Here is a 288,358-nt window from a genome sequence, read left to right as displayed (position 1 = left end):
GGGCCTAGCTTGCTTCATAAAAGTCCTAAATTACACAATGATGCCCATTGTTGCCTCCATCGTCTTACTCAGCTGGTCTGGCTGCGTTGGCTTGTAGTTTCTGTTGGAGGGGTAGATTATTTGATTTCTCACAAGCAAGCTTTCGTACATATGCTGCATCACCCGAGTCGAGACCCTTGTTGACACCTTAGCGCCCTCCTTGTTCTTGGATACTTCCCCAGGTTCTGCCCCCTTCCTGGTCTTCTTGCTTTTGGATGGTGAATGGGTATGGTTCAAGGGGCTGAGACCTCTGCAGCCCTCATCCTCTTCAGCTGACCTCTAGCTACCCTACTCTTTCAAAATGCCCATCGCCCAATCCAGGCCTTCGTACGTGCTATTTCTATAAAAATTTACCAAACCTGTTTCAGGGGTGTGCTGGATTGCGATTCTTCCACAGATAAATACATATTTGTATTTGATAGTTAATTAAAACCATTCAAATTATTTATAAAACCAGTGCTTTCCATATATCAAAGTAAAAAGCATATAACAAATCTTTAGACCAAAAAAAGATAAAAGGCTTTGAGATCCAAAGGTGCAAATCCCCACAATGTGCTGGGAAAAGTTTAATGTACTGCACCTGAGGAGATCCCGAATTTTGTCAGGGCAGCAGTTCTTGCTGCCCCTCTATCCATGAACTTCACAAATCACATGTGGAGCTTGCAGTCCCTACCTTAAAAACATTGTTCAGTGCCTCTTTACATAGGTAAACACTCATTTCTCGAAATAATGGCTTTAGCCAGAATGGCCTCTTCCACTCAAAAATGGGACAGGTCCACAGAACGTGTTTCCTTCGGGTAAGTGCAGAAGCTATAAGCAGCACATACGTGAATTACAATTTTTGGGCTACTTCTCCCACCTTGAATAGAGACATCCATAGCCTTAGTAAAGTTACTTTATAGGGTTTTGACAAGAGAAGTGTTGAGGATTCAGCTCACTATAAACTGAAGTTACAGACCGGTTGTGAGAATTAACTTGGAATGTAAGAATATCCTTTTCTGCTGACTGGCTTTTGATGGTCCTCCATAGAGAATATTTGAATGAGTCTTATATATAATACTTTATTTTGATTTGTTAAAATCGTAAAAGGGTGGAACTTACCACCATGTGATTAACATCAACATATTGAATTTTATAAGGCAGTGGCCCTATCATTAAAATATTGAGGCCAGCAAATAACAGTTATAACAAGGGGTGCTGCACACATAAGGGCTTATATTTGAATAGATGTAACTGTCCCCTCTGATCTTAAATAACATGCTTGCAGTATCTTAAAATAAAAGAGAAGAAGAGGGGGGCTGTTAAGAGGATGAAAGATGATCTGGGTCCGGCTGCAAGATGTCCATATGTCCCAGTTCCTCTTTTGCTCCTTCCTTTTTTTCGAGCTCTTGAGCAGCAAATGTCAGGAATTTTATCGTATTTGAATGAGTCATATGAAATGTTTGAAGCCCAAGGGAAGGTGATTTGTAGATATATCAAAGTCTTCCAAAAAACAGCTTACCAATGTGATGAAAACAGGTTGAACATTCTTTGGTCCAGATTAAATTTAAAGCTTCCAGCTTCAGCTTTCTTTACTTTGAACCACAATTTAGGTAAATTGGCCCTCTGTGACAATATTTGGTCTATGAGGTTAAATTCTAGCCACATTTGACATTTCCTAGTGCAGTTATGGGGCCGAAATATTTGATGGAAGTGCATGGATTTCTGCTGATTTAACCACTACCCAAATTTATCAGGAAAGACTACCAATCTATACACCAGCGAGGGCAACAATTTAGCTTATATACCTTGCCATAGCAGCAATAATGAGGGGTCTGTAAGGGTGGATTCAGCTTTACTTAAGCCTACCACTATCACTGCCGCCCTTTTTACAGGGTTTCCATCACTTGAGACTCTCAAGACCTGAAATTCGATGCTGAGATATTTATAGAAGTTGGTCAATGGTATGATCTCCTAATTTCCATGACCAGGGATGGCGCTTGCGTGTCCTTGTGAAAGTAATGATTTTAGTAATTTCTGGGTTAATTTCTAGCCTGTTGATATCACAGTATGATTAATGAGTGCAGATTGCAGCCCTGTGGACAAAGAAAGCCAACAATACTGTGTCGTCAGTGCATCACTGAATATATAAAGGTTGGTTGTCAAGTCTTGAGAGGTAATATTGCGAGATTTTGAGTTTTATTATCAGCAATCAATATGTTGAAAAGAGTGGGGGCGAATTGACAGCCCAACTTTAGCCCTTTGTTGATGTATACTTTATTCAGTAAAGTTCTATCCTTGCTGAGTTTGACTTGCACCCAAATATTCGAATAGAAGGCAATTATGGCGTTAATTGTTTTTGTTGGGAGGCGCCATGTTCTTAATACAGCCATAGCCTGGACCTGTTGATGCTGTCAAATACTTTTTTGTAGTCTATAAAGAATGCGTGCAAGGCTCATTTATTGACCAAACTTGACTGGATTAAATGAGCAAGTGCTATAAGATTGTTGGTAGTCCCTGCATTATCACGGAAACCATGAAACCATGGGATAATACTTGCCTGCAAGGCCCATTCTTTCAGGTCATATTTTGCTTCAGTAATCTTGAAAGATTACTGAAGCAAAATATTCAGTATTTACATCAAGTAGGGCTATCAATCGATAATTTGCTGGGTCGTTCCATCCCCGCTAATTATGTATTGGGATGACGTATAAGCCCTGCCAAGACAAGGGGACCAGAGCAGTTAGCAGAACATTATCAAAAAACTACTTATTCTTCGACTTCAGAACTGAGGATTTCCTTTGAAGATTGCTGTGGGAAATCCATTCGGTCCCGGGGTGCTGTCGCTTCTTCCTTTAAAAATGATCTTTTGTATAACAGGTAGTTTAATTCTGACAGGCCTTTGACATGGAAAGACTCGCCTGTTTTTATCAAGGGTGCCAGTGATGGTACTTGCAACTGCTTCAGGGCCGGGCTAAGCACCGTGGATCAAGTCCTAAATTTAACACTACTTGTAGGAAAATATGTAACAGCGAAGAAATCTTGCCTACACATGGTGTATGTCGATCTTACAGCAGCCTTCGACTGCGTGGAACACTCGAAGCTCTGGACAATAATGCTACAAATGGGGATAGAACCACCTATAGTAGATATCCTCCGTGAGCTATACTCTGGCGCAACGGGAAAGGTCAGATATGGTATAACAGGACAACTAACTAACAGCTTTCCAATTCAGAAAGGGGTCAGACAAGGGTGCGTGCTGGCCCCTTTCCTATTTACACTTTATACGAACGGCTTAGAGGCTGCACTGCTAAAGGGCGTTAAAGATCTGCCGGAAGCCGGTCGTCGACAGATTCCAGCGTTACTATACGCCGACGACGCGGTAATCCTGGCAAGAACACCTGTCCAGCTTCAGAGGGCCCTAAATAACTATTGTACCTTCATGACCAGTCTCGATCTAAAAGTGAACATAAGGAAAACTTATGTAATGCACGTCGGCAACAGAGGGAACAAAGAGAAAAAAATCTTCGTGGACAACCTGCCTCTAGAAAGAGCTAACACCTATCCTTATCTTGGTATAACTATTGATGAGGCGTTTAATTGGAGAGAGGCAATTAATTCCAGAAAGTTAGCCCTCATAAGAACAGTCGGCGCTTTAAAAGCATTTTCACTTCGTTTGGGAAAAAGACCACCTAACGAAATGATTAAGATATATAATGCAAAATCTATCAGCACAGCCACCTTTGGAGCAGGAGTCTGGGGTACAACAAATGTAGAGCAACTCAAAAAAGTTGAAAACTCCTTCCTAAAGTTTTTATTGGCAGTTCCTAATAGCACCACCACATTTGGTTGTCACCTTGAACTCGGAGTACACTATATATCGGACATCATTAAGATTCAGCCTATCATGCTATGGCGTAGAATATGGGCCACGGAAGAATGCCACCTCACAAGAACAATAATAGAGGACTGCATGAAACTAGACCATATGAGAAAGATAAAATGGCTGGCATATGTAAAATCTTTTTTCACTGACATTGGCCGTCCGAGCTTCTTTGAAGACCCACCATCTGTAACAGACATTTCAAAAAAAGACTTAAAAACACTTTGTCTGTCACATTTATCTGAACTCCGAATGTTGTGCGAAATAGGTAAACCCTCAGTACAACAATGCTTAATGATACAGTTGGTTCCAACTATTCAACCTTATTTACAGTATGATTTGTCGCAATATGAAAAGCTACTCCTTACTCGTTTTAGGCTTAACATATATCATTTTTTGGTTTTATTTCCCATTCAGAATGTATGGACTCACAACACTGCAGTGTGTCCGTGCGACTCTATGTCCCCACAGTCTACAATTCATGTCATATTTTTTTGTAAATTTTATATGCATCTACGCAGGAGGTGGATATTACCACTACTAAAAGTTATGAACATCCGTAGATGTCGCCCTGCCTACTTAGCCCTGCAACTTCTGGAAAATTCTCTGATGACAAAATCTGTGGCACAATATCTAAAATTATGCATTAGGCACCGTACAAACCTGTAATGATGTGTAACAGTTTAAATAATTTCTTCACAATGAATGAATAATGATTTTTAATATTTATTGCGTTTTTATGTACTTTTATGGTTTTCACATATGGAACCCGAATAAAGATATTTTGATTTGGTACTTGCTATGGCCATGCCTATGGCTCGTTTAGGGCATTGATGGTAGTGCCATATAGGCCACCGATGTAAGTTTCCTATGCCGTGCTATCTAATTGATTGTTCCTTAGTTGATTTGATGGCACTGTGGGCTGTTTTACCCACTTCCAAAAATGACAACTATTAGCAGATATTGCTGTTTAAATAAGAAGATCCAGATTAGTTCATGTACAGCCTGCCTAGCTTCCCAGTCTAGCTTCTTGTATGTGGATCTATTGCTGGTTGATCTAGCTTCTTTTGTTATCTTTCGTTTTCCAATGTGCTGACTAGCTGTGTATCATAATTGTCGCCCATTAGCTGGAGCAACTGAGTGGTTACGTTATTTGCCACTTGTTTTGCTTAAGTCGAGTCTAATTCATGGTTGAAGAGCTAAATGGTTAATTGTCAATGGGAGATGTTGTTTAAATAATTAGCACATTCTTCAATGTAGTTGTCTGTCCACGCCACTAGGGGATTTTCTGCATTAAAGGACCAGTTGATACAATTTGGTCTTGGAGAGGGGATTCCTTCTCCTAACTGATTGTCCCACTTTATCCTGTCACCTTGAATCTGTAACGCTGTCATTTGTGGAAAGTGATCAATTTCCAGCCGATTTTCAATCTGAAAAGCAGTCAGCTGTTAATTAGCAACAGTTATTGAAAAGTGAAGTCCAGCACTGCCCCACGTTTGGGAGCCAGGTGCATGTAGGCCACCGGTCTATCATCTTTATACCGGACATTCACCTATCTGCGGTCCCCCGTGGTCCCCGCTGGTGTATCGGTGCCGAATGGAGTGGCTTAAATAGAGAGTGCTGCAGCTCCGGTATGTGAGTTCTGGCATGTCCGGTTTTTGCCATGACTAAGGGATCAGGGCTTTCGTGAGCATGAGCGGTGGCCTGGAGCCTGATGTCTATTCAGGCAGCCATATTGGAAGATGTTTATTATCGGAGGATGTCAATTTACACGGGGTGTTGTTGCCAGAATGGGTGCAATGGAACCTCAATGAGATATCTGGTAGGATGGGCCGACGTGGTGCACACTGAGTATTGGACATAGGATGCGTCCGGGGGGGGGGTTACTACAATGTGTGCTGAGTTGGCCACAGACGGTGGAGTCAATGCGTACTTGGCGGCATCATGTATCAAGGGATACATCAAGTGTTCAAGGATGCCGGGTGCATACATGGGGCCATCTTATGAGTATAGAAAGGAGTGCACAGGGTCATCACTAACACCAGGCGTATCCCGTTGTTACAGAAGTGCTGCAGGCAAGGATAGGCGTAGAGCGATGAATTTGCGGGGCCCGTGATCAGGTATGTCATGCTAGTGCCGTGGTACCGTGGACAGAGTTTGGGCGAGCGATAGGCGGCTAGAGATACAAAGGACCCTCAAGGTGATGATCTGGTGTGTGGAGAGCCAGTGCTTCGTGTTAACGTCTGCTGAGCCTGTTCCACGGGATATTGTCATTTAAGCCAGTTTTGTGGCTAGAAAGGCGGTAAATCCATCTTTGTCCTTTTGAGTAATAACTACTTGCCAACCCTAAACTCTACATTTATTAGATATATGTCCCCCCTAAGAAAGGCCCTACGTAGCCCTATGGGCTGGGTGCTGTGTAAGTAAAAGGTAGGACACATACTTTTATATTTTGCATGTCCCGGTAATGACAAACAACCTATTTTGTTTTTCACTGCTGTGAGGCCTACTCCTCTCATAGGCTAGCATTGGGAATTCACTTATATACTTTTAAGTGGTAATTCCTGATCAGAAAGGAGTAGCTTTGCCCTATTTGGTATCAGTAACACAGTAATGATAAATCCTCCTTACCGGTGAATTTGGAATTCTCATTACTATTTTAGAAATGCCACGTTTACAAAGTGGCCATTTCTCAGTTCTTATAACTCTTTTTGCCTGACAGCATGTCTTCAATACACGACTGGGCTGGGTGACAGCTATACTTGGTGCATTTCCTTTAGACAGCCACAACACTGGAAAGGCCTGGTGTGACAAGGGATATATCTGCATTCACCTGCATACTGCTAATCCTCCTGGACATGAAGAGTGATAGGTGGTTCCCCCTTACTTTTGGCTAGGTTGTGTACTGGCCTCACACAAAGGGCTGCTTTACCACTTGCTGATAGTCTGGAGCCAGGGGCGAACTGTAAGGTGTATTTGTGCACTTCTGGGGGCTCCTTTGAAGTCACCACCTGCATCAAAGACACTTTTGGTTATAAGTACTGGGGCTCTGACCAATCTAATCAGACACTTTGTGGGACTTGTAACCAGATGCTGCTAGCTCCACATCTGCACATTGCCAGGAGGACTGTTGTACTGCCAGGAGTGACTGCACTTTGCTAACTGCTTTGCTGTGTTTGCCTGCTACCTGCTGAAGTGCTAGGCTGCAGAAGGGACTGCTGCTCTGAAACGTGCCTTGATGTGTTGGCCTGCTGCTTGCTGCCTTCTTTTGTGCCTCCACACGTGTTCTCAAAGGGCTTGTTGGCTTGCCCCCCATCCTTTGGGAATCTCACAGGCATCGAAGATTCCCCCCTTTCATCACTGCCATGGGACTTGGCAACCCTTGAGTCGGGCAGTTGAAATCGACAGGAATCAGCACTTCATTCTGCCTGAAACTAGTGTTCACTCTGCTCTAGTGAAAGGTTTGTCCCTGAAAGTGGCACCTTGAGCTATGTGTGTGGGAGTGAATGATCTACATTTCAGCCAAATTTGTTGCCTGAGCAATGCAGGCCACGCCTGTGGCATCAGCATTGCCATCCAGAGGGTGACATTCATGCTGCGTTTCTGCTGAACTGAGGAGCTGACCAGGAGAGACGGAAACCCAAAGACCTGTGTGCTGAACAGCAGGCCGCCAATGCTCCTCAACTATATGAGGACAGCCCAATATGGTCCAACTGCTTCTCGCTGCCCGGCCAGAAGGTACTGTGATCCTAGCATCGGACCTCTGAGGTCCCGCTCACTGTCCTGTGCACTTGCGTGTGTCAGATCTGTTTTGACTCACCCTGGTCCCAGGGGAGCTGCACCGAACCCTCGATCCATGCTCTGGGAGAATTTGAACATTTCTATACCTGCTGGAGCCATCCTGTGCTCCTTCACGGATGGCTCTGTGTTTTGACATAGAATTGGCCACCTTGATGGCCTCAAAGGCAACAGAACTTGTGTGCCCTGTTTATTCTGCATTGTATGGTGAAACCTATGTGGAAGACACAGAGAGAGGCATGGGACCACCCCCAGAGACTGAATTGCCTTATGTGACTTTTATCTTTGGGATTTCACAGTAGTTACTACAAGAAAATCTAATAGGAGCGCAGGTGATTCTGTGCCCTACATTTGCATGATTCAATACGTGTGATCTTTTATCTAAACTTTCATAACTTGCAAAGTATTTAATTGATTCATGCCATTTAGGTCTTGTTTTGGTCATAATATAGCAACGTATTTTTATAAGCCTGTGTGGAGCCTCTTTTTATGGTGTATTCATTGTGTTATTGTGAGTCTTAATTGCACAAATACTTACCACACTATCTCTGTAGATAAACTTGCCTGCTCTGTGCCAAGCTACCAGAGGGTGAGCACTGGTTATCTTTTATATGTATCAGACTTACACTGACTAGGGTCCTGGCTGGCTTGGGTGCATACCTTAGCCACCCAGAAACCACATTTCTAGCAGGTGTGCTGCCTGAATCTCAGATGTATTGTTGTTCTTGTCCTACACACACAGTTGCTGGATCTCAAAATAAAGAGATAGCACACTCTAGCAGCTTCAGTTACCTTTAGCTTTCCCAGAGAGGTCTCCCCATCCAGACACATCTTTTGTTCTTTGTTTTCCAGCATTTCTGGCCAAGTAAGGTGATCGGTGGAGCCAAAGGACAAATGCCTTTAGACATTGGCGAACTGCTGTTACATGTATAATTTTCAGAAATTCACTAAGTGAAATGCTGGTGTGTCCTCCCACTGAAATCCCAGAGCCGTAGGCAGAAGAGGCTGTCACCCTAGACATACCACAATATCGTGACTTTTTAGATTATGAAACTTGTTAGTGCATTCTTGAAGATTCTAATTATTTTTATAAAAAGGGAAGAGAAACATTGACTTCCTGATAAAAAGATGTCTATTTTTTCAATAGCAGGCAGAGCGAATTAAATAATGTGTTTGCCATTGTTTCTACTGGATCAAACACAAATGACACCATTAGCATTTTAGAGCAAGCATTTTACAATACAAGAAAAGAGGGGAAAAAGGGGAAATAAATTATACTGGAAGAAAGCTAAGGATGAAGAATGAGTGTACTAGGGTAATGCAAGGGTGCAGCAATAAAGTTAAACACTGAAGGCTTGCTTTTATTTAATAATTGGATAATAAATTTGATTAAACAAATACCTGTGCATATATGATGTTAGTCCAAAGCAACCACAGAAAAACATACAGTTGGCTGAAAAAGCGTTGTTTCTTGTAATTTGTTGCAATTTTAAAAATCAGGAGTGGAGAACTAGAATTATATTGTTTCTCCCAATGCCACTGTTAAAGAAAAAAATAAAAGAAGAGGAAAAGCTTTCTCACAAATGATTTTGACATTTCTATCAAAGTAAGTCTGTTTGTAGAAGGCACTATTTTGTTCCACTCTTACTTTTCAGAAATAAATATTTCTTTGGCTGGTTCCCAATAAAAAAACCTAGCTGTATATCGTTGGGGCTTAGAAGACATTGATCTTTTCCATTTATAACAAATAGGAAAAGGGAAGTTTGTTTTGTAAATCCCAATAAAAAATAGCACTGCAAATTTTATAGTCGAAACTCGATAATCCTAATGTGGTAGGACATACGAACATTATTAATAAGCTCCAATTTACACAATTATTATTATTATTATTATTATTGATGCTTATAAAGCGCGACTGACACCCTAGGGGCAACCTTGTCCCCTGACAGCGAAAATATTTAGGGGGTACGTGCTCGAGGATAGAGCCAGGTTTTTATCCTTTTTCTAAACTGCAGGATATTATCTACTTGTCTTATGTAAGATGGAAGTTTATTCCAGAGGCGAGAGGCTGCCGTACCGAAGGCCCTGCCTCCAGATTTAACTTTTCTGATTCTGGTCACCTTCACCAAATTGGCTGAAGAGGAACGCAGCACTTGGGGAGGAACATACCATGTGAACTTCTCCTGCAAGGTTTTGGGTCCTTGTCCATGCAAGACCCTAAACGCTATACACAGCGCCTTAAATTGTATCCTCTGCGAGACCGGAAGCCAGTGCAACTCAGAGAGTGCCTGGGAGGTGGAGAAACGGCGGGGATTCCATAATGCCAGTGTGGCGGCCATGGTCTGAATTCTCTATTTCAAAGAACAGTGGTCCCCAAGTAGTCGGGGATAGTTGGGAGAAATAAATATAGATCAAAATTGGAATCTATATTATCTGTCCAGCTGGACAGGGTTTAATAACATATATCTAGTGTAGTCAGTTGTCTGTACAATATCAAGTGGGACACGGCCTGTGTCCTACTACCACATAAAGACAGGTGTGACATACAAGAAAGATGTCAGGCAAGAGAAGGCAATCTGCATACAGTCAAAGTTTTGCAGATTAATGATTCAAAAAATACACTATTGTGACTTTCCATATAATACAGTCAAAGCATGTAGTGTAAGGTGTCGACCCCCACATTCCCCCACACCTCTAGCTCCTTGCAAGCATTCAAGAGCCTAACCCAAAAGACTTCTCCCTTCTCATAGGTACTTCATCTCCCTTCTCCTATATCGCAGCAAGATCCCTACTGCAGTAAGGTCCCTGCCTTTTTTAATACTTCTCACTTCATATGCTTTTTTAATACGTTTCACTTCTTACGCCCGTTAATACAGAGCCTGTTTTCACTCAACTCTTTCGCCCACAGGTTTTATCCAAGCGCGTTACTATTTTGGTCTTTTTATCTTGACCTAAACCTCATATTATTCCTCGAGGTAAGCCTCTGTTACCGTACTGCCACTTTCATCGTGGCACCTTGCACTCACACTCCCCCTCCCGTTCTTAAACCTAATTCCCCACAAGCACGCCGCCCCAGCGCCCGCAATAATTTTCGCCACATCACTCACTGAACCCTCCACATCTCAACTTCACTATTCTCAGTCTCATTTATACCACCAATCCTTATTCGCTGCGCTGATCCCGCACTGCATGATCGTCTCGTTGCTATTTCTGCCATTTTCCTTCCAATTCCTGTTCATTTACGGACTACACTGTGCCTTGTGATTTTTATATCAGTCCATAGTCACTTCTAATTAAGTGGTAGAACTCACTCCATATTCGGTGCGCCGACTCAGCACAGCATGGTCATCACGCTGCAACTTCTTGTGTGTATGCCTACTACACCTTGCCTCCAGAAATGTTATAGCGACCCACAGTCATTCCAATATTTGTGATAGAACTCGCTGGTTAAACATCTTTGAACTATATGTTTATTGCAGAATGTACTATAACCCATGTATATATCCCCTTTTTCCTCCCATTACCCACCCCGTTTTCTCCTCTTGTTTTATATAAATTGTAATATGTTTTTCACTCTAATTGTTTGTGCTTGAATCTTGGAACTAATGTGAATAAGGCATGAATCACAATGTACTGAAGATGATCCCGTTATGCTAGAATTGGGATCGAAACACCGTCGACATCTTACACTATATGCTTTGACTGTATTATATGGAAAGTCATAATAGTGTATTTTTCGAATCATTAATCTGCTAAACTTTGACTGTAGTAGATTGCCTTCTCTTGCCTGACACCTTTCTTGTATGTCACACCCGTCTTTATGTGGTGGTAGGACACAGGCCGTGTCTCACTTGATATTGTACAGACAACTGACTACACTGTGATATATGTTATTAAACCCGGTACAGCTGGACAGATAATATAGATTTCAATTTTGATCTATATTTATTTCCCTCAACTATCCCTCACTACTTGGGGACCACTGTTCTTTGAAATAGTATATGCACCCAAGGTCCCTGACCAATTGGGTATCCCTTCTACTTTTTAACACCATGGTCTGACTTCTCTGCAGTCTCTCAATCAGATATTGTGGTGATTCGATTAACAGAGCATTACAGTAATCCAGTCTGCTGAGAATGGTACTTCGGACTATCAGTATTCTGTCTTGTTGCGTGTTTATCTAGGTTCCTGATCGATACTGTGACCTTATGCCCCTATTCGGCTATAAATCCATTTATTCCCTATATTGGCATAACCGTTCAAGTGCGATATTCAGAAAGTCATCTCTGGCCTCACACGAACAGAGCCACATTCCAGAATAGTTCTCTGCCACTTCCTTTGCAACCAATTAGTGCAATGACAGAGCAGAAGTCACTATCTGATATTCCTAGATTAACACTCCGAGTTCTTCAACAAGATAAAAACTCAGCAAACCTGGAAATCCCCGCTTGCTGTGTTTTGATTAGTAATGGAACTCTAATGAGCAACTGATAGCTATCACTTCCTAGTGACATCTTTAATTGACGTCTTATGTCCAGCAAACTTGCGTCAAACAAGGCACCTTTCAGGTATAAATACTACCAACGTCGCCTTAAGCAATTGCTGGTGTCCCATTGCTGTTGTATGCTGTATGCAGTACGCTGATGCTGCTGCTGTCCCGCTGGTGGTGAAGCTACTGATACCATTATCGCTGCTAAAGCGCGAACGATGGTGTGGTGAGCTTAGGAGCTGAACAGCCGTCCCTCTGCGAAGAAGCCCAGCAGATGCCAACTGCCCGCGGACACTGTCCCCCATCCTCCTCCTCGACGCGCTGCCTTTCTCCTGCAGAGAAATCCAGCTCCAGCGTTTCTAGTCTGCCCTCGCGGGTGACTGGGATACCGAGTTCCCCCTGAAGGAGATACCAGACCTCCATCATTCTATTCAAAGGTATGGTGTTGACTAAACCCTTAGAAGGGAATTCTTGAAGCAAACCTTGGCAAAACCAACTTAACTTAAAGCTACTTACTTACTCCCCTTCCACATGTTAGGCTTAGGTCAGGCACACTGGGGTAGGCTTAGTTAGAAGCACCAGTTGAGTATGTTAGCCTAATGTATATATGACTGTATATATGTTTTATTACTTTTAAACCACTGTATGGCTAAGAAACCATATCAATGCTTTTACAGTATTATCTTGCAATACTTATCTTACTGTACGTACTTTTTATAATAACAAGTCCTGCAATTGTGGCAATACATTTCTCATGTACGAGAAGAAAGACTGTCCAATAAATGTTAACCCTTTATTGACAAACGCCTGTCTCTCTATTCTCTACATATCGTGAAAGTAAACTGCACTAACCTGACTGAGTGAAATACCTGTCTATTATTTCACACGACCCTAGAGATTGACTCTTGATCTGAGGAGCAAAGTTGTCATGTTGCACGGTTGTTGGAAAGCTGAATCCCTTCTTGTCTGTGCCAGGGAAGCTGATCACTTCCCATGCAGAGAAGAAAGTTTCCAGTGACCTCTGAGCTAGTTGGTTACAAACCCAATTAAGTTTAGCATAGTCAGTAGAGGCCTGGAAGATCCGCACTTCTACGTCGATACTACTGTTTATGTTATTCCAATGCGCAGGGCCTAGTGGGAAACTAGGAACTACACTACATGGCGCCCAACGTTTGGTAAGGCGATAAACTAACGCAAGACGTTAGAGTAACTCAGTCATGCATATTTCACACAGACCCCTTTCTCCCGTAAATACTCCAATAGACGTCTGGAGTGGGTGAAAGGTTAAAATCCGCCCGACCTTAGTATGAAGAGATTCCTATGTAAAGCTCTGGTTTATTCAACGTTGAAGGATACAGTGTTCCAAAATATTGTGCACCTAATCTTTGTCTCCTTGGAGACCAACTCTGCAAAACCTGCATTTATACAATGTCATTAGAAAAAAAACGGAACCACTGGGGCCGCAGTAAATGCAACACAGCAGGATTCCGACGATACAGTACCGGGTGCAATAATCATTCCGGCACATTTAAGAAAATCTATAACTTTAAAACTTATAGAAAACGGACTGACACCACAAGGTGGTACAGTAATTTTCGTGATAGAGGCTCACGAATATCGGCAGACAGAGGTATTCTATTCATGGATAAACTTTCCAGCTGCAAACGCTAGAACAAAAGAGTTTCACTATTACAAAATAGAGGAACCTCCAGAAGAGTACGCTCCTTTCGAGGAGATTGAAATTCCACTTAAATTCCAAGAGCACCTGCTCTGGTTTATGGCGCCCTAAAACACAATGATCACATTACCAGGCTCGGTCCACTAGGTAGACCAGGAGCAACGTGGCCGGTTCTAGCCAGCTACACACCACATCCGGACATTGGAAAAATGTCAAAGGAAGACCTCTTAGTTAACATAAGAGAATTAACAGAGGCTTATAGAGAGTTAGTAAAATTATTTATTAAAAATAATTTAAACACTCCTAAAAAGAGCTGGGATGGAAATAAACAATCCACTCCCAAGGAAAACGTTTTCCAGTCCAAAGGAAGGTCTCCTCGACGGAGGGAAAGAACTCCGACTCGAGAACACCAGTCTCCCCAGAGGGAGCCCTCTGAGAAAAGATATAACCTTAGAAATAGGGATAATCTGAAAAAACCTGATAGATATCAAAGTATTGATACACGTCCCTCTCGATCTTTTTCGCAGAAATCAGAAAGAAGAGGACGGTCAGACCCAGGAGAGCACACCAAGTCCAAAGACAAGGAACCTGCTCAAAATAAGAAATCTCAATTTCAGAAAAAGAAGGTAGCCAGTATTAGAGTAATCGAACATGCCGAGAATACTGAGGACACAGTTGAAAAACGGGGAGTGGGCATTGACAATGTTGGACAGTGCAGCAGAAATCAGTATAGCGCGCAAGATCTTGATGAGTCATCTGGAGACAGTGGACACGAATGAATACATTCAGGTTGAAACTGCCGACACCAGACTTAGCGAGCCCCATAAGATATACGAAATTACATTGCGTATAGAGGGTGATAAGACTAGGAAAATAAGAGGTCTATTTTGGGACAAACTCTCAAAAGGCTATGATATTCTGTTAGCTGAAAAAGATTGGCCCCCAGAGTTTGTCAGGGAGTGCCCTCGTGGCGAAGAAATGATTATGCCTGCCTTCTCGAATCACATTCCGATTCACAAAAAATATACATATGCAAGGAAATGGGCAGTAGCCCAGGCACCTGCATTATATAAAAATCATGTAGGATGGGATGAGGACTCAACTCCTCACAAAATACAATTAAAAAGTGAACCAACTGCCCAACGGCAGTATCCCATAAAGCAAGAAGCTAAAAAACAAGTCAGGGAGATCTTAGATCAACTTGAATACCAGGGGGTGATTGAAACATGCACCTCTCAAATGAACAATCCATTGTTTCCTGTCTCCAAGCCAGACAATTCATATCGTCTAGTTTTGGACTACAGACACCTTAATACATGTTGCAAAACTTTTGCAGTACAAAACTCGCATAGTGCAGCCCTAATGAATAACATAGTTAGGAAAAAATATAAAACGACATTAGACATATCTAATGGTTTCTTTTGTCAAAACATTGCACCAGAAAGCAGATATTTGACCGCTTTCTCAGCATTTGGGTCGCAGAAAAAATTCTGTCGACTCCCTCAGGGGTTCAAGAACAGCCCAGGACTATTCTCAGCTAGAGTAACAGAGTTACTACAAATATATGATGATGAAGCATTATCTTATGTAGATGATATCTATCTCACAGACGACGACTTGGATACTCACTTGAAAAGAGTGAACACCATTATACTTGGGTTGGCAGCAGAGGGTTACAAATTCAACTTTAAAAAGTCTCGAATTGCCCATCTGACAGTACTATTCTTAGGGTACGAATTATCAAGTGAAGGGAAAAGCCTAGCGGACAACTTCTTAGAGAAGTGCGCTGTACTCCAAGCTCCAAAAACGCTGAAGAATTTACAATCCATACTAGGTTTTCTGAATTTCGGAAGAACTTACATTCTAAATTACGCAGAGAGGGTTAAACCTCTCTACGAACTAATTAAACCTGATTTTAAACAAATCAATTGGACTCAAAAACACACAGAAATTTTGAGATCACTGCAAACAGACATGTTAGCAAAAACTAAACTAGATACACGTGACAACACGATCTATCTTGTAATCCGAGTCATCCCAGGAAGATGCGGATTCACATACCTAACCTCCAATGAGGGAGAAAAGGTACCAATTTCAATTAAATCTCACTTGTACACACAAGCAGAAAAAACATTCAGTCACACAGAAAGAACTGTGAAAGCAGTGCAAATTGCATTAGCAAATGAACGAGAACTAGCACACGGCAAACGGATTAATATCCTCACAGCGGAATCCGCCTTCGAGGCGCTATTCAGCCCAGTAAACCTGCCGACAGTGTCACTGGATCCGAAATGGATACAGTATGTAGATTCTCTAGGAGCGGAAGACGTGAAATACTATTTTGCCCCGCAATTCGAAGAACTGAATGATTTAGAGTATGAAGAAGAATATCCTCTGCCAATCGAACTTCTGCCTCTCCCACAAAATGCCTGTATAATCTATACAGATAGCTTTGTACAGCATTTCAACGTAGAGAGCAAATCCTACAATGCAGCATGTGCGATTATTGAAGGTCGTTGGCTGTGCGGTAAATTCAGACTGAAAGTAACAAAAACTGAATCTGTAAGAAACTGTTCGGTTCAGAGAACTGAAATCAGATCTTTAAAGATGTTATGTTATGTTATGTTAAAAAAATTTGTACCGCGCACGTACACCGAGACGGTTTCTTGGCGCTCATAACAGACATAACGAACCGGGGCAGAAAGTATTACTCAAAGGCTAACTTAAAGAGGTGAGTTTTCAAGGTTTTTCGGAACAGTTCGTAGGTGGGACAATGGCGAAAGGAAGAAGGGAGGGAATTCCAGAAGGTGGGGCCTAAAAAGGAAAAACGAAGGCCGCCGTGTTTTTTGCGGCGGTTCAATGGAATGCAGAGGAGATTATCGACAGAGGATCGAAGGTTGCGGGATGGAAGATAGCGCTTGAGTTTAGAGGAAATGAACTCGGGGGCATGATTGTGAAGGGATTTGAATAAGGTGCAGCCCAGTTTGAAGGAGCACCGTTTAGCCACCGGGAGCAAATGAAGGCTCCTCAGGAGGGGGGAAACATGCTGGCGTTTGGGTTGGTGAAACACCAGGCGGACAGCCTGGTTCTGAATTAGCTGAAGTTTTTGAAGCTGGTAGGCAGGGATCCCCGCATACAAGATGTTAGAGAAGTCAACCCTGGAGATGACCAAAGCCAATATGGCTAGTATGAGTGCCTCTCTGGTTAAGAATCTACAGATCTTGCGGATCCTGCGCAGCTGGAAGAAGCAGGATGATGTTACTGCAGAGATCAGAGGTTTCATAGAAAGGTCCTCAGAGATGATCACTCCTAGGCTTTTCACAGTGCTGACTGGGCGAGGGGGGGAGCCAAGGGAAGGGGGCCAGAAGTTATCATCCCAAGGGTTGGTAGGGCCGCCCACCAGAACAAGTTCTGTTTTAGACGGATTCAACTTGAGTTGGCTATGAGCCATCCAATCGGAGATGAGTAGCATTGTAGTTTGGATGTTAAGACGGGAAGAGGGTGAGGTATCCAGGGGGAAAATCAATTGCAAGTTGTCTCCATAATTGTATATAGTAGCTGGGGAGTGGCGAAGGGATGCCATGAGTGGTTGCATATATAGGTTAAAGAGGAGAGGGGAAAGAGCTGAACCCTGGGGAACACCACAAGTGAGGGGGGTGAAAGGGGCAGAGAAGGTGGATAGGTGAACTGCCTGGGAACGGCCTTGCAAAAAGGAATGAACCCAGTCAAGGGCGACGCCGCGGATGCCGGCGTTGCTGACACGGTCGATCAAGATGGTATGATCGACCGTGTCAAAAGCCGCCGACAGATCTAACAGTACAAGGGCTTGGGGGATATTATTGTCGGCACCAGTTCTGAGTGTGTCCATTACTGCCGCAATCACCATCTCTGTGGAATGTAGTGGGCGAAAGCCAGCCTGATGAGGGTCAAGGAAAGAGGAAGTTTCCATAAAGGTACTCAGACACTTGGTTACATATGTCTCCAAAATCTTTCCTAAGAAAGGGAGGAGAGAGATGGGTCTATAATTGCTCATCACAAGAGGGTCTGCGCTGGGCTTTTTCAAGATGGGTAGCACTATGGCTTGCTTAAAAGCCTCTGGAACAACTCCTGATGTTAAGGAGGAGTTGAGGAGGGCCAGGGCAGGGTCGGGGCAAAGCCTAAAGATTTCTTTGAAGATATGTGGGGGGCAGCAGTCCCTAGGGGAGCCAGAACTGACTTTATGGAGAAGGCTGTGAAATTCAGTGATGGAAATGGGAGGGAAAGTGTGGAATTTATGGACATTTTCAGAAGGGAGGGGAAATGATTTGGAGGGAGAAGGTGGAGAGATATTGTTTTTAATTGTGGAAATCTTATCCTGAAAAAAGGCATTGAGCTCATCACACAAAGCCTGGGTGGGAACAGGCGGGAGGGTAATACGATCGGGGAGGGAGAGCTCATTGACAATAGAAAAAATGTCCTTGGCTTTTGATGCCGACTCCAGGATTTTGCGTGAGAAATAGGAAGTCTTAGCCTCTAAAATGGAAGATTTATATTTGCTTAGTAAAGTCGTAAATTCAATCTTGAGTGCAGGATCGTACTTCTGGCGCCAGCGACGTTCAGCCTGGCGGAGGGCTAGCTTATCAAGTTTCAGCTGGTTGGTAAACCATCGCTGGGCGTCATGGGGGCGTGAGGTTTTAATAGTCTTTAGAGGAGCTACAACGTCGGCAGCTGCCTTTAGCCAAAGCTCAAGAGGGGAGGCTTGGTGAGAAACAGATTCAGGAGCTGGAGGAATTGAGGCTGCCAGAAGAGAGTGCAGAGTAGTCATATTGGCGTTTTTCCAGTTACGGGCCGTGATGCCAGCAGGGCGCGGGGGGCGGTGAAAACTGGGAAGGTCAACAGAGAGGGAGATGAGGTAATGGTCTGACCAGGTACAAGGGGTGATCAGTGGAGGCGAAAAATCAAGATTGGCCACGCAGACTTGGTCAAGTATATGACCCTTACAGTGAGTGGAGGTAGAAATCAGTTGCAGACAGTTCAAGCTAGTAAGGGTTTCAGTGAACAGATCAGACAGTCGGCTTTCTTGGGGGTCGGAGGGCCAATAATTGAAGTCACCCAGGAAGAGAATTCTGGAGTGATTTATAAGAAGCTGGGAAAGGAGTTCCCCGACTGAGAGAGCAAAGGAAGCCATGTAGGTGGGGGGTCTGTACATGAGAACACAGATGAGGGAGGTAGTGGTTGAGCGAAGCTGAATGGCAAGGGTTTGGGAGTTGGGGATAGGAGTGCAGTCTAAGATGGAAAAAACGTGTTCTTTACGGATAATGGCTGCTACTCCACCACCGACTTGCCCTCCAGGGCGGTCAACATGTAGGATATAGTAGCCGTTGGGAAGAGCGGCTAGGATATCGGGTACAGAATCTTCTGTCAGCCAAGTCTCTGACAGAAAGAGAATATCAACGTTGGTATCGTCTAATAGGCGGTAGATCTCGAGTTGGTGTTTAACCATGGAGCGCGTGTTAAGGTAGAGGATCTTAAGGGTAACGGTGGCAGGTGTAGGCGGAGGGGAGTCAGTGGGGACGGGTGAGGGGACAGGTCCTGACGAAGGAAGGATCACCGTACAAGGAAAGGTGGAAATCCCGCACTCCTGGGCCCTCCTAATGACCTCAGGGGGCAGTGGAACTGAATGTTGTAGAGAACATAAGTCCGCGGACGAATAGCGGAGCGCTAGGGCAGAGTGAAAGGCCGCAGGGCGCGACCGGCCGCGGACGGGCGCAGACGGGCAGGACTTTGGCTTGACTTCGGCGCGAAGTCGGCGCTCCCGCTGCGCTCGTCCGCTGCGCTTCCGCCATGCCGTCATTTTATATGATAAGGGCGTGAAACCACTATACCGCTAACCTGCGCTGGGTGCGTCAGGGCGGAAGTGGGGAAGAGAAATGCGGGCTATGGCGCTCTAGCGTACGACCCTCCGCACAAACGGCACTCAGCCGGGGCGGACCGGGGTCAGGAGCGAGGGAAACAGGTGAGATTACCCACAGAGAGCAACAACAAAAGCCAGTTGCCGTTATAACAGTGACAATAATGATTAAAACATGTACAGCGGTAAATGCGGAAGAGCCGCGGTAAAAAGCTATTTAGTCAGCTAATTAAATCAGAAAGCGTAAATAACACATAGGCAGCCTGGATCGCCGCGTCTGTCAACTGTGACCCACGTTGACTTCCCAGATATACTCTGTGGTCAATAACCACTATACCGCTAACCTGCGCTGGGTGCGTCAGGGCGGAAGTGGGGAAGAGAAATGCGGGCTATGGCGCTCTAGCGTACGACCCTCCGCACAAACGGCACTCAGCCGGGGCGGACCGGGGTCAGGAGCGAGGGAAACAGGTGAGATTACCCACAGAGAGCAACAACAAAAGCCAGTTGCCGTTATAATAGTGACAATAATGATTAAAACATGTACAGCGGTAAATGCGGAAGAGCTGCGGTAAAAAGCTATTTAGTCAGCTAATTAAATCACAAAGCGTAAATAACACATAGGCAGCCTGGATCGCCGCGTCTGTCAACTGTGACCCGCGTTGACTCCCAGATATACTCTGTGGTCAATAACCACTATACCGCTAACCTGCACTGGGTGCGTCAGGGCGGAAGTGGGGAAGAGAAATGCGGGCTATGGCGCTCTAGCGTACGACCCTCCGCACAAACGGCACTCAGCCGGGGCGGACCGGGGTCAGGAGCGAGGGAAACAGGTGAGATTACCCACAGAGAGCAACAACAAAAGCCAGTTGCCGTTATAACAGTGACAATAATGATTAAAACATGTACAGCGGTAAATGCGGAAGAGCCGCGGTAAAAAGCTATTTAGTCAGCTAAGTAAATCACAAAGCGTAAATAACACATAGGCAGCCTGGATCGCCGCGTCTGTCAACTGTGACCCGCGTTGACTTCCCAGATATACTCTGTGGTCAATAACCACTATACCGCTAACCTGCGCTGGGTGCGTCAGGGCGGAAGTGGGGAAGAGAAATGCGGGCTATGGCGCTCTAGCGTATGACCCTCCGCACAAACGGCACTCAGCCGGGGCGGACCGGGGTCAGGAGCGAGGGAAAGAGGTGAGATAACCCACAGAGAGCAACAACAAAAGCCAGTTGCCGTTATAACAGTGACAATAATGATTAAAACATGTACAGCGGTAAATGCGGAAGAGCCGCGGTAAAAAGCTATTTAGTCAGCTAATTAAATCACAAAGCGTAAATAACACATAGGCAGCCTGGATCGGCGCTTGAAAATGCAGAACGTGAATTCCCGACACTTATCATGTGCGATTCTCATTTTTGCGTCAATTCTTACAATAATAAACTGCAGAGCTGGATTGAAAATGATTACAAAGATGACACAGGTGCCACAATAAAGCATAAATTGCTCTGGAAACAGGTAGCTCTTTTACACAAAGAACTACAAAAGACTCACGTGATTCACGCACAGAGTCTTCAACGTGATGGCGTTCACGTTGCAGGGAATTCATTGGCTAATACAGCCACAGCGGAAGCAACTAAACCGGCTTCCGTAGCCACAAAAAAGCGTACAGAAAAATACATAGACGGGGAAACCATGCTGGCAGTAAAAATGACCGTAAAAGGCGACTGTGCAGCACTGCCCGTGAACTATCCACTCATTTATGCATACATAATCGATGCAAACTCCGTTCCTTTTGCTCGAATCCCTGTAGTGGGGGACAGAGTAATTCCAAACAGGAGCAGGAGGGGCTTCCTCTTACTGGTAGCACACATGGGGTTGGGTCTGAGACATCAAACAATTAAGGATTCTCTGAAAGAATTACAATCAGAGTACTGGTGGCCAGGAATGAGCATAGATATTCAATGTTTTGCTCAAAATTGTGAAGACTGCAACAGAGATCGCAGTAAAGAACAGGCCAGTGTAGTTTCAGGATCCCTGCTAGACAGCATAAGGCGGTCTATCTGCGCAATCAAAGACACACTTAAAAAATGAGGCCTCCAGCGCTCGGCCGACGCTAGAACTGTTATAAAAGATTTGCGAGTCTTTATCGGCACATACGCAATTACCACGTTCCATTCTGACCAGGGTCCTGCTTTCAGCTCTCGAGCTTATAAGGAGGCCATGGCTAGCATGGGAATTGGGTTGCAGTATTCTTGTCCGTCGCACCCCGAAGGGAATAGTGTGGTTGAAAGAAAAAACCGAGACATAAAGCGATCTATAACAGCGAAGGTATTAGGTTCAGGCGCTGGGTGGGTCAAACATTTAATAAGTGTCCAGACTAGTCTTAATAACTTGCCAAGAAATTCTCTAAAAGGTTTCAGCCCATACGAACTATTGTTCGGAATTAGAATGAACATTCAGGACCTCGATAGTCAGATGTCAGTGGTACAAGAAAAAACAACAGACTTTGATGTAAAAGATCGTTTGGCTGTTTTACAGGAACTGAATGAAACAAGAAAATCCTTAAGCAACATAAAGTTAAAGCAACAGCCAACTACCACTGACGAGGCACCACAAGCAACAGCCCCAGCAAGGCCTGTCTGGATTCCAAAGATTGGGGATCTAGTCAGAGAAAAAATCGCGGTGAAGAAGGAATTTGGGCCTTCTTACAGAAAAGCAGTACCTGTCTTGGCAGTCACCGGAACAAGATCAGTTGTACTACCGCCCCTTGCTGGTAAAAAGGAGAACAGAGTCGTGTCTATCGATCTGGTAAAACCACAAGCATGTGGCCTATAATCAACAGTAGGCCCAGTGGACTCCCAAGAAACAACAGAATACCCAAACTTGCAACAATCCAAGAGGTTCAAACTGAAAGACTAATCACATTCGATCAGCCTGCAGTGCACAGTGAAGGACTATGCAATAATGCCATGGAACTCGTGCCTCTTGGGACACAGTCTGAAACAGTTTGTCAAGAAACACCAATCTACACTAATGTGGCATCAGAAAATGCTACCGAAAGACAGATTGAAAGAACAATCCCAACAATTGACAGAACTGCCTCTGGTTATTTCATCAACTTCGACAACTTCTCTGAAGATCAAAACGACCCCGAAGTGATGCCAGAAACAAAAAAGACTTTTAAAGAAAAAGCAACGGAACTCTTTCATCAACTAGAGGAAATCTACCTTGTTTCCCCTTGGTTAGAGTTCTGGTTCGGTCTAGGTGTATTTTTCCTCCTGCTTTGGCTCATCATGGTACTTTGTTTGGGAAAATTCATTGAGGGAAAATACAGTACAATGGACACAGCAAGTCAAGTCAAGTCAAGTCATAGAATTTATATAGCGCACTACATACCCAGAGGGTTTCAAGGCGCTTAGGAAGGGGAGGAGGATTACTTGTCAAATATCCACGTTTTAAGTTGCTTTCTGAATGCTAGGTGGTTCTGGGTAAGGCGAAGGTAAGCGGGGAGTGAGTTCCATGTTTTAGCAGCCAGGTATGAAAAGGATCTGCCTCCCATGGTGGTCTTGTTGATGCGAGGTACAGTGGCGAGGGCTTGGCTGGAAGAACGTAGTTGGCGGGAGGGGGTGTAGAAGGACAGTCGTGAGTTGAGGCATTCTGGTCCGATGTCGTAGAGTGATTTGTGTGCGTGGGTAAGCAGTCGGAAAGTGATCCTCTTATTGACGGGTAGCCAGTGGAGGTCTTTAAGGTGACCAGAGATGTGTTTGTTGCGTGGGATGTCTAATATGAGCCTGGCTGAGGCGTTTTGGATTCGTTGGAGTTTCTTCTGGAGTTTTGCGGTAGTACCTGCGTAGAGGGTGTTTCCGTAGTCCAGTCGGCTCGTGACCAGAGCGTGGGTGACTGTTTTCCTTGTTTTGGAGGGGATCCAGCGAAATGTTTTTCTGAGCATGCGAAGAATGTTGAAGCAGGAAGAGGATACGGCGCTGACTTGTCTGTACATTGAGAGTGAAGAATCCAGGATGACGCCTAGGTTCCGTGCGTGGTCTGTCGGGATGGGTGCTTTTCCGAGGGCTTCCGGCCACCAGGAGTCGTCCCATGCAGAGGGGGATGTACCTAAGATGAGGACTTCTGTTTTGTCTGAGTTCAGTTTCAGACGGCTTTGTTTCATCCAGTCGGCAACTTCTTTCATTCCTTCGTGTAGGTTAGTTTTGGCGGTGCTGGGGTCATTGGTGAGAGAAAGGATCAGTTGAGTGTCATCCGCGTAAGAGATGATGTTGAGGTTGTGTTGGCGTGCGATGGCCGCGAGGGGGCTCATGTATACGTTGAAGAGGGTGGGACTGAGTGAGGATCCTTGTGGTACGCCGCAGATGACTTCAGAGGCCTCGGACTTGAATGGTGGAAGGCGGACTCTCTGGGTTCTTCCGGTGAGGAACGAGGTGATCCATTCAAGTGCTTTTCCTTGGATTCCGATGTTATTGAGGCGTTGTAAAAGGGTGCTGTGGCAGACTGTGTCGAATGCTGCAGAGAGGTCAAGGAGGATGAGGGCGACTGTGTCTCCATTGTCCAGTAGAGTTCGAATGTCGTCTGTTGCTGCGATGAGGGCGGTCTCAGTGCTGTGTTTTGCTCGGAAGCCGGACTGTGAGGAGTCGAGGGTTTTGTTGGCTTCGAGGAAGGCGGCGAGCTGGTTGTTGACAGCTTTCTCGATGACTTTGGCCGGGAATGGAAGAAGCGAGATGGGGCGGTAATTTTTGAGTTCGGTGGGGTCCGCTGTGGGTTTTTTCAGAAGGGCGGTGAGTTCAGCGTGTTTCCAGTCTTCCGGGAAGGTGGCGGAGTTGAAGGAGCAGTTGATGACGTCTCGGAGGTGCGGTGCTATGACGGAGTCTGCTTTGTTGAATATGTGGTGAGGACATGGGTCTGTGGGGGATCCTGAGTGGATGGAATTCATCAGACGGATGGTGTCTTCAGTGGAGATTGGGTTCCAGTCGTTAAGGGTGTTCACGGGGGGAAGATGATCAGCAAGTGGTAGGGTGGGTTGGTTTCCGGGTTGGTTGTCAAAGCTGTTGTGGATGTCTGCAATCTTGTTGTGGAAAAATGAGGCTAGGGAGTCGCAGAGGGTTTGAGAGGGGGTGATGTCGTTGGAGTTGGCCGAGGGGTTGGAAAATTCCTTGACGATGTTGAAAAGTTCCTTGCTGTTGTGGGCGTTGTTGTCAAGTCGATCCTTGAATGCTGTTTTCTTGGCTTTTCGGATTAGTTGGTGGTGAGTGCGGGTGGCGTTTTTGAAGGCGTCCTTGGTGCTAGTGGTTGGGTCTTTTTTCCAGGCCTTTTCAAGGGAGCGGCAGAGTTTCTTGGACTTCTTGAGATCATCGTTGAACCATGAGGCCTTCTTGCTGCCAGGTTTGTTTTGACGTTTTTTCAGTGGTGCTAAGGTGTCAGCGGTGTTGGATAACCATAGGGTGAGGTTGGCGGCGGCTTCGTTAGCGTTAGAAGAGAGGGCTGGGGTGTTTCGAAGGAGCGATTCAGAGATTTGGTCCGTGGTGATTTTGTTCCAGTTTGTTTGCAGGGTAGGTTGGAGGTGGATGCTGGGTTTTGGTTTGTTGTAGGTGAAGTGAACGCAGCTGTGGTCAGTCCAGAGGAGGTCCGTGGTGTGGCTGAAGGAGACATGGTTGCTGGATGTGAAGATGGGGTCGAGTGTGTGACCTGTGATGTGGGTGGGTGAAGTGATTAGTTGTTTAAGTCCGAGGTTGGCGAGGTTGTCCACGAGGGTGGCGGTGTTGCGGTCGTTGATCTTTTCAAGGTGAAAGTTGAGGTCTCCCAGAAGGATGTAGTCTTTGGAGGGGAGCGCGTGTGGGGTGATGAAGTCCGTGATATCTTCACTGAATTTTGCGTGGGGTCCTGGTGGTCTGTAGAGGAGGGTGCCTCTGAGTGTGGTTTTGGGGTCGATGTGGATCTGGAAGTGAAGGTGTTCGGAGTTAGCGAGGTTGGCGTCAGAGCTGGTTGAGATGCGGATTGATTTCTTATGGACGATAGCGATTCCTCCTCCTGTGTGGCTGGTACGGTCTTTGCGAGTGATCTTATAGTCTTCCGGGATGGCAATGGTGATGTCTGGTGCGGAGGAAGCATTCATCCATGTTTCCGTAAGGAAGGCGATGTCCGGAGAAATGGTGTCTAGTAGATTCCATAGGTCAATGGTGTGTCTGTGGACCGATCGGGTGTTGAGAAGGATGCATTGTAGGTGGTTGGGGTCGGGAATCTGTGTTGTGGTCGTAGCGGAGGTGTTGTCGGTGCCGATGAATTTGCAGGAGTAGCAGGAGAAAGGTCCATGGGTGTGTCCAGGAGCGGCTTGGACGCAGTTGGGGGCGCGGCCGGGGTTAAGGGCTAGGAGGGTGGCGGCATCGTAGGTAATGCGGGAGGGCTGGGCAGCGTGAGGGGCAGGGGGTCTGGCACTGGGCGCGGTCCAGGCGCGGACGGGCATAGACGGGCTTACCTTTGGCGCACCTTCGGCGTGTCCGTAGCGCGTGGACGCTGCGCGTGGGACCATCTGACATTAATGGACAGTGGAGGGGCGGAGCGTGGGAGGGTCAGCAGGGAGGCGGTAGCGGGGAGGCGGGGCAGGGGTCAACACGACAACAAGATGGTGGGTGGGTGTAATATCGAAACCTAGGGAAGCACAGAGCCAAATAAATACACGCACAGCTGAAGGAGCAACAGCGCGTCCCCTCTGAGCCTCAGGGTGAGAGAGCAAACCAGGCTGAAAGTGGAGCGCGAATTAAAGCCACAGAATGCAAAGGCGAAAATAGCACTCACAGCAAATACAGCTCGCTAAAAGTCAATTGGGGGTAAATGCACAATGCGCTTAACTTCAGAGATAGTTACAATACCAAATGTCAATTGCGGTATGCAGGAGCGATTGGTAGCAGCTGTGGGCAATCACGGGCTGGCGCCAGGCAGCTTGAGGGAGCAACCGGTATGGAAGGGTTCCAGGCAGTACATCAACCCAGAACATCAACCTAGTCCTGAAACCACACAGATCATCCCATGTGAAGAAAAGAGAACTGTCAACAGTAAATGTCACAGCCATTCCAATACCTGGTGGGGTAGTATGGGAGAAAACAGACTATGAGATCTATGGTCCGGTCGAAATCCTGAAGTATCCTCATCAACTGAAGGTTTCCTTAAGTGACTTTGTAAAACCTAGTACATTCTCTGATGATTGGGACTTTAACAGTATTAATGACATGATGTCTGATTTAGTAATGTCAGCTAGATTCACAGATCATGACTATTTACAAGGTTCATCTAGTTATGAGCAGCTATTCTGCTACACACATTATGGTGATCATTATTTGCATAAATCTGCACAGCCTAGAATTTTTTTTAAGTATAATCAATGGGAACATTGTGCTACACCACCTAAAAGCAGTTCTAAAGCATTTTTTGAGAAATTCAAATACTTCTCAGGGTTTAACATCAGTGATGCAGAAACGTTTTATTACAAACTGTTAGATAAAACAGGAATGAAAACAATGCTGACAAATTCTAAATTGATATATTCTGAAGCATTTTATGATAAAATGATGACATTTGGTTTTGATTATTGGAAAGATAACATTGAAACGAAAACAATTTGGGGTACAAAAGATTGGCAGGTACAAGGCCTTGAAGCACTATTCAGAACCTGCATGATACCAGAACAAATGATGTTTTTAAATGACACAATACACCAAACATCCTGTCTTGGCCTAGCTAAGATCAAAGAACTAAACAAACCGTCTATACCAAAGCCAATACCTGAAAATGCAACTGCAGATATTGAGTTAGACGTATCACAAATTTTACATTTTAACAGAACACATCCTGATTGGAAAAAGTGGTTAATCTGGCCTACTGACACAAACAACTGTCAAGATAGATTCCTGAACAAATCACAGGGGTTAACAATGACCAGACTAGACCCTAGATACTCCCAGAGACAACATCCAGGGATAATAACAACATACAGTGTAGGGAAACTCTGCCTTGAATGGCTAACATCATTCACACTGGCTGAAATTAAGCAACACTTGTCTTTACTAAAAGATGGTGCTGATTTGCGCGATTTCATTCTTGGACCACGCAAACAGCGTCAAAAGCGTTTCATAGCGACCAGTATCTATGCTGCGTACAACGAGGCTTGGAAAGTCACACAAATTGAAACAGCTGAAAAAATACGAGAAATTGATCGTATTAATTTGGAAAAATCACTTTCTGTAGTGGACAATGGGTTAATGACTCTGTCCTCCAGAATATATTCGTTGGACAATATTGTATCCTCTGCCTTTGATGTGATAGACAGAGACTTGCTAATGTTACAACATGGCCAATCTCAATTACGTTCTATTGTACAATTGGGCTGGACGCTGCAAAATCTTCGTTCAGGCTATGTGCTGTGGCGTTTAATCAACACTACGTCATTGTTTTCCATTTTTAACCTTACTGATAAACAGATCAGTTTGGCACAGAAAGGAGCAGACTATACAATCCTGAGCATCGAAAAACTTGAGAGATTACCATTGACAATATCAGAGAGTCCTGTCATTGAATGGATAATACACGGAATTATCACCATTCCGATAACAACTTTCCGATTTAAAAAGTGCCTTGAGTACATACCTACTGGCCAGTATGAGCGATTGGGTAAAGGATATGTAAAATCAGAATGGAAATTACCATACACACATTCTTGCTATAGTGACAGCGACAAAAATGTATTTCTTAGTGGTGACAACTGTAAACATTCACTGAGCGGTACACTTTTGTGTCAGGGTATTAATTTACACGGAGCATGTGATGGAAATTCTAACAACCTTTCATGCCACCAGCTAGTCACACCTGCAACTCAGATAGAGCCCTTCTTTATGCAACTTGCAAACGGGAGTTACATTCTTAGAACGGATCACAGATGTTGTGGCCTTGTGCCAGGGAAAAGTTATCTAGTAAGCGTAACATCCATGGTCAAATGCTGTATGCAGGCATTGTTCCCGAGTGGGCCTGCAGACACAGTGACTCCCATCTGGCCTCGTCTGAATCTCTATTCTATACAAATTGATACTTTAAGCAAAATGAAGTCTGTGCTTTTGCAGACAACAGTGTCTATAACGTCATCAAAAGAGACGTATGATCTTCTAGTTGCAAGGACAGCTACTGAAGTTCATGAACTTTTATCAACAAATTGCCCCGTGCATTTCGTAGAAATGCTTAGCCAACTCCTTAACATGTCTAGTGCCACAAGCATCCCAGGCATATTTAAGACGATTTTTACGGGACTGCTAACACCTTTTCAAGCAATTCTGGGAATCGTTCCTAATTTTGTCCACTCTGTTTTTGGCGGCATACCACTATTTTTGGGACTAGTAGCAGGGATTTTATTTTTGACCCTCCTGCTTCGTTATGGAAAGCCGAAACTCAGACATAGCTCCCATGGGAATGGAAGAGACAATCCTAGCAATGCGCTACCGGGACAGGATAACTAACGTCCTCGGATTGGCCAGGCTGAGAGATCTAAACATGACCTGGTTCCTTTCATTCAGACCTATATGGCAAAATTGCATCTTACCTGTGCTAGGTGTATGCTTTGCGGAGATGAATCCGTGTTGGACATCTGTCTTTCACTTCCATCAGCAGTACCAATGGACGTCGATACTTTGCTAGGTCCAATAACGGCTCACGCATTGTGTTGTCCCCAGCGGCTACCAATCCTGATGACGGCATTCGTGGAGACTCCTGTGCTACAACCAAGTGGTAACAGTGGAGCGAGTGACAAAAGCAACATCATCCAGGTACAACGATCTGTGAGCATTGCTGCTCCTGACTACGATTACAGCAATCATTCTCACACCTGCCAAGTTACAGCACTATCGAATTTGGTTGAACTGTCACCTGATTTTGTAGACCAATTCTTTGAGAGCCTGTCTGATATGATGTTCTCACCCGAACAGAAACAATAACTTTTAGAAGCTTTCCGACACACAGCGTTCCCATGAACTCTGAATTCGGCCTTCAGTTTTGAACAACAAAAACTGCTAAAAGCGTTGGAACTCTATTTCCCCGTTCAAGCAATAATTCTTTTGAATTGAAATTTTTTAATATTGACCCTTTTTTTTGGCACGAACAATTCTTTGCTTAAGGTAAAAACTATTCTTAGAGAACAGAAGTTCAAGCTTCTATTCATACACACATCTAGAGACATAATAACTTACATCAGCCTCTAGCACATGTTATTGCAATGCATTTATATGTGATGATTTATCTCGCCCTTCTTCTGTTTCAGAGATATTTCATGTGTAGTTCTTTTTGCATAATCGTTCATTGATTCCATATGCAATAATTTTTGAATGATTTCTATGCTTCAAAAACGTACAATACCTAAATTTCACGTATTACATTATACGCCTATTTCGAATGCATATATGTATTTTGGGGTGGGCAATGTTACACATGCATCTTATTGCTCTAGTTTTAGTAATTTGATGGACATGAAGCCGTGGAGTGGGTGTTGCGTGTTTATCTAGGTTCCTGATCGATACTGTGACCTTATGCCCCTATTCGGCTATAAATCCATTTATTCCCTATATTGGCATAACCGTTCAAGTGCGATATTCAGAAAGTCATCTCTGGCCTCACACGAACAGAGCCACATTCCTGAATAGTTCTCTGCCACTTCCTTTGCAACCAATTAGTGCAATGACAGAGCAGAAGTCACTATCTGATATTCCTAGATTAACACTCCGAGTTCTTCAACAAGATAAAAACTCAGCAAACCTGGAAATCCCCGCTTGCTGTGTTTTGATTAGTAATGGAACTCTAATGAGCAACTGATAGCTATCACTTCCTAGTGACATCTTTAATTGACGTCTTATGTCCAGCAAACTTGCATCAAACAAGGCACCTTTCAGGTATAAATACTACCAACGTTGCCTTAAGCAATTGCTGGTGTCCCATTGCTGTTGTATGCTGTATGCAGTACGCTGATGCTGCTGCTGTCCCGCTGGTGGTGAAGCTACTGATACCATTATTGCTGCTAAAGCGCGAACGATGGTGTGGTGAGCTTAGGAGCTGAACAGCCGTCCCTCTGCGAAGAAGCCCAGCAGATGCCAACTGCCCGCGGACGCTGTCCCCCCTCCTCCTCCTCGACGCGCTGAAGAGAGACGCTGCCTTTCTCCTGCAGAGAAATCCAGCTCCAGCGTTTCTAGTCTGCCCTCGCGGGTGACTGGGATACCGAGTTCCCTCTGAAGGAGATACCAGACCTCCATCATTCTATTCAGAGGTATGGTGTTGACTAAACCCTTAGAAGAGAATTCTTGAAGCAAACCTTGGCAAAACCAACTTAACTTAAAGCTACTTACTTACTCCCCTTCCACGTGTTAGGCTTAGGTCAGGCACACTGGGGCAGGCTTAGTTAGAAGCACCAGTCGAGTATGTTAGCCTAATGTATATATGACTGTATATATGTTTTATTACTTTTAAACCATTGTATGGCTAAGAAACCATATCAATGCTTTTACAGTATTATCTTGCAATACTTATCTTACTGTACGTACTTTTTATAATAACAAGTCTTGCAATTGCGGCAATACATTTCTCTTGTACGAGAAGAAAGACTGTCCAATAAATGTTAACCCTTTATTGACAAACGCCCGTCTCTCTATTCTCTACATATCGTGAAAGTAAACTGCACTAACCTGACTGAGTGAAATACCTGTCTATTGTTTCACACGACCCTAGAGATTGACTCTTGATCTGAGGAGCAAAGTTGTCATGTTGCACGGTTGTTGGAAAGCTGAATCCCTTCTTGTCTGTGCCAGGGAAGCTGATCACTTCCCATGCAGAGAAGAAAGTTTCCAGTGACCTCTGAGCTAGTTGGTAACAAACCCAATTAAGTTTAGCATAGTCAGTAGAGGCCTGGAAGATCCGAACTTCTACGTCGATACTACTGTTTATGTTATTCCAATGCGCAGGGCCGAGTGGGAAACTAGGAACTACACTACAGTCTTGTTTAGAGAACATCAGTAAAAAAAATTGAAAAACTCTAATCAAGGTAAAACAACTACCAATTGTTTTGTTGACATATTTTTCTAGTGTCAATTTATTGTCAAACATGACTCCCAGATTGCGGACCATAATCTGTATCCCATTCTCCTGGAAAGACCTTGATAAATATTTTTTTTTGGACTTGCACCTAAAAGGATGTATTTCATTTGGTTTTTAAGTATAGTGCAGACCAGGGGCGTGCTTCGGCGCAAGGCAGAATGTCTGCCTCTTGAGGGAGCTCTGTAAGCCAGATTTACAATCCATCCAATACCATCCTTTATAATCACCTTTGCGCTACATGGACCACATGGGATGGTGGCTATGAATGGCATGCGGCAGTGGGGAGGCTTTCTCTCCTGTGGCCACCGTGAAACTGCCCGAGTCTAAGCAACGGAGATGTGTGCTGCTGGCGGGAGACGGCGGTAAATGAACCTGTGCAGTTCTGCTGTCGAAATTTAGGACTGGATATGGCGGCAAGGATGGAGGGCTGCAGACAGCGGACCCTGTGCATTGGGGCAACGTCCGGCACGGCGGCAGTGGTGGACCGGGTACGAGTGAGACCGATGTGCCTGTGGCCGCTGTGGCATGATATGTGCCTGGCCCGGGAAAGCCGGACGGGCCCATCAAGTGCGGACACTGGTGCTGATGGCAGTGAATACATCTGGGCAAAGCTGGTACTAGAGAGAGAGACCAGCTGAAATCACAGGGTCTGGGAGCTGCGGAGAGCGGTTGCCGGTGCACCTAGCAAGACGACAGTGGAGATTGAGGACAAAAGAGCTCTGTGGAGCCGGAACCGCTGTGGCATGGCGAGCGGCACTAGCCCGGGAACGGCGAACGGGCCAATCGGAGAGCCTGGTGCTGTCGGCGACTGAACGGAGGCACAGTAAGTGGGGTGTGGGGCGCGGGCTGGGCAGGCGGTGCGGCACTGTCTGGATGCCCCAGTGTCTCTGCATGGTGGTGTCTGGTGGAGTCTGGGCTGTCCGGCTCTCTGGGGCGCAGAAGTGCGGCACACCTAAGGTGGGCACTGTGGGTGTGCGTACCTGAAGCTCTGAGTGGGGGAGCACTGACGGGGGGGCTCTAGTGCACCAGCTGGCCTGCGTGCTCGGGCCAGTGGGCGTGGGGCACTGCGGGGGCTCTCAGGCTGCCGTGAGGAAGGTTGCGGCGACGCCCTGTGTGTGTAGAGTAATGATACGCCCGGTAAGTCTCCCGCAGGTCATTCATTGGGCTGAGTTGTGTGCAACATGGTGAAGGAGATCGGTCCCAGGCATGGCGGGTGTGGGGTCTTGTATACAAAAAGGGGGGGGGGACGAAAGGAGAGCACAAAGAGGAATCTCCCTATGTGCAAGGTTTGGCGAAATCACCACTCGTTGGAAAGAGTGGAAGGTCCGGCCCAGGTGTTCACCAGAATTACCAAGAACAAAAAGGGTACCAGGCCGTTCCTAAAAGAGTGCGTGTTCAGTCGGTGTCGGGTCAAAGACGCTGTAGGACACAATGAGGTACCTACAAACGGGCATCCATTTGTTGGATGTAATGGCATCACACACCCTTGAGAGTGTCATGCTTCATCATCTGCAATGCTCCTCGTTGGGTCGGCGGTGCAATACCCAACGGGCAACACCTCAAAGAGGGGCTCTTTGGCGGAGATCTTTTTCCAACTGCCGTAAGGGTGAAGTGCGGGTGTGGGGCCTGGATAGTGTAGATGTGACAGTGATTAAAATGGAGTCAAGGGTGCCAGGATCAAGTTTATTCTAGAGCTCCCTTAGCTCCAATTAAAATTGGACAAGGACTAGACTTGTAGGGAAATAATTTACCCTAGTACAAGGCTAACCTAGTTTGTGACTGGGTCAACATGTTTCTCGCCTAGTTGTCAGATTGACTGGCGATTCTTCAGGACCAGTGTCTAATTATGTTGGTTTCCAGGAAACTATCTACAAGAATCCTTTACCTCTATATTGCATTGTTATAATAAGATGGAAAGGAATTATGTACCTGTGTTGCGTTTTGTGTTCTTGGGATGGGGGACAAAAGAAAGCAATTCACACAGAGTAAAATAACCTGTTGCATAGTGGGTGACCTAACAGCACTCAGTGATACATGCCAGTGAAAGTGTTACTAGCACGTGATTTAAAAGCAATAAAATGTCATCCATGGTGAGCACAGTGATAAGCATGCTCATGTGGAAGAACCTATTTAACTAATGACAATTAAAAACACAGCAACAGTATTCAAATTCAAAACAAGTCCTTCATGGCACTCACCTACCAAATGATGGTGGGCTACAACAACAGTACCCGGCGGGTAGAACAGCAGGGGAACCTCACAGTATTCAGGCTAGGCGGGATAGACAACTGACATTAATATTGCTAGAAAAATGGTGTCCTCTATAGTTAAATGCACAGTCGCTGTGTTACAAAAGGGGCATCTGTTGTGTTATGTGACATTGCTTTCTGCCCCAGGGAGTATCAGGACTGAGAACTGTGTCCTGCCGTGTGTCACAAGGGAAACAATGGTTACTAGCGGTATTGCGGCTCCTTAGGGCTAAGGATTGGTTAAGCAATTGTCCCCGGAAAGAGTACAGATTGACTCGAGCCAGAGTGTTGTGACTCACTGTTTAGCTCCTTCTAGGTAGAATATAGCACATAAGCATGTCCAAACGTTTCCCCAGACACTCACATAGGATGATACAAAAACATTCACAGAGGCTTCCATTATAATCATAGCGCCGGATATATTGATCGTGCCATGGAGTAAAGTGACTCGGTCTGCCCCCTCCGAGAATTAGTTGCTCAGGTGCGGCTCGTTAAAGTCCTGACTGGGATCGTACGCCGTTGCAGTGGTGCAACCAGCCTGCCTCGCAGGCTTTGGTCGGGGGTAACTCGGTAACGGCAATAGAGGCTGACTGAGGCAGTCTCGGCTTTGCCGTCCGGTCAAGGGGGCCGCTCCCAAGCGCGTTAGAGTGGGTTAGCACTTACTTTCAAATCCCGGGTCTTCGCATTCAGACCTACCCCTCGCCGCCAGATCCCGGAAGATGAGCTCTAGCTAGTTCCTACCCGTTTAGTAACGCTCGGTGTCATGTGATCGGCGCCATGTGACCGGGGGTGTGGTCTCTGGTTTGCAAGAAAGCGAGGTTTAACCGGAAGTGGTGACAGGGCTCCACTGGGGCGGCCATCTATAAGTGATGTTTATAAAGGTGAGCCACATATAATGCCATGAGAAACCTCTCCCCTGGTATCGCGTAAATGTAAATAGTGGTGGTAAATCTCCTCATTCACGCCAAGTCACCATCTGGGACAGACACCGGTAACTTGGATTCATGTGCAAGCAGATGAATGACCCAGTGGGACGATTGAGTATGTTCCACTGTGGGTGTGAATTTCAACGTGTTATAGCAGTGCCCACGCCAATTGGTATAGTAAGCAACAATCAAGCTAGCCCACAATGCATAATGGTTGGAGAGTGCCTCAGGTTTTTGGAGTCACGTGCACTGGTGAGTGGGTTTCTATAATGCACTAGAGGTTTCACTTGGACCCGGTTACTGCCCAGTTTGATATGAGCCTATCTGCACAGGTTGCAGATAGGATTGATTAAATAAGCATGCAGGTGGTTGCGAATATGGCTCATTTCCTACAGGGAATGTGTGCCCTTGTTCATAGGGATCCCCAGGGGATGTCCTCATTAAGGCCTGTCGTGTCCGAAGATAATCGGTGGATCCGCCTCTGTTCTTTGAAGAACAGACTTTGTTTAGTGGAGCTGGTGTTGGCTTCCAGTATCAGCCACTTGATAAAGTCGGCGCTGTGGTTGGAGTCAAGGAAGTGCTTGCACATCTTGGTATTATTCTTTTTGCAGCGGAAACTGCTGCGGTGTTCAGCCATACGTGTCTTGACTAAGCATGGGTGAATTTTGCGAATTCGCGATCCGCGAATTTGCGGATTTGCGAATTCGCGATCCACAAAATTTGCGAATTTGTGCGAATTTGAGGATTTTTGTTTTTTTGCGTGTTCGCGGGGCTTTTTGCGTCTTCGCGAGCCGCTTGCATAGCGAAGTTACCGATGCAGTCGTTTATGGGAGAGGGAGAGAGAGATAGATAGATAGATAGATAGATAGATAGATAGATAGATAGATAGATAGAGAAAGAGAGGGAAAGAGAGAGGGAGAGAGAGAACGAGAGAAAGAAAGAGAGGCCGGATCTCTGAAGGGCCAGATTCCTGAGTTGCCCCTACAGAACATACAGCTTTTTATTTTTAGCAAAATGCATATGAAAATTGTGCTGTAAAGTTCTCTTTTAGTTTAACCCCTCCTGACAACTCAAAATGGGTGTATTTGCCATCCTCTCCCTTCTTCCTGTTTTTTATATCTGTAAGTGCTTCCTGATGAGATTTAATTCCTTGGACAGGTGCCTCGTTGCCTACTTGTAACTATTCTCTGACCCTGCTTCAAGGGTCAGAGCAGGGTCAGAGAATAGTTGCAAGTAGGCAACGAGGCGCCAGGAAGCAATTAGCAGCAGGTGTCCAAGTTGAAGTTAATTTGTTTGTAACCCTTTTGTAAAAGGTTACAAAGAAATTAGGTTCAACTTTTGCACCTGCTGCTGTAACCCTTGCTTGGCTGAAAATTCGTCCCCGCTGATTCGCGGATTTTACCGCGATTTTGCGAGATTCGCGGATCGCGAAATTGCGTTAAATCAGCAAATTCGCCGGCGAAACGGATTTTACGCCCACCCTTAGTCTTGACTGGGCGAGTGGTCATGCCCACATAGTATAGATTACAGGGTCACACTATAAGATAGAGGCATTTAGTAGTGTTTCAGTTTGTGTGGCCCCGTAATTCCCACAGAAAAGTTGGGGTTAATTGAATGGATTTGTATGTAGATGTGAAGGGACACACACTACAGGACCCACAGGTGTAGTGACCTGTAACTGGTGGCAGGTGCCACAGAGTTGGTTGATTAACCAGTCTAGGTTTCCTGGGTCTTGTTTGTATCAAGATATCCTTGATGTTTTTCGATCGTTTTAAGGCAAACCGTGGGAGATCAAAATCCATGTCTCCAGTATTCTGGATTTGCCAGTGGCATTTAAGTGCCTTTTTAATTCTGTTCGAAGCTGGTGTGAATGTCGTCACACATGTTAGAGGTTCCTCTTCACCAGGATCTTGTTCTCTTCTCTACAGTAGCCCCTCCCTATGGTTGTTCAGAGCCCTTTTCCTCGCTCTTGTTATTTCCCTGTTATGGTAACCTCTGTCCATAAGGTTTCTTGACAGGATAGTGGACTGTTTCTTGTACTCAGCCAATTGGCTTGTGTAGTGGAGCAGGCTGTTGCGATCTGTTGCTTTCCGAAACATGGTGGTCGTGAGGTGTCCATCATCTACCATTATTGTCAGATCTAGAAAAGAGATCTGTGTCGGGGACGCGGTCTTTGTGAAGGGCAGATATGGGTTGGGAGTGTTATTCCACCCAAAGAATGCAACATATGCATCTTTGTTACTGGTCCAGAAGATCAAAATATCATCTATGAACCGCTTCCACAGCTTTATATTGTTTTTGTATGGGTTGACTTGACCATGGATGTGTTGCCTTTCAAAATCTGCCATATAGATGCAGGCCACACTCGGGGCAAATGTGCTGCCCATTGAAGTGCCCTGGGTTTGGTGATAATGTTGACCTTTGAACTCGAAGTAGTTCTCAGTGAGGGAAATAGTAGCACATTCCATGATGAAAGTTGTAGGTGTTGTTGAGAACCTCCTCAATCACCCCTAGTGTGGCCCTCTGTGGGATGTTAGTGTAGAGGGCCTCTATATCCATGGTGATGAGGAAGTCTATCTGGACATTGTCCTCAAAATTCTCCAGCAGTCGCAGGACATCGGTTGTGTTCTGGATATAGGGGTGGGGGGGTCTTACTGCAGTGAATACTGGTCTGCTTGAAGCTACGCCTGAGTGCCTGGTTGCTGGCTTTAACTCGTTCCCACTGGTTGAGTTACTTCAGACCCGATTGGGCACACATGAGACGTTGTGACCAGCAGATAGCAGTTTATGAGTCCTGATATTAGCTGTCTCCCCCGGATTGCGACGGCTACTAGGCAACTGAGTGGGTGTGAAACGGGTAGGCCTCACAGCAGAGGGGACTACTGAGTCTGAGTGCGAGCAGGATAGCGAGGCTGGATACCGCACAGCACTCTGCTGACATCATCACCAATATGGGAAAGTCTGATCCTAAACAGTCCAAGCTGCAATTTGAGAATAAACGCAACACGCGTGCCAGTGAAGCCATGGGTGATCAAGTCAGATCACAGGGTGTGTCGGGGACGGCGGACAACATGGAGGATGACACTAGAACCATCCTGTTGGAGCTAAGGGCCGGCATGAAGTCGATTGATAGTAAAATAGATGCGCTGGCGACTGGACTGGATGTCGTAAAGAAGAAAGTGGATAAGCATGAGCACCGGCTTGACGTTTTGGAAAATAGGTATTCTGACATGCAGGATTCACAAGCTGAATCTCGGACCCGAATCTTGCAGATGGAGAAGGTTCTGGAAATTATACGGGCGAAGTATGAGGACTTGGAAGAACGCTCTAGGCGCAACAACCTGCACATTATTGGCCTGCCGGAGTCCACCGCCATTTCCAAAATGGAGACATTCATAGATGGGTTGCTGTGGGCTCTGTTTGGCCCAGTGTTGTCTACAGTGATGATAGTGGAGAGGGCGCACCGCCCTTTGGGCCCCAGACCTCAGCCGGGTGCGCCACCTAGCCTGATAATTGCGCGCCTCCTAAACTATGCTGACAGGGACGCTATCCTGAGAGAGGCTAGGGCTAAGGCCCCTGTTACCTATAAGGGAGACACACTATCCTTTTTTGCAGACTACACCCCAGTAGTGCAGGCAGCTGGGAGGGAGTTTGTACCAGCAAAAAAATCATTGCTGTCCGCCTCAGTGCCCTATGCTATGCTATACCCGGCCAAACTGAAAATAACACATATGGAGCAAGCGCACTTCTTTACTGACTCAAAGTCGGCCCTGAAATTCACAAAGCATATATGTAAATTTGGACCTCGGCAGGGTGGGGCGGAGAGGGCAGCAGCCGCATTGGGCTTGGAGGAAGCGGACTGAGTTTGATGACATCGTATTCATTCTGATGGACATTGGCGGGCCTTTCCTTTTTTGTCTTAGAGTAATGGTCACAAAAACATGTTCATCTGTTCTTGTATGTTAAGCGTGTGGCGGACGGGAGATGCCTCCCTAAACATGTGTTAATTGTTTCATGGGGTTATAGCCATTTAGCAGTGGTCAGTGTATCAGACACTGGTCACATTTATTTCGTCAAATGCACACAGGCTAACCACATGGTCCTAATCTGGCAACCACACTGTGCTGTAAGTATTTGTTGCCGATCCTCTCCCCCTAGCGGGTATTCCCCAACTGTTGTGTTGTATGGTTAATGGGGGCGATGTGCGGGTGGGGGGTAGGTTTCGATCTCGACCTAATTGGGAGGTTGGAGTGGGCGGGGGGGAGGAGAGTGGGTAATGTGGGGTATATGTTGTGTTGTTGTCTATTTTCTTTTAGTGTCACACATGCTGTACTGCAGTTGGTTAGAGCGAGATATGTGAAATGTGATGGATTACCTAGCTACGATGTTGGCGGCACCCCTCCACAGCTGTTCGAGGCAATGATGGGTTGGGCAGGTGCTGATCAGAGTGGCGATGGGTGATAGATTTTGAATGTTGACTTGGAATGTGAGAGGCCTCAATTCACCTAAAAAAGTAAGGCAAGTGTTAGACTATTTGAACCGGCATTCAGTACACATAGCCCTGTTGCAGGAGACACATTTTTTTTTTTATAATTCTTTTTATTATTTTAAACAAGAAAAAGGAACAGACATATCTGGTGCCATACAGACATACGTTGATAATAGGGTGAACAGGTTTGACAGCAGGATAAACATGGAACAACAGAAGAATCCCTGAGAGGCCTACAGTAATAAATACGGAATAAGACTTGCAACCTTACAATCAATAGACAATTTAAATGCGGACCCTCAGGACCCTCCCACCCATAAAATCAAAACAGCAGAAGAGTCATGGCCACCAGACACTGGAATTCATAAAACAGAATCAGGATATTTCGACAATATTGCTAGTATAGGAAAAACTTAAAAAGAGATTGAAAAAAGGGGAAACCATATTAGCGATAACAGAAAGAAAACAAAAAACCCAACGCCCCACCCTGCACCCCTGCAACGGCTATCCCCTAACCCCCACTAGCAGTGTGCCTGTCGCCCCAACTAACTAAATTCTAAAGGTAGAAAAGAGAAATTGTGGAGGAGGGCATTTCCATATAAGTTCCCGGTCCCCTTTCCCCCTGCCAGAGACAAGCACCCCCTATGATGAAAAGTCAATAATGTCTATAATCAACAAAAGAAAAATTAGGGGGAGCCATGATGCACCACCCAACCTCACGCGAGACCAACAGCCACAAAATCTATTGCCATTAAAACCGTAATACCAACTACAGTCGATCACTCTCAGCCCTTCCGAACCATTGTGTGAACCCCTCCTATTACTTCAGCAGGAGAACCAATGTGAAAAAAGAGTAAATAAATGCAGTACAATACAATTCAAAGTCAGCAGGTTGCCAAGAACTTCAGCAGCACAGGAACACTCCTTCATGGACGGATAGTCCCAATGTAGTTTTCTCCAAGATCGGAAAGTCGCCAAAGAGAAAAAGGAAGGAACCGAAGTCCAAGGACAATCACCCACAAGATTCTCCGGGAAGGGAACGCAACTCGATTCTCCCAAAGTCAGCGATGATGGTAAGTATGCCAATATGTTCAAAACACTGGGTTCAGGATTTTCCAGGAGACCAACCAAGGGCTGCTGCTCCTCTTGTTGCACGGGGTTCTCGTTCAGATTCAAGATGGTCGTAGCTGAAATCATAGCTTGCGGTAATACTTGAGATGTAACCGGGTCCGGTTCCACACACTCCCTCACCAATAAGCCCGTCATCATTTTGTGAATCAGGGCATCCACATGGGAATGAAATGCCCCGATGGCTGCCAATATCGTCTTTAGCAACGGCTCACTCTCCGTCCGGTCCATTTTTCCACGCTCAGCAACGATCATGGAGCGGAATGGATGACGTCAGAGGGGACTGGCCGATTTCTGCGGCAACGATATGTATCTTGCTTCGAGAGCAAAGACCCCGACTCACCGAACAATGGCCGGGCCACACCGGGTCCACGGGTCAGGGACCTCCACCCCCGGCCACTGTTGTGTCACGTCACCCCTCCCTCAATGTTCGTCAGGCAAGATGAGCGCCGTCGAGATCGGGCAAAGAAAAAACCTCCACCTCGGTGGACTGGACCCTGACTGCCACTCACGGCCGATGTTGTTCAACTTCGACACGGCCAGATCAAAACTCGAGGCCCCGGTTCTCCTGCTGGATTAGGCCGCAAACTTCAACTCGACGTAGCTCCGTCACCCAAGCGAATTAAGTTTTCGGAGTTGCACCATCGGAGTGAGCATCGGTTCATCTACACGGTGGTCGGGCGTAAAATCAGGCTTATCGACAGGATCTTCTGGCAGGAGAAGGAGGTCGGCGGAGCCGGGTGCCTAAGCGGCCATCTTGTTTGCTAGCGTAGCTCCTCCACCCGCAGGAGACACATTTGACTAAATACACTGAACAGGGTATTGTGGGGAGATGGGTGGGCTTTAAGCTGGCAGCTTCATTTTCATCATATGCAAGATGATTCTGGTTAAAAGAGGAGTAGCGTTTCAGCCAGCCCGTACGTATGTAGATGAAGAGGGTAGGTGTGCGATGGTACAGGGTAAGCTGGGAGGATCGTTGGTTACTATAATCAACATGTATGGACCCATTACTGATGACCCAGTATGCTTTTCTCGAAGGTATGGTACATTGAGAGCTTGGCCTGAGGCCACTGTACTGTAGGGGGGGATTTAAATACATATTTAAATCCTGATCTGGATAAGTCTAATCCAATGACTCATTGCACTCCCAAAGTAGCCAGAAATGTTGCCTGCGCCATGGAGGAATTTGGATTGAGTGATGTGTGGAGAGTGAGGAACCCCCTGGTAAAAGAAGGGATGCATGCAACACCCTCACACAACAGCTGGTCGAGGTTGGATTACTGGTTGTTGGGAGGGGAGGCCATGAACTGGGCGCGGGAGATGGCAAATCTAACATGCATATTATCGGATCATAATCCTGTGCAGTTAGACTTGCAAATCCCTACGGCCTTACATCGCCCTTTCACATGGCGGCTGCACTCAGAGGCACTGCCCGACCCAATATACGAGAACACAGCGAGGGCGGATATTGAACAATATTTTGCAATTAATAAGGGCATGGTAGACGAGGCCTCAACACTGTGGGAGGCTTTCAAAGTCACAATCAGGGGTTGTGCATTGGCACCACTGCAGGTATACTGAGGGACATAAGGACGCAGCTACAAAACACTGAGAACGCCCTGGGGGAGTTGGAGTGTAGCTATGCTGCGACTCCTGCGCCCGTATAAATGAGCTGGTTAAAGACTACGACACACTGGCCGAAACTGAAATAAAGTATTTGTCACACAGACACACGGCCCAATGGTATGGGGCGGAAGGAAGGCCAGGGCACACACTGGGGGGTGTGACAGGGGCTGAGATGGAGGGATATCTAGAAGATGTGGTGTGCCCCTGGCTATCAGACGCACACTGGGAGTATCTCTGTATGCCAATAGATGAGCAGGATGTCAAGTCAGCCATCTCGGCGCTATCTAATGGCAAAGCACCTGGGCCAGACGGCCTCAGAGTGGAATTTTATAAGATGTACGCAGACCTTCTCACTCCATACTTATTTGAGATGTACGCTGAGGCGCATGAGTCTGGAAAATTACCACCGACATTACAACAAGCATTGATGATCACTCTACTCAAAAAAGATAAGCCGCCGGACAGATGTGACTCCTACCGCCCACTATCGCTGATCAATATAGATGCAAAAATATTGGCCAAAATTTTAGCGACTAAGGGCCCGATGTAGGTAAAAGTCATTTACCGAATTTAAAATACCGATTTTAACCGAATCGGTATTTTGAATTCGAAAAATGATATGTAGGGAAAAAAAATCGGTAAAATACTGAATCGGAAACAATCGGTATCGTGTTTCGATACTTACCGAATCGGTATTCACCGAATCGGTAAATACCGAATCGGCGAATACCGAATCGGCAAATACCGAATTGGTAAGGGCAATACAACCCTATGGGCCAAAAGGCCCATAGGCATGCATTGCAAATACCGATTCGGTATTTACCGATTCGGTATTAGCCGAATCGGTAAATACGGAATCGGTGAATACCGAATCGGTAAATACGGAATCGTCGAGCAAGTAAAAGTGAAACTAATGACAATAGCCAGTGAGGTGGAACCACCCTCCCCCACCCTAGCAGGGAATGGCTACCCAGGCAGGTGCCACCCATTAGAACTTTCTGGAGAGGCAGCCTGAGCTGAGCATTCAGAGTGAGCAGCAGAGAGAGTGGTAGCACAATCCTGATCACTGTGGAAATGGCAAGCAGCTCTGAGAGCCAGAAGACTGCGCGCAAACGCAAAGTCAAATTCAGCAGCATGGAGCTGCAAGTTTTGGTGGAGGAGGTGATGAGGGTCCACAGGCAGCTGTTTGGGAGGCTGTCCCTCACCGTCCCAGAGAGCACCAAGAGGAAGCTGTGGAGTGGCATCGGTGAGAGGGTGAATGCAGTTGGTGTCACCCTCAAGAGCCTGGACGACCTCAAGAAGAGGTTTTATGACATACGCAGCCTCACCAAGAGGAAATTGGCCGAGCTGCACTAGCAGGCAGGACTAACAGGTGGAGGCAGGAACCCTGCGCCACCCCTAACAGACCTGGAGGAACTGGTGTCAACCACAATTGAGACCGAGAGTGTGGTTGGAGTTGGGGACCTGGACAGCTCAGCCAGAGCTACATCAAAAGGTAAGAAGCATGCGCAGCATGACACACCCTACCAGACACCTCCCCTGTAGCCCCAATGCACAGCCAAACCCCAGCCCAGTACTGCTAGCAACATACATGAGCAATGCATCATGGTAAATGTAGTCAGCTATTGTAGTAACAAATGCCAGTGCACATTGAACTGAAATGCCCCTAAAAACAGAATCAGAGTATTGAAAATGAGATGTGCAATGCTTTAATTGTAGTGACTGTAAGAAATTTGCACTCAGTTCACAAATGCTTCTTTATACCTAGGGGCACCATCAGGCAGTGGAGCAGCAGCTCCACAAGCTCCAGCTCCAGCACCATCGGACAGTGCGGTGCCAGGGCCAAGCAGCATGGTTCCTTCACAGGAGGAGGAGGAGGAGGACAGCAGTGCCGTGGGCAATGAGGATGACACAGGACATACCCTCTCATTTCCCCACTCCCCCCTACTGTCACTAACGCCCCCATTGCAGTTCTCACCGGAGAACTCACCCACACAGACCCAGCAAGCACCTGCCACATCTCCTGCCAGGAGGATCATTGTCGCCCCATTGTCCATCATGGAGGGAGCAGCGGGTGAGGCACCAGCACCCACACCTGCAACACCTGTGGCACAGCAGCCCACCCAGCAGGGCAGCAGCAATCAGCGTCGGCCAGCACGGGAGGGCACCGTATTCCAAGGGCTGGAGGGGGGCACGGTCCTGATCCAACGGATGCAGGCCAAGTCCATCCTGGCTTGCCAGCGCCAATTGCGGGAACACAACCTGCAGATGGGGGAGATGACAAAGGGATTTAAGAATTTCGTTGACAGTAACAGGGAAATAGCAACTGGACTGGGGCACATGACAACTGCCATAACCCAGCTGTGTGGCAAGATGGAGGAGCATGAGCACAGTAGGCGCAGTGATGCCCGCGTGCAAAACCAGGCAATCAACCGGCTTGCCGCAGCAACCGCCCTGCTATGCCGCCGAGGGGCTAACATGGAGGACTGCCTCACTCAGAACACTGCAGAGGTGACCAGGGGCATGGCCCGCATCACCACTGCCATGGAGGCACTAATAATCTCAAACACGGTGATGAATCCTGCCCTGGACGTGGCCGAGGCTGGGGACAGCAGCATCCGCAGAAGCCCGGCCAGCGCTGTATCTGAGCCGCGCCGGAGCACCAGGCGCTCCGCTGAGGCAGCCGGACACGCAGAAGGGGGTGAGCCACATCCAAGTGGGTCAGCTAAGCGCAGCAAGAAGTGAGACTGCCAGGGTGGATTAAGCAACCCGGCCCATTTACATTCCCCACCTTTACTGTACTTATTTAATTTGTTGCACATCAGTGCTGTAACGTTGTGCCAACATTATAAAATTTTTTTTTCACATCTATTGACCTGTCTGTGCATCTGTACTCAATCAGAAATAGTTTTCTGTTATCTCCTCACGTCTTTATCTGCCATCACTTGGTGTAGACATCCCAGCAGGTTGTGTTTGTGGCACAGCAACGTCGTCGTCATGGTCCTCGTAGTCTGACAACTCCACCTCAGTGCCCTTCTTCACCGCAAGGTTGTGCAACATTGCACAGACAGCTATGATCTTGCAGCAGGTGATGGGGGTATACTGCCTTGCACCTCCACTCTTGTGCAAGCATCTGAACCTGCTTTTCCAGATGCCAAAGGTCCGTTCTACTACATTCCTTTTGCTTTTGTGGGCCCGGTTATACCTCCTTTGGCTGGGTATAGAGGGGTTGAGGTAGGGGGTGAGTATGGATGAGCGGAGGGCATATGCACTGTCGCCTAGAAGGAAAAGGGGTAACATTACTCACATGCATACATGTACTTTACAGTGCTACTTTTTGTTATGGGGGTATGATGATGTGTCTCACCTAGGAGGTATCCTTCACCAAATTCCCCAGCCGTCAGCCGTGCATAGATGCTGCTGTTTTGGAAAATGTACGAGTCGTGGGTACTCCCTGGGAATTTTGCTACCAGGTCTGTGATGGTGCACTTAGCATTGCAGATCACCTGCACATTGATGGTGTGCGTAGACTTCCTATTGCGGTATATGTATTCTGTGTCAGCAAGGGGGCAAATCGGAATGTGTGTGCCATCAATGCAGCCGAATCGTGCCATCTGGTAAACATCTGCTTTTGTTTGTACCAGTTCCGCATGGGTTGCAGGGAAAGAAATGTATTGGTCCATCCTGTGTATCATGGCGTCAAGGAATTTGTTGAAAAACCTTGACAGGCTGCTCTGGGTCACCCCTCCTACCGCAGCGACTCCACTTTGATAGCTGCCAGACGCAAGCAGGTGTAGGCTGCATAGCACCTGCACGTGCGTTGGGATGGCGTGTGCCCTTGGGGTGGGGTGGTCCAACAGTGGTTTAAGGTCCCTGATGAGCTCCGGAATGGTGTCTGAGTCCAGCCTGTACCTCTGTAGGATCGCTACCTCTGTGAGCATGAACAGGGTGATCCTCTGTCTGTAGACCTGTTCCTCTCTTTGCCATTCCCTCTCTCCTTCCTGCTGTAGCCGTAGCCGCCTTGCAATGACATAAAATGCCGCCATCCTGCAAGTTGCATTGCATTTTGGGTCTCTTTTTATAGGTTGCAGTTGGTTACCACCTGATTGGAATCCATGGTAAATACCGAATTTGAAATACCGATTTTGAGGCAAAATCAGTATTTCTGTGCTTCCCTACATCTCAATCAGAGTTTTGGCCTGTCCGATTCGGTAATTTACCGATTCGGTAACTCTACCGATTTGCTAGATAGTCCGATTCGGACTATTTACCGATTCGGTATATCTACCGATTCGGTACATGGTCCGAATCGGTATATTTACTGATTCGGTATGTTAGCGGTTCGTTCTTTTACCGATTCGGTGTATTTCCGAATCGGTTTAATAACGATTCGGTACCTATACCAATTCGGTATAAATACCGATTCGGACGGATTTCAGCGTCCTACATCACGATGGCTGGATACCGATCGGTAAGGGCCGAAAATCGTTATTTTCGGCCGTTACCGATCGGTATTGGGCCACCTACATCGGGCCCAGGTTACAACCTCTGATGTTGTGCCTCATGTTGCCTTATCAGTTGGACTTTATACCTGAGAGATCCACATTGCATAATATTTGGACTATTTTCTCCATGTTCCACATACTTGAGCCGAGCATGTCAGCTGCAGCTGTACTACTGGACGCTGTGAAAGTGTTTGACTCGGCTGAATGGAACTATATGCTTTCTGTTTTTTGACGGTTAGGATTCCCACCCTTATTTCTACAATGGATAGTGGTGCTTTATGTGAAACCATCGGCTAAAGTACGTTTTGGAGGGTTGACTTCTGGACCTTTCAACATAGAGAGGGGCACGCGTCAGGGGTGTCCACTATCCCCACTGCTCTTTGCAATTATATTGTAACCACTGGCGTGTGTTGTTCGGCAGAGGCACAGGGAGATAGCACTAAATTATAACTATCGGCCAGTAGCTATTTCACTATACGCGGATGATATGGTGCTTTTCGTTTGTGAACCCTCCCGATACCTGGCGCAGCTACTCCTGGAGTATGTTAGACTTGGTAGCCTATCGGTCTCTTTGTCAATTGGGACAAATCCATTATTATTCCGCTGACAGAGTCTACTGTGCAGCCAGACGTGGAGTTTCTGCTGGTATGGTATTCGGATCCGGTAAAATATCTTGGAGTGTGGATCCATAGAGATCCAAACACAGTGATATGAGAAAAGAATGGGAGAGCATACGCCAGCCTGGAACAGCAGGTAGATGTGTGGGTTTCGCTGCTGCTATCGTTGGCAGATTACATTTCACTAATTAAAATGGTGGTCTTATCACGGTTTCTGTACCTGTTTATTAACATCCTGGTGGTGCTAACGATGGGGGTTTTCCATAATATCCGAAGGGTTTTATTTCGGCTAGTCTGGGGTGGCAAAAACGCTCATGTGAAATGGTGAAACTAAGGGGAAAGACAGGGGAGGGTTTGGAGCACCGGACTTTTACGCTTACTATCTAAGTGCGCAGGCTCATTACGTATATTATTGGCCGAGACCACATGCATATACTCCGCATGTCGCGGTGGAGGAAGGGGATGTCTCTCCTATTCTGTTGCACAGCATGATTACCCACTGGATGTGCGGAACCCCGAGAACTGAAATAAATGCTGTAGATGCGACCATAGCCGCCTGGCAGGCAATAGGGCATTTGGCCCAAAAATTGCCGCTATATGCACCAGCCATGTACATAGAGCACCAGCTGTGATGTCAGTAACCCACGAAGCGCCGTCAATGCAGTTTATTCATGAGGCAGGTTTTCAACAAATGCAAGATATATATCCAGACAGGTCATTTATTACACCAGACGCTCTCCTATACATTAGCAATCAGTCATTGCTATTCAGGTTTGCAGTGCACAGACTGCGACACGCGACCTGGGTGCACTGTACAACTTATCCTCTGGAACCTCCCATGCTGTTATCACTACAGTTTGCTCTTGCCACTCCCACTAACAAAAAAATTGATCTCCAGATTATATAAGATAATTAAAGACGAATGTATAAATGAACCAGACAGAAGTTGGGAGAGATGGAATGCATGTCTACCTGAGCCGATTTTGGAGAAGGCTTGGAAGCATGTATGTGAATTGACAGGGACACTTGGTATGAATGGTAATCTATGCATCATACATTTTAAATATATACATCAGGTGTATTACACGCCTGCACGGTTGCACAGTTTTGGACTATGTGAATCTGATTGTTGAGCGCATTGTGGGCAGGGGAGTGCAGATTTTTTACACCTAGCTTGAAGATGTAGAAAGGTGTATGAGTTTTGGGAAGTAGTGGTGAGAAACTTAACAACTATGGTAGCGGTGGAGCTCCAGTGCAATTCGCTCGTTTGCCTGCTTTGCTGTGTGCCACACATCAGGGGAGTTAGTGGGAGATTTGTAAGATTGGCCTTGTTGATGGCTGCACGAAGGGTGGTGGTAGTGTGGGGGGGAAAGTATAGTCCGAAAGTAGAACATTGATTAAAAGACTTGCTTTACCGTAAAGAAAATCTGGAAACTTATGCAGAAGAATTACCACCAATTTCGAGACCATGAGACATTTGGGAGCCGCTGCATGTATTTCTATTGAATAGGACGGCTGATGCTAAATAGATGGACGCACTTTGGGGATTGGGAGGATAATGATGGGAGGTGGCAGGAATGTTGACTAGGTGACGCTGCATTATTCCAAATCGACTATGTAACTCATGACTTGGATATGTGTGAAGATCGTTTTTTCCTTTTTTTATTGTTTTAATTTTCATTTCGGCATCAGCTGTTTGCTCTTAGGAGATATGGGGATATTGATGTATTTGAGTTTTTCTTTTTCATTTCTTTGTCAAATGTAGAATGTGTTTTATGTTGAGGGGGATGTATTGTGATAAGCCATTTGTTTGCTTCTTGGTAAAAATAAAAAAAATTAAAAAATTTAAAAAAGTATGGTGCAGACCAGCGGTTTATGCAAGAGAACAAGTACACCATACATACAAATTACCCAATAATGTTTTGAAACCAATGAGTTGTACATTTAAAATAATATGGTACAAATGCAAACCAGTACATTACAAGAATGAAGCGACATATATTATGAATCATAAAATTATGTATGTCTAATAGTACAGTAGGCATGCAAATCAATGGTGCTAGAGTGCCTGGCTCCTAGATGACCGCACTGATCCAAGCACAACGTGCACAGAATTGAAGAGTTGATGGAGTATACCATCAATCGAAGGCTTGTGCCCTCCTTAACTTACATTACTTCCAGCCCTGCTGACATCAAGTGCTGCCCGCCTGCAATGTGGGATCTGACCGAACCGCTGGTGCTGGTGAAACTGTGAGCACCCAAGCTGTAGCAGTGCTGGACAAGGGGAGATGGGGTGGAAGCGTGGACACGGTGGCCTAGCCAAGACTCTGAGATGGGCTGAGCAGTGGAGAACTCCAAGCTGTGATCAGTGATCTCTACGGCGGACTGCTCATGCCACCTGGTGTGCTCCTGCCACCTGGACGGCGGGCCTGTTGCAGCCTAAACCTGAAGAGGCGGCTGTGGGGGCGCAAATTGCCTCACTTGGGCTGCACTGACATCATCGGGCAGTGGATCCACACCCTGTGCCCTAACCTCAATGTATGCAAGCCCAAACCCCTCCTCCATGACATACGAAGGCTGATGTTCACTGCATGGGCCAATGACCCCCAAGGACTGTTGCCAATACTTGCTGTGGGGTCCTGAACACACCATGCGACTCGGGGGACTGATGACAACCTGGGGAACTGGGCCTATTGAGTGCCGACAGATCGGGCTGCCGGAGCTTAGCAGTGAGGCACTGCTTATGCACTCAGACTTGTCTGCTGCAGAACCCCTATCACACATCACCGACCATGAGCTCTGACCTGTGACTGACTGGGCAACATTCTTGTTCGATCCTATTATGACCCATTCAGGGATTCTGACTGTGGGTCCTGCCGCAGTTGTTGCTTACGGGCAGTGAGACCATGCCAGGGGGCATAGCAGAGACATTACTATAGCTCAATCTCCTGCACATTGCCTTCTATAATGTTGAAAAACAAAAACAAACAGACCAAGCTTATTTTTGAGGTGAAGGAGTCAGCCAGGACCATGCTAACGGATCACATGGAGGCTTCCACTGATGTCGCCAACCTGATATACATTCTCTCTTCTTGAATGTGCAACAGAGCCTAACCTCCATTGACAGCAAGATTGACACTCTGACACTGGGAGTCAACACAATGGCCACTACATTGGTGAAGCGGGACAAGCGAATAGCGGTGGTGAAAACTTGTACATCTGCAATTGAGAACAATACATGTGGCACCAATGGAAAACTACTCAATATGCAAAAAGCTAATGATGTGATAAAGGCAAAAAATTAAGACTTAGAGGTCAGATCTAGGCACAGCAATTTGCAGTTTGTAGGCCTCTTTGAATCCATAAACAGAAGCTGACTACATAAAAAGTCTCCTCATACCCCTTTTTGGTTTCAAGGCCTCCTCCCCATTGTTTGTGGTCGTGTTTACTCAGCATTGCTTGGGGCCAAGGCTGCCACATGGAACACCACCTAGACCAGTTATAAACCAACTGTTAAATTTTCGAGACCATGATATAATCCTGTGTCGGGCCCGAGAGTGACAGCCTCTTCTCCACAAAGGCACCACCCTATCCATACACCCGGACTTCACCCACACAGTGTAGGAGGCCAGATGTGTATACATGCATATTAAACATAAGCTGCAGCAGGATGGCATTCCCTACACAATATTATGCCCAGCACACTTCAAGATCAGTTACAGGAACAAGCCATATATCTTCTCTGACCAGCAGTCTACCTTGTGATTCTTTGGAAAGGAAAAGCTGTGAAAAGCAGCCCCATCCGACAGCCAGAAAAACCCTTCAGAGGCCGATCTAAGTGATGTAAAGTGAGAACATGACCTACATGAAGATGTCATGTTCACGAAATCAAAAACCCACAGTAAATGGTCCAGAAACCTATTTTGTAAATGTGGTTACTGCATGATTTATGTCAGTGTTTACCAAAGAAAGAAAAATTTCTTTCTAGAGTCCCCTCACTCACCGGGGTTTCCCCACGGTGACATGCTTCATCATTGGGGCCATCCCAGTTCTCTACGAAAAGGGGCGTGCTGCGACTCGCGAACTACGCAGGAGCACTGTATTTGTGAAAGACTATGTGTGGTGTGAAGTGTTGTGGTGGTGAAGTGGGTGTGTGATTAAAAATACTGTGCTAGTGGGCCTCAACAATTTATTCTGCTCCTAGTTTGGTATATTAAAACGGGGTAACACTGTCATTTAACCTTGAATTGGGCTAAATCAGTGTTTTTTGGTCGACATGTTTCAAGCTCCCCAAGCTTTTCATCAGGACCATACAGGGTCCAGCCCTGTATATACCACTCCTATATTTAAATAAATAGGATTTATATCACAATGTGCTGTTTATTTAAAACATGCGTATTATACATACGATTTGTATCTTACTGTTGTATATGTATCGGTGCCTAATTGCACTTCATGGTCTCAGGCGAGGGCGGGATCACCTTGTGGAAGCTTTGTTCCTTATCGGCGAAACCGCTCGGTACTAACTACTCGTTCCTCACCAATATGCGGCCGGGTGAGGAACGAGTAGGTAGTACCGAGCGGTTTCGCCGATAAGGAACAATGCTTCCACGAGGTGATCCCGCCCTCGCCTGAGACCATGAAGTGCAATTAGGCACCGATACACATACAACAGTAAGATACATGTTTTAAATTAACAGCGCATTGTGATATAAATCCTATTTATTTATATATAGGAGTGGTATATACAGGGCTGGACCCTGTATGGTCCTGATGAAAAGCTTGGGGAGCTTGAAACATGTCGACCAAAAAACACTGATTTAGCCCAATTCAAGGTTAAATGACAGTGTTACCCCGTTTTAATATACCAAACTAGGAGCAGAATAAATTGTTGAGGCCCACTAGCACGGTATTTTTAATCACACACCCACTCCACCACCACAACACTTCACACCACACATAGTCTTTCACAAATACAGTGCTCCTGCGTAGTTCGCGAGTCGCAGCACGCCCCTTTTCGTAGAGAACTGGGATGGCCCCAATGATGAAGCATGTCACCGTGGGGGAACCCCGGTTAGTGAGGGGACTCTAGAAAGAAATTTTTCTTTCTTTGGTAAACACTGACATAAATCATGCAGTAACCACATTTACAAACTAGGTCTCTGGACCCTTTACTGTGGGTTCTTAATTTCTTGATACGTAACTGGAGGCCGACCTAGTTTTGTTTATCCTCCTTCTCCCCTTTTTCCTACTGATGTCATGTTCACTACATCCATGACACCAAACACCCTCCACTGACAGTGCCTACATTTCAGACTCCATCCCTAAGGGCAGCTTTCACTTCTACAGATCTAAATAAAATGCTCTTTTCTGGCACACTAAACCACACCCTGAAAATTAAGATCTAGGATATCAATCCTTTGATGTCAAAGGCGACTCAGCAAGCTTACTTGCTCCTGCTGTTTGTAATGCCCAACTGAATGCCCCCAGGGAAAGGAGATGCTGATGATCGTTACTCTGGTCTCCCCCAAAGGAAATTCCCCTGAAGCCATAATCTTATGGCAGGACTCATTCATATAACTTTTTGTAACCGTTATGTTGTGGGAATGTTTATGCTGTAATTACTTTAGTATTTACAACAAGGGGTGGTGAGGGACAGAGTCTCTGAATTAAGCAGAAAGCTCTCACCCAGTCAAGAGATCAGGGCTAGATCCAACACCGTTTTTTAGCTCACTGCACCATCCCAGTTTCAGAACCTGGCTGTATGCAAATTAGTCTGTTCCTGTCCCAGTGCATGATGGGAACAGGGCAAACCAAACTACAAAAGCCAATTCTTACACTGGGAAGGAAACAAGCTCCCGGGGACCGGTTTCTGGCATTACAGCCGTCTTCGGCCCGGTTTGCTTGAATCCTGATGGTGCAATGAGCAAGGGTCTCACATCTGAGAATACCCTTCCACGCTTAGGGTGGACAAAAATATTTACAACAAGGGGTGGTGAGGGACAGAGTCTCTGAATTAAGCAGAAAGCTCTCACCCAGTCAAGAGATCAGGGCTAGATCCAACACCGTTTTTTAGCTCACTGCACCATCCCAGTTTCAGAACCTGGCTGTATGCAAATTAGTCTGTTCCTGTCCCAGTGCATGATGGGAACAGGGCAAACCAAACTACAAAAGCCAATTCTTACACTGGGAAGGAAACAAGCTCCCGGGGACCGGTTGCTGGCATTACAGCCGTCTTCGGCCCGGTTTGCTTGAATCCTGATGGTGCAATGAGCAAGGGTCTCACATCTGAGAATACCCTTCCACGCTTAGGGTGGACAAACATATTTACAACAAGGGGTGGTGAGGGACAGAGTCTCTGAATTAAGCAGAAAGCTCTCACCCAGTCAAGAGATCAGGGCTAGATCCAACACCGTTTTTTAGCTCACTGCACCATCCCAGTTTCAGAACCTGGCTGTATGCAAATTAGTCTGTTCCTGTCCCAGTGCATGATGGGAACAGGGCAAACCAAACTACAAAAGCCAATTCTTACACTGGGAAGGAAACAAGCTCCCGGGGACCGGTTTCTGGCATTACAGCCGTCTTCGGCCCGGTTTGCTTGAATCCTGATGGTGCAATGAGCAAGGGTCTCACATCTGAGAATACCCTTCCACGCTTAGGGTGGACAAACATATCTACAACAAGGGGTGGTGGGGACAGAGTCTCTGAATTAAGCAGAAAGCTCTCACCCAGTCAAGAGATCAGGGCTAGATCCAACACCGTTTTTTAGCTCACTGCACCATCCCAGTTTCAGAACCTGGCTGTATGCAAATTAGTCTGTTCCTTTAGTGGCAGACTGGGGTAGCTGGTGTAGGTGGGGAGACAAATATGCTTGCGCACTTAAGATCCTCATATTGTATTGTGATTGTATGAATGCTCACACACTGCAAGGATACCACATAGCGCATGGAAGCTGCAGACAGCCCACAGACCGATGAACACTGCTCATGGGTTCATAACACCAGTTAACCTGGTATCATGGAACATTCATGTCTTAACCAACTCCAGAAAAGCCAGTCAAATTCTAGCCTAGTTAGACAGCCATAAAAAAAACAGCACTCCTATAAGAGACACATATTGGGATGCATAAAATGGATGTTTGCAGCACAATAGTGCTGCCACAAATCACTGTCCTGTCACTCCTCCTACTCCAGGAGAACAGCCATTTTGATTTGCCAGGGACTGACCTTTATACTTATCACTGAAGAAAATGACCCGCAGGGCAGTTATAATGTTATACAGGCCTGCATAGTCACATAGTGTCTAACTGTCAAAATACATAGGGCCTGATTCACAAAAGTAAACTTAGATCAAAAGGCTAAGATTAGACCAAAAGTCCAACTTTAGTAGTAGTAAAGTTAGACTTTTGGTCTAAGTTAGACTTTTGGTCTGAACTTAGACCAAAAGTCTAACTTTAGTAGTAGTAAAGTTAGACTTTTGATCTAAGTTAGCCTTTTTGTCTAATCTTAGACTAAAAGTCTAACTTTACTAGTAGTAAAGTTAGACTTTAGGTTTGAACTTAGACTTCTGGTCTAAACTTAGACTTTTGGTCTAAGCTTACCTTTGTGAATCAGGCCCATAGAGCCCTAACACAGACAAACCAGGGTTTATTCGACAGGTGTGAGACTAGAGCCATGTGAGTTTCTGTTGCCTGGGACAGTGTTGTGGGGAAGTAACCTCAATCTGGTACTGAATAAATATATAGACAGCTTCCACCCAGAGTCTGCACACATAATGCTGCCACTGAGACTGTCTGTGACATCATGGAGATACAAGACCTTCTTGACATATGGCTCAATAGACATCCAGACAAACTGGAGGACGCACACATTTCAACAGTGCATGGTACATGGCCCCAACTTGATTATTGGTTGGGCATGCAAGATATTAGCTGTTGGACAACACGTATAGAACTCCTACAGCGTATGTACTCTGGCTATTTCCCTGTTAACCGGACCATTAGCATACCAGCTTCGAAACACCGCACCTTCATGTGGTGACTCCCTCCATTGGTACTCACAGACAAAGCATTTGTAGAAAACATAATAGCAGAGATTTTAGCTTATTTCTCAACACGCCTTCATCACATTCCCTGGGCTTTTATGGAATGCTTTCAAAGCCTACATGCGAGGGCTATACATAGCTAAACAACATGATGTGCTTAAAACAAACTGAAATAGACTACATGCCCTTGAACTGGAATTGTGCACCCTAGAACAACAGTCCTGAACCAACCCCTCTATGGATACACTATCAGACATTCACACCAAACTAGATGATTTCAAAGATGAAGGTGATAGGGAGTTCAAACACATGATTAACTTTTCTATTGCCAGAGCATATGGCCAGGCAGACCACTCCGGCAGAACACTAACCCTACTAGTGGGGCAGTGCAGGGATACCCCTCTGATGAATGGTGAGGGGGCACTATTCTGCAAGAATAAGAGGATATGCAGCCGGAATTTGTAGAACACTACACAAATCTTTGTGCATCAAGCACTTCTACTACTGCAGTGGACTAAACAGCCTACTTCAACCGAGTAACATTAGCATGGCTCTAAGGGCCCAGCTGCCTGTTGCTAGAGGTGCCCATTACCCTTGACCAAATACAGTGGCCATTGCTAGCCTCCTCATGGGCTAGTCTCCTGGTGGCGATGGGTTCCCATCTAAATATTACAAAGCCGATGCCCCTATAATGGCAGCTGGACTTCAGCTTCTATTTGCTGAGGCACAGGAGAAAGGGACTTTACCACCCTCTTTCCAGGAGGCAATCTAAATTACACTGGTAAAATCTAGAAAGCAACCACAAATCACAGACTCTTACAGACCACTTTCACTTATGAACACAGACTCAAAGATCTTTGACATAATCCTCACTAATAGAATATTGCTCTTGCTTCTAAACTTGTTTCTTCCAGCCCATACAGGTTTTATACCAGGCAGATCCACTTCCCATAACCTTCAAACTTTATTTTCGCTATTGCACCAAATAGAAGCAGCGAATGAAGTCCTGTTGGACGCCATCAAGGCATTCAACCCTATTGACTGGTACTATCTGTTTGCAGTAGAGGACCACCTGGGGTTCCTTCTGCATTTTATTCAATTGCCAAACTGCTACATCCCACTCCGATTTACTATTCCCACTCCAGTCAGTACAACAGTAGGGAAAGAGTTGGATTGTGGAAGGGGTAAAAATTACTATTCCCACTCAAGTGAATGCAACAGAAGGGAAAGTGTTGGATAGCGGAGGGATAACATTTACTATTCCCACTCCAGTCAGTACAACGGAAGGGAAAGTGTTGAATTGGAGAGGGGTAACATTTACCATTGCCACTCAAATAAGTGCCACGGTAGGGAAAGTATTGGATAGCGGAGGGATAAAATGTACTATTCCCACTCCAGTCAGTACAACAGAAGGGAAAGTGTTGGATTGGAGAGGGGTACTATTTACCATTCCCACTCCAATAGGTGCCACAGTAGAGAAAGTGTTGGATAGCAGAGGGATAAAATGTACTATTCCCAGTTATTTCCACATTAAAATACAAACAAAAAATCTTTAAAAAAAATAAAAATAATTTAAAGACAAAGTAAACAAAAATATATACAAATAAGTTAAAAAATAAAAGAAAAAAAATATTTAATAATATAAATGATATAAAAACCTATGGTAAAGTTCAATACATATCAGAAATACCTACAAATAATATTATAATAAAATACAAAAATAATTTTCATACAAATAAATATGTTTATTAAGAAATTATTTGTAAACAAAAACATGAATTATTACTTACATTTAGTTTAGTTCCTCCACACCCTGTCATACCACAAAACCCACAAGCTGCACCTAAGAAATTATTTACACTATTAATATAAATATTCATCAGATTATTTTTCATGTATTAAATATTAATAATTAACTATAATTAAAGTACTCTCCACAATATACCTCACAAAACAGACAACACAATTCAATATTTAATTAACGATTAATATTAATTAACATAAAATTATGAATTGCCTAAAATTGATTTACTTCCCACCCCATACCCTTACAAAACCCACAACCCAAATCTAAAATATAAAAAATATGTATATGCACAATCAACCTAATTAATTAGCAATTAAACAAAAATTATTAATTAAACACCAAGTTATAATTCAGTAAAATTAATTCACTTCCCAACCTTTACCCGTATTATCCCCACAACACGAACCTAAAATTAAACTTCCAAAACATTTTCAAGTAAATAACTAATAGTATTTAACAACTGATTATAAATTAAGTAAAGTTAATGTACTCCCACCCTTCATACCTACAACTCCAAAACTCACACCCCAAAAAAGTGTTATTAAACAATTCACATTATTAATTATCAATTCATTAATTAATATTGATTAAAACCATATTTATTAATCAATCCAAAAATTCATTACTACGCACCCTTTACCAATATAAACACCACAACCCACACCTTAAAAGATTACACAATTACCATAATTACTACTAATTAATAACTTATCATCAATTAAAATAAATTACGTTTTGTCCCTATAAACTCCACAATACACAAATAATATTTACCCCCCAAATTTTTTTAGCACAATCATCACTATTAAATATCAATTCAATAAATAAAATTAAATAAAAAATAATCATTAATTTATTATAATTAAATTACTTCCCACCCTATTTCCTTTCAAACCCACAACCCGCAACGGAACTAAAAAATGCAAAATGTAATTAAATTAAATGTAATAACTACTAAAAATGTAACATATATATTAAAAACATAAAGTATACTAATACAAAAAAATTACATCACATACACTTAAAATATATACTAAAATACATAACACTAATAACAACATCGATATTTTAAACAACTATATTTTTGCAAATTATATTAATGACTTCTATATTTTTAAATCGATATTACTTACCTTAAATTCGATATTCTTGTCCACGATATTCTTGCTGTGTCACGATATTTCCAATTTGATAATTTTGTCAGTCGATATTATTTACTCGCCATTTTGTCTGACTACCATAATCTAATGCATCATGCATTAAAATCAGCATATAATGTTTTCAAGCCAATAAGTTGTACGTTACATCCAATATAAAGCACAATAAATACAAGTACATTACAAGCGTGAACCTATATATTCCAACCAATCATTTATGCATGTTTACCAGTACATTAGGAATGTAAACCAAAATATAATAACTTAAAACCAAGGTAATGCACGTACAATCCAGTACATTAAAAGAGTGAACCAATACATGGTGCATGCGAAACAAGCAATTATGGATATCTAGCAGTGTATTATGAATACAAAACAGTAAATTACAAGAGTGAGTCAATTTAATATGTATATGAGCCATTTCATTAAACACATGCATCCATGTGTTATTCTTCCAATAAGCTTCGATATGCATTTAAACAAGTGTACTTTGCATATAAACAGTTATATATATATAAAATTCATCTCAACTAATATTATATATGCCGGGACCTGTGTGCAATGCATGCACAGCAGTAGGGTATACATACAAATCTCGTTATGTTTATGAACCAAATCAGAATACGGGCAAACCAATAGAGTATGCCTGGAAACCAATACACTGTGCCAACTCACACACCGTTTTTACTGGTAAGTAGGTTATGGCCTACTGCAAAATTAACATTAAAAATCAATTTAATACTTCAGATGATAAACCAACATGATGAATTCTGATACTACACAAAAAGATTATCAATCATCAAGCACCAATTAAAATCCATAGGCATGACATTAATATTAAGACACCCAGTATACATTAGTTCAACCGACCCTTTAAAAGCAACTCCGCAAATGAAAGACGTTTGGTTAAGCACCCAATGGAATTTTTAGAGCTTCCTGCAAAGCAGCACTTCATGGCGTCTTCAAGTATCCTTGTACCCACTCGTCGAAAGAGTGATTTCAGGTATTTGTTTCACAGGTCCTGTACAGAATGGATGACACAAGCAACAGTGTCTATTTTTAGCCCTGGTCTTGTTCCAGGGCTCCTCAAACTGCAGTAGTTGGTGCATGAGAAAGCCTAAAATGTAGAAAGGTTTTTCTTTTTTAAGTAGGAGTCTTGATAAAAATGACACTTGTTTGTAAAGGTTACATATGTACAGTGGGAGTGCTCATACTTGTTTACAGCAACTAAATCACTTTCATGTGATACCATTTCCATCTTCTCTTTAATTAACAGCTTATGGGGTTGTCTTGGGGATTGATTCTAAGGTTTTTATTGTGGGAAGTTGGTGGTTTCCTCTTAAAACCTTAATTGCCACCGCTTGTTCTCGATTATTTACTGTGACTACACTAACAAACTAAGACATACCTCTGTTTTCTGTTGATGTTAACCAGTATATGGGATCGTAAACTCCTATATTGTTATGTTAAACCACACACCATTAACCATAGGCTTTCTCACGTAAACAAATGTGATAATTTATGTTCCAATATTTTACCTTTGCATTAACCAACATATTGATTCCTCAAAATAACGTTACTGTATACAAACCAGTTCAGTGCATTCAAACCAACAAAATGTGTGTGAATCAGTGTAGTATACACAAAACACATCCAATGTGTGCCAAATTGAAACCAATGGAGTTTGTATGTGAACCACCATGACTGATATAAATGAAGACATGTGACGTATGAATTAATTGAATTTTGGCCTGCATCGCACTTCATACTGGGGTGGACTCTACAATAAGAACACATCAAATTGCTGTTCACAATTTCATAATCAGGTTTTGTGGAATTTCCTGAACACACTTAGGACAGTTACAAAGCCACCAGGTGGATGGATATTATGCAGATGCATAGTTATAGAGAAGGGTGGGAGAATAGGTGTTCAAAGAGGACAGGTGTTTCTTGGCAAGGCTTCCAGCACCTGCAAAATCTAGGTATCCACAAATGGAAAAAGTTTTACGAATTGATTGATCAGACAATATTTAAACAACATTGATCGTGCCTGATTCATATTAATCACCTTCATGATACGAGTGAAAGCAGTTCTAAGCACTAAGCTGACGATTACAATGGAGGATGGATCCCAGTGCATCCGCCATCGTCTCGTAGAGTGGGACTGCCCGCCTTTAAGGCACCAGCACCCACACCTGCAACACCTGTGGCACAGCAGCCCACCCAGCAGGGCAGCAGCAATCAGCGTCGGCCAGCACGGGAGGGCACCGTATTCCAAGGGCTGGAGGGGGGCACGGTCCTGATCCAACGGATGCAGGCCAAGTCCATCCTGGCTTGCCAGCGCCAATTGCGGGAACACAACCTGCAGATGGGGGAGATGACAAAGGGATTTAAGAATTTCGTTGACAGTAACAGGGAAATAGCAACTGGACTGGGGCACATGACAACTGCCATAACCCAGCTGTGTGGCAAGATGGAGGAGCATGAGCACAGTAGGCGCAGTGATGCCCGCGTGCAAAACCAGGCAATCAACCGGCTTGCCGCAGCAACCGCCCTGCTATGCCGCCGAGGGGCTAACATGGAGGACTGCCTCACTCAGAACACTGCAGAGGTGACCAGGGGCATGGCCCGCATCACCACTGCCATGGAGGCACTAATAATCTCAAACACGGTGATGAATCCTGCCCTGGACGTGGCCGAGGCTGGGGACAGCAGCATCCGCAGAAGCCCGGCCAGCGCTGTATCTGAGCCGCGCCGGAGCACCAGGCGCTCCGCTGAGGCAGCCGGACACGCAGAAGGGGGTGAGCCACATCCAAGTGGGTCAGCTAAGCGCAGCAAGAAGTGAGACTGCCAGGGTGGATTAAGCAACCCGGCCCATTTACATTCCCCACCTTTACTGTACTTATTTAATTTGTTGCACATCAGTGCTGTAACGTTGTGCCAACATTATAATTTTTTTTTTTTCACATCTATTGACCTGTCTGTGCATCTGTACTCAATCAGAAATAGTTTTCTGTTATCTCCTCACGTCTTTATCTGCCATCACTTGGTGTAGACATCCCAGCAGGTTGTGTTTGTGGCACAGCAACGTCGTCGTCATGGTCCTCGTAGTCTGACAACTCCACCTCAGTGCCCTTCTTCACCGCAAGGTTGTGCAACATTGCACAGACAGCTATGATCTTGCAGCAGGTGATGGGGGTATACTGCCTTGCACCTCCACTCTTGTGCAAGCATCTGAACCTGCTTTTCCAGATGCCAAAGGTCCGTTCTACTACATTCCTTTTGCTTTTGTGGGCCCGGTTATACCTCCTTTGGCTGGGTATAGAGGGGTTGAGGTAGGGGGTGAGTATGGATGAGCGGAGGGCATATGCACTGTCGCCTAGAAGGAAAAGGGGTAACATTACTCACATGCATACATGTACTTTACAGTGCTACTTTTTGTTATGGGGGTATGATGATGTGTCTCACCTAGGAGGTATCCTTCACCAAATTCCCCAGCCGTCAGCCGTGCATAGATGCTGCTGTTTTGGAAAATGTACGAGTCGTGGGTACTCCCTGGGAATTTTGCTACCAGGTCTGTGATGGTGCACTTAGCATTGCAGATCACCTGCACATTGATGGTGTGCGTAGACTTCCTATTGCGGTATATGTATTCTGTGTCAGCAAGGGGGCAAATCGGAATGTGTGTGCCATCAATGCAGCCGATGATGTGGGGGAATCGTGCCATCTGGTAAACATCTGCTTTTGTTTGTACCAGTTCCGCATGGGTTGCAGGGAAAGAAATGTATTGGTCCATCCTGTGTATCATGGCGTCAAGGAATTTGTTGAAAAACCTTGACAGGCTGCTCTGGGTCACCCCTCCTACCGCAGCGACTCCACTTTGATAGCTGCCAGACGCAAGCAGGTGTAGGCTGCATAGCACCTGCACGTGCGTTGGGATGGCGTGTGCCCTTGGGGTGGTCTGGTCCAACAGTGGTTTAAGGTCCCTGATGAGCTCCGGAATGGTGTCTGAGTCCAGCCTGTACCTCTGTAGGATCGCTACCTCTGTGAGCATGAACAGGGTGATCCTCTGTCTGTAGACCTGTTCCTCTCTTTGCCATTCCCTCTCTCCTTCCTGCTGTAGCCGTAGCCGCCTTGCAATGACATAAAATGCCGCCATCCTGCAAGTTGCATTGCATTTTGGGTCTCTTTTTATAGGTTGCAGTTGGTTACCACCTGATTGGAATCCATGGTAAATACCGAATTTGAAATACCGATTTTGAGGCAAAATCAGTATTTCTGTGCTTCCCTACATCTCAATCAGAGTTTTGGCCTGTCCGATTCGGTAATTTACCGATTCGGTAACTCTACCGATTCGCTAGATAGTCCGATTCGGACTATTTACCGATTCGGTATATCTACCGATTCGGTACATGGTCCGAATCGGTATATTTACTGATTCGGTATGTTAGCGGTTCGTTCTTTTACCGATTCGGTGTATTTCCGAATCGGTTTAATAACGATTCGGTACCTATACCAATTCGGTATAAATACCGATTCGGACGGATTTCAGCGTCCTACATCACGATGGCTGGATACCGATCGGTAAGGGCCGAAAATCGTTATTTTCGGCCGTTACCGATCGGTATTGGGCCACCTACATCGGGCCCAGGTTACAACCTCTGATGTTGTGCCTCATGTTGCCTTATCAGTTGGACTTTATACCTGAGAGATCCACATTGCATAATATTTGGACTATTTTCTCCATGTTCCACATACTTGAGCCGAGCATGTCAGCTGCAGCTGTACTACTGGACGCTGTGAAAGTGTTTGACTCGGCTGAATGGAACTATATGCTTTCTGTTTTTTGACGGTTAGGATTCCCACCCTTATTTCTACAATGGATAGTGGTGCTTTATGTGAAACCATCGGCTAAAGTACGTTTTGGAGGGTTGACTTCTGGACCTTTCAACATAGAGAGGGGCACGCGTCAGGGGTGTCCACTATCCCCACTGCTCTTTGCAATTATATTGTAACCACTGGCGTGTGTTGTTCGGCAGAGGCACAGGGAGATAGCACTAAATTATAACTATCGGCCAGTAGCTATTTCACTATACGCGGATGATATGGTGCTTTTCGTTTGTGAACCCTCCCGATACCTGGCGCAGCTACTCCTGGAGTATGTTAGACTTGGTAGCCTATCGGTCTCTTTGTCAATTGGGACAAATCCATTATTATTCCGCTGACAGAGTCTACTGTGCAGCCAGACGTGGAGTTTCTGCTGGTATGGTATTCGGATCCGGTAAAATATCTTGGAGTGTGGATCCATAGAGATCCAAACACAGTGATATGAGAAAAGAATGGGAGAGCATACGCCAGCCTGGAACAGCAGGTAGATGTGTGGGTTTCGCTGCCGCTATCGTTGGCAGATTACATTTCACTAATTAAAATGGTGGTCTTATCACGGTTTCTGTACCTGTTTATTAACATCCTGGTGGTGCTAACGATGGGGGTTTTCCATAATATCCGAAGGGTTTTATTTCGGCTAGTCTGGGGTGGCAAAAACGCTCATGTGAAATGGTGAAACTAAGGGGAAAGACAGGGGAGGGTTTGGAGCACCGGACTTTTACGCTTACTATCTAAGTGCGCAGGCTCATTACGTATATTATTGGCCGAGACCACATGCATATACTCCGCATGTCGCGGTGGAGGAAGGGGATGTCTCTCCTATTCTGTTGCACAGCATGATTACCCACTGGATGTGCGGAACCCCGAGAACTGAAAGAAATGCTGTAGATGCGACCATAGCCGCCTGGCAGGCAATAGGGCATTTGGCCCAAAAATTGCCGCTATATGCACCAGCCATGTACATAGAGCACCAGCTGTGATGTCAGTAACCCACGAAGCGCCGTCAATGCAGTTTATTCATGAGGCAGGTTTTCAACAAATGCAAGATATATATCCAGACAGGTCATTTATTACACCAGACGCTCTCCTATACATTAGCAATCAGTCATTGCTATTCAGGTTTGCAGTGCACAGACTGCGACACGCGACCTGGGTGCACTGTACAACTTATCCTCTGGAACCTCCCATGCTGTTATCACTACAGTTTGCTCTTGCCACTCCCACTAACAAAAAAATTGATCTCCAGATTATATAAGATAATTAAAGACGAATGTATAAATGAACCAGACAGAAGTTGGGAGAGATGGAATGCATGTCTACCTGAGCCGATTTTGGAGAAGGCTTGGAAGCATGTATGTGAATTGACAGGGACACTTGGTATGAATGGTAATCTATGCATCATACATTTTAAATATATACATCAGGTGTATTACACGCCTGCACGGTTGCACAGTTTTGGACTATGTGAATCTGATTGTTGAGCGCATTGTGGGCAGGGGAGTGCAGATTTTTTACACCTAGCTTGAAGATGTAGAAAGGTGTATGAGTTTTGGGAAGTAGTGGTGAGAAACTTAACAACTATGGTAGCGGTGGAGCTCCAGTGCAATTCGCTCGTTTGCCTGCTTTGCTGTGTGCCACACATCAGGGGAGTTAGTGGGAGATTTGTAAGATTGGCCTTGTTGATGGCTGCACGAAGGGTGGTGGTAGTGTGGGGGGGAAAGTATAGTCCGAAAGTAGAACATTGATTAAAAGACTTGCTTTACCGTAAAGAAAATCTGGAAACTTATGCAGAAGAATTACCACCAATTTCGAGACCATGAGACATTTGGGAGCCGCTGCATGTATTTCTATTGAATAGGACGGCTGATGCTAAATAGATGGACGCACTTTGGGGATTGGGAGGATAATGATGGGAGGTGGCAGGAATGTTGACTAGGTGACGCTGCATTATTCCAAATCGACTATGTAACTCATGACTTGGATATGTGTGAAGATCGTTTTTTCCTTTTTTTATTGTTTTAATTTTCATTTCGGCATCAGCTGTTTGCTCTTAGGAGATATGGGGATATTGATGTATTTGAGTTTTTCTTTTTCATTTCTTTGTCAAATGTAGAATGTGTTTTATGTTGAGGGGGATGTATTGTGATAAGCCATTTGTTTGCTTCTTGGTAAAAATAAAAACATTTAAAAAATTTAAAAAAGTATGGTGCAGACCAGCGGTTTATGCAAGAGAACAAGTACACCATACATACAAATTACCCAATAATGTTTTGAAACCAATGAGTTGTACATTTAAAATAATATGGTACAAATGCAAACCAGTACATTACAAGAATGAAGCGACATATATTATGAATCATAAAATTATGTATGTCTAATAGTACAGTAGGCATGCAAATCAATGGTGCTAGAGTGCCTGGCTCCTAGATGACCGCACTGATCCAAGCACAACGTGCACAGAATTGAAGAGTTGATGGAGTATGCCATCAATCGAAGGCTTGTGCCCTCCTTAACTTACATTACTTCCAGCCCTGCTGACATCAAGTGCTGCCCGCCTGCAATGTGGGATCTGACCGAACCGCTGGTGCTGGTGAAACTGTGAGCACCCAAGCTGTAGCAGTGCTGGACAAGGGGAGATGGGGTGGAAGCGTGGACACGGTGGCCTAGCCAAGACTCTGAGATGGACTGAGCAGTGGAGAACTCCAAGCTGTGATCAGTGATCTCTACGGCGGACTGCTCATGCCACCTGGTGTGCTCCTGCCACCTGGACGGCGGGCCTGTTGCAGCCTAAACCTGAAGAGGCGGCTGTGGGGGCGCAAATTGCCTCACTTGGGCTGCACTGACATCATCGGGCAGTGGATCCACACCCTGTGCCCTAACCTCAATGTATGCAAGCCCAAACCCCTCCTCCATGACATACGAAGGCTGATGTTCACTGCATGGGCCAATGACCCCCAAGGACTGTTGCCAATACTTGCTGTGGGGTCCTGAACACACCATGCGACTCGGGGGACTGATGACAACCTGGGGAACTGGGCCTATTGAGTGCCGACAGATCGGGCTGCCGGAGCTTAGCAGTGAGGCACTGCTTATGCACTCAGACTTGTCTGCTGCAGAACCCCTATCACACATCACCGACCATGAGCTCTGACCTGTGACTGACTGGGCAACATTCTTGTTCGATCCTATTATGACCCATTCAGGGATTCTGACTGTGGGTCCTGCCGCAGTTGTTGCTTACGGGCAGTGAGACCATGCCAGGGGGCATAGCAGAGACATTACTATAGCTCAATCTCCTGCACATTGCCTTCTATAATGTTGAAAAACAAAAACAAACAGACCAAGCTTATTTTTGAGGTGAAGGAGTCAGCCAGGACCATGCTAACGGATCACATGGAGGCTTCCACTGATGTCGCCAACCTGATATACATTCTCTCTTCTTGAATGTGCAACAGAGCCTAACCTCCATTGACAGCAAGATTGACACTCTGACACTGGGAGTCAACACAATGGCCACTACATTGGTGAAGCGGGACAAGCGAATAGCGGTGGTGAAAACTTGTACATCTGCAATTGAGAACAATACATGTGGCACCAATGGAAAACTACTCAATATGCAAAAAGCTAATGATGTGATAAAGGCAAAAAATTAAGACTTAGAGGTCAGATCTAGGCACAGCAATTTGCAGTTTGTAGGCCTCTTTGAATCCATAAACAGAAGCTGACTACATAAAAAGTCTCCTCATACCCCTTTTTGGTTTCAAGGCCTCCTCCCCATTGTTTGTGGTCGTGTTTACTCAGCATTGCTTGGGGCCAAGGCTGCCACATGGAACACCACCTAGACCAGTTATAAACCAACTGTTAAATTTTCGAGACCATGATATAATCCTGTGTCGGGCCCGAGAGTGACAGCCTCTTCTCCACAAAGGCACCACCCTATCCATACACCCGGACTTCACCCACACAGTGTAGGAGGCCAGATGTGTATACATGCATATTAAACATAAGCTGCAGCAGGATGGCATTCCCTACACAATATTATGCCCAGCACACTTCAAGATCAGTTACAGGAACAAGCCATATATCTTCTCTGACCAGCAGTCTACCTTGTGATTCTTTGGAAAGGAAAAGCTGTGAAAAGCAGCCCCATCCGACAGCCAGAAAAACCCTTCAGAGGCCGATCTAAGTGATGTAAAGTGAGAACATGACCTACATGAAGATGTCATGTTCACGAAATCAAAAACCCACAGTAAAGGGTCCAGAAACCTATTTTGTAAATGTGGTTACTGCATGATTTATGTCAGTGTTTACCAAAGAAAGAAAAATTTCTTTCTAGAGTCCCCTCACTCACCGGGGTTTCCCCACGGTGACATGCTTCATCATTGGGGCCATCCCAGTTCTCTACGAAAAGGGGCGTGCTGCGACTCGCGAACTACGCAGGAGCACTGTATTTGTGAAAGACTATGTGTGGTGTGAAGTGTTGTGGTGGTGAAGTGGGTGTGTGATTAAAAATACTGTGCTAGTGGGCCTCAACAATTTATTCTGCTCCTAGTTTGGTATATTAAAACGGGGTAACACTGTCATTTAACCTTGAATTGGGCTAAATCAGTGTTTTTTGGTCGACATGTTTCAAGCTCCCCAAGCTTTTCATCAGGACCATACAGGGTCCAGCCCTGTATATACCACTCCTATATTTAAATAAATAGGATTTATATCACAATGTGCTGTTTATTTAAAACATGCGTATTATACATACGATTTGTATCTTACTGTTGTATATGTATCGGTGCCTAATTGCACTTCATGGTCTCAGGCGAGGGCGGGATCACCTTGTGGAAGCTTTGTTCCTTATCGGCGAAACCGCTCGGTACTAACTACTCGTTCCTCACCAATATGCGGCCGGGTGAGGAACGAGTAGGTAGTACCGAGCGGTTTCGCCGATAAGGAACAATGCTTCCACGAGGTGATCCCGCCCTCGCCTGAGACCATGAAGTGCAATTAGGCACCGATACACATACAACAGTAAGATACATGTTTTAAATTAACAGCGCATTGTGATATAAATCCTATTTATTTATATATAGGAGTGGTATATACAGGGCTGGACCCTGTATGGTCCTGATGAAAAGCTTGGGGAGCTTGAAACATGTCGACCAAAAAACACTGATTTAGCCCAATTCAAGGTTAAATGACAGTGTTACCCCGTTTTAATATACCAAACTAGGAGCAGAATAAATTGTTGAGGCCCACTAGCACGGTATTTTTAATCACACACCCACTCCACCACCACAACACTTCACACCACACATAGTCTTTCACAAATACAGTGCTCCTGCGTAGTTCGCGAGTCGCAGCACGCCCCTTTTCGTAGAGAACTGGGATGGCCCCAATGATGAAGCATGTCACCGTGGGGGAACCCCGGTTAGTGAGGGGACTCTAGAAAGAAATTTTTCTTTCTTTGGTAAACACTGACATAAATCATGCAGTAACCACATTTACAAACTAGGTCTCTGGACCCTTTACTGTGGGTTCTTAATTTCTTGATACGTAACTGGAGGCCGACCTAGTTTTGTTTATCCTCCTTCTCCCCTTTTTCCTACTGATGTCATGTTCACTACATCCATGACACCAAACACCCTCCACTGACAGTGCCTACATTTCAGACTCCATCCCTAAGGGCAGCTTTCACTTCTACAGATCTAAATAAAATGCTCTTTTCTGGCACACTAAACCACACCCTGAAAATTAAGATCTAGGATATCAATCCTTTGATGTCAAAGGCGACTCAGCAAGCTTACTTGCTCCTGCTGTTTGTAATGCCCAACTGAATGCCCCCAGGGAAAGGAGATGCTGATGATCGTTACTCTGGTCTCCCCCAAAGGAAATTCCCCTGAAGCCATAATCTTATGGCAGGACTCATTCATATAACTTTTTGTAACCGTTATGTTGTGGGAATGTTTATGCTGTAATTACTTTAGTATTTACAACAAGGGGTGGTGAGGGACAGAGTCTCTGAATTAAGCAGAAAGCTCTCACCCAGTCAAGAGATCAGGGCTAGATCCAACACCGTTTTTTAGCTCACTGCACCATCCCAGTTTCAGAACCTGGCTGTATGCAAATTAGTCTGTTCCTGTCCCAGTGCATGATGGGAACAGGGCAAACCAAACTACAAAAGCCAATTCTTACACTGGGAAGGAAACAAGCTCCCGGGGACCGGTTTCTGGCATTACAGCCGTCTTCGGCCCGGTTTGCTTGAATCCTGATGGTGCAATGAGCAAGGGTCTCACATCTGAGAATACCCTTCCACGCTTAGGGTGGACAAAAATATTTACAACAAGGGGTGGTGAGGGACAGAGTCTCTGAATTAAGCAGAAAGCTCTCACCCAGTCAAGAGATCAGGGCTAGATCCAACACCGTTTTTTAGCTCACTGCACCATCCCAGTTTCAGAACCTGGCTGTATGCAAATTAGTCTGTTCCTGTCCCAGTGCATGATGGGAACAGGGCAAACCAAACTACAAAAGCCAATTCTTACACTGGGAAGGAAACAAGCTCCCGGGGACCGGTTTCTGGCATTACAGCCGTCTTCGGCCCGGTTTGCTTGAATCCTGATGGTGCAATGAGCAAGGGTCTCACATCTGAGAATACCCTTCCACGCTTAGGGTGGACAAACATATTTACAACAAGGGGTGGTGAGGGACAGAGTCTCTGAATTAAGCAGAAAGCTCTCACCCAGTCAAGAGATCAGGGCTAGATCCAACACCGTTTTTTAGCTCACTGCACCATCCCAGTTTCAGAACCTGGCTGTATGCAAATTAGTCTGTTCCTGTCCCAGTGCATGATGGGAACAGGGCAAACCAAACTACAAAAGCCAATTCTTACACTGGGAAGGAAACAAGCTCCCGGGGACCGGTTTCTGGCATTACAGCCGTCTTCGGCCCGGTTTGCTTGAATCCTGATGGTGCAATGAGCAAGGGTCTCACATCTGAGAATACCCTTCCACGCTTAGGGTGGACAAACATATTTACAACAAGGGGTGGTGGGGACAGAGTCTCTGAATTAAGCAGAAAGCTCTCACCCAGTCAAGAGATCAGGGCTAGATCCAACACCGTTTTTTAGCTCACTGCACCATCCCAGTTTCAGAACCTGGCTGTATGCAAATTAGTCTGTTCCTTTAGTGGCAGACTGGGGTAGCTGGTGTAGGTGGGGAGACAAATATGCTTGCGCACTTAAGATCCTCATATTGTATTGTGATTGTATGAATGCTCACACACTGCAAGGATACCACATAGCGCATGGAAGCTGCAGACAGCCCACAGACCGATGAACACTGCTCATGGGTTCATAACACCAGTTAACCTGGTATCATGGAACATTCATGTCTTAACCAACTCCAGAAAAGCCAGTCAAATTCTAGCCTAGTTAGACAGCCATAAAAAAACCAGCACTCCTATAAGAGACACATATTGGGATGCATAAAATGGATGTTTGCAGCACAATAGTGCTGCCACAAATCACTGTCCTGTCACTCCTCCTACTCCAGGAGAACAGCCATTTTGATTTGCCAGGGACTGACCTTTATACTTATCACTGAAGAAAATGACCCGCAGGGCAGTTATAATGTTATACAGGCCTGCATAGTCACATAGTGTCTAACTGTCAAAATACATAGGGCCTGATTCACAAAAGTAAACTTAGATCAAAAGGCTAAGATTAGACCAAAAGTCCAACTTTAGTAGTAGTAAAGTTAGACTTTTGGTCTAAGTTAGACTTTTGGTCTGAACTTAGACCAAAAGTCTAACTTTAGTAGTAGTAAAGTTAGACTTTTGATCTAAGTTAGCCTTTTTGTCTAATCTTAGACTAAAAGTCTAACTTTACTAGTAGTAAAGTTAGACTTTAGGTTTGAACTTAGACTTCTGGTCTAAACTTAGACTTTTGGTCTAAGCTTACCTTTGTGAATCAGGCCCATAGAGCCCTAACACAGACAAACCAGGGTTTATTCGACAGGTGTGAGACTAGAGCCATGTGAGTTTCTGTTGCCTGGGACAGTGTTGTGGGGAAGTAACCTCAATCTGGTACTGAATAAATATATAGACAGCTTCCACCCAGAGTCTGCACACATAATGCTGCCACTGAGACTGTCTGTGACATCATGGAGATACAAGACCTTCTTGACATATGGCTCAATAGACATCCAGACAAACTGGAGGACGCACACATTTCAACAGTGCATGGTACATGGCCCCAACTTGATTATTGGTTGGGCATGCAAGATATTAGCTGTTGGACAACACGTATAGAACTCCTACAGCGTATGTACTCTGGCTATTTCCCTGTTAACCGGACCATTAGCATACCAGCTTCGAAACACCGCACCTTCATGTGGTGACTCCCTCCATTGGTACTCACAGACAAAGCATTTGTAGAAAACATAATAGCAGAGATTTTAGCTTATTTCTCAACACGCCTTCATCACATTCCCTGGGCTTTTATGGAATGCTTTCAAAGCCTACATGCGAGGGCTATACATAGCTAAACAACATGATGTGCTTAAAACAAACTGAAATAGACTACATGCCCTTGAACTGGAATTGTGCACCCTAGAACAACAGTCCTGAACCAACCCCTCTATGGATACACTATCAGACATTCACACCAAACTAGATGATTTCAAAGATGAAGGTGATAGGGAGTTCAAACACATGATTAACTTTTCTATTGCCAGAGCATATGGCCAGGCAGACCACTCCGGCAGAACACTAACCCTACTAGTGGGGCAGTGCAGGGATACCCCTCTGATGAATGGTGAGGGGGCACTATTCTGCAAGAATAAGAGGATATGCAGCCGGAATTTGTAGAACACTACACAAATCTTTGTGCATCAAGCACTTCTACTACTGCAGTGGACTAAACAGCCTACTTCAACCGAGTAACATTAGCATGGCTCTAAGGGCCCAGCTGCCTGTTGCTAGAGGTGCCCATTACCCTTGACCAAATACAGTGGCCATTGCTAGCCTCCTCATGGGCTAGTCTCCTGGTGGCGATGGGTTCCCATCTAAATATTACAAAGCCGATGCCCCTATAATGGCAGCTGGACTTCAGCTTCTATTTGCTGAGGCACAGGAGAAAGGGACTTTACCACCCTCTTTCCAGGAGGCAATCTAAATTACACTGGTAAAATCTAGAAAGCAACCACAAATCACAGACTCTTACAGACCACTTTCACTTATGAACACAGACTCAAAGATCTTTGACATAATCCTCACTAATAGAATATTGCTCTTGCTTCTAAACTTGTTTCTTCCAGCCCATACAGGTTTTATACCAGGCAGATCCACTTCCCATAACCTTCAAACTTTATTTTCGCTATTGCACCAAATAGAAGCAGCGAATGAAGTCCTGTTGGACGCCATCAAGGCATTCAACCCTATTGACTGGTACTATCTGTTTGCAGTAGAGGACCACCTGGGGTTCCTTCTGCGTTTTATTCAATTGCCAAACTGCTACATCCCACTCCGATTTACTATTCCCACTCCAGTCAGTACAACAGTAGGGAAAGAGTTGGATTGTGGAAGGGGTAAAAATTACTATTCCCACTCAAGTGAATGCAACAGAAGGGAAAGTGTTGGATAGCGGAGGGATAACATTTACTATTCCCACTCCAGTCAGTACAACGGAAGGGAAAGTGTTGAATTGGAGAGGGGTAACATTTACCATTGCCACTCAAATAAGTGCCACGGTAGGGAAAGTATTGGATAGCGGAGGGATAAAATGTACTATTCCCACTCCAGTCAGTACAACAGAAGGGAAAGTGTTGGATTGGAGAGGGGTACTATTTACCATTCCCACTCCAATAGGTGCCACAGTAGAGAAAGTGTTGGATAGCAGAGGGATAAAATGTACTATTCCCAGTTATTTCCACATTAAAATACAAACAAAAAATCTTTAAAAAAAATAAAAATAATTTAAAGACAAAGTAAACAAAAATATATACAAATAAGTTAAAAAATAAAAGAAAAAAAATATTTAATAATATAAATGATATAAAAACCTATGGTAAAGTTCAATACATATCAGAAATACCTACAAATAATATTATAATAAAATACAAAAATAATTTTCATACAAATAAATATGTTTATTAAGAAATTATTTGTAAACAAAAACATGAATTATTACTTACATTTAGTTTAGTTCCTCCACACCCTGTCATACCACAAAACCCACAAGCTGCACCTAAGAAATTATTTACACTATTAATATAAATATTCATCAGATTATTTTTCATGTATTAAATATTAATAATTAACTATAATTAAAGTACTCTCCACAATATACCTCACAAAACAGACAACACAATTCAATATTTAATTAACGATTAATATTAATTAACATAAAATTATGAATTGCCTAAAATTGATTTACTTCCCACCCCATACCCTTACAAAACCCACAACCCAAATCTAAAATATAAAAAATATGTATATGCACAATCAACCTAATTAATTAGCAATTAAACAAAAATTATTAATTAAACACCAAGTTATAATTCAGTAAAATTAATTCACTTCCCAACCTTTACCCGTATTATCCCCACAACACGAACCTAAAATTAAACTTCCAAAACATTTTCAAGTAAATAACTAATAGTATTTAACAACTGATTATAAATTAAGTAAAGTTAATGTACTCCCACCCTTCATACCTACAACTCCAAAACTCACACCCCAAAAAAGTGTTATTAAACAATTCACATTATTAATTATCAATTCATTAATTAATATTGATTAAAACCATATTTATTAATCAATCCAAAAATTCATTACTACGCACCCTTTACCAATATAAACACCACAACCCACACCTTAAAAGATTACACAATTACCATAATTACTACTAATTAATAACTTATCATCAATTAAAATAAATTACGTTTTGTCCCTATAAACTCCACAATACACAAATAATATTTACCCCCCAAATTTTTTTAGCACAATCATCACTATTAAATATCAATTCAATAAATAAAATTAAATAAAAAATAATCATTAATTTATTATAATTAAATTACTTCCCACCCTATTTCCTTTCAAACCCACAACCCGCAACGGAACTAAAAAATGCAAAATGTAATTAAATTAAATGTAATAACTACTAAAAATGTAACATATATATTAAAAACATAAAGTATACTAATACAAAAAAATTACATCACATACACTTAAAATATATACTAAAATACATAACACTAATAACAACATCGATATTTTAAACAACTATATTTTTGCAAATTATATTAATGACTTCTATATTTTTAAATCGATATTACTTACCTTAAATTCGATATTCTTGTCCACGATATTCTTGCTGTGTCACGATATTTCCAATTCGATAATTTTGTCAGTCGATATTATTTACTCGCCATTTTGTCTGACTACCATAATCTAATGCATCATGCATTAAAATCAGCATATAATGTTTTCAAGCCAATAAGTTGTACGTTACATCCAATATAAAGCACAATAAATACAAGTACATTACAAGCGTGAACCTATATATTCCAACCAATCATTTATGCATGTTTACCAGTACATTAGGAATGTAAACCAAAATATAATAACTTAAAACCAAGGTAATGCACGTACAATCCAGTACATTAAAAGAGTGAACCAATACATGGTGCATGCGAAACAAGCAATTATGGATATCTAGCAGTGTATTATGAATACAAAACAGTAAATTACAAGAGTGAGTCAATTTAATATGTATATGAGCCATTTCATTAAACACATGCATCCATGTGTTATTCTTCCAATAAGCTTCGATATGCATTTAAACAAGTGTACTTTGCATATAAACAGTTATATATATATAAAATTCATCTCAACTAATATTATATATGCCGGGACCTGTGTGCAATGCATGCACAGCAGTAGGGTATACATACAAATCTCGTTATGTTTATGAACCAAATCAGAATACGGGCAAACCAATAGAGTATGCCTGGAAACCAATACACTGTGCCAACTCACACACCGTTTTTACTGGTAAGTAGGTTATGGCCTACTGCAAAATTAACATTAAAAATCAATTTAATACTTCAGATGATAAACCAACATGATGAATTCTGATACTACACAAAAAGATTATCAATCATCAAGCACCAATTAAAATCCATAGGCATGACATTAATATTAAGACACCCAGTATACATTAGTTCAACCGACCCTTTAAAAGCAACTCCGCAAATGAAAGACGTTTGGTTAAGCACCCAATGGAATTTTTAGAGCTTCCTGCAAAGCAGCACTTCATGGCGTCTTCAAGTATCCTTGTACCCACTCGTCGAAAGAGTGATTTCAGGTATTTGTTTCACAGGTCCTGTACAGAATGGATGACACAAGCAACAGTGTCTATTTTTAGCCCTGGTCTTGTTCCAGGGCTCCTCAAACTGCAGTAGTTGGTGCATGAGAAAGCCTAAAATGTAGAAAGGTTTTTCTTTTTTAAGTAGGAGTCTTGATAAAAATGACACTTGTTTGTAAAGGTTACATATGTACAGTGGGAGTGCTCATACTTGTTTACAGCAACTAAATCACTTTCATGTGATACCATTTCCATCTTCTCTTTAATTAACAGCTTATGGGGTTGTCTTGGGGATTGATTCTAAGGTTTTTATTGTGGGAAGTTGGTGGTTTCCTCTTAAAACCTTAATTGCCACCGCTTGTTCTCGATTATTTACTGTGACTACACTAACAAACTAAGACATACCTCTGTTTTCTGTTGATGTTAACCAGTATATGGGATCGTAAACTCCTATATTGTTATGTTAAACCACACACCATTAACCATAGGCTTTCTCACGTAAACAAATGTGATAATTTATGTTCCAATATTTTACCTTTGCATTAACCAACATATTGATTCCTCAAAATAACGTTACTGTATACAAACCAGTTCAGTGCATTCAAACCAACAAAATGTGTGTGAATCAGTGTAGTATACACAAAACACATCCAATGTGTGCCAAATTGAAACCAATGGAGTTTGTATGTGAACCACCATGACTGATATAAATGAAGACATGTGACGTATGAATTAATTGAATTTTGGCCTGCATCGCACTTCATACTGGGGTGGACTCTACAATAAGAACACATCAAATTGCTGTTCACAATTTCATAATCAGGTTTTGTGGAATTTCCTGAACACACTTAGGACAGTTACAAAGCCACCAGGTGGATGGATATTATGCAGATGCATAGTTATAGAGAAGGGTGGGAGAATAGGTGTTCAAAGAGGACAGGTGTTTCTTGGCAAGGCTTCCAGCACCTGCAAAATCTAGGTATCCACAAATGGAAAAAGTTTTACGAATTGATTGATCAGACAATATTTAAACAACATTGATCGTGCCTGATTCATATTAATCACCTTCATGATACGAGTGAAAGCAGTTCTAAGCACTAAGCTGACGATTACAATGGAGGATGGATCCCAGTGCATCCGCCATCGTCTCGTAGAGTGGGACTGCCCGCCTTTAAGGCGGCGGTCTGACAGGGGGTATTAGGATACGACTGCTACCCTGACAGTCTCACTTGCCATACTTTGCATTGCGACGGGTGCTGCTGGCTGCAGCACCTGCCACAATGTAAAAAAGGCAGTGTTTACATTTCCCTGCACTGCGAGGCAGCCACATGGAGCAGGGTAATGTAGGGGGCACTATAGGAGCCCCCCAACCCCCAGATGAAAGTGCACGGCATAAAGGGAACCCTCTATGGACCCCCAAAGTCCATCCCCACCAGCCTTTCCATGGCCGGTGAACCGCCATGGAAAGGCTGGTGGGGAGGGACATCGTAATCCCAACGGCGGTGTCTGGTAGGCACCGCTACCATTTTTGGAGGGGAAGGCCTCCAGAGGGCTCCTGGACCCCATCGGATGCGTGACGGTAGAATTTTCTGACCACCAAGGACCCACCCACAATAATATGGCAGGCGGGAAATGGCCTCACTATGGCGGTGAATACACCACCGACAGCCTTTTGGCGGGTTCGCCGCCATCGCAATGACCCCAAATTTTTTTCTATCACAAATTACAACACCATTGATATGAGTCATATTTTCCCTACCATCTTCATAATTAGTAGTTTGTTTTCCTAGTGGTCCTTGCCATTCAAATAAACATTATCTTAAAGATACAGTTGATAGGTAGAATAATAGAAGTACATTTGCTCCATGAAATATGCATTTTGCAGATGAGCATTCTGTTACAAAGAAGGCAATATAAAAATGTGCTTCTAATTCAGGCCTTTTAAATCACACAAGTCTCTGTGTACCGTATAAATATTGATCAGCAAGTGATCAATGCAATTGTGGACATATGAATCACTGCACCCTCTGGGCCCTATTTGTGTGGTAAGTATGATTCCTAACCAGAAGCATCCTTTCTTTTCTTTTCTAGTGTAGCTAAGATAAATTACCCCGCTCTGGATCAGCATCTCTTAAAATAACCATACCAAATGAGTGATTTTATTAATTGACTGAACTCCCTGTGGATTAATTGATTAATTTCTGGTAATCTTCATTACAATGAGTCCTAGTGTTTGCGGCCTCAATTTTCACAATATGAGCATGAGGGTGAGTTATATCCAGAAAACAAGGAGCCACATTAGTTCATTAAATTAATCAAAATAATCAGGCTCCTCCTATTTGCCACACGAATATAAGGGTCTAATTATGAGTTTGGTGGTAGGGAATCGCCTTCGGAAAGGCGTAGGAAACCCCGTCGCATAATTGGCGATTCCCCCACCTTATTATGATGTTGGCGGTTGGCAAAATGAAAGACTGCCAAAGAACCATTGTCACCCATTTGCCTACTGCCTCAATGGCTGTAGGGTGAAGGCAGCCATCAGAGGACGGTTCAGACAAGTTCACTGTTGTCTGAATTATGAGTTGGCTTTCCATCAAGCTGACCATGTTGGGAAGACTGCCTTCTTTGAGTCTGCGTCATGCATATGTTTACATTTAACACTTGTGAAGTCAAAATATACACAACTGCATCGACATATATGAAAAAAGATTCCCTGCCATCAGAAAAACTGCTGCTGGCCCAACTGGAACATCGTAATATGGCGGGTGGGAGACTACTGCCGCTGTTGTCTTTTCAGGACCGCCCCCACAGCGGTATAGAGGTAAGAATGCCAAAATCGTAACCAGGCCTTAACTGCCTAACCTTTCCTCTGAAAGCAATTTTTGTAATTCTAAATAAAATGGAAAAAGTCCACGACAGACTGAAAAGGTGGATGGTTGGATAAAAACCTAGGTTGCAATAGAGTGGAATGAAGAACACTAGTAAGTAATCGGAACACAATCGGAAAACAACCACATTCGTATTGGGAGGACATGTCAAGTAGTTCCATGTTTATGAATAACAACATTCAGCAAGTATCTGCAATACCTGCACAAACCATAGCCATTGCAGCTGTATTTAAAAACAAGAAATCCTTAAGAATGATTTTTCCAAAAGCATTAAACCACTAAGGTTTGAAGACTTACAGTAAGCTAACACTCAGGAGAGCACTGTTATTGCAAGGTGGAAAAGCACTAAGGGCCTAATTATTGAAAAGTAACGCATCGCTGTGTGAAAACAGCGATGCGTCACTTTTCATTGCGCCCTCCTTGTGACATACTGGATGCGCCATATTTACAGAATGATGCATCATGTCGCAAGGAGTTACTTCTCACATATCTGTAGGTGCAAAAATTACGCATTGCTGGAGTGTGTCACGAAGGTGACACACTCCAACAATGACCCAGAAATGACCTATGCGAAATGGGTCATTTCACATGGTCAAGTCCCATTTCAAATGTGCCTACGTCAGTCGTGGGCCTGCTGTAAGATATTGATGCATTGCGTCTTAGAAGTGACACAGTGACATCTCATAGATTTCACTGCGTCACTTCTACAAGGCTCACTTGTGTCAGAACGCCCACCCCTGCATACATTATACCTGGCGCAGGTCTAATGTGGCGAAGGGGGTTACAAAGTGACTCATCTACCGTCAAAAGTGACGCAAGGGCTCATAAATAAACCCCTAAATACCTGAAACTCCTAATCAATGTATGCAAGGACACAAGATTACCAGCATGTATTTCATCAGCGAGTTCCCAAAATGATGCTGCATATGCAGAGAAGATACCTCTCAATGACAGGCACATCTCCCTGGGGCACTTGTGATCAAGAGTCTGCCTTAGGTAAAGAAGTCACACAGCCCAAGATCTAGTCTGATTGAAAAAAAGAAGACACCCATATAACCCAAAGTAACTGTGAGACACTTGGAGAGTATAACAATAATATGTTACACAAAGGCACAAAAGCATAACAACACTGTCAGTATCACACCTTTCGGTAGTCATAATCGGAGCAAATCTGCAATCCAGACAGTAGGCCTACCAGTGTAGCAATATGTGGTTAAAAAGGCTGATAAGAAAGAACCTGAAACGACCAGGCAAACTTAGCGGGCAACTCTGTTCTTCTCTCTGACAAACCGTGCAATGAGGACATTCTGTAGCACAGTAACAAAATCTTCTCGTCACAATAAACAGAAGTTAACCAACACCCACTGAGTAAAAGCCATAGAATAAGCTATTCATTTAATGAAAGGGGAATGGGATTGGATCTGGATTACTATCGAAATCCAAACACATACAATGCCTAAGTTAAAACTGAACACTGACTTAAAGTAAGGATTGTGCTATTCAAAGGGATCAATGTTAACCAAGAAAAGCACTGCCAAAGGAGTGCAGTCACTGAACACAGGAATGAAAGAAACAAGATCCACTGGTCAGTAGCAGACAACGGAACACAAACATGGCATGTTCAAGTTCAAGAATTTATATAGCGCACTACTCACCCAGAGGGTCTCAAGGCGCTTGGGGAGGGGTTCATTCTTTATCGAATAGCCAGGTTTTAAGTTCTTTTCTGAAGGAGATGTGGTTCTGTGTAAGGCGGAGGTGAGTGGGGAGAGAGTTCCAGGTCTTGGCCGCCAAGCATGACTGCACAAAGACACAAACATAAGTGTAACTAAGACAGAGCAACTGCCATCCACTGTGACAGCACGTGCCTAATGCCTAATTGAAGTGCACATCTATCATGGCTGTGTATAGAAGCGTTTGGAATGATAGAGGAAAGCAACACTAAAACCAATATGCTTTAGGAAGGACACTAGTTTGTTTCCAAACCCGTGACTCATATACCGGAGGTAAGATGACCTTATGAATAGTGAGAGTAGTGGACACCACATCTGACAAACCTGGTGTTTATTTCAGAGAATCTGAAATTGCAACACAACGAACCAATGCATACACCGAACCTCTATGAAGGGGATCAATATAGCAAGACAAGGCAGGCATCAGTGCAAATAAAGACTATCACCCCACAGCTTGATCAAGTAAGTCTTCAGTCTATCTTGTCCAACCATAGAATGTTGAAAATCTCCTTTGAGTTCCTAAAAAATAACTGAACAGCACCGAGAAAAGCACCAATTCATAAATCACGAAAGGAAGGTAATTGCAATTATCCCATGAGCATAAAACCAAGAGCAGAAAAAATCACGGTGAAAAAATGTCTTCATGCATGAAACGGCTCAGACATAGAAGATACTCTTGCCCAGAAGTATTGGACATAAAAGCAGCGGTATGAAGACTGAGCAATAACCTGCGATCATTCTGCTAGAGTGCAGCCTAGATGCTGCAGAGCAACATGGTCAAGAAATAGAAAAGAAGACTCAAGAGTCAAAGGAATAAACTCGTTTTTTGAGTAATCTATTGTATTTGATCCAGCAATAAAAATAGAAATGCTGAAGACTTGAGCATGCCTGTTAGAGATAATTACCATCTGGGTGCCGGAGTGGTAAGATTAGCAAAACCAAAGGTACAAAACACCCATACTGCAGCATGACTAAGGTGCTGGGTAGGTCGAGCATCATGAACATGAGTTGTGCCTGGAGAATATAAATGTAATATATATTTTTTACTCCTATTCAAGCTAGTGATTTAAAACTTCCCCAAGTACTCTGGCAATAAAGTCAATCAGCGAGATGCATATTTAGGCAGAAGCATCCATGTTTGCCTCCTTTTAGGCATACATAAATGGGGACCATCTCAGGCAGTTTTCAAATAATTTGCAAATCCCTGGATTGCATAGATCACAATATATACATACCGTCGTAAAAATGGCGTCCTACAGGGTGCTGTTATCTTGATGGACATCAGTCCGTACATTCTTATATTAGATTGAGAGCGCATATAACCTTTTGTGAAGCAAAAACAATGGAAGTTCTGTTAGTTTAAATGTTTATTTATTTTATTTGCAAAGTTTTTTATAGCACTGGCTAGACCTGAATGTATCAGAGCGCTTTACATGAGGTTCTGCGATTTACATGTTACATAATTACAATTACTTTAATTTAATTAATTTAATTAATTGACTCAACGACGAAGTGATCATGTCTGCAAGGAGATCAACTGTTGCTAAGATTTGTAATAAGAAGAGCATTTGTGCTGTAGGATTTGTTGTTGCTATAGTGGCTGTAGCAGTGACAACCTGGTTTGTTGAGAAAGTAGCTCCTGTTCGACAGCTTTTGATGGCCACTACTCCAGTACCAGTTGAGCATCATTAGTTTATGCTTCCATATGATGAGCAAAAGCATCGACAATCCTAACTGAACAATACGTTTATTCAAATGTTGCATCACACTCAATGCCACAAATACTACCAACTGTTGCGTGTTTGGGATGATACCTGTTCACCAGAAGAAAGGAGGAACACCTTTTATTCCTCTTCCTTTCTCGCATAATGGCTCTGGCCAAGCATGGTTTGCGCTTTTGTTTGCCTCTGAAAGGACTTACATCTCAAGGGCGGCAGTAGGACGGATTAATTATCATCTCAATAAAGTTTGTAATCCAGATGAAGATGGTAATCCGCGAGATGAAGAGACTAAATGGGAATGGGAAGATTTCTAACCCAAATATGAGAACTATTAAGAACAATGGACCATTTGTGATTTCTGTTACCAAAGCAAAAGCAGACTTAAATATAAGAAGTGTTGGGAGAATTCCAGTGGGAAGAAGTGAGTGTACTGTGGTTCTAACAATTGAAGGTACCAATAACAGTAATTTCATATCTTCGCATAATACCTACTTTGTCTGCGGTAACAAGGGATATTACCAACTACCAGTTGTGCTATGTATCCTTTCTGTTGCCCCCTGTTGTTTCTGGCACCTGCATTGTATCATAGATACTTCAAATTGTACAACGATATCTCTAAGAACAGATATAAGAGGACAACAAGTACTGATGAGGTGGACCAGACTGACACCGTTTATTTAAATTTGGGCTTGTTTTTCTTTTTGGTGCTGCATTAAATGGTAGAAAGAGAAGACAATTGACTCATGTTGTAGAAGCTGTTACCAATCAGACAGCTATGGCACTTGGGAACATTACAGAAGAGCTGCAAGTTGCGAGGATTGTAGCACTCCAAAATCGTATGGTTTTGGATGTAATTCTGGCTGATCGAGGTGGTGCATGTCGCATCATCGGTAGTAGTTGTTGCTCAACATTCCTGACCACTCACCTTCAGTGTTTGATGCAATTTCTAAACTACATAAGATTACTGCTGAAATTCATCCAGAGACTGGCACCTGGGCTTTTACAAGTTGGTTCTGGACACTCTTTGCCACTTGGGGCAGGAAGCTATTGTCCATCCTATGTGTAATACTCATGATACTATTTACATGCTGTGTATGTATACATTGTGGTCCAATGCTTAGCTCTGTCTGCATTACTGCCTGTACTCCCGCCAAGCGAAATGTTACAGAAATTAGAGTCCAACGTATGCTAAATAAAGAAGTCACTAAAATGATGAAAATAGATGTACAAGATGTGAACCTAGATTACCCCAAATGAACAAATGTCTTCAGCTAATGCTAAAAGGGTCATCTGTTGTAAATTGGCAGCGATCGGGGTTAGCATTTAACTGAAGCCATCTTGTATTCGGCAGCCATCTTGTCTGCCATGTGCTCACCATGTGCTCTGTCCTACCTTGCTGTCATTTACTCTTGCACTCTGCTTATAGACAGACAATATTTAGGCTCTGCTACTCTGCACATGCACAGAGGAGACTGTGACTGTCCATACACCGATTCTAATCTGTAAATGTCAGGTTATTCTTACCGGAGTCAGCAAGCTGTTAGCTCCACCCTGCTGTTGACTGTGCATTTCTGTATGACCTTTTTTGTATGTAATTTTAACAACAAGGAGGGACAGATTAAGGACAATATTTACCGGGGTCCAATGTACGTGTCCTACTAAACTGGAAACCAACAGAATGTACAGAGTTCCCCAAAAAAGGAAGGTTAATAGGTTAAAGGAGTGACTCTCTCACTGAAAATTGTGTGAAATCGTGACAGGAAATAAAGGTAATCCTTTATCGGAACTAAGGATGCCTCACACAACTAAAAAGCGGGACGACTGTTGTCATCCTACCTGATGGTTGTATTGTATCATCATTGGCCTCCTGCTCCAGCGACAGGCTGGCGGTGCAATGCCTGACGGGTAGCACAGAGTGCTACTCTTTAGTGGAGTTCTTTTATTCCTGGCCAACAGATGCGTGCGTGTGAGGGGCCTATGAGGTGAAGTAGTGAGCGTGAAGAAAAAGGTTAAAAAAGGTCAGTAAAGTCCACTTCAGATTACTTTATTCGTGTGGCTCATTGCCTTGTTAAAATAATGAAGGGAGGGGTACCGAAGCTCAAAAGTAAGGTGGTTTGGCCTCGTTCAACCCTCGCCTATGGTGTGGTCAACATGTTTCATGCCTTAGCGGCAATTCTTCAGGACCAAAGTGTGCTCATCAACTGATTAGAGAAATCTATCAAAATTGAAAGAAGTTTCACATACAACCTGCGTGGTGATTGTACCAAAGCAGGAAGGAGTCCTGCGTGGGTTCCCGCCCTGAGTGGGAAAAGAGGAGAAAAGAGAGACTGAATCATTCACTGCAGCCTCAAATTCAATTTATAAGTCAGGACATCGCACAGATGGATATTTATCCAATGTTTGGTATGGCTCAGGGGCTCACACCTATGTACAGTGAGCGAGAAAGAAAGAACAAAAAGGTACACCGTGTGTATCACGGAGAGGCATGCGTCAGTAAAAACAAGTTACAAATACATTACATGTATGTACACAACGTGTTACACTCCATGCTTGTCACGCATTTGTGTTTCAGAGCCAAGGGGTAGTGTGGATACTGACAAAGTGAGCCTTAAGCACTTCAATGGGGGAGAGGGATTGAAAAAACACAGGTGTCATGCTAGTCATAAATTCTTACCCCTAATTCCCGTATGGAGGATCCCCAAAGACTGTCCTTGTGGGGCCTGAGCTGTTAGGTGATAACCTGAATAAAGGAGGGGGGGTTGGGTTTAGAGGAGGAAATGAACATGGTAACATAGTCCTCTTAGTGTAGGACCGCTAGAATCACAGAGGTAATAGGCTGGGTTGACCAGCGAGCGTCATGCAGTCAAGTCACAGACCCGTCGGAGCCCCGGGGGGACGTGATCCGAACCTGGCAAAACAGCTCAGTTTCTTGTGATCTTCATGCAGACACCCCATTTCTGCACATAATGTGTCTATTTAACGGCCCAGTTATGTTTTAACATCCATAATCGCTGCTAAGAGCTTATCAAAGCAGTGTGAGTGGTCTACCAGATCCGCCATTGTTAGTTTTGAAGTTTGAGTGTCACCATCGGCCTTGCCCATCGGGTTTGACTGCCCCCGGCCTGGGCCTGTGGTTTATCCATCTTAGTTTTGTCCATCTGTGCGAGTAGGGAAGTTGCCTGGTGCTCCAATCAGTCACACGGGAGGGCCCAAGCCAGCAGAGAAGGCCCCCTGGCTCAGCTGTGGTCCGCCTGGTGGAAGGCCCTCTGTTTCGTAGGTGAGTGTACACTCTTGGGGATTTCCTGCCTTTTCCAGTGATGAGTGGCCCCAGTATCCAGCACAACAAGCACCGGGACCCACACAAGGGCCTCAGAGGAGGCTCACAGTCTTTGCCACAGGCTGAAGCATGGGCCCCAGCACTAGTGCAGATCACCCGGGCAGCACATGTGGTTCCAATCGGCAGTTATTTATGGCTGTAGTATTATTGGCTATAGGTAGGCCTGCCTGCGCCCTACTGCTGCTGTGGTGTGCGGGGTTATGTAATCACTGCAAGACTAGGGGCAGGTACTGGTGGCTGCCCGTGGTCCACGAAGGGGACCCTCATAAGAGGGTGGCCGCCTTAGTGCCACATGGGGGCACACAAGACAGTCTAGTGTGGTGGGACCCCCCTAGGGGTCAGCACGCAGCATCACTTCCAGTAGGGGGTGGGTGGGGGATGAGGTATAAGTGCCTCTCCTCGCCCACCCGGCCTGGCAGGATATGCAAAAAGACACCAGGTATATCAATACTGACACAGAAGCAAGATTTCAATAGCCTCTTTGCCTCTACCTTTGACGCCATTTCCCTCCCTACCGCTTAACCGGCATAAGTGCAAGGGTGGGGTGGTAGAGGTATTCTAAATTGTTATCCTTTGTTGCAGGTGGTGTTACAGGGCGATCCAGAGGCTGTAGGGTACAGAGGGGTACCCTCTGCCAGAGCACAACAAGGGTGCAAGGCCAAATATCCCAAGGGAGGTCCTCGTGTTGTACCCTGGAGGAGCGACGGTGCCCGGTTAGTCTTATGGGCGGTTGTGGACCTGAGAAACCGGGGGTTGCCTGGAGCGTTCCACCCCTTTGAGGGCGTGAGTAAGGGGGTGATCTGGCACTCCATGGGTGGGAGGGGTTAGCCCCTCCCCAAAATTGGTAAGAATCGATTGGCGATGGCCACTGTGCAATTTGGCTCATTAGGTGGGCAGGCGGCGGAGGGGTTGACTGCCCTTGGATTGCCCGTAAGATAACCCACCATGTTGACATATTTGGTATGTAAATAAACCTTCAGCCAATTTCTCCACAAAACAAGGTGTCATGTAGTTTATTTCCTAATGATATGGCTGTATGTGGGATGGGGAGTGTTGCTGATATTGGCACTATAACCAACACTCGGTCCTCCAGATAAAGAAGGGGCCCCCTTTGACCGCCGCTCTAAGGTAGAAGGTGATATGCTGTGCGGGATTACTCGTGGCACAGGCCCCGTGACCCAATCTGGACACCAACACAGTCCTGGCCCAGCTTCATAACAGTCGCTTCGGCAGGGCGTGGATGCTGCGCTGATGAAGTGTTCCGCCCGGGGAATCTCACACTCGGGGATTTGGTCTGGCCTTCACACCCGCCAGCAGTGCTGCAGTTGGCCACAATCGCAATCACTGTGCCCTTGGGTCTTGGTCCTCTAGGGAGGGCCCCAGTGCCAGCTCGGGTGCCCGCAACGACCACCACACCTTGCAGGGGCACCTCGGCAGCTGGTCACAAAGCTAGAAGACACAGCAGGACAAGCCTTCCTGGGCCGCGGGGTGGCATCCCGGCATTTCCGGATATTTTCCCGTCTACTTAGCTCTTACAGAGGCCGGTTGGGTGATTTTCTTAAATCCGGTATATTGCTGGGGCGCTTCATTACATTTGCAGCTGCACCTTTTAGACAGGATGCTGAGCAGGCCCTATACGGAGCAGATTATCGAGTGTCTGCTACGGCCGCCATCTTGACCACACCCCAGAGAGACTTAAAACCTTAACCTTCTGTACAATTATAAAGAGTTTGGATCTAGAATGATTTTTCCCAGATATATGCCACTGTTGAAATCTAATAATTCATTGAAGAAAAGCTCTACCACAAATGTATTTGGTCTTTTCAACAATGCGAGCAGGCTTATAGTTTGAATCTCTAGTTATAAATATTTCTCTCACTGTAAGTGAAAGAATGGTATTGTTAATTTTGCCATGGTCTGTGGATAGCTCGTATCACATAACAAAATTAGTCCATGGATATCAATTCACCAAGTTTCATGGTAGCGGAAATGACAATACACATCCTTTTAAATCAATGAATTCAAAGAAAGTGACATCATATCACCTTTTTAATTTCAAATGATTTTATTAATTTTAAAGAGCATAAAAAGTAATAATAATACCGACTTGGTTATATTGAGTGGAGATAAACGACAATCACCTTTGATCCTCAACCCAGTTAGTGCTAACACAAGATCTTGAGCCTGATTACACCACAGTAATTGACAACATTGAAGCTTAGGTTATACCTACAAAAAAAATATGTTGAAAACCACATTGAGATACACAAACAAGGGATTTTAAAAAACTATGGTTAGGCTCACTGGGGCTAATTCATGTGGACCATTTATTGAATATGAACTATTTAATTGACAGGATTTACTCATCATTGTTAGCAAGTTATGGTTTCTTATCACTTGTATGGAACTATCACACATACAAAGCACAGAGGTGATGGTTCTGTTCAATGACATCACTTTACATGCATTTCCAACAACCGAACATGGTCACATGTTTTTTCGGATATGTGCTTTTTTTTAATTTGTTTCATTTTATGATGTATTTTAAAGAGTATGCATTTAATTCCTGAATTAATGTATTTTATCAAACTGATAATATACCTCTCAGTTGGAGCTCCAGAACATATACAGTGCTATTTGGGAGACTGCTTACTTTCTGTTCTTGGCACTGTTTTCTGCCATCTCCGAGGCCAGAGTTCACAAGGCCAGTGTCAATGGTGTCAATGGACGAACCAGCGGTAGCAGCTGCTACCTCTGGTTGGCAACTAATATCTATAAATTGGTTGACAATATGACAAAGCCTACATTAACGTCCTTGGGAACAAATCTGCTAAATATTTCTAGACTTCTAAATAACCTGTTTTTGCAGGCATGTTCATTGAAATATTTCAAAACAGGTGCTCGGCTGGGAGGAGAGAGGCGAATAAAACGCTAAATGTTTAGAAAAGATGAGCATGGGAGTAAAGTGGCCAATCATTTCCTCAACCGGTGGCCAGCAACAATTGACATAACAGAGAGCTTGTGAAAGTTACTTACAATGATTACTCCTTTCAATTGGCATGTATAGGGAGGCAATCACTCTATTGTCATAGTGGGAAACGATGCATTACCATCAGTCTCGGAGAGAGGCTCATTTGCAATCATATTTCTTTTGAGATAATGAGTAGAGAGCGGTCCCTAAAATTCCAAGATGCTAAATCTATGAATACATTGAGGGGTACTGTTAACAGCCATAGTTATTAAGAGTGACTCATACTTTACATTATTAAGCTTCGGATAAAATGAGAAAATGACACTCTATAACTTATTGCATGCGCGCATATTGTAACCATGGAACGGAAACCTCCTGTGTTATGTGGCAAAAAGTATTAACTCCTATAGATTAAACTGAAAAAGTAACATTATAATTATAAAAATGCAGTCATAATCCAGTTTATTGCATTTCAATTTGTGGAATAAGTGTTACTCTATCCCAGCAGAAAATGAAAATAGAGAAATATACAGTCATCCTTAATTCCAGTTGTTGGTGTGGGACTTAATCGTCATTTACACAAGGGAGCAATTCATAGTCTCTCTTGATGGGGATGCTTTCATGCCTGTAGCTGCCAAACCATCACCATTGTTTAATAATCACGAGACATTCCTATCAAAAGATGCAAATCAATGTTTATTGACACAATACCTCCATAATGTCCAACATCTGCATCACAAACAACTAGAGTGTTGCCCCTTGTTAGAAATGGGGTTTCTGTTTGGCTAGTATATGTGCCTAAGCCTGGCAGCACCCACCACTCTAGTCAAGGTAAGGGAGGAACAGAACCAAGATAACCCCTGCTCATCCCCTTGGTAGCTTGGCAGAACAGTCCGGTCTATCCCAGAAGCAATGTGTATAGTGTTTGCGCAAAACACACACAGTGACGCAATAAATACACCACAAAAGAGACTCCACAAAAGATTATATACAAATATCTCATTTATTGTATATAATTTATAAACCACAATCACATAAATCATAAATCACTTTGCCAACTAGTCAATTGTCATCACATCACAGTTAGTGCAATAAAATAAATACTTATAGGTTGCACACGTCATTAAAAACATCATCACTGTACGTAATATGCAAATCATGAAATGATTCTCGTTATCCTATCATTCCAAGGTATAAAACGACCTACACCTTCACATCAGGGCATGAATATGAAGTAGTTAAAAGTGGATCATATAGGAATCACCAGGACATCACCACCTCCCTAGTAAAAGTAGTCATCACATATATCTAAAGCACTTGAGCTTCTTTTACGAGTTATGTAGGAGATACTGTCAGACCACAAGGCACAAGGACCTCTGCGCACCTACAGCGTTCACCATGGTACTTTCCTAATGTTCAAACAACTATTGTTTTGGCTTCTATCAGGGATCCGCCAGGTAAATTAGCACATCCGCCCCCACTACAGAAATTTCTGTAGGTATTTACCAATGGGGGAGGGAATCTCCCTTGTGAAATCCGAGCAAGGCAGTCTGCTAAAACATTGGGTCGTGTTGCAGCATTTTAAATTCACCCAGCTGCTGATGTTCTACAAATGCAGGAGGGGTTCGAAGCCCTCCGTGGCCTCATGGACCACTGACCATCCCTGCAGACATGGACCCACCGCAAAGGTGCACAGAGTGGGTGCAAAACTCACACCATGAGGGCCTCCATCAAGGTCTCTCCCCGTTTTGAGGAAGCGTACACTCAGTGCATTTTTCATCGTTGGGCCAACAAGCGAGGCTGTGCACCACGCAGAGACATTTGCCTAGGGTGCACCCCGTGGCATGAACAAAGTTGAGAGGCAGGCCGCGGGGACACTCAAACATCGGCTTCTCATCGAGCGACACCTCAGCAGACAGCGCGCCCTCATCTGTGCACGAAGGTTGCTACCTGCCAGCTGCTGCTGCATTTCTCCCCAGGTGCTCCTCACCGGGAGAAGTAACGATGTACTCCTCATGCTGGTGTTGAAGGGAGCACAGCCACAGAAGAAGCAGGAAAGCTGCATGGACTTTTAGAAGCCAATGTCTCAGCAGTGAGTGCTAAACATGTGCTATGAAGGGAAGAAGTGCTCATCAAGAGCTATTCCCAGGCAAGGAAGAGAAACACAAGTTCTAGGGAACGACCAAGAGCAGTCCACAGCGCTCACCTCGTGCTGAGCTCCTGAGAGCACTGAGGGGGGGCATGCAGGTTCAGGAAAGCAGGAAGCAGGCCAGCATACAGAGTCCTTGGGGCAAAGAGGCAGTCCTTTAAGGAGGTCAGCACAACAAAGCAAAGTCCAAGTTGCAATTTTCCTAGCAGCATAAGAGTTTCTTCTGGCCAGGTGCAGCATGTAGAGCAAGCAGCGTCCGGTTACAAGTCCCACACAGTTTTTAAAAGCATGGGGTCAGAGTCCGTGTACTTACACTCATAATGTCTTTGATCGGGAGGTTACTTCAAAACAACTTTAGAAGTGAAAAACACTCACATTCAATCTTAGCCCCAGCTCCAGACCCTTTACAGGGGGGTGGAGACAGTATTGTGAAAAGCAGGCACAGCCCTATTCAGGTGCAGGTGACAACTCCTCTTACCACTGTAGCACAGAAAGACTCATCAGGATATTTGGGGCACACCTCTGCTCCCTTTGTGACTGTCTAGAGTGAATGCACAAAACAGGCTCCTGTTAGTCTAAACCAGACGTTGATTAGAGTCAGGTTGCAAAGCACAAAGAGTCACAAGCACACAGAAATGCCTACTTCTAAAAGTAGCATTTCTAAAATAGTAATAAAAAATCTCCCTCCACCAATAAGCACGATTTATCACCACTGTTCCAAACATGGCAACGTTACTTCTTACAAATTAGAAATAACCACTGAAACACCAATCAGGGAAATCCATATGCAGATCTATGAGAGGAGCAGCCTCACAGAAGTGAGAAACCAAATAGGCTGTTTGTCACTACCAGGTCATGTAACACAACAAAGGCACATATCCTACCTTTTACCTACTCAGCACCCTGTCCATAGGGCTACCTAAGGCCTACATTTGGGGTGACCTACATGTAGTTAAAGGGGAGTTTCAGACTTGGCTATATGCCAAACAGGTGTAGACCAATCTTAAGTTTACAGAAAAGAGCACATGCACTTTAACACTGAGCAGCAGTGGTAAAGTGCAGAGAGTCATAAAACCAACAAAAACAGGTCAGAAATACAGAGGAAAAGCGAAAGGTTTTGGGAGACCTGCAAAAAGGCTGGGTCCAACATCATTTCATCCATGGAACCCTGAACGACCATGTTAAGATCATGACCACAATAAACTCCAGCAGGTATGATAATGCTATTCTGCTCTTCGTCATTACGACCTGTCTTAAGAATCCGTCATCCTTGTGCTCAGTATCATTCATTCCTTTCTCACTAGGCTCACTTCATCCCCCCGAAAATGGGTCAGATCCTCTGGTCCTAGAAAAAATGTCCAACTTACATAACATTACCCTTTCATTCACCTACCTTACCCAGTCAAAATCGTAGTGTCACAAATTCCAGACTCTGATAAACCCAGGTGATGTCTTTGAGGTAAACACAAGGAGATGATGGACGGAGCGCTGAAACTTTTCAGACACTCACCCCCAGTCACAGATCTGAGTTGAATCCATCATCCTTCTTTAGCTCACTTCATCACCCTAGTTCAGACACAGCTATATGCAAATCAGTCTTGACCCTGTGCATCATGGGAACAGTCCAGACCAAACTGCCAGCCATGTCTTCCCTGGACCGGAAACAAGCATCCTGGGACTGGTTTCGCTGTAATACTCCTCATCAGTCAGGCTAGCTTGAATCAAGTGGCAATGTGAGCAAGGGACCCACGTCTGGGCATACCCTGTCAATTTAGGTCGAACAAAGCAAACACAAGGAGATGAGTCTTTTAGGTCACCAGATAGCTCTAGGCATTGTCAGCAGTTTTACACCTTGCAGTTCACCAGATTATCTCTTCTCTTATGGACATCTGATTTGTTGTTATCAACATATTTGCCTAATTTTTGTCTGATAAAAGCAGATTATGAAATGGAAGCATCCAGAACCTCCCTTTACTCAGTAACATGTTCGTCTCAAATTGTTCTTCTTGTCCTTTTGTAATTTATCTCTATAAGTAACTCTGAGGGGGGTTACCAGTAGGAGTGGGTGAAGAATTCTGCTCCACACTCTGTGCTCTGCGCTGAGTTCCACAACACTTCCCAAGTGACACAATGGGCTGCTTGCCAACACTAAGTGAACGCTAGCGAGAACAATTGCATGCTAGACCTCCTCCCTGCAAGATTTTTCAATGCAGGAGGTCGCTGCAGGTCACAACCTCTCACATTGAGAAATTTGCTGCTGGCGTTGAAAGAGCTGCCGCTTGAGAAGAATATCTACTCTAGTGGCAGAAAGAAGCAGCACCCTCAGACATAATGCATAGTGCTGTTTGCAGTGATTTTACAGCATGAGACAAGCTCCAGGCACTAAAAATCAGTGTGATCAGCGTGACTTAGCACACTCTGCCACTTGCGGATCTCCATGGAGCACGGTGGAGTTTTTTCAGCACTTCGCGGAGTTCCAAGGAGCAGAAATCCATGAACTTCACCCAGGCCTAGTTACTGGTTGAGAATGATCTAATTTTATACCAAGATACTGAGCTGTGCATCAAGGTGACACTTAATATCTGTGTTTCTGGCTCACTCTTATCAAATTCTGGATGTCAACCATCCATTGAAAACTGAATGTCTACAGAAATGGATTTTCTATCTTATACACAAGAATCAACATAAATATGAAGTGCAGTGTTTGTCTGTTGAGGACTTTGCTTCATAACAAAAACAAACCACTGAGTCTCTCACCTTCAACACTTACATTGGATTATATACCAAAAAGCGAGAAAAACACAGTCCTTCCTGATTAGGCTTAAAAGCAAAAAGATAGCCATACTTCACGAAGTGGCCATGTAATCACCAGAATTCAGAATACAGTTGTTACCTAGGAAGAGATGATTAGGTACTTTCCAAAATCTAAAACATGTATAGGCTATAAATTGGAATAGCAGTCGTTTAATCACTGTTTCAACAGTAGGCATCACGTGTAGATAGTAAATAGGTGTTCCCAGCAATGGTGTAGTGATGCTGCTTAGTGGTCTAGTGAGTGATTGCTCTGCATCATTACGACCTGTCTTAAGAATCCGTCATCCTTGTGCTCAGTATCATTCATTCCTTTCTCACTAGGCTCACTTCATCCCCCCGAAAATGGGTCAGATCCTCTGGTCCTAGAAAAAATGTCCAACTTACATAACATTACCCTTTCATTCACCTACCTTACCCAGTCAAAATCGTAGTGTCACAAATTCCAGACTCTGATAAACCCAGGTGATGTCTTTGAGGTAAACACAAGGAGATGATGGACGGAGCGCTGAAACTTTTCAGACACTCACCCCCAGTCACAGATCTGAGTTGAATCCATTATCCTTCTTTAGCTCACTTCATCACCCTAGTTCAGACACAGCTATATGCAAATCAGTCTTGACCCTGTGCATCATGGGAACAGTCCAGACCAAACTGCCAGCCATGTCTTCCCTGGACCGGAAACAAGCATCCTGGGACTGGTTTCGCTGTAATACTCCTCATCAGTCAGGCTAGCTTGAATCAAGTGGCAATGTGAGCAAGGGACCCACGTCTGGGCATACCCTGTCAATTTAGGTCGAACAAAGCAAACACAAGGAGATGAGTCTTTTAGGTCACCAGTGAGCTCCAGGCATTGTCAGCAGTTTTACACCTTGCAGTTCACCAGATTATCTCTTCTCTTATGGACATCTGATTTGTTGTTATCAACATATTTGCCTAATTCTTGTCTGATAAAAGCAGATTATGAAATGGAAGCATCCAGAACCTCCCTTTACTCAGTAACATGTTCGTCTCAAATTGTTCTTCTTGTCCTTTTGTAATTTATCTCTATAAGTAACTCTGAGGGGGGTTACCAGTAGGAGTGGGTGAAGAATTCTGCTCCACACTCTGTGCTCTGCGCTGAGTTCCACAACACTTCCCAAGTGACACAATGGGCTGCTTGCCAACACTAAGTGAACGGTAGCGAGAAAAATTGCATGCTAGACCTCCTCCCTGCAAGATTTTTCAATGCAGGAGGTCGCTGCAGGTCACAACCTCTCACATTGAGAAATTTGCTGCTTGCGTTGAAAGAGCTGCCGCTTGAGAAGAATATCTACTCTAGTGGCAGAAAGAAGCAGCACCCTCAGACATAATGCATAGTGCTGTTTGCAGTGATTTTACAGCATGCGACAAGCTCCAGGCACTAAAAATCAGTGTGATCAGCGTGACTTAGCACACTCTGCCACTTGCGGATCTCCATGGAGCACGGTGGAGTTTTTTCAGCACTTCGCGGAGTTCCAAGGAGCAGAAATCCATGAACTTCACCCAGGCCTAGTTACTGGTTGAGAATGATCTAATTTTCTACCAAGATACTGAGCTGTACATCAAGGTGACACTTAATATCTGTGTTTCTGGCTCACTCTTATCAAATTCTGGATGTCAACCATCCATTGAAAACTGAATGTCTACAGAAATGAATTTTCTATCTTATACACAAGAATCAACATAAATATGAAGTGCAGTGTTTGTCTGTTGAGGACTTTGCTTCATAACAAAAACAAACCACTGAGTCTCTCACCTTCAACACTTACATTGGATTATATACCAAAAAGCGAGAAAAACACAGTCCTTCCTGATTAGGCTTAAAAGCAAAAAGATAGCCATACTTCACGAAGTGGCCATGTAATCACCAGAATTCAGAATACAGTTGTTACCTAGGAAGAGATGATTAGGTACTTTCCAAAATCTAAAACACGTATAGGCTATAAATTGGAATAGCAGTCGTTTAATCACTGTTTCAACAGTAGGCATCACGTGTAGATAGTAAATAGGTGTTCCCAGCAATGGTGTAGTGATGCTGCTTAGTGGTCTAGTGAGTGATTGTTCTGATGATTATATCAAAAATAAGCTGTTTGACTGAACTACAGTCCATTTAGAAAAGCTCAGACTCCCATATGAGTTTGGGTTTTAAGACCCAGTTGATACAGTCAACATCTGTGTGCATCAAGTTTCGGGCCATTTAAAAAGATTTAAACCATGCTCCTTCATGACAAAATCTAGATAGCAACTTCTCAATCAATAACTTTTACTGCAGATATGAATCTTTCCAGAATTGAACTTGCAAGTGTAGCGCAATTAATTATTTGGCTTTAAGCGCTGGAAATCGTCTTAGACGCCATCAGCTCTATTGTCGTGAAGGCTTAAAGGCAATATGTCCTCAGGAGCCTGGGGTTTCTCCTTTGTTTAAGGTTTGGTATAGCCTTTTGGTTCTGATTAGTATGTTTCTCTTCCTCCAGCAGCATAACATGTTATATCAGCATTAGCTTTTTTGGTAGTTTCCAGATTAATAAATTAATTTGGAGAAGGGTGGTTCATTGATTGCACAAGTTTACTGCCTCCTTTTATATTAGAGTAGACTCTCCAGGTGAGTCTGCAAGTATTTCTGTTGGCCATCTATCTTGTGATGACTAGATATAATGCATGCAGTTATTGCACGTGTCAACATTTTTGCATCAGGTTTTGCATGGACTAGAATTATATGCGTTAAATTCAAATGCAATATTATTGCATGAGACACTATTGAATGCACAAAAACCTCAACCCACTTGCACCCCATCCATGTGGTAAATCTACTGCAAGGATCAGAATGTGGGGTTAAGACTTTTTTCTTTCATACAGCATTTCAGAAACAGACCGCAAGACAGCTGTTTCTACAATATGTTCCACCACAAGGTCCCAATAGGGTGTGTAAAATTGTATAATTTATTTAGCACATTTTCTGATATTTAATTAAAGTGTCATGAATTGCGAAAATACATTTTCAGACTGAAATGAGGTGTATCAGCATGTTATGGAACTACTTTCTTTTGAAAAAGACTGATGAGCTAGCAGGAGGAGACTGCTTCAAGAAGAAAACGTCTCTTGGTGAGACATTTTCTGTGTGGCATAATCTTGTTTGATTAAAACAATTGTGCAAAATATCTTAATGCTAATTATTGAACAATTTCACACATTTTTCATAGTGTTCAATTCTGAAACATTGCAAGTTGTGTTGCTAATAAAATGTTCATAAACAAGAAGGGTATGCTGTTCCCCCAAGGCGGACAACGAAAAAGAGGGGTAGAGGATGAGGGGATACTCCTATTTGAAACTAGTGTCCTCACACACCCAGCAAGCTAGGTGTCAAGCTTCATCACATGAACTGGCTCCTCGTCGGGTGGCAATGCAATACCCAACGGGCACCCTAAACAGTGCTCTTTATCCTAGATCTTTTGTTCCTGCCGTTTGGTGCGTGGGTGTGAAGGCCCTATAGAACAGTGTAGATGTGGTGCTTGTGAGTGATATTTAAAAAGGTTGAATAGTCCACAAAAACCCTTTATTAGAATGTTAATCCACCTTCTTAAAAACAAGCTGAGTGGCTGTTCTCAGGCTCAATGGTCCAATAGAGCTCAGCTCTACTCATGTGAAGTGGTCAAATAAAATGTTGCCGTGCTCTAGTGTATCTCTGATATTCTCCTCGCCAATGTCTGCAACAATGACCATCAGCCCCTTGTTTTGCTCACCTTGATTGGTCCACCCTCAGGGGTAGGTAACTACAGCTCACAACTAATGTTGCCTGGAACTGAGAACAGTGTGACATGCCGCCAGATTCATGAAAAACGTCATTTGCGATTCTGTAATAGCGAAAAAAAGCGAATCGCTATTCAGAAATCGCAAATCCGAATTCATGAAGATTTGCGATTAAAAAAAGCGATTAGCACGCGATCGCAAATTCCGTTAGCGATTACCGATAATCGCAGAAAAATTGCTATTTTCGGCTACCCGTGCCGGGATTGCGAACTCGCAAATAGCAATATCGCTATTTGCGATATCGCTATTTGCGAGATCGCAAACTCGCGAGATCGGGAAAACGGGAAGTCGCATTTCGAGCCCAGTGATGACATCACAACCAGGAAGCTGCCAGTTCCCACCCCCATTCTCCACAGTGAGGCTGACTGAGAGGGAGCAAGTGGGAGAGCTGCTGCAATACAGGAGAGTACTACACATCCACTACTTTGCTACAATGTCAGAGGAACCTGTTCCTGGCCCCAGCAACTCCTCTGGGCGCAAAAGGAAGCTCAAATTTTCCGAGCAGGAGCTCGAACACTTGATTGAGGGGGTGGTGGCCAACCACGAGAAACTCTTCGGAAAAGATTCCAGGAGGGTCCCTGAACAAGAGAAACGTAGGAAATGGCAGGGGATTGCCTCCACTGTTAACTCCGTGGGAGTGGCCGACAGGTCCCTAGAGGAGTTGAAGAAACGGTGGTATGACCTCCGAGGCCGTGCCAAGGAGAAGGTGGCGGCGCGCCTTGGAGAGTCGTCGGGCACTGGAGGTGGTGGACCAACAGTCCCTCCCAACACAGCCATGGAGGACCAGGTGGAGGAGACCCTAGAGAGGGAGGCCTGTATAGGCTTCACATGACTCGACTCATCCCGCACCACCCAAGACACCCAAGGTAAGTGGCATGCGACTGCGACCCTGCCCCCTATGAATGTCCATGACCAAATAGGCTCCCCTAATGTCCCATAGGCATGCCATAGTTGCACATCAAGGAATGTCCTGATGCATTGTGGGAGATGTAGTGTGGCCACAATGTAGTAGTACCACAATGCAGCCAGACAGGTCCCAAAGCACACAAAGCCACAGCCATTCAGGGAATGTCACCCAGCATGCATGTAGCAACTGCACGTCTGCCAGATACATGCAACTAATGATCCTCCACTTACCCCCACAGGTGGCGAAAGCAGCGATAGTGAAAGGCTGCAAATTGATGAGGAGGTCCAGGAGGAGGAGGTGCCATCACCAACCCAGGCACCAGCCCCTGCCGCTGCTACAACACCAGCAGCCAGATCCACCTGCAGTGTTCCCCCTGCGACTGGTGCAGCACCTACAGCCGCTGCCAGGCCAGCTACCATTGTGCCCCCTGCGACTGCTGCACCACCTAGAGCCGCAGCCAGGCCAGCTACCATTGTGCCCCCTGCATCTGGCACACCAGCAACGCCAGCTGTCACACCCCCTGCATCTGGCGCACCAGCAACGCCAGCTGTCACACCCCCAGCAGCTGTCGCCACAACATCTGGGCCCGCGCCAGTTGCGACACAGCGGCCAGCCACAGACTCAGGCCAGCAGGGGAGGCGTGGCAGGTCTCGCCAGCACACCACTCCAGCAAGCAGGAGGGGCAATGGACAGGGACTGGTGCGTCTGAGCGTTGAAAGACGCATGTTGCGGATACACCAGCGCCAGGCACGACAGCAAGGAGCCATTCAGCTGTAGCTCCATAAGATAGGGCACAATGTGGCCACAGTCGCAGACCGCATTTGAGGGCATGACGGCGGCCATGGCAAGTGTGGGGGAGCGCATAGACAACATGACTGCAGCGATGGCAGGTGTGGGTGAGGGAATGGCCCGCATGGCTGCAGCCATGGAGGCCAACTCCGCTGCGATGTCCACACAGCGCAGTGCAGCACGCCGCCGCCACCGTCAACTCATGAGCCGGCTGGCCTCATACAGCAGGGCGAATTATGTTGCTGCAAATGCAACTTCTCTGTTGGCACGGCGGTCCCTAACACAGCAGCACCAACTAGTCCAGTGCAGTGAGGACATGACCAGGGTCCTGGAGCACCTCACCACGGCCGTTACGGCACTACACCCTCCAGCAATACCATCCACTGTGGGGGGTGATGATGCTAGTGAGGGGGCGTCCAGCGTCAGCAGCCACTCAGCCTCACAAATCCCACCACACAGCCGCAGCACCAGGCCCACGCCAGGTCCAGAAGCCCCGGAGGAGGATGCCCCTCAGAGGGGCTTGGGCGCAACGCGCAGTAGGCGCACTTGAGAACATTTGACTTTCATTGGCACAGGCTGACGTTAAGCCTGCCATGTCCTATGACACAGCAGTATGCTGTAATACTGTTAGTGGGAGATATTTGTACTGAAACCTTATTTTTTGGTGATGTGAACAAATACATTTATTTTGCTACACACATTAGCGCTGTGTCATCATTACATTTTGCATGCATTGTTGATTTGTGGGAGGATGGAAGAGGTTGTACTAGAAACTGTTCACTGTGATGTGGTTGCGACGTCTGTGCCCTTCTGCAGGGTTCTCCCCACGTGCATGGCGCGCATGTGCAGGTGGCCGGTTGTCCCCTTCAGATTCACTGCCAGAGATGTCAACAGGTATCCGGCGCTTGGTTGCAATGTTATGTAGTATTGCACACTGCAGGACTGTAATACATGGCCCCACCTGTCTTGTGCAGTATGCGGAACCTGCTCTTGAGCAGGCCAAATGTCCTTTCTATGCAATTCCTTGTCCGTATGTGTGCAATATTGTAGCGCCGTTGCTGGGGTGTAGCAGGGTTGAGGTATGGGGTCAGGAGGTATTCACGGAGGGCGTAGCCACTGTCACCTGAATGAGAGGAGCAGATGGTGATTGCCTGTGCTGCGCTGTTACATCTTAGCAGTGTGACATTTTCGACAAAGTGTACTTACCAAGTAGGTGTCCTTCCCCAAACTCTCCCCTGACCAGTCGTGTGTGGAGGCCGCTGTGCCGGAATATGAAGGAGTCATGGGTACTCCCTGGGTACTGTGCGACAATGTCAGTGATGTATGTCTTAGCATTGCAGACCATCTGGATGTTGAGGGAGTGGTAGGACTTTCTATTGCGGAACATATACTCCATGGCAGCTGGTGGGCAGATGGCGATGTGGGTACAGTCTATGCATCCGAGCACATGTGGAAAATGAGCTACATTGTAGAATTGTAGCTTGGTCATGTCCAATTCCTGTTGGCTGGCGGGGAATTTGATGTGACGGTGTAGCTGGGTGAGCATGGCGTCAACAAAAGTGTGGAGGCAGCGTGACATGGTGGGCTGGGATATCCCCCCAGCAGCCGCTACTATCCCCTGGAAACTCCCGGAGGCCAGGAGGTGCAGGCTACACAATACCTGCACATGTGTAGGCACCGCATTGGTACGGCTTGTTGGGTGCTGCATCAGGGGGTCAAGGTCCTGTATTAGCTGCATTATCATTTCCCCATTCAGCCTGTATTTAGCATATATCTGCTCTCTGGTTTGGCCCAGCAAGGTGACCCGCTGGCGGAATATCCTGTCCTGGATCCTGCGTCTCCTCCGTGCTAATCGCTGTAGCCTTCGACGCCTCACCACCATGTACATTCCTGGCATTGTGGGACTCCTAATGCTGCTGCTGATGATTGTCCTTATGTGTGATTGGTCAGGCCAGAACCTGTTGGTGATTGGACAACGGTTTTTTAAAAGTAATTTTTGCATGGCTTTTATGGTTACCACCTGCTTTGAGTTGTCCTTATTTTGCGCGGCGCAAAATGCGATTTTTGGGTTTTTTGCTAATAGCGATTTTTCTTGAATACCGATTGCGAATCTATAGCGAATTCTCTATTTATTTCGCAGAATCCGTGGTTTCTCGCATTTTCCGATTCGCTAATGCTCACCTGCCGGGATTCTGCGAATATAATAGCGAATTCGCTATTCTGTGTTTGCGAATTCGCTATTTTGATGTTGAATGCCGATTACGGAAATTGCGCCCGCAATTGCATTTTCGCAGCGATTGCGGGCGCAATTTTACTTCATGAATCAGGCTGTATGTCTTTTTTATAGATATAACCATAATAAAAACTGTGCAACCCCCAAAACCATAACTACATTTATAATATGATGATCTATCTTTTGCCTTATACAGCTTTCCACTGCCTTTCGGGGCAAGAATAACTAAATTAACATGCATGCAATAAGACAATGATTTATTTAAGCATATTTAAATGAGTGAATATTTAAATGAGTGAATACATATTACATATTTATTGCATTTAAAATTAAATGCAGTCCTGCATTATACCGGCTACCGGTCCGAGCTGCAGATGTACAAACACTCACGAGAAGGTGTTCACATTGGGCGCGTCAGAAGTGGGATAATAGGAATAAGTGATGGCTTATACCAAAATCCTAAAGCCATCAGGAAGGATTTACTATAATATGCATTTCACTTCTGAATGATTCTGTGTGTGCACATTAATAAGTGTCTACTTAGTTTACATAGTGCTACCACAAATCATAGTCCAGAGTTTTTCAGCATTTAAAAACATCTCTGCACCATGCACAATTGTAGAAACCACGGTTATACGAATTGCTCTTCAATTTTGGTTGCAACATCAGTGTTGAAAATAACTTTTAAGCAACCTTTCTCTTTTAAGGTTGCCATAGCTACATAATTTCAGGTAAACTACTCTGTCAAAAAACGTTTTAGTGTTCTCCAGCTGCTTTAAATGACTGCTGAGCCATGCCACAGTTTATCAACAGGATACAGAGGAAAGGGTCCTATTTGAACAAACTAGAGATTTGTAAGTGTGGAACCAGTTCATCTGCCTGCATGCTTCTCTAAAGTAAAGAAGTATTAGTTTCTATTTTTCCATAACTAGATGATAGTTCCAAATGTGCACCCTTTATTTGAATAGTTGACCAGTTTATGGGGTTCATAAATAATAATGGTGAATAAACTAGTGACCAGGGGCCCGATGTAGGTGGCAAATTCCGGTCGGAAACGGCCGAAATCGGCTGTTTCCGACCGGTATTTGGCACTTTGAGATGTAGGGGGCCAGTATTTACCTATTCGGTATATTTACCAAATCGGTAAATTTACAGAATCTGTAAACTACCGAATCGATATTTTTACCGATTCGGTATCTTCCAGATGTAGGTGGGACTCTTCTAATCCAATCCAATTGGGTGTTAAAATACCGAATCCAGGTGTGCATGCACATGTGTGCATGCACACCTATGCCATGTGACAGACAGACATGCCCTTAGGGCATGTCTGTGTGCCACATGGCACACAAGCCAGTATTGGGGGTGCTAGAGGGTGTCAAAGTGACACCCCCTGCACCCTTGCTGGAATCGGTATTTACCGATTCGGTAAATACCGATTCCTTCCGATTCGGTAATTTTTAAAATAAAATTACCTACATCTGCCCTTCTCTTTTTTACCACTTCTTAAATACCGATTCGGTATCAATCGGTATTTATGAAGTGGTAAAAAAGATTTACATACATCGGGCCCCAGATGTTAATTTGGGTCAATTATCATCTTGAGAGGGACTGGATACACAAATGCAGCAATCTGGAGCCAAAGGCAGTAGATCTATCTACCTGTAGGCAAAATAAATCTTGCATCAGAAGTGATCACCTCTGTAGCTCCACTTAAATAGTCCTAGGAAGTGTGAATAGTTGGCAATTTCCTTAGGTTATAAGGTCTTATCATACAGGCTTAGACTTCAAATATTGTCATGTAGTTCCTTAAAATAGATAGCATCTGCGCGTTTGTTGGACAACGTAAAGTAAGGGACTGGTGCCAATACTGATTACCAACACCCTCATAGGACATGTCGGCCTATAGATCAGCTAGCTCACAATGCCACCATAAGGCCCCTAACCTTACCATTGAGTGAACAGTTTCTGGGAACCATGGAACGTGACAACCCTTGATCCTTCAGGGATCGTGGAAACAGCACAGTATTTTTCACTCAGTCAATTGTGCTCACTTCGTTTCAGAGAGATACGCAGAATAAACGGTGGGGATATTTTCAATAAGTATTTATTGAACCAGCGTTGATCTAGTATGAAACGTGTGTGCTGCAACAATCATTAGACAGAAGATAATGTAAGAGATTACAAGCACAAACAGAGTAAATAGAAGGTAGAATTATACCACTGTGCTAAAACAGTGAATATATGCAGGCATATAAACATGACAGTAATCAAGCGTACTCCTACGATGCAGACCCTATCCTAGGTGTGCCTCATGTATGTGGGTGTAAAGCCAATAATTCTCTGGGAAAGAGCCAACCTCATTACATACAAAGAGAAATAGGTAGTGGTGTTCCCTAAGAGGGAAGCGTCCGCACATTCATTAGCACATTACGAAAGATCATTAAGTAAAAGCTTGCAGTATATATATATCCGATTCCTAGTATTGGGTATGGGTGCTATGTTCGCCCTAGACACCTACTACCTAGAGGTGTTATTAGCACACCTGGATGTGCATCAAGACAAGACAAGTTGATAGGGCTATGCCAGCACACCTAGTAACAATTATTACGTTTTATACACTTGTATTGTGACCATCAGTTTGTGCAAGCGCATTCGTTGAGCAACAGGGACATTCCCCACAATACTCTTCCAAAACAGAAAATCCAGAACAAGTATGTAGTATCCTGCATATTTATTGTAAGGTGTTTTACCTTCCCTGCTCAGCCAGTGTTACATTTACATTTACAATGTTGGAGTCTGATGATGCCTCGGAATGTTGGGACTGTGAGAGGCAGAGTGACAGTTGGTCATGGGCTGAGCAGCTGACAGGCAGCTCCTGGTGCGGCTCTAATCTACTGTGTAGGTATCAACCCAGGCGGTAATAGTCAGGACTTGCTCACGTAATAGTCATAGGACACAACAACCCACTTCCGTAGCAAAAGACAGTTTCTTTAATTAAGACAAAATTCATTAAAAAACCACAATAACAATAATGTTTTTTAAAAAGAAAGCATGTGAAAACATGCAATACATATGAGCAATTAAATAAAATACAAGACAAGAGATAATCCTCAACAATCACAATTTCATAAAAGCATAATTTTAATTCCTGAGTCAAACATAAATAGGTATGTAGGCTCTAATCTACCACATATCTACATGATGTCCTGTACCTTATAACCTGTTATCTTCATGAAATAAATCATCCTGAAATATTACCTTTCTTAGTGGACCTTCTTCAGTAAAAAAAAGTAGTAATCTTGCTGTTCACTTGTTTTTATTCAAAGTTAATTTCTTCATAAATAATTTCCAGCACACGACTTGCCGACTCGTGTTTCGTCTTACAAAAGACTTTTTCAAGGCTGGAAATGTCAAAATATACCCAAATAAATACTCTATCCATATACATATATATATATATATATATATATATATATATATATATATATATATATATATATATATATATATATATATATATATATATATATATATATATATATATATATATATATATATATATATATATATATATATATATATATATACTTTTGTATATATATATATATATGCATAGGGTATTATATTTATACATTTACACAAGACAACTTAAATATCTACATATGAACACGTAAAATTGATGATACACATAATGACCATTGAAGAATATAGCAATATATACATACATATAAATTACAGAATAAACCATTTTCACTCTAAAATGGACATAGTGGTTGTACCATAGTGTATAAAGAAGGCACACTAATAATTAATGGGGCAAAATAGCACCAATCATATCTGTATAAATCAGAAGAAGAAGAAAAAGAAAAAAAGTCAATCAAGAGGAAAGAATGTACAGGGAGAAAGCAGTGGAAAAGAAGAGGAAGATTATATATAACCAACTAAGGAAGCAGATGGGTGAATAAACCTGAATAGTTCAAAATGGAATGGGAAAACCTATAAGGGTTAAAGAGTGAATAAAACTAATATAACCCACCATAAAGCTAGTGCATATCAAAGGTCAGTGCTACAACAGTTATGCAGAGCAAGGTAGGACAAATGTAGGTGAAAGGTAACCTTGCTACATTGGCCTAAGTTAGGGAAAATACTTATATTATAGTTAAATATAGCAATAATGTCATGAAAAGATTCATTAGGATAACCAATTCAAGATCAATAAAATTAAGATTTGAGAGCTTAAGGCCTCATTTAGAATTTGACAAACAGGTTACTCCGGCACAACATGATGGATATCTCCTCTGTGTTATTACAAATGCCATAGGATATGATGCACTTGTTATAAAGCAGATGAGATAGCTGTCACAACTGGTCCGTCAAACTGCATATCATGCCCTTAATTAACACAATAATGCACTTTAATATGAAGATACATGTGACCAGTTTTGTGGCTCATTTGTCTCTGAAGTGGAGAGTTCAAGGAATGCATTATTCAGTAATAAGTTCTAACACACCCATCAGCAGACCCCAGCCCTTCCCCTCTACTCCCTTCTAGCCACCTCTGTTACCCTGGTCTAAGAGCACTCATTTTTTTGCCTTTTTCTACTGGACCATCCATTCAGAATGTGCAGCTCAGCCTCTTCCCAAGAATGCTGGATGTTTTGTCATGGCAAGCCTTGTTTGCGTTTCGATGGCATAAGCCATTAGTGCAACATTATTGTTTTACCTCCTGCCTAGAAAAGGCACACTGTTTTGTAAGTTTAATATTTCTTGCTAAGAGCCGTGGAGTTTGGGGCTGTGTAAAGAATGAAATGAAATAAAAAGGGGTTTTCTTAAGCGCGACTGCTGCCCTCGGGCGTCCAAGCAAGGAGAAGAAAGGATAGTACCTCGTGGTGCAACAGCTTAGAAGTTAGTTTTGTTTAATGAAGAGGAAGGTTTTGAGCTGCTTGTGGAAAGATGACAGGTTAGGATTGGATCTTAGGTGTAGAGGGAGCGAGTTCCACAGTTTGGCGGTGTTGAAGGTAAAAGACCTGCCTCCAGCTCTTGATCTCCTAATCCGAGGAGCTACGGCCAGGAATGCATGGGCAGAGCGGAGTTGTTTGCTGGGTGATAAGGGGAGAGCAGAGGGTGGTTAATCTTGGGGCCAGTTTTCCAGAAGGCTTGATGGGAGATGCACATGGCTTTAAATTTGATTCTCTCCCTAACAGGGAGCCAGTGCAAAGTCCTCATCCCGGATTCTACTGACGTTCTTCGTGGGAGCTGTAGCAGCGTGTGTGCATCACAATTCTGAATCCGCTGGAGTTTTTGCAGAACGTATTCCGGTGCCCCTAGGTACAAGGCATTACTAAAATCTAGTTGGGATTGAATTAAGCCGTGTATGACAATTTGCTTGGCTTCAAAGGGTAGGAGCAGAAGGATTTTCTTCAGCATCCAGATGATTCCAAAGCAGGTTGCAGATGTCTTGGTTGCTTGGGTGTTAAGGGTCAAGGATTTATCCAGCCAAACCCCAAGGCTTTTTATGTTATCTTTCTAGATGGGCGGCGTACCCAAGCTGATGGGCCATAAGAGGTCGATGGTCAACAGCGCTGGAGGGCCGAGTAGCATAAGCTTGGTTTTGTCACCGTTAAGCTTAAGAGACGATGCAGTCATCCAGCTTTTGACCTCTTCCATGCAGGTAGTCAGGTTGATCTGCGTCATTTCACAGTTCTTTTGTGCGAGGGAGACCACCAGCTGAGTGTCATCCGCATATGTGATGATCTCAATACCATATGGGCGAACGATCTCAGCCAGTGGTCTCATGTACACATTGAATAGCGTAGGGCTCAATGACGTAACCCACAATCCAGAGGTTTACTTGAGGAGAAAGAGTTTCCGTCAAAGACTTGGAATGTCCTTCCGCTCAAAAAAGATTTAAACCAAGCCAGAGCGTCCCTTGATACTCCAAGATTAAGGAGTCGACACAACAGAGTTTTATGGCTTACCGTGTCGAATAAGGCACTTAGATCGAGGAGGATGACTTCCACTGATCCCCCTCGATCCAAGATTCGCCTGGTTTCCTCCGTCACGGCCAGCAGGGCCGTTTCCGTCCCATGTTTGGGGCGAAATCCCGTCTGTGAGGCATCAAGTAGATGGTCACTCTCGAGAAACATTGTTAGATGAGAGTTAATGTGTTTCTCCAGGATTTTGCTCACCCAGGGTAACAGGGAAATGGGGCAGTAGTTGTTAAAATTGGTTGGGTCAAGGTTAGGCTTTTTCAGAAGTGCTCTCACCATAGCTTGTTTCCAAGTAGGTGGGACACTAACTGTTGTTAGAGATATGTTAAGAAGCTCCAGCAGAGTGGGGAGAGTGACTTGGCTGGCTGCAACCATAGTGCATGGAGGGGGAGGATTGCATGGGGAATCTGACTTTACTTGTTGTATCAAAGGTTCCAATGTTTCTAGGTCTAGCAGGGGAAAATGATCCAAAGTTATTCGGGAGGAGTGATCAGCTTCCGTGGGAAGAAGGGGTCCATTGGTGGGGGGCTCCAAAACTGTGGCTGCAAATGATGAACACATTTTATTTATTTTCTGATCAAATGAAAAACAGATGAAACTGATGAAAAACAGCCTAGAGAAGGAATTTGTTTTAAAGGTTGTTATTCTCCAAGCCACAATATTTGATACCTTTTAGAAGAGCATTCATTAAGGCTGAGCATTGATATACGAACATGGGAGTCACTATGTCCTATTATGCCCACTGTGTCTCCTTATTCAATTATGTGCTATTTTTAGGTGACTTGAATACCTCAGTGAAAGGCCGATAATCTTCAAGTAGACACTACATTTTATAGAACACAAGGGGCCAGTTGTAGGTAAATATCATTTACCGATTCTAAAATACCGAATTTTACCGATTCAGTATTTTAGAATCGGTAAATGATATAATAATAATAATCCACATTTGTAAAGCGCGAACCATCATCAGTTAGGGTCTCTAGGCGCTGGGGGCCGTCAGGAAGATTAAGTAAGCTATTGCCCAGAGTCACATGGTGCTGGGCTAATCTGTCGCCGGCCCCGGGGATTGAACCGTGATCCCCAGATTCCGGAGTCAGTCACCCTGGCCGAAGGCCACACCTCTGTATGTAGATAATGATTAGTTACATTTTACAGAATAGGTAACATTTGTAAAATACCGATTCGGTATTTACCGATTCGGTATTCCCCATTCATTCCTATGGAATGAATGAGAATTACTGATTCGGTAAATACTGAATCAGTAAAAGGGGGTAGATTTACAAGGGAGGCAGGGTGTCACATTGACACCCTGTTCCACCCCTGTATAGTGCATAGGTGCACATGTGGCACACATACATGCCCTAAGGGCATGTATGTCTGCCACATGGCACAGTTGAAAAAAGCACAAAATCGCTTTTTTTAGGGTTTTCGATATTTACCACCAACTTGTAGTTGGTGGTAAATAAAGAATCCTTACAAGTGAAAAGCACTCACTTGAGTGCTTCCTACATTAAGGATTTGGTAATTTACCGAATCGGTATTTAAGAATTCTGTAATTTACTGATTCCTTAAATTACCGATTCAGTAAATTACCGAATCCTTAAATTAGGCCCCTACATCTGAAAAGCTTTATACCGGTCGGTAACGGCCGAAATTCGGTAACTTCGGCCGTTACCGACCGGTATTAGGCTTTCTACATCTGGCCCAAAGTTATATAATTTTAGCCAGTGTATGCATCGAACAGGTCCACTCACACCTTGCATCAGATTTTCCCTTCTTTTGCCTGTGTACCTATTCTCGAACCCTTCTATTTCCTCACCATTCTTTGATTTCTTTTGAGTTTGTCAAGTTCAAGGACTGTTTTAAAGTGAATAAATAAAAGCTGACATTATTGTTTTCACAGAAGGAGATCAGTACGAAGAAACTCAGCTTAATGTTTGCAAAATGTGTTACCCCAGTATCTTTAGCTTCCATGCCTGTGTTTCTAGACTATTATATTAAGCTCTTTGATGATACTCTTGAGCAAACATAGGACAACCTGACATCTTTAGAAAAGTGTTTAATGAAAACCAAACACCTAAACTGACTATGGTATAATAATCAGCTTACATCTGTAAAAGCTGCTCTACAATTCTTGGAAAACAGTGCAGAAGAAAATATGATCCCAGAATAACATATTTTTTAAACAACAGTAGCAGAGAAAGGTTAAAATGATAGGGCTTTCTTTTGGAAACCTTGATCAATCCTTCTGTTTTGGGAAATGACACTCCTGTATCTCAAAAACTGGCTAAGAATATGCACCCTTTCTATTATGTTGAAAAAAAAGCTATGTATGAGACCTTACCCACTCAGCAGGGTTCCATCATGTACCTAGCATGGTAACCACTACCAGTAGTTCAACTTACTGCAAGTTTTAAACCACTCACTAAGATCTATGAGCTATATATAAAGAACAAGCCCTCTGGTTCACCTATGCTTGTTTGCCCTGCTAGGCTAGAACATTCCGTTGTTGAAAGCCTTGCTCCTCTCTTTTTTCTGATCATTAATTCTTCTTGTGAATTCAGAGAGGGACCCATTGATTTAAGAAAATGCTATTGTTTTTCCTTAAATAAAATGGGAAAGTTTTTGGTCCTAATGACCCACAAAACTATAGACCAATATACCAATATGCCTACGTCCATATCCTGGAATATAACTGGAAATGCTGCTGTTGCTCTACTCCAACATTCTGTAGAATCAACTGGAATGCTGGCTGGCTTACAGTAATGCTCCTGCTCTAGTTGAGGGACTTATATTGTAGTACCATTGGTCAAGGATGACCTAAGAATGATTCCTGATTGAACCACTGGTGATGCAGTGATCATTTCCTGATCTTTCACCAGCTTTCAGCATCATTGATCACCAGCTTCTCATTCATTGTCCTTGCCATCAAGGCATCTATTAAACTATCATCATTTACTTCCTCTTATATGGTGCTCTGTTGGGGTATCTACCCGGGACTAGCGTGCTTCTCATTATCTTTTAATTTATGTTGGTATCCCATGGCTTCTACATTTCATTGTCATCATCATGTGATATTTGTTTCGTATGTGGATTACAGCCAGATACTCCCCAATTTACTTTGGAAGGATATGTATTCTGAAGATAGAATCCCAGCTGTGCTTGAATATGTTCTGATCAGGATAAAAAGCAACTTTCTGAAACCTAATCACTCTAAAATAGAACTGTTTCTTAAAGACATAACTCCGCTGGGTGGAAATTGTTTGCTAAATCCTTGGGCTATAATCTCACTCTGGTATCTGCTGTGAGGAACCTATGCATGATACTAGGCTCAACCCTTTTGATGGAGAGGCAAGCAGCCACCGTGACTAAATTAAAAACTTAGAATAAAGAGTATGATCTTTGTTTTCTTGTCCTTCTGCCCTTTTCTTCAATCTCCTATGAATTTTCAATCTCTGTCTTTTCGCGCATACCCAAGAAGAAAGTGGGAAAACTGCACTTGGTGCAAAATTCCGCACCAAAAACCATCTTTTGACTGAGGAAATCGGCAGTTGCTTCAGATACTTTATGCCATCAAATTGGCTTCCAATCAACAAACACAAAACTGCATTCATTCTTATTCCTGTTTTCTACCTTTTCTACTTCACATGCTCAGTACCAGATTTGTTCACCACAAATTTCCCCTGGGGTTACTCAATAAATTCCATTTGAAGTTCTGATATTTAAGTCAAACAAGTGAGGTGGATAATCATTGGTTGTCCAGGACTCATTGCTCTGGAATTCCTTCCGAAATATGTTTCGCCTGAACCAACATTTTCTAAAATAGGCTTAAAACCTGGATCTCCACTGCTTAAGGGTCTGCTGAGATTTGTCTGCCTCTGAAATGCATATTTTATAGCACTGAGAGACTTTTCCAGAATGAATGTTATGATTTATAAAATAACCTGGATAAAATGTATTGCAAATAAAATGTGTAAACTGATCTCCAAATAATTAATGGACACCACAAACAAGCTAAAGGTGAACTGTTATTTTAATGATTGGAGTGTCTCTGAACTAGGAGTAATGTTAGGTATGTACAATCACCTACTAATTTTGAACCCACAAGCAACCTCAAAATGTTTCATATCCAAACATAACCCAGCAGGACTTCTCCATGTTACCACAAAAATACTGATATGTTATTCACATGGAGAGTGGTTTTGTGCCTATCTCCTCTAAATTATAATCGTTATGCTTATTTCAACTGTTTTATACTTAAGTTGAGGACTTTTCTATAAATATTAAGATTGTGTTTCATGTTCTCCTTTTACTTCTCAGACAGTTCCTAATACATGTTTTGAAAAGGCTATCACTCATTTTGTTTCTTCAGTATTACCTTTCTCCATCTTTCTTACCTCATGTACACAGCCCTCTGTTGCTTTGCTTCTAATATGTGCGTCGTCTGTTGGATTTGATACTTGATGAAACTCGTGGTGCTGCTGTAGGTCTGTTTGATTTTTACACACTATGGGCCCGATTCACAGAACTAACTTAAGACAAAATCCTAAACTTACTACTTTTGGTATTCACAGAAGTTAGGATTTTGTCTTAAATTTGTCTTAAGACAAACTTAAGACAAAATCCTAACTTCTGTGAATACCAAAAGTTGTAAGTTTAGGTTTTTGTCTTAAGTTAGTTCTGTGAATCAGGCCCTTTGTTCAGAGCCAATGTACATTGTCTTTTTAATTGAGATGCTATTACAATCCATTTGTGCTCAAGATTACTTTGGAAGTCTCCTAATGTGATACGAATGATATTTAAATGTTTCTGTTGAGAGTGAGAGAAAAAATAGAATCTGTTGCTAAAGGTCTGTTTGGTATTCTGCAACTTTTAAAATCCTACCTGTAAGTTACTAAGTATCTCCTCTCAGTGATATCCTAATCAAATGTGAGATCATTTGGAGTGTGTCATGGCATTAATATTACATATACGAGAAACCAGAAACTTTTTCAACTAGAACTGGTATAATATAACATATTTGAGTCTTCTGCAAGTCCTGTGTTTTTGCAAGAAGAATGTATAATATCTGGTTCCACCAGCACATACTGCCATATTTCAATGAATCTTCATGCACTCATGGCAAATCTTGAGGTTTTACATGCTGCTTTTATAGTGGAACCCTCCAACCACCAATGCAACAGCAGTTTCAGAATTCACCTAATATGTTCCTTCATTTTACAATGTCTGACAATTGATGGAGAAACACCAGGATGCTAGGCTGAGTTAGAGCAAGACAAACTGTTTGTCCTGTATGTTAGGTATGTCAATGTGGCTAGCTACATTTCAGTCATTCTGTTACCTCTTTCTCATGCGTTTCTCACAGGTTTTAGTACTGCCATATATCTATCCATGTGAAGAAGAATTGCGACACCGGCCATTTTGCTTTTCATCAATTTAATTACCAGCAGATGAACATCCTTTGCCCCATCCTACTCTGACTGGCATTCAACAGGGGAGTTTATTGGAAGATGATCTCGGGTTCCTAACCTCTCAGAAATATCACATTAGACTTTTCATGCCATGTTTAATCTCTTCAATGTGTGTTTATTTAGTTTTAGTGTAACTCTCATTTCCATATTAACTTATGTTTTATCCACCTAAATTATCTATAAAAAGAATCTTTTAGAGCATTGAATTCTAAGTTACTATTTCCCTATTTCCGTGTTGTCCTTTATATCTCCCATCCAAGAAATTAGTGGTGAAAGATGATAGAAGACCAGGAAGAGTAAGGCAAGACAGCAGATGTTTAACTGACTCCCCCTTTGGGTTGTAGCACCCTGATAAAGGGCACCAGTGATATGACAGGCTATCTTTTTTTCCTTCTTTGTAGTTTTAGTCCCGATCAGGTGCTGGGCCTCACTGAACAATTCTCACCAGGTCCAGGCTCAACATTCCTTGATGCATCTGTGATCATGAAGCAAGTTCCATTCAAAGTATCTCTGTGCTGCCCTTTCTCCTTTGTGAGTTCATGAGCATTCTGCCTTCCTGATATGCTAATAATTTCCTGGTAAGACCCTGCAAATCGGAAAGAATTAGGTGTATTTTATTTGAGTTCGGGTTCACAGTGATCACACTGAACTGATTTCTTGCGACAAACAAAGCAAACAAAGGTGGAAAGACTTGTAAAAACCAATCTGAAAGAGCTTTCACACTACAACCACAAGATTGGTTCAGCAACACAATCTGTCAATAGCAAAATCCGTAATTGTACAAAATTAATAACAGTAAAAACAAGTAACTGCTAATGCAAGATCATCTTGTCTCATTCTTCTTTTTTATTCCATTTGATCAAAAAAGTTTCTTTCATCAGCCGACGCGTTTCATCCTAGTGACTTAGGACTTCTTCAGGGCAAAATAGTGGCAGCTCAGCCACAGATAAATCAAGAACTGTTATTGTCCATTTGCAACTGGTACTGTTATATGTGCAGATCTATTGCTACCAAGAAGTTTCTATTTAAAGTATTATCAGATAATCCAAGTGAAAAAGAAATAAAGTTGTGCAGATGTCCAATATCCATCTACGTTCGCACATAAATGTCTATGGGCAAAATCGCTTGATAACCATACCCTTAGGAAAGCGTAAGGTCAGTAGGTTCCATTAAGAACATTTGGCAAAGGGGGAGGAGCCAAGATGGCGACCTGAGCGGACGTGTAGCCTCTCGGCACCGCCGGCCCTTGAGTCCCGCACCGAAATCCTGCTTGCCATCCTGAAGTTTCCTGGACCGACATGTGCGGGAAGCGGAGCTGACTCTGACGGCGTTCCTCTGAGCTCTCCACCACCCCGGCGACGGAAGATATCGGACGGATCGCCCCTCAGCCCAGGACCACGCTCACAACGCAGCGCCTTGCCGGACCTCGCGGGCTCCGAGGCGGCCGATCCGCCTACTGAGGAGGCGAAAACTGGGAAGTGCTGCCTGCACCGGGATACCGAACGGCCGACGCCTGCTGCCAAGGATTTACCGCGTACTCACTGTGCAGCGCGAGGACAAGCGGGAGACGTGCTTTGTTTACGGTTCCTTTGTCCGGAGCCTCCATGATGTTGTTTGGCTCCCATTGTTGCTCTGCCCGACATCGGTGAGCCCCCCCTTTTACTCTGCCTGCTTGACCGAACTGCCGCGGTTCCCTGCCTGCACCGCAGACCGAGGGTGACACTGTGTACTCCGGGGAGGACAATTGTTGTTCGGTCGTGCCCTGCGACCCCCTTCCCCCCCAGCCTTCCAGTGGATCGAGGGCAAGATGGCGATGCCTGCTATTTTGCTATGTGGGGAAGGCTGCACGCCCTCACTATGGGACTGCGAGCTCATTTTCGTGCAGGGGGACGGATCTTATTCACCCTCCGGGGATGCAGAGCTAAGGGACCCGCAGCCTGAATGGACTTACAAGGACGTGTTAACGATCCTGGGGGAACTACGATCGGAGATGATGCGTAACTACTGCATATTGGGTGAGAAAATTGACGCACATGCCCAGGCTCTGTGTCGGGAGCAGGGGATCCGTCCCAGACAGAGTTTGGATTTGCCTTTGCTACAGTCTACCAGCAAATCGTCGCCTCCGAGTGCTACTGCCGAGGTTAATATAGCTACTGCTGCTACTTGTAGCGACTCGCTGCCGCCCACCAGGTCTGTTGCTGCAACATTGTTTCCCCTTTGTCCCGTGACTGACTATCTGCCTAGTTCAACATCTCCGCTGCTTTGGACACTAGAAGCCTGTCCTCTCGCCCCCTCATCTGCTCCTTCCTTGGGGACTTTGCTCTCCCTGTTGTGTAACTTTTGTCGCTTGGAAGAATCGGAAGGGTTTTTGACCAAGAGAGACACGCTTTTTGAGAACAGGCGACGCTCCTTCTGTGATTACGCACCTCCCCCCTCCTCAAGGCGGCCATTTTCTCTCGTTCTCTTGGACTGCGCTGAATTATCATGGAGGGTGGGTGAGAGGATGAGTCCCAGATCGGGCCAGGGCTAGGCGATTCCTTTGGTAAATTGAAACGCTGGCGGGTGGAGACTGTTAGGGACCCGATTTCGGTCTGTTTCATTTGCGTATTTTGAATTGACTCTCCCTAATTGTCAAACTTTTGTTGAATCTATTTGCTGCTGATATTGGGGTGGAGAATGTTTATTGGACCGGCGGTGTCCGAGCATGCGTGTACCTGGCCCTCCTCCCGGCCTCTTCTTTAGTGGGAGTTATAGGATAGAATTTCTTTCCTTGCTCCCTATATCACTGGTTTATATTTCTTCTTTTGCTTTTTCTTTCCTCTTTTCTGTTCTCTTCCTTCTCTTCTCTTGCTATATTTCAGGTTTATGGGGCGACAGACACTCTGCTGGGGGGGGGTAGGCCATAGCCTCTGCATGTGTGTAGGGTGGGGGGTTAAATTTCAGTTTCTGTTTTAGTTTCTATGGTGCCTATTTTTTGCTCTTCTTTTATGTTTTTCCTTCTTCATCTTGGCCCGTGTTTAGGCATACTGGGGGATGGGTGGCGGCGGATATAAGGATGGGATGTTGGGACTGATACCCTGTAGCGTGATCATCTAGCTGCCATCCTGCCTGGTGGGGACTTGACTGTTGGGGTGTTAGATCGAGTGGAAAACTGTAGCTAATGTCATGTCCCACCTGCATGGACCTTGCTCTTCTATTTTATTATTTTTCATGATTGAGTAGCAATACGATTTGAACTCAATAGCTGCACAGAAAATTTAAAATTAACCTTCATTGCTCCTGTGACACGGTATTGCGGCGCTCTCCAGTTTGATTTCTAAATACTTGCCGATGATATGACGTACTACTGTGTTGCCGTATTGCATGCACTGGTGCTTCATGAGTATTTGTGGCCGGCCGGATGGTTGTAGGCCCGTATTTGTTCTTTACTTGATGCACAATAAAGGTTTTCAGCAATTTAAAAAAAAAATAAAAAAAGAACATATGGCAAAGGGTGGATAGTGTCCAATTCGACTTATACTCGAAGCAGATGCGGTCTTCTACATGGTCATCTGAGCTTCCTTGAAAATGATGTCTTGTAGCAATAAATGTGTACCTTTTATCAGGAATACTCTCAGACTTTCAGCATAGGCGTATTTTCCCCTCTGTTTAGTGGACTAGCACAATGCCGATTGGCAAGTTGATTATTTGAACATTCCTAGAAGACAGGCAACTAAGTCAATTACTTCTAGTTACAATTTCAGGCCACACACTCCACAGTTGTCCCACTTTGATCTGGTTTGCTGATGCGAATCCAGATACATGTTTTAAAAAAAGAGGATGGTTCAATCAGTCAATCAGTATTACCAGTGCATGCTAATCACCCTGGAGGATATCCAGGCACTGCGTGGGGTGCGGCTATTTGAACATCCAGGTCCTGAGGCTGCTCCTGAACTCGGCAAGGGAGGTAGAGGTTCAGAGGTGGATGGGGAGGTTGTTCCAGGCTTTGGCAGCAAGGTGGGAGAAGGAGCACGCATGGGTTTGATACCGATGGATGAGGGGGACAGTGGCGAGGGCCAGGGAGGTAGACCACAGATGTTTAGTGAGCTAGTGGAAGGTCAGGCGTTTGTTCAGGTATTCTGGTCCTGCATTGTGGAGGGACTTGTAGGCATGTGGGAGCAGCTTTAAGTGGCATCTCTTATTGTCAGGGATCCAGTCAAGGCTACAGAGGTGGGGGTGATGTGGGGTTGCCTGGGCAAAACCAGGATGATTCTTGCTGCTGCATTCTGGATTGTTTGGAGGTTCTTGAGGAGAAGGGTGATAGTTCCGGCATAGAGGGCATTCCCGTAGTCAAGTTGACTGGTGATAAAGGCTTGTGTAAAAGTTCTTCTGGTGTCGGTTGGGATCCATCTGAAGGCTTTACGGAGCATTCTGAGGGTGTTGAAGCAGGTGGTGGCAACCGAGTTAACCTGTTGTCTCATGCAGAGCTCGCTGTTGAGGATGATGCCAAGGTTGCAGGTATAGGTGGTGGGGCTGGGTGCTGGTCTGAGGGCAAAGACCCACCAGGAGGCATCCTACAATGAAGGAAGTCTTCTGAAGAGTAGAACTTTGATTTTGTTGGTGTTATGTTTGAGGCAAATGGGTCTCATCCAGTTGGTGATGTCAGTCATGATGTTCTGGAAGTTTGCTCTCATGGTGTCTGTGTCTTAGGCGAGGGAGAGTATGAGTTGGGTGTCATCAGTGTAGGATATAATGTTGAGACTGTGGCTGCGAGCGATAGGGGCCAGCAGAGTCATGTACATATTGAACAGAGTGGGGCTGAGTGAGGAGCCATGGAGTATGCTGCAGATTATTCTCTCGTGGTCGGAGCTGCCGTAAATGGTGATGTGGTGAAGTCTTTGGATGAGGAGGTGGTGGGAGACTGTGTTGAAGGCAGCTGACAGGTAGAGGAGGATCAGGGCTGCCGATTCGCCGTGGTAAAGAATAGCTCTTACATTGTCCATGGTGATTGAAATATTTCATCAATTTTACCAGCTGTTCTGTTGCTTCAACTCTCCTTTTCATAACGTGCTTATCTATGTATAAGTCTCTACTATGATTTCCCAGCTCTGTGAACAATTGCTGCAGACCTTCTGAAAGAGATGAATCAAAATAGTTCTTGAAGTCAGAGAGGTCTGCCAAAAGGAACAGAAGGTTCCACTTGATTGTATTCTTCTTTAGTTGTCAGATGCATAATTTATTCATCTTGTGTGATGTTTCCATATGCAGCAATAAACATAAGTGCTGCCTCTTTATTTTCTAGACTCTTTGTAAAAAGAAAATCCTCAGTTCCGCCATATGCCCCCCTCCAATTTTTCTGAAAAAGCCTCTGTCTCAATCACCAGAAAATCTTTGGGAGTGCATCAGGCTTATCGTTTGCAGCTCTTTTGAGCTTCTACTCTGACTGAGCAGTACATTTATATATGCAGGCTAAATGCAGTAATTAAAGTCAGTAACTCTACTTGTTACCTCTATTTTAAATACTGCAGTTATAATGTCTTCCAGATTTTCCTCTCTCTATCACCATCCTGTGAATCTAGGCACTGCTTACTTTTCCTCAAATGTTTAGGATCTGTCTCAGCACTGCTAGTAAGTTGACAATACTTTGTATGTTACCAGATAACAAAAAGCACATGCTGAAGTGAACATTTACCAAGATCTCTGTGGTTCAAGATCAGCAACTAAGCTTCTAGACCTCTTTGATTTATTGTTTGTGCATCACACTTTATTTGCCTTCATCCTTAGTTTGCCAGTGTTACATACTGTTGTGGCATTTCTCTAATCAGTCAGCATATAATTTTTGCAGGGGTGATTCATTGAACAGGCCAAATGCTTGCTGTATAAACTTATACCTATAGATTAATAATATTTAAATGTTCCCCCCTTTTGCAAAGTGTAGTCCTTATGTCAGGGATAAATACGTTTTTATAGGCATGCATCAAATGGCCAGTTTCATCTACATCTACTCTTGCAAGATGGGCAACATCCAGAGGGACAGGACCTTATCCTTGAAACTACGTTTGTGCAAAGATAGCTGTGAGAATATGCCCACCTAAACACTGACAGTGTTAGAACTAATTCCCAATATGTGAAGTTTAGACGCAACGTGAATATAGGAAGGTCATTGCAAATGTTTGTGAATACCCACACAAGTACAACTTTGTGATGTGCTAGCACCGTATGAAATTCCATCTGCAAAGGATTTTATTTTCCAACCTGTAGATTTTGACCTCTGCTGAGGTCTACTAAGAAAGCCTGAGTGATTGTATGGGCTTTGCACTTTCTTTCAGAAGCAGCACCAGGTTTACTAATTGTGAGAAAGTCATCCTTTTTGCCCTGAAACCCCCCATTTTTGAATGATAGCAGTGGTAGCTGACTCCGACTATGCCCTGGGCGCTGCTAACCAGGCCCAGGGCCAGTGCTCTTATTAAAAGGTATATGGTAATTAGGTGTAATTACAATTAGTACTGACAACCTACCTGTAAGTCCCTAGTATATGGCAGGGCATGTAGGCTTAGAGGCCCAGCAGATTTCATGCACTTAAGTGTACACTGCTGTGTTGCCTGCTGTAATTTTAAAAGTCAGCCCTGCTTTACAAGATGCTTTTTAATTGAAAATATATGTGACTTCAACTTTTGATTTAAATGTACTTCCAAAACATTAAACTACCGTAGGTTTACACATAAATCCCCCCTAAGGTCTACCCTAGATTACTCCAGGGTAGGGCACCTTGCAAAAATAAGCAGGGATATTTTACTAGGGATGGGCGGAATTTGTGTAGTCACGTTACGCAAAATTCAGCGAAACTGTAAAAAATCTCTGCGAGCATGCGGATATTCCGCAAACACGCGGAGTTGCTTGACCCGCCCGTTCGCTATGTGTTTTTGCGTGCTCGCGGGGAAATATATTGCTAACTTGCCAATGTGGTCGCTAATGGGCGTGGTAGTCTTGTTTATCACTTGTCCCACCCGCTTGCGATGCTTATTTCCTGTTCCGGGTCGTGTATAGTGTGCTCCCACCCGTTCGCGATGAGTACTTCCTGTTTGGAAACTTTTATTACGTGTTCAGAGCGCTTTTTGCATGCTCAGGGGGAAATATCGCACAAACGCGCCCATGCGGTCACAAGGGGTGCGGCCATCTTGTTTTTCACTCTATTGCTATGGTTCTGGGCCTGCTTTTCTATCCTCCCTCTATCTTTGCAATCCTTTGTTTATGTACACATTTTTTTAACATATTTTTTATTTATTATATATCTCTCTATTTTCCTGATTTTATATTTTGAGTTTTTTTCCTACTTTGTGTGACTTTTACCAGTACTTTTTCACTCTTTTTCTATAACTTGCTTTTTTCGTTTCTTTTACTTACTTTTCCAATTCCTCCCTTTTCTTTTCTGCCCCCCCCGCGGCGAGTCCCAGAACGATGGCCAAGGGAAATGGCAAAGCTGCTCACAGCTGCAGCAGTGACCACCTTCCCTGCGGAAGGCGGCGCCCACACGGGATGCAGCCAAGGGCCTTATTTAGCAAAGCAGAGGTGACCGCACTTGTATTTTTTTGTACAGCACCACCTACGCTTAACCCTGGCAGCAGGCGGCAGGCCTGGGTCCGGGTACGGGTTCCGGGAGCCTCTGCGGCTGTGGGGCAAGGTGTGCCGGGTAGTGTTTTGCTGCTCTGGTGCCCAGCACTCCAATGACTAGTTGATGCACCGGTGTGCCAATATCCTGGACCGGGAGCAGGACCTGCTGGACCTGCTAAGAGTGGAGGTCCTGGAGCTTGGTGAGTAGCTATTTAGCATTACTACTTTGTGTTTGTCTGCTCTGTGTTATATATTGCGAAGAATTTTTTTTTTCCCAACAGCAAGAATGCTGCTGCTTACATGCCAGGTAAATTATGTTTAAAAATCTTCTGTGATTCTTATGACACAGGTGCTCGGCGCTACAAATCTTACTTGTTTGCAACTTTATGCTCGCTTGGCCTGATTATATAAGAGAGTTTTCTTTAGAGAACTTAAGTTAGGTAATGCTAGAGAGACTCTACTCCTTCCTTTACCCTCCTGCCACTAAGAATAGATAGTGGTCTGCGTGACGCATCCTCTGTCATGTCATGTGCTGCTGAGTGCCTATTACCCAGTCCTTAGTAGAACCTTTTGTAGTTTGTTTAGTGAGTGTTAATAGGCTTATCACTAGCAGAACATCAGCAGCATTCAACCAACAATTTGGTGTATGCAAAAATTTATGTATGAGTCCTCCATCCATCTATGTATTTTTGAGGACTAAAATAAATGGAAATGCAGTCTTAGTGAACAATTGGCCCGTCTGGAATAGGTGATCTAGGTAAGATGGTACTTAGGCTTAGTTAGTATTCTGGAATCAGAAAGGAACACCTAATTAGTGTTCATAAATATTAACTAGATGGTCGGTGAATCTCGTACAACTACTAGTCAATCAGATTAGATAGGTCAATTTCATTCCAATTGTTGGTTCCAAAAATGTTTTTTGAGCGTTTTTAAAAAATATTCTATTTGTTTCACACCAATCATTAATGCTTCTCTCTTTCTTTATAAAGTCTTACATGATCATCACCCAGGGGCAAGAAGACCGGGTCAGAGTTGGCAGCACAAGAACAAGATGCCGCCCAGGGCCAGGACCGCACCCCTACCGAGGGCTCTGCTGCTGGCCCCAGTAAGTCCTCCAGTGGTTAATATTAATAATTATATTTCCCTAACTTTTACTGCACTTTATTTTTTCTGAACTATTATTTTGGTTTCCTAATTCTATTTTTTTTTACAAAATCTTCTTCTATCTAGACTATCTGTTTCAAAATTCTTGTCATCCATGCCTCTAACTGCCTGTACTATGACTCTACTACTATTGGTCTGTCTGTAGCTAAGCTTGCCCAGGTGGCCAATCTTTATTTAAAAGGTTTTAAATAAAACTCAGATTCACCAACAGCTCTAGCCACTGAGTCCAGTCTTTTGGGTTGTCCTCTTCTAGTCTTCTTAATCTTCAGGCTTTTCGCCAATTCCCGCTTACAAAATGCACAACCAGGTTTGACTTTTTTGATAGGATAGGACATAATACTGCTTTTGTAGGGATTCTGCACATACAGAACTTTGCACAAGAAAATAGGATGTTAGTGATGGGAGGTTGGGCCTTCCTCACACCTAGTGATAGCCCACCACAATCCCCTGACCGACTAGCTATGGTGTTTTATTAGCTCCCAAACCCCCCCCAAGATACCCAATGATTAGACAAATCAGAACATAACTCTCCCGACATCTCAGTTGCGGAAGCAATGCCTACCCTTTCCCTCGCTCACTCACTCTTGTAAGTCCACACCAAATACCACTTACGATCGGCCGTGTTGACATTGGCCACGGTCCCGGCGATCAGACGTGTGCGGGCCAGGGGTCAGTCCTTTAAATATCTGGCACTGCGGGCATGGAATGATTTGCCACTCGCACTGAGAAAGAGCAAGAATATGGCTGCATTCAGGAAAGAGCTTAAAACGTGGTTGTTCGTTCTCTGATCTCGCCCCTGTCTCTGAGGTTATGCTGTGTTGGGTCTGGTAGCGCCAGGACACTCTTGTTTGAGTAGCTGAGCGCTCAATAAAACCTACGATAACATAACATAACATAACATAACAGAGTCTATGTAAGTTCAAAAGGTTTATTTTCAACTGACAAGCTCTGTACGTTGTTCTATAATGCAGTATACGAGCCAGCATCAACAGAAAAATGCATAGGATTAAAACAATAAACATTGTTACAACTACAAGTGTATAGAAGACAAAAGGCGAAATCATGATAGCTGAACAGTGGTGGAAGAACCACCCTCCCCTTGGTAGGAATATAGTTTATATCAAATTATGAATGAATAACTCCGAGCGAATAATGGGGGATTTCTCACCTTATAAGAACCTAGTACTGATTACAAAATAAGCTCTGCAAAGCTCTCGTTCGCGGAAGGGAATCTTCGGTCTGTTATGAGAAAAATGGTGCGCGTTAGTATATTGCAAGCATTTCTCACCCGTGCCAAAAAGTGTAGCATTTTTAAGGCTAAGCAATACGGACTAACACCAGAACTCCATAACAAAGTGTCTTGTTTTTCGACCTTGTACGCAGCGCTCAGACAGTAGCAGTATGAGCTCATGTGGGCTCAAAGGCATCTGACACAACAAGCTTTGAGGTAACGTGCGCAAAAATAAAAGACACAAAGCTAAAATGGTTGCATGGCTCAGGCTAACTTAGCAAAGACTAGAATGACCCTAGGGATCATAGAACACTACTAGTATCTAATCTTCTACCTGATTTGTACTAGTGATGTATGTTGTATATATATATATTGACTTTTTTTTCAATCTTGGTAGTAAAAAAGAATAAATATGGGCATGTATATATGGTATCTAAAAATGTGTAATGTTTTTCTCGGCATACTACCGACCAACAGTGCCGGGGCCAGCGGCGATGGCGACGCGGCCGCTGAGGGAGAAGGAGGAGATACAGCAGTTGGAGGAGGAGCTGTAGGGGGTGAGCCAGCAGCAGTGGCGGTCAATGGTAAATTATATTCCTTACTTATTGACATTATACTCGCTGCAAGGGTGTACACTGTACTGTTGAGACTTAGTAAGTAAGAAGTTGTTGTGAACGATTGAAGAAGACACCCTTTACTTAACATTAGCAATAGCATTAGCAGCGGGAGTGTTGAGTAACCAACGGCCTCTTCTATCTTCTTCAACTCAGCTGTGAAAGTTTTATGAAGAAGACTAAAAGTCAAATCAGTCGTCCTTGATGGATGGGTTGAATGAAAAGTGGAAAGAAAGGTGGAAGGAGGAAAGTCGAGCGGGATGTAATATTTATGACTGACAGAGAAGGATACGTCGGATGCATGCAAAGGTTGCTGATGGGAAACATATGCATGGGTAGTTGAATGGCTGAAACTCCCACAAATGTTAGAGGCCGAGGAAGTGGTAGTATAGATATACATACCACAAATGTTATGTACTGTGTTTGCTAGTGCTACTGTGCCACTATGTGTAGAATGAATTTGTCTTACTGTTTAGCTAAGTATATATTGTTACAAAAGTCTTGTTTTTTCTTCTTGATATAGCTACTCCTTCCAAAGGGAAAGCAGACAGGAAGGAGTTGGCAGCCATGGCCAGGTGCCGGAAGCTGGTGGCCATACAGACTGAATACCGGTGGCTGGTAGTTCTGGCAGAGGAGGATGAGGCAGCAGCAGCTGCAGCCTCCTCCAATGCCCCGGGCCGTAGCCAGCCCCCTCTAGTGTTACGGCGACGCCATCTGGCAGCTGCCTCACTTCGTTATCTAGCACTGCTGCCCCCTGTGGATGCATTTGTCATGCATTGAAGATCTGCGTGGCCCGCCTAGAGGAGCAAATGAATGTCCTGGAGAAGCAAGCCCTTCAATGAGTTGAGAACTTGAGACCCTGTTTGATTGCCCCTTTTGTTACTGCTTGTTTTGGTGGGTGGGAATTGGGCGTTAGGATTTATTATGGACTTTGGCAATTGGTTGAACTTTTTCGTTTTGGACATTGGTTGGGGTTAGGGAGAGGGGTGGGTCAGGTGTTGTTGTGGGATTATTTACATAGTTTATTTTTGTTAGGGGATTAAATTATATTTATACTTTACATATGATGTTGTTAATGTTTTGTGGGTGGGGTTACTGTTTTACGTCACTCTGTTTCCTTGCTGCTGTAGGGCCACAGCCCGTGTTTGATTTAAATAATCGGCTGACTTTGTAAGACACAAACAGATAGATGCTGTACCCCTCACTAAGTGACTTGTTCTACTAGTACTGTCAGTCTCTCCTCCTAGTCTATGAATTCTGCAACTGTACTCACCGGGTGTGTAAATCAATGAAAATAAATGCCATTATTAATTATGCCTCCCCCAAACTTCTTCTCTTACCTGTGCTTGATGTTTAACTTAGGCACCGAGATGGCATCATGGTGATGATGGTTTGATTTCCCGATATGTCATGGCTATGGTGGTAGTAGTAGTACACACTGGCAGTAGCATTTGCAATAAAAGAAAATGAGACAGTGAGTCGCCTGAGAGAGGCTGTGGGAGGAGTAGTAGAACTAAGTACAGTACAGAACTTACTGCCAAACAATAATATGGCAAAATAAAATAAAATATAATGGTGGCGGGGTTAGCCTAGTACAACAAGTTACAAACAGTAGTTGTGTTGAGTCACTCAATTGGGATTCGGTATTGTAGAATTCGATTTGGAACTGCTCACTGGATTGAGTAACTGTACTAGTTTGTGGCCACTGGAGGGAGCCCACGCGCCGTGACAGAACACCAGATCGCCAGAACATCGTCTTCGACAACCGAAGAAGGACGCCGAGATTGCCGCTCCCGTCCAACTCAACCTCCCCGGATAAGGGGGTCTGCGGGGGAAGACTAGGGGAGCATTTAGGGACAAGGTTCACCGGAGCGCGATAGGCAAGGGCTGTCCTTGACTGAGGCAGTCGGACCGTGCCTGCCCGATGTGCCCCTGTGAGCGGTGGAGGAGCTGAGCGCGACGGTGCATGAGATCTGCAGTGTGCAGGTGTGAGTAGGTGCGAGCGCTGACTGAGCGACTGAGCGCTGTAATAACAGCACCCCACTTGCCTCTGCCTTTGCTTCTGCCTACGCCATTGCCATCGTGCACGTCACGAGACTGGAAAAGAAGGAAGAAAAAGAAAGGAGCAAGTTTCTAGGACCAAGGACCAAGGTGATACAGAGTGCTACAAAGTGTTACTGGCTGTTGGCAGGTGTGAGCGCTGCACTAAGCGCTGTTATAACAACACCACCAATAACCCAAGAAAAAGCTGTTGGCAGGTGTGAGCGCTGCACTAAGCGTTGTTATAACAACACCGCCAATAACCCAAGAAAAACCGAGCTGCTGAGGGCAGGCGGTTTCCGGCTGCACCAAGAGGCTGCTCCAATGGGCTGGCTCCAGGATCAGAAGGCGGACCAGATTGCGGACCGCGCATCACGACCAAAACCACACCTCAATAGGTAGGGGGTGCAGTGTTTGGGGCTCGTGTGTTCGTGGTTATTGGGTTGGTGGGACAAGGCGGAGACGTACCATACTCATAGCTGTTTTGACAGCTCACGATTAGACTGGGACTTTGGACAACATACCCCTCAGGTTCTGGTGGTCTTCTACACTTCAATCTGCCTTCACTGCATTGCTGCCCCTGACGGCAGATGCTCCTTTGCTCTGATTAACCTGATTGCGTGAAAATTCACGCGGCACGGCACCAGTGTTTCAGAGGGAGTAGACAGGCTTGGGAGAGCGTGTGGTGCGGGTAGATAGAGAGGTTTGACATTTTTAGACATCTTCAGACTTGAGACACGTGTGTGATAGAGGGGAGCTGTAGGACTGTGCTGGGGTGCTGGGGTGCCTCAATTAACCAACTGACCTAATAGCAGATATAAGGAACAAATTAAAGCTAAAACTAAAGCACAGTCACCGACATGAGATCAGGAAAAGTAAGGACTGTGGGAACAGCAACTAAACGCACAAAAAAATTGCAGCAATCTACTGTAGCAAAAAAAGTAAAAACAAACGCACCAGGTCAGACCCAGTTTCTCTTATCCCTGATCGCGCGCATGTTTGAGAAATCTGGTAAAATACCAGACAAATTTCAATTTCTGAAGGATCCTGTAGGAGGTATGATGTCAATGAGAATGGAGACAAATAAGGATAAACTACAAACTCCCATTAAACCTATTATTACTAAAACTGAAGCCCTGAATCTGTCTCAAAACAAAAAACAAGTGATAGATTTGGATCAAATAGAGCAAATCTGGAATGAAAAAGATCCAGTTGATTTAGACATACCAACTGGAGACCAACAGCCATGGATAACTCAGGAAGAACCCTCAAAAGAGATGCAAAATTGCTATATAACAACGACGAAAGATACTAACACGTTTGTAACGTCTAACTTGGATGTCACTACCACAAACAAGTTATTGTCGCAATCTGTGGAAACTACTCAACAAGATTGCTAAGATAGGGCTGAGCAAGCATTCCAAGGGATCCCCCTTGAAGTGAAAGTTGAGATAAATAAAAAGTTGGCACAACCACTGAGGGAACTGAAATATACACTAACCATCATCGGGAGCTCCAAAAGAGCCCTCAGATTAACAACACACTCAAGGAAAGAACAAATGATACTAGGACCATAGGGGAAAAGTCGGAAGGACCTCTGGGAACTAATAACCCAGTATCAAGCACGATTGATAATGCTGGCATTATTGCCAATACCAGGGAGGAACCTATAGACTGCAGGGTAGCTGAGCAACCGAGGTGTGAAACTGCCCAAACAATAGAAATCGGAGATAAGCAACAGAATGCAGTGAAACCCTGGGATATCTTCTACCAAACATCAACCATTACCTTAGAAGCCCTTCATTATCAATCAAATAAAATGGACACACAAATTGACCTTTTAAAAATGATGGCAAACAATGTGGCGGGAATTGACAACAAATTGGCCCAATTAAACGATCTGATAACCAGAGCACAAAGAGAAAATGAAAAAACAACCTCTGACTGCATTTATGTACCTATCATGGATAAGCTATCATCCCTTCCTGCAGTACTAACAACTATAATAGAAGACGCTAAAAGGAACATCGAACACAGTAAAGATAATTCTAAAACGAACATCGCTAGCATGAAGGGAATGGAAAAAATTACACCTGGAGTTGGTATGGACAACCGTAAACTTAAAGAACCACAACAGCAAATAAGACACCCTGGAGATATAGTTAGTCTACCAATCTCCCAGGCAAAGGATCCATTGGAAAACAAAACTATGTGTGAAACTACATGTAAAGTCTCCAAAAATGACCAAAATCATAGCGATACTGAGTCAGATGGTTTCTCTACGATATCAAAACAACAAAAGAAAAAACTTCGTAAAGCAAGAAAAAATGAGAAAACGAGGCTGAATATCACAATAACATAGCTGAGGATCACACATTATCTACCTCAGGACCTAAAAAGAAAGATAAAAACAACTTCTTCCCTATTTTCGGAAAAAAAACAATAAATGATCAAATTCTAATAAAATCTGAAAAAATAAATGAATCACAAATTCCGGTATGGGGAGAAAACAGAGTTTTGGAAGTGCAAGTAATAAATAGTATGACAGAGAGTCTGCAAATAGTACATAACCGAGATGAAAACCAAAATAAAGAAGAAAGAGAGTTAATTACTTGTAACTCCAACAAAACGATTAGAACAATCTCTACCAAAGCAACAGAAACAATGATTCCCCACCTTAACGCTGGCACGAAGGAAGATACAAAAAAAGAAAGCACCCTTATAGTGCGGAGGGTAGAAAGCATCCCTGAAATAACACCTGAACGACACCATTTGCAGATTAAAAGTAGGGATGGGAATAAAACAATCAGCTACATTACGAAACAAACTGAGAAAATCGAGGTGGCTAATCAACACAGTCCTAAAATTACTGAGAAACTCAAATTTACACCAGAATTCCGCTCTAGAGGTAGACACAACATACTTAATCGAGGGAAATTACTTCGACTCTTTAAATTCATACCCTCATTGAACAACATTGTAAGTAACGACATTATATCTGTACAATTTATGGAGGACGACCAGAGCAGCCAGACCCCAACTTTAATCTCACTAACATCATTATCCATAGCTGAACAGATAATGAAGGAGCAAAAGACATTTAAAACCTGGGGTAACACTCTTACCAAACAAATCCCAGAGGTTTACCCTACCCCTTTTATAGAAGCTGATACATCACTGAAACAAAAAATGGTAGGGTCAAAGATTGTATCAGTTTTAAAAAATGCTCTTGGAAGATCACCAGTAAAAAATGTATGTCCCACTTTGCAAAACGTGGTAGAAAGAAATCTAGAAATAAACAAAAAATGGATCAACACGGCACTCCATAGTAATCAGACACAATGAAATGGTAGTCTATTACAAACAGGAGCTAATGGCAAAAATAAAGAAACAATAAGACTATGTTCATGACACATTAATGGTTTGAGGGGGAAAATTCACAATGCACATATAGACTCCATAGTGGGGAATCCCGACATCGTAGTGTTACAGGAGACATGGGAACTTAATCCATTTATGTTACACGGTTATGCTGGCTACTATGAAAATGCAAAAAAGGAACAAAGGTTCGGGCGAGCCTGTGGGGGGCAGGCAATATTCATATCTAATGCGTTGCACATCGACCACGAGCAAGTGGAGATAGATAACTCGAACATTCTTATGGTTACAATTAGCTACAAAATAAACAATCAAAACCCTAGAACACTATATTTGACTACTGTCTACATACTGCCCACTAACAAGAGTAGGGAGAAAATATGTGGAACCCTGAACAATGTTCTAATTGATAGAATGCTTGAGGATCCGATAGCAGATTTTCTGATTACCGGGGATTTCAACCTTAATCTAATGTCATCACACCTAAGAGATGAAACTATGCAACTTCAAAACCACCAATGGTTAATACCTGAGCAAGATCTAGGGACTGATAATAATTGCAACAAAAATAAAACGGGACAGAAATTTGTAAAGGATAAGGAAGCTATGGGCCTTCGAATACTAAATTGTAGAATAAAAACGGATGTTCCACCAAGATATAGTTACTTCGGGCATAAGGCAAAATCTAGGATTGATTACACCATGACAACATTATATATGTTCCATAGCATCACCTCATACCAACTAATGAAAGTAAATGAAAGTGATCATGCCCAGCAGTCGATACTAATGGATATTGGAATAACTATGAAAAAGACTTACCAGATGGTCCACGGGCATTTTGGTACTATTAATTATAAAAAAACTGATCTGGAACATTGGTAACAAAGATGTAATGAATAATCAAGTGGCGAATATCTTGGAAGAATGTCTACAAGATACTGCATCAAAAACAGCAATTGAACAATGGGAAAATCTGAATGGGATGCTAACTAAAACACAAGGGCAAACTAAAACAATAAAGCTTAAATACGGAAATGAACCTCAAAAGGAAAATGAAGCCAATTTAAACCTGCCGCATACAATAAAGACACTGAAGAAAGAACGAAATCGGATTATCAGATTGAGGAAGAAACCAGATGTAAAAGCAGAAAACCTTGGAAACCTAGTTATTAAATCAGAATTTGAAAAAATAATTATGGGGTGAGAAAAACAAAGCGAAACAAGCTATCTGGGCAAAAATATTCCACGCCAGTAAATAGAAAAATTCAAGAGACTTCTGGTATATTATCAATGACCTTGCTAGACACAACAAGCAAGTAGTCTCATCACCTTTAACTGAGCAGGATTGGGAAAAGTTCCTGAGGAGACATTTAAACCAAGACTCTATACACACATCTTCACGAGAAATGCAACAGGGGTGTAAACCCGACAATGAGAATGACATTACTTATCAAGATAGGGATATGGATATGCAATTTCCTATAGATAAAGAAGAGATAATTACACTTATAAAACACCAGATGAACGGTGCCCCGGGACCAACTGGGATTCCGTTTGCCCTTTTGAAAAAAAATCCAGAATTATGGGCAACAATCCTACAGAAACTGTATTTAGAAGTCATGCTGACAGGAAAGGTACCCAAGTCATGGCGCGGATCCCTAATAACCCCAATCTTTAAAAAGGAAAATGGGCACTGCCAGAAAACTACAGGCTGATCACATTGCAAGACTCTGATGCCAAGTTATTTGCCAGACTAATATTAACTAAACTAACTGACTGGGTGAAGGAAGAAAAAAGAATGCCCTTGAATCAAACAGGCTTTATACGAGGATTAGGAACTACCACTAATGCATTGGTTCTCGCCCTACTTATGAACAAATTGCTTAGATTAAAGTAATCCTTGTATCTTTGTTTTATAGATTTTAAATCTGCTTTCGATTGCGTCAACCGAAAACTACTCTGGAAAAAGCTAGAAAAAATGAGAATTCCAGTTCCCCTACTTAAGCTAATTCGCCTTCTATACTCAGAGACATGGGTGAGGGTGAGGATGGGGGATTTGCACACACTATCCAGGGAGATTCCAGCAAACAAAGGCTTAAAACAGGGCTGCATTTTAGCCCCTCTTCTTTTTAATTTGTTTCTTGCTGATCTACCAGGAATATTGGACAAAGAAAACGCACACCCGCCGAAATTAGCTGACAAGCGGCTCACAATCTTGATGTATGCGGACGACGTCATACTTATGAGCCACACAAAAGTGGGCCTCCAACGCTTAATGAGAAGGACCTATACCTACTCGAAAGAGAATGGAATGGTTATAAATGGGACCAAAACTAAGATTATGGTAGTTGCCAAAAATGCTAAGATGAAACACAAAAGCAAATCGTTCATGGAAAAAATTGAACTTGAACAAGTTGAGGTCTATAAATACCTAGGCGTATTATTCGATGCAAAGGGCAATTACCATCTACAAAAAACTGATGCTCAAAGAAAAGGGAACCCACTAGCTGCTGAATTTAGAACTGTGCAAAAGTCTCTTCCCAGCCTGACCTATGGTCCTCTCTTGAGCATTGTCGTGCAAAACTCTTACCAACTATTACATATGGCAGTGAAGCACTAATGGGTAAAGACAGTGATAATTTGAACAAAATCATGACCAGAGTATACCGAATGCTTTTCCATCTCCCAGTGAATGCTTCCCCGGCGCAACTAAGGTTGGAGTTTGGTCTAACAAATCAACAGTTCACAAGGCAAGGCGATTTTATTAAAGTCTGGAACCAGATAAAAAGTGACCACCAAAATGAGATTTCGTTCCTCCTATGGAGAGAATTAAAGAAGGACACTAACTCTAGTGCTGCTCTTTACCTTAGAGATGCAATTAATGAGTTTGGGGTCATGTCTATATGGGAAACGAATATAACTAAGTCATCTTTTAAGAAAATCATTAACAAAACCGCAGACCATCTATCCTTTCTAAAGGACAAGGCTACCCTTATCAAGAGAAAACATGCCTGGACGGTACTTAATGGCTATAAAAAGAAGGAGATACAACAGTATCTGAAAACACAGTGGACGGAAAAAACCAAGCAGGTGCTCCTTAAAGCGAGATTTGGATCCATGCCAGGGCTATTTCATCTCCCCACATGGGAATTTCAAGAAACCTAAACGAAATGTAGACTATGTAATATGGGCGAGGAAAACATCCAACATCTTCTGTGTATCTGCCTCGAACTGCTCCAAAAGAGAAAAACCTTACTTAAGGTTCCTCTCAAATCAAGCGGCATAAGGACATGCAGGCAGGCCGTGATTAAGTGTATGGCCTCAAATGACATTGTTTTAAACGCTTCCTTTGTAAAGTTCCTATTGTTAGTTAAAAGGAAACTCGGAGACTTAGTTATTGCAAATTCTTAACTGTTTGTAAGGTCACGAAATGACATTTTATGTGATTTTATCTTGGAATATATGTTAAATTGTGTTCCTTTTATGTGTGTAATGTTGTAAGATTTTAAATAATCATCACAATAAATTACTTTGACTTTGAGTCACTCAACTAGGCCAAACATTCAACACAAGCGTAACCATTAGTGTTGTGTAGGAGGATGACAACAAATCCAATTGATGCCAGCAATTAATGATGATGGATTAGGTTCTGTTGGAAGGAACAAAACTTACTGGCAAATATACTGATCATGGGTGGGCAAGCAGAAGAAGATCCTCTCCCTTCCTTGAAATTGCATTAGTGTAGCTTTCGCCACATCCGCCCCAGAAAGCTTGGGTTCAATTATTAGCGTACATTTAATTTAGTCAAACTCAATAAATCACACAGCCTTGGGGAAGAGGGTTAGGGTTTGATGAATAGTTGGGAACGGGGGTTTGGGGAAAGGTTTGACAAAGAAAAACACTACGCATGGACAAACAACAAAACACAATCTTGGCAGACAACCATATCCATAAATCTGTTAAGGGATAAAAATGAAATGCATGCATGATGATGATATTGATAACTTAATGGTTAATGATAAGTAGTACTTACTAACTACTACTAGACAGTTAGACAGTACAAGGCAGAAGTATATTATGCAATGTGTGTTGCCTGTCTGCCCTCAGAGAGACCCAAATTACATACAGTTTCTGTTCTGTTGTACCGGGCTTACTTTTTAAAATAGCAAAGGAAATTAAAAAATAGCTGTAGGGATGAATTATAAGCAGAGAGCAAACATAATAACAACAACACACAGTAGTAATGATTGAAGATAAAAATTGAATCTATCTATTTAAAAGATTATGAATATTGATTCTGTTACTGTATGTTGTTATCCTGGTAAAATTGGGGAGTTGCATCTCGGCATTCTTCTTGGTCCTCCCTTCCATTGACGCTCCGTCCATCAATCCTGGGTGATGATACTGCCTATATGGAGGATGTGGATTGGTAAGATAAGTGTGAGTTGTTTTTCCCAGTACAGCACAGGGTAAGGGTCAGCCTGTAATTGTACATGGAAAAACAAAAGGGATATTGAAAAATCAAGGAGAAAAAAATGCATAATTTACGGTGGAGGGCAACAAGAACACTGTCAGTGGCAGCATGGATATATCAATTTAATTCATGAAGCTTTATTCGGCACATGTACAATTACCATAAAAGCACAAAAATAAAAACATGATAATAACAAATACATCAATATCTAAAAAATATTTACAGACAATGTTACAGACATAATTCATTAAAAGCACATGATTTTCCTGGCATTAACACAATAATTTAAAAATGTGGCTGTGTAAAAACAGATATCGGCCGATTCCAGATTAAAGATTTAAATCATTGCCTAGTTAACTGTACGTACACCATATTTTATAAACATCAGTTTCAGAAATGCAGTACGTAAATTTGAGTACAGTTTACATAACAGTAGAAAGTGCAAAGTGCTCTGAGTAGAAACGCCATCACACGTACATGGCCCGACGGATGTTTCTTAAGGGACGGGAGAGCCACCAGATGGTGTGCCAAACCAAATCTAAGTCTAGTAAGTACAAACTTATGAGATGGCCTAGTCACCATGGTTAAATACAAAGGAAAACCTTCTACCATGATATATCTAATGTAGAACACGACCGTGGTCAAGGTACCGTAGGCTAAGGCCCGCTTCCTTGCCCTAAAAGCCAAGAAATTACTCTTCAGCTCAGCTTTGGGTATCCTAGATACTGCACTTGGATCAAACAAAATATTCAACTTAAAAATCTCAGAAAAGCAACCAACAACATATTTTACCCAAGGTATCTTAAGGTGTTTATCCAATGACAAGCAATCCTTGTTTATAGACCTATTAAAAGATGTTTCCGCCTTAAGCCAAATTGAACGCCAGATCATAAGTGGCCTTAGGGATAACAGGTCTATCAAATAGTTTATATCTAGTTCCCGATGGATTAACTCAGTTGGAGCCAAAGTTGGTAGACACAGGAGCTTTTTTAAGAAGGAATTTTCCTCTATTTGCAAATAATTATCGCAGCTGTGGCCCCATACACCCGCCCCATATAATGCAATGGATACACATCTTGCTTGATAAATCTTAAGCATATCCCTGGTTCGTCGGTCCCCAACCTTAGCAGCAAATCTAAAAACACCAAAGGAATTTTTGGCCATTTTATTCCGAATATTATTAAATTCTTCGGTCCATTTTCTGTCTTTAGAGAAGGTGATACCAAGGTAGCAAAATGCATCTACCTGCTGCACCTTTTTGCTATCGATAAAAAAGGCATTTGAAAATCTGCTTTTAACCCCACATGTCATAGTGTGTGTTTTCCCCTTGTTGATTAGTAGTTTCCTATCCTTAATAAAGGTAGAAAAACTATCAATCAAACGTTGTAGTCCCAGGGGAGTACTAGATAGTAAAACGGCGTCATCGGCGTATAATAACACCGATACAGAGACGCCGTTGATCTGAGGGGCATCTGCATTAATCTTTTTCAGAATGGCATTGATTCCATTAATAAATAATATAAAAAGTAGGGGGCCCAATACAGAGCCCTGCCTAATCCCTCTTTTAACACCAAATTTTGGGGTGCATTCACCTTTGGTGCCAAAGCGCACACATGTTTGTAGGTTCCCATACAACCTGGCGAGGAAGAAGATTATGCCCTCTGGAGCCCCCAACTGTAACAAAGTTGACCATAAGATAGAATGGTCCACCATGTCAAAGGAGCTGCTTAGGTCAGCAAAGCAGAGGTAAAGTGAGCCAGGTTTTGCTTCAGTATATTTCCCGATCAGCAAATCAAGATTGATGCACTGGTCGAGTGTACCCCTGCCCTTCCTAAAGCCATACTGGCTGTCAGCCAGTATGCCCTCTCGCTCAACCCATTCCTCTAACCTGACAAGCATGACTCTACTCATGATCTTAACTGAGGAGTCAAGAAGAGAAATGGGGCGATAATTCTTCACGTCAGACTTGATGCCCTTTTTATGAATCGGGACAATGATAGATTCTACCCAGGTTTTGGGGGCCTCAGAACACACAGCTGCATTAAAAACATTAGCCAAGAGAGGTCCCCACATCTCAGGTGCTGTCATGTATACATCAATTGGCACCCCGTCAGGGCCTTGGGCTTTGCCCCCCTTGCTCGCACGTATGCCAAGTTCAACCTCACCAGCTGTTATATCCAACGGTAAAACAACCCACCTGCTAGGGTCGGTGTCTACACTTCCATTGGAATCAAAGATGTTAGAAAAGTGAGCAATCCACACTTCACTCGGGACATTGGAGGTCAACTCCGGTATCTTTTCGTCTTTAAGAAAAGGAGAATTGTCCTTCGCCCAAAACAGAGTACTATTGGATAACTCCGCTGTTTGATTAAGGGAGTCCCAGGCCAGCTGCTGTAAATCACTCTTCCTCTGTTTCAGTGCGAGATTGGAGTCCGCTCATAATTTAATGATTGAAGCAGTGTCCCCGGGCTTTTTTGCAAGCGCCTGTTTAAGTTTAGATAAAGAGATGGTACATAGATCATTGAACCAGGCTGGTTCATTTCTATGCTGGCCAATATTGTATTTAGTGAACCTGGCATCAATAGAATTATTAATGCCATGGAAAGAGGTTAAAATCTTCTCATAATCAGCACCATTTTCAAGAATGAAAATATTATCTGCCAAGCTATCCTTCACTGTAGAACTGATTAGGTCATGGGCCTTGTCCCCTGCCCATCTTAATCTGACTCCGTTAGGTCTGTGTGGCTCAACATTTGTGATTGTGATCCCTACTTTAACCAAAGAACTACCCCAAAAAGTTGTGTCCAGAATTATGTAATTGTGGTTTCTTCAATTCTGGGAGGGGCACAACACGAGATAATATCGGAAGAAACAATCACGTGGTCAATAACAGAGCTAGAATGCCAGTTTTTAAAAGTCGGAATGGTTTGACCATTTACATCTTTCATGTAGTCCATAATTTCCAGGTCATAACAGCCCATGAATTTATGTAGTGCTTCTCCATAACTGTTACGTCCAAAATGCAAATCGTCCCATCCCGCATTATTTGTGACCCCGCAGACCTTTTGTGTTAACAGTTCACATAATGTAATATTAAAATCACCCACTCAAATAAAATCATAAGTAACATTCCCTTCTAAACATAAATGTTCAATGGTACTGGCCAGGTCGGTTACAATTTTCACCCTGGTGTTATCAAAAATATTATTGTAGTAATTTAACAATAGGATATTACGCCCTTTGTCTTCCACAAGCCAAAGAATCTGAACGTGGTCTCCCACAGTGATATACTTTTTTATTACTATTGGGCGAAGTATAGAAACTAATATCAGTAGACCACCTTTCGCTCTCCCTGGTCCAGTACCCTGCGCTGACAGATTATAGGAAACAAATCCCTCATAACTGACTTCTTCCCTACACCACGTTTCTTAGAAACAGAGAATGTCATAGGTGTTAATAAAATTCGACCAGCCTAGAACATTCCCCTTAGAATTTAGTCCTGCAATGTTCCAGCTAACAATTTTAATCCCTTTTACCCGTCCTCCTAATCCATCTGACGTCAGAGGGCACTGGTACCATCTTCCTCGTTACTGTTTTCATAACTCTGGGTCCCACTCTTGGTGGTCGGACTTAAATTAACCACCACATTAGGCTCTGGTGCAATGATATTATCAACCATCTTATATAACTGAACACTTTGGGTTTCGTCAAGTTTACACTGATCATCCTAGGCAAGTCAGTCATTTGCATCCAAGGGGTTTAGAGTATTGAATCGATTTTGGATCGATATATCAAATAGTTGCCTATGCAAAGGAGTATAAAGCCTGGTACTATTGTTGCCATAAGGAGCTTTGTTAAGGTGGCTATAAAAAAAAACAAGTGACCGCACACACACACTATTGTCAAGAGTCGGTAGGGAAGCTGCTCTAAGCAAGACGGTAGCAGCGCGTGGTGGGTATTTAAAATTAAAAATGACGCCATCGCCCCTGCAGTTCTTCCTTGAGTTCCCTATCCAGTTAACCCTTCTGGTAGTCAACACCTGATCAGAATAAGCAATTGGAAATCCACATTGTCTATGCAGCCAGGAAACAGTTTTATTTTTTGACGATTCATGAGATTCCTGTTGGCCCTGGCTCGTAGGGGTTTCAGATGGCGGTACATTAGTTAAGACCACCACATATGGTGCACAATCAGGTGGGATGATAATATGGCGTCTTCTTTTTACTTCAGTCCATCCCTCTTTAATCTCATCTAATTTTACGGTTTGCTTATCCAAACAGGCCACAAAAGAAGCATTCTGCGTAACTGTCTCATTGACGCATGGTCCACCCTCTTGTGCAGCAGCTATAGTAACATTACTGCTGATGCTCTCTGCTGGAGCCTTAGAACTACTCTCAAAGGCTTTGCTAACACTGGCAATGTTGTTCTCAGCTTGGATCTTAGTACCTCTAACTGAAGCCATATGGGTGTTCAAAAGGCCACCTACTCTTATCACCTCGTCAGAAAGCTGATCGAGTTTAGCCACTAGGGGTTTAATAATCCCTTCTATCTTGAAATCAATGACGCTTACCAAAAGGTTAAATTGCCCAATGTCCAGGGTAACTGAGCCATCTTTAACCACAGACTCCCCATCCTCAGTAGTATAGCTGCTCTTCTTTTTGTGTTACGGGTTCCCCCTTGTTTGGTTTGGACTTTTCTGCAAGCCCTGACCACTCTAGGAGCAGGGGCCGGGGAGCGCTGTACCGAGGTGTCAGTGGAGTCATCCAGTACAACTTGGTTTAACATCAGTTTTTCCGTGACTTCCTTATCGGTAGCATTGGGGTTATTAAGACCATTACTGTCACCTGAGACTGATGGGGCTGATATAAGTGGTGGGATAGGAGACAGGGGGGGACTACCTAACCCCAGAGACAATCGCCTATCATTATTAATTTTACTGACCACCTTAACTAGGTATTTATCTAGTGTAGCCAATACCGGAGGGGTGTTCACAGATTTAGATTTAGACATAGCTAAAAGGGAAGAAAAAAAAAATATATATGTATATATAACTAAGACAAAGCTACTACTAGTGTCCGAAAGCTAACATTTAATTCAACAATACAATACAATTATAACTGGGCCAGTTCCTGAGGCACAGCAAACTTTAAAAACACTAAATAAAAATTATTCACAAGGTCTCACAGTATTAAGGTTGATGGCAGCCGCAACATGCAGAGTCTCTGGCCCAGGGCCGGACTGGGAACTGAAAGCAGCCCTGGCAAATTTTGTCAGACCAGCCCCCATCAGGCACAAAGCAAGCCAGCCCCCGTCCGGCGCTTAGCGAGCGAGCGCAGCGAGCGAGCCCAATGAAATTTTTGGAAAACGACAGACCAAATGGTGAATTTTACAGCACATTTTCATCACATATTCAAATTGTATCAACCTTCAAAGCACAGTAAAGAGTAGATGATGACCTTAAACAACATCCGGTTCCCCACCCAGTCATATGTACCCATAGGCATTCTTTCAGAGAGCACCAAAAATAGACACAAGTAGTGAATCAGAGAGAACAAAGTAAAAGTGAGACCAGCCCCCACATGGTGTGTAGCGAGCAAGTGCCGTGAGCAACCACTAGGGGGAGGGAGAATAGAGATAGAGAGAGGGGAGAAAGAGAGGGGAGAGAGGCAGAGGGAGAGAGAGGGGGTGAGAAATACAGGGATAGAAAAGGGAGAGGGGAGAGAGGCAGAGGGAGAGAGAGGGGGAAGAAAGAGAGGGGAGAGAGGCAGAGGGAGAGGGACGAAAAAGAGGGGAGAGAGGGAAGAAAGAGAGGGGAGAGAGGCAGAGGGAGAGGCAGAGGGAAGAAATAGAGGGGGAGAGGCAGAGGGAGAGAGAGGGGGAAGAAAGAGGGGAGAGAGGCAGAGGGAAGAAAGAGAGGGGGGAGAGGCAGAGGGAGAGAGAGGGGGAGAAAGAGAGGGGAGAGTGGGAGAGGGAAGAAAGAGAGGGGAGAGAGGGAGAGGAAAGAGGGAGAGGGAAGAAAGAGAGGGGAGAGAGGGAGAGGGGTGAGAGGGAGAGGGAAGAAAGAGAGGGGAGAGAGGTAGAGAGAGGGGGAAGCAAAAGAGGGGAGAGAGGGAGAAGCAAAAGAGGGGAGAGAGGGAGAGGGAAGAAAGAGAGGGGAGAGAGGGAGAGAGAGGGGGAAGCAAAAGAGGGGAGAGAGGGAGAGGAAAGAAAGAGGGGAGAGAGGCAGAGGGAGAGGCAGAGGGAAGAAAGAGAGGGAGAGGAGAGGGAGAGGGAAGAAAACGAGGGGAGAGGGAGAGGGAAAAAAGAGAGGGGAGAGAGGGAGAGGGAAGAAAGAGAGGGGAGAGAGGCAGAGGGAGAGGGAGGGGGAAGAAAGAGAGCGGAGAGATGGAGAGAGAGGGGAAGAAAGAGAGGGGAGAGAGGCAGAGGGAGAGGGAAGAAAGAGAGGGGAGAGAGGGAGAGGGGAGAGAGGGAAGAAAGAGAGGGGAGAGAGGGAGAGGGAAGAAAGAGAGGGGAGAGAGGGAGAGGGAAGAAAGAGAGGGGAGAGAGGCAGAGGCAGAGGGAAGAAAGAGAGGAGAGAGAGGCAGAGGGAAAGAGAGGGGGAAGAAAGAGAGGGGAGAGAGGCAGAGGGAGAGGGAAGAAAGAGAGGGGAGAGAGGGAGAGGGAAGAAAGAGAGGGGAGAGAGGCAGAGGGAGAGAGAGGGGGTGAGAAATACAGGGATAGAAAAGGGGGAGAGGGAGAGAGAGGCAGGGGGAGAGGGAGAGAGAGGCAGAGGGAGAGGGAGAGAGAGAGAGAGGGGGAGAGGGAGAGGGAGAGAGAGGGAGAGAGGGGGAGAGGGAGAGGGATCACACGGTTCCCTTTTCTGTCCGCATTTGTCTTTTCTTTTACCTTTCATCTCTACACCCCGACTGGCTCTGCTTCAGCCACCTATGGGGCAACATGCATTCCAGACAGAGCACGACTGTGTTACCTGTACGTCTCAATATTGACAGCAGGCAACACTTAAACCAAAAGGTCCATAGTCATACAGACGTTTAAAGGTTATGGACATTAGATAAATGCACATCCACCGAGTCTGAAGGTGAAATGGAACACATTACACAGTCTGTGCTCATCCTATCACCAGCCAAGGATCCAGCCTTCCTGGACCAAACTTGGACACCTCTGAGTCAGCATTTCAAAACTTGTACACTGCAGCAGATCCAAAGGAGGACACAGCTTTTTTGACATTACGTTTGTCAGCCTCACTATCCTTTGCTCCTCAAAGTACAAACAAATGCGTGATCACACGATTACCTCCAAGATTTAAACACAACTGGATTTTTAGTCAAAAATATGTAGATTTCACTGTTAGGAGTTATCACTAAGGCACATGATATGGCAATTTCAATGGACACCATGGGGTCAGGTTTGCAGGATACACCGCTGTGTACAGTTGTACTACATTGAGTGCCTTTCTGGCTCTGCCAGTGATTTACAACAATAAAGTGTGTCTGCATCTCACTGAATAGTTTTTCAAACTAAGAGAAAAAATAGCTCGGCGCAGCCTACAGATTCCATGCCCAATCCCTCAAAGTTACAGCAATTGCTGATCACTAATATTAATCCAACCCATGCCTAGGCCGTGATTAAAGTAGGAGAACGAACAAAGCAGCCACCAAGCCTGCTTTTTTTGGCTTAGTTCAGATCTCCTACTTTAACCGAGACCTGCTGGCCTGTCCGCCCGCACCATGCGCGCAGTTCTGTGCCATACAGGAAAGGAATAGAGCCACACAACGTTTGTTTTCAAAACATGCTATCCACAGTGCATGCACTAACTCTGTAACTCTGGAAGTTAAAGAGGTAACCAACCACCGCTTTATTTCTGAGATACGGTGCATTGCAGTGAATGGGCTTACTAAGAGAATACCTAGCTAGTACATTCACTGTAGACAGCTAAGTAATTTTAAAAATTGGTATATGGTACCTTTTTAACAAGTTTATGATAGTTGATTGCTGACTTTTCTAGAAGCATTCACCTCCAGGATGTGACTTGTCATGTGACTTGTGAACATCTGTGTGGGGTGAGTTGGCATGTCCAGGGTGTACCACCATCCATAGAAAGTGGCGAACAAGAAGGCACCTAGGTCCATTTACAACTCACCCATGCTGTTGGTTCATCATGAATGAAAATTATGTAATGTGGAGTGATCAACCAGTGGCTGAGGGGGGGCTGGCCTATTCACCCTGAATATCGATGGTAGAAGCTTTGCAAGACAGCTAAAAATGCCTCTTTCTAACCTAAAAATACACTGCATCATATAAATCACAACTATGAGACGAAGCCTTGACATTCATGATAAACCTGACTAGTATACATGTAGGCTGCTTAGAAATAGAATTCCGTGAAAATGGATCTCCAGCCCCGGCGGGAATTTAGAAACCTACATATACTCAACCAACAGAATGAACAGAGACTCCTTCAAGATCAAAATATAAAACAATGAGTGTGATGACCTCATTACCTCATCAATGGTGAATGTGGAACATATCCTCCAGTACTTCAAAAGGGGAAAAGACAAATCTTGGACTGGTGCGCGAATCACCAATAAGGACACTCACTGTGTATTTTTAGATTTAACTGTAGAGTTTGCTGTTAGAGGTTGGTGTGCCTGCCACCAAGCACTACTAGAGCGTTGTTGAAATGGAGCAAAAATACTTTCAAGATGGTGCCCCAACTTGATGACGTGACCACATCCACTTTGCAGTCTATTTTGTTAACAATTAAGCATTTCACCGGAGAGTGTAAGAAAATATGTTCCTGACATGATGGCTGTGACGTACACACAGAAAGCAGCAAGAAAAGCTACTCGTGAAGCAGAACAACACTGCGCAAGCAATGGTCACCCAGCCCTCGACGAGAAGAACGCTTGCAGATAGATGCTCACTCACAATGGCCACTCAGCATGTGCTGACTCAAACTGCCATGCTGATTCCAGTAGGTACAATGACAAATGAGAAAAAAATAGCTTTCTAACCTGTGCGCCGAATCAGCAAGCCCCCATGCGTGTAGTACTCACAATCCAAATAAAATCCTGTGACAGGAAATCTTCTGCTGCAACTACGTCATTTATGGTTGGGGCTTTTAAACAATGTTTGGGTCCAAATTATCCATCCTTGTTGCCAATAATTATGTGGTGATCCACACCGAGAGTGTTGGTGTTCTTGAAGATGAAGTTTATTACATATCAGAAGCCCCAAGCCCATGCATCCTCTGTTCAGTCAGCCAGCCGCCAACTGCCCTGCATGGAATAATACCCCTGCATAATTCCTCTTACTGGATACAAACATCTACATAACCCCACGAGGCAGACTGGGTGATGCAGAGCCACAACACAGCAAGAGCATACAACATTATTCAACAGTTAATATAATGAGGTAACATACTACATCCCAGCCTACCACATAGTGAGATGCCCCCAAGTGGGTGGAGATTTCTAACTATGGTGGTAGTCCTCCAAAGACCAGGGTCTCCATTCATCGAGTAGGCAGGCAGGCCACTCGCTTTGTTCCAAATAACCTCCTTAATCAGTTGTAGAGTAGTAGATATTTCTATTTTTCCATACACCACCTGCCGTGCATCCTCATATAAATAATTGTCTATGGATAGCACTAGAGTCAGAGCCTCAGTTAAATTTGCTACCATTTGAAGGTGTGCCAGAAGAAGAATCCCCCGCTGGGGTGGGGCAGTAATATAGAGGCTGCACCATCCGTGAGGGAGGACCCAAGAATTCCTCAAAAGCTTGTTGAGAGGTTCCCTGGAGCAAGGGTAGGCAGTGCAATCGCGGTTGCACTGTCCGGCTGGGTGTGGCCCATCATACTGCACCCCAACATTAATTTTTACCCTACAGAAGAGCATGTGTAAAATGTTGATTTAATTGGCGAGGAGGCCACCTGATGTAAAATGGAGAAATCTGATGAAACTTTACCTCCACCCAGAAGCACATTTTCCCCGACTTCACCAGCAGTGGGTGAGGCCTCACTCGAGCCAGCCGCATGGCTTTGGTTCTGCACAAGTCCCTCTTGGAACCTCGAGTTTAAAAAGAGACGAGCTTTGCCCTGTACCAAAGGTTTTGTGGTGTAGGAATGTTAAACTGGCAGCTCAGTGGGTTTCGCATCTACTGCAGTGCTGTAAAATCCAGAATCCAAGCAGCTAGGCCTTTCATGACTGGTGAGGTTGAAAGGCGACAAAGCATGTACATTCACTTTCCGAGTAATCGAAAATATCCGCAAGCTCTGATGTTAAAAGCAAAGCACACCGAACAAACAGCCTAACACAAAAGAGTGTTTTTTATTTTAACGTTATTGCTGCCTTTATATTGACGACCTGAGAGTAAATGCGCTGTTTCTTGGTGCCTCTTTGGGAATGGGAATACCCGGAAGTGATTTTTAAGTGCAGTTAAATGGTGCAGGATACAGACATAGTCTTGATTTCACATTCTGCACAATGATAATAACCATCAGTGCTACTCAGTCTCGGGCCAAGAGTTTATAACTTATCAAATCCACCCGTCCAGGGCCAGGCCTGCGCTGCTTGCTTCTTTCAGTCTGGGGCCGGCCTGGGGCAGAAAAACGGACTCACCTCAATCAGGCCTGCTGATGCTGACTGCTGTTGGTGGGGTCACGGGGTGGCACTATGGCAAACACAGGAGAGTGGTGGGGGGGGCTAGGCGGCGGCGGTACTGGTAGAGTGGCCACTCTGCCAGTAGCCACTGTAGGAATAAAATTATGCAGGGGCCGCTTAGACTACAGTCCGTCCGTGCGCACCTCTGCTCCTCTCCTTAGTCACGCTCACTCTCAGTTAATTGCGCATGCGGGAAATGAAATTACAGCCGCACCCTAGAGAGGCGCGCCACGCGCAGACGCGGCAGAGAAGGAGACAGGGCATATTCTGCGCGCTGCGCACAGGAACCTCCTCCTCCTCGCTCCGTTTGTTTAAGTTAGGTTAGGTTGCACATTGAGTACAGTGCACACACGCACCGGTCAATCAGGCTTGCTGGCGGCGCTACTATTCGGGGGCCAGGGCAAACAGGCATGCATCGGAACTGTCTGTAACTTTAAGTTGGAAGTCCGACTGAGAGAGTGAGAGTCTTGTTGTGGCTTCTTCTATCTAAGTGAGTGACGTGACGCTACTGGGGGGCGATTTTCAGTCCGACCGTCACAGGCTGTGACGGGCGGACTGAAAATCGGCCCCCAGCTGCAAAACCAGCCCCCTTTTTGAAAACCGGCCCCCCACCCCCTCCAGCCGACCGGGGGATTGCCCGGTGCCCGGCATTGCCAGTCCGGGCCTGCTCTGGCCCAGCCCAGCCACGTTCTGCCCCGGACTGCCACAGACTGTCCCGGCGCGGCCCGCACACGGCCAGCGCGCGGCCCGCGACATGGGAGGAGCAACTCGGTTTTAAGCACCTCCAGACGCGTGTATGGGCGGAAGTGGGCGCTGCGTTGCAGCAGGGGAAGCTGGGATATGAAGTCCCCCCTTTCGGTGGCCGCTTGCTTGTACTGGCGGCAGCGAGGGGGACAACAGCAGAGAGCCTCCTAGTTCCTGTGAGCGTGCGGCAGGTAGGAGAGCCGCGTCCCAGTCAGCCCGCATAGAAAACAGCCCCCGCTCCACCGCAGGAGCAACTCGGTTTTAAGCGCCTCCAGGCACGTGTATGGGCGGAAGTGGGCGTTGCGTTGCAGCAGGGGAAGCTGGGATATGAAGTCCCCTCTCTCGGCGGCCACTTGCTTGTACTGGCGGCAGCGAGGAGACAACAGCAGAGAGCCTCCTAGTTCCTGTGAGCGTGCGGCAGGTAGGAGAGCCGCGTCCCAGTCAGCCCGCGTAGAAAACAGCCCCCGCTCCACCGCAGGAGCAACTCGGTTTTAAGCACCTCCAGGCGCATGTATGGGCGGAAGTGGGCGTTGCGTTGCAGCAGGGGAAGCTGGGATATGAAGTCCCCCCTCTTGGCGGCTGCTTGCTTGTACTGGCGGCAGCGAGGGGGACAACAGCAGAGAGCCTCCTAGTTCTTGTGAGCGTGCGGCAGGTAGGAGAGTCGCGTCCCAGTCAGCCCGCGTAGAAAACAGCCCCCCTGTAATTGTAGATGGAAAAACAAAAGGGATATTGAAAAATCAAGGACAAAAAAATGCATAATTTACGGTGGAGTGCAACAAGAATACTTTCAGTGGCAGCATGGATATATCATATCTACTCTGTTTCCAGCATTAACCTACAACAACAACAGGACAGAGCGGGCCCACAACACCCGTGACCCATCCTCCATTTAGCGTACATTTTTTTGATAGAGGCAGACAAAGCACTTATACAGCAACATATAAATCAATGCACCGCTATCAGTCATACCACTACACTTGACTCAACTCCACCACTACACAGACATGTAGGTCTGGTGTGGTTGTTGTTGTTGAGTTGTTTACCTTTTATGCCACTCATGAAACGCCATGACTTATTCCATCAATCATCTCCGATCCTACTGAGTGACTGCAAAGATATTATGTCACTGTGGTCATCATCATGGTGTTGTCCAACTCGGTGTGCAGTGTACTGAGTGAGTCCACATTCCATATTGAGAATGCAATGGATCGGCCTGCAGTAGAAGTACAATTTTGTTACTAAAAAACAAGAACGGAAACATTGACTTGAGTTACTTTTAGTGTGTAGATTAAGTACACAATGAATTTACTTCATGCACAACAAACAACAATAACACAAATCACTCAGTCAGCATCCAATGCATGCCATCATTCATTACCTGTTCCTTCTCATCTTAAGTTAAGGGGCAGTCTCTCACAGCTCAGAAAGGAGGATAGCTATAGGAGTCATCATGTTCCACTTATTTTGGAGGGACTCAATGAAGCAACATTTTCTTTTTTCTAATATTCATTTTACATCCAATTATCATATGGCTTGAGGGAAATGGATTTAGGGCGATTCAGGAGGATGGAGGAGCAGGACTTGGAGGACTGGACTTCACTAAAATGCAGACAGCTGCAACTGCAATATGGCAATAAAAAGACGAGAAGCCGGTGGTGATGGATTTGTTGTGATTCGAAGTTTCGAACCAGAAAGACAGACAGACGCAAATAAAAGGAAATAAGGAAGGAAGAAAGTAAGAAGTTCAAGACTAGTTGTCAGGGAAGTATAGCTCATCCTCAAACTCTGGGAGTTCAACTAGAAGTAGGTAATCAACATCTAGCACACTACTTCTGTCACCTAAGTTGCTGTCCTCATCTTCCTGCATTGATTCATGTATTGTGTAATTCGATGTCATAAAGTGCGGATTTATTTTGATCATGGTTAACCTCTCCACATTTTTGTGTGAGAGACTGTAACAATGGTACCAGCAGCAATGAAAACACATTCAGAAGAGTCACTTGCGACAGGGCAAGCCGATAGTTCATCTCCAGCCTGCGGAGCACTGGGCCATTGGTTCCTTTTCCCATACCAATACCGCAATGGGTTTTCATCAATGTACACCTCTGTTGGGTCATCCAGATAAGCCTGGACCATCCGCTCAATGTTCAGGGGTGCTGCACTTTGTATGGCCTCTTTTGTCTTTGCTTCAGCACTGGACCTAGCAAGCCCTTGCTGTAAATACCAATCCTTTGCCGATTTTACTGGGGCTGATGATCCGGTTCTTGCTGTTGTTGTCGATAGTGTTGGTGACCGCTCTGAGCCAAATGCACTGCCCTTAGGCTCTGAAGTGCAACTTTATGCTGGATGCCCTGCTTCAGTACTTGTTGTGGGTTTGAGTAGTGGGCCTTTATTTGCCAGCCGTTCATTTTCAAAGTTAGTGGCTTGCTCAGCTATCCAATTTTTGTACTGGGCAACGTCCACTTCTGAAAAAGGAATTAATATCTTACTGTTCAGTGCCAATTTGTACCGTGGATCCAGAATTGTGACAAAAGTGTAATGTTTTTCTGACACAATCTTAGTTTGCATCCTTGTATTTTCAGCTAAGCGACAGGATAAGCTCTCCATCAACTCATATACTTCATTTGTTTCCTCTACACCTTTGTACGCTTCAGACACCTCCTTCAGCTTTTGCTGTAGCATGTGCAACAATGGGATAGCTTGGCCCATAGTAAAGTCCTTGTTTACTGACTTCATGTGAGAAGACCTCTGTCAGGCCTTTAATTAGGCACCATTGGTCCATCTGAAGGGTCACACATTTCACAGGAGCATCACCTCTTTGCATGACATATTCATTGATTGGTCTGTACTGCTCAAACAGACGGTCAAGCATGTAATAAGTTAAGTTCCAATGTGTTGCCACCTCCTGGATGAGTGTCTTTACTGGCATTCTATATTCACGTTGAATGATCTTCAACTGCTTCCAGGTTTTAAAACAATGGCTGAAATGTGTGCATATTCTTTGTCAGGTGGTCAGTTGTTGACTATGGCTCCTTTTTTTAGAAACTCTTAAAAAATAATGATAATGCAGTGTGCCAAACACGGGACCCTGAAATAGGCGCCATCCTCCACGGCCTTAAGTACTTTATTGCCATTATCCGTGGCAACAAAACCAATGTTAAGCCCTCTTGGGGGCAGCCATTCAAAGACCTTGCTGTTAAACTCTTCCAAAATGTTTGCAGCAGTATGAGATTATTCCATGGCGAACATGGCTACAGTTGAATTTTCCGAGTAGCATTAAAAATCTCAGCAGTGTCAACAGCACCTGTTTCAGATATCTTTTCTCTAACCCCCACAAAAGAGATCCAGTATGCAGCAATGCACATGTGATCAGTGGCTTGACAACTGGTCCACATGTCTGTTGTCAGGTGGATATTGTGAACAGCACTCTGCTGCAAAGCTTTTCTAAGCAATTCCAGCACATCGTCGTGTAGTGCTGGAACAGAAGCTCTGGCAAAATAGGACCGGCTGGGAACCTTCAATTTAGGATAGATGGCTGACACAAATATAAAGAAACCCACCCCTTCCACAAAAGAAAAAGGTAGTAAGTTCAGCTCTAACATTTTAGCCAGCTTCGCATTGTACAAACGTGCCATTGAGTGGTTGCGTTCATACTGCCCCTACGACCTGAGCATGCTGTCAATGGTTGGCTGGATTATTTTCCTTTGCGGTGCAGCTGTCTTCTTGACCACAGCTAGCCTCAACGTCGCACTTTTTTTCATTGCGGTACTTGATTGCTTTTGTGTCTCAGTCTGACTCTGAGTATGACTCTTCTTACTATTGACCCAGTGCCACTGAGTTGTTGCTAAGGATGTAGGCGGTACCACTTCACTGCTAGGGACTGGGCTAGAAACGTCTCCCTCTTGTTCACCTTTCACCGCAATCATATCTTCTTCTACTTCTTCATCCCCACCAACAGCAATAGATGCTGTTTTACTTTTTTGTAAGCAAAGTGGGTAGGCCTACCACTGCATCATGTGGTGTTTTTTTAAATGACTTGTTTGGCATCCGGTACCATAGTTTGTACCAAGCTCCCCCCCCCCCCCTAACAGCGTTTTGACAAAATGAGCATATAGCAATGTTCTCTTCCGTACTGCTAACTGAAAAGAAGTCCCAAACTGGGCAGGTGTACTTTCTGGTGCTGCTGGAGGTGCCACTTTCAATGCCAGATGAACTGGAGGGTGGACGTGGAATTTGACTCTGTGGTCTTACAGTAACACTACCTATTGAAGTGGTGGTTGAGCTTTATGTAGGTCCCTGCCGGGCCTTAGCAAATACAAATATGGAAGCTGGAGATGGTGTTACCTGTCTTGATGGTATCTGTGCTACATCCCTCACAGCGATTTTGGATAGGGTAATAATGTTGGTCTCCATCTCCTCTGGGCCAGGAGTGATGTTCATGATGACTGGGTCGTCATCATCATCATCCCCCTTGCTGGGGATTTGGAAGACAATGGATCTCCTGAAAAAGTGGCTTGCTCCTTTTCGTCTGCAGGAAGCTCGATTTCCTGAACTGCCCCTACTTCAGGAGGAACAAATACTATTGTGGGCTGTTGTTGCCCACTTATCTGCTGAGTTTCCACCTGCATTGATTTGGGTACTACTTTTCAATAATGATGTTTCAACATCACTGCTCGTTAGTAGACTGGCTACCGCTGCGACACTCATGGGCTTGGGCCTTTGTTGGTGTGGTGGGCCTGCTGATGAGGAGGTGCTGCTACCAGCTTGGTCCTGGACACCCCTGCTGCAGGCGCAATTTTGTTTTGCCCAAAAACCATTGAGGGCTGCACACCAGTCTTGGCAAGTACCACTTCCTTCTTCTATTCCTTCTTCTTACTGGCTACTTTCTTGGTACTGGAGGACCTGGTACCTTACTTTGGGGCCATCTTCTTCAGATGTCAGCAGGACGCTGTTGCACAAGTTGCAGAGATGTCTGTGGCGACACATCATGTGACATTGTGCACAGGAGGACTTCTGTCTGACAGTACAATGGGTGATGATGACACCTCCTCCTCTGTCTTTTTGTGCACCTAAAAGCAAAGAAGCCAGGGGAAGAAAATCAGTGAAATGTTGCATTTGTTGTTGTGGTTCAATTACTAATAGTACAAACAAACAAATATAATATATCACTTAGTGTGCGGTGGTCACAATTGTTAGTGTTAAATTATTAAATTTTATTAACTCAGTTTCAGTTATTAACAGCGTAGCCATTTGTGAGACTTTGACAACAAGGGCTTTAATTAAATATACTATGTACACTCAGGAAGGATAGGAAAGAAGAAGAACACAATCAAAAATACTAATACAAATGTAATGGGTGTGGAACCTGTTTGTTTGGAATTCAATTATTTGCTCTTCATGTCATTCAGGGAGCTGCAGCTGGCAAAGGGGATGGATGGTAGCAGTAAGACACAAGGAACATAGGAAAGACATACAGGCCTATGGCAAAAGCACACTGCCTGGCTTCAAAATAGCCAGCAGCCACATGACCAGGCCCACAACAACTACGAGAACGCGAAGACAGACAATGCAGGCCTATGGCAGAAGCACACTGCCTGGCTTCAAAATGGCCGCCAGCCACATGGCCAGGCCTACAACAACAACAAGCCTAGGCCAAAATGGAACAAAGGAAACACATGCAGGTCTATATGGCAAAAGCAGCACACTTATAAGTACCACCACAAAATGACCACCAGCCACATGGACACTCACAGTCACAAGCAACAAGCAGGAGGCCTGGAAAGCAATGAACTGAAACAGGCCTATAATAGCCAGGCAAAGGAGGCATGCTTAACAAAACTGCTTTAATGCATTACAAAATGCAAAAACAAAAATCCACAGGGCTAGACAAGGTGTGCAAGGTTCTCAACAAACACACCACACACAATAAAGGCATTTATTTAACACACACACAAAAAGGGAAGTAACCCAAAAAACACATTTTGCATTTCAATCCAATGCCATCCATGCCATAAATGATGTTTAAATTCAACAGAACACACAGAAACAGTTATTTCATGCACCCATGACTACCTCTGAGCCTACTGGATGAAAGGCCTGTTGGCAGACTCGGCCACAAGCTTGCAGACCTGTGGCAAAAGCATACTGCCTGCTTCAATATGCCCAGACGAGGGTCCCGTGCTCACTAAGCCACTGGAGTCAAGCTATCCTGGCTGAAGACGGCTGATAGCCAGAAAACGGTCCTAGGATGCTTGATTCCGGTCCAGGGAAGACATGGCTTGGCAGTTCGGGCTGGACTGTTCCCATGAGGCACAGGGCCAAGACTGATTTGAAAATGGCCATGTCTGAACTGGGGTGGCTTAGTGAGCAAAATAACAATGGATTAAACTCAGATCTGTGACTGGGGGTGGATGTTTTGCCATTGTGCAACATTCCGGCCATCATCTTGTGTGTTTTGCTGTTCACCCTATGTGGGAAGGGTATGCCCAGATGTGGGTCCCATGCTCACTAAGCCATGGGAGTCAAGCTATCCTGGCTGAAGACGACTGATAGCCAGAAACCGGTGCTAGGATGCTTGATTCCGGTCCAGGGAAGACATGGCTTAGCAGTTCTGGATGGACTGTTCCCATGAGGCACAGGGTCAAGACTGATTTGCATTTGGCCATGTCTGAACTGGGGTGGCTTGGTTAGCAAAATAATGATGGATTGAACGCAGATCTGTGACTGGGGGTGGATGTTTTGCCATTGTGCAACATTCCATCCATGATCTTGAGTATTTTAGTGTTCACCCAATATGGAAAGGGTATGCCCAGACGTGGGTCCCGTGCTCACTAGGCCACTGGAGTCAAGCTATCCTGGCTGAAGACAGCTGATAGCCAGAAACCGGTCCTAGGAAGCTTGATTCCGGTCCAGGGAAGACATGGCTTGGCAGTTCGGGCTGGACTGTTCCCATGCGGACAGGGTCAAGACTGATTTGCATATGGCCATGTCTGAACTGGGGTGGCTTGGTGAGCCAAATAACGATGGATTAAACCCAGATCTGTGACGGGGGTGGATGTTTTCCAATTGTGCAACATTCCGTCCATCATCTTGTGTGTTTTGCTGTTCACCCTATGTGGGAAGGGTATGCCCAGACGTGGGTCCCGTGCTCACTAAGCCACTGGAGTCAAGCTATCCTGGCTGAAGACAGCTGATAGCCAGAAACCGGTCCTAGGATGCTTGATTCCGATCCAGGGAAGACATGGTTTGGCAGTTCGGGCTGGACTGTTCCCATGAGGCACAGGGTCAAGCCTGATTTGCATGTGGCCATATCTGAACTGGGGTGGCTTGGTGAGCAAAATAACGATGGATCAAACCCAGATCTGTGACTGGGGGTGGATGTTTTGCCATTGTGCAACATTCCGTCCTTCATTGTGTGTTTTTCCTGTTCACCCTGTGTGGGAAGGGTATGCCCAGACGTGGGTCCCGTGCTCACTAAGCCACTGGAGTCAAGCTATCCTGGCTGAAAACGGCTGATAGCCAGAAACCGGTCCTAGGATGCTTGATTCCGGTCCAGGGAAGACATAGCTTGGCAGTTCGGGCTGGATGGTTTCCATGAGGCACAGGGTCAAGACTGATTTGCATATGGCCATGTCGGAACTGGGGTGGCTTGGTGAGCAAAATAACGATGGATTAAACCCAGATCAGTGACAGGGGGGGAGGTTTTGCCATTGTGCAACATTCCGTCCATCATCTTGTGTGTTTTGCTGTCAAATAATAAACAACACAGGAAGCCCATCATGTCTTTCCAGGTCTCCATTGTGAACAATAAATAGACAACACAATGTGTTTCAACAATGTTTCGACCAAAATGTATCAATCTGCCCATCACATCAGGACATATGCGTAGATGTTCTGGGATGGTTTAAATGAAATCAAGATAATAATCAAGCTAAAATCACTTCAACTTAGTTTAAGGTGTAGCTAGCTTACGTTTGCCAATAATACCAGTCTTTTTTGTGCTTTTCTTTTTTTTTCTTTTTTTTATGCAAGGAACAAAAGGTGAAACAGAAGTAAAATAAATGTATCAAACAGCATCAAATAATTGCAAATCCTACAGAATTCAACATCAGGGAACAAACAAGAAGATGAAACATGCAATAAACAAATAATTTTGAAAAATAAAAATGGAAATGGATATGCATTAATAAATGGATATTCAATAATAGCAATACAGTCAAACAGAGAATTGCATGAGAAAAGGGTGAATCCATAATTCATTAAATCATTAAATTCAATCTGCTATGGGGGCCCATATTTTTAACCCTTTTGCCCTCTTTCGGCTATTCTTGGTTTTGTAGATTGCAGACTCGAGATTGTACATAGCCAAGAGCTGAGCCCTTCAAGAAGAAAATAGCGGACGGTCTAGAGAGATCCAATCCTTTGTAATGCAGGCACGGAGAATAGCCATATAAATAAAAAGAAAAGACACCATTGATTCGGATCTGTTTTGTATGTAAGATTCAACTCCCAGCATTACCAACTCCCCAGTAATACACAATGAAGAACCCGATAAGTCTTCCAGAAAATTTGGAATTGATGATAGAAAGTCTATCAATTTGGGACAGGAATAGAACATATGCAGAGAGTCCTTTGCAAAGAGACCGCATCTACTGCAGTTAGCTTCAGCTCCTGTACTCATTTTAGAAATTTTTGGGGGAGTATAATATAAGTCGTACAAGCCCATATAATGTTGTGCCCGCATCCTACCTGCAATCAAGATCTCATTTGCTAGATAATAGAGACATTTACATCAATTCCCTCTGTATGTAAATTTCTAATCCCTTTATCCTGACACTGCTCTATATCATCTGGTAATATCTGTATTAAATTGGAATAGAAAAAAACTATCAGCATTTTCTTCCCTATCCCCTCAATCATTGGAAATTTCCTGAGCTGAATAGAATTTCGCCCTAGCGTATTGTAGAAACTGCGGATTTGCAAATATTTAAAATAATCCTGCTTAGGTAAACCATATTTACGCTGTAGCTTTGTAAAAGACAAAAGTTGTGAGTCTAGCAATAAATCCCCCAAACATCAAATCCCTTTCGGGCACCACTTCATTGTTGTTTGGTCTCCGAAAATAATAAGAAAAATGGCAGCCGCTTCTAAAGGAGTATAACAATTAATATTAACTAACCCTAAATGCAGTTTAATCCGTCTCCAAATTGAATATGCTGCTTTCAGAATTTTAAACTTAGTTTTTTCATTGTAGCTTGGCTCTACAATTTTCAGAAAACAACTATTGGCTTCTCCCCCAATCCCAATTTTATATATTGAAGGGCTTTGACCTAATAACCTGGCTTTCTCCCCAACAACTAAGGGGGAAATAAATTGCAGCACTGCAGCCCCATGGTAAAATAGAAAATAGGGTACGCCCCAGCCCCCTCTGGCTCTGGGGAGTACCATCTTTTTATAAGCCCTTCTATTCCGTTTATAGCCCCATAAAAATCTAGAAGTAATATTTTTAAGCGTTTTAAAACAAATTAATGGAAATTCTAAAGGGACGGTTCTGAATAAATAAAGTAATTTAGGGAGCACCAGCATCTCTAAAACATTTGAGTGTCCATAGAGCGAAAGATGGAGATGGTTAAGTCGCTCTAGAGTAGAGTTGATTTTATCCAAGACTGGATTAATATTGATTTCAGGGATCTTGCTAATTGGTGAATTAATCTTGATCCCAAGGTACATTGCCTCTGATACAGTAGCAATATCCCGCGGGGGGTTACCCCCAACCTAAAGAATCTGTGTCTTGGTTAGATTTAACTTATAACCAGAAAAGGAACATAACTGTGATGCAAGATCTTCAATTGTCGAAAGGGCCAAAGGCAGATCGGTAGTCACGACAACAAAATCATCTGCATAAGCAAGATCTCTATATTCAATATTACATACTTTCACTGGTTTGATATTTATCGATCGATTCAATTTGGATAAAAAGAAATCAATATATAAAACAAACAATAAAGGTGAGCTGGGACAACCTTGTCTCATGCCACATAAAATTGGAAAGGGTTCAGACTCTCCACCCACCAAGCGTATTGATGCCATGGGAGATTGATATAAAGATTTTATTGCTTGAAGAATTTCAGGTCCAAATCCATTCAAGCTTAGTACCTCCCATAGGTAAGACCAGGCCACCCTGTCAAATGCTTTCTCAGCATCTAACAGGGTGTCACCTATAGGAGTCGTCATAGCCTTGGACCAGTCCATAAGGGGAATGATACGCCGCACATGGTCGGTCGTGTCTCGGCCAGGTATAAAGCCATGTTGTAGAGGTGACACTGAGGTAGAAATAATCCTAGAGAGGTGAGTGGCTAAGATTTTAGAATAGACCTTGCTGTCAGCATTAATTAATGAAATTGGCCTGTAGGAAGAAGGTGAGAGGGGAGGTTTATCTTTTTTTTAAAACACCGTTATTATTGATTTTTCCCAGGAACTCGGAAGACATCTCCTTTGTGTGTTCAGACACACCTCCAGAAATTGTTCCTTTAAAACCGGAAAAAAAGTTTGAAAGAATTCCAGCGGAATCCCATCTGGGCCTTCTGCCTTCCCTGCCGCTAATGATAGAATTGCTGCCTCAAGTTCCTCTTGAGTAAAGTCAGCCTCTAGTTCTACCCTCTGAGTCAAGGTAAGCTCAGAAAACTCCTGGACCCCCAATAATTCTACAAGCCTCTCTGTTATATCAGTGGGATCCTCATTGGAATATAGGTGACTATAAAACTTATTAAAGATTCCCAAAACCTCCGCAGGATCTGTATATATTTGTCCTTGTTTATCTTGGATCGCTTCCACAATCTTAGCCACCTCCCTCTGCCTAAGGCTTTTAGCTAATAACCGCCCAGAATTCTCTCCCACCTCATACAAATCAGCACTATGAACCGCTATTTGAGCTGCTAATTTATCAGCAAAATTTTGATATACTTTAATTTTTTGAATAGCAAGGTCTACAGCCTTCTGTTCATATTCTTGACTAGTACTAGCGGTTTGTAAGAACCCGATCTCTAAAGCACGCAGTTTGCTCAGCTCCTTGTCTTGCTCTATCCTTAACCTACGTTGTATATTTATGGAAAAGCTAAGCATCTCACCCCAGACACCAGCTTTAAACGTGTCCCATACCATGCTCACTGGAGCAGAGCCCGAATTAAACTAAAAAAACTCTGGTATCCATTTAACCATTTGTTCTAAATAGGCCTGATCGACCAAAAGCTGACGCTCAAATGTCCATGCTTTTCTACTTGGTCCCGACACTCTTTCAATTTCAAGTTCTAAGATAATTGGATTATGGTCAGATATTATTTTGGGTAAAATATTAATTTTAGCATAAGTTAACAATTCAAGAGGGGCAAAAAAATAATTCATGCCTCATACAAATCAGCACTATGAACCGCTATTTGAGCTGCTATTTTATCAGCAAAATTTTGATATACTTTAATTTTTTGAATAGCAAGGTCTACAGCCTTCTGTTCATATTCTTGACTAGTACTAGCGGTTTGTAAGAACCCGATCTCTAAAGCACGCAGTTTGCTCAGCTCCTTGTCTTGCTCTATCCTTATCCTACGTTGTATATTTATGGAAAAGCTAAGCATCTCACCCCGGACACCAGCTTTAAACGTGTCCCATACCATGCTCACTGGAGCAGAGCCCGAATTAAACTAAAAAAACTCTGGTATCCATTTAACCATTTGTTCTAAATAGGCCTGATCGACCAAAAGCTGACGCTCAAATGTCCATGCTTTTCTACTTGGTCCCGACACTCTTTCAATTTCAAGTTCTAAGATAATTGGATTATGGTCAGATATTATTTTGGGTAAAATATTAATTTTAGCATAAGTTAACAATTCAAGAGGGGCAAAAAAATAATTCATGCACACGTGTTTTTGATGTAGGGCAGAATAGAATGTATACCCAGGGTCTTCCGGGTTTTATAGCCATCAAGCATCCACTAATCCAAACTCATTAAGGAGACCCTTAGTAGCTTTAAAAACCTTATTTTTTTACCTACATTACAGGTGTTATTACGTATGTCAAAATCTCCACGAGTGTGTAAATTAAAATCTCCACAAAGAATTAGGGGTGATGGCCAAGATGCCAGTTCAATGCTGATGTCATTGAGCATATCCAGATCGTCCAAATCAGGACCATATAAGGAGCATATTGTAACTAAAAAACTATCGATCCTGAGCTCAATATTCAACCACCCCCCAGGTTGATCTGCTTTCACCCGTTTGCACTCACCCCATCCGTATTTCTTTAAAATAGCAACTTCTCTTGTTGTTGATACCTGTTGCGTGCAGGACAAAAGTTCATACCCCAGCTCTCTCAGCCAGGCCCTGTTGTTCCAAACAATGTGTGTCTCTTGAACGCAAAACAGCTATATACCCATAGTTTTAAAAATGTGTGCCATAATCCCTCTTTTCTTCCAATTATTTAACTGACATACATTCCAGGAACAAATACCAAATTTACCCATCTTTAAACAAAAATTGTATCATCACAGCAAAGAAAACAGGTCCACAATTCTGGCCCCACATTTCAACATTATAATACCTGCTATAAACAATACTCCAAAAAGACAATTTACAGCGACAGCATTTTTTATTAAACCATATCTGACTCCGTTTCTCCTGATTCAATTTCAAAACTCTATTCCTTTTGTTCCTTGCCCCAGAACCCACCCGTCTCCCCCACCCCTCTCAGTCTCCCACCCCCGCCCCCGCCTAACCCCCAAACCCACCCATGTGAGGCAAAGCGACTGAGCAGTCCCCATATGTGATGCGAGAAAGGAGTGAGTGCCCTCCCCACTTTCCCCACCCCCTTACCAAAGCAAAAAAGATCACAGCCAAAGAACAAAAAAAAAAGAAAAGAGGCACAACATTCAGAATTATGAGAAAGAAAGAAAAGAAGCTAGCACAAGTGACTAGCGGGCAATTCCAAGAGTCTCCAAGAACTCCTTTGCCCTTATTTCAGACGAGAAAAACAAGGTTTTATCCTTGGAGATAACCTTAAGCTTGGCAGGATTTAATAAGAAAGCTTGTGCCCCCTTTCCTTGAAATGCTTAGATAAGTTGGCGCAGGTGCCACCTTAGTTGGACAGTGGCCTGACAAAAATCAGGCCGAACAAAGAATTCACAACCATTAGCCTTAAGCTTGCGATGAGGACGAGCCAGATCATATAATTGCTCACGAAGTAAAAAATTGTTAAGGCATATGAGTATTGCCCTTGGTTTAGCCTCGGTTCCCCTCCTATTGCCCCGAACTTGGAAAAGAAATCTATGCACCCTTTGGAGCTCAAGCTCCCATCTCCATTCTTTTAACTCTGGAAAGGATTCACTACAGAGATCAATAACAAATTGGCAAATGTCTCCCCCTTCTGAACCTTCTGGAATCCCTAGTATACGGAGATTATTTCTCCTCGCTCTATTTTCCATGTCAGTTAATTTCCAATTTATATAGTCCCGAACTGAATGCAGAGCAGAGACATCAGCCTTTTATGCACTGAAATCATCCTCTATTGCAGAGATTCTTCCTTCAGCCTCACCCATTCTCACGGAAAGTTCAGTACATGATTTCGCTATGCGGCGCACCGTATTCTGTAGCTTGCGCACAGCTCAGTGAATGCGTAGACTCTCAGCTTTCGTCTCCTCCCGATGTAGCATAATAGCCTGATATATCGTGGAAAGGGTGGTACTACTGTCGGCTTCCTCAAAGAGGGGCCCTTGAGTCTCTCTATTATCGTTTATTTCTGAAGTTAGGGCTGCTGAGTTAGGATCCAATAGAGGGGAGCCATCATTATCAAGTATATGTACCGGTCTTGTAATAAATGTCTCTGGCACTTTGCGAACCATGTTATCCCTCTGACCCTGGCGAGGAATTGTCCTCTTCCTCCAAAAGGATAGAGCTAGCTAAGCTCTGTCATCTGCCCAGTCGAGATCCACGCTTTCACCCTCTGATACAGCTGAGACATCTGACATTCAATAAAACTTCCCACCTGAGCCACAAGACTCCAAATCATTCAAAGTTTCCTTTTCTAACGGGAGGATCCCATTGTCACTTCCTTCAGGACTCCTCTGAGCGGATTCTATCACTAATGGACCAGGAACATCGCTAGTCTGCCGATTGTGGCTGTCTTCAGAGGTTAAGTCAGAGGGTAAGTCCGAGACCGCATTGGATGGATTAGCTGAGGGAGCCCCCCACAGTCTTAGCTGCTGAGTATAAATCACAAGAAGAAATCAGAGCTTGGCAATTTATAACTTTAGGCACCAGGGTTTCTTATTTTTATTGAAGATAGGTGAAATTTTTACCTTCGGTCCTTGTGAGGCAGCATTGGAGCACGTTATACCAAGGGCCCCTGGTGTCAGAGCCTCGGTGTTCACACTCTTGTTACTTCCACCCTGAGACTTGCCAGCATTTTCCACAATATCTACATTTTCCCCACTTCTCCCGCTCTGAGTTTTAACAGTATTGTCCATGTTTCTGTTGCCTGGCAACGAAGGCTGAGAAGATGGGGTAGGGGTATTTGCAGCAGCCTCTGCCCTTGTGGTTGGCCCCTTAGACATCGGGTTGGAGCTTGCATTCTTGGGTCCCATCCCATGGTAACAGAACCCTTAATCCGGTCCTGATTTTGATAGCAACCGTCCCGCTGCTGCCTGGTCAATGGAACTTCTTTCCTCTCCTTCAGTTTCTCGGAAGCCCCGTGCTGATTCAGCCTGCGTGATACAACTCTGCAGGCTCCGCTGACGCCGCTGCTCCAAAAAAGGCCAGAGTGTGCACCCCAGTTCTCAGCTGCCGGTAAGTAATAAAGTCAGCGTTTCTGATGCGTTGTGATAAGAAACGCTAAAAGAGTCAGCATCCTAACACCATACCAATAGCCTCTCTAGAATCAGTTTCTTCCACCTGCTTCGTAAGAACCGGAGAGCACTCCTTTATCTTCTCGGCGTGTTTTAGCGTTTCACCGCCATTCCGCCACTTACGTAGTAAATAAATAGTAAATCGAGAAGCGATACAAAACCTCGATGAGTAGAGCGCAGAGAAAGATATCTTACTCTTAGTTCACTGCATTTGATATATTTCCGCCGTTTGTGCTATTTCTCGTTCGCTGCGCCTCATCAAAAAAGGCAAGGGGTTACAGCAGGGAGGTCAGAGGAGAGCACTGCAACCTGACTCACTCGGACACAACGGTGTCCGCCATCTTGCCTTTTTTGTGCTTTTCTGATTGCTTTTTCTTTTACAACTGTATTTGTCATGTACTATTGTTAATAATTAGTATATTTATGTTGTGGAATTGTGTGGAATTTGGTAATGCAAACAGTAATATTGTGATGTTTTATTTTGTACTTTTATATGAGTTTACAGCTCTTACTATATTAAATATTTTAATTGATTGAGCACCCAACCACATGGTTGGATTCAATATTAGTGTTAATAAATTCATTACCACCATTTGCAAAATCACACCTTTGACATTGCTTAAAACAATCATTCCATGCCATCCCTTCCATGTTTAGACTATATTTAAATCTCCCACAATGTCTAAATAAATTAAAAAAAAATTGTATCTCAAATGTATTTACCTTCTGTGCTTATCATTCAGATACATTAAAATAATGAATTAAATATCACAAAATAAACGACTAAGGAAGTGAAATCTAAGTAGAATACACTCAGTAAGAAAGCATATCTATGTATCTTTTAGAAAAACATTTCATTCACTACAATAAAAACAGGTCTTATGGATGAGAAATCAATGTAGTAAATGCCTTTAAATTGTGTTAAGACCATAAGAATTAGTGCTGCAAAGTGATGAATACTAAGGCATTAAGTGAGAGACTTGAAACATGGGAAAAATGTAAATTCACCTAAGAAAAACATTGCCCAGACATTGTCTTATTCAGAGAAGACTTAAGACGTTAAATTCTACCCAGAACACAAGCCAGCTATCTCTATATATTTGAAAAGATAATGGACAAGGTACTTCTAAGGTAACACAATGAAAGACATATATCTTGGGGGGTATGTATACAAATCATCACTTGATGTTGGTCAAGGATGTCAAAACAATACAAGACTTGATAAAACCATGTGTTTCACAATTCAGCGACAACGTTTTTTTGAACTTTATGAGAAAGCCTAGTGCTCATTGTGAAATCATTGAAAAATTCATTTTAATCCTTATATACCATATTTTTTCTGATTTTCTGCAAGTTTCCTTTCAATCCTAGAGGACAAACACCTAGATTCTTGGCAGGCAGTTAAGAGAGTTATTGACAAGTCATCATATTGCCACAGGAGTATTGCCTGCTAAGATGGCCGCGTAGTTGTGTCTCCCGGTGCTCTCACTAACAGCAGGGAAATATGACAGAATCCTGACATGTTAAGCAGTAGTAGTAAAGCTTTATTCGAGTTATACACTCATAAAAGCACAACATACATATATATAAAAACATCACATTTAGTCAAGACATTTCATCTAATACATTAAAGCGGTTGCGCAAGCTTAGTCATTATAAAAACAAAAGATGTACAAGTTAAAACATTAATCAAGAAACATTAGGAGAAAGAGCTCTCCGCCTGATGGACCAACCCCACCCCAGGTACTTAGCTATTCCCATGACAATAGGCTCCTCAGAAGTAGTACAAATAATTCTCTGCGCCTCAGCTGCACTAGATGTCCCAAGGTTCTTACAGACAGGAGTTAACCAAACCCTTCTTGGGGAGGCATAAGCCTTACAAGCAAATAGGAAGTGTCCCACACTTTCGTTAATTGCGCTGCACGCTGGGCAGCACTGAGTATTCAAACACTTCCATCTGCCTGTTAAGTATCTCAACGGGAGGGAACCAGATCTTAATTGGAAGAACAACTTTCTGTCCATAGGAACAGTTATACTGTCCCAGTACTTTTCTAATACAGGACACATTTTACTTTCCAGAAAACGACCTCCCATTGAGTCCGATTTGACCCCCCTCCAAAGCCTCACGTCTATCCATTCCCAATATAACGCTTTAAGTGTATTTTTACTTGGGAATACTTCCCCCGATGGATTGTCCCAAACGTTGGAAAGACCTAGTTCACCTAGCAATACCCTTAAGTTTTTCAGCCATGATATTTTATGGAAGGTATCAATTTTGATTATTGCCAGGAAACCTTCCGCATAATGCCTAATTTCAGGGGTGGACCAAAGTCGTCTCCAGTATAGGATGGGACGCAATCTGGCTCGGTCAGTAACCGATCTTCTTCCCAGGTCGAGGCTAAGAGGGATTAATGGGGTACTCTGGGGCAGTCCCGTGATTCCCCTAAGAAACCTGTTCCCAGCTATCTGTAGGGAAGTAAATTTGTCAAAACCCCACAGCTCCGCCCCATATAAGGCCGATCCTATTGCCTTAGCATCATATACAGCGAGGACAGGTTTTATGGGTTTTATTTTAGATCTTTTGTGCTCCACACGTAAGGCCCCCGATATTTGCTGGTGTTTCAAGACCGCCTTTTCTATGTGGTGGGACCAACCATAATTACTTGCGATTTGCGAGAAGTGTGGCTCAGGGTGGAGAAGTGTGGCTCAGGGGTTAGAGGCGGCAGACCGGGAGCCTGAGTTCGGCCCGGGACCAGGGTTCAATTCCCCGCCTCGGCGGGTCTTGGGCTAAAAAATTCCACGGACTCGTTAATTCTCGCTCTGGTGCCTACTCAACTCACAGGGTCACACTCTGCGACTCTGGGCAATAGCTTGCTTAATCTCCACAACAGCCCCTCGCGGCGGGATGCCTGGCTTTCACCTTGTGGATACCCTGCCAGGGTTATCTCACAGGGGAATACCAGGACGGGTTCCCTAAGCAAGCGCTGAGATGCCCCAGGGTAAGTCGTGCGCTATATAAGTTTCATTCATTGCATTTCATTTCACACCCAGGTAAGTGAACTCCCTTACGACCTCAAGCCCGATATTGTTCATATGTATCCTAGGGCGAGGTTTACATCCTCGGGAGAAGGCCATCAGCTTGGTCTTGCCTATGTTTACTTCCAGACCATGCTCCTGGCAAAAGTCATCAAAAATATTCAGGGCTCGCTGTAACCCGGCTGGGGTCTTGGACATTATTAAAGTGTCGTCAGCGAACATCAAGATCGGAACCCTGATGCCCGCTAACGAAGGCGCATCCACACTAGCGTCCTGCATCCTGCCGACTATCCCATTGATATATAATGTAAAGAGCAAGGGCGCCATTGCACAACCTTGGCGCACCCCTCGCTCCACAGGAAAGTCGATTGAGGATTGACCATTTGTCCCCCACATGTTAAGCTAACACTGATCCCACAAATCATGGCTGAAACTTGGTGAGTCTCACCAATGGGCCCTAGGCGAAGCTGACGGTCATCTGGACTTAAAGTCGAGCTCCGAAAAAACGGAGGCCCTGTGGACTGCTGATGCCTACTCAGACAAGCCACTGGAGGTATTCTGAAAGCTCAGTGCAAAGGAGTGCTGCGGCAGACCAGGGTTCCACTCGGGTGAAAGAGATGACCCATGGTGGAGGGCGGCAGTAAGGTGAGTGGCTGAGGAGTGTCTTAAGGACCCCGAGGGTCTTCTCCCAGGTGTTTCCAGTGGGGAAGCTGGAGCTAGGCTGGAAGAAACCCGGCTATGAAGAGCACTGGGCGGCAGCTGGGGAAGTGGGGAGACCTGTAGGCCAGCCAGGTGTCGTTGGTGAAGTCCTGAGCAACAGAGTGAGCCTTGGGGGATATCGACAACTAGCCTAAACAGCAAGACGGGAACTGATAAAAGAAGTGTGGAACCCCTGAGGTGCTGAATTGTGATGGCCCGTGAAGATGTGGGACCGTGGATGTAGGGTGTGAGGACTAGAAGATCCCAGGTGGCTGAGAGCCGCTAAGGGAGGCCGACCCCGAAGACGGTGTAGTGAGCACCAAGAATCCCTGCTGCGAGGCTGTACTAGACCTCTTTGGGATGCATACAAAGGTCTGGTAAGGCCTGGGAGGTGAGGGCTCCCATTCAGATTGAGACCGCCCCGGAACAACAGGACCGGGACAGCACAAGGGTAGCCTGCAACTGTGGACACCACAAGAGACACAGAAACCAGGGGAGGCTGAGCAGAGGTTCAAGGACCAGATTGCACCTCCATCAGAGCCCTGAGGAGTAAACCAGCTTGCAATCGGCCACCACAGGAATAACCCAAAGGGAAAGTAGACCAGCTGTGCCCTAGGTTTGGTGAACAGACGTCACAAGATAAGGAAGCCAAAGTCTAGGAGTGAGTGAGGAGGGCTGCCAAGGGAAAGAGGAGAAGAGCGTACAGGATTGGAGTGCTTGATCCCTGAGACTTGAAGGGGCGCATACCCATTGGTTTACAGAGCAGACATTCCCAGAGCCTAGGTGGGAGAACCGCAGTCTCCTTTTAAACAACTGAAAAGAATGAAAAGGGAAAAATCATATTGATATTTAGCTGAGGAGCGGCGGGGTCTCGTGTGAAATACTGTTGAAAGGCCACCAAAGAGATACTACAATGGTGAAAGACAAGGGCACCAAGGTGTAAGGCAATAAGAACCTGAATTACGTGCAGCCCTTCCCCCACGACCGTGACCCACAGGAAATTCATTTGGAGAACCAAGGGGAGGGGGGGGTGCACCCTGCAGAACAGGACCCCTCACTTGAAGATATACTAGCAGCAATCCAAGCCACCAGGGATGATAGGGTACATACATAGACGCTGTAGCAATCTACTCCAACTTGCTAAGATATGACCTAAGTAAGGTTTCCGATAGAGTCACCACTAATGTATGAAATGTGGATACACTTCAAACGGAAGTCCACTCCCATCGGGAACAGTCTTTAACCTACATACAAAAGTGGTAAAACCTGATGATCATGCGGAAGACTCCAAGGGACAATGACGAAGGACGAATTTGAGATTTGTGGGGTTTCCTGAAAGAGCCAAAGGACACTCGGCTGAGCTGATCTTGGAGAACTGAATTATTAAGGATATGGCTCCTAAGATGTAGAAAGGTCCCATAGAGCGCTGGTCCTCCCACCCTGATGCCCCACCACAAGCTGTAATAGCCCAATTCTTCAAATATCTGGACAGAGACATGATCTTGCAGGCCACCCTCACCAGAGGGCCGCTCCTGTTTGAAGGCCACCCCATCGCAATTTACTCCAACTATACAATGGACCTTCTGGATGGTTAAACGGTGGCTGTGAGACATTGGGTTCAAGTACAGCATCCTTTTTCTGGCCAAGCTGCATTTCAAGCACTCTGCAGCAGGGGTGACTGACTTGTTGGATGCCACAGGAGGGCCGGACTCCTGCCTGGTGCCCCCTACAGAGTCCCTCGAATCATCGGGGGTGATGGGTCCGGCACGGGAGGAAGACGTCAAAATCAGAATGGACTCCGGTGTGCCCTGATGGAACCCTGCAGGTAGCAAAGATGTATCATTTTCGGAAGCAGCAACACAGGATCTGATCATAGACTCTAATGCCTCCAAAGACACTACGTGTTGAATGCAGTGGAGCACGACTATATCTATGTGATTCAGATAAGTGCATAATGTATTTTGTTGATGTTTGTGATGCATGTGGGGAATTCCGATACTGTAGATAAACTCTGCTGCTGGCGGGAGGCATCGCCCCTTCAGAGGTTGAGACCCAAGAAGGGAGATGAAGGCCCTGGTTTCACATCCTGCTGGCCACTGGCATTACACCAACCACCAGGGAAGGGTTCACTTCACACTGTAGGATGGAAGAAAAGAAGCACACGTAATATGGACAATGTTGCAGTGGATATTTTTTTTTGCAGTTTAAGGGGAGTTGGGGATGGGGTTGAAAACGCAAATCCTAGCTTTCCGTACTGGGGGGGCGGGGAGGAACTTGTTATAGTTGATTGTGTTGTGCAATGGTTGGGGATATTCTTAGGGTTTCCATGTTCGATTGTCAGACTAGTGATACAGAATGCACATCCTGGACCTGGGGAATGGTGGTAGGTGGAGGAATCTAACAAAACACGGCTTTCATGGCCCCATGATGAAACTATATAGCAATGTTTGAAAAACGAAGATGAGTTTTTACCTATCTAAAAAGACATAGAGTGGCAATATCATGGCAACGAGAAACTTACGTTTGGGGTGACTCAATATTGCTCTAAGAGGTGGAGAGGGCAACTATACGTGGCCTCTTATTTGGTATTTGCACTTGCACTGGGAGCTCTTATATAGGTGGCACATGGAGTGCCGTTCCAGCATTTGCAACATATAACAGACCCAGAGGGACGCTATGTGACCTTACATGGGAAACTGGACCCCATATTCGGCTGCAACTGCGATTTTACCTGTGTCCTCCTTGGAACACTGGACTGTGACCACTCCCAAATGAACACAAAACCATGAATGACAGGGGCCTTAAAGACATTGTACAGGGATGCAATTGTGTGATATTTGGAGCATTCACTACCCAGAGCGGAGGTTCTTTTCTGGTCATACCCCGGCGACTAATACATTCAGATGACTAGACTATTGCTTCCTCTCATTGGAATTAGATCCTGATGTAGAAGGGATAACGTACCTGCCCAGGTACCTCTCAGATCATTCCCTGGTTCTGCTTACCCTCCAATATGGAGACTACAAGCAGAGGCGCTGTCGGATCCATGCTTTGCCTCAGTGGTCTCAGATGCAATATCTCAGTACTTTCAGGAGAATTGGGGACGGCATCCACAAGGGTGTTTGACTGGGAGGACATGAAGGTTATAATTAGATGGGTCTGTATACAGACAACATTTGGTGTGAGGCATCAACAAGGTATAAAAGTACAGGAGCAAAGGTTCTGTAAGCTAGAGACAGATCTCTATACAGCTCCCCATATGATGGGGGAATGGTGTACTGCCTGCAAATAATTATTAGAGTCTTGACGAAGACTGAAAACATCTATTTATACAGCGTACTGGCAATGCTTCCACAGAGAGGGGGATAAGTCGCAGGCTTTGCTCGCTGAGCCAGTGAAAAGGGAGATACCCACAGCACCTATAATACAAATGCTAAATGGGTATGGTGAAGGAGTATAGAACCGACAAGCGATCCTTGATATTCTTACCATTCACCTGGCCAATGTGTATAAGAAACACATTTTTCCACCACAGAAAGTGATCTAGGAATTCTTGGCCTCAATAGAGCTACCCCAATTGGAGAAAGAGGCGCGAGAGTCATTGGGTGCCAGATCACTAAAGAGGAATTAATGATAGCAATCTGTCATCTTAAACTAGCAAAACGCCCGGGAAGCGATGGCTTCAGGGCCCAGTTTTATCAACGGTTTATTCCATTGCTGGTGGACCGCCTCCTTGAGGTGTATAACGAGGCCTTGAAGGTACAAGCTTTTCTGGCCACTATGAAGGAAGCAGTAGCAATTATGATACCAAAACCTGACAGGGACCCACAGCTGCCGAGTTCATACTGACAGATTTCGCTCTTGAACCTGCATATGAAATTACTAAGCAGGATATTGGCGGCTCTGCTCCTCCCACACATACCCCACCTGATCTATCCGGAACAGGCCAGATTTATACCAAAACTTAGTACTACACATAATCTGCAATGCTTGGCACATGTGTGGCACTCCCCAGGCTTTGAGAACGAGGATCATGACCTAGCACTGCTCAATATAGAGCAGGACTTTGATTTGGTCGACTGGTCTGACCTCAGGGCAGTCTTACAAATTATGGGAGTGGGGTAGCTTAAATGGTTTCAATTGCTGTATACAGGGTATGGTCTTGGAGACCCCGGAAGGAGTGCCCGCTATCGCCGCTACTATTTGCGGCGGTGATGGAGCCCCTGGCGGCGGCGGTGAGGGAGTGGATGAGCACATGGGGGATATCCTTGGGAAATACTAAACATGTAGTTTCCCTGTGTGCTGATGACACTTTGGTGTACACCCATCCACCGACGCAGTCTATCCCTGTCCTTCTCAGAATGCTGCTGAAATTTGGAGTGATTTCGGATCTCGGAATGAATCTCTGGAAGTTCAAGCTGGTCCCAGTGGGAAGATTGTTAAGGAGGCCAGGGGATGTGCTACCGGAAGAGGAGCTACCATGTGCGACCACCGAACCTAAATACTTGGGGATTAGATTGGCCCACACACGCTCCTAGTATCTGGAGCTTAATATGGGTGAAGGTGGTGGAGGGGTATCCGCAGCTCTGTGCACTTCTGGAGTGAGTTGCCACTGTCCCTTATGGGCAGGATTGCATTCACAAAAATTATCATCCTGCCCCAATGCCTATATGTGCTACAACACTCACTATATAACATTCCTAATAATTTTTTTAAAACATTAAATGGCATGCTGATAGAACTCCTATGGGGTGTCACGCGTAAATATGTTTGCCTGATGACACAGCAAAGAACATGGGAGAATGGAGGCCTGGTGTTACCAGAGATTGTGACCAACAGCTGAAAACATTTATTTACATACAGAAACATGGCACCCACTGGACATTCATAAGTGTCTTCATTGTTTCTGGCACGTGGTGGATGCATGTGAAATCCACTTTCCTTGAATACCTCTCTGAATTATCTTAGTTCAAGAAACAGCTTAAAGTAGACCCAAGCAATGCATTCTGTGGCAAACATTTGAAAAACCTAGGTTGGAAAAATATGAGGGGAGTTTGTCACCATCCACAACAGATTGCTGCAGTCACAACCCTGGTCAATGGAAAGCAGATAATTATCCCAAATTTAACCAAATTAACAGTAGCATATTTGGTGTATGGCGCTTCTGTGTCCATCCTCAAATTTCAAGCTTTGTCCTGGACGCACTAATAACTATAGGGAGCGCACCAAGTTTTATAGATTCTGGATTAATGTAAAGACAAATCCAGACATTCCTTTCGATCAAGGGTATTTGTTCACAAACAAACCTAACCACATAGTTGAAATGTTGGTGAAAGAAGACAGTATTTCAACAATACTGTCCTAACAAGATAATAATTTTTTTACAGGCAAGAGAAGACTTATCAAGAGTCCGGCATCAGTTCGGATGTTTTTAAAATCATTTTGTGGCTTGCTGGAATTTTACTAGTGGTGCATGATTATTGTGAAAAGCCCTTTGATTGGGCACAGAAGACTACATTCCGCTCAGGTTTTCTCAAACAAATGTCTGAAACGATATTACTTCCAATAAAAATAAGTATTTTCAGTGCTTTTCATCATTTTAAGGTTCACTGCCATGAAAGGGGGAGTTATGTGAGCCTTGATACCTTTGTGCTGCATAATGTAGAGTTTTTAAAAATTATAACAGAATCATATATCCAGCCATTAGCTTGTTTTATTTCATGAAAAATACTCTCATATGGACCAAGTCAGGACTTTATATTTTGTCTTTGACTCAATGTTCTCGGACCCGATAATTCTCGCCAAGGAGCCTACTCTAATCATGGGTCCCACTCTGCAACTCTGGGGAATAGCTTGCTTAATCTCCACACCCGCCCTAATCGCTAAGGATGCCTGGCTTTACCTTGGTGTGCCCAGGAGTGGGCGCCTCACAGGAACAGGCCAGGATGGGTTCCTCAGCGGGACAGCGCGGGGACACACTGGCTAGTGTAACCAGGCGCTTTATAAGCTCAGTTACTTACTAGATAGATTGAATATTATTCCATACATATAAATCAATCAGAAATATATATTTTAAGCCTATAATATTTTTTTGAATTCAAGACATATTTACATTTTTTGTGTACGTAAAAACTGACCTGTTTTGGATAAAGTGAAGTTAAAACATATGAATAAAAGTTACGAGTGGGAAAATCTGCATTAGCGTACCTCTTTAGGCAAAATGTGGCATTTGTTTGAATTATTTGAGTTTTTATAGTTTAAAGGAATTTTATTATAATTAGATCAAATTCAAGATGGTAATGCATTCAAACCAGTATGGGAAAAACAATTCAAAGGAAACAGGAAGGAGGGGAATCATAAACAAGGAAAATGTGAGAAGAAAAGAACACATGGTTAGAAATAAAAAACAATCTGATTATGACAACAGACATTTTTAAGTATTTAAAGTAATTTAAAGGTACAAATAAATCATCTGTAAAAGAAAAGGAAGTCAAGGACGTATGTATTTGGTTGATGTTTAAAACAAGGATGTGCATGCTTATCCAGTCAATGATAATAACAAAACACATACAACTAAGCTTGAAAAGATAATTGGGTGTACTCTTTCCAGTTCTTTGTTCTTTGCTGAAAAGCTTCTGCCTTTGTATGTTTGTATGCAATGAAACATCCTTCCAATCGTTAGGTAAACTACCTAAAAAAACACAAATAATTGAATAAGGTACCAAAGAATTGAAAATGTTATTGATTTGTTTCCATATTTGTCTCCAGAAATCATTAACTGAAGCACAAGAATAAAATGTATGTTTTGTTGACACATTGCCATTAAGCGGACCAACAGGTGTCAGGAGAATCTAGGTATATATAATGTAGAGTAGAGGGAGGCAAGAAGACTCTCTATTAAATATGAAAGAGTGTTATTGTAGTGTTAACTGCACAAGAAGATTTCCACGATTTTGTCCATGTTTGTCTCCATGCAGAAATAGGCTAAAATCCTCCCATATCTCTTTTTCCCAGGCTAATTCAGTGCCAGTCTTATGTCTATCAATGAGAGTGTGTTGTAAAGGACGATAAACGGTAGATGACTTTGGAGCTGTACGTAGAAGAGTAAATAATCTAGGAGGAGAGACTGGAGACTGTTGAACATGAGACTGAAACTGATTATATGCATCATGTACAATAGTTTGGAATATTTGAAATTTGGGTTTGAGAGAATGTCAGAAATGAATTATTGACAAATAACTGAATAACCTGTTTGAGACCTTTTTTCCTCCATATTTTCCAATAAATGGGTTTAAGTTTCTCTAATAAAAGGGTGTTATGCCAAATTGTGGCCTTATGTAAAAAGCTACTATCAGTAGGTTTATAGGACTATGTAGTCGTTAACCGTGCAGAAACATGTTTAAAGTTGGGAGTATAACAACTATGGGCCTTATTTATGAAAGCCTTGCGCCACCGGTGCGTCACTTTTTCCCATGTTAAAAGTGATGCACCGGCAGCGCAAGGCCTTCATAAATAAGGCCCTATGTGTTTATAGAGAATCTTAAATATTCACGAAAGGTAATAGGAGATATAAAACTTTTTTCAAGGTCTGCCCAAAGCGAAAAACACTCTGAAGGTTTTGAAATCTAATAAATAGATCATTTAAATATAAAGTCGGAGTGGTATTTATAAAAATCAGGAACATTTACACCACCATCCGATTTAGGACGTTTCAGTTTCAGTAGGAAGATACAATGATGTTTCCTATTGCATAAAAAAGAGGAAAGCATTTTTTTTTGTATTTGGAAGGAATAGACAGTAGGACATTAGAAATACAACTATGGGCATTAACATCATCTTTATGGTATCAAGACGGCCCCACCAGGAGAGATGTAAGGGATGCCAACAATTGACTAACATTGGTAAATTATGTGTACCTTCCCCTAGGGTTAATGAGATAGAGGTTTATATTGATTGAGAAAACCATAAAACTAGGAATTTAATTTTTGTTGATATCTATGTGAAATTGTCTTTTTCAAGAAATCATGTTGAAAAGTACATTTGTTAAAGGGTAGACTTTCACGTTTATTGTGATTTAATTTATAGCCAGGAACAAGAGAGTAGGAATCCATGTCATTAAAAAAAGCTGTAAGTGACAAAAGTGGTTGTAAAACATGTAATAAAATATCGTCTGCATAAACTGTCAGTTAAATCTGTTGGTTGTTACATAACAAGACATGGTTGTAACATAAAAAGACATGTTTGACTGGATTTTGCTTGAGCTTGGAAAAAAATGGTTCCAGTGCTAGGTTAAAAAGAAAAGGTGAAAGGGCACAACCTTGAGTAACACCTCTACCCAAAGAGAAATAGAGAGACCAGAGCGTTAATAAAAATAGCACTTTAAGGGGAAGTATAGAAAAAGAAAGATAAGGGTAATTATATTCGGCCCAAATCAAACAATTTTAGTATGAAAAATAAAAGACTTATTTACATGATGAAAAACCTTCTCAGCATCTAAAGTATTTGCTCTCCCTTTTCAAAATCAAGATTATTCTTTTCCAAGGAATTTGGGCATAAAGGATTCCAATAGGAGATCCTAAGCTTTTGGGAATATTTTGTAATCAACATTGACAAAGGAAGTGGGCCTATAACTTTTACATAATTGTGGATCCTTGCCTATTTTTAGTAGAAGACCCATAAGGGCAGCTACAGAGTACCCAGATGCTTTGCATGTCTGAAGAAAGGATGTAATAAGGAGAGGAAGTTGACGGGGAAGCTATCAGGAAACGTGCAAGGAATCAATCAATCAATAAATCATTGGATTTGTAAAGCGCGCTACTTACCCGCAAGGGTCTCAAGGCGCTACGGGGAGGGGGCGCTGCTACTGCTTGAAGAGCCAGGTCTTGAGGAGTCCTCTGAAGGCGAGTAGGTCTTGTGTCTGTCGCAGGTGGGTGGGGAGGGTGTTCCAGGTTTTGGCGGTGAGGTAGGAGAAGGAGCTGCTGCCGGAGGTGGTTCATTGGATGCGGGGGACAGTGGCGAGAGCGAAGCTGGCGGGTGGGGGTGTAGAAGCTGAGTCTGCTGTTCAGGTAGGCTGGTCCGTCATTGTGGATTGCTTTGTGTGCATGTGTGAGAAGCTTGAAGGTGATCCTCTTGTCGACGGGGAGCCAGTGTAGGTCTCTCAGATGGGGGGGCGTTGTGACTGCGGCAGGGGGTGTCGATGATCAGTCGGGCAGAGGCGTTTTGGATGCGTTGTAGTCGTCGTAGGTGCTTGGCTGGGATTCCTGCGTAGAGTGTGTTGTCGTAGTCCAGTCTGCTGCTGACGAGGGCCTGTGTCACTGTTCTTCTGGTTTCGGTCCGAATCCACTTGTAGATCCTGCGGAGAGTGCGGAGGGTGTTGTAGCAGGAGGAGGAGACGGCATTGACTTGCTTGGACATGGAGAGGGAAGAGTCGAGGCTGAATCCCAGGTTGCGTGCATGGTCGGTGGGGGTTGGTGCTGTTCCCAGTGTGGTAGGCCACCAGGAGTCATCCCAGGCTGAGGGGGAGGGTCCGAGGATGAGTACCTCCGTCTTGTCAGAGTTCAGTTTCAGACAGCTGCTCCTCATCCATTCTGCGACGGCCTTCATTCCCTCGTGGAGGTTGGTTTTGGTTGTGTGGGGGTCCTTGGTGAGGGAGAGGAGGAGCTGGGTGTCGTCGGCGTAGGAGATGATGTTGAGGTCATGGTGGCGGGCCCCTTGTGCGAGGGGGGCCATGTAGACGTTGAACAGCGTCGGGCTGAGGGAAGAGCCCTGGGGAACGCCGCAGATGATGTCGGTGGCAGCTGAGCGGAAGGGTGGTAGGCGGACGCTCTGGGTTCTGCCAGAGAGAAAGGATATGGTCCAGTCTAGGGCTTTTTCCTGAATTCCGGCTTCTTGGAGGCATGTCTTCAGGATGTGATGGCATACCGTGTCGAAGGCTGCTGAGAGGTCCAGGAGGATGAGGTCAGACGTTTTGCCGTTGTCTAGTTGGCACCTGATGTCATCTGTGGCGGCGATGAGGGCGGTCTCGGTGCTGTGGTTCCATCTGAATCCAGATTGGGACGGGACCAGGATGTTGATGTCTTCAAGGTGGCAGGTTAGTTGTCTGTTGACGATTTTCTCGGAGACTTTCGTCGGGAACAGGACGAGGGAGATCGGACGGAAGTTTTTGAGGTCCTTGGGGTCTGCCTTGGGCTTCTTGAGGAGGGCGTTGATTTCAGCATGCTTCCAGCTTTCCGGGAATGTCGCTGTTTCGAAGGAGACTTTGATAATCTTACGTAGTTGGGGGCGATGACTGTGTCGGCTTTGTTGAATATGTGGTGGGGGCAGGGGTCTGTCGGGGATCCTGAGTGGATGGAGCTCATGACCTTGCGCGTCTCGTCGGCGCTGACTTTGTTCCAGGAGGTAAGGTGGCTGATGTTGCTTGTGTTTGGGGGGCGGTGGGGACTGGCGTGGTCTTGGTGTTGAAGCTGTTGTGGATGTCAGCGATCTTGCGGTGGAAGAAGATTGCCAGTGAGTTGCATAGATCCTGTGAGGGCGGGATGTCATTCATGTTGGCACTGGGGTTGGCTAACTCTTTCACGATACGGAAGAGTTCTTTGCTGTTGTGTGCGTTGTTATCCAGGCGGTCTTTGAAGGAGGACCTGTTGGCTGATCTGATGAGGTGGTGGTGTCTGCGGGTGGCGTTGGCGTCGCTGAACTGGGTCGGTGGCCCGGGGGGTCTGTAGACGAGTGTTACTCTGAGGGTGGTGTTGGGGTCGGTGTCGATCCAGAAGTGCAGGTGTTCAGTGGTGTTGAGGGTGTCGTCTGCGTGGGTGGTGACCTTGAGGGTGGACTTGTGGACGATGGCAATTCCTCCTCCGATGTCGTTGGTGCGGTCCTTGCGGGAGATCTTGTAGCCGTCTGGGATGGCAATGGTAATGTCCGGCACAGAGGAGTCGTTCCACCACGTCTCGGTAAGGAAGGCTACGTCGGGAGCGGTGGTGTCTAGCAGGTCCCAGAGCTCAATGGCGTGTTTGCGTGCGGAGCGGGCGTTGAGGAGTAAGCAGCGGAGGTGGTTGGGTCTGGTCTTTTCCGCTTTGATTGTTCCGTTGCAGGTGAAGCGGCAGTTACGGCAGGAGAAGGGTCCGTGGGTGAGTTTCGGGCGGCTTGATTGCAGTGTTGGTCTCGGCCAGTGTTGAGAGCGTGGAGGGAGCCGGCGTCGTAGCTGAGGCTGGGTTTGGTACGGTGGGGTGCGCGGGGCCCAGGGGTTCTGGTGCTGGGCGCGGTCCAGGCACAGACGGGCGCAGTCGGGCTTGCCTCTGGCGTGCCTGCGGTGCACCAGCAGCGCGGCTGTGCAGCGACCTGCATTAAGAAGGGGTGGAGGGAGGGAGGAGCACGCGGGGAGCGAATGGGAGGGAGGGGGGCAGGGACACAGGGACGCAGCGGCGGGAAATGGGCAGAGAAGGTGGCAAAAGCGGGAAGAGAGGGGATCAAGACCATTCTTACTACTATTACCTGGAGAAAATAAAACACTGTAAACCCACCATCTTTGCAGTTTCAAAGAATTTGGTTCTGTAAGGTGTGATTCCTGTTTGACAGCAATTTCAGCATTAAGTTTCGATGCATGTTTTAAAACATGTTATCTATTAGTTGCCAAACCCAATTCCTTGACAATCCAAGATACAACCTTCAATGACATAAAGGAAAAATAGTGAAAGATAGATCAGATATAATGGAGAGAACAGATGACAAAGATCACATATGAAATAACCAATTACATAAAGAGGAAGTAATAATAATGATAATAATAATAACTGAGCTTATACAGCGCCTGGTTACACTAGCCAGTATGTCCCCGTGCTAACAAATTGGCGACCAGCTTACTATACTCTTATGACCTCCCACACCAGAACCTCACTAAGCTTATTCCCTGGGGAATAAGTATGTTTTCAAGGCTTTGCGGAAAACCACCTCCGAGGTTTCCACACGGAGCCTGAGGGGAAGGTTGTTCCAAAGACGGGCAGCCAGGAACCGGAAGGACCTCCCTCCCATTCTTGCTTTCCTGATTTTAGGAACCTGCAATAGACCCGCCCCCAGGGATCTCAATTGACGAGTCAGGGTATATGGTGTTAGGAGGTTGAGAAGAAAGCGAGGTCCTTTTCCCTGTGCAATCCGATGACTTACGCAGAGGGCTTTAAATTGGACACGCTCCTTAACTGGCAGCCAGTGTAGCATCTCCAAGGTTTTTTTTTTGAGGTGGCTCTTTTAGGCAGCATCAACACCAGGCGGGTGGCCGCATTCTGGATGCGCTGCAGTCTCTGGAGACATCTCAAATTAACTCCCAGATAGAGGATGTTCCCATAGTCCAGCCTTGAGGTGACCAGGGCATGAACTAGGGATTTCCTGGCTGTTACAGGGAGTACATCCAGAGTCTTTCTGAGGCCACACAGAATGCCAAAACACGTGTCAACAACACGCCTGGTGTGTTAATCAAATGAGATTTTGGAATCAATCCAAATCCCCAAGTTTTTAACTTGTTGATTTGGTGTCGGGAGTGGCCCAAGCGTCTGGGGCCACCATACTGAGGTTCATACTGATGGTGCTTTACCCACAACCAGCACCTTAGTTTTATCGCCGTTTAATCTGAGGCAGTTACTAGCCATCCAGGAATCAAAATCTTAGAGACAGGACGCAAAATTGCTGGCTGCGTTCTCAGCTGGTTGCGCTAAGGCCACAGCCAGCTGAGTATCATCAGCGTAAGTCACCACTTCCACCCCATATTGCTCAGTTATTGTAGCCACAGGTGCCACATAAAGGTTAAAAAGGATCGGGGGTAAGGCTAGATCCTTGAGGATCCCCTAGGTTCAAGTTAATAGCCTTCGAACTATAGGGCCCTTGTGCAACTTGAAAGCTGCAATCTTGAAGAAATGATTCCAGCCTGTCCCAAGCCTTCCCTGCCACTCCACCCTTCCTTAGACACTGTGTAGTATAGTTGCTATATCCCTTATAGGTTCTGCGCATTGGAATAACATACACAATAGGCTTGGCATAGGACTGAGGTCTGTATGCCCCTATTATGTATATTAAACTTAATTACTGTGTACCAGCCAGCTCAGAGGCCACTAGAAACTTCTTGAAGACAAGAAGGGAATAGCTTCTGGCAACCACATAACATAAAACCCACATCCCTCAGGATCATGGAAACAATATACTACTTTTCATTTAGTCACTCATGTCAGAGAAGTACATAGAATAAACAGTTGGTGTGTTTACAATAAAATGTATTGCACAGTTGGTATTCTAGTACTGGTTATATGTGCTGCACAACTGTTGGACAGTATTAGAGAATTATGGCCAGCAGTGCAGTTAAATAAAAAGGCTTTTTATAGTTCTACCATTTTGCAATAGTAATGAACTCATACATGAAATACATAATGCATTAAGATAAAGCTTATACCCCTATGATGCCTAACTAGATGTACCTAAGTGTACCTAGCATGTGTGTAGGTCTTAGAGAGCCAAGAATCCCCCTAGGAGTTAGTCTAACCCCATTACCTTAGTGGGACTTCATCCTGATCTTGAGCTGGACACCCACAGATGGGTGATGGACCTCTGCCAGCTGGAGCTGTGGCATGACGCAGGTTGCAGTGCCTCGGGCAGAGTGTAGCCCTGAAAGTCTCTGTCTCCTCTGGTTTGCTTGGGCAAAGGGAGGTATACTTATACTGGAAAGGTGTCTTGGATTGACGTAATGTTGGTCAGAGGAAGGTGTGTTCTTGGTCTGTTTCCAAGAATTTGTTGTGACGTAGGTTAGTCACTGTTGGACATGGAGATTACGTATTTAGAATGGACCGTCTTCTGTGCACAGAGCACACAGTGATCAGATCAGGGGACAGCCTCTCTGTTGCACGTTGTTGTGAAATGAGGGCTAATCTAAGTCAAAGGGCCTGCCTGTCTCTGTGAAATGGCCTGCTTGTCTCTGTGACACAAAGGATTTGTGCTTCTGAGACAGTACCTATGTTAAGGCCTCAATTTCATTTATAACAACTGCAGCAAGGTATGGTGAGCCACAGTGTCAAACATGGCACTGAGGTCACTCTGCACTTCTTTTAATAATACCAGCCGAGGATTTAATAAAATTATTTTTCCACCTACGTGCCAGGTATTTTTTAACTACTCACTTTCACCTCACCTCACTCACTTTTTTAGCAACACACCCCCTCACATAGTTCACTACTTAGTGCTCCTGCGTAGTCGCGAGTCGTAGCACGCCGCATCCCGTAGAGGGGTGCGAAGGCCCCGATGATGAAGCATGACACCAAGGGGCCTGTTGGTGTGTGAGGGGCATTTAAACAACACTCTGTGTTCCCCATCACCTTAGGGACCACTTTTACAAGATGGAGTACATCATTCATCTGTTAGAACGGTCCCTAAAGAGTTACACTAAGACCTCTAAGATAGAGCATCTTTAGGCACTCCTTGAAAACCCAAGCAGAACAGTTACAAAAAGTGTCTGAGGGACAACTGCAAGTTGTTAGCAGAATTGCACAGAGTAAAGGGTTGGTACCCACTGGTCCCACAGTGTCATTACAGAAGTTCACTCAGATTATTGGGCTCCCTTACTAGTCAGAGAAGCACAAGCCACCTACGTAGGTGGGAACATGCCCTTCTTGGAAATTAGGAAGGTTATACTTGACAGGCTTTGGGTCGATGAAGAAACACATTGACTATAATTTTTGAAGGAACAAGGCTCACCTGGGATATACCAATGACCCACTAACGGGGGCTCAAACCCCAGGAAGCAACCAAGGAGGAGGTCATGTGTAAAATTTACTTGGAACCATATCTAGAAACCTTACCCGTTTTTCTCTGGTGGAATTTCTAGTTTTTTTGGGAGAGTTCATTGGGTTTTTTCTTCTTGCTCCTCACCAAATTGTTGTGAAATCTATTAACCAGGAATAAGATGAAGTAAAGAGAGAAGGCAGAAAGGGTTAATTGAAACTACACCAGAATAGAGTACACACATGTGCTTTAATATTTTCTTCCTGAGGGACTCCAGACAGAATACCTCTATCTGAAAGAGATAGACCAAAAAGAAAAAAATATATAAAAATCTAACCACTAGAACACTTCCAGTCAAACCTTGGGAGAATTCTGCTAAAAGGAGAGCAGAGGCTGAGTTTTACTGTGAACGGTCCTAAAGAAATGAAAATAAAACCACAAACTAGTACTCTTATAACAGAGTTTTGTATTACCCATGGATATCTATTTAGTGCCTCCAGGACACTAATATAAATACACAAACATACTTGCACACAATGTAAATACTCTATATATCACTTGTTGTTGGAACAAGCTGTCTTCCAGAAGTCGTAGTGTGCCGGACCGTAGCGTCTTGTAAACTCTGCTGAGAACTCGCAAGCCCGTGCGGCGGCTGCCGCCTTCCCACGCGAGCAGTTAGGACAAATCTGCCTCATCTAAAAAAGATTATAGATCTGCACAATGAACAACTGATCCGGGCCGGCACCATCCCCTTGTTCAGCGGCAAACCCTTCGCACTGTCAAGGGAGTGATCCGAACTTCTCACGATTAAGTGACAACGACCCCCCAGTCCATGTCCTGAGGAGAACCCGTCTAATGTTGTTGGGTTCGAAACGCGTCGACGCTCTTACCTCCAAGATACCAAATCATTAGGGCACGCTAGAAATCAACTCAATACACTTGCGAATTGTTGATCTGTTCTCATGTTATTCCTAGCCATAGCACTTGATGTTAAATCCATTGTGTATCTTGTGCTGGTTCTAACAAGGAGGCTTATTGTAATCTAACAGTCCACTTGTTTAGTTTATATTCAGGATTGGAGCCTCTATGATTGATTGACCTGAGGCCTTTCACAGTTGTCCATGTTAATTATTTGTGGCAATTTTCTTGTTTAATTACTGTGTTTGATAATTTCTTTTCGGTTCACTGATTTTGTATTTGTGTATCTTTATAAATGTTGTGTTGTATTTTTTGATGCCAAAAAATCTTAAAATATTTTATAAAACAAAAAAGTCAATCAATACAAATGGTTGTCCAACCTAGTGATTTATTAGACTAGGCTGTGTACTATGATGTAAATTCAAAACTCTTCTTGTGTTTGGCACTCCCATAGCACACGGACCAAGTACATATCTCCTTACACTGCGCCTGCTTTGCGCAGCTATTTGTTCTTTGGTTTCAAGCACTCCAAAGGAGTTCTTGTGTTTTCAGGCCTTCTCCCTTGTACACATTCACACATACCACTAAAATACAAAAGTGTGTATATAAGCATATGCATTTCTTAAAACTTTGTTAACACACGAGCAGCACTTTTTTTTGTTGGCATGATCCGATGGATTTGGAGCACTTGCTGCATTTTGCCAATTGCATGAACACAAGCTTATGATATTTGAGTGCTTTGGGTGCTCACCACTTACATTCCACAATGACACATTCATTATTGTAACTGATTCTGCTTCAATTATGGTCTTTTTTTTACACCTTCATTGGTGCTTGCACCTGCTCTCTCTCATCAATGCTTGCCTATCTCCCCATTCCCTCCTGCCTCCCTGCTTGACCTCACCCCCCACTACGTCTCTCATTGCTACTGCTTTTATTCTTTAGCCTTTTTATATGATCTAATGGTATTGGAGCTCTTGTTCCATCCTCCGTCTTTCCATATTTTCCCTTCTACCGATACACACATATCCCTAAAATACATGCACAGGTACATGAACTAATCCATTTCTTAAAAATTTGTTGCAACATGAACACCACTTGTTTTTTTTTTACACAATTATTTTTTTACATGATCCAATGGTATTCGAGTGCTCACTCTGTCCTTAATTTTCTATAGCGTGAACTAAAACCAATGGTATTGGAGCACTTTAAGTGCTCACCAGTTACTTTCCACAATGACATATTCATTTTTGCCACTGATCCTGCTTCAACAAAGGTATTTTTCCCGCCTTCATTGCTGTTTCCTCCCGTCATTGCTTGTCCATCTCCCTATCCCCTCCTGCTTGGCCCGTCCCCCCACTACCTATGTTGTTGCTGCTGCTTTTATTTTTTTTTCTAGTATATACACAATCCAATATCATTTGGTATTGGAGTGCTTGTTCCGTCCTCCATCTTGCCATAGTGCTAACATCAGCTGATGGTACTGGAGAATTTTAAGTGTTCACCAGTTATATTACATAATGACACATCCATTGTCGTAACCAGGAGGAAGCATAAGTGATTTGCCCAGAATCACAAACTGTTCAGTCGACCCTGAGATTCGAACCGTTTTCCTGTGTCAGCAGCTCTGGCAAATACACCACATCCTCGCTTCTCTTCAAAGCTCACAGTGACGCATTCATTTTTGCCGCTGATCCTGCTTTAAAGAAGGTTTACGCCTTCATTCTTGCTTCCTCCTGCTAGCTCCTGTCATTGTTGCCCTTCTCCTCGACCCCTCCTGCTTCCCTGCTTGACCTGTCCCGCCAGTAGCTCCCTCTTCACTGCTGCTTTTATTTATGAATTTCTTTGCACGATCCAATAGTATTGGTGTGCTTGTTCTGTCTTCCATCTTGCCACAGTGCTAACAACAACTGATGGTACTGGAGCAGTTTAAGTGCCCTCAATTACATTACACAGTGACACATTCATTGTTGTATGCCGGTGGAAGCTTAAGTGATTTGCCCAGAATCAAAAACTGTTCAGTTGACCCGGATATTCGAGCCTGGTTCGCAGTTCCCCTGTCAGCACCTCTGGCCGTTACACCACATCATTGCCTCACTTCACAGCTCCTCAACTGTTTCTCACTATCACTTCCACATTTGTTCAGCAAGACCATGTCAACACTGAACACGCATTGGCAAAGCCAATAGATCTCAGCAATGCCCAGCCTCTTGGCCTTGACAATGTGATTGTCTTTTAGCCATGTTGTCTAGCATCACATCTGCTGTTCAGCATCACTGAAATTCACTGTCAAAAGCATATGATGTCGCCAGCGTGGGCCATTTCATAAAGCTTATTTTTGTTAGGAGGGACAGGACAATAAACTCAACATGGAGGGCGAAGAGACTCGGCTTCAGCTCAACATCCTAAGATTCTGGGCTTTCAGTGACTTTCTGCCAACAGCTGATGATCTGCTAGACAACATGGCTAAAAGACATTCACATTGACCTATTGGCTTTGCCAATGCTTGTTATCTAAATTGCCTCATGCTGAATCATGACACTTTTACATTTGGTTTATCAGCATTTTAGTGGCAGCTGCATTAATATATGGCATTGCTATTAAAGGAGCAGGGCTTGGGGGCAAAGATATATGTGTGTGTGTGTGTGTGTGTTTGTGCGCACATGTGTGGGGATGTGTGTGTGTGTGCGTGCACGTGCACGTGTGTTTGTGTGCGCATATGTGTGTGTGTGTGTTCGTGTGTAGGAATAATGCAGGCAAGCACAGCATCCTGGACTGTGTGTATTTTGGAGATATTTGAGTTTATTGGCCTCCTCACCACATTCTGTACCGGGCCCATCAAGTTGCAGGGTGTGTGTTGGGTGTGTGTGTGTAGGCGGAAGAAATGTTCAGCGGTTATTCTGTGCACCCTGCTGTCACTAGTGCGCCTCCTTTGTGGAGGGATGCCCTGGCAGGTCATATCCCTGTTTCATTTTAAATTGACTCCTCTTAGTCCAATAGGTCCACTGGTCCCCACCTCACTACAATAAGCTGAAAGGGAATCATGCATTAATTGACCTTGGTCTGAATTCACCACTGTATGCAAAATGAATCTCGGGAGCCGCTCCAACATACCAATGGCTCCCTACAAATGAGCATGTGGTCCTTCTTTGCTTTTAATATTCGTTCTCTGCATAAAAACATTGCACACAATAGAAGCATTTCAACACTCTCCACGCTCTGCAGCATGAAACAAGCAGGGGCTTTCTGATAATGCATTGAATGTTGAGTTATAAATCAATAAATGCCCTGCCAGTCTCATTATTTTCGAGTTTATCAATCTTCAGTACAACTACAGGAATTGCATGCCTGCACCTTTGGTAAAATATGACCCGTACTTGGAAAATATGTAGCACAGCACGTCTAAACAGAGTTGAGAAATTGAATCAAACACAGATCAATAGCTCATGGTGGAAGAAAAGCTGAGCATGTGTATTTTATCCTGCTTTTTCTCAATTAGACGGCGAATAGGAGAACTGCAGTAAATATAGTTTCTACTAGAGAATCAAAGTGGGAAAATAAATATCTGAAGGTGTTTCAAATAGATTTTGTTATGATGGAAGATATTTATCTATACATTCGAAAAGGTGCTTTGTCAACCTCTTTGTTGGATGTTTAAAATTCATTACACTATGTCCATGTCTTCCTACAAAAACAGTTCTTTACATATTTGCTTACCTATTCGATCTACTTACAGAAGAAGACACACAGCCCAATAGTAGGATAAATTCAAGGCAGTTGAAACATGTCTCAGCCAGTTGTAATTCCGTCTCAGAGAAGACTTAGGCTGACCTTATTTCTGCCCCTTTTTCACTTTGGTCACCTGAAATGTTAGGTGAAAATGTATCAGCATAGTCCTAAGGATGTCATGTGATGCACACTAGGTAGCAAACATCTGTAGGTCGCTCCTTAATGGTGATTGGGGGTCTAATGGTACCCATTCAACACAACCCGTGGGGTGTGCCTTGCACACGACACTCTTATTACCAGCCCCCAAATGCTGGAATAATGTGGGTGGTGTTCACAAGCACCACAACTGCAATACCACATTAATATTTGACCCCAGAATTGTGATAATTTAGGCCTATATTGCAAACGGAGACCATTTTACCAATAAGTGAATCATGCCAGTTTGAATATTAGGGGGGGGTACATACTTTTCAGTGTTCCACAGGGTCGGAGCTGTGACCCTTTGAAAAAAGAGGCCTTCAGGTGCCCGCGATGGGCAAGGGATCCATTTTTTATGTTGTGCCGAAACCATAAAGTCTGTTGAAGGTTATTCAAATGTTTTTCAGGAGTAAACCAAGTAATGTTTTTTAAAAAAAATATTTGCTTTAAAGTAAAACAAAAACATCCTGTAGTACACATGCATCTAACAATGTAGCACCTTGCAATAACATATATTTCAAAGAATCTATTCTGTTCACTTTTGAAAATATTGATTTTGTCAGCAGAAATGTACTATAAAAAGCATAACATTGTCTTTGAACAGTACAAAAGAGAGGAATGCTAGTATTACATCTCAGCCCAATCAACTTACTAGGGGCCATCCTGTCTGTCCACCTATGTGGCAAACAACTTTTTTCTTCCTTAAGAATTTGTTAAGTCCAGAAATATGTTGACCTGGATCCCCGTAAATGGAATCCCACCTCACGTAGCCCTCAAGAGGAGCTTTTATCATCCTCGAGTGTTTGAAATCCAAAGGTAGAACCTTCGAAAGAGTGGAATCACCATCCTCAGTCTGGCCATGTACGCTCATGAGTCAGCCTTGATTTGCTGTTTGGCCTCACATTTGAGTGTTTTCAATCAAATAATTATTGTTTCATGATATGCATACAGTGTGCTGGAACCCTGTCTGGATACATTCTCTGGATGGGCCCATTACACAGTTATTTTCTTCATAAAGTTCCTATTCATAAAGTTAAAATCCTTCATTGGATCTGTAGTCTAGTTCATATTTTCTCAATAGGCTCTGCGCATTGGAATAACATAAACAGCAGTGTAGACTTAGGACTGAGGTCATCTAGGTCTCTACTGACTATGTTAAACTTAATTTAGGTTTGCGCCAGCTAGCTCAGAGGTCACTGGAAACTTTCTTGAATGAATAGGGAGGAACAAGCTCCCCTTGCTCAGACAAGAAGGGATTCAGTTTCCGACAACCGCATAAACATGACAACTTTACTCCCTCAGAATAAGAGTAAATCTCTAGAGTCGTGTGAAAACAATAGACAGTTATTTCACTCAGTCAGCAGTGCATACTTAGTTTCACCAGAATGCAGAGAAATAGAGAGACAGGCGTTTTCAATAAAAGGGTCTTATTTATTAAGCAGTCTTCCTTCTCATGCAAGAGAAATGAATTGCCACAATTGCAATACTTAAAGTAAAGTAAAGTGCATACAGTAAAAGTAGTATTATGAAATAAAACTGTAAAAGCATTGATATGGTTTCTTAGCCATATGATACTTTAAAATGGATAAAATATATACATACATAAATACATTGACTAAAAAGGCTCAACTGCTGCTTCTAACTACGCCTACCCCGGTGTACCTGACCTAAGCCTAATACATGGGATGGGACAAGTAAGTAGCAGTGTTAAGTTAAGTTGGTTAAGATAATTTTGCAAGAATCTGCATCAAGAATTCTCTTAAGGGTTTAGTCAGCTCCGTACCTTGGTAATAGAATGTGGGAGGTCAGGTATCTCTTTCCTCAGGACTCGATATCCCAGCAACCCGCAAGGGTAGGCTGGAAACACCGGACCTGGATTTTCTCGGCTGGAGAAAAAGACAGCGTCTCTCTCAGTGCGTCAAACAGGAGGGGCGGCTTCCGTGGGCACTCGCATCAGCTGGGCTCTCGGGCAAATAGATGGCCGCTCTGCTCCAAACCACCGTGTGTTTGCTTAAGGCAACTGTTGGTATTTTATACACGAAAGGTGCCGGGTTTGACGTAAGGTTGGACATAAGACGTCACCAAGAACTAACAGTTCTTGCAGGACTTCAGGAGTTCTTGTTCAAATCAAAACAAAAGCAGGGGGCTTTTCCCGGGCTGCTGGAGGCTTGTTTTTTTTAAAGAACGCGATGTGCTTTCTAGGAGTCGATGGGAGTAGCCGTGCTGTGCTTTGGATTGCATGGGCTATTACTAAATATGAATCTGATTCTTATGCCTTTGTCAGGACATTATTGATTATAACCTCACAAGGGCATACATCGGGAATATCGAATTAGGGTCCTAGATATGAACACGACACCCACTCCACGAATTGATGTCCATCATTACTAAATACGAAGCAATAGTAAACATTCAATGATACATGTGTTTTTTCCGACCCACCCCAAAATACATATTTCGCATTTGAAATGGTATAAGGTAAATACATGAAAAATGAGTATTTGTACTGTACGCTTTTCAAGCAGTGTTATCATTCAGATAAATGCATATATATATATCAGCTGAACGAATTGCGAAAATTACACATGAAATGGCTCTAAATACAGAAAAGAAGGTCGAGACCATTTCATCACATATTTATACAAATTGCTGTATATCTGCTAGAGGCTGAGGTAAAATATTGTCTCTAGTATCCTAAAATAGAAGCTCTGTTCTCTAAGAATAGTTCTACTTAAAGCAGAGTACCATGTGCCAAAATAAAAGGTAAATATTTTGAAAATATGGGCAAAATAATTTTGCTTTCAGGGGAAAAATTTCCAAATATTTTCTGGAGCTTTGTTTATCAAAAACTGAAGGCCGAATTCAGAGTTCAGGGAACGCTGTGTGCTCATTGTTTTTATTTAAGAGTTATTCTTGTTGATTGGAGAGAACATTATATCAGACAGACCCGCAAAAAATTGGTCTACCACATGAGGTGAAAGTTCGACCAAGTTAGAAAATACTGCAACTGTGCAGTTTTCTGCGTGATTGCTATCATCGATGGTTGGATCAGCAATGCTCACAGAAGGCTGTACCTGTTTGGTGCTGCTTTCCTCTCGTGCTTCGCCGCCACCTATTCGTAGTGGGGAAGTCTCAACGAATGCTGTCATGAGAATCGGTAACCGTGGGGACAACACGATGCATGAGTCGTTACAGGACCTAGCAAAGTATCGATATCCATTGGTACTGCTGATTGTAGTGTAAGACAGATGTCCAACACACATTCTTCTCCGCATAGCAGACATCGAAGCACAGGTATGATGCAAGTTTGCCAGATCGGTCTGAATGAAAGTAACCAGGTTGTACTCAGGTCTCTTAGCCGGGCCAATCCGAGGACCTTAGTTATACGGCCTCGGTATCGTATTGCTAGGATCGTTTCTTGCATTGTTGCTAGAGTCTTGCCTGTGGATTGGCTTGCCATATCGGTGCAGAAGAAGCAAAAATAAAATCCCTGCCACGAGTCCCAAGATTAAGGGGAGGCCGCCAAAGACGTTCCTTTTATTATCCATTCAATGACAGGTTTTTCTGACATTGTCATTGGTAATCTCTCGAGTTTTTCAATGCTCAGAATTGTATAATCTGCTCCTATTTGTGCCAAACTGATTTGTTTATCAGTAAGGTTAAAGATACCGAATAATGACGTTGTGTTGATTAAACGCCATGGTACGTAGCCTGAACGCAGATTTTGCAACGTCCATCCAAGCTGTACAATAGAACGTAATTGAGACTGACCATGTTGTAACATTAGTAAGTCCTGCTCTATTATATCAAAGGCAGGCGATACAATGCTGTCCAGTGAATATATTCTGGAAGACAGAGTCGTTAACCCATTGTCCACAACAGAAAGTGATTTTTCCAAATTTATACGATTAATTTCTCTTATTTTTTCTGCTGTCTCAATTTGCATTACTTTCCATGCTTCGTTGTACGCAGCGTATATACTGCCTGCTATGAAACGTTTTTGACGCTGTTTGCGTGGTCCCATTACGAAATCACGCAAGTCAGCACCGTCTTTAAGTAAAGTCAAGTGTTGCTTAATTTCAGCCAGTGTGAATTTCTGTAGCCATTCGAGGCATAGTTTCCCTACACTGTATGTTGTAACTATCCCTGGATGTTGTCTCTGGGAATATCTAGGGTCTGGTCTGGTCATTTTGAACCCCTGTGTTTTGTTCAGGAATCTATCTTGACAGTTATTCCTGTCTGTTGGCCAGATCAACCACTTTTTCCAATCAGTATGTGTTCTGTTTTGGTATAAAATATTAGAAACGTCTATCTCCGCATCAGTAGCGCTATCACTATCAGGCATGGGTTTTGGAATAGACAGTGTATTCATGACTTTTATCTTAGCAAGGCCAAGACAAGTAGTTTGTCGCATTGTGTCATTCAATAATATAATTTGTTCTGGGATCATGCAGGCCCTAAACAGTGCTTCTAGGCCTTGTACTTGCCAATATTTGGAACCCCAGATTGTTTTTGTTTCAATGGTGTTTTTCCAAATTTCGAAACCTAATGTAGACATTTTGTCATAAAATCTTTCTGAATAAATCAATTTAGTATTTTTCAACATTGTTTTCATTCCTGTTCTATTTGACATTTTAAAATAAAACGTTCTTGGGTCACTGTTGTTAAGCCCTGAGAAGTATTGGAATTTATCAGAAAACTTTTTTGAACTGCCTTTTGGTGGAGTAGGACAGTGTTCCCACTGGTTAATAGATAAAACATTTCTAGGCTGAGCACTTTTATGCAAATAGTGATCACCATAATGGTTGTAGCAGTAAAGCTCTTCATAATTGGATGAACCCTGCAAGTAATCTTGTTCTGTAAATTTGGCTGACATTACTAAATCTGACATCATATTATTAATGTTTTCAAAGTCCCAGTCTTCAGAGAAGGTACTAGGTGTCACAAAATCACATAATGAAATCTTGAGCTGGTGGGGATACTTTAAAAGCTCGACCGGGCCCAAAATGTCACAATCAGTTCTATCCCATGTTACCCCACTGGGTATTGGAATGGCTGTGATGTTCACTGATGACAGTTCTCTTTTCTCGATGTGAGAAGAGGTGTGTGGCTTTAGGACCACGTTGATGTTCTGACTTGCTGTGTCCATTGTACTATATTTTCCTTCAATGAATCTTCCCAAACATATAACCATGATGAGCCAAAGCAGGAGGAAAAGTACACATAACACAATCCAAAATTCAATCCATGGTGAAATTAGGTAAGTCTTTTTGAGTTGGTGGAAAAGTTCAATTACTTTGTTTTAAAACTTTGTGTTGGAGGCGGTTCTTCACGTTCGCTTGGGTCTTCAGAGATATTGTCGAAGTTGATGAAATAGCCTGATGCAGTTCTATCAATTGTAGGAATTTCTTCCGGATTTTCATTTGCTTTTGCATCTTTCTTTGTTTCATTAGAATAGTCTGAGGCTACATCATTGTAGATTGGTGTTTCTTGACAAACTGGTATTATTTGGCTTTCAAGAGGCACTAGTTCCATGGCATTATTGCACAGTCCTTTTTTATTGATTGCTAATTTCTCCAATTTGATTAGTCTCTCAGCATGAGCCTCTTGGCTTGTAGCAAACTTTGGTATTCTGCTATATCTTGGGAGTCCACTCGGCCTACTTCTGATTATTGGCCACATGATTGTGGTTTTACCAGGTCAATGGATACAACTCAATCAATCAATCACAGCATTTATAAAGCGCGCTACTCACCCTGGAGGGTCTCAAGGCGCTGGGGGAGAGGGGTATGTTACTGCTTGAACAGCCAGGTCTTGAGCTGCTTCCTGAAGGAGAGATGGTCTTGTGTTCGTCGAAGGTGGGTGGGGAGGGAGTTCCAAGTCTTGGCTGCCAGGTAGGAGAAGGATCTTCCTCCGGCGGTGGCTCTGCAGATGTGCGGTACGGTGGCGAGTGCGTGGCTGGTCGATCGTAGCTGGCGGGTGGGCGTGTAGAAGGTCATGCGGTCGTTGAGGTACTTGGGGCCCAGGTCGTGGAGCGCCTTGTGTGCGTGGGTGAGGAGTCTGAACGTGATTCTCTTGCTGATAGGGAGCCAGTGCAGGTCTCCCAGGTGTCGGGTGATGTGGCTGTGTCGAGGGATGTCCAGGATGAGTCGTGCGGAGGCGTTCTGGATGCGTTGGAGTCTTCTCTGGAGTTTGGCTGTGGTTCCGGCGTAGAGGGCGTTTTCGTAGTCCAATCGGCCGGTGACGAGTGCCTGGGTGACTGGTTCCGGTGGGGATCCATCTGAAGATCTTGCGGAGCATGCGCAGGGAGTTGAAGCATGAGGAAGAGACGGCGTTGACTTGTCTGGTCATTGACAGGGAGGAGTCCAGGATGAAGCCCAGGTTGCGTGCGTGGTCCGTTGGTTTGGGAGCGGTGCCCAGGGCTGGGAGCCACCAGGAGTCGTCCCAGGTGGAGGGTGATGATCCCAGGATGAGGACTTCCGTCTTCAGTTTAAGGCGGCTGTTCCTCATCCAGTCGGCGACGTCTTTCATCCCTTCGTGTAGGTTGGCTCTGGCGGTGGTGGGTTCGTTGGTGAGGGAGAGGATCAGCTGGGTGTCATCGGCGTAGGAGATGATGTTGAGGTTGTGTTGGCGTGCGATGGCTGCGAGGGGGCTCATGTAGACGTTGAAGAGGGTCGGGCTGAGAGAAGATCCTTGTGGTACGCCCCAGATGACTTCGGTGGCCTCGGATCTGAACGGAGGGAGGCGGACTCTCTGGGTTCTTCCGGTGAGGAACGAGATGATCCATTCCAGTGCTTTCTCTCGGATTCCGATGTTGCTGAGGCGCTTCACTAGGGTGCGGTGGCAGACCGTGTCGAACGCTGCGGAGAGGTCCAGGAGGATGAGGGCCGCTGTTTCCCTGTTGTCAATCAGGGTTCTGATGTCGTCGGTGGCTGCGATCAGGGCGGTCTCGGTGCTGTGGTTGGCCCGAAATCCGGACTGCGAGGGGTCGAGGGATCCGTTTGTCTCGAGGAAGGCGGCAAGCTGTTTGTTGACGGTCTTCTCGATGACTTTGGCCGGAAAAGGAAGGAGCGAGATGGGACGGTAGTTCTTGGGGTCGGTGGGGTCCGCCGTTGGTTTTTTCAGGAAGGCGGTCAGCTCGGCGTGCTTCCTGCTCTCGGGAAAGGTGGCGGTGTGGAAGGAGGAGTTGATGGTGTCTCGGAGTTGGGGTGCGATGATGGCGTCGGCTTTGTTGAAGATGTGGTGAGGGCACGGGTCGGTTGGTGATCCTGAGTGGATGGAGTTCATCGTGCGGGTGGTGTCTTCGGTGCTGATCGGGGTCCTGTTGCAGAGGGTGGTGTTGGCGGGTGTTGGTTCGGTGGTAGGGTGCATGATCAGTGCGTCGAAGCTGCTGTGTATGTCGGCGATCTTGCGGTGGAAGAACGAGGCGAGTGAGTCGCAGAGGTCTTGCGAGGGAATCGTTGATTCCGGCGCTGGGGTTGGAGAACTCTTTGACGATGCTGAAGAGTTCCTTGCTGTCGTGGGCGTTGTTGTCCAGTCGTTCTTTGAGTGCCGTTTTCTTGGTGGCGCGGATCAGCTGATGGTGTTTGCGGCTGGCGTGCTTGAGGGCGGTCCTGTTGTCTGTGGTGCGGTGGACCCGCCAGGCTTTCTCGAGGGTGCGGCAGTTCTTATTGGATTCCTTGAGTTCGTCGGTGAACCAGGGGGTTTTCGTGTTGCCGGGTCTGCTGGGAGGGTTCTTTAGTGGTGCGAGGTCATCAGCGCAGGTAGTCAGCCACTTGGTGAGGTTGCTGGCTGCTTCGTTGGGGTCCGTTGTGCTGGTGGGAGTGTTCTGGCTGAGGGAGGCGGTGAGCTGCTGGCGGTGATCTTGCTCCAGCTGCGGCGGGGGACCTGTTGCGGAAGGTGGTGGGTCGTAGTTCTGCTGAAGCTGAAATGGACGCAGCTGTGGTCGGTCCAGTGGAGTCCGGTGGCGTGGCTGAAGGAGACGTGCTTGCTGGATGAGAAGACGGGGTCAAGCGTGTGGCCAGCGTAGTGGGTGGGGGTGTTCACCAGTTGCTTGAGTCCGAGGTTAGCGAAGTTGTCCATCAGGGCGGTGGTGTTTCTGTCGTTGTTGTTCTCCAGGTGGAAGTTGAGGTCCCCTAGGAGGATGTAGTCGGCGGAGGGAAGGGCGTGCGGGCTGATGAAGTCTGCGATGTCTTCGCTAAATTGAGTGCGAGGTCCTGGGGGTCTGTAGATGAGGGTGCCTCTGAGTGTAGTCTTGGGGTCGGTGTGTTTCTGGAAGTGCAGGTGTTCGGCAGCGGAGAAGGTTTCGTCCGAGTTAGTCGAGATGCGGATGGTGTTCTTGTGTACGATGGCAATGCCTCCTCCCGTCTGGTTGACGCGGTCCTTCCGGGTGATCTTGTATCCGTCCAGGATGGCTGTGGCGATGTCGGGCACTGAGGAGGCGTTCATCCAGGTTTCGGTGAGGAAGGCGACGTCCGGTGCTGTCGCGTCGAGCAGGTCCCAGAGTTCCACGGCGTGCCTGTGGACGGAGCGGGTGCTTAGCAGGATGCACTTCAGGTGGTTGCTGTTTGTGTTGGACTCGGCGGGGGTGGTACAGGTCCGGTAGCAGGTGAACCGGCAGGCTTTGCAGGCGAAGGGTCCGTTGGTGCGTCTTGGGGTGGCTCGGTAGCAGGCAGGGTTCCGGCCGGCATTGAGTGTGTTGAGAGTAGCGGCGTCGTAGGTCCATCGGGTAGTCTTGCATCGGCGGGGACCAGGGGTCCTGGCGCTGTGCGCGGTCCAGGCGCGGACGGGGGCAGACGGGCTTGCCTTTGTCGCGCCTTCGGCGCACAATCGGCGCGCCTGCTGCGCGTGACCGCTGCGCGTGCGTGAGGGCAGCAAGAGCAGCTGGTTGGCGGGAGCCGGTCGGCGAATGGGCTGGCGGGGGCGGGGCCGCAGGGAGGCAGCGGCGGGAAGAAGCTGGAACGGGCGGGTGGCTCAGCGGCGGCTGGGTCGCCCGAGCACAAAGATCACAGGCAGCGGCAGTAGGCAGGAAGCGGCAGCAGGCAGGCAGGTAGGAGCTGTACAGGAGCACAGGAGTGTGGGGGCGACCAGGCCTGAGGACAGGCACTGTAGGGTTCTCCTTTTTTCCAGCAAGGGGCGGTAGTGCTACTGATCTTGTTCCGTTGATAGCTAAGACAGGTACTGCTTTTCTGTATGAAGGCCCAAATTCCTTCTTTACCACGATCTTTTCTCTGACCAGATCCCCAATCTTTGGAATCCAGACAGGTCTTGCTGGGACAGGTGGTTTTTCTTCAGTGGAAGTCGACTGTTGTTTCAACTTTATGTTACTCAGGTTTTTTCTTTTTTCATTTAAATCCTGTAAAACAGCCAAACGATCTTTGATATCAAAGCTTTTTTCTTCTACCACTGACTATCTAGGTCCTGAATAAGCATTCTAGTTCCGAACAATAGTTTGTATGGAGTGAGACCTTTTAGAGAGTTTCTTGGCAGATTATTAAGACTACGTTGCACACTTGTTAAATGTTTGACCCACCCATCACCTGAACCTAATACCCTCGCCGTTATAGATTGCTTTATGTCCCGGTTTTTTCTTTCCACAACCGCATTTCGCTCAGAATGGAAGGTAGAAGAATACCGCAATGCGATGCCCATACTGTTCATGGCCTCTTTGTAAGCTCGAGAGCTAAACGCAGGACCCTGATCAGAATGTAGCATGCCAATTGCGTATGTGCCAATAAAAACTCGCAAATCTTTTATAACAGTTCTGGCGTCAACCGAGTGTGGTGGTCTACATTTTAAGCGAATTCTGTCTTAATTATTATAGGGACGCATTTCTCCTACTGGATTTCAGCGTTAAAAATAGCCTGAAGCTTTCTAGTAAAAGGGTTCTTGCATTACTCCGTCGGTTCTCGACTGCGATCTCTGTTGCAGTCCGGACAATCCTTTGCAAATTTGAAACATTGCAGGCTCATCCCCGGCCACCAGTATTCTGATTGTAATTCTTTTAGCGATATTGCTATCCATTGGTGCCTTGGACCCAGTCCCATGTGTGCGTCTTCAATCAGGAAGACTCTCCTGTTCGTGTTTGGAATTACCCTATCCCCCACTCCAGGAATTCGAGCAAACGGAACGGGGTTTGCATCAATTATGTATGTATTACTGATTGATTAGTTGAGAGGTAATGCTGAATAATCGCCTTTTAATGTGGCTTTTACCGATAGCATGGTTTCCCCATCTATGTGTTTTTCTGAAAGCTTTTTAGTGGCTACGGAAGCCGGGCGAGCCGCTTCCGCTATGGCTGAGTTAGCCAATGAATTCCCTGCAACGTGAACGCCATCACGTTGATGACTCAATGCGTGTATCACGTGAGTCTTTCGTAGTTCTTTCTGTAAAAGAACTACCTGTTCCCAAAGCCCTTTATGCTTTATTGTGGCACCTGTGTCATCTTTGTAACCGGTTTTGATCCATGTCTGCATGTCACTGTTATAGGATTTGATGCAGAAATACGAATCGCACATTATTAGTGTGGGGAATTCGCTATCAGCATTTTCAAGCGCCATCTTTAAGGTTCTTATTTCAGCTCGCTGAGCTGAACATTTCCTGAGTGATTCCGTTTTTGGTAATCATTGGTTTGAATCTACCAGAGCACCAGCGACCTTTAACAATCACGCACGCTGCATCATAGGATTTATTTTCAACATGAAAGTGTTGTGCGAATCTGTCCATATAGATTACGCAGGTATATTTTTCTAGAGCCAGAATTTCAGCTGGCAGAGGATATTCCCGTTCATATACTAGACCATCTAGTTTTTTCAGTTTTGTGTCAAAATAGTATTTAACGTCTTCTGTAGCAAAATAAGTTTCCCATTCTATTCATTCTGGATCTATTATTCCTTTACCAAGTTACGAGGACTTGTTAACGACTCAAGGGCTGTTTCTGCTGAAAAAACAGATATTCTTCTGCCTTGGGCTAGGGCTCTTTCTTTAGCTACAGCAGTTCTAACCGCAGTTAGAATTTTCTCTCTGGAGCTGAATTTCATTTCAGCTTCAGTGTACAAATGTGATTTGTAAGCTATAGGTACCGTTTCTCCCTCATTAGAGGTCAGGTATCTGAATCCGCATCTTCCTGGTATGACTCGGATTACAAGATTGCGTGTGTTCTCACGTGTTTGCAATTTTGTTTTAGTTAACATGTCTGTTTGTAGTGATCTCAAAATTTCTGTGTGTTTCTGAGTCCAATTGGTTTGTTTGAAATCTGGTTTTATTCATTCATAGAGAGGTTTAACCCTCTAAGCATAATTTAGAATGTATGTTCTTCCGAAATTCAGGAAACCTAGTAGTGATTGTAAATTCTTCAGCGTTTTTGGAGCTTGGAGTATAGCACATTTCTCTAAGAAATTGTATGCCAGGCTTTTGCCTTCACTTGATAATTCATAACCTAAAAATAGGACAGTTAGATGGCCAATTCGTGATGTTTTAAAGTTGAATTTGTAACCCTCTGAGGCGAGTCCAAGTATTATGGTGTTCACCCTTTTTAAGTGAGTCTCCAGGTCATCATCTGTGAGATAGATGTCATCGACATATGATAATGCTTCATCAACATATATTTGTAGTAACTCTGTTACCCTTGCTGAGAATAATCCCGGGCTATTCTTGAATCCCTGTGGGAGTCGGCAAAATTGGTTTTGCGACCCAAAGATTGAGAAAGCGGTCAAATATCTGCTTTCTGGTGCAATGTTTTGACAGAAGAATCCATTAGAGATGTCTAATGTTGTTTTATATTTTTTGCGCACAATGTTATTCATTAGTGCTGCACTATGTGAGTTTTGTACTACAAATGTTCTACAACAGGAGTTAAGGTGTCTGTAGTCCAAAACTAGATGATATGAATCGTCTGGCTTGGAGACAGGAAACAAAGGATTGTTCATTTGAGAGGTGCATTTTCGATCACCCCTTGGTACTCAAGTTGATCTAAAATTTCCCTGACTTGTTTTTTAGCTTCTTGTTTAACTGGGTACCTCCTTTGTGCAGTGGGCTTGATTTTTTAACTGGATCTTGTGGTCCTCATCCCATCCTACATGATTTTTGTACAAAGCAGGAGCTTGGGCTACTGCCCATTTTCTTGCATGAGTGTATTTTTTATGAATCGGGATATGATTCGAGAAGGCAGGCATAATCATTTCTTCGCCATGAGGGCACTCCCTGACAAACTCTGGTGGCCAGTCTTTCTCAGCTAACAGAATGTCATAGCCTTTTGGAAGTTTTTCCCAAAAGAGACTTTTTATTTTCCTGGTTTTATCTCCCTCTAATGTTATTTCATATAGCTTATGGGGCACACTAACTTGTGTGTCTGCAGTTTCCACTTGAATGTATTCATTCGTGTCCACTGTCTCCAGAAGATTCATCAGGGTCTTGTGAGCTATGGTCACTTCTGCTCCGCTGTCTAGCATTGTCTGCGCCCACTCTCCGTTTTTCAGCTGTGTCCTCAGTATCCTCAGCATGTTTAATCTTAATACTTGCTACCTTCTTTCTGGGAAATTGTAATTTTTTACTTTGATGAGCAGGTTCCTTGTCTTTGGACTTGGCGTGCTCTTCTCTGTGTTCTGACCCTCCTCTTCTTTCCGATTTCTGTGAGGCAGATAGAGAAGGGTTCAGTGAGAATGATCTAGAGCGGAGGTCTTCAAACTTTTTGATGCCAAGACCCTCTTGTAAAAGCTTTTTAGGCGTAAGGACCCCCTTCCGACAAAAGATTCTAGAAACTGGTACTCCTCATCATCAACAACTATCGGCAAACATAAATGCGCCTGTTAGACCTCATCACATCCATCCATCCATCCATCATTCATCCACCCACACTTCCACACATCCATCCATCCATCTCCCCGTTGTTGCCATAGTGATCTGCTAATCTATATTGTGCTGTTTACTGTTGATTGTTTTATTCCCCACTTGTGCCTAACTTCACCCTCGTTTTTTACGTACCCGTCTCATCCCTCCCCGCTCCCTGCTTCCCGCCATCCCCGCTAGCCCTGCCCCTTTTCTTTGTGTACCCTCCCCGCTCCCGCCTCCCAGCTGCTCCGCCCCCCCGCGCACTTCGCCATATATGGCGACCGTGCAAACGCGCAGCGGTCACGCGCAGCGGGCGCGCCGATTGTGCGCCGAAGGCGTGCCAAAGGTAAGCCCGTCTACGCCCGTCCGCGCCTGGACCGCGCCCAGTGCCAGGACCCCTGGCCCCCGAAGACCCCTGCCGACCCGCCTGACGTACACCGCCGCCAGCCTCAGCGCACTCAACGCCGGTCGACTCCCAGAGTGCTACCACGCCACACCACGACGCACCCACGGACCCTTCAGCTGCCACGCCTGCAAGTACACCTGCATCCGGGCCTGCCCCGCACCAGCACCTGCCAAGTCGAACACCAGCAGCACCCACCTCAAGTGCATCCTGCTCAACACCCGCTCCGTCCACAGACACGCCATCGAACTCTGGAACCTCCTCGACACCACAGCCCCTGACGTTGCCTTCCTCACGGAGACCTGGATGAACGCCTCTTCAGCGCCCGACATCGCCATCGCCATCGCCATCCCAGAGGGCTACAAGATCACCCGGAGGGACCGCACCGCCAACCAGATGGGAGGAGGCATCGCCATCATCCACAGAAACACCATCCGCATCACGACCAGCACCGACAACACCCTTACCACCGCCGAACATCTGCATTTCCAGATCCACACCGACCCGAAGACCACCCTCAGAGGCACCCTGATCTACCGACCTCCGGGACCACGCACCCAATTCAGCGAGGACATCGCCGACTTCGTCAGCCCGCATGCCCTCCCCTCCGCTGACTACATCCTCCTGGGGGACCTCAACTTCCACCTGGAGAACAACAACGATCGCAACACCAGCACCCTGCTCGACAACCTCGCCAATCTTGGACTCAAGCAGCTGGTGTCCACCCCCACCCACCTCCCCGGACACACACTCGACGCAATCTTCTCATCCAGCACAGACATCGCCTTCAGCCACGCCACAGAGCTTCAATGGACAGACCACAGCTGTGTCCACTTCACCTTCAAAAGAACGATGACCCACCACCACCAGCAACAGATTGCCCGCAGAAGCTGGAACAAGATCACAGCCGACCAGCTCACCACCTCCTTGAGCCAGCACCCTCCTGCCAGCTCAGCGAACCCCAGCCAGGCCGCAGACAACCTCACGGAGTGGATCAGCAACTGCGCGGACGAGCTCGCCCCACTGAGGACCCCGCCCAGCAGACCCGGCAGCAAGAAAGCCCCATGGTTCACGACGAACTCAAGAGCTCAAAGAAGAACTGCAGAGCCCTCGAGAAAGTCTGGAGAAGGGAACCAACACCGGACAACAGGACCACCTTCAAGCTTGCCACCCGGAAGCACCACCAGCTGATCCGCTCTGCCAAGAAAACTGCATTCAAGGACCGGCTGGACAACAACGCACACAACTGCAAGGAACTCTTCAACATCGTGAAAGAGCTTTCCAACACCAGCGCAGGAAACAACGACATCACCCCATCACAAGACCTCTGCAACTCCCTCGCCTCATTCTTCCACAACAAGATCGCGGACATACACAACAGCTTCAACAACCAACCAACGCACACCACGACCGAACCACCGCCCCCCACCACCACCCTCCGTGCCTGGACTCCGATCAGCACCGAAGACACCGTCCGCACGATGAACTCCATCCACTCAGGATCTCCGACCGACCCCTGCCCCCACCACGTCTTCAACAAAGCCGACGCTGTCATCGCACCCCACCTGCGAGACATCATCAACACATCCTTCGACACTGCCACCTTCCCTGAGAGCTGGAAGCACGCCGAACTCAGCGCTCTACTCAAGAAACCCACAGCGGACCCCACCGAACTCAAGAATTACCGCCCCATTTCGCTCCTCCCGTTTCCAGCCAAAGTCATCGAGAAGACCGTCAACAAGCAGCTGGCCGCCTTCCTTGAGACAAATGGATCCCTCGACCCCTCACAGTCAGGCTTCCGAGCCAACCACAGCACCGAGACCGCCCTCATCGCCGCCACCGATGACATCCGAGCCTTGATGGACAACGGAGAAACAGCGGCCCTCATCCTCCTAGACCTCTCCGCGGCATTCGACACTGTCTGCCACCGCACCCTAGTACAGCGCCTCAGCAACGTCGGAATCCAGGAGAAGGCGCTGGAATGGATCATCTCCTTCCTCGACGGAAGAACACAGAGAGTCCACCTACCACCGTACAAGTCAGAGGCCACCGAAGTCATCTGCGGCGTCCCTTTAAGGATCCTCGCTGAGCCCCACCCTCTTCAACGTCTACATGAGCCCCCTCGCGGCCATCGCATGCCAACACAACCTCAACATAATCTCCTACGCCGACGACACCCAGCTGATCCTCTCCCTGACCAACGACCCCGCCGCCACCAGAGCCAATCTGCACGAAGGGATGAAAGAGGTAGCCGAGTGGATGACGACCAGCTGCCTGAAACTGAACTCAGACAAGACGGTGGTCCTCATCCTAGGCTCTTCACCCTCCGCCTGGGACGACTCCTGGTGGCCTCCCGCCCTGGGCACCGCACCCAAACCGACAGACCACGCACGCAACCTGGGCTTCATCCTGGACTCCTCACTCTCCATGACCAGGTAAGTCAACACCATCTCCTCGGCGTGCTTCAACATCCTACGCATGCTACGGAAGATCTTCTGGTGGATCCCCACCGAGACCAGGAAGACCGTCACCCAGGCCCTCGTCACCAGTCGACTGGACTACAGCAACGCCCTCTACGCCGGCACCACCTCCAAGCTCCAGAAGAGACTCCAGCGGATCCAGAACGCCGCAGCCAGACTCATCCTCGACATCCCGCAAACCAGCCACATCTCCGGACATCTCAGAGACCTGCATTGGCTCCCAGTCAACAAAAGAATCACCTTCCGCCTCCTCACCCACGCACACAAAGCCCTACACGACCACGGCCCGAGCTACCTCAACAACCGAATCAACTTCTACGCTCCCAAACGCCACCTCCGCTCAGCCAACCACGCCCTCGCCGCCGTCCCCCGCATCCGAAGAGCGACAACAGGAGGAAGGTCCTTCTCCTACCTGGCCGCCAAGACCTGGAACTCACTCCCGACCGACCTGCGCCTGACCCAAGACCACCTCTCCTTCAGGAAGAAGCTGAAGACCTGGCTGTTCGAGCAGAAGCGGCACCCCCCTCCCCCCAGCGCCTTGAGACCCTATGGGTAGGTAGTGCGCTCTACAAATGTCCTTGATTGATTGATCCATCCTTCATCCATCCACCCTTTCATCCTTCCATCCTTCATCCATCCTTTCATCCTTCCATCCATACATCCATCCTTTACCTATCCACCCGTCCAATCATCCACCCATCATTCATCCACCCACCTTTTCACACATCCACCCATCATTCATTCACCCACCTTTTCACATATCCATCCATCATTCATCCGTGCAACCTTTTATCCATCCATACATCCATCCTTCATCCATCCATCCACCCTTTCATCCATCCATCCTCCATCCACCCACCTTTTCACACATCCATCCATCCTTCATCCATCCATCCATCCATCAACCCTTTCATCTTTACATCCATCCACTCATCATTCATCCACCCACCCACCTTTTCACACATACATCCATCCTTCATCCTTCCTTCCTTCCATCCATCCATCCGTCCATCCATCCATCCATCCATCCACCCAACCATTCATTCTTCCATCCATCCATGCATCCTTCATCCATTAATCTACCCCTCATTCATCCACCCACCTTTTCTGTGCCTCTCTCATGGAGGGGAGGGGGGGGGTCAGTATCTCTCTTCGTCTTCTTCCTTCTTCTTCCTCTCTCATGGGAGGGCATCTCTGTGCCTCCCTCCTGTCGGGGGGAGGGGGGCAGACAGGCTGTATAAACATCTTACAGAGAAGAACAGACTCTCAGCCACATTTCTCCTGCACAGGCGTCAGGTATGAGGGCTTGTGGGACTTGAACCAATGATTGTAATGTCCTTCTGCTGTTTACTGTGTGTTTGTAAAGCGCTCTGATACCTACGGGTTAAACTAGCGCTATATAAAACGTTAAAAATAGATATAAACCCCACAGCTGAGTCCATTGAACTCAAAGGGCTACAGCCTCGTCCCCCAGGCCCCCCCAGCTCGTGTATGTGAGCCCGGCTGAAACAGCCTCAGGGACACACACAAAGGCACACCAGAGTACTTCACAGGTCTTCAAAAGACCTTTACTTGTTAATGAGGCTTTGATGTTTACCGTGAGCACCCTCAATCAGCCCGACGCCAGGAACTGCACTCTGACAGAATCTGCGACCCCCTTCCCAGGACTCCACGACCCCCCTGGGGGTCGTGCCCCACAGATTAAAGACCTCTGATCTAGTGGGACGTGTATCAACATCTTGATATCTGTCTGGTTTTCTTATGTTATTCCTATCTCTAAGGTTGTATCTTTTTTCAGAGGGTTCCCTTTGGGGAGACTTGTCTTCTCGGCCTGGAGATCTCTCTCTACGCTGAGAAGACCTTCCTCTGGACTGGAAACGTTTTTCCATGGGAATGGTTTGTTTATTACCTTCCCAACTTTTTTTTGGAGTTTTTAAATTATTTTTAATAAATGTTTTTTCAGGATTTTCAGTTACTTGGGGTTTTACCGGTTTCCCACCCAAACGATATCTTCCTAGCTCTTCATAGTATTTTTCTATGGTTCTGGCAAGTTCCAATGGTTGGGCTGCTATATCTGTTTCCTTCAGTTTCTGGCAGATCGCCACAGATGCTGCTTCACCTTTTATATTGGCTAATAATATAGCCGAGATCAGCTTGAAGTCTTTTAGTAATTTCATACCCAGAGTTAAAGCTGGTTCTGGACCGTATTCATTTTAAATCTGTCTTAATACATCTGGTATGACCGCCATAGACGGGAGACTGTGTGTTTTTGTGTAGATGGAAGCAAAGACTGTGCCCCAAGTGTCACAGTCCTCCACATGTGGTGCGATCCCCATCGGGAGGCAGATAGTCAGAATTCTGTGTTTCTCAGTAGGAGTAGTATGTGGGAATACTGCCTCTATTTGAGTAATTTTTTGTGCTAACCAGAATGGGATTTGTTCCCGTTTTATGGGTACTTTACCAAGACATGATTGTATGTTCTGTGGTGTGATTTTGTTTATGTTCCCCAGGTGGGGGGTCTGCTGAGGAGTGTTAATTGTCGGTTGGACTATTGAAATCCGCATGACATATTGGACTAATTAAGAGTTTTAGCTGAGCTAAAAGTTCAGGAACTGACATTTTATCAATGTCTGGATGTGGTGTGTAGCTGGCTAGAACCGGCCATGTTGCTCCTGGTCTACCTAGTGGACCGAGCCTGGTGATGTGATTATTATGTTTTAGGGCGCCTTTAAACCAGAGCAGGTGCTCTTGGTATTTTAGTGGAATCTCAATCTCCTCGAAAGGAGTATATTCATCCGGAGGTTCCTCTATTTTGTAATAGTGGAAGTCTTTTGTCATAGCGTGTGCTGCTGGAAAGTGTATCCATGAATAGAATACCTCTGTCTGCCGATTTCCGTGTGCCTTTATCACGAATATGACTGTACCACCTCGCGGTGTCAGTCCATTTTCTATACGTTTTAGAGTTATAGTTCTTCTTAGATTGACCGGAATGAGTATAGCATTTGGTTTGGTTTCATGAAGACTTGTGTCTTCCTCTAAGAGTTGAGCTGCTATTCTTATTCGCTCCCTTTCTTCGTCACTTTCTGTCATTTTAACTGACTGAAAGTTTTCTGTTCCTGACCGAGTTTCAAGGAAACAAAGATTAGATGCACAATATTTTGGAACACTGTATCCTTCAACGTTGATCAAAACCAGAAACTAATACATAGGATGTTCATCCTACTAAGTTACAGCGGATATTAACCTTTCACCCACTCCAGACGTCTATTGGAGTTTTTACGGGGAAAGGGGTTCTGTGTGAAAAAGCACGACTGAGTTACTCTATTGTCTTGCGTTAGATTATCGCCTTACCAAACGTTGGGCGCCATGTAGTGTAGTTCCTATTTTCCCAATAGGCTCTGCGCATTGGAATAACATAAACAGCAGTGTAGACGTAGGACTGAGGTCATCTTGATCTCTACTGACTATGTTAAACTTAATTTAGGTTTGTGTCAGCTAGCTCAGAGGTCACTGGAAACTTTCATGAATGAATAGGGATGGACAACCTTCCCTGGCTCAGACAAGAAGGGATTCAGTTTCCGACAACCGCATAAACATGACAACTTTGCTCCCTCAGAATAAGAGTAGATCTCTAGAGTCGTGTGAAAACAATAGACAGATATTTCACTCAGTCAGCAGTGCATACTTAGTTTCACCAGAATGCAGAAAAATAGAGAGACGGGCGTTTTTTAATAGAAAGGTGTTATTTATTGAGCAGTCTTCCTTCTCATGCAAGAGAAATGAATTGCCACGATTGCAATACTTAAAGTAAAGTAAAGTGCATACTGTAAAAGTAGTATTATGAAATAATACTGTAAAAGCATTGATACGGTTTCTTAGCCATATGATACTTTAAAATGGATAAAATATATACATACATAAATACATTGACTAAAAAGGCTCAACTGGTGCTTCTAACTAAGCCTACCCCGGTGTACCTGACCTCAGCCTAATACGACAAGTAAGTAGCAGTGTTAAGTTGGTTAAGATAATTTTGCCAAGAATCTGCATCAAGAATTCTCCTAAGGGTTTAGTCAGCTACGTACCTTGGTAATAGAATGTGGGAGGTCTGGTATCTCTTTCCTCAGGACTCGATGTCCCAGCAACCTGCAAGGGTAGGCTGGAAACACCGGAGCTGGATTTTCTCGGCTGGAGAAAAAGACAGCGTCTCTCTCAGTGCGTCAAACAGGAGGGGCGGCTTCCACGGGCACTCGCATCAGCTGGGCTCTCGGGCAAGTAGATGGCCGCTCTGCTCCAAACCACCATGTGTTTGCTTAAGGCAACTGTTGGTATTTTATACCTGAAAGGTGCCGGGTGTGACGTAAGGTTGGACATAAGACATCACCAAGAACTAACAGTTCTTGCAGGACTTCAGGAGTTCTTGTTCATATGAAAACAAAAGCAGGGGGGTTTTCCTGGGCTGCTGTAGGCTTGGTTTGTTTAAAGAATGCATTGTGCTTTCTAGGAGTCGATGGGAGTAGCCGTGCTGTGCTTTGGATTGCATGGGCTATCGCTGAATATGAATCTGATTCTTATGCCTTTGTCAGGACATTATTGATTATAACCTCACATCAGGGTCCTTGATATTAACACGACAGATCAAGCTCCTAGCTTGTGTTCAATCGCAAACACTTGAAGATGACCCTCAAGGAATGGATGAGTCCAATCAGTTTTTTGTTTACTATTGATCACATTTCCATTGATTTTCTAAAACAATGACTTTTCATATTCACTTGAATTCTTTTACATTTCTCTTTCTCTATAATATCTGAATATCATATACTTTCATTTTTCTTTACATTTTTAATCACACCAGGTGTGGTCATTCAAGCTATTTTACCATTGTGATGCAAAATAGCACCAGCAAATTGCTGTCAATTCACCAATGGCTTTTTGAGTGTGCAAAGTATTACTTCAGCACCACTGCTATACTTATTCAAAAGTGCTATTCTCTAACCACTGGCCGAGATCTCTGTCTACATCTTCCCTATACTTTGTGAATGGAACACTCCACCATAAATGTGGTCTCCGATTTTGGTGTATATGTGGGAAAGTAAAGGTTGAGTTGCTGGAAAAGTGAGCATATTTTCTAAAAAGTAGGTGGTTTTAAAGTGAAAGCGAGGCAAGGCATAGGGAGGCACAAGCAAATACTACAACACCCATAAAAGAGAAAGACGACTGCTATTCACCAAAGTTAAACCAACATCTACTTGAATGGTATTATATTGGCCAAGCATGCTCAAATTGAATCTAGCCACACACGACACATGGGCAATCACTGGTGTGACAAAGCATTGTCTCCGAAATCAATGGAGGCAGGGAAAACAATAAAACGCCTTAGGGGAAAATGGGAAGATAAATTAATAGATATTTATAGGCCAAAACAATAATGTTATTCTCAAAATAAGTAGTTTCATGTTTTATTTAAAAAAAAGAAAACAATATAGCTGTAGATAATAGTGGAGTACAGTAGAGATCAAATATTGCAACAAGGAGTCATTCACAATCAACACACCTACTACTGCAAGGTGGAGTGAACCATCCGGGCTCCACCACATGCATCAAGAGGTGAAAATCAGGACAACATTATCCAATCACGTACATAATGCCCATATTGAAAGGAAGTCATAAATGAAACACTTTTTCCATCATGGTGGGCATATCTTTGTTCTCTTGCCCCTCATTGTGAGGAACAATTACTTGAGGTGGAGAGAGAGGTTATAGAGCCAGAGGATCAACATTATTTGTTTGTTCTGGGAAGGAGTCATTATTCAACAACACGTTTTCCCTGATGTGATTTATTACATGTTTGCAGCTTAAGATCTGGAGCTTACTATGACTACAGCCCACTCCCACATCCCGGCACATGTCTAAATTCTGGATGGACTCCACATTTCATGGCCACTGGCAAATTTCAGAGGGTCAGTGGGGATATCTTGGGCACCTCACAGCAAGTCTACCAGGCCACTTGCAAAAGGTATTAAGATGCATCACCAGCTGAGTGCACTAGTGGCTGCTTCACTGATGGGTATGCTGTCATATGTGGATGTAGTTATGACCGCTAATGTTACCAAGAGTTCACTATTACATGTCACCTGGTTTTTGCACATTTCAAGAACATGTGACTGCTAGGTATGTTTCACTAACCCATGTTGGAACTGCACCTATACCTCTTGAACTTCATCTATCTCAATAGACACACTGCACTAACATTAAATGCATGAGTGCATGTACATTTTTTTATGTTTAGAAAGCTTTATCAGATTAAGAAAACAGGGTACAAAATTATAATAAATAACAAAAAAATACAAATCCAGAGGGTAGCAAAAAATATATACGAAAAAATCAAATGGTGAAAAATGTAATACAGTCCGCATTACCAGGAATAAAAACCAATGTTAAGCATAAAATAAAATCATAGAGTACCATAATAAATTAGCATGTTTTGCTTTTGAATTTTAAAACATGAGAATAGGAGTAAATGATAGAAAGGAGGAGGAAGAGAAAGAGAAGGAAAGAGGGGAAAGAAAAAAGAAAGGAAAGGAGATAAAAGATATCAGGAATTCTATCATATAATCTAGTAAAACTTTCCAATGACAAATAATACAGAATACAAAATTGCAAATAACAATATACTATCTATAAAATATGAACATTATAAAAAGGAATAAACGCAGCACTCGCAGCGGCTAAAAAACATAGTTACTGTCCTTGGCATGCAATACAGAGGAAGAAATATAATTAGTGAGAGGAGACCAGAAGGCCTCTTTATTAATAAGCTGCTGCAAGGTGGTTACAGAGGCTCTATCAAGCCTATGATGATGGCATAAAAGATTCCACCAGACAGAAAAGGAGACCTTGGAAGCATCCTTCCAATTAGCAGTTGTAACCTGAAGACCAATAGCAATGGACAAGTCTACCAATGAGCCTAGTTTACAAGCACCCAACCAACGTATTGAATTACTACCCAAAATATAGAGTGAACATTGAAGGGAAAATTGGTGGAGGAAATAGAGGTAACTGACTTGCATACTTTTGTCGAAGAAATAGAAATATTGGGACAGAGAACAAAGGAATGGATATATGTGCCAGGAGTAGTCTTACAGGACCTACAGCTAGGAGATAGGTCAGAGATGAATTTGGAAACAGCTAATGGGGTTATAAATAATCTCTGATAAAAATAATAGAGGGTTTGAGTGGTACTGGCATTGCATGAAGTGTGGTGTATCCAAACCCAAATGAAGTTCAATGTGTGTATAGAGAGAGTATTCTGTAAATTCGTTTCCCATAAAAGTTCAATTTTGCTTTTGGGACGAATGGGGAGAGAAAAAAGAGGTATTTATATATATATGAGAGACGCGAACAGAAAAGGAAGGAGGTAATGCTTGTGAGGGAGGATCAGATGAAGAGGAGGAAGTCTCAGAGAGAAGAGAAATCTGTTGTACTAAAATCAATCCTAAAGAGCAAAGCTTAGAGAAAGACGCAACAGGTAATTTATATTTAGGTTTTCCTTGAAAGATAAGAGCTGCTTGTTATGCATTAAGTGTTTAACCTGTATATTCCCTTTGATAATCCAATCTTTCCAAAAGATAGTACGATTAGAAATTTGAATGGACTTATTGTTCCAGATAGAGGAATCCAAGAATAACAGGAGTGGTGAACAAGATTTAGAAACAATCGGATAGAGAGTCGATATAAGATATGGAATGGTAGGGGATTTGAATGAGCGAGGAGGGTGAGTTGGCTAATGGATGAATAACGGATTCCTCCAATTTATACCATACTGATATAGGAGGGTCATCTGAAGAAGAAAGATAAGGCAGAACTTAATAAATTAAAAAGGAGGAGTGATATTGACGGAAATTGGGAAAGTTGACCCCCCCCCCTTTCTTTCGGGGCAGACAAAGCAGACAGAGAGATGCAAGCTTTCTTGTTATTCCAGAGAAATTTACTCAAGATACTATGAAGATTCTTAATTTTTTAAGGGAAGTCGTACCGGCAACATGGAAAGATAGAAATTAATTACTGGAAGCATCATCATCTTAGATATGTCCAGCCTACCTCACCAAGACAAAAATAGAGGAGATCATTTCTCTGCCATGTCAGAAATTTCTAATAAAACTTCATCCAAGTTGAGTTGAACTGTCTTGGCAATTGAAGAAGAGTATTTAATTCCTAAACACGTAATGCAATTAGTATTCCATTTGAAATCTGTCCCTTCAAACATGCCACTAAGACAGTGTTTATTTCATGGGCGAAATGCAGACTTAGAAAATTGTTTCTTATATCCATACAGGGCGGCATAAGAAGTCAAGAGGTCAATAAAAGCGGGTAGAGAGGTAAAAGGATCAGACATATATAACAAAATATCGCCTGCACAGGCCATGAAGTTGACTTCAATAGATCTATGAGTAAAGCCCCAAAAAGCAGGCGAGTTCCTAAGGGATTCAAGAGACAGAATAAAAAGCAAAGGAGACAGAGGGCAACCCTGACGAGTACCTCATTGGAGAGTAAAAAAATTAGACTGAAAACCGTTAACGAAGACCGAAGTGGTAGGGGAGGAATACAACAAATTAATAAGGGATAAAATCATATTACCAAATCCATGCCACTTAAGGGCACACATCATAAAAAGCCACTGAATGAGGTCAAAAGCTTTTTCCGCATCTAGGGTTATAGCTGCAACCGGGGAGGAGCTTTTGGAAGCAAGATGTATAATATTTAAAAAAGTTCTAGAGTTGTCTGCAATCATTCTACCTTTTACAAACCCTGTTTGCTCATATACAATCAAATCAGGGATGACACTATTAATACGAAGAGCGAGGATCCGAGCAAAAATCTTACAGTCTAAATTAATTAAAGATTTGGGGCAATAATTAGTGCAACAAGAAGGATCTTTACACTTCTTGGGAATTAGGCGAAATATAGCTTCAAGAAAGGAGCCACAAGCCCCTTTGTGAGGCATAAAATGTTGGAATAAAGATAAAAGGTGAGGAAGTAAAATCTGGGAGAAACAGGAATAAAACTCAGCAGTGAAGCCGTCTGGTCCAGGGGACTTATCCTTTGGTAGTTGGGCTAGGGTGGATTTAGGCTCAGAAAGGGATAGATCTTTTTCCAATAAGGAGAAATCAAGAAGTGAAGAGGGACGTGGAGGGAATGCTTAAAAAAAAGAATCCAATGCCTCTTCAGAAGGAGAAGATTCAGGGGTATATAACGTCTTATAAAAGTCTATAAAACAGTTTAGTATTTCATCATCCTTAAAATGATCAACACCACCATTATCAGTAATTTTGACTACCTTACATTGTTGGGACTTCACCTTCAAGTAATTCGCCAGTAGTTTGCCAGCCCTGTTGCAATCCCCATAGAATTTAGAGTGAACTTTAAGTAGGGTCCCAGAAGCCTCCTCTGTTGATTTCTTATTAAAGGATAACTTAGCCTGAATTAATTTCTTAAGTCTATCCTCATTATTTAAAGTAAAGTAGGCATGTTCAAGATGTTTAATGGAGGCTATTAGGGAAGCAGAATCCTTCAAACACTTTTTCTTTTTAACCACAACATAGTCAATTATGAATCATCTAGCTGTAGCCTTTAAAGGCAACCCATACAGAATGAAAAGGAATAGTCGGAGTAGCGTTCCTAAGGAAGAACTCTGGCAAGGACTCTTTAAGACGTTCAGAAACGTATGATCTTTGAGTAAATAGTTGTTGAAAAGCCATCTGCGTGGCTCGGAAGGTTCAGAAGGAAGATCCAGACTAATCAAAACAGGGGCATGATCGGAAATGAGAATAGACTCAATGTCAGCATAGATTAACCCCTTCCATGCTGAAGACGAACCCCAGCCGTCACGCTCCACGGTGCTCGTGTGCTAATGACGGCTGGGGTTCGTCACGGCCCCGCCCTGTTCGTTTGTTTACCGTACAGCAGCGGAAACGGCCCAGCATAGAAGGGGTTAAGATAGGGAGGAGATGGGGATTCAGCAAGATATAATCCAATCTAGAAGAAGATTTATAAGTAGGAGAATAGAAAGTGTATTCTAGCGTGTACGGATGAGATAGTCTCCACATATCAACCAGACCCTTCGATTGAATCGTAGTCATGAAAGTTTTTTGTATTTTGTTGGGAATGTATGTGGCGTTGGACTTCCTATCCATGAAAGGGGCCATAACCTCATTGCAAACCCCACCCACAAGTAAATCGGTGTTGGGACATGAATGAAGATTGTGTGACATGTTCATCCAGAATTGTGAATCAACACCAGTAGGGCCGTAAATGTTAAGAAGGGAGATAGGGGAACCATTTATTTTAAGATGTAGAAGGAGGAATCTTCCATCAACATCCCTTTCATCCCTCTCCAAAACAAGAGTAAGAGATTTGTGAAAGTAACAACTCCTTGTTTCCTGTCTTTAGACAGGGAACAAAAACCTTGGCCCACCCATTGCTTTCTAAGTGAATTAATCTCTATTTTGTTAAGATGAGTCTCCTTGAGCATTGCTATTTTACATTGCACCATAGACAATGAGTAAGATCCCTCTGTTTCTTGACAGCACTGCGTACTCCCTTAATATTCCATTAAACAATGCAAACATTAGCAACTAGAATTGTTTCTCAATTTAGTAGTAGTAAAGTTAGGAGTCCTAACTTTACTACTACTAAATTGAGAAAAATCGTAATGTTAGCACTTTCGGTTTTCACAGAAGGCATTTAGGAGTCCTAAAGTTAGAAGTCCTAACTTTACTACTACTAAATTGAGAAAAATTCTAATTTTAAGACTTTCAGTATTCACAGAAGGCATTTAGGAGTCCTAAAGTTAGTAGTCCTAACTTTACTACTACTAAATTGAGAAAAATCGTAATTTTAGGACTTTCGGTATTTACAGAAGGCATGTAGGAGTCCTAAAGTTAGGAGTCCTAACTTTACTACTACTAAATTGAGAAAAATCCTAATTTTAAGACTTTCGGTATTCACAGAAGGCATTTAGGAGTCCTAAAGTTCGGAGTCCTAACTTCTGTGAATACCGAAATGAGTAAGTTCATTCTGTGAATACCAAAAGTAGTAACTGCATTCTGTGAATGCCAAAAGTAGTAAGTTCATTCTGTGAATACCAAAAGTAGTAAGTGCAATCTGTGAATACCAAAACAGTAGTAAATTTAGGATTGAGTCTTAAGTTCATTCTGTGAATCAGGCCCAAGATTAGACCACTTTTCTTCTATCCTTTGAATTGTAGCATACGTGTCAATCACGAAAGGCTTAATAAGCTTGAGCTGTTCCATAAGGTCCTCCATGGTGATGGGTAGAGGAGATTTGGTGGGAAAGTTGGGTTCCTTCTTCTGACATTTGGAAGAAGCCACAGTATTTGACTCCTTACAAAGAGAAGACAAATTCGCTGAGGTATACCTCTGGCCAAGAGAGGAAGATAGGTACTTCCCAAAATGTACCCAGTGTAACTAAGTGACACATAGGGGAGGACAAAAAAAACCTCTAGTAATAAACATCACCAGTTAGTAAAAAGTAGCTTATTTAGCAAAATAAAAATAAAATCAGAGGAGCAATGAATAAGCGACACCCAATTTCAGATACAGGTATCTCATAGGCAATGTGGCCCCTGCTGAACAGCAGCAGTGGGCTGTTGGTCACTTGACAAAGCTGGAACATTCCGAAAGCTGTGAAGCCGGCATACTTTATTTGCACTTAAGGTAAAGAAGCACATAATGTTTCCTAGAAAACTTATCTTTAGCATGCATCTGGTTTTTGTGCCCTTGTACCCACCTTTCAATACCCTGAACCTCCCCTTGCTAGCATCTGTGGGGCCCTCAGAAAGCCACAGACAGTATTTTGTAGCCCCCTGGGAAATGTTTGCGAGTACCCATGTCATAGGCCAAAGCGAACCAAGCCAGTGTGAAAGACCTCAAATACGAAAGTGTCCAAATGGTGAGGTGAAAACTGGTGACACAAAAAGCGTAGTAACTTGCGATGCAGATAAGTCTCCTCAGAATTGCGTTAGTTACAGATGTCTCACAACTCGTAGAAGACGGTAAGCCAGCTTTAACAGCATATTTATGATGGAAGCATTTAAATAAATTACAACCAGCAGACCTTTTTTCAGCTGTCTCCAATGAGGAAAAATCCAAAGAACGCACTGTACCTTATAAAAGTGCATTAACCCAAAGAAATAACGCTGGTCAAACATAAGCCTTGTTAATATTAGCTGAAAATGCTGTGAAAAGTGAGAAAGGATATCCGCAGGACAAAAGCCTCCTCACATATAAAATCAATATAACAGTGTCTTCAGTGTGGGGAGGCTCTTACATAGAGTAAAATGCCATTTTTTCTTGAAATAATTGTAGCACACGTCATGCACCGTGCTTCAGGCAACACAGGGAAATTCAATAAATGAAGCAGCAGCCCGCTGTGAACAAAATGGTGGGCACCACTGGCAGTTGTGACGGGAGCGAGGCACGGAGGAAACAGGGCGAAAGGCGGCACTATGAGAAAGAAGAAAACATCTACCTGTGCCCCCACGCCCGCTCCTCTAAAGCAGACACTCCATGATCATGCAGAGCCTGGAAGTCAGCTCTGGTAAGCGCCTCTAAGGAACACCACATATTTGTTGCAAGCAGTGTCTGCACTGCATCCTTTTCTCAAAAGGAATGTAACAGAGCACAGACCCATAAGCAAGTGTATGCTGGTATTCTAAAGTTATGCCTCAGATGACTTGACCTTATGGGGAGGTCTGCTCCAGTGCTCCCCAGAAGAAGTGTGTATTTCGTTCATTAGTGACATTCTACATGCAACTTAAATGTAGATCTTAGCCGTGCACTACTATCCCATTCAGGTTCCTGAGGTGGAACTCAGACTAGAGGTCATCTCTACAGAAGTGTGATCGACTAGTGGCCTTATATTTCACTTACGTTGCTAGTGTGGTTGCCTCATCACAGTTTTTGGACAGTGTCAAGCCTATGATGAATGGCTGACATGACACTGTCCACATACTCTGTCCTGTGGCACCACTGTTGCACTGCCATGATGTCACATTGAAACTTTCAAGTCTCAATGTATTATGCATCTGTTAAAGGATCACTCGCTTATTTGTCCATAGAATATATTACATAACTACATTCAGCCTTTACACACCACAAGGAATTTTAAGTCACAGCATAACACCCCACATGTAGTGTACGGGTTACAAAAGCATGTTTATATTCACATGATCTTTTTCTTTGTAATATTAGATATTAACTTAAAACGTTACTTCATGTACAATTAGGTAGAACCTCCCCATGCCAGGCATTCCCCATAATTTTCCATCAATACCTACCTAATGTGCCTACATAGCAGAATTCTTCACCTCTGCTATAGAGCCAATTTCCCTACCTACTTTGACAAAATGATATGGCATAAAGGAACAGGAAGTAGACCTTTGCAGGCCCTCCAAATATTATATCCCCATGCCGCTTCTCCTTTTCAGACAGACATTCCCCAAGTGGCTTAGAACTGAGATGAGACTGACCCCTGTTTCTCCCATGAGGAACTGAAAATCATTGGAGAGATGGTCTTGGAGGAATATACTCAGCTTCACAAGGGGCCTGGCCTGAAATCCAACAGAGCAATGCAGCACAAACTGATAGATATTTCGGGATATCGCCACACACTGCAGTACTGTGGGTGTTCATACTCAAAGAGCCAGGAAATTATGCAAGCACTGTTAGGACCACTGATGCTAGGCACAGTGAGACACACAGGATCCTCCTGAACCCAGTGCACAGAAGGGGTCTTTGAACTACTTGGCTGACCCTTTACACTTGGCTGGAGGCCCACAGTCAGCAGCACGGTAGTAAGTCTTACAACTCCATATTGACCCTGCGGGAGTGCAGCTTCCGCTCGCTTGCCTGTTTGTTCTGCGCCTTCTCCGGCCACTTCGCCACCACGCCTCACGGCCCCCGCTCCGCGGGGGCCGCTCGAGGGCGAGAGACTTTGTTGGGGAACCGGCTCCGGCTTCAGGACGTGCTAAGGAGCACCAACGCCGCTTCAGGGACTTTTCAGCAGGACAGTTTGCACTGAGGCGGGACTGCGAGGACCAGCGTGCCCAGCGGCGCTGATCGGCCGCAGCTGGTCCTCTTCCCGCCCCCTCCACCGTAAAACCAACGCAGTGTGAGTGCTGCCTGGGACTCCATGTTGACCCTGCGGGAGTCCAGCTTCCGCTCGCTTGCCTGTTTGTTCTGCGCCTTCTCCGGCCACTTCGCCACCACGCCTCGCGGCCCCCGCTCCGCGGGAGCCGCTCGAGGGCGAGAGACTTTGTTGGGGAACCGGCCCCGGCTTCAGGACGTGCTAAGGAGCACCAACGCCGCTTCAGGGACTTTTCAGCAGGACAGTTTGCACTGAGGTGGGACTGCGAGGACCAGCGTGCCCAGCGGCGCTGATCGGCCGCAGCTGGTCCTCTTCCCGCCCCCTCCACCGTAAAACCAACGTGGTGTGAGTGCTGCCTGGGACTCCATATTGACCCTGCGGGAGTGCAGCTTCCGCTCGCTTGCCTGTTTGTTCTGCACCTTCTCCGGCCACTTCGCCGCCACGCCTCGCGGCCCCCGCTCCGCGGGAGCCGCTCGAGGGCGAGAGACTTTGTTGGGGAACCGGCCCCGGCTTCAGGACGTGCTAAGGAGCACCAACGCCGCTTCAGGGACTTTTCAGCAGGACAGTTTGCACTGAGGCGGGACTGCGAGGACGAGCGTGCCCAGCGGCGCTGATCGGCCGCAGCTGGTCCTCTTCCCGCCCCCTCCACCGTAAAACCAACGCGGTGTGAGTGCTGCCTGGGACTCCATATTGACCCTGCGGGAGTGCAGCTTCCGCTCGCTTGCCTGTTTGTTCTGCGCCTTCTCCGGCCACTTCGCCACCACGCCTCGCGGCCCCCGCTCCGCGGGAGCCGCTCGAGGGCGAGAGACTTTGTTGGGGAACCGGCCCCGGCTTCAGGACGTGCTAAGGAGCACCAACGCCGCTTCAGGGACTTTTCAGCAGGACAGTTTGCACTGAGGCGGGACTGCGAGGACGAGCGTGCCCAGCGGCGCTGATCGGCCGCAGCTGGTCCTCTTCCCGCCCCCTCCACCGTAAAACCAACGCGGTGTGAGTGCTGCCTGGGACTCCATATTGACCCTGCGGGAGTGCAGCTTCCGCTCGCTTGCCTGTTTGTTCTGCGCCTTCTCCGGCCACTTCGCCACCACGCCTCGCGGCCCCCGCTCCGCGGGAGCCGCTCGAGGGCGAGAGACTTTGTTGGGGAACCGGCCCCGGCTTCAGGACGTGCTAAGGAGCACCAACGGCGCTTCAGGGACTTTTCAGCAGGACAGTTTGCACTGAGGCGGGACTGCGAGGACCAGCGTGCCCAGCGGCGCTGATCGGCCGCAGCTGGTCCTCTTCCCGCCCCCTCCACCTATTCATTTCCCCGATAAGCAGTCACAGCAACGCGCACGCGGGACGCGCGCGGGGCAACGGCCGGGGCGAAGACCGGGCAAAGAGCGGGCCATTTGAGGCCGTTCGAGTACGGCAGAGTCCGGCCTAGGCCCACCCCCCCTGGACGATTAGAAGGCCATAGAAAATGCCACTAAGATCAGGGAAGGAACGTACTGTTCAAATCAACACCACCAATGGCGTCGTCTCTGGCCCCCTTGACGCTTTCATAACACGGGCCACTGGAATCCTGGAAAAGGAAATCGCCATGGTAGAGAAAAGACTCTCAATAGACCTTATTAGTGGAAAGTGATCATCACTGGGGGCTTTAGCAACATCCATCTCCCCTGCGCCCTCTGCTCCACATGCTGCCTTTAATTGCGTCCATACTACCACTACGGACGCAATAATCCATCTAGAAAACATAGGGGGTAGTACAACAGGGGATACTTCAAGGGAAGAAAGGCATAGTATAGAAGCTTCCCAATGTAGCCAGGAGGAACGGGATGATGATAATGATTCATTGATCAGTGGGGAGTCGGATCTTAACCAGCCTTCCGGATGTCTTCCCCTTAATCACTCTCACATGTCTAACTCTGCCGAAATCACTAACCATCCTATACCCAATTCTGGCCCCAACATTAAAAAGAGAAAGATGGACTCTAGATTGTCGGGGGAAAGAGACTTAAAAATCTGCAAAGTAAACAAAGTCCAAGATGGTGGGATCCAGGGGCCCGAGCTCCCCCCAAACCCTTTAATACCCTCTGTATTAATGTTATGTCCTTCCCTTTCGGCATTGGGCTCTTCAAGCACCTGCCCTATGTGCCTTAATAGTGACAAAGTTTTGTTAGCTAAAATGGAGGCCATGTTTAAAACATTACTCTTACCAGTCCTGGAGCGGACTAGGCTCATGACCTCAAAAATTGATAGTATGGAGGATTTGATTAACTCAAACCATACGATGCTACAAACGCTACTTGGTCCTAATACTACGGGTGCCATTAAAACTTTAGCATCTACTAAGGCCACTAGTAATAACAATATGGAAAGGGGTAAAACTCTCCCTAATAAAACCGCAGGAACGAATAGTACCATACTTAAAGGGGGCGAAAAACTTAATACTGCATCTTCCAAATCAGGAGCTAGCATTCACGCCCAGGCACCAAAGCCCCAATCGAAACCAGCGGCTAAACAAAATAGTGGTGGGCGCCAAACAATGGGTCCTCCCCCACAACCTACTTTAAATCTTCCCCCCCCAAGTACCCCAAGAGTCCAACGTACTGCCCCCACCAACCACAGGAAGGGGGGACGCAAAAGACCAACTATCCCTAGTGTTGATTTACCACCTGAAGCAGCCCAACACACCATCGTTTTGACAGGTGTAGCACCATTAAAACCGGGTGCCAGGGAGTCATATGGCGACCTCCGCAATAAAGTCATCTTTTGGTTGAATAAAAATCGCCCATTACCCCCCTCCACTCCCACGGAGATATTATATGTGAGGAGAGTAGACTGGGTGGGGCCGGAGTCAAAAGACTTGGAAGGAGATTGTATCCTTATCTCGTTTAAAGATTCGTGGGTGGTAGATGCCATCAGACGAGAACCAAGGTTTGCAAGGCAGGGGGATGTACAAACACTAGCCTTATCATACTTTTATCCGCATAGGCAAATACCCCTCCAATCCTACCCTTTATTTCGTAAGGGCCCTGCAGTAAGACACCCCCTGGCATTAACACCGATTGATTGCAAGCGCCCCTTTCTCTTTAATCACTTTGGCCCCCTCTCTGGCCTTGAGGCTATTGATTGACTCAACAATCCATCTAGTGAGTCTCTGATTGGCAGCGCAGTAGCCCAAGAGCCCATTGAGCATAGTATGGTGTGCCCAAATCAAACCAGCAATCGAGTAGATGAGGAAGTAGGTCAAGCCTCTCTGTTATCTAGCCCTCTACTATATGTAGGTGCCCAGGGGATCTCGACTAAGGATAACCTTATAGTTCCAGCAGATCATGCTAAGCATATAGTGGTTAAAGACGATAAAGGAATGTCTTATGGACTTGTACAGCCCTTACACCCTTCATTGATGGACAATCTGAAAGACCACTTGAAAATCCTGTCCTGGAACATAGCGGGTATCAAGGCACGCCTTGCCTCTACAGACTGGTCGAACTTTATGGACACTTATGATATTATCTTGCTGCAGGAAACATGGGCAACGGAGCCTGTTCACAAGCTGGGTTATATTAACTTTTTCAAACCTGCAACCAAAGGGGGTAAAGGGCGGGCTTCAGGTGGTCTGTTGATTTGGGTGAAACAATCCTTGGGCTTTTATCCAACTGAACTCCCTGTGGAGAACCTGGATCTCCTCTCCATCATACTAAACAAAGGGAATAAGCAAATCATGAACATTGTTAATATCTATGCTAGAGGTCTGCCTGGTGGTAGAAGTCCACCTTTGTTGAACTCTATTGACCATATAATCACGAAAATGGACAGAGGCATTATTACTATCCTTGTTGGCGATCTAAATTGCACTATAGAACCTTTGTTTGATATGGGAGACACTTGGACTATGGCAGACGACTCTGTATGGGGTATTCCGGACTTACAAGTGGATAAGAGGGCAAAAGCAACAGAGGCGGCAGTATCCTGGATGGCATTTTGTTTACAAAATGGGTTCCGTGCATGTAACGGTCGCTCTGCCTCGGATATCAAAGGAAATTGCAGCTTCGACAATGGGCTGAGGCAGAGCCGCATTGATTACATCTTATTGAACATGGAACATTGGTCATCATTAATAGACATGGCAGTTCTACAGCGTCCGGAAAGTGACCACAACCCGCTGTCATTGTCGTTGAAGACACCAGGTCTAAATAGACAGGAGGAGCCATCTGTCACTTACACAGGTGACGTCCAACTCACCAATGACAGGAGGAGACTGAAGTGGTCCCGGGTCTTGGAAGACGAGTGTCTACTGGACAACATTAATGTTGTGGTTGAAAATGCGCTTAATGAAATGTCGCAAATAGATTTGATGGGGGTGGATCCTGGACTAGCTAACAATGTGATGGGAGTTCATACTAAATGCTTTGACCACTTAAAAACTCTCCTTTCCCTACCATGTGGAAGTGCTCCTACTAAAACAAATCCATTGCCCCAAAAATGGTACAATAGGAAATGTAGGGAGGCACATGCAGCTCTCATCTCAGCCATTAAATCACGGGACATGGTTGGAGTGAAAGCTGCAAGGTTCAATTACAAGAAGATCCTTAGAGAAGCCAAACGGGAGTGGGAGGATAAGTTTTGGTTAGACCTTCTGGAGGCATCCTCCACTAATAACCAGAAAAGGTTTTGGGATTTGGTTAAATGGGGAAAAAACGCGGACTCTTCTACCCCGGGAAATAATGTGCCCCTTGAGGATTGGGTATCATTCTACTCGGCCCAATTTAGAGCTGATGATCACGAAGCTACAAATCCCTTAGGCAATGCACTCTTGCTGACCCCCAAAGTGAAAAACTCACCTTCACAGTTGCTGAGGTCGAGTCGGCCTTGGCATTGACCCTCAGAGGGAAAGCCCCAGGTATGGATCTGATCCCGGCAGATTTATTTAAATCTAATCCCGCCTTGTGGCTCCTTTATATAACTAGGATAGCTAACACCTTGGCCCTTGGAGCCATAGTCCTGAAATCATGGAAAGGGGCCGAAATTGTTCCAATTTATAAAAAGGGCGACAAATCCATCCCAGGCAACTACCGCCCTATTAGTTTGATAGTGGCACGCATGGTCTTAGGACGGGTCCAGGGATGGATTGAAACAGAGAATATCCTGTCACCCATGCAGGCGGGCTTCAGGTCGGGAATGAGCTCCATAGATCAGGTTTTTAGATTCTGCCTGATCTATTGGAAGGAGGTGTGGCTCGGTGGCGGTACCATCGCCTAAGATGGAAGGACCAGATTAATATACAACATCTTAAACTTGCTAGGCTGAACGTTTTTTCAGCCCTTTTATGCCAATCCCAGTGTGGCTCTCATAGCACTAGGGCAGCATAGAGATTGGATGGGAGTCTGTCCCAGGGGCTGCTGGGACCAGGAAGAGGACAGGAGGTGTGACGCTGGAGGCTCCGGCAGCTTCAGGTAAGTTCATTTTTTAATATATTATTACAAACATCCCCTCACCATGTGTGCTCCCCCCACGCTCACCCTTCCGCTTTCTTCCATCTGCCTCACCACCCTTTGTTTGTGGCTGCCGCCACTGGTCCTTAGAGAGCGCCTGCTGACAAGTCATCAACTGCCTTGTGACTTTCTGGAAAGCAGCTATTATCACATACTCAGAGGATGTTTGACATAACAAAACTGCCATTGATTATGTATGTAATATGCATTTAACATTAAATAAATCACCCTTTGCAATAAATAAGGGCATACTACATATGCGATGCACACTTTTTACCAAACGTTGGATACTTAAAAAAAGGTGAGAGCATAATGTACTAAAAATTGGAATTAATTATTAAAAAATGTTAGTAGAGATAAACATATTATCATAGGCTTACATTCATTGCATAAAATATGTTGACACAAGTTTGTGTTTCCCTAAGAGCTGCACAGTATATATTTATCATGAAAGGGAAAGTAAGGCTACATCTCTGTTTCTCTCTCTCTGATCACAATTGATTACATTGATTTCAGGAAATACAGCTTGCTAAGAATGGGTTCTTTATCCATAACCAGAAAGAGAAGATCACATGGTGCATGGCTGCTTGCGCTCTCTGATAGCTTGACTGCCAGATGTTTAGCAGTTGTTCTCCAGTGGCTCATGGCGTTTCTCTTACAGGACAGAGGGTGAAACATATATGCACACTGTGAATCATTCCTAATCAAGGTAATTTAAAACCTGTGTGCCTTTTCTATGGCATGGCTTTCCACCCCCTTTGTGGTAAAACCCTAAAGGAGTTGCCTGCTGGGCAGTAGACACGGCGAATGAGCATGCCCAGTATATTTCCTTCGTTTCACCTATTCTCAGCTCCTTTTAGACCCATCTTTGTTTTTGTCCTTTGCTTCCGGCACCTACGTTAGTTAATAAAGTGAGAGCCTGGCACATCCACCACTATTTGATTGTGGGCCCTAAGCGTTTCTCTGCTATATCAGAATGACCCAGCTACACAGCTAAACCTCCAGTATGCCAGTACAACTTGTCCTGTGTAAAGCGGCCTCTAGTATCGTCTTTCTTTAGGCTTCCTCCCCACGCAACCTGTTATGTGCTGGGAGGCCCAGCAGCGAGATTGGACATCAACTCTGATCATAATAATTTCAGTGCTTTGCTGTTTCGATAAACCGACTATCTGTTGATAGCTCTACATGGACTTCTTATGCAGGTGTAAACCTTTTTATTAGTTAAGAATAAAGCCATGGAGAAAATGTATAATGGAATCATAGTGATGCAGTACTCATTAGAGTCAATGATGTTGCAGAAGAACTCAACACTGGCAACCTAGGTGGATCTAGTGTAGTAAGTCTCATCATGGCCATAGAAGAACGAGAAGCATGTGGCTAAGGCTGTCATTTTTAAGTTGAGAGAATGTCATTAAAATATCTAAAGAAAAAAACAAATAATTATTGTGTATCATCTAATCCATAATGCAGTTGTTGCAATATTTGTTCTAACTTTACTAAATTAACATGAGTTATAATTGATTCCTGTCTCATCGGAGGATTCACATCGATGGAAGACCTAATTTTGGTGTAATGGGCAAAGATATCAGAGGTGATGGAACAAACTTCGCTAATTAGTCATGAAAAGCAAACATGTGATCGGAGACCTCAAAAGAGCGAAGACTACAACAGCTTACTGTCCAATCGCTCCAGACATAACAACATGACTCTCACATGCAATTCACATTAAAGAAGAATCATGGGAGACAGGGAGATTGAGAGGAAGAGAGAGCTAAGGTCTAATGCACTAACCCAGGTAGCAAATCAAGGTTGTCCAAATTGCTCTCTGATTAGTTTGCAAATGGAGATGTAATTTGCTATACAATCTTCGTCCCAATTGCCCAAAGAATATTAATTAATAAGGCCCATTTTGTGACCCCTTTTTAATGGCCAACAAATGCAGGAATGATAGGCTACAAACAACAACAAACCACCATCCTTGCATTTGCTTTCCCAAAAGAGAAACCTTTTTTGTAAAGAGAAGCTCAAATCGATTAAAGAGACAGGTATTGCTGTAAAAATGATTCCTGTTTTGGAATACGTCAGGAGGAGCAGAAAGAGGACCACTGTCTTCCCCAGCCCACACCAGCAATTTAACTGGAATCTCAAAAAGGAATCTATCCCAAGGTGGGTTATCACCCTCTTTAGGATCTCAGTATTTAGGTCACAAAGCATTCTGACTCAAAAAGAAGATGGGAACTCCTCTTTCATACCCCTTGCTCCTTGATTCTGGGACTGTCACAAAACTCTGGCTTTTCCAACCACAAAAACAGGTTAGTGTATTTGGCCCCAAGAGAGGAGAGTGAGAAAGAAAGCAAACCAGAGAGACGGTAGAGTGCTTGTGGCATAAGACAGCTCATGAAAATAAAAGAGAGAAAAGCAAAGTAAAAGACAGAGGAAAGAACGCAATGGTGGCTCCTCCGCTAAGATGGAGGAGCATCACCCCACTGCTTTTAAGCAGTGTAACTAAAGGAAGAATAAAATGATAGTAACTCAATGTTATTATCATTTTAATTATTCATGTATGTTGCGGCCGGGGAGGGCAGGAGCTGTTCTGCTTTCTGAGCAAGACAGGGGAGGAGTGGTTAGCCCACTCCAAGTGCGCATTACACTTTGGCTGCCCCTTTTGGGCCGGGCAAACATTCATGAGCACTCTGCGTGTTCTCCACATAGGCTGGGTGAAGAACATGCCCAAGCCCCCTGTCTCCATCAGAGCACCGAACCACGGCACTCATACCAATGACATTGCAGCGTTGTGATTGGTCAGGGGAGCCTGGGTGCTTCCTGGGTGTTTTACCTTCCAGCCTGAGTCTGACAAGGAGGAGAGATGTGGTGATAAGGGAAGTTTTTATTTTCACATCCCTTTGCCCCTAACCCCTGCCGGATGACCCAGAAACTGGGTTCCACTGAAAGAACGGTATCAAAAAAGAAGAGGACCAGAGAAAGAGGTGGAAACTGAATGAGAAGGTGCGTATGACCCTTCAAAGGCAGTCTGCTACTCAAGAGGAGTCACTTATAAATGAAGCACATGCAAACCAACTGAATATTTGTATTTTATTTTACATGAATAAATGTTGACAGACAATGTAGTTACAAGTTACAAAATTAGTTACAGAAGTGCAGACTAACACTCGGTATGTACATGAGCCTAAGCAAACATAACAAATATTTTTAAAAAACTATATTTACAGTGTAGTCTACTTAAACGTTGGACATAAAGCAACCAAAACAAAATGCGTTTATAATGATTTAATTTTTAAATTTGAACAGAACTTCACCCTACTTTTTTTGGAAATACAAACTTGGGACAAAATTAGAAGGATCAAATATTTACATTGAAAAATGCTTAGGGCAAACAAATTTAAAATATGAGGCAAAAATACTTAGAAAATAACATGTTTATTTGCAGTGATTCAACCATAAAAAGCGGAAAAAGTGTAACCAAAGGTAAGCTTAAAAAAATGTAGCCAGCATAAATAAACATTCATATGCACAGTATCAATGGTACATACACAAAAGGTGTGTGTTAAAATATAAATTAGAGAGACCATGCTGACGAACGTTTCAATACACTTATATCGATGGAATAAAAGGGACATGAAGAAATGAGAATGACAACTAACGATGTTGAACAGACAATCTGCCATAATCTTTGGAGATAAATATGAACGTCTCAGATGTCTTGTTCTGCAAACACTTACACATTTTCCAAATCCCCCAATGGTCAAAGGAAATAAATGAAAACAGAGCGATTTTAAAAAGCATTTGGCAAAGCCAATAGGCCTGAGTAATAACTAGATGCAGTCACTCTTCACGAATAATCCATAAACATAGTTGCTCATTCTGCATACATGTATATATACATTCACCATTGACTCATTCTTGCATTCGCTCACATACGGTAAACAACCCTGACCCCAAAACCGTCACCCCGCATGTTGTTACAATGTGGTTGTTATGACAACCGCGTTGTAACAATGCATACCATTACCCTGCAAGTCGTAACAACAAGAGGGGGGAGAAGGTGTGGGTTTAAAATCCGACACCTTCCTTACTGCCTGCACAGACTGGAGTTGGAATAGTATATTATACTATTCCAACATCCAGCGCCCCCCTCCGCAAGTCTTTGTTACGACTTGCGGGGTAATGGTATGCGTAGTTAAAACGCGGTCGTTGTAACCACCGAGTTTTAACAACATGCGGGGTGACGAGCAGATGGAAAAAGAGGCATTTTCCTCACATATTCATCTATAAGCACACACATTCCTTCAATCCATGAAGAACCACGTTCATTTATAAGAAGAACCTTTCAACTCTGACAGTGCTTTTTAAATTGTAGTCTGGACCCTTTGTGTTTTCTTGTTGTGAAATTCTTCAGGTGCCACAGGTTTCATAAAGCAGAAGACATAACATAGTTAGATAATTCTACTGTTGAACTAACACAAATTCAGTGCTTAACATTTTGCCCCTTATTCTGGTGCCCACATGCAATATTAGCACACACATTTTGATGTAAGGGGAGCTTACATTTCTAATGGCTGTGCTGGATCTCTACTGTGCATGAATGTTTGTGCATGTGTACAGGCTGTGCTGGAACTCTACTGTGCATGCATGTTTGTGCATGTGTACAGCTTGCACTGTTGTTGAATGCCTCGTGCATGTATTGTTTATGAGTAATTCTATAAGATAAATAAGGATGAGCAACATAGGAGTAGGAAAGAATGTATTTTTCTGGGGGGAGAATGTGGGAAAACATGGCGGCCGGCTAACTAGCGGGTCGCGGATGTCAGGAGAGTGATGGTGTCAGGCTAATGCGAGGTCGATCGTCAATTACTGGAGTCTTGTTTTTTTTTCTTCGAGCACTTACTTGCTGTGAGCCACGGCGAGCTACCGAAGGATACTAGAAGCCGTTTGCCGGCTGGACACGGGAGACCAGCAGAAACGGCAGCGGCGGATGGCGGAGGACACAGCGCAACAACCCGCCGAGACCGAGACTGTGGGGGCGGAGTCGCGTTACCTGCCGGCCGGGAGCTGGGAGCGAGCAGCACAGGGTGTCTGCAGAGGCCGCCGAGTGCTTGCAAAAATCGGCACTCCAGCAAGCGGAGGAAGGGGTCAAGGGCTGGAAGCTGCTACAAGCAATCCGGAATTGAAAAGTGTTTTACAGCGGACTATTACGGAACAAGTAAGCAAGAAGGGGAAGGAGGGATATAAGTCCTCAGGTTACCAGTTGAGGAGCAAGAAGCTAAACAAAGAAACGTTTGTGGGTCCAAGTGGAAGTGAAAGCATACAAGTACAAGTAGAAAAAATAAATAACGAGGAGTCAGAGGAAAGTGCTTTCTCTAAATCTATAGGGCATAAATCTAAGGCTTCACCATCTAAGAAAGAAAGGAAAAAAAGACAGAAAAAAGAAAGGGCAGTGTTCAAGACTCCTATAGCTCCCTCACTGAACCTTTATTTTAAGCCAATCCCAAAGGTGTTGGTGTTAAAACCTGAGTCTGTCTCTCAGCGTCAAAATAGGGTTTGCATAGAGGTAGAATCTGAAGAAAAAAGGGAATATCTATCTGAATATAGGGAAGAAAGCGAACAGGACTGGTCAAGTCTTTCTACACCCAACCCATTTCAGGTTTTAGATACAGAGATGGAGGGGGATAAGGGCAGTAGCGGTGAGGCTGAGGCGCCTACGGAACAGATATTTCAACCTAACATGCCAGTCACATTAAGTGAATTAATTGAAAGTTCACCTTTTGATGCCATGAAAAATAAGGTGGTAGAGGATATATTCACAAGGAAAGAAGAATCCCCTATGAATGAAAGATCGGGGTTCTCTAACACTGAGTCAACTGAGTCAACTCTAAGACAGCAAGAGAGTTCTGCCTCCACAGATGGGACTGTCATGGAACTCTTAAAAAAATTAGAACGAGACATACATTTAGGGTTTGAAGCTTCTAGAAAAAATCAAGAGCGTATTAGTGCTACATGCGTCTTGTTGGAGGACAAGATAGACAAACTAACGACTCGGGCGGAAGAGATGGAATCTGCGATGAAAACTATGCAGGGAAGAGTCCAGGACAATCGAAAGGCGATAGAGACTCTATATTCCCAAGATAGGCATATGGACGAAAGGCTAGAACGGTTGGAAAATATGCAAAGACGTAATAACCTAAAAATTCTTAAACTGCCAGAAGGAAAAGAAGGGACAGACTTAAAGGCTTTTGTAGTGCAGCTACTGAAGAAAGAGCTAGCACTAGAAGAAGATGAGGAAAGTCTGGCTAGGGACATACAACGAATACATCGAGATCCTTTTAGGTTGAATCCTGACCGGACTAAGCCAAGAAAAATTTTGATCAATTTCGCAACCTACTCATTAAAAGAAAAAATTTTGTCACTTGCTTTGAAAAAAAAATCTATTTTAATAGATGGAATATCAGTTGATATTAGGTCAGATCTGTCACCAGCTACAGCAAATAGGCAATGGGAGTTGGGAAAGCGGTTGGCACCATTAAGGGAGTTAGGAGCCACGGCTCAATTAAAATTTCCAGCCTTTCTTAAAGTTATGTGGCACAACAAAATGTATACCTTTCGAACGGTGGATGAGGTAGATGCTTTTTTGGATGTTGCAAGGGGATAAGACTATCGACCATAACAATTCGTAAATTTAAGAGGCACCACCACTCAGACATCCACAGGCCTAGGCCATGGGAGTAATGGTTGGGTTTTCCGGGGTGGGAAGTAAGAGTAGGGAGAGGGGTGGGATAAGGGAAAGGGAGAAAATTAAAAAAAATATTCCTCATGAGCAGTCTTGCTGTGACTTAAACAGAAAGAAGAAATGGGCAGCATATTGCAAGCATGATAATTACAATGACCAGGGCCAGAGATAAGCAGTTAAGGTTCCTTAGCTGGAATGTTAATGGGCTCCGAGTTAAATCTAGAAGACAGCTGATTCTGAAATATTTGGAGGATTCATCTGCACAGATCATCATCTTGCAAGAAACACATTTAACACAAAAGGAAAGCAATGAGATTTTTAGCACCCAAAAATGGATAGCAAACGCTATTTTCACATCCCAAGATCTGGTTACAAAGGGGGTAGCTATTCTGATAAGGAAAGGATCCGACATAGTAGTCGAAAACAGTGTAGTAGATAGCAGAGGAAGATGGGTGATTTGTAGTCTGCGACTCTTGAGTGAAACGTTAATAGTAGTGGGTTACTATGGTCCGAATATAGATGATCCCGCAGTCTTAGAAAAAGTTGAATTGGAGGTATTGGATTTTCCTGGCAAAGTAATCATGGCAGGGGATTTTAATACGGTACTAGATGGGAAGAAGGACAGGGCAGGTAATTCTAGAGCAATAACAAATATTAAAATGAATGCCAAACTTAAGTCAATGATGGGGCAACTTGGGCTTTGTGACATTTGGAGATGTAAATTTCCACAACAGTCAGGGTTTACTTTCTATAACAAAAAATAAAAACACAACTCAAGGATAGATTTTTTTTTGGTTGATAGTAGATTGAGAGAGAGGGTTACGGATGTAGATCATTTAGGGGCGCATTTATCAGATCACTCGGGGGTGAGTCTAAATCTGAGTTTGGAAGAAGAGAAAATCACTTCAGTTTGGAGATTAGACAGGACAATTTTAGCCGATATAGAAATCTTAGAGATTCTCAAAGAAGAGATACAAGTTTTCCTAGAAGTAAATGTGAGTTCAGCCAGGAACGACACAGTATGGGAAGCGTGTAAGGCATTTATGAGAGGCAGAATGGGAGTCCAGGGCGCAAAGAGAAGAAGATTGTATTATGGCCAGGTATCCAAGTTAGAAAAAGAGATTCGAGAGTGCGAAATGAACCGGATTCCCCAGGATGGTATTACTTTAGATGGTCCTTGGGATAAAAAACTTTTAGACCTAAAGGTTCAGCTAACTGCGATACTTGCACAACGAGTCAAAGAAAGATGGGAAGCTAGTCGGTTGGCACATTTTTCATATGGGGAGGGATGCGGCAAGCTACTAGCCTGGAAAGCTAAGAAAGATGTCGTACGTAATCATATTAAAGAGATCAAGAAACCAGGCACAGATCAAATTATATCGGAAAATAAACTGATGGTAAAAGCATTTCAGGAACATTTCACGAATGTTTATGCAGAAGACTTGTGTCCAGAGATGGGGGAGATTGAGACCTGGCTATCTTTAATGAAACCATTATCAGATGAGGATATGAGTGGGCTTAATAAGGAAATCACTCAGGAGGAGCTGATGAAAGTTATTAAAGATAGCAAGAGAGGGAAAGCCCCTGGACCAGATGGCCTTCCTGCAGAAGTCTATAAAGCTCTTGATACTACGTTGGTCCCTACTCTTTGTCACTTATATAATAAAATATTCCGGGGGGAAGCGAAAATCCCAAGCTCTTGGAATGAGGCAAATATTATTCTAATTCTTAAGCCAGGGAAATCCCCAAAAAATATGGATGCGTATAGGCCAATTTCGCTTTTAAATTGCGATTATAAATTCTATACAAAAATTTTGGCTGACCGGCTTAGTAAAATCATCCATAAATTAATACATGAAGATCAAAGAGGCTTTATTAAGAAGAGGTATTTAAAAGATCTTACCTATTCTTTGATAGGCATGATAGATTTAGCTTCTAAGTATGATTATCCCTTGGCAGCGATAGCATTAGACGCTGCCAAGGCTTTCGATCGTGTTAATTTTGTTTATTTAAAAACTCTTCTGCAATATCTCAATCTAGGAGATAAATTTACCCACTCCATTTGTTCACTATACAGTGCTCCTACTTCACGTGTACTTGTTAATGGCACTCTTACATCTCCCATCAGGGTAATGCGGGGCACCCGGCAAGGATGCCCCTTATCACCTTTACTCTTCAATATATATATAGAACCTTTAGCCTGTAAAATTAGGGAATCAGAAGAGATACCCCCTTTTGCAGTGATGGACTGGTCAAGGAAACTAGGTTTATATGCGGACGACATTATTGTTTATTCTACTAGTTTAGTTAGTTCGTTGGAAAATTTAGTAAAAATAACAAAAGATTTTGGTAGGATTTCTGGTTACCAGCTAAACCAAGAAAAGACTGAGATAATGACCTGGAATCTTAACACAAGAGGAGTAAAAACAACAGCAGAAATGAGATATCTTGGTGTTAGGATTACACAGAAGATTGAGGACCTGGCTAAAACTAATCTTGACAGAGTAAAAAAAGAGGTTGGTGATTTGCTGAAGGGCTGGATGAATATACCTCTGTCAATATATGGGAGATCTAATCTAGTTAAGATGATGATTATTCCAAAAATTACCTTTTTGTTTGAAGCTATTCCATTATGTTTTAAAAAGGAATGGTTGGCGAAAATACAAAGCATGATAACGTCATTTATTTGGGCATCTAAATCCTCTCGAATTTCATGGAGGAAAATACGAAGAAGCGTAAATAAAGGAGGATTGGCGGCTCCTGATCTACAAATATATGCATGGGCTTTTTGTTTGAAAAATTGCAGGATGTTATTGGGTTCTCTTGTTCATTCACATATAGGCGAACTTTTTAAGATAATGCTGAAAGTATCGGGTTATCATGAGTTTGGTTATTTATATAAGTTTGGAGACCCTAAGTTTTTTAAAAAAGTGAAACTCAAGACTCTAAAAGATCTGGCCGAGACTTGGTATAAAATAGGAAAAATTACTAAGATCCCTTATCTTAGTTACATGGCTCCAATATGGGAATCGCCGGGAGCTCCGACCTGGACAAGAGATGCGTTAGCTTCAAACTTGATAAAGGAGCCAGCTCTACAAAGATGGAGAGATCTATTTCAAGATGGAAGACTAATTTCATGGAGTTTATGTCAGCAAAATTGGGGCTTAGTTTTCTCAAAATACAAGTACGTACAGATTCAAAGTTGGGCAAACCACGCAACATCAGAGATTGGACAGGAAAATGAATTTGAACTAAAACTGGAACGAGAGGGTTTTAAGAAGGAAGTTGCCTGCTGGTACTGGCAAATATTGGAGATGGAGGATGGGATATTTGATCTACCAGAGACCCTGTGGAAGAATAGCTTGCCAAGGATTGCTACAGAAGACCAATGGCAAGTAACTATGAGCATGCTATATAGAATTGTTAAACCTGCCAATCTAAGGCGAAATGTTTTATTTACTATCCACAGGGCCTACTGGACCCCCTACAGGCTTTCTAAATTTAAGAATGGAGGATTGGTGGAATGTCCAAAATGTAAAGCCCCAAATGTTGATGACCTCCATATGTTCGTATCATGCCCGAATATCAAACAATTTTGGATTGACGTGAGTAACTCCCTCTCCAAATCATTGAATCAACCCATTGAGGTAAGCCCCGAATTAATTATTTCTGGGAGATATGACTTGCAAAATAGAGTTTTGGGTAATAATGTAAGACTTATTTTTTATGCTATGTTATTAGCACGTCGGGAGATATGTAAATTATGGGTCTCACCACTCAGTCCTACTTTATTGGACTGGATATTAGCCATGAGATATACAGCAAAGTTAGATATGTTAGATACCTCTAAAAGAAATAGAGGTTTTTGGATACCCTTCCTGCTAAATTTTGGTTAAAGTTATATTTCTGTTAAAAGTCCAATGATTAAGCCCGTGCCTGTCTCGCTGGTATTTGGAATCGATAACGAGGAATAGAGATGGTGGAGAATACACATCTTGGGTCAGGTGGTCAAGAGGGAGTTTCGAGAAGGGACCAGACTCAAAAATATGTGCGGTTCACGCCCCATTACTCTAGACCAGCCCAAGAGACAATAACAGCCCAGAGGTGGGAAAGGAACAGAGATATGGGCGGCAAGACGGCAAATGAGGATAATAAAAAAAAAAAAAAAATAAAAAAAAAACATAGGAGTAGGAAAGAAGGCTTCGGGCCGTGTGTGGATTGTGAAGGGCTTGTAGAAGACACATCATTGTATCCATACAAGAAAAATGACCTTTACAGTTCACACTTTTTGAGGAAATATCATCCCCAACATCTGCGCTCTGTTAATTTGTGTCAAGAATAATGCTTATGTATTCCTGTACACATACATGTTGAAATATTTGGAATACTGACAAAGGCAAGTTTGAATGTGGTGCAGCATGATTTTTGCTTCACCCTTAAACGTCAAAGATACACAATATAAACATGCACTTAACACATGTAGTTTGTGTCCTAACAATATTAATGTAAAGTGTTGCACTTGACATCTATATTAAAGTGCATTCCCTGTAGGGTTATAAACTCATATTGACACTCTGTGCTTTAATTCATTAAATTACATTTACTGTATAGGTGATTGAATAAACCATCCTCACACTATTTAAATGTATTTACCTTAAAAACTAGAAAGACTTATGTAATGTGTGGATTAATGTCCCATATTTGCATGTTAATGTAATTCCTAGTTACACTAATAGACACGTACTCAAGATTTCATCTGTATGCAATGTGTAGCATCACTGTATTGTACTGACATGTTCCATTTATTTGTAAGTTGAATGTGAACATACATATTGGAAAGGGGCGACCATTCGGTCCCCCCGAACGTATGGCGGAGTGCCACGATCCCCCCGGGAAGCCATCTTGGGCGGGAGGCGAGTCTCGGCTGGTATGCCCGAAGCGGCGTAGCCGGGGCGCGCTTTTTCCCGCCCTGGAGTGGGCTGGCCTAGACACTGACGCGGCCGGCCACGCCCTTTGGGGCAGGCAGGGGCGGGTTTACGCCCGCCCTGAAGACGGATAAAAGGAGCAACAAGCCAAGAAAGCATCCTCTTGTTCCTGTGCTCTGAAGCTGCACCTCCTCGCTACACGTGAGCTCGAGACGGAACGAAGAGCCAATTTTGAGCGTGGTAATCTTTCTTTTTTGTCTTACAGATACGCTGTCTGAGAATGCCTAAGAAAGTCGGAAAGCGAGTTACTACCGATCAGATGCTCCGTATGCTCATGAAAGAAGTAACTGATCTGAAGAAGCAGATGGCGGCTAAAGACGGGGAAGGGGGACCGAAACGACCTTTGGCGGGAGCAGCTCCCGGAGGAAAAGGCAAGAGGCCCAGAAGGGGGGCATCTGGGGGGGACATCCCGGTTCCCGATACCCCACTCGAGGAGCCAACTCCGGTGCCGAAGGAGGGGAATCCGATTCCCGTGGTGGTCACTCCCGTGTCCGGTGAGGACATGCCGCCTGAGTTAGCAGCACAATTGGCAGCGTGGTTGGGGAAAGATTGCGAGGGCGCCACGGCTGACGACGCACGGGTGTTGATGAAGCAACTGCGGGAAACTAGGGAGGCGGCGAAGGCACCATCGCCAGTTACCCCGCCATCTCCGGCGGTGGATAAAGCAACAGGAGCAGGTCCAGCGGCGAATGCAGCTTCTGGTTCAGGTAAGCGGCCATTGCCGATTGCGAGGGAGGAGTCTGCACCTTCACGAAGGGAAAAGTTGGGTCAGCATGTCCCTCTGGCAATTAAGGAAAAGATGTGGGCGGACGAGTATGTGAACATATTTTCGTTGCTTACCGATCATTATGAGATGGAGCATGTTAAAAGCCAAAAGGAGCTCATGCATCCGAGTGTTTGGCGCGCAAAGATGGCCGCCTTTAAGGTTGACGAAAACATTGGCACTTGGGGCAGGGCATGGGGAATCTTTACCTCCATCATGGGCGAACGTAGGCCCGAGTTGCTGACCGAATTGCCTATTTATCAGTCACGGATCATGGAATATTATGGATCATATGGGGGCAATCAGTGGTTCTGTTACGATAATATTTTTAGAAAAGCAAAAGAACATGACAAAAACTTGACTTGGGATTGTTACGACTCTGTTTCATGGTCAAAAATGGAGAGTACTGGTATGTTGAAGTTACCATTGGTAGGGAGTAGCGGGGGTGAATCCTCCCGCCAGTATGCTGGGACATCTTTTCGATCAAGTACAGGTAATGACTACCACTCGAAGCCGAACGGCAACACAGGTAAAAGGGGGATTTGTTGGAACTTTAACAGGGGTAAATGTACGAGGCCCCAGGGCTCATGCAAGTTTAGACATGAATGTGGAGGGTGTGGGCAGCCATCCCATCCTGAGTCCATGTGCAGAGCCAAAACGGGTGATAACGGCGGTAGGGGAGGCGCCAAACAGGTCTGAAATAGTCCGAGGGGCGCCTTTACCTACTCCGATTGATACCATGGCAATGATTCCTTGGCTCAGCGAATACCCGGATCATGTTTCCGCTGGGGTGTTGCGGAACGGGTTTTCATATGGTTTCCGCATCCCAGTGGGGGATTTTCAGGGTGTAGCAAAATGCAAAAACCAACTGTCGGTCTTGCAACATACGACCGTGGTACAGGAGAAGATTGGGAAGGAGGCTACTCGAGGTCGAGTCGCCGGTCCATTTGATGAGCCACCATGTGCTAACTTTGTTTGTTCCCCTTTGGGGGTGGTCCCTAAGAAGGACCCGGGTGAGTTCCGACTGATACATAATCTATCAGCCCCACGTGGTCTTTCCGTGAATGATGCGATAGACCCGGAAGTGTGTTCGGTGCGGTACGCATCTTTCGATGAGGCCGTCGCCATGTTGAATCGCCTAGGGCCCGGTGCGCTGATGGCAAAATCAGATATTGAGTCAGCGTTCCGGTTGCTCCCGGTACACCCAGACGATCAGCGTCTCCTTGGTTTCATGTTTCAGGGTCACTATTACATGGATAGATGTATGCCGATGGGATGTTCTATATCTTGTGCCTATTTTGAAAAGTTCAGTTGTTTTCTGCAATGGGTCTTCACAAAGAGGACGGGTTTTCAACATGTTATGCATTATCTCGATGACTTTTTGTTTCTGGGGGCGGCCGGGGATCCAGAATGTGGACAGGCTTTGAATGAATTTTGTGCCTTAATGAAGCATTTTGGTGTGCCACTGGCACCAGGTAAGACTGTGGGTCCATCGACTTGCCTCGAGTTCCTGGGGATCGAGCTCGATTCAGAGGAAGGTTGTTTTCGATTACCAAGAGAAAAGGTGTTAAGATTCAGGGCTTCCCTGGAAACGTGTATTAGTGAGTCTAAAGTCAGATTGCATCAATTACAACAAGTGGTGGGCCAGCTGAATTTTGCCCTGAGAGTAATGCCGATGGCCCGCCCCTTTTCCCGCTCGATCGCTCAAGCCATGGTCGGGCTGAAGGAGGGTCATCATCGCACGAGGCTATCGGCAGAGGTTCGCCAGGACATGCGCATTTGGTTGGCATTTCTGGCGGAGTTCAATGGTCGAATTGTCTGGAATAAACCGCCGGTGTCCTCCGAAGAGCTGGGGCTTTGGACAGATTCGGCTGGGAGCATTGGTTTTGGTGCCATATTCGGCACACAATGGTCGGCTCAAAAATGGCCGTTATGGTGGCATGAGTGTGGGCTGACAAGTAACATTGCCTTTCTTGAACTTTTTCCCATTCTGGTGGCCCTGAAAACTTGGCCTGAGGGATTCAGAGATCACTCTGTGGTGTTTTGGTCTGATAACATGACCGTGGTTGAGTGTATCAATAGCCAGGCAGCACGATGCAAATGGATTCTGAGATTGCTCAAGGAAATTGTGTTATTGTGTATGCAATTGAACGTGCTATTTAGGGCAAGACATGTACCGGGGGTAATGAATCAAGCAGCTGATGCGCTTTCTCGTTTTCGTATGCAGGCCTTCTGGGGTTTTCTGCCCACAGCGGACCCGGTGGCGGCACCCTTTTCCGAAGCTCTCTGGTCTCTCGGTGCCCCGAACTACAGAACCTCGTGGGAGAGAGTTTAGCACCCAGGACAAGGAAGGCATATGAAGGGGCGTTCCGATCCTATTGGGCCTTTTTGGGGACTGCTAGGGGAGAGCTTTGGGGCCAGGAAGAGCTAGTAGTAAAATTTCTGCTCTCTTTACATCAGGCAGGCAAATCAGTGGCTACGGCCCAGAGGCATCGGGCCGCCATTTCCTTTATGGCAAGGGCTCATGGGATCCAGGACCCGACTGCGTCTTTTGTTGTGCAAAAAGCGCTACGTGGGTGGCAACGCCTTGAGGGTCGCAGAGTAGATGAAAGGCGCCCGATAGGTCTGGATAGGTTGGCTTTGTTGTTATCTGTACTTCCTGCGACGTGTTCATCCCAGTACGAATCAGTGTTATTCTGAGCCGCTTTTATGCTAGCATTCCATGGGGCTATGCGGGTAAGCGAACTAGTGGCAAAGAACAAGCAGGATACCATGGGGGGACTGTGCCGAGAGCACGTTCAGGTCAAGGGGGAGACAATGACTGTCTCGTTTGTCAGGTCCAAGACCGATCAGGGTGCGATTGGGGACGGAATAATCATACAAAGGATTCCCGGGTCTTCCATGTGCCCTGTGATGTGCGTAGAGGAATATTTAACGCAAAGGGTGGCATCATGGGGGGGGACCTTGTTGAGACACGCTGACGCCACCCCACTGACGAGGTTTCAGTTTCAGCGGGTGCTTGCGATGTCGATTTCGGCCGCGGGCTTGAACCCCGGCGAGTTTGGGACCCATTCCTTTCGGATAGGGGCTGCTACGGAGGCTACAGCCAGGGGTCTGAATGTTGAACAAGTAAAACGTGTGGGACGTTGGTCCTCAAACTGTTATAAGTGGTATGTGCGGTTGCACATGTTGTGAAGCTGTAATGATGTACTCACGCTTCTTGTTTTTGTTTGGTTTTCAGTTGCGCAAGCCTACGAGGCGGGGCGGACTGTGCAGTCGACCCGACACCGGGGGGCCAGCGGTCAGACATCACCGGCTGTGAAAAAGGAGGTGTGGGTCGTGGGCCACTCATACGTGAGGCGTGCCGGGGACGTATTCAAAGCAGGTGACATGATTCACGTGGCTGGGGAATACGGGTACAGTGTGTCCTTCTACGGAAAGGGCGGGCTCTGTATTGACCAGTTTCGATCATTTTTTGAGGGTCTGTTAGGGCGGACGAGGTCACCGCCGTCTGTAGTCATAGTACATCTTGGGGGCAATGATTTGGTGACCACTGGTAGACGACTTCTTCTTGAGGCAATGCTTTCCACGGTAAGTTGGTTGGCAAGAAGAGTTCCAGGGTGCACAATTGCATGGTCCCATATGATCCCACGAAAAGTGTGGCGGGGGGCTATTTCGGTTCCTGCTCTGAACCATTCAGTAAGGAAAATTAATAATAAAGTGAGTAGATTGTTCCGTTCAAGTACACTGCATTCTATTTCGCATGGTTGTATTAAAGGGGACAGTATGTATTTGGGGGATGGAGTTTATTTATCCCGGATGGGGAACGAATTACTCATAGGAGACCTGATAGCTTGGCTAAAGACTTTATGACATGACCTTTAGGCAGGAGTGTTGTGGGGGGGTCCGGATAGCCGGTCAACTATCCGGCCTGTGGCGGTAAGGTCATGATCGGTGAGCAGTAATTGGAAGATCCCTATGGGTGGGCGTCACCCATTACGGATGGGAGCGCTCGAGGGAGGTGGCCATTGGCCCCTCAACGGGGAGGCGGACCCTTCTAAGGATGGGCCGCCGAAAGGAAAGGAAAGGCGGTCAAGGCCCCTTCCTGGGTAGGAGGGGCTACAGCCCCCTCCTGGGGAATTTCCCAGGGCCTGGACATCTGCGACGGCAGATGTGGTAAGTTGTGTGGGGTTTGGGAGGGGGTCTACGCTACCTTCTAGATACCTCACACGAGTCCTCGGACGACCTTTAAATGGCGTCGAGTTTATTGGGGCCCCCGTCAAGGGAAATTGGTAAATGCACTTGAGGTACACCTCTGTGCGGTCGCCCCTCACAAGTGGGGGGGATATGTCTGGTTTAGGGATCTTGACACCGGTTACGACCTTGCCGTTGGCCCTTAAACGTTAGGATGTACAATTTCAAGTTAAATGTTTTGTAGGATGTTAGTTCGTCTAGGAGAACCTTTGTATTAGAGAATATGTTAAGGTTAGCCAAACTTCGCAATGTGGAAATGAAATTGTACATTAATATGAAACTGTTATTTTAATGTTTTATTTTGTTTCATATTTTAATAAATACGGCCGGGAGGGTCACTCCCTCCCGTCTTCCAAAAGTTCAGAACCGTTTCCGGTATCCCATTCTTGGGGATTGTGTTGAGAGGGGGTGGCGGGTATCTCAGCCATATGGAAAGGGGCGACCATTCGGTCCCCCCGAACGTATGGCGGAGTGCCACGATCCCCCCGGGAAGCCATCTTGGGCGGGAGGCGAGTCTCGGCTGGTATGCCTGAAGCGGCGTAGCCGGGGCGCGCTTTTTCCCGCCCTGGAGTGGGCTGGCCTAGACACTGACGCGGCCGGCCACGCCCTTTGGGGCAGGCAGGGGCGGGTTTACGCCCGCCCTGAAGACGGATAAAAGGAGCAACAAGCCAAGAAAGCATCCTCTTGTTCCTGTGCTCTGAAGCTGCACCTCCTCGCTACACGTGAGCTCGAGACGGAACGAAGAGCCAATTTTGACCCACCCACCAGCCCCTGAGGACAGCAAGTGGTTTTGAATAAAGTTTGATGTGGTAACACTATTTTTTGCAGGTTGTGATGACTATCGTGATAACTTTGAATATGCAATAAAGAATGGTCAAATCGTATTATGTTTTGCAAATAAAGTAATTATGCACTAGTGTTGATCAGTAATCATGCCTTTTTATAAGTTGTAATTATTACTGTCTTTTAGTAATTTAGTGATTTAGTAATTTAGTTAGAATTGTCGTATTTATTTTGGTCGGGCGGTAAGGTCATGATCGGTGAGCAGTAATTGGAAGATCCCTATGGGTGGGCGTCACCCATTACGGATGGGAGCGCTCGAGGGAGGTGGCCATTGGCCCCTCAACGGGGAGGCGGACCCTTCTAAGGATGGGCCGCCGAAAGGAAAGGAAAGGCGGTCAAGGCCCCTTCCTGGGTAGGAGGGGCTACAGCCCCCTCCTGGGGAATTTCCCGGGGCCTGGACATCTGCGACGGCAGATGTGGTAAGTTGTGTTGGGTTTGGGAGGGGGTCTACGCTACCTTCTAGATACCTCACACGAGTCCTCGGACGACCTTTAAATGGCGTCGAGTTTATTGGGGCCCCCGTCAAGTCAAGGGAAATTGGTAAATGCACTTGAGGTACACCTCTGTGCGGTCGCCCCTCACAAGTGGGGGGGATATGTCTGGTTTAGGGATCTTGACACAGGTTACGACCTTGCCGTTGGCCCTTAAACGTTAGGATGTACAATTTCAAGTTAAATGTTTTGTAGGATGTTAGTTCGGCTAGGAGAACCTTTGTATTAGAGAATATGTTAAGGTTAGCCAAACTTCGCAATGTGGAAATGAAATTGTACATTAATATGAAACTGTTATTTTAATGTTTTATTTTGTTTCATATTTTAATAAATACGGCCGGGAGGGTCACTCCCTCCCGTCTTCCAAAAGTTCAGAACCGTTTCCGGTATCCCATTCTTGGGGATTGTGTTGAGAGGGGGTGGCGGGTATCTCAGCCATATAAATATACACCAGTGATTTAATACACTAACTTGACATTGCTAGGCCTTTATTTTTTTATGTACGAAATGTTGTTTTCCATTTTCTGCTTGCATGTCTTTTCCTTGCAGATGCAATTCACATGGTTTCTTAGTTTGAGAATAAACACAAAACTGTTCTAGTGATAGAGAGAGAGTCTGAGAAGAAGACCATGGCAAGCAACATGGAGAGCCAGAGCGTTAACAGAAAGTGTCCATTCAGCACTGCTTGAAAGAGCTGAAAATGACAAAGGACAATACCTTTCCTATTTCTGGCCTGGGGAAATTGGTAATGTTCCGGCTCACAACATGAGAAAGTACTGGGCAATTGATGCCCTGATGATGTGAACAGAAGGGTGTTACTTTTGAGATTCTGGTGGAAATAACTGGTGTTCACAATGTCTGAGGTTACACCACTTTCATTTGAACTTTGAGAGGTTTAGACTTCTCTGATTATTCCATTCGATTTAATTACAAGACCAGAGGCTACCATTAACTATTTTATTTGCTCCTGGTTCAAAAAAAGTACCCACCAAGAACAATCCAGGGATCACTGACATAATATAGAATGCCAAAATATCCACCTACCAAAATATCGAGATAAAAATATAGAATGCCAAAATATCGACCTCAGGTAAGTGCAAAAATATCGAATCAAAAATATCGATGTAAAAAATATAGTTAGTCAAAAAATGCTTTAAATTAATTAAAAATTTATGAAATAATAAATATAATGAACTTAAACATACTTAAAATACTTAAATACCTTAACATTAATAAATAATTAATGTAAGTAAAAAAAAATACACATTTATTTGTTAATACATATATATATATATAAACGTAATATTAATACAAAAATTACAATATTTTTACCGTAGGATAGTGGAAAGGGTAAAATTTACTATTACCACTCCAGTGAGTGCATCAGTAGGGAAAGCGTTGGATAGTGTAGGGGTAAAAATTACTATTCCAACTCCTGAGAGTGCAACAGTAGGGAAAGCGCTGGATAGCGTAGGGGTAAAAATTACTATTGCCACTCCAGAGAGTGCAACTGTAGGGAAAGCGTTGGATAGCGTAGTGGTAAAAATTACTATTCCTACTAGAGAGAGTGCAACTGTAGGAAAAACGTTGGATAGCGTAGGGGTAAAAATTACTATTCCAACTCCAGAGAGTGCAACAGTAGGGAAAGCATTGGATAGCGTAGGGGTAAAAATTACTATTCCATCTAGAGAGAGTGCAATAGTAGAGAAGGCGCTGGATAGCGTAGGGGTAAAAATTACTATTCCCACTCCAGAGAGTGCAACAGTAGGGAAAGCGTTGGATAGCGTAGAGGTAAAAATGACTATTCCCACTCCAGAGAGTGCAACAGTAGGGAAAGCGTTGGATAGCGTAGGGGTAAAAATTACTTTTCCAACTCCAGACAGTGCAACAGTAGGGAAAGCGTTGGATAGCGTAGGGGTAAAAATTACTATTCCAATTCCAGAGAGTGCAACAGTAGGGAAAGCATTGGATAGCGTAGGGGTAAAAATTACTATTCCATCTCAAGAGAGTGCAACAGTAGGGAAAGCGCTGGATAGCGTAGGGGTAAAAATTACTATTCCCACTCCAGAGAGTGCAACAGTAGGGAAAGCGCTGGATAGCGTAGGGGTAAAAATTACTATTCCCACTCCAGAGAGTGCAACAGTAGGGAAAGCGTTAGATAGCGTAGGGGTAGAAATTACTATTCCCACTCCAGGGAGTGCAACAGTAGGGAAAGCATTGGATAGCATAGGGATAAAAATTACTATTCCCACTCCAGAGAGTGCAACAGTAGGGAAAGCGTTGTCGCGTTCTAATCTAGGACCCCGGTCAATACTGTGACCTTATGCCCCTATACGGCTATAATCCATTCATACCCCTATAATGGCATGAACGATCAAGAGCGATATTTCAGAAACTCGTCTCTGGCCTAACACGATCATAGCCACATTTCAGAATCTCTTCCTCTGCAGCTCATTAGAGCAGATGACACAGCAGAAGCCACTATCTAAGATTCCTAGATTACACTCTGAGTTCTTCAACAAGATAAAACTCAGCAACCTGGGAAAGCCCCGCTTGCTATGTTTTGATTAGTAATAGAACTCTAATGAGCACTGAGAGACGATCACTTCCTAGTGACATCTTTATTGACGTCTTATGTCCAAAAACTTACGTCAAACCAGGCACTTTTCAGGCATAAATATTACCAACGTTGCCTTAAGCAAACGCTGCCTCAACGACATCGATGATAGCGATGGTGTGGTGAATACAGGAGCAGAACAGCTGTCCCTTACAGAGCCCAGCAGATGCAAGCTGCCCACGGACGCTGCCCCTCCTCCTCCTTGACGCGCTGCTGAGAAAATCCAGCTCCGGCGTTTCCAGCCTACTCTTGCGAGTGACTGGGATATCGAGTCCTGAAAGGAGATACAAGACCTCCAACATTCTATTCCAGAGGTATGGTGTTGACTAAACCCTTAGAGAGAATTCTTGAAGCAAACCTTGGCAAAACCAACTTAACTAAAACTGGTACTTACTTACTCCCTCCCAAGTATTATGCTTAGGTCAGGTACACTGGGGTAGGTGTAGTTAGAAGCACCAGTTGAGTACGTTAGTCAAATGTATATATGAATGTATATATTTTATTCATTTTAACCATTGTATGGCTAAGAAACCATATCAATGCTTTTACAGTATTATTTCGCAATCCTCATTTTACTGAAAGCACTTTTTATAATAACTAGTCTTGCAATTGTGGCAATTCATTTCTCTTGCATGAGAAGAAAGACTGTTCAATAAATAATACCTTTTTATTGAAAACGCCTGTCTCTCTATTTCTCTGCATCTTGGTGAAAGTAATCTGCACAACTGACTTAGTAAAATAACTGTCTATTGTTTCACACGACTCTAGAGATTGACTCTTATTCTAAGGAGCAAAGTTGTCATGTTTATGCGGTTGTTAGAAAACTGAATCCCTTCTTGTCTGTACCAGGGAAGCTGATCACTTCCTATTCAGTCAAGAAAGTTTCCAGTGACCTCTGAGCTAGTTGGTAACAAACCCAATTAAGTTTAGCATAGTCAGTAGAGACCTGGAAGACCGCACTTCTACGTCAATACTACTGTTTATGTTATTCCAATGCGCAGGGCCTATAGGGAAAATAGGAACTACACTATAGCGTTGGATAGCGTAGGGGTAATATTTACTATTCCCACTCCAATGAGTGCAACAGTAGGGAAAGCATTGGATAGCAGGAGGGTAAAAATTACTATTGCCACTCCAGTGAGTGCAACAGTAGGGAAAGTACATATTTCATATATAAATAAAAATAAAATAAATAATAATACCAATTACAAATTAATTAAAATACTTAACACTTTTATATAATATATTAATTAATCAATTAAAAAATGGATAAAAATGAATTAATAAAAATAATTATCTACTAATACAAATTATTTACCAATTAACAATAAATTAATTAACAATTAAAAAATAATAAAAAATTTGATAAAAATAAATAGATAAATAGATTTACTTACAATTACTCCCCACCCTATTCCGCTATAAACACACAACCCACTACTTATAGTAAATTAATAAAATTAACATATTTATCAATTAATAAATTAATTAAAATTAATTACCCATTATGTTTTAATTAATTACCAATTAATAATTAATAATAATTATTTCACAATCAATACAAATAAATAAATTAACCTATTTAATTATTTATAATTAAATAACTTCCTACCCTATTCCCCTATAAACCCACAACCCACTACTTAAAAATAAATTACTAAAAGTAACATATTTATCAATTAATCTATTAATTTTAATTAATTACCAATTATATTTTAATGAATTACCAATTAATAATTAATTATTAATTAATTCAATATAAATACCAACAAATAAATTAATATATTTAATTAATTATAAATAAATTACTTCCTACCCTAGTCCCCTATAAACCCACAACCCGTACAGAAAATAAATTACTAAAATTAACATAATTATCAATCAACAAGTTAATTAAAAATAATTATCAATTATGTTTTATTTAAATACCAATTAATAATTAATTAACAATTGATTCAGAATAAATACCAATATTTAAATTAACATATTTAATTAATTATAATTAAATTTCTTCCCATCCTATTCCCCTATAAACCCACAACCCGCTACAGAATTATATTATTAAATACCATAAAAATAATTAATTAATATAAATAATGAAATAAATAAACACTTTTCAAACATATACTTACATAAAAAACACTTTAAAAATTGATATTCACTTACTTACCTCAAATTCGATATTTTTGTAGTCTATATTCTGTCCATTCTATATCTTTGTAGTCTATATTCTGTCCATTAGATATTATGTCCATTCTATATTTTTTAATTCGATATTAATGCTATCCTATTCGATATTTTTGTAGTCTATATTCTGTCCAGTCGATATTCTGTCCATTCTATATTTTTCAATCGATTTTAATGCAAATCGATAATAAAAACTCAATATTTTAACTGTACACTAAATATATATATATCACAAAGAGTTTACCCACTCGGAAAAAGCCACACAGGCAGTTTGTTTCTCCTTTTTAATGCAGGTACAGATGGCAACACACTGCATTAGAAAACCATCTTATAAAGCCTAACGTGTATCAGGCGCACTCGCCCTTGGTCATAGGCTACCGCTGGCAATGCAAGCAGTCCGTGTTAATGCAGTCACTAATTATAGCATGCCAATGCCCCGCCCTCTCAAAGGGCTCCTTAAGCATCATGGTAATTGTAGTGCTGCGTAAGTTTTACCCCAGTCTTGCCGCTTTGTGACAGGAGGCAGTGCAAAGCGCTGCTAGGCACACTCTCAATCAGCTGAGGAGAGCGGTGCTTTGGATTTTACAAGCGGACAGAAAAAAAGGTAATTAGTGGTTATGGAAAATATATATTAATCAGAATAGATCAGTCAAAGGGTTTTGGTGAAGTTTTGTTAGTGGTATGTTAAAAAAAAGTAGATGCCACTTGTCCACTGAGGAAAGTGGTGTCCAGCCGCAGGTGGTTGAAGAGAGAAAAAGAAAGGCTTGGGAAGATTGATTCAAAATGAAATGAAAGGTTCAGTAAGGGAAGTAGTAGTGATTGTTTTGGAGAAGAAAAGAAAGGAAGTTAAATTAAAGGATGAGTTTTGCTCTTTTTCAGAAGAGGAAGGAAATAAAAAAGAGAATGGGCCAGAGAAGAAACTTAGGAAAACAATGCATATGGATGAAAACAAGCAAGGATGGATTTAACTCCCTCACAAGAATTCTTTCCCAAGGTGGCAGCAGGCAAGATATATCAGAACATTATTATTTAATGGATACTGATGACACAGTTTTAGAAGGGTCAGAAAAAGTCTACGATTAATACATTTATAACGTAGACCAAGTTGATGACTTGAATGATGATTTGAAGGTTGATGCTTCAACATCCTCTAAGAGGGTGAATAAAGATCCTTTAAGGGAGTAAATGTTCAGTCCGTATGATTTAAGGCATCTGAGAAGTGCTGACTAGCGGCCTTTGGATCATGAGTGTGCTTGGCATAGCCTTTGTGATGTGCTAGTGTGGTAGGTGACAGCTTCTTCCTCTCATCAGAGCCGACACGGCACATCCTGCCAACAAGTATTCCACCTTTGTCTCACTGTTTGGGAGTAACACACAAAGAGCAACTGCAAACTACATCCATTCATGCGACACAGGTTACAAGGTGTAGGTACCAAATGGTAAGTACAAAAAAATTGCAACTTTCTAAAAGTGCCATTTTCAGAATTGTTAGTTAAAATCCAACTTTACCATTAAAGATGGTTTTACATTACAGTTCTTTAGGAACCAACTTCGACTTTCCTATCTGCTCTCAATTGAAAGTTATCACTTATTAAAGTTAATAAGGTTACTCAATCCTATGGGAGAGGCAGGCATTGCAGTAGTAAAAAAAAACATTTAAGAGGTTTTCACTACCAAGACATGTAAAAGTTAACCTGCTTTATTCGGAATATAACAATATATCCATAATAGCTTTCTACAAAAAGAAAAAGGAGCAGCAATAGATTCATCACAGGATTGCAATAATTATACAATCATTCAACTAAAGTGCTCAAAAATAGATTTCTCATAAAAACAATTGATCCTAATAGGGTCAATTTGAAGACAAGTTTTCCACATGTTTAAAAATTACAGTGTGCTAACCAAACTTGCATGTCATCACATGGACAATAACATGATATGCATACAATTACTCAATTTTAAGATTTAAAATTTCTCGATATATAAGTTCCTTTCTTTGCTTAATGGCTGAATAAAAACAACAACCGCATTACATATCAAAACATTTTCTAAATCACAGATCTGATAAAAAAGCTCTCCTATAAGAATACAGTCTGTTTGCAATAAAAAGAGAGTGTATATTTAACTTCTTAATATCCCTATGGAAGTTACAAAACAATAAAAAGTGCAGAGTGCTTTGGGGGGATTTTCCATCACATGGGCACTTGGGTAATTTTGTGCTCCACTTACCCATCTTAGGGAATGCTATATGATAGTGGAGCTTACTCAACCTCCACTAGGTTAGATACAATCTATGTGGAGTGTTCCTAATAAATATAAGATATGGTTGGGTGCCCAGGGAGAATGGCCCTTCACAATAGGATTTGACACTTGGTTTTAAACTCATAGAAGCTTCTCCAATTTTTTTCCTAGATTTAAAAAGTCTCCTTTTTTAATTCCCCCTTAATATAAGTCTGGATACTCACAGGGTCTCTAAAATCGACATCCACATTACACTCAGTTAAAATGCCATGGATGTTTTGTAACCATGGTATTTTCCTTGAGTGGTCCAGGGTAAGGCAATCTTGTATTATGTCCTTAGTAAAATGTGTTTCATCCTTGATCAAAATTTGATAACACAACATAATGGCAGCCATACTGATCAAATCACTAAGGTATGGTACATCTGTCTCCCTGTTGACAATAAAGGTAGCTGTGGAGTTAGGAACCGATAAGACCCTTTGTAAGAATTTATTTTCCAACATTTGTAATGGGGACGTATCTGCCATACCCCAAAGTGCACCTCCATAACTTAACTTACCCCTGTTGTAAATTTGCTCCCATATAATTTTAAAATTTCTCGTATAGGCTTGTTTCCCAATTTTTGTGAAAATCTAAAAATTGCCTCACTTATCCTCGAAAATTTCAGTTTACAATAATTTATAAGTGCACTCCATGGACCTTTACAATCAAAAAGCAACCCCAGATAGGAAAAGGTAGATGTCCTTTCAATAGGCACTCCCTCGACATGGTGAATTCCACTCTTAATTTTACTTTTTCCACACATCATGACCAAGGTCTTAGTCAAATTTATCGATAGATCTTTATCATTCATAACATTGGTGAAATTTTCTATCAGGAGTTGAAGGCCATTTTCAGGCCTGGAAAGCAGGACTGCATCGTCCGCATATAATAAAACAGGGGTTACTCTCTCACCAACCATAGGGGCATCAGCTTTTAAACTTTGTACTAAACCATCAATGCCATTGATATATACCGAAAATAAAAGGGGGGCAATAACGCAACCTTGTCTGATCCCTCGCGTTACTCTAAAGTGCGTTGTGCATTCCCCGTTTTGGCCATATCTTATCTTAGATAATCAATAAGCATATATCTGAGATAAAAGGCTAAGAATGGCATGTGGGGCATCCATCCCTTCCAGTGTTTGCCATAATTTGGTGTGGTTTACTAGATCAAACGCGCTGGAAAGGCGGACGAAGCAAAGATGGAGTGAACCTTCTTTTGCTAGAGTGTATTTCCAATAAGCAATTTTAATGTAATAGCATATACCCAGGCAGACTTAAAAAACACAAGCTGGCTGTTCAAGGAGACATATTTATATACACGAAGATAATAAAAGATAATTAATAATAAATGCAATGGACTGGAATGATATCAAAACAGATACATTTTAATATAAATATAAAAGATGAATAAATTGACAATAAAAAGATTTCTTAGGACTTGGTTATTTTCTGATAATGGAGAATAGGGCTGTGTGTAGACACACAATAATTTTTATTATCTTCGTGTATATAAATATGTCTCCTTGCACAGCCAGCTTGCGTTTTTTAAGTCTGCCTGGGTATATGCTATTACATTAAAATTGTTGTCCCTGACCCAGGAGTCCTATCCTTATCAGGGGTCCTTTGATACCTACAAGATATTTCCAATAAGCAATTCCAGTTTAACGCACTGCTCAGCCGTTCCAATGCCCCTGCTGAAACCATACTGGGCTTTAGTCAGAATATTTTTATCTTTAACCCAGGTTTCTAGTCTGGCAAACAAAATTCTACCCATAAGTTTAGATGTAGAATCAAGTAGGGAAATTGGACGGTAGCATTTTGCGCTACCTCTATCGCCTTTTTTAAAAATGGGTACTATCTCACTGTCGACCCAAGTCACGGGTAGCACCCCCTGAATCATTGCATTAAAAAAATTGCTAAAATGGGCGACCAAAAATCAATACTGTGCTTAAAAATATCTATACGAACTCCATCAGGGACGGCAGCCTTCGCGCTTGCACTATTGGGTAAGCCTGTACTAATCTCCTCTAAACTGATCAATTCTACCATGCTGTGGTTTAATAAAATAACATTACAATTTCCATCCGTGTTTGTGATTTATTGTGTGGGATTGAAAGTATTTCCAAAACGGGTTAACCATGCTTCTGGCGTCATTACTGTATCAACCCTGACAGATGAAGTATCTTTGAAGAAGGGTTGATCTAAAGTTTTCCAAAATAAAATAGAATTTTTAGTCTCAGCTGCTTGGACCAGGCTGTCCCAAGCCTTCTCTCGAATTTCCATTTTTCTTACATTTAGGGCCTGCTTATAACTTTTTCGGAGGGTACTAATGAATCATGTATAGAAATGGCCACACAAGTAGGTGGCACAGTAAGTTCTGCAGGCCCACTAGTAGCATTTAACTTACAGGCCCTGTGTACATGTAGTAACATTTTACTAGGGACTTACAAGTACATTAAAGTTGACAATTGGGTGTAAGACAATTTTACCCTGTTTAAAGGAAAGAGCACAAGCACTTCAGCTCAGTTTAGCAGTGGTAAAGTCCTAAACGCCAACAAATATGGGTTCAGATAACAGGAGGATGAAGTCAAAAAGATTGGGATTGACGCTTTGGAGAGGGCCAAGTGTAATAGGTTTGTAACCCCTTTTTGAGATTCAGATAAAAAAAATCTTACATCGTAAAATGGGGTTAATACATTGGCAAAAAGGTGGTTTCTGGCCGCGTAATCCCTTAGAATATAAGGCCCTTAATTCTCGCTGAATGTAGTAGAAAAGCTTTATTCGATTTTTGTAAATTACAAAATCATAAAAGCATCAACAACAAAAATCATTACACAAATACATGCATGAAACAGTACAATGAGAGAAATAGGTAATAATATTTACAATGAATTTAGGAACATGACAGAATTTTCCTTTTTAAAAAGACACTCTTTAAAAAACTAGTCATAGTTGCCACACAAAGTTCATCATTTAAGAGCTGGAGATACAACAAAGCAAGACGACAATGTCGCCATGGGCCATATTTATTCAGAAAAGGTTTGATCCATCGGGCTCTTTCATTATAATAAAACCCACAAAAACAGATCACATGCAATGTTGACTGATCAGATCTCCCGTCACACGGACAATTAATACGTTTTTTAGACCAATCATTAATTTGAGGGAAGGACACTAAGCGGTAAAAAATATCAAATCTAAATCTGGTGAGTAGGTACCTATTAAAGCCCCTAGGGCACCAGATCAGGTAAGACTGCATATTAACTGAGGTGAGCAAAGAATGGTGCCTCAATACCGTAACTTTGTTCAACTCTACCGCTAGTCTCAAGGATTCCAAATGAGCCCAGCATTCTTTCTTTAGGGCTACCTTTGTGATCCTGCATAGCCCCTTCGGATCAATATAATACTCAGGTTTGCCCAAGTCAAGGCAAAACTTTCGGATGTAAGTTAACCATGGTATTTTATGAGAATTATCGAGGGCCATGACGTCAAGCATGATTTCTCTGTTTAGAGCTAACTCGTCAGCAGTCCAGACCCTGTGCCAGAGAAGTAATGGTTGCACCGCAATCTGGTCGCTAATATGACGGACCCCCAGCTCGGCGTGGCAATTATATACCAAAGTACTAGACGGAACAGCTGAAATAAACCTTAAAAAAGCATTTTCTACGGATTGTAGTTATCTAGAATCAAGAATGCCCCAGACGCCTGCCTCATAAATCGCTGTACTTACACATTTGGCAGAATAAATCTTAAGTAAAATAGCGGGAGGTCTTTTTCCCATTTTACGCGAAAAGGCCATAAGTGCAGCTGTGGCCTTTTTAAACGAAAGGATTCTACTCCTAATTGCTGTACCCCAGTGTCCAGCACCCTCCAAAACTACTCCCAAATATGTGAAAGTTTTAGTGGTCTGCACTTTATCCCTGCCGGCAAACAGTTTGCAAGTTTTGGACTTTCTTCTGGTGCAAACCATCGCAAAGGTTTTCTTTACATTTAGAGACAGGCCCCTGGATTCCATAAATTTAGTATACGTGTCTAAAGCTAACTGTAGACCCCTCTCTGTTCTAGCCATAATAACGGCGTCGTACGCATATAGTTTTGACACTACTTGTTTAGAGTTGATTCTGGGTGAATCAGTAACTTTGGACACCAAAACCTCTTCAAGATCGTTCGTATAAAGATTAAAAAGAAGGGGGGCAAGGACGCACCCTTGTCTCACCCCCCCCCCCGTTTACCATGTTTAAGGGAAAGAGCACAAGCACTTCAGCTCTGATTAGCAGTGGTAAAGTCCTAAACGCCAACAAATATGGGTTCAGATAACAGAAGGATGAAGTCAAAAAGATTGGGATTGACGCTTTGGAGAGGGCCAAGTGTAATAGGTTTGTAACCCCTTTTTGAGATTCAGATAAAAAAATCTTTCATCGTAAAATGGGGTTAATACATTGGCATAAAGGTGGTTTCTGGCCGCGTAATCCCTTAGAATATAAGGCCCTTAATTCTCGCTGAATGTATTAACTAGCTTATCAAGCTAATGTCCATTCTGTATACTTTGATGATCTGATCTAGATATGTTCAATGTGCTTACACAGTGGTGTAAAGCATGAGAGGTTATATCCAGGCGAAACTTTCATGCTACTGAAGATTTTTAAGAAACACACTATTAAGTTGTGCATCGCTTTACCTGCTTTTACATAATTTTGCTGGTGTTAACAAAACGGAATATTCTAAGCAAAATATTAGGTAGAGTTTCAACAATATCCACTTCTTCTATGACTCTTCTATAACGAACAAATGTTTTGCTAATGTGTTATGTTAGCATGCACTATGCAGAGCCTCGTTGAGCGCCAGTGAATGCTCTTCATCCAGGCACCAAAATAGTTTGTAAGTCTTATTTTCTGAAATCTTCTGGTCAATTTTAAACCTGATATCCACAGATGTGATATTTCAGTTGCTCTTAGCAGGGACTAATTTGTAACAGTAGTTCTAATTGCTGAGAATCAGCACTCGTTTTTAGGGACAGTGGGGCAGATTTATGTTAATTGGCGCATCCCCAGGGATGCGCCAGTTAACATGCGCCACAGTGCGCCACAGCTACGCCACCCATGGTGCGCCGCATTTATGATGCTGATTCACAAAGGAGTGAGAGACCCAATTAGACCCATTAGACGTTTCCGTGCCGTTGCGTCACGCAACGGCGGCGTAAACGTGGCGCAAGCCCTTCATAAATCTGCCCCTATGCCCCTAGGTTTTAAAAAAGTTAGAAAGAGGGACGAACAGAAATATAGAAACAGAATGGCAAAAATAGAAATCAGGGAAATAGCAATGAAATTGAACCGGCAAGAGAGAGATAAAGAGACGCGAAGCACAGACTGGTTTAAAAAAGCGCCGTGAAGTAGATTAAACACTAAAAAGGCAAGGCATTCGGAAATCCTGGAATTCGCGAATGCAGGCAACGACATCACAGGAAAGATTTAGATCCCTATTTTCTCTAATTAAGCAACAGTTTTGTGAAAGGTTAAAATTATACAGTGTTATGTGGAACTTCAGCGATGACACTGGCTGTATTTGGTTGGAATTTGTAACTTTTGCAGCTATCCTATTATCTAAAATCCAAAAATATTTGATCGACATTCTGAAAGGATGTGCTTTATTGAAAGAGCTTTTACTCTTTCACACTCACGCTGACTATATTTTCCATAATGGCGCTGTGTTTCCATGGTGATGTGCAAGCTAAGAACAAATTGAAGGAAATGAACAGGACTTCCCACTGCTCTGCCGTGTTATGTGGTAGGGTAATTGTGTTTAACCCTAGGTGGTAACCAAGCAAATGCCAAGTATTAGTGAGAGCGTCTTGACAACCTACGCAGTAACAGAGGAGGGGCCCTCAGGTATCTTGGTATGGTGGATGGCGTTCTTCCGTGTTACTAGCTCTCAGAGCTCTAAAAACTCACACAAACATGTGCAGACAACAGGACATGATACACGTCAAACATACACCATGTGATTTTATCAAATAGTAAAATCTGGTCAGGTTTTCAGGATATCCAAATGTATAAAAAAGAGGCATATTTAAATTTGACGAAATGCATTAGTGAATATTTGCATATTTCTGAGCTGTTGAGAAAACATGGCTTGTTCTTACAATTCAGAGGGTCGACGATGAACCCAGACCGATCTTGCACCTGGAGTGACGCAGTCATTTAGAATGGCTTATACAAATAGCCTGGCTCTTCCAATGAACCCTTGAAAATATGTTACAGTGTTCCATATTTATTATAATGTATAATATGTATTATTAAAATATATATTTATTATAGAAGCATGTATTTTTCAAGACATTTGAAGTTGTTGGCCCGGCGTGTCTTTAATGCATACTGTTACATGCCTACATATAAAAGCTCGCATTTCATATGATTACCGCCTTAAAATGTATGATTTATCGGAGACATGTGAATGAGCGGAACTGTAATTTTCTTGTATAAACATTATTACATTTCATCCATCATTGAGACATTGGTTTGAAAGCTGGAATATAAAAAAAAAACTGTAATATGTTAAAGGCTGGATACCGTTTAATATCTTCTTATTGTTTGGCCCTGGGGGAGGTGTAAATTCAATACTGAATCTTCTGATGTATCCTACAGACAGCACCGGCGAAACTGAAATAGTTAATTTCCAGGATTCTTAGAAAGTGTTTCCGTGAGCTCCCTTGCTGAATGGTTTACACAGGTGACTGCGAAAAAGAAAATAAAGATGGCGCCTGAGTCTACTCACAGCATCCCTCTGCCCCCTGCGTGCACAACTAGGGTGACCTCTTCAAGCCAGGTCATTAGGGTCTCTAGTCCTGAACGCTTCCCCTGCAAATCAATGCTTTCAGGTGTGATAATCTAATTAGCTCAAATGAAGCAAAACTAGGGGGAAAAAATCCAGAAGGCACTAGTTTATGTTTATAGCACCACAGTCCAGGGGCCTTATTTATGAAGGCCTTGCGCCACCGGTGCGTCACTTTTAACATGGGAAAAAGTGACGCACCGGTGGCGCAAGGCTTTCATAAATAAGGCCCCAGATCTTTAAACTGGTCTCTGTAAGTCTGTACTGAACAGGTAGGAGGTGTTCACTCTGCGGACAACCATCACATAAGTTGTGTAGGAACGAAGGGCTCAGAGTAGGGATGAGGTTTACACTGTTTTATTATCACTTTCTGACAGCTTAAAGGTTGCGATTATCCAATAAGTAATCTAATAATGAAAAATGCAAACTTGTACTTTGACTCATAACATTTTTGGCATTTTACTAACTGAATTCAAAATGTTGCGCACTTTTACCATGCTAATTTCAGATTTAAATTTTTTATTTACATACGTCATGATGGTGAAATATATTCAGGGTTTGAAATTGTTTTTTAGAACTAGATAACGATAGATTCTCAGGTTTAGTCAGAAAATAACAAAATTATTCAGCTTCACAACTGGTTTAGGCCTCACACCTGCAGCTGTATGCTTATAGACTAACCTACACTGCAAAGGAGTGCTGCACAAGAGACGTGGACATATGGGGCAGATCCCACTCTGAAAAGTGGGTGTGGCTTGTCATTTTCTTGTGCATAAGATGCTTGGTGATGAGATTGGTCGCCACGATCTAAACAAGGGAGAGCGCTTTGTGGATCTGTGTTGAGATGGAGTTATAGATCCTGCGGGAATGCCCGAAGAAGTTCTGTTGTTTCATTTTCTCTTTTGTGGACTTTTTGACTAGAGTCTGGCAATGTTGCTGCTGCAGGTGTTTGCAAAAAACCTGTAGACAAAGATATGTAATGTCTCCATACTTACAGATCCTTACATACAGGTGTGCCAAGAGTACTCAGTGGGGGTTCATGTTTCATTGGAGTTAGGATGGAGCATGTCAATATGCCTCATGCTACAAGAATTCAATTCTAATTTAGTCAGATGAGCAGTGATCGGGTGTTGAGGTAGAAGGTGACCCAATATAATTGTGTCACAATTCACTGTAGAAGAGTGTAGACTAGGGTCTGACAGTAAACAGTATTAGTAGCCAGTGAGAGGTTGAGCAAGGTTGAGCAAGATCAGGAGACTGGCATCTGGAGCACCTTGTTAACCATATGAAATGGCACTAGGGCCGGCTTTAGGACAGTGCATCTGGGGCGGCCACACTGGGAATTGACCTGTGGAAGGGGGGTGTTGGGCCCTCATAGGGGTGTTGTGCTTAGAAATATCTTATGATAGGAGAGATGAGGAGCACTTTTGCAGCTGGTAGTGAGAGAATCCGAGGAGGCAGTCAGGGGACCTAGGGGTGCCAAAAGTGATTGTCGCACTGGGCTCCACAAGCGCTAAAGCCGGACCTGAATGGCACTGACCGTATGATGCACTGAGACATGAAACCTAATTGTTAATCCTTAAGAAGACCTTGCTCTTGTTTTTCTTATTGCAGCATTCAGGATGATATATCAGAGAAATAGATACTAGGCGATCAAAGGATGCATGGTGAGGTCATTAGGTTGAGAAATATTATGATATAACTAATTTAGAAGGAGCCAAGTGACTTGGGAGAGCAGAGGCAGGAGTGCATCGCTAGGTTTGGAATATCCATGAATGCTAGGAAGACTTAATTTTCATTGTGTCAAGGGTATTTGCTGCCTGCCATATTGCAGAGTCAACATTTTTAAGACCCTAAGATTTGTTCTGTCCGTTTAGGATGTGAGGTCACCAAAGCGTAAGTGGCTTCAGTATTTGCAAGTGTCTGATATGCTCAAAATGGTGCTGTGTGATATGGGCCAGGTGCACATGACTGTTGAGATTGAGAGTGTGTGGTCTGAGAAGCAGGTGTTGAGGCCATAGCTATTTCTTTGCCCTAACAGGACCAAAAAGGAAAGAACTTTGCCTTTGTCTGGCAAAATACAAAGATGCAAACCATGTATCTCCACAGGAAGTGATATCATTGGGTTTCCTATCAACCATCTACGCAGGAAGAGCCATCACTTTCTGCTGTCTCCTAGCTGACAATCAACTCTTTAGGGAGTCCCGTTGCCAGGGTATCTCCAGCCATGAGCAGGAACAGACAAGGGTATTGCATGTTTGAGCCTTTTAGGGCCTGTAAGGGCATTTGGCCTGAACTACTGCCTCAGTGAAACTTGAAAGGTAAGATTATAATCATGTGCCTTGGCTAGCTCCAATACTGCCAATCCCCATGATCACACCCAGATGTAGACAACCCAGACACTTATATTGCATTCGCTCAACACATATACCAGACTCATACACATCCCACTAATTATCACACACCCTCAGCCCACAGAACACAAATTCCAACTCACAATCAATAATGCTCACTCTGCAGTACTCCCTGTACCAGACATTGCTGACCTCATCACCTATCACACGATTGAGGCCCTCTTCATCTCAGAAGCATGGATAATCCTCACATCTTTGCACATCAAAGCCTTTCTTCTTCAAACATGTGAAAGGAGGAGGTCTTGCTGTTTTCCAAAAGTCTTCCTGGTCCTGCACACTAGGTAAGGAAATAACACTCAACTCTGTGGAGCTGCTGATAAGTCATTTCCCTCTTTCTGCAACTTAGACTCCCACTTTCCATCTCATCTAAAGCCTCCCAGGCAGAACTAGCACTTCAGTGATGAATTCTCAGACCTTCACACCACTTCTTCCTTCTGCAATGCCCACACCAGGCTCAACCTCCCACATAGTGCAAGGTAAAACAAACACATTAGACACCATCTTTAACCTCATTGAATCACTCTAAGAAGTACAGCATGTCACACCACCAATAAACCTCTGTGACCACATCCTTGATCTTGTCTTCTCAATGTAATAAACAATTCAATGCAAATCACCCTTGAACTAGACTGACCACTCTGCCATTCCTATATCCCGGCTCAGTGTACTACCAACAACCCAAGGTCAACTTAAAAGAGAATGCCAAACCTTTAAATCCTTCAAAGACTTCTCCTTCAAACCCCTAAGATCGAGTTAATTGAAAAAGCACTCCACCAAATCTGAGTAAATCCCTTGGTCACAAAATAAAATGTATTCTTACGAAAAATAAACATGTCAAGGAAGCAAGGAATAAAGTGCAAATTGTTGTTTTCACTGATAGAAAGATGTGGTCCAGCACTGCAAAATGTAACACATTTGCCTGTACACTCCCACTAAAGAAAGTAAAGAATTAAGTTGAGCAATGGAAAAATCCATCCACACAAGGAAGGGACATACTGTAGGCCCCATTCATGAGCCACAACATGCTCATCAACAAACAGCTATCACTCCTGGATAGCAAAATGCAACCTTTGCCTGGGTCAATGTCACAACTAATCACTCATGGGCAAGTATGGCAATAGAAGGGCCCTGGGATAGATACTGCACAGAGCAGGGCAAAATAATCTCTTGCAAAATTATTTCTTATATGTGAGGCCTCCAGGAGCACTGACCTGTGATGTATAACCTTATTTCTAACACATGGCATCTCTTTCTGTATGATGTTCTACAACTAAATGTATGTTGTATTATTATTAGCTACTTGTATTCACAATTTGCCTATATGTAATGCACATAGTATATGTATGATTCTTTTAGCTATGACTGATAATAAGGTCTGCCTTTATCCCTATAACGTACGCCCAACACATGCATTACAAAGGTAAGCTAATTACATGAGTATATTTTCACAAAAATCCTCAAACCACTGTCCTGACACTCAAGATAAATGTACTTCTTTTATCATTGAGAATTCATACAAAAAGACATGATGCCCTGTCTGACATACAGAGGGCCAAACCATCCAGGGAGCTGCATCGCTAAAGACAACCGGCGGAACAATTGGAGCTGGACAAGCATAGATCATGCTCAGCTTCTAAATCATACTTCTTAGAATGACAGGGTATTATCTACTAATCGCTAAGGATTACAATATGTGGAGATATATAAAAAAAATATTTGATTTTTTCACATTGCCCACTTTTATTTAGTTCTTTGTCACAAATATACTTGTGATGTTTTAAAATAAAATGTTAATGCATATATTCTGTATTGTAAACAAATCACCATCTCGTTTATAATTGATGGGAACGCCTCACAAACATTCTAAGTCTTTGCATGACTGGTCATTTGTCCTAACATGAACTCTTTCTCTACTATGCTCTTCATAGGATTTGTAAGTACACCTTTTTATTCTTGGGTCCAAGACAAATCTCCATGGTGCCTACGCATAGGGCCCCCCCATAAGGTTACCTAATATTTTCTGTATCTCATCCATTGTTAGCCCATTACCAAGTCTTTGTAACTTGAGAATCCAATTGTACCATATGCCACTGTCTACTTAAAGCAAAACATACCACAGTTTACATCTGCAGACATACCCCAACTCCCTCTAGTAGTAGCAGGCAGAACATTTTAACAGTGGAAAGATACAGGCATCTAATTTCTAATCAATTTAGAAAATTACTGCAGTCGTACATGCATTATTAACAAATGCCTCAAAACGCCTATCAATGAATGCGGTGAAATCATTAATTTAAAGTTGAATCTATTATCTGATTTTTTTTCTTTCCATTAATGCTAGCACAAAGTGGAGTAACCTTAAACTTGCTACTGCTTCTTGACTCCTGAAGAAGCGAGGAAACCTACTGACAGGCCACTGAGAGTTGAGAAACAGGCTGCTAGATAATGAAGACAATTATGAAGGGCCTCATTTATTAAAAGTGTTGCATTGCTGGTTGAAAACAGCGATGATGCAACACTTTTCACTGTGCCCTCCTTCCGACACCTTGGATGCGCCATATTTACAGTACAGCACTCCATGTCACAAGGATTGACCAGATACATCAGGAATCCTGGCATAGCTGGTGGGGCAGTAATGATAGATTGCTGGACTGTGTCGCAAAGCAGACGCAACTACAGCAATGTGTCATTACACAAGGGTGAATCCCATGCAAAAGGGCCTGTGTTAGTCCTTACGCCTGCTGTGAAGCAGGCGTAAGGATCTGATGCAGTGACGCCCTAGAAGTGTTGCAGTGAAATCTCATAGATTTTAACTGCGTCTCTTCTATGTGGGTTTCCTGCATTGGAAAGCCCACCCTGCATATATTATACCCAACACAGATATAATGTAGCACATGAGTTTACAAAGTGATGCATCTGCCTAAATGCGTCACTTTGTAAATATGGCGCAGTGTAGCAAATTTATTTACACCGCCACAGAGGCCCCCACAGCCCCCGTGGGGCAGGTGCCCCCCAGCTCCAGGGGGCCCCTCAGCACAGCCCTATGGCTGGGGAGCTCTTGATTGAGTCTGGACAGGGGCCTCTCCACGTACCTTGCAGGGGGCCCCCTCAAGTTTCGTTATGCTAGTGAGCCACAGTGTCCCAAAAAGTAACGCTATGGCGGCGGAAGACCCTATTAAATAGGGGCCAGTATGTTTACCTCCCTTGGTGCAGCAGAATCTGCCGTGTCAGTGGAGAATTTTTGCCAAAGTACTACTGCAGGCTTGGCCACAATCATCCTAAGTGGCTTTCATTGAAACAAAACATTAAGATAGCTCTTCTGTCACCCAAGAAAAATATTTTGTGAAAACCTAAAAAGCCTCGGCTAAAACTGGCATGAATGTGTTTGCATGATCCACAAATACCAGGACACACCAGTTCTGTATGACAGTGCTAAGAGCCAGACTTCCGGTAATGTCCACCATGCCCATTTAATAAGGCATCCTGGATACTGGTAGTGGTAAAAGAGATGCAATAATCACTCCTGTTAATACCCCACTATCTTAGACATTTGGCCAAATGATAGAACTCTTTTATATTATTTGAAGGCCTGTAAGGGGACAGCCAAATGAGCAAACCTGAGTTTCAAATGACAAACAGATATCCCGCTGAACAAACCTCGTGAATGAAATCTGATAGAAACTTCCTGTAATGCATTGGTGCCACCAACTTTCTATGGTCCCCAAAATCAGCATTGCTAACCTCTTTATACAGGAAGTTCTCTAGCATAATTTAAAGCGTTCCTCGTTCTTTCCCATGGGCTTGATCTGAAGCCTTCCTTTTAAGCTAAGTCCATCAAGAAATTTGAGAAGCGCTTTATTCTGGTTATTGCAGTACTCCTTATTACCATTAGGAGTCACACTTTCACAAAATCGTGGGTAGTAGGCAAATCACAGATTTCTAACATATTCTTAGACTGCATTTTGTTAATATGGGAGGAAGGTGGAGGCTAATTGTAATGAAGTATTTGGGAAAGTAGGGATGCAACAACACAGGCAAAGTTCTGCTAAAGTATGGAGAATTGAATATCTAATTTTCAATTGAATGTCTTTGGGGTATTGGTATAGTGCTGACCTCGCACCAGAGGCCATTGGAGAACTGCAGATACGATGGGAAGTTGCATGTCACAACATGTGAGTTACCGAAGCTCAAGAAGATACAAAATAAAATGGCAAAGGTGTAGTTGGATATTAGTGACAGGCACATGATAGTTATTGTACTGTTAGTTACTGTAAATTTGAGGAAAAAATTTGACTTGAAAGTGGAGAAAAAAGTTATTGAATGAAAAAACTGGCCTCTGCTCAAGGGTAATTGACATGGCAGTTTCTTGAGGATCGCTCTCTTCTCCTTTCACACAGGTTTTGATCTTCCTAGCTTATCAGCACAAGAACCTGCATGAACTTAACAGCTACCAAGCCACTTCACGACCTCCATTAGGCAAGCAATGGACAAATATAACCCAGAGGTACCGAGATAATTTTGCAGCTGGCTCATTCAATCGTGGATTTAATTTGCTGTCCTCACTCTTCTGAGCAAAGAACAAAACTTTGCTCCTGGCTGTCAGGAGATGAGAAATAAGCTGCTCCCAGATGAGTGAAAGCAGAGAAATAGAGCTGGCTCCCACAGGTACCCAGGAAGGGTGCTGACTGGGGCGCCATCAGGGTCTGTAAGAGCCCTGGGGCTCCCCCTGCAACACCCAATGATTTTAATGTTGTGGCTGCCCCTGGTGGGCTCCCATTGAAGAATAGTGCCAGCCTTCCACCTGCACCCACTATGGGAACATTACAAAAAGGTGTAGGTGCCCAGGGTGGGCACCGGGGAACCCACGGTATAAGTAAAATGGCCAACTCCTGCTGGCACCCACAACAGGTGCTGGAAGGGGAGCCGTCAGGGTTGGCGGGTGACTTGGGCTCCCACACATCCACTAACATTGGCCATGTTGTGGGTGTCCCGCTTGAACACAGGGGCACCAAATAGTTCATAATTGCAGGTCCCCACAAACACCTAGTATGGTGGGTCGAGGAGCCGGCTAAGACCGCAGAGGCCTTGGGGCTCTGCCTGCTACTCCCAAAATTGGGCATGGTGTGGGTGCCCAGGGTGGGCACCTGGAGACCCATAAAATAAATATACAAAAAAAAGGAAAAGAGCATTGGAGGCTTTTTGAAATAGCCAATAGGTCTGCTTTTTATATGTTGATGTGCTGACCCCTTGATAGAGCCGATAGGCCTAACACTTTTTATATGTTGGTGTTCTGGCTTTTCTCAATGTCAGTAGGACTACCTTACCTCAAATCACACCCTCTTTTGACAAAGCCAGTAGGTCTGGTGTAAGAAATTGGATTGTTGGTTGATTGTGGTGTACGTCCAGGTCAAGGAGCAACCTCAATCCTTGTTGGGGTAAGGCACAATTAAACCCCTAATTAACCTATGCTCACTCCCTTGGTAGCTTGGCACAGAGCTGTCAGGCTTAAAGTACAGGCAATGTGTAACTTATTTGTGCAGCACTTCAAATAGTAAGGCAGTAACAATTGACCACAAAAGCAGCCCATAACAGATTTAGAACAATTACGTCATTTTTAATAAATAAAACAAGACACAATAACAAAAATCCAATGAGTAGAACCTGAGATATTGAATTTTAGAGTTCTTAGTGAAAATAGTGCCAAAAAGCACAAATCACTAACTGATGATACTGCTTGGGATCCAGTCCGCATTTTCGCCCTGATTCAGCAGCAGCAACAGCAGCAGCAGCAGCCGGCGGTCGAGCGGTCAAGACGCTGAGCTCGCTGTTTCCGACTACCGCCCACCCGACTACTGCCCTTTCCGTCCTCCACTGCCCACAGCCTCTAGCCAGCAGCCGCCCCCCGGGGAAAACCAGCGGGAAAAAAAATTGAAATAGTTCGATATAGAGCATAGGCAGTTCTAGCGAGGAGGTGGAGTAGAGATCGGACCTCCGGACAGAGGTGTAATCAACCAAGCAAGCAAGAGGGCACGGGCACAGCTGCACTGGTGGGATTCAAGTGTGAGAGTGCGAGAGCACGGCACCCCTCAGCAGGAGCCCGCAGAGTAAAATGCCCAGAAGAGTCCGCAGAGGCGGCTCAGCTAGGCTGGGTGCAGCTTGCAACCTCCAGCGAGCCCTGCTCTCTCACTCCCCCTTCTACTATCGTCACCTACTGCTACCTACTGCTACCTTGAGACCGGAACATCATTTCAAATCACTCCCCCACCCTCCTCTCCACCCCAATCATAGACACACCCGTTCTCCCCCTCCTGGGGAAGTGTGACAGGGATGCGGTCAGGGAAAGTCAGAAGTGCACTTCCTCCAAAGGACAAGGAGAAGGTTAAAGAGGCTCCAGTCAAAGGTCTCCAAGGCATGAACTCCCCAGGCCCCTGTCCTTCTGTTAAAGATTAAATACACCAGGGGCTAGAACCAGAAGCCTCAACAGACGCACCGCTAATAAACGTAACAACCGCAAGCAACTGGCCAAAAGCCATATCAAAAACACCTACAGCAGCGACTCCAGCAGCAAAACGGGGTAGCAGCACCAAAGCCATCTCCACGGTCCCACTCAGGCATCACTCAGCACCAAATAACAGCAAATGGGCACTGATTTAGGACTTTCTAAAAGTTTTAATAAAATCCACCTCAGTCAATCGACATTATAATGACTCCAGTGCCCCCAAAACAAGAGATGAAACCAATATTAGCTCAGCCATGGTGAGCGAGGCCACCACGTTCGCTCCCAGCGGAAAAAAAACCCAAGCTCGGAGTGAGGGAGTAGAAGTTCCCAGTCGCCTCAACGATTGGAAGTCCCATGCAAAGCAACCATAGCTGTCATAAGCCTCCAACTCTTATCATCCAAAGCTCTCATCCCGCTCAGACAAAAGCAAAACAACCAAGTCTTCGAGGTACAAATACACCACTCCCGCTTTTGTTGATCATCTCAATCACCAGACACTACTTTCACCTTCACCAGGTAACAACGGACCCCAAAGGCTTAACGAAGGGGCCCCTGCCAAAAGGAACCACACACATCTCGAACTTAACTGGGAATTTAATAGGAAATCAGACAAAACCCCAGGGTGCTCAACACACCGAAGTCCAGGAGTTTGTCTTCCCCAATTCCATCAAAAACAATCATGACAAGCCTGGTTTCTCCCCTTTTATGTTTGAAGCACAAGCAGAACAACAACAGTGCCAGCCCCCCCACAAGGCAAACCTACAGGAGGAGGAGTTTCCCTCCCCTGATTCGCAGGACTTGAACTTTTTGTTGCAATATTCCCAAACAAGGGAACAACTCAGCAGGACTCCGGGTCTTCTACAAACCCCCCGTCAGTATGCTCAAAACTCCAGACACATTTCGCACAGGCATCTTCAACCAAACTAGGCAGTTTTTCAGCTCAATCAGCCTGGCAGCTCTTGCTACAAATAATGGACTCAATCTCCAAAGCAATGTCTTACCATGCTGACAAGCTGGACACCCAAGAGGATCTCCTAAACATCTTAGCAATCCACATTCAGGGGGTAGAACAGAAACTGCATAGTTTCAATGAGATGGTCTCGAGGGTGCAGCGAGACCAGCAAACAACATATCAAACGTGCAACTGCCACTGCACCCAAATCATAGACAAACTAGTAGTGGTCCTTATCCTTCTGTCAGATCTTCTTGTCACAACCAGGGAAGCTTCAATAAAAAATGTCCCGCAAACAGAGCAAGGCTATGTGGCACTACGGGTTGATGGACACCAAACTACCCCGCAGGAGGACAGACCGCTAGTGGTGCGGTTCCTAACCAAGAACAACCACAGACAGACCTTACATCATCCAGTCCAGCAATAACCAATGCCAATCTAAACATTTCAGCCCCTCAATTATTTGACATTGGTGAGCAACCATTAGGTCAGTTATGTACAACAACCAAGATATTAGCCAAGCGGGAGAGAAAACGTCTGAAAAAAACAAGAAATCGAAGGCACTCCAGAAAGGCAATCAACTTATATACCGTCAACAGTGACCAGGGACTGAAACAGAGGGACCAGAATACGGCCTTCACTCCTCCGAACACAATTATAAACAAGAATCCACCGAACCCCTTATCCACCCTACCTACTTTTCCCAGCCACCCAAATAACACCAAAAGGGAACTACTGCAGTTTGGGAAACTATACAGCATATTTAAGCCTCCAAGAAAAGAGAAACAACTTTCATCCACCCAGGCAACACTATGTGAAAACCCCCTAGTGACACCAAAGAAAGTTATAAAAGAAATGAGTATAATTAGCCCATGTTTAGAGGAAAGAAAACTGTCATCCAGACATAACCCACAACCTAAACCCAGGAAGCAACTAAGCAACCTGGACAAAGGTCAACAAACCATTAATAGAAAACAACGCAGACGCAACCTCGACCGCTCATACGACAATCATAGAGCCAACACTGGCCGACAAAGCATCGGTAAGGGTTGCACACCTTGTGTTGCAGCGGAACTCCTCTCTGAACATCATCAAATTGGTCTTTATCCCCCACTATGTATCAAGGGAAAATCATGAAATCTTAAACAGAAGTGTCCTGCTTAAACTCTTTAAAGCACTGCCCCCTTTGAGCCACATAACCACCAGTGATATTTTTAGTATAGCGTTTAAACAGAACACACACTTCATGGGCATAGAAACAACTACAGCTTCCTTCTCAGCCACTTCTCCTACTGAACAAATCTGGCAGCAGAGGGACCAATTTGCTAAGTGGGGCATTAAGTTAAAAAAGATCGACCCCCCCTTGCTACCCCAACCTGCTCCAACCATCAAACCAACCAGTGGGCCTGTTAAAGGGGGCCAAAGTCCCAGACCACCAAATCCTCAAAAGAGCAAAGAGTGCACAACTAAGAAAATCCCCATCACCTTTGCTAACCCTGAAGCCATTAAGCCCCCAGGATTTGGGATCTAATCTCAGCCGGATCACCCCTAGACATGACATGGACCAACAACCACGCAGCCAACAATTTACTCCCAGGCTGAAACATCTGCTCCTGGAACGTGTTTGGCCTCAGTACTAAACTAGAAGATCCAGGCTTCATGCAAGTCATCTCAAAGTATAACATTATTATCTTTCAGGAAAACCTGGATGACAAATCCTACACCTATAACTGGATACAAGGACATTCTGAGGCCGGCCCAAAAAGTTGCCAACCTAGGCAGAGCTAAAGGAGGCCTCTCAATTTTCATTTCAACCGATATTCCATGGCAAGCTTCAACAATAGACCTTAAGTTCTCTTGGTTGCAATGCGTCAAACTTGAAGCCCCGCCTCTCACTTGTATGCTCATTCTTAACAGTTGATCACTTACTAGTAACACTGGCAACAATAAAACTCGCCCATCAGGATGCAAACATCATCCTGTCAGGGGATTTTAATATGAACTTACTGCAAGACATCAAAGAATGCACACAGGCATCGAAACAATGAGAGACCCTTGGCAAGAGATGCGCGGCCAGTCTGTTTGAGCTTTCAATGATCATGTTAAACAGGAGCAGCACAAAAGACACCCCTGCAGCATACACTAGGATCATCCAAAAATCAGCTTCATCAATAGATTACACCTTCACGGATCACAACCTTCTTCCATTGATCACGAATTTCCAAATAATGGATAGGACAGAAAGCGACCACCAACCGCAATCGTTCACATTGTTAAGTAACATCGATAATCCAGTGCCAGCCATAGTTTTATCTCAACAAACGCAATGCTACAATTTAAAATGTCTTGCATGGAAAACGGATTCGATCAACAACATTATGGGGCCATGCACCCACCTCCTGGAAAGATTTCAAACCGAACCTTTAAACACACAGGCATGGGAGCGCTTCACCCTAGAACTAAATCAAACATTTAGCAACCAGGCCATAGGCAAAAAAGTAAGAAGACATCAAGGGGCAAATTGGTTCACAAGAAATCTCAGGACCCAAAAACAACAACTGAACAAACACCTTACAAGACTAAAAAACCCGGAGCTCTGCCCCCTCCCAGGATCTCTTGCTATTAATCACCACACCCAGAAAGACCAAAAAAGAGACAATGAGGTGGCAAAAAAAGCGTTCCAAGAACAACTGTAGGCCAAACGCCACCAGTCCACCAAACTAAGGGATTCTAGGCTCTTTTGGAAAATAATCAACCAGCTAACAAATGGCAAGAACCGGCAGTACAACTCAGACATAATGGAGGACTCCTGGAGAGCCCACATCGATTATTTATACAATAAAACATCAACTGTCTGTCCGGCAACTTGTGGTTCTGAACGAGGCGAAAGGGCAACTGTTTCAGGTCACGTCAAAATCATCTCTAACTCAGAAGCACCTGAATACTTCCCGCAAATCCAGAAAGAGCAAATTCTAAAAATAATAAACAAAACTGAGATGCGAGGGAGTTCCAGGCTCTTGAAGGGGTAGTGTTTTGAACCCAATACACAAGTCGGGCATCCGTTCCAACCCCTCCAACTACCGTCTGATAGCCTTAATTGACGTGGAGGCAAAAATGTACGCATCTAATTTGTTGGTTGATTTGGAGAACTGGGTCAGAAGAGGTAACCTCATTCCCTACACACAAACCGGATTCATGACAGGGATGGGCACACTCACGAACATTTCAGTGGTCACCCTGGTAGCCAATCAAGCTGTCGCAAAATCCAGGCCTCTTTATGCATGCTTTATAGACCTCAAAGCAGCCTTTGACAAAGTCCTGAGAACCAAGCTATGGGCAAACATGCAAAACTAGGGTGCCCCAACCAAACTCATGGACGCCATAATCAATTTGTATTCCCAGACGTGGGTTCAGGTCAGGAAAGGAGATGGACACAGCATAACCAAAAAGTTCCAAACTCTGAATGGGTTAAAACAAGGGTGTGTGCTGGCACCCTACCTCTTTAACATCTACACTGCCGACCTTGATAAACAACTATGGTCAATTCAATCTGACCCCCCAAAACTGGGCAATGTCCCGACACCCAGTTTACAATACGCGGATTATATCAGGCTCCTTGCTCAAACACCTGTAGGTTTGCAGCGACTCATCACCAAACTAGATGCTTACACCACCACGGCCCAACTAACCATCAACCACCAAAAAACAAAAGGGATGTGTTTCATCAGATGAGTCAAAACAAAGGATCACCATAAATTCATCTGGCACTTGGACGAGCAACCTTTGCCCCAGGTAGATTCATACAAATATCTAGGTTTTCAAATAGACCGCAACATTAAATTTAAACCCCAATTGGGACAAGGCCGTACCAAAGCTAAACAATTGCAGCTTGCCTTCAGAGTCCTAAAGAAAAAACATACAGGTTGTTCTACAGGTCACTTGCTTAAAGCCATTTCAGCAAAATACTTACCCTCGATTTCATACAGCTCAGAAATTTTAAACCTTAAAGATGCCACCTCCCTAAACACAGCACAATCAACTTTCTTTAAGAACCTCATCTCGATCCCCGAACACATTTCACAATCCCAAAACCGACTAGAGTATGGACGTAGAAACCATATTCCGGACAGACAAGGGGCATTAGCCAAATATTACTGGAGAATGAGGGATGCAGAGGACAACACCCTTGTGCATCACTGCTGGGTGGAAATTGAAACCCAAGCCAGGCTAAACAACTCGACGTTCAGAGTTCTGAAGGATTCCCTCGCGACATTGCAGCTAGAGGAGGCTTGGCTAACTCTTCCCACCTATTCCAGTTTCAAAACTGTAGTCCATAAGGCAATCAAATGGACCTCTTTACTAATAGACAAAACAGCCTCTTAAAAAAATAAAAAAACATGATCCAAGGCTATCAGTAACTGAAACCCCAACCATACCTGCTAAACCACTTTTCCCAGCAGAAAAAAAACACTACCTAAAGTTACTGCGGCTGGGGTCATTTCCATCAAATGACCTGACACCAAAATGGAAATACCCCTGGCAATCCAAGGAATGCGGATGAGGGGACAAGTCGCTCCTACATTTACTATGCATCTGCCCCTTCCTGGCAGAAACCCGAAGGACAGTTCTTCGGGAAGCCTTCAGGAAGGAACAAATAAAGTCATGTAGAATAGCCGTCATCCAATTCCTTGGAGGACAATCTATCCAACTGTTCTGCAGAGCCATAAAATTCCTGAAAACTGCAGCAACAGAAATGGAAAAAAAAGAAAACACAAACTAACTTAACCAGTTTTAGTACAACCTGTCTAAAAAATGTACTTATGGAATTGTCTGAAAGTTTTATACTCATTGGTTTTTTCTTTTTTTCCTACTTTTTAACCTAATTGCTGAGTACATACCTTTGCGAGTTTTATTTTAAAATGTACATTTCTTGTATGGTGATTTTCCACCTTTTTATGATTTTTTATGAAATCAAATAAAAGTATTTATCACTCACTCAACTGGTGATATCTGGTCAAGCAGGTCCGGGACAAAGTCACAAGTTCACGCCGACAGCCATAGAGAGCAGGTCAGCTACAGGGATCCAGTTAGGTAAGCCGAACACAGTACCTTAAATCCTGGTTGCGGAGCGTTGCGTGAATCAGGGTCGAATTTGCACCAGTCAGCCAAAGAGAAGAGTCGGGTCCAAGGTCCTACTGCATCATCATTGAGGATCCCACTGAAGGTATCTGATTTCAAGAGATACAGGTCCAGTACTTTGCACCTTGGCAGGAGGGTAACAGGCCGCAGGTCAGCACAGAAAAGCAGGAGTCCAGCAGAGTCCAGTCCAGCAGACTGACAGTCCTTCAGTAGCACAGCAGTACCTCTTTCTGACAGAGTGTTCACAGGTCCAGAAGTTTACTAAATTGATGGTGTCTGAGGTCCTTCTTTAATATACAGTTGTGCCTTTGAACAGGGAAGAAGTTTCTAGAGGCATGCCTTCGAAGTGCAAAGATGCCCTGCCTTCCCTGGCATAAGACTATCTATAGGGGGTACGCAACCCTTTGTGTTGGGTCAGGACACAGCCTATTCAGGAGTAAGTGAGGTTGGTCCTAGCTCCTCTCTGCCATCCTGCCAGTGATGGCCCACATAGTCACACCTACGCTCCCATTGTATGTGGCTGTCTAGGAGAAATAGACAAAGCCCTATTGCCAACTACACCGAGTCATGTGACCAGAGAGAGGCAGCAGGCACCAAATGGCTAAGGCAAGAAGATTCCCATGAGGCACAGGGTCAAGACTGATTTGCATATAACTGGGTCTGAACTGAGGTGGCGAAGTGAGCTAAAGACTGATGATGGATTTAACCCAAATCTGTGACTGGGGGTGAGTGTCTGAAAAGTTGCAGTGCTACTTCCATCATCTCCTTGTGTTTGCTAAGGCAAGAAGATTCCCACTTTCTAAATTGTAATGTAAAATCTGACTTCCCTATACTGAGGATTTTAAATTAGTATTCCAGAGACACTAAACTTCAACTGCTTATGTAATACGGTTATCCTAGTGTTATCCTATTGCAGTAGTGAAAAAGGAATTTAAGAATGAATTTGTAAGAATTGTTCCCTATCAGGATATGTAAAACATAAAAGTATGTGCCCTGCTTTTAAATACATTTTACCCTGTCCTCTGAGCTGTCCACGGCCTACCCTAGGAGTAATTTATATGTATAAAAAGGAAGATTTGGGATTGACAAAAGATTTATTTTGCCTGGTCGAATTGGTAGTTTTTACTGCACACAGAGGCTCTGCAGTTAAGACACACAGGCTCTGCAATGGCAGGCCTGAGACATGTTTAGGGGACTACTTAAGTGGGTGACACAATCTGTGCTGCAGGACCACTAGTAGCATTTAATTTACAGGCCCTGGGCCCCACTTCGCTACTTATAGTATCAATTTACTAGGGTAAATACACCAATTGATTATGAGCCAATATTACCAAGTCTAAAGGAAAGAGCACATGAACTTTAGCACTGGTTATCAGTGATAAAGTACTCAGAGCCTAAGGCCAGCAAAAACGAGGTAAAAAACAATGGAGGGGGCCAGGATGCAAACCAGACCCAGCACTGAAACCCATGCTTTGCACAGTCACAGGCAGTGCACACTGGGGGGGAGAGGGGGAGGGGGAGGCTGGCAACCAATTCTACGCCACATATGACGATAGATATCTTTATGTTAAAAAAACATTGAAATTCAATGCAAAAAAACCAAAGGTTAATGTGATATTATAGTTAGGAAATATATTATTATGTTACTTTACATTACAAAAAAACCTTAGAAGTTCACTTGAAAAACCAAAGGTTAGAGTTACCTTCTAATTAGGTGAAATGTTAGTTAAAAGAGAATGCTGGATCTGTGAACGAACTCCAGAAAACTACACAGCCCACAAGAACGCCACCCGCATTCACCGCCACCTCATCAGATCCGCCGAAAGGACCTCCTTCAAAGATCGCCTAGACAACAACGGGCACAACAGTAAGGAGCTCTTCAACGTCGTGAAGGAGCTCGCTAACCCCAGCACCAACACCAATGACATCCCACCTTCACAAGACCTGTGCGAATCGCTGGCCACTTTCTTCAAGGACCGCAAGAACCCACATACTCCGAACACGCCTCTACGATGCGGGGATCCAAGAGAAGGCCCTGGACTGGACCTACTCCTTACTCTCCAGCAGAACACAGAGCATCCGCCTCCCCCTTTCCACTCTGAAGCCACCAGGATAATCTGTGGCGGACCCCAAGGCTCATACCTCAGCCCTACACTGTTCAACATGTACATGGCACCACTCGCCTACGTCGCACGACAGCATGACCTCAAACTTCATCTCCTACGCTGAAGACACCCAGCTGAACCTCTCCTTCACCAAGGACCCCAACACCGCCAAAACCAACCTCCATGAAGGAATGAAGGCCGTCAAAGAATGAAGGCCTTTGCTGACTGGATGAGGAACAGCCGACTGAAGCTGAACTCGGACAAGACAGAGGTGCTCATCCTCGGATCCACCCCCTCAGCCTGGGATGACTCCTGGTTTCCAACTGCACTGGGAACACCCCCAACGCCCACCGACCACGCACGCAACCTAGGGGTCCTCCTCGACTCTACTCGACAGTGGAATGGTGTGGCTCACTGGTTAGAGGCGGCTGACCCATAAGCAGAGAACGGCCCAAGACCAGGGTTCAATTCCAGACGCGGCAGGGTCGTGGACCAGGGTCAAACGGACTCGATAATTCTCGCCTCGGTGCCTACTCTAACCAGGGAACACACTCGGCAACTCTGGGCATTAAGCTTGTCTCATCTCTACAACGGCCCCCCACAGACGCCGGGGATGCCTGGTTTCACCTTGGAGATACCCAGAAAGGGACCATCTCACAGGGAAAACCAGGACGGGTTCCCCAGTGGTCTTCAGCGCTAGGATACTCCATGGAGTCGTAGTGCGCTTTACAAGTACACCCACATTTTCATTTACATTTACATTTACCCTCGCCATGACGAAGCAGGTCAACCCCATCTCCTCCTGCTGCTTCAACATCCTCCACATGCTTCGCAGCATCTTCAAGTGGATCACCACCGAAATGAGAAGGACGGTCACCCAGGCCCTCGTCAACAGCTCCGGCCAAATTTCTGAAGCAACTTCAACGCATCCAGAACGCCTCTATATGCCTGATCCTCGACATCCCTCATTTGCAGCCACATCACACCCCACCTGAAAGTACTGCACTGGTTCCCTGTCAACAAGAGCATAACCTTCAAAGTCCTCACCCACGCCCACAAGGCACTGCACAACACTGGACCAGCATACCTCAACAGCCGACTCAGCCTCACACCCCCACCACCAGCTCCTCTCCGCAGACCACGCCATCGCCACCGTCCTCGCATCCAAAGAGTGACTGCTGGCGGCAGATCATTCTCTCACCTTGCCGCCAAGACATGGAACACCCTCCCCATCCGCCTACGGCAGACTGAAGACCTTCTGACCTTCAGGAGACTTCTCAAGACCTGGCTCTTAGAACTTTAGCAGCCCCCTCCCCCAGTGCATTGAGACCCTCGCGGGTGTGTTGTGCGCTTTACAAATGCTATGATTGATTGATTGATTGTTTTAAACTAGCATAACCACTGATATTCACCATTTATATTTCATGTAACTATAACTCGAGCCCTAAAGTATCAATAACTTGTGCCCCCGCCAGTGGCAGCTGTTGACATTTGAAGGTGGTAGGACATAAAAGTTCTGGATGAGTGCCAAGTGGCGAGTGAGCCCGATCATCATAAGGTGGGTTCGGGGGAATTCTCTCACTGAGAACATTTTGAAAAAAGAATGGTCAATTGGTGCATTTTCAAGCATATTTGAGAAAGCAAAAAGTGACTTTTCAAAATTCGGCTCCCAATCCCTCCTCTCCTAGAAACTGACCATAGGAAAGCCAGTGTTTAACTTCCAAATTATTAATTTTGATATTTCCACACAAAAAAATATCCGTAGCATAATAAAAATGTCCTGCAGCTGTGTGATGCAGCGAGAGGGGTCTGTCATAGTCAGGGTAAAAAAACAGCAAGGCTCGTACCCGTCTACCCAGTGCATTATCCAAGTTGAGTCGGTATTCCATAGCCAGGTGGGCAGCGGCTTGTTATAGCACACAGTGCAGGAATTCTCAAGAGCAAGACTTAATTCAAATGTAACTTTTCAGGTTGTTGTCAGCTCTTTTAACAAACAAGGAATGCATTACAGCTGGCTGGTACCAGTTGAAGCCAAGTAGTAGAAGGGGGTGATTGAAACTAAGGGATACTTTACCTTTGGACTGAATTTTATCTTTATCCCAGAAAAGAAAAGTATTTTCATTTTTCTAAACAAGACGTTATTTGTAAAGTGTTACCAATCCCCTCTCCAGACGCTGATGCAATTTTGTAAATATTGAATGGTGGTAGTATGCCTTCTGAACCTCAAATTTATGAAAGTGACATAAGGTGGTCAAAGGCACTCTTGGTGAGCCACTTTACAAATAACCTGAATGGGACTCATTTATTTAGTGAATGGTTATGCTGTAAACGTGACAAGGAACCATCTCTCCTGGGCCTAGACCGGACAGCCAGGGCCTCAAAAACATGGAGAGTAAAAACACGGAAGTAAGAACACTTAATGAGGGATTTCACTCCTGATTCGAGAAGAGAAGGATATGCAAATCTAGAAGAAGTGCTTCAGGAAACCCAACTGTAAATAAGTCCCCCCACCCACGCAGGATCTAACCTCATATTCCCCCTTGTTATGCAGCTTATGCAAAATTCATAGTAAGGATATCTTTGCACTCCTGTGGGAAGAATGGAGAAAGAGGCAAAATAGAGGTGAGAAGCAAGCAAAAAGAGGCATAATAAAGGTCAGAAACAAGCCGAAAGAGGCAGAATAAAGGTCAGCAATACTCATAAAGAGGCAAGATTAAGGTCAGAAGTTAGCAGAAAAAGTCAGAACAAAGGTCAGCCATGAGGAGAAAGAGGCAAAAGCAAAAAAAAAGGTGGGATATAAGCAGAAAGAGGCAGAATAAAGGTCAGAAAAGAGCAAAAAGATGCAAAACAAAAGTCATCAATGAGCATGAAATATATATATATATTCTCTGAAGAGAAGTGGGGACACTTCGAAACGCGTCCGGCATCCAGGGCAGTATTTACACGGCGGCCCATGCCGCGGAAAAAGCACCACCCTGAAAGAACCGGGGGCCATGCGGTCTTGACTACGGACCGAAAACATGGGGCAGCAGCGTATGGATTCTGCACGAATTCCACACAGCGAGGCCCATCTGTGGGCTTGAAATGTTACCAACTGAACATTAGCACGACGTGAGGCACTACAAGTCCCATAAGTCCCATCCAGGGCGTGCATCTAAGCAAGAAGGGGTGTGGTGCCTCAAGCGCTCCTTCATAACTGCCAAAGCCTCTGAAGAGAAGTGGGGACACTTCAAAACGCGTCAGGCAACCAGGGCAGTTTGAACAGTCAAAGGATATCGTTGTGCTGGAGGCGTGCTTACCATTCAAGGCTCCTTGTGAGCAGCTAAGGTCCGGGTGTTCCTTTGTACGTTGGGTACCTCGGAGCTGGAATATTTACGCGGCGGCCCATGCCGCGGAAGGAGCACCACCCTGAAAGAACCGGGGGCCATGCGGTCTTGACTACGGGCCGAGAACATGGGACAGCAGCGTATTGTCTCTGCACGCATTCCACACAGTGAGGCCCATCTGTGGGCTTGAAAAGTTACCAACTGAACATTAGCGCAACGTGAGGCACTACAAGTCCCTTAAGTCCCATCCAGGGCGTGCATCTAAGCAAGAAGGGGTGTGGTGCCTCAGGCGCTCCTTCATAACTGCCAAAGCCTCTGAAGAGAAGTGGGGACACTTCACAACGCATAAGGCATCCAGGGCAGTTTGAACAGTCAAAGGGTATCGCTGTGCTGGAGGCGTGCTTACCATTCAAGGCTCCTTGTGTGCAGCTGAGGTCCAGGTGCTCCTTTGTATGTTGGGTACCTCGGAGCTGGAATATTTACGCGGCGGCCCATGCCGCGGAAGGAGCACCACCCTGAAAGAACCGGGGGCCATGCGGTCTTGACTACGGGCCGAGAACATGGGACAGCAGCGTATGGACTCTGCACGCATTCCACACAGCGAGGCCCATCTGTGGGCTTGAAAAGTTACCAACTGAACATTCGCATGACGTGAGGCACTACAAGTCCCATAAGTCCCATCCAGTGCGTGCATCTAAGCAAGAAGGGGTGTGGTGCCTCAAGCGCTCCTTCATAACTGCCAAAGCCTCTGAAGAGAAGTGGGGTCACTTCAAAACGCATCAGGCATCCAGGGCAGTTTGAACAGTCAAAGGGTATTGTTGTGCTGGAGGCGTGCTTACCATTCAAGGCTCCTTGTGTGGAGCTGAGGTCCAGGTTCTCCTTTGTACGTTGGGTACCTCGGAGCTGAATATTTACGCGGCGGCCCATGCCGCGGAAGGAGCACCACCTTGAAAGAACCGGGGGCCATGTGGTCTTGACTATGAGCCGAGAACATGGGACAGAAGCGTATGGATTCTGCACGCATTCCACACAGCGAGGCCCATCGGTGGGCTTGAAAAGTTACCAACTGAACATTAGCGCGACGTGAGGCACTACAAATCCCATAACTCCCATCCAGGGCAAGCATCTAAGCAAGAAGGGGTGTGGTGCCTCAAGCGCTCCTTCATAACTGCCAAAGCCTCTGAAGAGAAGTGGGGACACTTCAAAACGCATCAGGCATCCAGGGCAGTTTGAACAGTCAAAGGGTATTGTTGTGCTGGAGGCGTGCTTACCATTCAAGGTTCCTTGTGTGCAGCTGAGGTCCGAGGCTCCTTTGTAAGTTGGGTACCTCGGAGCTGGAATATTTACGTGGCGGCCCATGCCGCGGAAAGAGCACAACCCTGAAAGAACCGGGGGCCATGCGGTCTTGACTACGGGCCGAGAACATGGGACAGCAGCGTATGGATTCTGCACGCATTCCACACAGCGAGGCCCATCTGTGGGCTTGAAAAGTTACCAACTGAACATTAGCGCGACGTGAGGCACTACAAGTCCCATAACTCCCATCCAGGGCAAGCATCTAAGCAAGAAGGGGTGTGGTGCCTCAAGCGCTCCTTCATAACTGCCAAAGCCTCTGAAGAGAAGTGGAGACACTTCGAAACGCATCAGGCATCCAGGGCAGTTTGAACAGTCAAAGGATATCGTTGTGCTGGAGGTGTGCTTACCATTCAAGGCTCCTTGTGTGCAGCTAAGGTCCGGGTGCTCCTTTGTACGTTGGGTACCTCGAAGCTGGAATATTTACGCGGCGGCCCATGCCGCGGAAGGAGCACCACCCTGAAAGAACCGGGGGCCATGCGATCCTGACTACGGGCCGAGAACATGGGGCAGCAGCGTATGGATTCTGCACAAATTCCACACAGCGAGGCCCATCTGTGGGCTTGAAATGTTACCAACTGAACATTAGCGCGACGTGAGGCACTACAAGTCCCATACGTCCCATCCAGGGCGTGCATCTAAGCAAGAAGGGGTTTGGTGCCTCAAGCGCTCCTTCATAACTGCCAAAGCCTCTGAAGAGAAGTGGGGACACTTCAAAACGCATCAGGCATCCAGGGCAGTTTGAACAGTCAAAGGATATCGTTGTGCTGGAGGCATGCTTACCATTCAAGGCTCCTTGTGTGCAGCTGAGGTCCGGGTGCTCCTTTGTACGTTGGGTACCTCGGAGCTGGAATATTTACGCAGCGGCCCATGCCGCGGAAGGAGCACCACCCTGAAAGAACCGGGGGCCATGCGGTCTTGACTACAGGCTGAGAACATGGGACAGCAGCGTATTGTCTCTGCTCGCATTCCACACAGCGAGGCCCATCTGTGGGCTTGAAAAGTTACCAACTGAACATTAGCGCGACGTGAGGCACTACAAGTCCCATAAGTCCCTTCCAGGGCGTGCATCTAAGCAAGAAGGGGTGTGGTGCCTCAAGCGCTCCTTCATAACTGCCAAAGCCTCTGAAGAGAGGTGGGGACACTTCAAAACGCATCAGGCATCCAGGGCAGTTTGAACAGTCAAAGGGGACCGCTGTGCTGGAGGCGTGCTTACCATTCAAGGCTCCTTCTGTGCAGCTGAGGTCCAGGTGCTCCTTTGTATGTTGGGTACCTCGGAGATAGAATATTTACGCGACGGCCCATGCCGCGGAAGGAGCACCACCCTGAAAGAACTGGGGGCCATGCGGTCTTGACTACGAGCCGAGAACATGGGACAGCAGCGTATGGATTCTGCACGCATTCCACACAGCGAGGCCCATCTATGGGCTTGAAAAGTTACCAACTGAACATTAGCGCGACGTGAGGCACTACAAGTCCCATAACTCCCATCCAGGGCAAGCATCTAAGCAAGAAGGGGTGTGGTGCCTCAAGCGCTCCTTCATAACTGCCAAAGCCTCTGAAGAGAAGTGGGGACACTTCGAAACGCGTCAGGCATCCAGGGCAGTTTGAACAGTCAAAGGATATCGTTGTGCTGGAGGCGTGCTTACCATTCAAGGCTCCTTGTGTGCAGCTGAGGTCCGGGTGCTCCTTTGTACGTTGCGTACCTCGGAGCTGGAATATATATATATATATATATATATGTACGTATATATATATATATATATGTATATATATATGTATTCACTGAAAAAACCATAGGTTATAGACCATATATAGTTAGGAATTCGCATTTACAAAACCTTATTTTACTCACACAAAACCATTGAAATTCCATATATAGTTAGTTGCACTAACTATATATCGCGCACCCGCAATCCACTGCTGATGATGTCACATATTACATCATTCATGACATGGTCAGTGACATCACTGATGACATCTCAAATGACATCACTGATGACATCTCAAATGACATCACTGATGACATCACTGATGACATCTCATTTGACATTACTGATCACATCACTGATGATATCATTCATGTGATAATACGATGAACCTCTTCAGACTCTAATATAACCTTAGATACAATCAGTGTAAACAGACACTCACAGACTGTCACTCATCCATGGAGTTACTCACACACCTAGTCAGTCATGCAAAGAATCAATCACACCTCCATTTCCTCAACTATACAGTTATACAAACTTTACTTATTCAAACATATACTAATACATATTTACTCTCTTATACAATCCCTGATACAAGTTCACAATGACCCATACAGCCACTCACACATTCACTGGCTCTTATGCACAGTTATTTATATATGTCAACTCTCACATGTACTGTGTTTTACATATGTACTTACTTTGACATGTAGCACTGAGATATCCATTCACTCACCAATACACTCATGCACACAGTCAACCGCCCATACAGCTGTTTCCACATGCACTTTTGAAACCATACATCTAGCGAATCAACTGCTCACACATCTATGCACAGAGTCATACACCTCCCAGCCACACACACACACACTCAGTCTCCCATACAAATACTTGGGTAACCAATCAATAACCCATATAGTTACTCATTTAGCTACTTATCGACACATGCAACAGTTTACAGAACAACAGACATAATGATGCACAAATTAAGACAGTTTAGTCACTAACCCATACACTCAGTGAAACACATTTAATCACTCACTCATACAGTCAGTCATGCACCTACTAAATCCTTCATCCAGACACTTATACATCCACTCATTCTTCAATATGTAAGACATATTTTAACTTTACAGAAACATACAGTCACTGGATGTTGTCATCAGTGATGTCATCAGTGATGTCATTTGAGATGTCATCAGTGATGTCATCAGTGATGTCACTGACCATGTAATGAATGATGTAATATGTGACATCATCAGCAGTGGATTGCGGGTGCGCGATATATAGTTAGTGCAACTAACTATATATGGAATTTCAATGGTTTTGTGTGAGTAAAATAAGGTTTTGTAAATGCGAATTCCTAACTATATATGGTCTATAACCTATGGTTTTTTCAGTGAATTTTCAAGGTTTTGTAAATGCTAATTCCTAACTATATATGGTCTATAACCTATGGTTTTTTCAGTGAATTTTCAAGGTTTTGTGAATGCTAATTCCTAACTATATATGGTCTATAGCCTATGGTTTTTTCAGTGAATATATATATATACATACATATATAAACATATATCATCTGTATATCTATATAAATACAAACATAAATGCATGCATACATATACTTATATGCATACAGATGCATGTTATTTACATGAAAGTTGAAAAAACACTAATAAAAGCAAAGCTAAAAAGCCACCTCATTACAAACAGAATGGCTTTAACTTAAACGAGGGCGAGATCTATTGCATTTTCAATGCTTGTTTACTTTGGTTCCATCAAGAAGGCATTCAGATGTGTCACACATTTGCCATAAATTCTGAATGTTAGCACTCTAGTTGCACATTAGATAACTGTAGTAAAGCTACTGCTCACCAGGGACGTCTGCTGCTGGTATTCAAAGTGCATGTTTCAGTCTGCATGTCAGAATGTTTTTAATGAAATAGAAGAGGATTTGAGAAGTCACTCAAAATGATCCCTAATTTTTCTTTCTGAAGCACTAATCATACTTTCTATGGCAAAATTAACCCCCTCATGTTGTTCCTTTTTAAATTGAGTGTTTTCAGACTTACCACTTCATTCTAATCAAGATGGCTTCTGGTGTGCCATACTTTTGTCATAAGTAAAACTGTTAGCGCTCTAGTTGTTCTTTAGAACACTCTGGGACATTCTGTCATTGGGCTATACTTGGGGTACATCTGGGTGATATTTGGGCTACATTTAGGCTCTTTTGTCTCTGGTGGCCATCTTGGGAGACTGTATGTCAGAATTTTTTAATGAAATTGAAGAGGGTTTGAGAAGTCACTCAAAATGTGCCCTAATTTTTCTTTCTGCAGCACTAATCATAATTCATATGGCAAAATATACCCCCTCATTTTGTTCCTTTTTAAATTAAATGTTTTAAGAGTTACCACTTTATTCCAATCAAGATGGCTTCAGGTGTGCCATACCTTTGTAATAAGTAGGACTGTTAGAGCTCTAGTTGTTCTTTAGAACACTCTGGGACATTCTGTCATTTGGCTATACTTGGGCTACATCTGGGTGATATTTGGGCTACATTTGGGCTCTTTTGTCTCTGGTGGCCATTTTGGGAGACTGCATGTCAGAATTTTTTAATGAAATAGAAGAGGATTTGAAAAGTCACTCAAAATGTGCCCTAATTTTTCTTTCTGCAGCACTAATAATACCTTCTATTGCATAATATACCCCCTCATTTTGTTCCTTTTTAAATTAAATGTTTTAAGAGTTACCACTTTATTCCCATCACGATGGCTCCAGGTGTGCTATACCTTTGTAATAAGTAGGACTGTTAGCGCTCTAGTTGTTCTTTAGAACACTCTGGGACATTCTGTCATTGGGCTATACTTGGGGTACATCTGGGTGATATTTGGGCTACATTTGGGCTCTTTTGTCTCTGGTGGCCATTTTGGGAGACTGCATGTCAGAATGTTTTAATGAAATAGAAAAGGATTTGAGAAGTCACTCAAAATGTGCCCTAATTTTTCATTCTGCAGCACTAATCATACTTTCTATGGCAAAATATACCCCCTCATGTTGTTTCTTTTTAAATTAAATGTTTTAAGAGTTACCACTTTATTCCAATCAAGATGGCTTCAGGTGTGCCATACCTTTGTAATAAGTAGGACTGTTAGCGCTCTAGTTGTTCTTTAGAACACTCTGGGACATTCTGTCATTGGGCTATACTTGGGCTACATCTGGGTGATATTTGGGCTACATTTGGGCTCTTTTGTCTCTGGTGGCCATTTTGGGAGACTGCATGTCAGAATCTTTTAATGAAATAGAAAAGGATTTGAGAAGACACTCAAAATGTGCCCTAATTTTTCATTCTGCAGCACTAATCATACTTTCTATGGCAAAATATACCCCCTCATGTTGTTTCTTTTTAAATTAAATGTTTTAAGAGTTACCACTTTATTCTAATCAAGATGGCTTCAGTTGTGCCATACCTTTGTAATAAGTAGAACTGTTAGCGCTCTAGTTGTTCTTTAGAACACTCTGGGACATTCTGTCATTGGGCTATACTTGGGCTACATCTGGGTGATATTTGGGCTACATTTGGGCTCTTTTGTCTCTGGTGGCCATTTTGGGAGACTGCATGTCAGAATGTTTTAATGAAATAGAAAAGGATTTGAGAAGTCACTCAAAATGTGCCCTAATTTTTCATTCTGCAGCACTAATCATACTTTCTATGGCAAAATATACCCCCTCATGTTGTTTCTTTTTAAATTAAATGTTTTAAGAGTTACCACTTTATTCCAATCAAGATGGCTTCAGGTGTGCCATACCTTTGTAATAAGTAGGACTGTTAGCGCTCTAGTTGTTCTTTAGAACACTCTGGGACATTCTGTCATTGGGCTATACTTGGGCTACATCTGGGTGATATTTGGGCTACATTTGGGCTCTTTTGTCTCTGGTGGCCATTTTGGGAGACTGCATGTCAGAATGTTTTAATGAAATAGAAAAGGATTTGAAAAGTCACTCAAAATGTGCCCTAATTTTTCATTCTGCAGCACTAATCATACTTTCTATGGCAAAATATACCCCCTCATGTTGTTTCTTTTTAAATTAAATGTTTTAAGAGTTACCACTTTATTCCAATCAAGATGGCTTCAGGTGTGCCATACCTTTGTAATAAGTAGGACTGTTAGCGCTCTAGTTGTTCTTTAGAACACTCTGGGACATTCTGTCATTGGGCTATACTTGGGCTACATCTGGGTGATATTTGGGCTACATTTGGGCTCTTTTGTCTCTGGTGGCCATTTTGGGAGACTGCATGTCAGAATGTTTTAATGAAATAGAAAAGGATTTGAGAAGTCACTCAAAATGTGCCCTAATTTTTCATTCTGCAGCACTAATCATACTTTCTATGGCAAAATATACCCCCTCATGTTGTTTCTTTTTAAATTAAATGTTTTAAGAGTTACCACTTTATTCCAATCAAGATGGCTTCAGGTGTGCCATACCTTTGTAATAAGTAGGACTGTTAGCGCTCTAGTTGTTCTTTAGAACACTCTAGGAGGCTGCAGTAGAACACAAAGGAATCAACTGACAGTCTCTGTCCTTGTTGGATGTACATGTTTTACTGAGAATGTCAGACTTCATTTTCACATGACTGAGAAAGATAATGTGAATTTACAGAAAATATGCTTTCAGTTCAGCTTATAGATCCCCTTCCAAACCACTGTGGGAAAATCATGAGATATTAGTTTTCTTTCAAACAATATTCATGATATCACAGCAGAAGGTTTTTTCACATGGTAAAATCACCTTAGAACCCACCACAATTCCTAAAACGAGTATGGTACCATCAACAAATGATTTATAATGTAACTAAAGTCCTAAAACCCTCTATTAACTACAATGCTTTTTAATGAGGTGCTATCATGTATATTGGTCCCAAGATGGCTGCCAACACTTCTTGGATGAAGTGCTGACAGCCAATCAGATCAGATGTGTGGTTAGGCTCCGCCCAGATATATATCTTTTTTTGAACCTAAATTACTCAAAATCCACTGGAGCACATATATTGAGACCTAGCAAAGGCACATCGGGCTAACAGTCCCTATAATTTTGCCAAGTTTCGTGCAAATCCATTCAGCCGTTCGAGCTAAAAGTGAGGCCAACCACCCTATGGAAATTAACATGGGAAAAACGCGTTTTGGGACCCCCCTTTTTTCTCGGCCCCCCCTTGATGAAACCCCCCCCCAAATTGTCAGGGGATGCTCAGAAACAAAATGTTCCATTTTCCTGAAAATTTCAGCCAATTCCGTCCACAAACGCCAAAGTTATTAGACATAGAATTTTCAAAAATCCCATAGAGAAAAAATCCTAACTATATATACCTACTGGCGACCGCCAGTAGGTAATATATATATATATATATATATATATATATATATATATATATATATATATATATATATATATATATATATATATATATATATATATATATATATATATATATACATACATATATATATATATATATATATATATATATATATATATATATATATATATATATATTTTTCCTCACAAACCCCCTGAATCATGAGAGGACACTCTGCAACATCCCGCCCTCCGGCTTGATTTAGCAGTCCGCATTAACAGCCTCACATTTTCTCCGTGCCGACGCGTTTCGAAGCATCAAAGCTTCTTCTTCATGGGCTGCCAAGAATTGCACACTTGAACCGCATTTCTTAATTTGAAGCGTTTTATCCAAACAATGCCTCCCTCATGGGCGTGTCCTTCGTTACACGCTCATGGTGACTTATGGGGCATGTAGTCTTCAAATGCGATAATGTTCTTAACTTTAGTAAGTTCAAATGATAAAATTCAATTGAGGCAATATTGACGGTATTTCTTTGACCTTGAGTAGGTGGTGGGGATGTAATTGCGGACTCACGTGCTGTATGGATGTTGCGCTGCATACGCTCCGTTTTCCTTGGTAGTTGGAACTGCAGCCCCACTCAGCCAGGGATGTGTTTGTCTCCAGCCGTTGGTGGTGCCACTCTCCGCGGCCGGGGCGACCGCGTGCAAATTTTTCCTCACAAACCCCCTGAATCATGAGAGGACACTCTGCAACATCCCGCCCTCCGGCTTGATTTAGCAGTCCGCATTAACAGCCTCACATTTTCTCCGTGCCGACGCGTTTCGAAGCATCAAAGCTTCTTCTTCATGGGCTGCCAAGAATTGCACACTTGAACCGCATTTCTTAATTTGAAGCGTTTTATCCAAACAATGCCTCCCTCATGGGCGTGTCCTTCGTTACACGCTCATGGTGACTTATGGGGCATGTAGTCTTCAAATGCGATAATGTTCTTAACTTTAGTAAGTTCAAATGATAAAATTCAATTGAGGCAATATTGACGGTATTTCTTTGACCTTGAGTAGGTGGTGGGGATGTAATTGCGGACTCACGTGCTGTATGGATGTTGCGCTGCATACGCTCCGTTTTCCTTGGTAGTTGGAACTGCAGCCCCACTCAGCCAGGGATGTGTTTGTCTCCAGCCGTTGGTGGTGCCACTCTCCGCGGCCGGGGCGACCGCGTGCAAATTTTTCCTCACAAACCCCCTGAATCATGAGAGGACACTCTGCAACATCCCGCCCTCCGGCTTGATTTAGCAGTCCGCATTAACAGCCTCACATTTTCTCCGTGCCGACGCGTTTCGAAGCATCAAAGCTTCTTCTTCATGGGCTGCCAAGAATTGCACACTTGAACCGCATTTCTTAATTTGAAGCGTTTTATCCAAACAATGCCTCCCTCATGGGCGTGTCCTTCGTTACACGCTCATGGTGACTTATGGGGCATGTAGTCTTCAAATGCGATAATGTTCTTAACTTTAGTAAGTTCAAATGATAAAATTCAATTGAGGCAATATTGACGGTATTTCTTTGACCTTGAGTAGGTGGTGGGGATGTAATTGCGGACTCACGTGCTGTATGGATGTTGCGCTGCATACGCTCCGTTTTCCTTGGTAGTTGGAACTGCAGCCCCACTCAGCCAGGGATGTGTTTGTCTCCAGCCGTTGGTGGTGCCACTCTCCGCGGCCGGGGCGACCGCGTGCAAATTTTTCCTCACAAACCCCCTGAATCATGAGAGGACACTCTGCAACATCCCGCCCTCCGGCTTGATTTAGCAGTCCGCATTAACAGCCTCACATTTTCTCCGTGCCGACGCGTTTCGAAGCATCAAAGCTTCTTCTTCATGGGCTGCCAAGAATTGCACACTTGAACCGCATTTCTTAATTTGAAGCGTTTTATCCAAACAATGCCTCCCTCATGGGCGTGTCCTTCGTTACACGCTCATGGTGACTTATGGGGCATGTAGTCTTCAAATGCGATAATGTTCTCAACTTTAGTAAGTTCAAATGATAAAATTCAATTGAGGCAATATTGACGGTATTTCTTTGACCTTGAGTAGGTGGTGGGGATGTAATTGCGGACTCACGTGCTGTATGGATGTTGCGCTGCATACGCTCCGTTTTCCTTGGTAGTTGGAACTGCAGCCCCACTCAGCCAGGGATGTGTTTGTCTCCAGCCGTTGGTGGTGCCACTCTCCGCGGCCGGGGCGACCGCGTGCAAATTTTTCCTCACAAACCCCCTGAATCATGAGAGGACACTCTGCAACATCCCGCCCTCCGGCTTGATTTAGCAGTCCGCATTAACAGCCTCACATTTTCTCCGTGCCGACGCGTTTCGAAGCATCAAAGCTTCTTCTTCATGGGCTGCCAAGAATTGCACACTTGAACCGCATTTCTTAATTTGAAGCGTTTTATCCAAACAATGCCTCCCTCATGGGCGTGTCCTTCGTTACACGCTCATGGTGACTTATGGGGCATGTAGTCTTCAAATGCGATAATGTTCTTAACTTTAGTAAGTTCAAATGATAAAATTCAATTGAGGCAATATTGACGGTATTTCTTTGACCTTGAGTAGGTGGTGGGGATGTAATTGCGGACTCACGTGCTGTATGGATGTTGCGCTGCATACGCTCCGTTTTCCTTGGTAGTTGGAACTGCAGCCCCACTCAGCCAGGGATGTGTTTGTCTCCAGCCGTTGGTGGTGCCACTCTCCGCGGCCGGGGCGACCGCGTGCAAATTTTTCCTCACAAACCCCCTGAATCATGAGAGGACACTCTGCAACATCCCGCCCTCCGGCTTGATTTAGCAGTCCGCATTAACAGCCTCACATTTTCTCCGTGCCGACGCGTTTCGAAGCATCAAAGCTTCTTCTTCATGGGCTGCCAAGAATTGCACACTTGAACCGCATTTCTTAATTTGAAGCGTTTTATCCAAACAATGCCTCCCTCATGGGCGTGTCCTTCGTTACACGCTCATGGTGACTTATGGGGCATGTAGTCTTCAAATGCGATAATGTTCTTAACTTTAGTAAGTTCAAATGATAAAATTCAATTGAGGCAATATTGACGGTATTTCTTTGACCTTGAGTAGGTGGTGGGGATGTAATTGCGGACTCACGTGCTGTATGGATGTTGCGCTGCATACGCTCCGTTTTCCTTGGTAGTTGGAACTGCAGCCCCACTCAGCCAGGGATGTGTTTGTCTCCAGCCGTTGGTGGTGCCACTCTCCGCGGCCGGGGCGACCGCGTGCAAATTTTTCCTCACAAACCCCCTGAATCATGAGAGGACACTCTGCAACATCCCGCCCTCCGGCTTGATTTAGCAGTCCGCATTAACAGCCTCACATTTTCTCCGTGCCGACGCGTTTCGAAGCATCAAAGCTTCTTCTTCATGGGCTGCCAAGAATTGCACACTTGAACCGCATTTCTTAATTTGAAGCGTTTTATCCAAACAATGCCTCCCTCATGGGCGTGTCCTTCGTTACACGCTCATGGTGACTTATGGGGCATGTAGTCTTCAAATGCGATAATGTTCTTAACTTTAGTAAGTTCAAATGATAAAATTCAATTGAGGCAATATTGACGGTATTTCTTTGACCTTGAGTAGGTGGTGGGGATGTAATTGCGGACTCACGTGCTGTATGGATGTTGCGCTGCATACGCTCCGTTTTCCTTGGTAGTTGGAACTGCAGCCCCACTCAGCCAGGGATGTGTTTGTCTCCAGCCGTTGGTGGTGCCACTCTCCGCGGCCGGGGCGACCGCGTGCAAATTTTTCCTCACAAACCCCCTGAATCATGAGAGGACACTCTGCAACATCCCGCCCTCCGGCTTGATTTAGCAGTCCGCATTAACAGCCTCACATTTTCTCCGTGCCGACGCGTTTCGAAGCATCAAAGCTTCTTCTTCATGGGCTGCCAAGAATTGCACACTTGAACCGCATTTCTTAATTTGAAGCGTTTTATCCAAACAATGCCTCCCTCATGGGCGTGTCCTTCGTTACACGCTCATGGTGACTTATGGGGCATGTAGTCTTCAAATGCGATAATGTTCTTAACTTTAGTAAGTTCAAATGATAAAATTCAATTGAGGCAATATTGACGGTATTTCTTTGACCTTGAGTAGGTGGTGGGGATGTAATTGCGGACTCACGTGCTGTATGGATGTTGCGCTGCATACGCTCCGTTTTCCTTGGTAGTTGGAACTGCAGCCCCACTCAGCCAGGGATGTGTTTGTCTCCAGCCGTTGGTGGTGCCACTCTCCGCGGCCGGGGCGACCGCGTGCAAATTTTTCCTCACAAACCCCCTGAATCATGAGAGGACACTCTGCAACATCCCGCCCTCCGGCTTGATTTAGCAGTCCGCATTAACAGCCTCACATTTTCTCCGTGCCGACGCGTTTCGAAGCATCAAAGCTTCTTCTTCATGGGCTGCCAAGAATTGCACACTTGAACCGCATTTCTTAATTTGAAGCGTTTTATCCAAACAATGCCTCCCTCATGGGCGTGTCCTTCGTTACACGCTCATGGTGACTTATGGGGCATGTAGTCTTCAAATGCGATAATGTTCTTAACTTTAGTAAGTTCAAATGATAAAATTCAATTGAGGCAATATTGACGGTATTTCTTTGACCTTGAGTAGGTGGTGGGGATGTAATTGCGGACTCACGTGCTGTATGGATGTTGTGCTGCATACGCTCCGTTTTCCTTGGTAGTTGGAACTGCAGCCCCACTCAGCCAGGGATGTGTTTGTCTCCAGCCGTTGGTGGTGCCACTCTCCGCGGCCGGGGCGACCGCGTGCAAATTTTTCCTCACAAACCCCCTGAATCATGAGAGGACACTCTGCAACATCCCGCCCTCCGGCTTGATTTAGCAGTCCGCATTAACAGCCTCACATTTTCTCCGTGCCGACGCGTTTCGAAGCATCAAAGCTTCTTCTTCATGGGCTGCCAAGAATTGCACACTTGAACCGCATTTCTTAATTTGAAGCGTTTTATCCAAACAATGCCTCCCTCATGGGCGTGTCCTTCGTTACACGCTCATGGTGACTTATGGGGCATGTAGTCTTCAAATGCGATAATGTTCTTAACTTTAGTAAGTTCAAATGATAAAATTCAATTGAGGCAATATTGACGGTATTTCTTTGACCTTGAGTAGGTGGTGGGGATGTAATTGCGGACTCACGTGCTGTATGGATGTTGCGCTGCATACGCTCCGTTTTCCTTGGTAGTTGGAACTGCAGCCCCACTCAGCCAGGGATGTGTTTGTCTCCAGCCGTTGGTGGTGCCACTCTCCGCGGCCGGGGCGACCGCGTGCAAATTTTTCCTCACAAACCCCCTGAATCATGAGAGGACACTCTGCAACATCCCGCCCTCCGGCTTGATTTAGCAGTCCGCATTAACAGCCTCACATTTTCTCCGTGCCGACGCGTTTCGAAGCATCAAAGCTTCTTCTTCATGGGCTGCCAAGAATTGCACACTTGAACCGCATTTCTTAATTTGAAGCGTTTTATCCAAACAATGCCTCCCTCATGGGCGTGTCCTTCGTTACACGCTCATGGTGACTTATGGGGCATGTAGTCTTCAAATGCGATAATGTTCTTAACTTTAGTAAGTTCAAATGATAAAATTCAATTGAGGCAATATTGACGGTATTTCTTTGACCTTGAGTAGGTGGTGGGGATGTAATTGCGGACTCACGTGCTGTATGGATGTTGCGCTGCATACGCTCCGTTTTCCTTGGTAGTTGGAACTGCAGCCCCACTCAGCCAGGGATGTGTTTGTCTCCAGCCGTTGGTGGTGCCACTCTCCGCGGCCGGGGCGACCGCGTGCAAATTTTTCCTCACAAACCCCCTGAATCATGAGAGGACACTCTGCAACATCCCGCCCTCCGGCTTGATTTAGCAGTCCGCATTAACAGCCTCACATTTTCTCCGTGCCGACGCGTTTCGAAGCATCAAAGCTTCTTCTTCATGGGCTGCCAAGAATTGCACACTTGAACCGCATTTCTTAATTTGAAGCGTTTTATCCAAACAATGCCTCCCTCATGGGCGTGTCCTTCGTTACACGCTCATGGTGACTTATGGGGCATGTAGTCTTCAAATGCGATAATGTTCTTAACTTTAGTAAGTTCAAATGATAAAATTCAATTGAGGCAATATTGACGGTATTTCATTGACCTTGAGTAGGTGGTGGGGATGTAATTGCGGACTCACGTGCTGTATGGATGTTGCGCTGCATACGCTCCGTTTTCCTTGGTAGTTGGAACTGCAGCCCCACTCAGCCAGGGATGTGTTTGTCTCCAGCCGTTGGTGGTGCCACTCTCCGCGGCCGGGGCGACCGCGTGCAAATTTTTCCTCACAAACCCCCTGAATCATGAGAGGACACTCTGCAACATCCCGCCCTCCGGCTTGATTTAGCAGTCCGCATTAACAGCCTCACATTTTCTCCGTGCCGACGCGTTTCGAAGCATCAAAGCTTCTTCTTCATGGGCTGCCAAGAATTGCACACTTGAACCGCATTTCTTAATTTGAAGCGTTTTATCCAAACAATGCCTCCCTCATGGGCGTGTCCTTCGTTACACGCTCATGGTGACTTATGGGGCATGTAGTCTTCAAATGCGATAATGTTCTTAACTTTAGTAAGTTCAAATGATAAAATTCAATTGAGGCAATATTGACGGTATTTCTTTGACCTTGAGTAGGTGGTGGGGATGTAATTGCGGACTCACGTGCTGTATGGATGTTGCGCTGCATACGCTCCGTTTTCCTTGGTAGTTGGAACTGCAGCCCCACTCAGCCAGGGATGTGTTTGTCTCCAGCCGTTGGTGGTGCCACTCTCCGCGGCCGGGGCGACCGCGTGCAAATTTTTCCTCACAAACCCCCTGAATCATGAGAGGACACTCTGCAACATCCCGCCCTCCGGCTTGATTTAGCAGTCCGCATTAACAGCCTCACATTTTCTCCGTGCCGACGCGTTTCGAAGCATCAAAGCTTCTTCTTCATGGGCTGCCAAGAATTGCACACTTGAACCGCATTTCTTAATTTGAAGCAGTTTATCCAAACAATGCCTCCCTCATGGGCGTGTCCTTCGTTACACGCTCATGGTGACTTATGGGGCATGTAGTCTTCAAATGCGATAATGTTCTTAACTTTAGTAAGTTCAAATGATAAAATTCAAATGAGGCAATATTGACGGTATTTCTTTGACCTTGAGTAGGTGGTGGGGATGTAATTGCGGACTCACGTGCTGTATGGATGTTGCGCTGCATACGCTCCGTTTTCCTTGGTAGTTGGAACTGCAGCCCCACTCAGCCAGGGATGTGTTTGTCTCCAGCCGTTGGTGGTGCCACTCTCCGCGGCCGGGGCGACCGCGTGCAAATTTTTCCTCACAAACCCCCTGAATCATGAGAGGACACTCTGCAACATCCCGCCCTCCGGCTTGATTTAGCAGTCCGCATTAACAGCCTCACATTTTCTCCGTGCCGACGCGTTTCGAAGCATCAAAGCTTCTTCTTCATGGGCTGCCAAGAATTGCACACTTGAACCGCATTTCTTAATTTGAAGCGTTTTATCCAAACAATGCCTCCCTCATGGGCGTGTCCTTCGTTACACGCTCATGGTGACTTATGGGGCATGTAGTCTTCAAATGCGATAATGTTCTTAACTTTAGTAAGTTCAAATGATAAAATTCAATTGAGGCAATATTGACGGTATTTCTTTGACCTTGAGTAGGTGGTGGGGATGTAATTGTGGACTCACGTGCTGTATGGATGTTGCGCTGCAAACGCTCCGTTTTCCTTGGTAGTTGGAACTGCAGCCCCACTCAGCCAGGGATGTGTTTGTCTCCAGCCGTTGGTGGTGCCACTCTCCGCGGCCGGGGCGACCGCGTGCAAATTTTTCCTCACAAACCCCCTGAATCATGAGAGGACACTCTGCAACATCCCGCCCTCCGGCTTGATTTAGCAGTCCGCATTAACAGCCTCACATTTTCTCCGTGCCGACGCGTTTCGAAGCATCAAAGCTTCTTCTTCATGGGCTGCCAAGAATTGCACACTTGAACCCCATTTCTTAATTTGAAGCGTTTTATCCAAACAATGCCTCCCTCATGGGCGTGTCCTTCGTTACACGCTCATGGTGACTTATGGGGCATGTAGTCTTCAAATGCGATAATGTTCTTAACTTCAGTAAGTTCAAATGATAAAATTCAATTGAGGCAATATTGACGGTATTTCTTTGACCTTGAGTAGGTGGTGGGGATGTAATTGCGGACTCACGTGCTGTATGGATGTTGCGCTGCATACGCTCCATTTTCCTTGGTAGTTGGAACTGCAGCCCCACTCAGCCAGGGATGTGTTTGTCTCCAGCCGTTGGTGGTGCCACTCTCCGCGGCCGGGGCGACCGCGTGCAAATTTTTCCTCACAAACCCCCTGAATCATGAGAGGACACTCTGCAACATCCCGCCCTCCGGCTTGATTTAGCAGTCCGCATTAACAGCCTCACATTTTCTCCGTGCCGACGCGTTTCGAAGCATCAAAGCTTCTTCTTCATGGGCTGCCAAGAATTGCACACTTGAACCGCATTTCCTAATTTGAAGCGTTTTATCCAAACAATGCCTCCCTCATGGGCGTGTCCTTCGTTACACGCTCATGGTGACTTATGGGGCATGTAGTCTTCAAATGCGATAATGTTCTTAACTTTAGTAAGTTCAAATGATAAAATTCAATTGAGGCAATATTGACGGTATTTCTTTGACCTTGAGTAGGTGGTGGGGATGTAATTGCGGACTCACGTGCTGTATGGATGTTGCGCTGCATACGCTCCGTTTTCCTTGGTAGTTGGAACTGCAGCCCCACTCAGCCAGGGATGTGTTTGTCTCCAGCCGTTGGTGGTGCCACTCTCCGCGGCCGGGGCGACCGCGTGCAAATTTTTCCTCACAAACCCCCTGAATCATGAGAGGACACTCTGCAACATCCCGCCCTCCGGCTTGATTTAGCAGTCCGCATTAACAGCCTCACATTTTCTCCGTGCCGACGCGTTTCGAAGCATCAAAGCTTCTTCTTCATGGGCTGCCAAGAATTGCACACTTGAACCGCATTTCTTAATTTGAAGCGTTTTATCCAAACAATGCCTCCCTCATGGGCGTGTCCTTCGTTACACGCTCATGGTGACTTATGGGGCATGTAGTCTTCAAATGCGATAATGTTCTTAACTTTAGTAAGTTCAAATGATAAAATTCAATTGAGGCAATATTGACGGTATTTCTTTGACCTTGAGTAGGTGGTGGGGATGTAATTGCGGACTCACGTGCTGTATGGATGTTGCGCTGCATACGCTCCGTTTTCCTTGGTAGTTGGAACTGCAGCCCCACTCAGCCAGGGATGTGTTTGTCTCCAGCCGTTGGTGGTGCCACTCTCCGCGGCCGGGGCGACCGCGTGCAAATTTTTCCTCACAAACCCCCTGAATCATGAGAGGACACTCTGCAACATCCCGCCCTCCGGCTTGATTTAGCAG

Source organism: Lissotriton vulgaris, chromosome 11, assembly GCF_964263255.1.
Source record: "Lissotriton vulgaris chromosome 11, aLisVul1.2, whole genome shotgun sequence".
NCBI lineage: Eukaryota > Metazoa > Chordata > Amphibia > Caudata > Salamandridae > Lissotriton > Lissotriton vulgaris.
This window is presented reverse-complemented; position numbering follows the sequence as displayed.